The sequence below is a fragment of the Emydura macquarii genome, unplaced genomic scaffold, assembly GCF_026122565.2.
Source record: "Emydura macquarii macquarii isolate MOO-44397 ecotype Brisbane River unplaced genomic scaffold, CSIRO-AGI_Emac_v2 contig_1790, whole genome shotgun sequence".
Lineage (NCBI taxonomy): Eukaryota > Metazoa > Chordata > Testudines > Chelidae > Emydura > Emydura macquarii.
Window position 1 is genome coordinate 14,000,591 of NW_027131927.1, and position 288,358 is coordinate 14,288,948.

General features: G+C 44.0%; 1 long non-coding RNA gene across 1 annotated transcript; it reads right to left on the reverse strand.

The window, feature by feature from the left end:
* Positions 1-51,098: 51,098 nt before the first annotated feature.
* On the reverse strand, positions 51,099-206,749 carry LOC137159153 (uncharacterized). Its single transcript, XR_010921556.1, has 3 exons — positions 206,603-206,749; positions 51,553-51,645; positions 51,099-51,180 (listed from the first exon to the last, which is right to left on the reverse strand). It is a non-coding gene; the product is annotated as an uncharacterized lncRNA (long non-coding RNA).
* Positions 206,750-288,358: the final 81,609 nt, after the last annotated feature.

Below are 288,358 nucleotides of genomic sequence, written 5' to 3' on the forward strand. Positions count from 1 at the left end.
TGGCATTGCCAGATCAGTAACATAAAGGGGGCCAAAAGGGCTGGGTGAAATATTTGTGTAGCTATTTATTCATCTAAACACACACATCATTAGACAAATAATCATGGTTTGCTGACAAGTAAGAGCCACAAGTGAAACTCTGTTCAAAAAGAGTTCTTTGGTCTGTAATTAGCATTTCATTATTTTTCAAAATTTTGTTTTATTAAATTTTAAGTTGTATAGAAATCTCTCATGCTTAAAGCAAAACTTTAAAGAACTGCTGATGTCTCCTGGAAAACCCTGAAAAACCTTCTGTTGAGTCTAAGAAAATTCAATTTCTCTATCAAATAATTTTCTGGGTCTCCCCCCCCTTTTGTTTAATTATTGAGAAATGACATCTACATAGTTACAGGAATTTTGGCTGAGATATTAAAAAATAAGGCTCTAAAGTTCGGCTTATAAGCAGAGCTGCTCAGGAAATTATTTCCTTCACTTGCCCTTCCCTATCCCCAATAAAACTTTAAATGAAAACAAAAAAAAGTTATTTTCATCAGTTTTTTTCTTTGAAATTCTTCATGTTTTGGACAATTGAAAACTGATATTTTTTCCCTGAAAAATGGGGGGAAACAAAGTTTTTGGATGAAAATCCAATTTTTTTCATAAAAAAATATTTTTCCTCTGCAAAAAGTCCTGATTCATCCAAAAAAACCCATCTTTTGTTGGGAAAAAAGTGTTTGGTAGGAAGTTTTTGAGCAGCTTTACTCATAAGGCTATATGCTGGATGCTATGAAAGTCAGACAACTTCCCACACGTATTGCCATTTAGCACCTCCTATTTAATTCAGTGGGAGCTGCTGGGATATTGGAAGGTTTGAAAATCAGGCCATTTATGTAAGTGTTTAAGGAAGGCTCAGAGTCTGACTTTTTAACATCATGGCCTTCGTTTCTGAAGAATTTGTCTGCTCCCCAACCTGGAGCCACTATGTTGTGACAGCGCAATTGGTGGCAATTAGGGAAGAGCCCAGATAGCAAACTCTGGATCCATATCTGAACTAATTCAAGGCTCAGAGCTGTTCAGATCCTGGATTGTAGTTTGTACCCATCTCTAGCTGTAATGTCACGTCCAGAAATATTTCCTTTTGCCAGCTCAGTTACGGTGTGGGTGCCTGCCTAGGGGAGACAGATTGGCATATGCTGTGTTGCTTGGTTTCTGGGATGATGTGGCCGACAGACTTTTTTCACCTTGTAACATTATGTTCTTCATAAGACCGCAGTAATTTCCAAATATCTCACGCCTTCTCCTCTCTTCGTCCCCTTGTTAAGTAGATACGCTTACAACCTAAAAATCTGGCCTACAAGAATTGGCAGTATAAGCATTTAGGAGAGGGTTGCTTTGCAGCTCTCTTAAAGGGAGATTGTCATAGATTCATAGAGATTAAGGCCAAAAGGGACCATTATATCAGCTAGTCTGATCTCCTGCACAACACAAGCCATTAAATCACATCCAATTACGAAGGACAAATGGCAGTTAGATGAACTCCTCCCTTTGAAAGTCAGTGGAAATTGACCACCTAAGTGCCCTTTGTGCCTTTGAAAACCTGCCTGGCTGCCTCTTAGAGTTCTGGCCCACAAGTGCACTCATTTAATGGAATGAATCCTAGATTGCCTGGGGCCAGATTCTCATCAAGCACCTATCAATCTGAAGTGAGCTACTTTGATTTACACCCACTGAAGGTTTGATGATTTGGATTTAGGCTTCAACACCGCAACATGCAAGACTGTAAAAATCTTCTTTACACAAAATGGTCACATTTACTCAGCAGCAAAGAGGTCCAGGTCTGGGTAGCGTTGGTTTATTTCGGCATCTGTTCTAATGCATGGTTTTTGTTACTTAGCGATGACAGAGCTGGCCTGTGCATTTTGGCCAGAGCCGCACAATAGATTTTATCCTCTCGCCCCCAGCACGTATAAGCGATTCCTGCCCACCGTTATCACACAAGGCCAGCCTCAGGATTTTGGACTGGGTTAGAAAAATGGGTCTTTGGAGCATGGAGAAGGGCTGAAGCTCAAGAAGTGGGAGGGAGAAGAGTGAAGAACTTGGCTCGGGGGTGGTGGCGGGGACTGTAACAAACTCACCTTCTCTGTGGATCAGGACAGAAGGGAGCTCGTAACTCATTGACCTGTAGGCTACACAAGCAGAAAGATTGAGCAGAGGAGATTCAAACCTGATGAGAGACAGAGAAAGAAGAGGTGGGTGGTGGCAGGGCAGGGCTTCCTGTGTCCAGACCAGCACCTTAACCCTCACTTCACCCATTTGGGGTTTGTGGGTGAACTGAAAGCCCAGCTCCAGTCTTTTAATAAATAAATGAATAAATCATCCTAACAACAGTGCCCATTAAGGGAGTTAGTGGTGCCTAGTGGATAAGGCACTGAGCTTGGACTCAGAAGACCTAGGTTCAATTCCCAACTCCTGACATTGGTTTATTGGGTGACTAAGGTAAATCACTTCCCCTCCCTGTGTCTCAGTTTCCATGTGTGTAGAAGGGAGATGATGATGATACAGCCCTCTTATGTAAAATACTTTGATAACTATGGACAAAAAGCATTATATAGGAGCAATTGTGAAAAGGACACCCTCCGACAAACAGCACAGTGTCAGCTGTGTCTTCCAGTCTCAGAAATCTAATTGTAGTACAAAGGAAAATCCAGACCCTGTTTCACTTCCCCTGCTCCCTCCATCAAATCACCTGACTGAAAGCTGTTGCACAGCCAGCTAGAAGAGGAGAATTTGTGCCACCTGAGCCCATCTAATCTCTGCTCAGACAATCTGCCACACATTTGGGGAAGCTGAGGGAAATAGGACAGCAAATCATAATCAAGAGGGGGAGGGGAGGTTAAAAACCATACCTATGGCTAAAATACGAATCTTGTTAGGGGAGGAGGAAAATCAGAGCCAGTCAGGAACTTGTGTCTGTCTGTTTCTCTCTTTATAATAGCTCTGGGTGATCTCCGCAATAATGTGACTGTCTGACTGACTGTAAACACCTGTATATGTCAGAGGGAGACAGCTGTATGATGCTCTGCTGATCCATTAGCAGCATGTGCTGCATGCCAGTTGCTTGTCTTTAGGGAAGAAGGAAATGCATTAGAGAGAGATGGAGGCAGAGATATGGGGGGAGTCTGCAACCCAGACTTAAACCTGCCTTTCTGATTGCTAGCCTCCTTTAATCTTCACTCCTTACATTGCTTCTCCCCACCCATCTTCCCTTTTCTCTTTCATGCATTAGCAAAGGCATGGAAGATAGCACAAGTGTCACCATAATTTGGGGTAATGACTTTATATGCATAATTTGGGGTTACCAGGTATTGTCTGTGATATCTATGGGGTATTCAGCCAGCTCTAACAAACAAACTGAACTCCGCACATCTCCACATGAGCTAGCAGGTCACGTTAAAGACCAAGATCCCTCCATCTTTACTTTTATCTGCTAACTCATGTGAAAGTGATGAAGTGCTGTGTCTTCACTGGGATTTTACCTCAAGTTAAGACACTTCTCCCCCCTCCCTCCAACTGTAGGTGTTGGCCAACGGGAGAGGTGGTGGTTGTGCTAGGGACAGAACGCCCGCACCTTGTCTGAGCCACCAGACCACCCTTTCTTGCACTGGCTGTTTATTTGCATGGTTGAACTGTTTGATTATTTAAAGAAAGTCACTTGTGCCAGTGGAAAGTTGAGGCAAAATGCAACCCACTTAGAATTTGCTGTGTTATATGGACTTTGCACAGGTGGCCATGACTGCTTAAGGTGCAAGACATGGAAGAATCAGGCCATAGAGCTGACAAATGCTCCATGTCAGCTGCTTTGTATAACATGTACGCGTTTTTTTCCTAATTCACATTCCATGTTTATTGGGCTTCAAATATACCTGCCCATGCCGGCAGGTGCATGTACAATATTTATCAGACAAATATAAATGTATGAATGGCCCAACTAACACCCTTCCACAAACTACGACTTACTCCATCCAGTCAACAGTTCTCCCTATTCCACCAGGAAATCCTGGGAAACCAGATGACTACTGCAACATTCCCTCAAAGTTCAGTGTTATCAGTTTTATCATGAATCTCATTATAGTGTGTTTCTTAAAGCCCCAGATCCTGGAGTCATGCGCTTATATGACAACCTCAGCTTTCCTTCACCTCCCCCACCAAAAACCAGAAGGCAAATAATAACAACTCAATATTTCTTATTTTTTAAAAATGTCCTGATTTTTACACCAATCTCATCATGTTGTGGGGGTTGGCAACGTTAGAGTTAGATGGACTGTGGGGGAGGGATAATTTCAGGGCCAAGGAGAGATCACAGAAAATTTGCTGCCACTCCTGTTTGAGCCTGTTCTCAATCCTAGCACAGGAAAACCTCCTTCTTTTTTTCATGAAGTAACCTTACAGGTATTGTCATTCTGCCTTTTTCTCCTAATAACACATAGATGGTCAAACACATTTTCAAAAGTGATCAGCACCTACCATCAGGCCTGGTTTTTCAAAAAGTTCAGCTCCCAGTTAATCAATAAGCAGGTCCCCAGTTTAGGGTCTGTAGAAGCTCAGGTAGAGATAAACTATACTGCCAATTACTTGTAACATCAGGAAAGCCAGAAGGCCAAACGATTGATCAACATTTCCACTTCCATTCTCAGGTCTCCTATATCGGTATTTAACTTACATAAGTAGATATTTAATTAGAGATGGTTTTTGTTTTTTTAATAACTTAACAAATGCTAAGGAAGAATAGTCAGAGTGCTATCACTCTGACAACCTAATTAGCAATATGCTAATACGAAACGGGAGCACCAGATCCAGTTAAGTGAGAATGAAAATGGGTTTTGGATTTCGGACAAGTTTGACTCATTGTATGACTTTGGGATAGGTGCTTAGGGCCCCCTTTATGGTACTAGCCTGATTAGGGAAGAGGAAGCAGTGTGAATTAAAGCTCCTGGGGCCCGATTCCCCATTGTGTTACTACAGTTTTATACCTCTGTGACTTCACTGAAATCAGTGAGGTTCACCAGTTCATCAGTGAGTTCACCAGGAACCGTGGCATTCCTTGGGAATTCTTCCATCAAAGGGTAGAGTTTGCTCAGTTGTGGAAGAAGATGGGGGTTCTGTCTCCCTTAGTCTGTTGATCCCACAGGATCCATGTGGATCTCAGGGCATCTGCATTGGACAACACGTTGACTCTGCTCTGCTGCTAGATCCAACCAACATGATGCTTCCTGGGTCCCCCTGTATTAGTGCAGACCCCCTGCATGCCCCCAATGGAGGATTTCCAGTACACACAAAGGCAAGCCAGTGTAAGACAATACAGCCTCGGTCTGTACTAATTTCTGCTTGTTCCAGAGCAACTTTTAGGAGGAGAATCTGAAGCAGCCAAATTGACTCCTCCAACTCCTCCTTACCCCCTTCCATCTCTGCCAGGATAAAACCCTACAATGTCCCCATGGAGGAGCATCAATGGGGTTGGGAAGCAAAGGGGTGTACGCCATGGGTCCCCAGGCTCAGCTCCACCTCCATGCATTGACGGGGATATGGGACTCAGCTCCTCTGTACCTTAATTTCCCCATCTGTAAAATGGTGGTGAGCACTGACATATCTCACAGGAGGGTGTGGAGGAGTCATTGGTTTAATATTTGTAAAGTGCTGGGAAATTGTGGGGCAATATATTGTCCTTGAGAAATAGCCCTTGTATTAAATAGCACCTGCAGCCACAAATTGGTAACCTTTTCCTTTCTGATTAGTGCTTATAGATCTTTTTATTTTTTTTTTAATATAAACAAACATTACTGGAAATTTGGACTTCAATGAGTGCAAGTGAGCATAGCATATAGAATAAGCAAATCAAGTTACAGAATCTAGATCAAATTATTTGTCCTTGCTCCCATTCTAGTTGATGGAAAGAACCCCCATTGACCATAGCAGCGTGGGCTCAAGCCATAAGTCTGGGGCAGAAATCAGGAATTCCCCCAGTTGTCAGCTACCATCATCCTAGTCTCTACTTATGGAGTACATTTTCAAAAGAACCTAAGTCCCTAAAGAAGCACAAGTCCCATTGATTTTAGGGGGACGTGTGCTCCCAAATCCCATAGGCACTTCTGAAAATCTCCCCTGTAAATTCCTAAAGAAGGACTTAGGAGCCAAACTTTAAACTGATGGGTTTTTTTTAAATCTTGAACTTAATTTCCTGAAGCCAAACCAGGACAAGAGACACCGTATTCCAATTCCAAATTATATGCTTCTGTAATGGGAGCCATATTTAAATAGATTGATATCTATATAGCTGAAACAGATTAGATAGATCCATCTATCAGGAACACATCAGGAAATGAGGTAGACCACCTGTTTATTGCTTTGCATTTTCCCTTCCCGTTAACATTATTGCTAAGTTATAATCTCTTGTCATAGAATCATAGAAGATTAGGGTTGGAAGGGACCTCAGGAGGTCATCTAGTCCCTTGCTCAAAGCAGGACCAACCCCAACTAAATCAGCCCAGCCAGGGCTTTGTCAAGTCAGGCCTTAAAAACCTCTGAGGATGGAGACTCCACCACCTCCCTAGGTAACCCATTCCACTGCTTCACCACCCTCCTCGTGAAAATTTTTCTCCTAATATCCAACCTAGACCTCCCCCACTGCAACTTGAGACCATTGCTCCTAGTCCTGTCATCTGCCACCACTGAGAAGAGCCTAGCTCCATCTTCCCTGGAACCCCCTTTCAGGTAGTTAAAGGTTGCTATCAAATCCCGCATATTGTCCATATGCTATCCATAAAAAGGAGAGCAGAGTACAAATAGTTGAACTGTAGTTTCTACCCAATATTTTAAGGTGACACACTGAATCTAGGTAGTATTGGCATATGATCCTAGACAGTGAGGGGAAAAAATAGCACTGTTTATTGTACGTGAGCACTCCTTGTCACTTCAGATTTTCTATTTACATCCCTGCTCAGAGCTCGTCAATCCACATGGATTAGAAATTAAACTGTAAATGAGCCTTTTCCTAAGTAAGGATTAGCATATTTTAAAACATGCTCAGGGGCTTTGCACTTTCTGTAATGAAACCTGTTCAAACACATAATTGATATGCAGCCACTAAATAAACTTAGCAGCCTGAAGAAACATTGTTCTCTTTTCTTCTCTTTTATAATTTGTCTTTCTTCCCCCAATAAATGTCTTCCCTAAATTCACGTCATCCATTTTGGTTTGTGTAATTAACTCAGGGTGCATATGTTCTGTGCAATGAATTTGGAATGGGCAGACTAGATCTTTAAAGTGAATTTGATTTCCTAAATCAGAGTATGTGAGACTTGACTGCTACCAAAATACTCACTAGAGAAAGGAAAGAGTAAATAAATAGCACTTTAGCACATGTTATTGGCATTAAACGAATATCAGTCAGAAGGTCTGCAAACACCTTCAATAAATGTCTGAATGGGGGCTGAGTTTCTTTGAAAATCTGGCCCTAAGTGTTGTTGTTATTGTTTGTAGGTAACCAAAATGATATCCTAAAACTACCAGGCAGGCTGTAACTTGGATCAGAAAGCTTGTTTCACTAACATTTGGCACCGCTACCATAGCTTGAGAGGTGAGGAATAGAAGTATAGCTAAAAGTAAAGCAGTGAGGTAACAAATGTTTTCAGCAACACAGTTAAAAACACAATAGAATTTAAGTCATTAGCATCTGGTTGCTATTATAATGGCATACATCAGTATAGTTTGTACCTATGTGGCCCATTTGTGCTTGAGTTGGCTTGTCCTCTTTCATAGAAGCTCTATCATTGAAAGGAGAGATCGAGTACTTCACCTTATTTCCACTGTCCCCTCAGCTAAGTCAGAATCCTAGCATTAATATTTGTATTCATTCCAGTCGCACCTAGAAGGCCAAGCCACAACCAAGCCCCATTGTGCCAGGCGCTGTAAACTGATGGAGTCAGAAGCACTCCCTTCTCTGAAGAGCTTTCTATCTAAATAGACCAAAAAAACCCCACATCATCCCCATTTCAAAGATGGGAAACTGAAGTCCGGAGAAGTTAAGGCTGGGGCTTTCCAGTGAGCCCATTTGGGTATCTAACTCCTTTTAGGTTCTTTCAAAAACTCCCGCCCAAGAGACTTGTTCAAGGTCCCCAAGGAAAGCTATGGCACAGCCAGGAATGGAAGCAAGAAATCCCGAGACCCGGGCCAGTTTCTGAACCATGAGGCCATCCTTCCCCTCTAAGTCCTCTCAGTTGTGTAAGAGGCAATTTTGGCTGGAATTAGACAAGCACAAGTATTACCAAACTGCTCAGCCTATGGACATAGGGCTAGAGTCAGCATTGGCATAAACAGACAGGATTCCCATTGACTTCAATAGAAGTTGCATCCATTTATTCCAAAGCCGATACTGTGTAACACCTGTTGTAAAGTATTTCCTTCTGGTTACCGCCACAACAGCTTTTGCACTAAGCCATAAAGAGTGTTTAGTGGAAAATAAATGGGAAATAGGCTCTGGCTGTTCTAAAATAAAGTCTCTGGTTTTGTCAGGTTGCCATTTGCTGTTGTCACGGGGTGCTGGATAGCTTTCCAGTAACATTTGAGAAGGTACAAGAATGTTGCACGTCTCCTGCAGGTATTTCACTATAGAATCAGCCAAGCTTTTGGGAGCTACACCCATATTAAGGGATCGAAGTATTTTTCCCTCTTGGTCTTTGCTACACTTTCAAAACTCAGTTTTTCCCCAGACTAGTAGTCTAAGCAGACTATGGAGTTGAGAGTTCTATACAACAGAGGAGAGAGGAAAAGCTAAAGGCTGTGGTAGTCTGTAGTGTGCTGAAATGCCCAGAGAAAGCCCAGATTTTGATTATTATTTATAATACAGCAGCATCTCGAAACCCCAACTGAGATCAGAACCCCAATTGTGCTAGGCTCTATATAGCGAGAGGGAGTCCCTGCCCCAAAGAGCTTGCAGTCCAGATTGAGAAAGAAGGAGGCAAGGAGACAAGGCCAAGGACCCCCAGAAACCCAGCCAGGAATCCACTGGACTTCCCCACTCAGACAAACGCAACCGTGTTGCACCATGTAACTCCAGAGGTATTCTGAGACAGGTGGCCTTGCCAGTGAGTGAAAGATGTTTTTCTTGGCGAGAGTAGCAGTTTGGTGCCTCATTCTCTCTGAGCTCTAGCTGGGAATTGATCTGTGCTGGCCTCATACGTGGCTCAGATGACTTCATGCCAGCTCTGTTGCACGGGATTGGATAAGTCACACCTCTGCCCCTCCACTCCATGACCGTTGCTCATGATGGGGAGTAGCAACCCCAGGAAGTCTGTTCTCCGCCCTCCTTGTGCTGTGATCAGCAATATAGGTAGCCTACGCCAGGGTATAAAGCTGGCCATGATGTGGCTGTAAATGATACCGTACAAGAACAAGAGACAGAACTGTTGCACATGGTGGTGATTGTTTGGTTAGCTTTGACTGTCCCTGTCTCATAACGCAAGCAGAAGGGGACGTTTAATTAAATGGAGAGGTGGCCAATGCAAAAGTGCTATAAGGAAATACTTCTTCACTCAGCGTGTAATAAGACTCTGGAACTCATTGCCTCAGCAAGTCATTGAAGTCAAGAAGTTAGCAAGATTCAGATGCACTGGATGCGTTTGTGGAAAAATCAGAATATCCAGAGTGATCGTAATTAATGCTATTCCGGAAGGCCTCATGCATAAACCAGTCTAATATGGGGGCAGATTATCCCACATTTGCTTTCTGTGGGGTCCTAACACCTTCCTCTGAGTTACCTGATCCTGACAACTGTCAGAGAGAGGATACCAGATTAGATGGACCAGTATGGCAATTTCCGTGTCCCTATGTAATGGAAGATTGGTTTCCTTCCTTCCAGCCCTGCCCAAGCATTTTCTATGCTTGAGTTTGCCTAAATAATTCAGAGCAAATTATCCAAGTAATTCATAATATCAAATAACTCCAGTTGAGTCTAATTAGTTTGCAACCATCTGAACAAACAAACTATAGCACTTGGGGACCAGGGCACCTGCTGGGGCACAGTGTCCGTGATTGGCCCATCACCAATATTTAATTATTCTATCATCTTTTATTATATCTCTGTGAAGCAGCTAAGTATCTTCCACATCTAAGAAAAGAGCCACATTTATGAGAAATTGAATGTTGGTGCATTATATAAACTTAGCAGTTTTAGTGATTTCAGTCTTTTAAGTGCCCATGTAATTTTAAAGGTACTTTGGCGCTTGATTACGTTGTAAACTCAGTCAGGGACATTAGTATGAAAATGGCAATAAAGCACTTGTTTGGTAATTTTTTGGTTACAGCTCACAGTGACAGAGGACCTAAATTATGTCCTGAGCATGGTTTATTGTTACAGATATTCCAAAAGGAAATAGCTACTTTCTACCCCGTAGGCCTTTCTGCTCCCTGAAAAGTCTATTAACAAATCTGCGGTAATAGTTTCATGGGAAAGAACTAATTTTCAATTGCAGACCCTTTTGTGACAAGGAGAATAAGCTGGTTGCAACCTTCACAGAAGCAGAGACAATCAGCCCCAACATTTCACGAGTAAGCTTGTGCATAACTCATGAATGTGCAAATTTCCCTTTTGCAGATGTACATTTGCTTAGGAACAACGCACCACAGATGACATTTGTGCTAGGTGGAAAAAAAGCACACAGTGGCTCTCAACATGCCAAGAATGGCTTAAATTCGTGGAGATTTTATTTTCACCATAAATTGTCTGCTTTCCCTGCCTTTAAAACTACAGCACTGAGTGCTGTATAGTTAAGGCAACATTCAAATGTGTGATTCCATCTAAAAATACCCTGGCAAATGGTGAGGATGGGGAGTGAAGGTGAATGAAAAATGGGATAGGGTCTGTCCCAAGCACTGAATAAATCCTCATCCAGATCAAATCTCAGTCAATTTCTGCATAAGACAAACACTGAGTCCTGCCCTACCAGTTTTGCTGGGTGCTGTCTCCTTTACTTCCCTGAATGGAGGGACAGCAGGGCTCAGAGTGCTTCTATATTTTCCCTGCTTTTCAGGACACAGAATGGGGGGAGCTTTGATCCTGTTCCCCCCAAGTGCTGAGCGGAGGGGAACATAATCTGCTACTGGAATGTGCTGGTAGCAGATCACTTCTGTCCTGGAGCAAGGGGAGAACCAGAGACTCTCAAGGTGTGTCTACACTTGAACTGCAATTAACACCTTCCAGTCTGAAGGAGACATACCCACACTATCTCTGACTGAGCTAGCAAATGGTAAAAATAGCGTGTAGGTGCAGTGCTGTGAATGGCAGAAGGCTCTAGCTAGCCCATGTATGTCTACAAGAAAAAAAAGCTGCAGCAGCAAGTCTCAGAGCCTGAGTCTACAGAATCCGGCGTCTCGCTGAGGCGCTAAAAATAGTATAGTGGACATTCAGGCTGGATGGTCCATTGAGAGAGGTGGATCTCCAAGCCAGACGCTGCTATTTTTAGCCCCACAAGTTTCAGTCAATTGACCTGAGCTCTGACATTCAGTAGAGTGTAGACATACCCAAAGTCCCTCCCCCAGGGCTGCTCAGCTGCATCCAGTCCCATTTATATGTTCAATTTTGCCCTCCATAAACGTGTAACCTCTCTGCCAGCTGAAGGTGGCAGCAACAAGGGCCAGGTTCAATATCTAGGGGTTCCTCCTAGCAATACAAATCAGAAGCAGCTCAAGCTCCCACCCAGTAATCTGGGAAAACTTAACACCACCCAGGTGCCTCTAGGAGGCAACACTTCCCTTCTCACAAGCTCTGGGTCTGTGTGTAATAAAAGAGAACTTTTGTCAGATGGCAAACGGAATCTAGCCTTAGTTTGGGAAAACACCAAAATCTCATTCAAAAGCATGTGACCATCAGCACACTGTGGGATTGGGTTTGCTTGGCAGTCCTTTGCCTCAGTTTCCCACCTTGCAATGGGAAAGTCCAAAGGATGAATGCCCCTTTAACACATCACTCCCCTGCTGCACCCCACTCACAGTTGGCTGTCCTTGGTCAGCAAAAACCCAGAGTTCAGAGGTGTGTTCCCAGGGGTTCACATACCACCCCAGAAATGGGGAGAGGACATCAAACATTATCTCTGGGGTCACTGTGCACCTCAGCAAATGGCTGTTTGCCTCTGCCTTCCCTGCTTTCCTCTGCTGCCATTCTTGGGCCACTCCTGCAATGCCATGTTCTGAGGTTCTACCCCATAACCCACATCTTTAGTGATTTCACTACCGGTACAGTTTCTGCATGATCATTCATTTCGCCACCACGTCTAAGGCATAGCCCCTAGACCTGCTTATCAATGATTTAGCTCTGGTAATTGCTGAAGGGAAACAATGTCTCTCAGTTGACTATAATCAGCTTAATCTTTAGACAATGGAGGTGAGATGGTCAAATGGTATCTAGAACTCTTTGGGTAGACTCCACTCCACTCTTTCACCAGCATTTGACATTCCTACCCCATGCTTAGTGAATGAGATTCAGTTTAGGGTGACACCCCTCCATCAAGGCAGGTATAATTCTGCTACCCTCTACTCATCCAATAAGGGTAACATTTCATTACCCCTGCACTCAATACTAACGTGACTTGGAACCCAACACCAGCCAAAAGTAATCATTTTGGCAAAGCAGCTCTATCACACTGTGCACCTAGGCCGAGTAGGTGTATCTATGCAAACAAGGTCTGCTACTGAAGTCTTCCTGCTCCCCTCCTGATCATCACTAGATGTCAGGGGAGAGCTCGTTCAGACACTGCTTGCAAATGAGATTTTAGACTTTTTTTTTTTTTTTGGCCTTCCTGTTTCTGAGTCTTTAAGATGTACGCAGGTCACGTTTTCAAGATTTTTCTGGTAACCTGACTCTGATTCTCTCAGCTTCTGTGGGAATTCTCATGGAGTAAGGTGCTATTTCACATGACGAAAGACATGAATGCCACTTCTGTCAGCTTCAAGTATCGAGCACCTAGTCTATCCCAGCTTCTCCTGCTGCTGTTGTTGTTTCCAAGGCCAGCTTTAGGGTGAGAGTGTCCCAGCTCTCATTGAACTAGAGCACTAAAAACAGCAGTGTAAGCAGGGTAGTTAGCCAGAGTACTCTGTTCCCAGGGTTCAGGTGGGTTTGTACACAGCATGGCTAGGCCATGCAGCCACTTGCCACTGCAATTGAGGCTACACTACTAATTTTAGTGCAGTGGCTTGACAGGAACTAGCGAAAGTGTGTCTATGCGAGCTGGGAATAACACCCTCCATTCCAAGGATGATCATACCCATAGACCGATGAAGGATAGGTCACCAATCTCATGTTAAAGTCGAAACTCTTCTTTCAGCTGTTGCTTCCTGAACTCCCTGCCCACCTGTTCCAGAGGACTAGCATGTGGGCACACCGGGCCTGCTAATTCCTGCATGCTGCTGAGTCCTCACTTCTCATCACTCCCCTATCCAGGTGTGTAGTCAAAGTCTCAACCTGGCCCATAGTGACTGGTACCATCCCAAAAACCTGCACAGCTGTAGCAGAAATAGGTAAAGCACTATCTGGTTATGATGAATGTCTTTGTCTTACTGTACTTTCCAAATCTCCTGTCCAGCTCATCAGCAAGGCTCTGGCCTGGACCCATAGATGTACAGGCAGACATTCCACCTCCATGGGGAATTCAACTGATAATGCACAAACAACACGGGTTCCTGTGAGCTCCATTGACCAGCTAGCACTTGAAAAATGACAGGGCTGTTGGAGGATGAGTCCAGCAATGTGGGAGATCTACCACACTGGGCCGCTTAGCGCTCTGGCGTTGTGTGCAATGCGTTCTCAGGCTGCACTCTGCACTGTGCTCTTTATGGCAATGTATCGATGTCACGGGGGGGAGCTTTATTAAATATTAACATGAGCATTAAGTACTGGAAGGCTGGCAATCCTGGGAATACAAGATTCCTGTAACTCAGGGGAGACGGGTCTAATACAAACACAGATGGAAAGAATGGATTTTTACCTATTTTAAAAAGTAAATTCTATACATTTAGGCCCCAGCTACAAAAAATCAGCATCGTTCCACTGACGCCAGTGGAGCTCCGCCACTTTACATCAGTCCAGATGTACACTCTAGTTTCCGTGGCGAAATAAATTTAGTCTATGAGTAAGGCCGTACCAAATCCACAGCCATGAAAAATCACATCACAAGCTGCAAAATCCGGTCTCCCCCAGTGATATCTGGTGCTTTGTGTACCTTTACCCTACACTATCCAAATTTCATGGGCGAGACCAGAGTTTCTCAAACTGGGGCTCCTAACCTAAAAGAGGGTTGGCAAGGCTATTGTAGGGGGGTTGGCGGTAATGCCACCCTTACCACTGCCTTCAGAACTGGGTGGGTGGAGAGAGGCAACTGCCAGCCACACACCCAGCTGTGAAGGCAGGGCCACCATCAACAACAGCGCAGAAGTAAGGGTAGCATGGTATGGTATTGCCACCCTTCTGCACTGAGGCTGGTGGCGATGTTGCCGTCAGCGCTGAGTGGCAGGAAAGCGGTGACTGTTGGCTGGGCACCCAGCTCTGAAGCCAGTGCAGAAGAAGGGTGGCAATACCACGACCCTCCTTATAATAGCCTTGCAACCCCCATCCCCATGACCACCTTTTGGGTCCAGACCTCCCGCCTCCCCCTCCCCCGCAGTTACAACACTATGAAAATTAAGGTTTAAATATATGAAACCATGAAATTCAAGGCTTTTGAAATGCTACGACCGTGAAATTTACCAAAAGGAACCGTGAATTTGGCAGGGCGCGATCCATGAGTTTAAGACAAAAATCTTCTGTAGTAACAGTACCTAACCCCATGGCGCTTTATCAAGGAGTGAAATAGCATTGTTCCCTCTTTGCAGATGGGGAAAATACAGGCTTCAAGAAGTGACATGACTTTCCTAACACAGCAGGCCAAAAGCAAAGCCAGAAATAGAAGAACCCAGGTCTCAGGGTTGGTCTAGAACAGTGTTTCTCAATTAAATTTGGCCACGGAACCCTTTTGAACTCGATAAATAATTGCGGAATCCCCCAAACTCTTAACGGTATTTTTACATATGGGGCCAAAAAAAATGTCAAAATAAGCAAATTATATACAAACAACTAGGTCAGCATTTCTCAATTAAATTTCCCCGCAGAACCTAAATTACACTCATACTCGATACCCTCCACCAAAAAATCTGGGACATCTTCCCTTTTTCGGCGGCGCGGAGAACAGCTGCTCTCAGCAGCGCAATGTCACTTTCTCGCGGAACCCTAACAGTGTTCCCGCGGAACCCTGGGGTTCCGCGGAACACCAATTGAGAAACACTGGTCTAGAAGCCTAGTCAGGGCGTAGCAACCTGGGGAAACAAATCTGCAGCATACTAGCATGCCGTGCAGACCCCGATACATGCACTGAAAGCTGCGTAGTGGGGGTTGACTTACTCCCACAGAAAAGCAGGGTAGATCAAAACACCCTAGGGAACTTTTAATGTCCGATATCAGGATCCACAGGAACAGTTTGTGTGCCGCACCCTAGTGCATTGACAATTTATACCCCAGCTTGACACACACTAAGGCGATGTCTACTCTTATGGCAGAGTGTAGAATACATACACCACAGGCCCAGCTAGCACAGGGATGCATAGCATTTAGATCAGTGGTCCCCAAACTTTTTACCCTGTGCCTCCCACCTTACCGGGAGCTGGGCCACGGTCAGAGGGTTGCAGTCAGGGCTCTGTCTGTACAGCACCCAGCGCCATGGGATCCTGGTCCACGACTAGAGCTCCTAGGTGCTATGGTAATTTAAATAAATAAATAACTGCTTACAATGGCATCAATATTAGTCATTCCCTTTTCAACTGCCCCACTACAACAGATGGAAAAATAACACTTTGCTTTCAGCCCAAGGTCAAGTAAGCATTTGGACAAAAAAAAAAAAAAGAAAGAAAGAAAGATAATCCTTGCAAATAGGCCCCAAACTGGTTCTTTGGCAGGTTGCACATTCCGTAGATGTACATTGGAAACCAGTGCCAGGACATAGCACTGAGAGGGTTAACCCAAGGTGCAGAGGTTCTCTCTGGCTTCCTGGCACTGCACACAAAAGCCATTCTGTGTGTCACACTTTCAACAGTTAAAGGAAATGACATAATTAATTTGCCACAGCTATCTCGTTTTGTGCTAATTAAATGCCTGAACACTTGTTTTAATATAAGATTAAAAATAAGCACTAGTTCAATGGGTTTTTTTTTAGAAGAATGCAATACCATGTTTATTACTTATGTAAATTTCCTTAATTACACACCAACTAGGTTATCTTATTTATTGCATTTCCATCATTTTAATAGGCACTAGCTCTTTAATTAACTCACAGGAGCAAGTGGTGTCTTGTTAATTGTAAATTAAGTAGTTTTAAATAGACAATAGATTGCAAGTGGTAGATTTCCTTTTAAATGGACTGAAGAGTTGCTGGAAGGCCTGAATGAACTTGCTACCATCAGCTTCAGTCTGTAGGTGAAACCAAACCAAACCTGTATCTTTCAATGTACAAAAGTCCAAAATTGACAGTCTGATGTGTATGGTATGACTCATCAGGCATGATTTAAAGGCGCAAAATGTTTTTCCAAGGCAAAATTCTTTCAATCAAAAGAAAAGAAAAAAGACCTCGAAATCAATCCTGGGCATGGAACGATATTCCGAAACGAACATACCAAGGTCTAAAACCAGTGCACGCAATCCCCGATTTATTTCGTCAGTGAGCAGACAAGAGGCCCATTGACTAATCTTCTCGAAGCACTCCCTGGTGATCTAAGAGCAAAGGTAGCACCAATTCTGCTGGCAGCTTGAACATCAGTGGCCTGACATCTACACTGGGTGCTGCTTCCATAAATGGTTCAATTCTTTACTGTACTGTTTATTCAGGGCGGATTAAGTGCTGAGCTTGGAAGTGGAAGGAAACCACTTTCATTTAATATTGTGCTTTACTGCTCGTAAAGGGGACTCAAGCGCACTCCACACTGCTGCTATATGTGGTCTGTGAAGGATAGAAACTGCAGCTATGGCTGTCAATATCCACCTGTTTTATTTCATGCTTATCTAATACTTATGGGCAAGAACCACCTTTGTGTTCTGAGCTTGTATAGCAACTAGTTCAATTGTCCACAGCTGGTGCTCCTAGCACAATACCAATGAAATAAATAATGACCGATGCATGCCTTGATGCTATTTCAATGAAGTCCTGACTGGAGAGACGAGTATTGCTCTAATGTTACATTAAGTTGATTTGTAGATTCCAAGGCCATTTGCACTGTCATCATCTAGTCTGACATCCCGTATAACACAGGCTGGAGAACTTCTCCCAAAATAATCCCCAGAGCAGATCTTTCAGAAAACAGATCCAAGTCTTGGTTTAAAAATTGCCAGTGATGAAGTCTCTCGCTCTCTCATGAAGGTTATAGCAAGGATCAGATTTTCAGAAAAGCTCAGCTCCCACTTAGGACTCAAAAGGCCAGATTTTGAAAAGTCAATGGCCAGGAGCTGAGCACTTTTGAATATTCAGCCACTTAGCAGCAGCAGCGGCGTACAAGGGCATGAGACCCAGGAAGTGAAATGGTCTAATTTATTATCATTGTCCAAATGGAGCAGAAAGCCAAAAGCCAGCAAGTAATGGGATAAATGGGGAAGAGTCATTTAGATTTTCAAAATCTTGTCAGTCTGTATAGATAACAATGGATTGTACTGAATGTGTGAAATCCTGAATCCACTGAAGTCAAAGACAAAACTCCTGTCATCTTCGCTGGGGCCAGGATTTCGCCATATGCCTTTAAGTTGCTTGTGTCCCATTAAATTCACAAGAGTCCATTTCATAAGGCATTATATTACAAAGATCCTCAATAAAAAGACGTTTATTCCAATGTATACAATATTTATAAATGAGTTTGGGCAAGGACTATTTTTACTATGAGCTAGAACTTTAAAAAGGGGAGCCTAAAACCTAAATTTATATTTAGGCACCAAGTAAATAATATGATTTTCAGAAGTTCAAGTCCCTCCAACACCACAGTCTACTAAAGGACCTCTTACATTTCCATTAATGACTGGGGGGAACCCTTGGTGAACGATTGAACTTTGAAAATAATCAAATTATTCAAAGGGTCAGAGTTTCAAATCCTAAATGCTCCCATTCAACAGATGTGATCATTGCCCAGAGGCCAATGAAAAAGTTCCCACTGAGTTCCATGGGTACTGTCTCAGGTCCAGTTTATGTCTGCAAACCCAGCTTGTGCACAATATGGACGTGTGAATTGTACATGCAAATACCAGTTTTGTACATACAAATGTGAGCTTTGACAGGGTAGCAGGAGGGAGTGCTGATAAATATAGTAAGCAGATCTGAGAAGCTAACTTTTACATTTTGGTCCAAAAACTGTCTAAGATGAAGGACAATTTTTCTAACTAAAGGATCAAATGGTGATAAATCTGTGGTAGGTGGTTATGTCATGTATAGCAGAGGAAGGCAAAGCCAGTGCCATTGTTAAGTTCAAGCCTTTTGTGGTGTCTGTGGAATAGTTTTGCTCTAATTGTGATGATTTTATTATATTTTCACCTGGAGGCACCAAAGAACTAGATGCATAGTGAAAGGTGCACATTTCTGTGTGCGTGTATCAGATGGTGTATATCAGCCCTGAAACAAATGGATAACGTGCCTTTTACATATCCAGAAATTTTTTTGTTGTTGTTGTTGTTAAAAGCCACTATTGTAAATTGTTCATGTCCCAACATTACCACAAAAAGGAGCAGAATATTCTCTACCAGGGCAATGTGTGTATGGTGTGTGTACATCCATTCCAAAATTAGAAATAAAATTGATCATCTGTGCCATTAAAGCTATGTCTCAGGCAGTTTTATCATTCCTATAATGCACTGTGAAAACACAATAAGGGAATAAAACAGAATGGCAATTTACAGTAATTCTTTATAGAATGTGTGGATATTGAATACATCTGGCGTATATTGATAAACCGATCCATTGTAATACCCAGTGGATACAATGATCACACTAGTATTAACCTTTATGGGACCAATTTTCATCATGGTTCATGGGGGAGGGAGGAGAATCAAACATACAAATCCCATTAACCTTAGTGGGAATTGGGGAAGGAGGGGAAACTACTTGACTGATGTAAATTGGCATAGCTCTTCTGAAGCCAATAGAGCTAAAGTGACTGATACCAGCTGAGAATCTGTCCCTACAGGGGTCTATTCCCCCATTGTTGACCAAACTCACAGACTTTATGCCTGGCAGTAAAACTGCAAATGTGAGAACTGCTATGAATTGAGAGCCTTTTAGATTGTTAGTGCAACACAATAAAATAAATGAATGCGTTTTTTTAAAAATAACCACAATTCAAGATATTCCTCAGTAGAAAAATCTACACTGTAAAGAGTTACAGTAATAACCTGCTCAAGATAGACAGGTAAGCTTAGAAGAAGCAGTCCTGTTTGTGCATATGCACCTTCATCCTTATCTACTTATCTCCATCCTTTACAACTGGTATCCATGGAGACTATAAAGGGCGAAGGTCATGATTTTGCAAAGTATTTCCTCAGGTAATTGCTCAATTTTCATAGCTCACTAGCAGCCACTGGTGAACAGTTAGGTTATGTCCCCTTGGGCTATTCATCATTGATATTTGCCAACTCATTCATTTTTAAATGACCCGAAAGAAGCCTTTCTAAATTGGAACCTATCAAGGCTTCTGTCGCAGTGATAGAGGAGAAACAAGCCAGGGGCAACGCCTTAGAATTTGTATTCACAGCCCATGGAAAGAGGCATAAAGAGGGAAAAGAAGGGGGCTATTGGCTATTTGTCTCAGCGAACAAGTAAAAGTTGACCAAGCCTGATGGCGTTCCTTAATTCCTGCACCAAACGTACAACAAATCAGGGACTTTCCATGGACTGATACAGGAATCACGGAAGCACATTTCTGCAATAGCACTTCCATATTACTCAGGGGAAGGGATTGTATCTTTATAGGGGTTTGTAGAGCACCTCACAATGAGGTCCTGATCTGGATTGGGGTGGTAGGCATTACTGTCATCTTTATCACCACCACCACGCAAACACACAATGACAGGCTAACACACACTGCATCGACTCGGACAATAACCAACGCAAATGCACTTTTCTAGCATCGCTGGGATTTTTGTATAGAATGGCACCAGCTGCATGAATTGACCCAGTCCACACACACCTCTGGCTGTACTGCGCTTATCAAGGGGAAAGCTCAAGCCGAGTGGCCAAGTGTCAAGGTCAAATAGGTCTTTGTCTGGGCTTCGGTCAATAATCCTGTCACTAGCTGCTTCTCAGAGAGAAGCGGCTCAGCAAAGGGATCAGTGAAAGGTTCCAATCAGGAAAGCTAAACTTAACTGGGGAAGAACAACAAAGATAAAGATAGATAAGGGCTACATGGTACCTTTAAGCAGAACCCTGAGTATGGGCCCATGTGTGAGCTACATTGAAATAATCTGCATCAGGAGACCTCAAAGACACTCCTGGGAATCACAGTTCTTTCCCATGTCACCCCTCACTGTCCTAGGTCAGGGACATAATCTGCTCCAATTTAGCATACCCTTCCCTGGGCCAGCTCAGTTGCATGCACTAGGGGAAGCCAGGATCTGAACACGATTCTCCCCAGGAGAGCGCCTTAACGCCTAGGCTCCAGAGTCACTCACTCAATTTCTCTGGCCCAATGAATAGTTACAAAACGGTGCAGCTTAAAGAGTTGAGAGACACCCCACCCAGAATGTCCCAGAGCCAAGTGGCTAGGGCACTCTCTGGGGAGGTAGAGTACAAGTCCCTGATCCAAATTAGGCAGAGAGGGGATTTTAATCGAGGTCTGAAGACATGCACTGAAGCAGATGTAGGCCAAGATCAAATGTTTTTGAAAATCCCAGCCAATGTACTGTCAAACATACAAAATTGTAAGTCGCTTGAAAAGGCAGAAAAACATTGTTTTCCCTCTAATGACTTTCAGTTCCAGTATCTCAGTTGTTACCTGGAGCTATTGTTAAAAACAGTTCAGTTAGAAGTGCAATTTTTAAGTTGACAGTTTCCCTTTAATTTTAAGGAGCTGAAAAACATTTCCAATGTTGGACAGATTGAGTTTTAACAACATGACAAACACATCCATTTGTTGATCTCAACTCCTCGCTATCCAACTTCAATTAACATGATAAAAATGTGGCAGGAATCCAGTGTTATGGCATTTGTCTAAGTAGCACATGGCCTAGCAGTTGGAGAAAATGTTTGTCATTGACAAATGATAAAAGATAATTTATGGTGAGACACCTGGCCCACATAACCAAGTGGATGAGGAAAATCAGATAGGATGCTAAAAAAAAAAAAATCTTTCAACAAAACCCAAAGAAACCATTTAAGCTTAGAGAGGAGACAAATAAGAGTGGAATGATAGAAGTATATAAAATCATGAATAAAGAGAAGGTAAATCAGTTCTCCAGCCAATGTAAAATGAAACAGTGCTCTTACTGCAGTGGGTTTGAGCATATGAGACCTATTCTCTATCAACTGCCCTGATTTGATTTCCTTTCTTCTTCCATATGCAACCTAACATATAGTACCTAACATATAGTTTGGGACATGGATATTTTAAAGAGCAACTTTCGCTATGTATCAAGGAAGAAAAGAAAGAAAACTGAATATACTGCATGAGAGAAAATAAATAGCTCTCTATGGGAAGAGATCGGTCTTGATTAAATAAAAAGTCTGTAAATAAGTAATTTGGTAAGCCACATCTAGAAATCATACAAACAGTATAAATATTGATCATACAAAGAGTATAAATATTAAAAGAATGTTATCTGATGAATGATAATCCAGACATCAGAGAGCCAAAATGAAATCTCATTTTTACGATGTTTCCTGCCTGGGATTTCCAGTATTTTAGAGCTAAGCTGTGACTCCTGGAGTAAGGTGCTTCTCAATGTGGTCGCAGGCACTTTCCCATTAGTGTAGCTTGTACCTTTATGTGCAGCCCTCAGCAAGGGGTGGTGTATATGGTGCACCTCTCCAGAAGCAGCCTCGGGAGGTTCTGGGACTCAGTGATGCCCCTCGGAGACCATTCCTTTCCTGCTCCCAAGGGGGAAATAATTTACTACCAGTCTATAGCAGCAATAAATTGTAGTCCTTCCCTCATCCACCTGCTCCCACACACACCGGCTCAGCTATTCTCCCCCCATTCCATAGCCCGCCCCACACACATACTGTAGGGAAGGAGCATTCCCCATATATGGCTGTGATCCTTGGACGTTCGGTTCTAAAGGGGGTTCTTATCCCTGCAACTCCCCTCGGCACACACAACTAGCCCTTGATGCCCTGTGGCTGCTATCCTAGAATAACCCCCCTCACCTCCCATCGGGAGCCCCCAGGAAGGCATGGAACAAAATGAGCCTCTGGCGTGCGATGACTGACAGTCACCTGGAAATGAGAAGCTGCTGGCAGAAATGCATTTCTGTGAAAGCAGCGGTATCGGTGTTTATGAAACACCTCAGTTTAATGAAGGTGTCATGAGAAAATTCTATCAGATGCCTTCCCATCCATCCCCATTCCAGGAGCAGGCTGCATAAACACTTGTAGCACGGCACAAGTGAGACAAGAAAAGTCTCTCGCCAGGCCTGAACCTTGTCAGATGGAGGCGAACCTGGTACGTGTCCACAAACGTTGCTCTGAGTTTGAGGCGCATTGCAGGCAAAAGCACTTGGATTTACGCCTACTTGGAAGTCTTAAGGTGTGTAGCTCTAGAAAATGTAATATTTCAGGGGCCAGCTGTATCCTGGGGCTGAACCAATATCCCTGTTCTGGCACTTACACATGAGGACAGTGCTGGCTATCTAGACCCCCTGTGGAGTACAGAGGAGACAAGGTCTGCAAACATAAGATCTCCAGCAGCTGTGGGGAATATTAAGGGCAACCACATAGCCCCAAAGACCCAAGGCACCCTCAACAAAAGCAACATGTGGCAGTCCCCCCGTCAAGCCCCAGCCTTTTTTGTTGGGGAGAGAAGTGCAGAGCTGAATTCAATGCTGCTTCCATCCTTGTTAACTTCCATGTGGCTATCCACGGAGTCACGAGGGGAGCATGGGCACGAGAGTGGCTCCTCCTCAGCTCTGCCCCTATTTCCCATAGCGGGACCATGGAGAGTGTGGCACAAGGGAGAGGCGAACACTAAGCAGAAGCACTGCCTCCGCTTTCCCTCTGCACCACCTGCATACAGGGAGGGGGTTTCTGAGCCCACAGCAAGATAGGCGTTCTGATCATTTTGGTCCTTTCTGAATAGTGAATATATTTGATCCTGCTGCAATCAGCCCCCCTGGATGAATAACCCAGCTAAGGACGCCTTCGGGGTTCCTAAGGCAGCTCACTCCATGTAGTGGACATTTGCACCCAGGAGCATGGACACCATCTGATCAGAACAGAACCCTCCAACCAAAACCGTTCCTACATTCCCAGCCCCAGCGGCTCTGCTACCTACCTCCCACCAGACCCCGCTTGCCATGATCCAGTAGGAAGCCTTCCACCACAACTCTGGTAGCTTCCGTTTCCTGAAATCTTTGTCCTGTGCACTTCAGCCGGCAGTCAATCCAGTGTAATCCCCTGGGTCTGTATCAGCTGCCCCGGGGGCTGGGCAGGTCTGCGCCTGGCTGTCTAACCCAGGCCACTGCCTGCGTCACCTCGGTCATGCTGCTTTTTTTGGGTGTGCCAGCTGGAGCGGACCTAGCACATGGATGTCTACCTGAGCTGGGAAGGACACCTCACAGTGGCTGTGAAGCTGTATGCAAAGTCTTCCAGCACTGGGGCTTTCATTTGTTTTTCTCTTTATGTTCTTCATGGTCAGAAGAGCAGGACCTTGTGTGCATGAAGAAATTATTGTTTAAGGGCCTCAATCCTCAGAGGAGGTTGTATTGAAATGGTGGGTTTTACTCACTTGCCATCCGGTAACATTTTGATATGGGATAGGTACAAATATTAAACAGTTGTGAAACTCTATATATACAGCAAAAACAACGAGAGTCTGTAGCACCTGAAAGACTAACACATTTCTGTGGGCATAAGCTTTCGTGGGCTGCAACCCACTTCGTCAGATGCATTATACAGACTAACACGGCTACCCCTCTGGAACTTTTCACTGTATATATACACAGCACCACTGAAATGCAGCCGCTTCCAGGGTGGAAGGTGGCAACCTCACAGAACACAACACACAGACTAACAAGGTAGGCTGGGGCGAGGGGCGGAAGAAGCTTAAGCTTTTTAGAATTAGGCAGGGAGACCATTAGGTCCAGTCGTTAGAGCATTCAGAGTGCTGTCCGGAGTCCGGTGTGCCACGTCACCTCAGTTTTTCCTTCCACTCTTCGCCTGGCTTGTCCACTTAGGCTGTGCTCTCCTTGAGGCAAAAGGTTGTCTCTTACTCTGTGGCTGGCCAGTGCCTGGCATAATGGGGGCCCATGCAGGTTACAGCCTGTATGTGCCATAGTTAAAAAAAAAAAAAAAAAAAAAAAAAAAAAAAGGAGAAGAGAGGTGGGGTTTGGAGAGTGCTTTCTGTGATCGGATTGAGCTCTATTCCTGTTGGGAATTAAGGAGAGGGCTATTCAATAAGGTAGCCTGTTAGGAGTAGGAGGAGGGAATTCGGGTGTCAGAGAAATAGCTGTGATTGATAGGAAATGAAGGATGGTAGAAAGGGGTTGGCTTTGGCCACCCTGGGAGAGGGAAGATCTTCAAATGGATGTGGGTAAGCTTCAAGTTCACATCAGGGATCAAAATCCCAGGCCTTTGAACATCTGCTTACCAATAATTAGGACTTTGTAATTTTTTGAAAGAACCTGTGTCTCCAGTAAGGCCTTTGGGTCAGATTGTCAGAAGTGCTCAGTATCCAAAATTGGGGCTGGGTTTTTTAAACAACTCTCTTTCCACCTAGGTACTTACATGAAGGGGTCAGATTTTCCAAAGGGCTCAGCCCCCATTGATAACTTCAGATAGAAGAGTGGGAACTGTTGAGGGCTGAGATCTTTGGGAAAAATCTAGCCCCTTTAGCTCTATTGCATATTTAGAAAATGCCAAGAGAATAACATTGTTATTTTATTATTGCATTGGTGTATACGGATAAAGAGAAAAAATAGCTATTTTGCTACTTGGAGACACAAATTCAAAAGAAAAACTGTTGACTTTACATAAAAAGTCCAAAATCACAACAGCAACTAAAAACACCAATAAAAATTAAATTTCATATACTCTAGTTAGAATCAAGGGGAAACAATATTTTCTAATAGGATAAGCAAGTCAGCAATCTTTGAAATCTTATTCATCTTTGAAGACCCAGGGGATGTTCAGGTAATTGAAAAGAATGCAATAATACCGTAATTTCCAATAGCTCAGCAATGCTGCATATGTACACAGAAACACTGAACCCTCAGTGAAATAATTATTGTACATTGCTTAGTGAGCATAGACAACGTGGCAACACTTCGTAGCTGGTAAAGATTTTTTTTGTCCTCTCAATGTAAAATAAGGGAGAATTTTATATATGTTTTAAGAATAAGAAATCAGTGTTTAATTTATACATTTGCCAACTGTCTTATAAACCGAACCACTGCATTTGAATGTTGAAGATGCCATCTATTTCCCATATGCTGCAGGTGACAGGTTAGCCCTGAAAGCACTTCAGAGTATGGGATGTACTAATTAGAAACCACTTCGCCAATTGCAAACATCCCAGAAAGCAGCTATCTCAGGAGACTCTATAAACTGAGATCACAACCCCTGCTCTCTGGGTTTTCTCCTGCAGCTTCAGGATTGTTTCCTTTCTGCTGTTCAAATGCAGGAGTCCAAAACAAATTCCCATTCTTAAACAAAACCAAAAAAACTAAACACGGCGTCTGTCCAGCAAGACACTTTAGCACATGCCTAGCTTTAAGCGCGAGTCATCCCATTGACTTCATATGGGAAAGTTAAGCACATGCTAAAGAGCTTTGCTGAATCAAGGCCAGGCCAATGATGCCGTAAAATGTAAAAAATACTGTGCATAACTTGAGTAAAAAACTAGCTTTAGGAGCGATATAGGTTCCTTCTCTGATGCTATCCCAACTCTTCCAGCTAATCCTTTCTCTTCAGAATTCCCTGCAACCCCAGCTGCCTCATGGTTATGACACTTCCTCTCTCTCATATCACCCTTTTGCTTCACCTAGCTATCTCTGACAGTTCTCTCCCTATCTCACTTCTCCTTTCCTAGGCTCCCCCACGTTGAAATTCTAAAAGGATCTTCACTTTCTGGTGAGACTACTTAGATAGACGGAACAAAGCAACAAAAGTTGCAGGATCTCATCAAGATGCCATATTTCAAATGCCTGGAAAACTTCAGCTTTGACAAACCTTCACAATGGACAGACAGGAAGCAGTATTTTGCAAGATTTCAAATTGCTACAAAACTCCACAAGGAAAATTGAAGATACCCAAGTACGTTTTTTAATTTATGCTATGGAGAAGCAGGTAAAGCATATCTTTCTATCCTTTGACTTTACTGAAGAAAGTCACAAAGATGACTATGAAAAGGTTTCGACTATGTTTGATGCATACTTTATACTTCAGAGAAATGTAGTTTATGAAAGAGCATGGGTTCACCAGAGCATTCAAGGACCAGGGGAAAATGTTGAATGTGTTCTAACAGCTCTGCGAGCACTGGCTCAAAACTGATTTTGGAATTGCAAAACATGAAAATATCAGAGACAACCCAATAACTGACCTAACAGGTAAAAATCTTTCACAGCAGCGACAATTAAAACCAAACAGACTTAGCCCTACCCACAACTATTCAAATAGCAAAGCAGTCTGACCTGGTGAGACAGCAAAACAAAGAGCAACTTGCCAAACTTGAAAAACAAGAAATATGCTTCATTTGTTAATATTTTCAAAGCTAGAGAGCTAAAAGTCATTATCCCTGAGACAAGGAAAGAACTCCCTAACTATGACTGGAATTTGTCCCTCTGACACCAAAGCCTTTCGGCCTAAATGCACAAGATGTAGAAAAATTCATTGCCCTACAGATGTGTGATTTGCCAAAAGGTACAAGCTGTAATAAATGCACAAAATATGGACATTTTGCAGCTGTTTGCCACACTAAAGCAGTCAGGAAGTGGATGAATATTGCAGATAATCAAGAGCCATTGTTTCTGAGATCTATCATATATGAAGACACAGATCCTGCCTGAAGACTGAAACGGAATATTGATGGCAACATTATTGACTCAGGAGCAGATGTCACAGTCATCTCAGAAGGGACTCTCAGTAACTTTCAACCACTCCCAAAGCTAAAGTCACCTGACACTGCCCTGACACACCCTGGAGGTCCTCTGAACTGCATGGGCCAGTTCACCACAAATAACTTACAAAAGACAAAAGCTTTTGATTCAGAGTGAATGTGGTCAAAGGACCACAGACCAACAGCCTTCTTCACTGCAGCGGGGCAGCCTAATGAGAAAGGTGGAAGAACTCAATAAAAATTTGGTGATATTGGACTTCTGAAGGGAGATCCAGTACAAATAACCTTAAGAAACAATGCTGAACCATCAGTATACCTACACCTCACAGGATTCCTATCCCATTACTTCATAAAGTGGAGCCTAAAGTTAAAGAGAATGGACTGGATTGGCACAATCAAGAAAATATGCACAGATTGAGAAGGAGTGCCTAGTAAGCCTATGGGCATGAGAGAACTTTTACAGATATCTGTGTACTGGATTCGTTTACACTGATAACAGACCATAAACTGCTTATAGATGGAAAAGACCTGAATCAAGCACTGCTGAGATACCTATGACTATTGATAAGGTTAATGTGATTTGACCCAATTGCTAAATATGTTCCTAGGAAAAATCTTGTAGTAGCAGGCACTCTGCCATAGAGCCCAGCATTGCATTCAACTACTCTTGAACTCAAAGAGGACATAAAGGTGTACATGGATGCTGTGGGTGCATACAGAAAAGAAAAGAGTCTGAAATGAAAATGTCTGAAAAGAGACTATCCCAGCACCAAAAAACAACCTTGACATTCATGCAACTTCAAGAAGGTGTAAGTTACATTAGGGTCAACTGGCCCAAATATCTCAAGGACACTGAGGAAGTGATAAGAGACTACTTTGCAGTATGTGGACAATTATGCAAGTCAAATAGGTTCATGATTAAAGGCAATTGCATTGTAATTTCAAACTAAGTGAGAGGAGAAATCCTAACCTTCATCCATGAAGGACATCAAGGATTAACTAAATGCCATGAACAAGCCACATAAAGACTAAAGCATCTGCATGTGAACATTGCAGAACTACCACCACCACAACACAAAGAACCTTTAATAACAATACCTCCATCAGATAGATCTTGGAAGAGTCTAGCTGCAGATTTATGAGAATTCAGAGGTCATCATTACCTGGTTGTAGTGGATTATTTTTCCAGATAGGTAGAAATAATGTACTTGAAAGACATAACATGTCACCGTATTATCAAGAAATTCAAGTGCACTGTTGCTCACTTCAGTATTCCAGAACAACTAGTGATGGACCATAATTCACTGCAGTAGAATTTGTGTCATTCCAAGCTAGATATGATTGATTTTAACCACATAACATACTCATTGGCTGCAGACCAGTTGTCTAATTCCCACTATCCTTTTTTCAACTATTTCTCCATTCTCTTACAGTTTCTGTGCACTGTTTCTCCTTTTGGAATTAACCAAGCTGGAGATGAAATTGATCACAATTGTGATGCTCTCCTAAGCAACCAGATGCAAGACAAGTATTGTCCATTCTTCAGTGGGACCAGAGTACTTATTTGCTTCAAGATAAGTGCCTGCTTATGTCCAGTGTTGGATCAGGGCCTAAGCCAATAGGCCTTCTATCCTGCAGTGTCCTGTCTTTTTTATGTCATCACAAAAGTATATAAACTAGGAAAATGGAGAGTTGTATGCAGTAATGTTTGGTCTAATGAGGCACATGGATTCAAAAATATCACTCTGGTCCACAGAAAAAGAGTGAAATGTATTTTGGGAATGGGAGGAGGTGTGTATGTGCCTTCAGTCAGGGTGGAAAGAAAGCTGAGCTACTGAGTTGGCATACACCTAAATACCTTAGCAATGTTCATCTCGTCCACTTGCCCTATGCTTTTTCTTCCAGCCCTGCCTCATATTTCAGTGCAATGCTTGCCAATCAGTTACAGTCTTTGGCCCCATGTCACTTTCATCCCATTGGCTGGCTGTCATGAGAGCTGCCCAATGGTGCGCCACTAATGAGACAGCTTAAAGAGCAGCTGGGGATGTGCAATTGTTTGGAGTGGGGTCAAGGCCAACGAAGCAATGGATGAGAGAGACAGAGGTTGAATGACTGCCAACAAACAGGGGTTCTATTATCCTGCTAAAGCAGGACATTCATTACCATCTATTGTAACATAATTTGGGTTCAGTCAAGCTGTCTCTCCCTCTCCTCAGATTTACCATTCAAAACAATAAACAGGCCAGTGAGCACATTGTCCCAAGTGGCCATGTTACCCTGGGAGAGGAGAAGGCATGTCAGAAACGAATGAGGCGTGAAGTCCAAACTCAGAGCTGATCTCTCATTACGTGGTGCTGAGACATAAAAGTTAAGGAGAAAGCGCCTGTGTATTTTTGCATCTCTCTGATGCTTGTTTGCTCATTAAGCAGAGATAAGATCAAAAAAATCCTTGTTTATCCTCGGGTGGGGTGGGAGGGCGGGAGGGAGCAACCCTGAAAATCCTACCTATCCCTATAGTAATTTCACCTTGGTTTTTGGTAAGGCTCCCCCAAAGGCACAAACCAGACATTTATTTTCCATTAAGGTGTCCCTCTCTTTTTCCTAAGTACAAAATTTTCAAGCTAGTTCCTGTTATTTTAACTATGGATGGGTCTGTGATATAGAAAAAAAAAGAGTGACATGAACAAAATGGTCTTGTAAGCCCTTTTCTTCTCCTAGCACAAAGCTCCTATTTTAAGTCAGATAAATGTGACCTTTTCCCCACTGATCTTCAGTAATTACACAGTTTATTACTGCTTAGCTTCATTTTTAAAGCCTGCCTGCCATCTGGACTAATGGAAACATAGTGTGATTGTTTGTGTGCAGTGTGTGGTTAGGAAAGCAATGGGCTTGGGTGTTGAATTGAAAACAAGTACACTAATTCACACAGCAGTAACCAAAGCCATGGTGAGAAAGTTAATCATTATGCTCAGGGTTTTTTTAGTGCGGGATTTCTTTTAAACAGAAAATCCCTTGTCTCAGACAGATGGATGACGGGGCAGGCAGCTACATAGTGAAGAGTGGAAATTGCTCTCTTAGGGCCTTCAGTGGGCTTTGGATCGCGTTCTTAAGGCTAGGTTAGCAGTTCTGAGCAGGACCTTCTCACCTAGCAGAAGAATTCCATATCTGGGTCAAAAAGGACAGACAAATCTCAGAGAAGGGACTTTGAATGCAGTTTTAATCAGTCTATTTTAGAGACTGATCAGGCCCTCCATTCCCATCATATCTGAGCACGTCACACCCAGTGTTTTTATCCTAACAGCACCACTGTGAGGTAGGGCCATGCTATTATCTCCATTGCACAGATGGGGAACTGAGGCACAGAGAGGCTGAGTGACATGCCAAGATTACACATGCTGCTTGTAGCAAAGCAGGAAACTGAATTCAAGACAAGAGCTAGGCAATTTTTTCTGATGTTCATAGGTGCTCAATACCTGCAGCTCCCACTCTGTTGGAGCAGTCGGTGCTTAGCACCCCTGAGAACCGAGCCCACGGTATTGTGCACAATACAAGAGATGTGTCCCTTTATGAGATGCTCTTTTTTTGTACTATATAAACAAAAAACACGAAAGCAAACCCCAATTCTCTGCACAAATCAAGCAACAGACAAGCAAAGGTGACACCACTTGAGAACACACCGTTCATCCAAATCCAAATGCATTTCAGTTACATACGACGGTGGACATTTTTAAAAGAAAATATCAAGCAAAAAAATAATGGCTAACACTGCACAGAACACATACTTGAGAGAGTGTACAGTAAAACCTCAGAGTTACGGACACCTCAGGAATGAAGGTTGCTTGTAACTCTGAAATGTTTTTAACTCTGAACAAAACGTTATGGTTGTTTTCAAAAGTTCACAACTGAACATTGACTTAATACAGCTTTGAAAATGTACTATGCAGAAGAAAGACGCTGTTTTTAACCATCTTAATTTAAATGAAACAAGCTAAAAAACCATGTCAAATCTTTATTTTTTTTTTTTTAGTAGTTTACCTTTAACTCAGTACTGTAATATATAGTATTTGCTTTTTTTGTCTCTGCTGCCTGATTGTGTACTTCCAGTTCCAAATGAGGTGTGTTGTTGACCAGTCAGTTCATAACTCTGGTATGCGTAACTCTGACATTCTACTGTATTTTACTTATTTATTGATGTATATCGAGCTCAAATATAGACATTCAGCACAGAATGAACCAACAAATATTTGATCCAATATTTCAATAAAACTTACCAACAGTACTTAAATGATAACAGAAGGTTCAGATTTTAGGGCCAGAAAGGACCATCCAGATCAGTGGTTCTTAACCTTTCCAAACTACTGTTACCCCTGAATCCTGAGCTCAACCCCCATGGGGCTGAGGCATGTAACTCTAGTTTCATGAAAGCCCCTGTGGCTCCAGGTCTTGATTCTTGCCACCCCCAATACCAGCTCTGCACTTGCAACCCCTCTAAAACCCCAGGTTAAGAAACACTGATCCAGATCATCTAGTCTGAGTTCCCACAGATATTGGCCATATAATTTCACCCAGTTATTCCTACATCCAGCTCAATAACACATGGAACCACACAAACTCTTTTAGAAAGATATGAAGTCTTGATTAAATGATTTCAAGGGATAAAAGATCCACCGTATCCTTTGGAAAGCCATTCCAGTCACTGATGTTCCTCACTGTTAAAAATGTGCACCTTAGTTCTATTTTTAATTGTCTAGCTTCAAATTCCAGCATCTGGATCTTGTTTTCCTTTCTCTACTACATTAAATAGCTTTTGTATCAGATATCTTCTCATCATGCAAGTACTTCTAGATCACAATCAAGTTGCCTCTTAATCATCTCATCAATGAGATCAATATATTGAACACCTCTGGAATGTCACTCTAAGGTTTCCCACTGATCTCTCAACACTTTGCTCCACATCTCCCTTCAGAAAACACTTGGTAGAAGATGAGTCTTGAGGCATCTCCAGAAGCAAATCCCAGCTCTGTGAAAGTGAGGGCCTGATCCAAACTCTAGTAAGTCATTCAAAGTCTTTAATTGTCTTCCCACTAGATACAACTCCAAAGTATGAAACAGCTTCCAGAACCCAGGACTTTTCACTAAGAAGGCCCCTTCACTAAGGTGGCCTCCTTCTGTTGACATCAGGAGAAGGCTGTATCTCAAGATCCTTGGATCAACTACAACCCATCTACCTATGGGAGTTATGTGGCCTTCAGCACCATAAGCGTCTCCCATCAGATAAATGATGATATGGGGAGCAAGAATTCAGTTAGGTTTGTGGCATCCAAACTCACTCAGGATGAAAGCTGGTCATAACATTTCAAATGATTAAAAGTTTACTACACTTTTTTTCTGACTTTCACCCAGCCCTGGTGGGAATGTGCTTTTACTTAATGAATGCTGAATTTACACTTAGGATAATGCAAAAAATGTTAACATTCTTCACTTTTCACCCTCCCCCCCCTCAAATAAATAAATCAAACATCAACTGGAATGGTTAGCCTCATTTGGGCAGGGAAGAAGCTGCCATTTCCATAAGAACTGAGTGAAGAACTGATGTTTTGGTTTTGCTCCCAAACCAAAATGAGACGTTTTTGATTTTTTGCCAAAACAAAATAATCATAATTTAAAAAAAAATGTTTTTTAGTCAAATTAAACATTTTGTTTGACCCAAACATTTTATGGAGGTCTTCATTTCATTTTGGGGGGGAGATGTTCACCACTGCTTCGTTGGTTTGTTTTTCAAAAAACAAAATATAAATAAGAAACAGTTTCAAAACAAAAAGTCAAAAAACAGTTAATTCTGAAATGGTCAAAATGAACCATTTCAAACTTTGTTTTCAGCTTCAACTATTTGCTGTATTTGACCCAAATTCACAATTAGTTTCAGTGCCCTGAAAAATGCACTTTCCAGAGAATTTAGTATTCACCAGAAGAAAAAAAAAAAAAAGTCACCCAGTTCTAGTTTCAATCGTATTTTAAAGGTTGCCATCAGATGTGGCTGATCAGCTCATGAAGAAGGCGATTTAATGCAGATTCCCAAGGATCCTTCTCAGAGAGGGCAGAGCTCAGTGAGCGTCAAATAAAGCACACCGAACTGTCCCCACCCTCAGTGGCCTCCAGTTTTTGGCTGCTGATCAGAAAGTCAGGTCGATTTCTTATGCAAGAAATGTTGAGCATTCAGAAGTGCATGTTAGCGGACAGAGATATCAGTAAATGCTGACAGTGGCTGTCTTACCATCCACCGGCTGCCGACAGGATGTGGGACAAGACTTGCAAAACTAAGATTAAAGTTAGGCTTCTGAATCCATATTTATGCACCTCCATAAATGGCCTGAGGCACCGACTTCACTGGGAGGTGCTCAACACTTTTGAAAGACAGGCTATTTATCTCAAAAGCCTTAAAAAGGATGACGGGCCAGGTTTTCAAAAGTGTTCAGCACCCAGAAGTTGCCCTTGTCTACAGCAGTTTGGCCATTGATTTTAGTGGTTGAGAATAAGAAGTGCCTAACTATGGACTTAGGAGCCTAACTTTACCTGCCCATTTCTGAAAATCTTGGCCATGAAGTTTTCCAGCCATCATTCTGCCTTCTCATTGGAAAGACTTTATAATCAGGGGTGCTCTCCATCACCAAACGTGAGGCCTCCACAGCAGCATTTTTCTGTTAAATAAAATGTTAAATTCCCCCCCCCGCACGTTAGATGCTGTCAAGACATTTGTGCTGCGTCTCCACACGACTAGCAGATGGAGCATGGGAATGTTATAAAAATGCTCCAGGTTTCATGACATGCCAATTCAGCAGCAGCTTTTCATTTCTCATCAGTCATGCTACCCCACAAAGGCACAGCAGCTATGGGTTCCTTGGCCAATTTTCTATCCTTGACTTTGATGGCTGCTTCCACAACTAAGTCTGTGGGTAAGGCCTGGAAAATTAAGCCTCTCTCATCCATACTCCATATGTTCTTAGGCTGGTAGCCAGAACACATCTAAAAAAAGTTCTGTTTCCAGTTCACAGCAGACTCCTTACAAACATAACCAGCCCAACCACAATTTTTTAAAAAACTTTAGACAGTAACACTTTCTTCAGCTCTCAAGCCACCCATTGCTAGATTTAGGCTGGGATTTCCTAAAAGTTCACAGGATTTAGACGCTCAGATCCCATTGAAACTCAGTGAGAGAGTTGAGCACCTAACTCTTTGAAAATCTTAACCTTGAATTCCCATATTCACAGGAGTGGCTGGAATTTGCAGCCCACTAAACAAGATCATTTTCAATCTTGCTGCTTCACAATGCTCATATAGCGCTTTGTTGGATTTGGGCAAAATTTTCAAAAGTGCCCAAGTCACATTTTCAAACATGACCTAGTTCCATTGGACTTAAGGCCAGATTTACTAAAGTATTTAGATGCTTAGAGATGCAGACAGGTGCCTAGTAGGATTTACCAAAGGCAGCATCTACCAGCCACAGCCCTGGAGGTGGCACTTAGGGTATGCCGAGCTACATGCCACAGTGCAAAGCAGGCTGTGATCACACTGTGGTGTGTAGCTACGGTGTCAGTGAAAGGATCTGGCAGAGAGGAGGCATCAGGGAAAGGCTCAGCCTCTGCCTGCCCCTTGTTAGAGCATTTCACCACTTTCCCTGCCAAGGGGAAAGGCTCCAGCAACAGGGAGCTGGCAGAGCCTTTCCCCACAGCAGTGAAAGACTTTGGCAAAGGCAAGGAGGAGGCAAGGAGGCATCAGACTGCTAAAAATAGCAATGTAGAGGGGGAGGCACTGCTTGGGCAAGTAGAGAACCATGTTGAGTATGCACTTAAATACACACCCATACCCTTACTGCGCTTGACCACGACTCATGATTTAGATTGCATTATTATTTATACCCATACTGGGACAGAAGGGGAATATACACAACTATATATACACAACATACCTCCTGAAGAAACATGCAGTGTAAATGTACCCTAAGTGAGTTAGGTGCCTAACTCCCATTGATTTATACATTAATTTACGGACAGACAAAAAGAGGTATTTTGTAAAGCAGGAAAGAGATAGGAGACTGATGTCTAGAGACTAGGGGAGTGATTGGGAATCAGCAGACATACGTTACGTTCCTGGTTCTGCTGCAATTGGGCTGGCATGTGATTTTGGGCAAGACGCTTCACGTCTCTGTTCCCCATCTGGAAATAACAAAGTGTCCTTTCTCCCATTCTTAATTACTTGGTGTGTAAGCTCTTCAGGGCAGGGACTGTCTCTTACTACATGTCTAGACAGAGCTTAGTTCAATAGGGCCCTGATCTCAGTCGGCACTAACAGAATATAAAGAATAATGAATTATTATTAAAATAAAGTGGGCTGCACACCAGCTCCCAAGGACATCAACAATCCAAGCAAAAGACCCCATGTTTGTCCTGAAAAGGATAACTGTCAGCACAAATGTGCTTTTCAAGGTCAGGCAATGTCTGCAATTTAAAAATCTGCATACTTTCGGTCTAATTATTACCCCCTTCCTCAAGAGCTCCAAGAATGCATTATTAAGTCTGTTGATGAAAACGGGAAACATTATGCTATTTTAATACTTGTTTTCCTGTCTCATTAAAGTGTCATGTCTGCAGCTCCCACTCCCTGGTTTATACCAGCCAACTTGGAAAACATAAAATTAAAGCAATGTCAGAGGCATCAGTGATCAGTGCTGGAATGGGAAATCTAAATGAGAAGAGTGGTGTAAGTCAACTTCGCTAATGCTCTGCTGCTTTTATCTGTCCTCAGTGAGTTTATTTCATTACTGTCTGAACTCAGCCCAGAAAGAAGAAAACAGTCCAAACAAATTGGCCCCAAATAGGATCCAGAAGAAACTGTCGGGAGAGGAGGGGGACGGAAAACTCCTCAAAAATGAAAAGCTAATTGCTCAGCTCCGTTTGCTAAGGAGATCACGGGACGGTGGCACAATCATCAGTCAGTTCCATTTATCTTTGGTGAACTGGGTTTAAATCTTAACCCGGTCACAAGTCAAACCTATTTTGGTTGGGTTTGCTAGAGCCATGTGACTTGTGCATAGCAAATCACTTACGATAAAAATTTCACCTTCTTTTACTACTATCAAAATGTCCACAAGCAATTTCCTGACCAAAAATGTGTAACTAGCCATTACTTCCAAATGTTAGACAATTGATAGATGGAAAAACACTGTTGAGTGATACAGACCCTTTGTCAATAGTATCTGTGTACTGCCTTTGGTCTTCTGTGCTTTAACCCTTTGAATGGCCTTTCCTTGTTGAGATAGTTCTGTTTTGTGCTGTGTAAGTTATGCTCTCTCCTATATTTCTTATCAAATTGCAGAATCAGAATGAGAGCTATACTTCAGATTGCTCAGTTACAGCTGGATGGGAAATGAATGCTGCAGCCCTTAGATCCAGCTTTAGCATTTTATTTTACTCAGTAATAACGCAAAGGAACCTGCAGGCCCATATCCTATAAGACATTAGCTTAAGGAATAGGGATAAAGCTTTGAGGCCTGTGAACCTTGGCACAGATAAATGGGCCAACAGCCGCCCCTAGTTTTGGGAAAGGAGTATTTAAAGGAGAATTTTATACCAGGTAATCATGAGAATATTGAACTGATACTAGGCTTGGATATTTTAGGATAAAATATTGGCAAATGCTTAACCATGAACTTGCCTTGGCAACAAACTGAGGTATATGGTAATAAGCAAAGATTATTAAACTACTAACCTATAGGATAAAGGTACCCCACCATTATTAGGGTGAGGATATTAGATATGGACAAGGGAGGCTGGGCATTTGAATGAATATTCATGACAGCCCCTCAGCCCTAGAATAGGCCATTCTACCACATAAGGGTTGGTTGATCTCGAGCCGGACCATTGGACTTGCTTGGCCTGCCGGGAACCAGGCATGACCTTTTTCTCTTAGCACCAGATCCCCAAGGAAAGCTGTGATTATATATGTGAGGAGTGGTACAAGATACTGCTTTAATTCTGTATTTTTGTTATCTTTTTATGTGGATGGAAGCAGTTGTGTCTTTACTAAATATGCTAATAAAATTGCTTGGAATTTTGCTTTGCCCTCACTGGGAGTGTCTTCATTGTACACACGGGGGCTCTCACCCAGATATTGAACTTGATAACCTTGATTGTGGTGTGCCAGATTCTGGGACTAGAACCCTACAATCCACCAGCTTTTTCAATCAGAATTCATTGGAAACCAATAATGATCAATATCCACTAAAGAATTTGGCAACAGTTTTCTCCACAAATTTATGTCAAGAAAGTGTGTGTCTGTCTGTCCTGGACTTATGTTCCTAAGCGCTGGTCCACACTTGGACATTTTTGCCGGTTTAATTATAGAATCAGCCAAAAAGCCCTACTGTGGATGCAGTTATACCAGTACAAAAGAGCTGGTAGCAGTATGGCTTATGCTGATTACTGAACTGGCATAAGCTATAGTGTATAAGGCACAGTTATACTGGTATTTCTCCATCCATACTAAGCAATATACTAATATAACTTTATTAGTTTAAAAAAATCAAGTCACATCCTAACTGACAGCCATGCTGGTGTAAATTTTCTTGTGTAGCCCAGGCCTAAGTCACTTGCATGGGATTATCAAAAGCACCTATTGTGTTTACTTGTGTTCTCTTGACCTTCTGCCAGCTTCTTACTAGTGAGCACAGCAAAAGGAAAACCAGCCGATCACCATCTTTAACCTGGAGGGGGATAGGGGGGAATGAAAGAAAAGGACATAAAAGATATGAGAACTATGCTGTGGCAGAATCGAATGCTGTTGACCTCAGTAGGTCAAAAACTTGCACCTTCTCTCCACTTCGCAATTATAATGGACTCTTCTGCAGCTGCCCACACTAACAAGGCCTTAATTTCCAACTCCAGAGGGCAAGATGTTATTTAGTAACTAATTTGGTTTTTGCTCTGGGAAGAAATAGTCAGGCAACAAAGTATTCAGCATTTATGAAATATTAACACTGGGAGAGCAGTATCCATATAGCCTTTCATTGGGGAATCCAATATGCCTCTTTCCAATCATGGGAATGGGGAGGCGGGGGGGAAAAATCACCATTGGAATAAAATATTAGTTCTATAATGTGGAGCATTTCTCCTCTCTCATATTCTATTTTAGGAAGAGGGAGAGCTCAATTCAAATCCCTGTTCTGTCACATTTTCACATGAAAATTTTGTGCTTATGATTGTCAGGAAAAAAAAAATCTTCAGTCTGCTCTAGTCTAGATGTAAAGTGGGGTTTTCAAGGGAGTTAGACACCCCACTTACATAGAAAGTTAATGGAATTTAGACTTCCTTAAGTGTTTTTTAAAATCTTTCTATACACACCCTGTACATGTGTGTGTGCCTAAAAATACTGTTATATGGATAAAACATACTCTACTGCATATGTGGATATCCAATTTCTAATAGCGTATGTGCCCTGGCCTGACTCAAGCACTGTGACCTAGAATGAGATCTTAAAGGTTTACATATGCATTAGATCGTCATATGCAGCACAAAGATGCCTGGTAGCACTAAATATGCCTGATGATGACCAGAATAAATCTGCTTCTATCTGTGCTGGAGTTTAGGCCTTTGTGACATGTCATTTCTGGATGTTCTGTTTTACAAGAAATAAATTGTCCAAAGTCACCACAATTCAAAGCTGGATCAACACTAAAAGGGATTTACTATCTGGCGGAGTGCATACATTTAGGGCTGGTCCACACTTACCTGGAGATTTGGCAGCAGTCAACCAGAGTTACGCAAACTACGCAGAGTAGCTTGCGTAACTCACGTCGACTGCTCTGCTTCCCTTCTGTGTGCTATCTATACTGCGTTGTGCCGACAGGAACAGTGTTCCCATTGACACAGCGCTACGCTACTTGAGGGGGTGGTTTACCAACATCGCCTTCCTGATCGATTGAGCGGGTCTACACTGACCACTCAATCAATCTAGAAAGATCGATCTGGCAGCGGCGAATTTGCTGCCGTCAGTATAGACTCAGCCCTAAAGTGATTAAAGCGGGGATTGGAAAAATATAGTACTGACATTGGAATTTTTCTTCTTTCCACTGAGAAAGGAAATGAAATGCATTCATGTTAAGGATATAGGCTACGTCTACACTGACAGCGGCAAAGTTGCCGCCATCATTTTGACTTATCTGGATCGACTGAGTGATCAGTGAAGACCCGCTCAGTCGATCCAGAAGTTGACGTACTAAAACCACCACCTCAATTGGCGCAGCGCAGTGAAGACGATGCACAGAAGAGAAGCACAGCAGTCGATGGGAGTTACGTAAGTTCTCTGCGTATTTTGTGTAACTCCCGTCAACTGCTGCCAAATTGCCTGGGTAAGTGTAAACCAAGCCATAGTCTAGATGTGAACATGTTTGTGCCACAGTTGATATTATCGAGGGCCTCACTTAAACATGCCTCATTCACCTTGACTTTAAAATAAGTGCATATTTTTGTTACATGCAGAATGGGTTAACTACTGTATACAGTACATTAGCTAATCTCCCCTCTCTCCAAAAGTCAAGTCTCAGTTTGAGAAGACAACATCCCAGCCAATAATTTATTCAAATAATGTAGCCTCTTTTTCCTGCAGCTTATCACTTCAAAAATTATTCGACATAATAATTTTAGTCTATAGATCACTTGTAAGCAGTTGTGGTTTTAAATATAAAAAATATTAAGAATCTGAAGTGGGTTGATTAGTTTTCCTTGAACGTAGAGGTTCATGGTAAAATTTCTCCTCTCTGATTAGATGAGTAGCTCTTAGAGCCGAATGTCCAAACTAAATATTCACATTTATAAATGAAAAGCTTGCTTTCTGAAAATATTCTCTAATCACTTAAAATTTGCTCTTTCCATGAGCATGCCTGTTTGTAAAATTGTTTGCTAGAATGTTTTTGGAAAGGAAACACAAAAGACCTGCAAACATAGCTAAAGCAAATGTAGTTTTGTCCAGCTGTGGTTACCAAAACAAGGCTACACTTTCAAAAGAGCTCAGCTATTGTTCTCAATAGGAACTTCTGGGAGCAGAGCTCTTTTGAAAAACTGGCCCATAATGATTAGGCAAGAAAAAAAAATACTGAATAGCATGTGCACTCTGGGTTTCACAACAGATTTTAATGGGAGCAGAGCAGGAGCAATGCTGAACTCTTGAAAAACCTCGCTCTTTGTCTTCCCAATCCAAAGCTGTATGGCATCTCAGGCCCCAGGAGTTTCAAGTGGCTCCCCCGTTAACGTCAATGGGAGAAACTAAACAGTACTCATGCAAGAGTCAATTTTTTAATGTGTCCCACTGAACTGACATACGGTCCCGTATGCATAGAGGAAAGCGAACACAGTTCGACCCTTCCTTGGTGAGAGAACTAAATGCAAAGAGAATCCAAACCCTTTCCTTGCATATTGTCCATTATATATGTAAAACACTGAGTGCCTAGCTGGATTTTCATGAACAATGTCTGCCAAAACAGACATACAGCACTGGCACAGCAGATAGGCTGGAAAGAGCCATGTGTGACAGTTTGCCTTTAACCAACCATCTCCCTTTCAAGTGTCTCTGGATGGAGGTTTGGGCCTAGCCACTGCACAGTTCCTGTCAAGAGGCCAAACCCTGGGGGCCTTATTCAGAGTTTAGGACATCCTTTGCTTTGCCCCCATAAGGGCAAAATTAGAAATCAGAGGCCTGGAAGAGCTAGTGGGCTATTTTAATGGCCCATGCACCAGAGAACCCTCTCCAGTCCCTTTTCTTCAGGGCTTTGGTTTTATTTCTTCAAAAAACAGAACTGTTTAACACAAGTCCAACCTAGCACTCACATCCTCACCATTGACCCATCTACTCCCTGACTGACCTGGGAGCATGCTTTTATACTCCCCAGCGGGCCGGGACTCAGTCTCCTGCCCTCCCACCCCAGCCAGGTTTGATAATATTCTCTGCAACCTCCCAGTCCCTGATACCAGCTCTTCAGTGGGGACGGCTGAAGGACAGCACTCACTGGCAGCCCTTCCAGAGGCAGACTGTTATGTCGCAGGCCGGTAAGCCCTGCCTCTCATCAACAGGAGAATACAGAGGAAGAGGCCCACAAGGGGCAGGTCAAGACTCAAGGTAGGAGATGTCAGCTTCACGAAGCCAGGCTCCATGTTGTCCCCCGAGTCACAGAGGGAGTCAAGAAGGAAAACCCAGTGTAATCCAGTACTGACATTCTTGAGCCCCGCATTACATACTAGTTAGGATGCCATCTGCGGGCTTGCCAGCAGGCATTTGCATACAGGGAACACATGGCAGAACCCCAGGGGATTGGCCAGGCACTCTATGTCACGCAAGCTAAACCCTGCTCACTGGTGTGCAGGCAACACCGCCCTTCCCAGTATGCAGCCTGCCCCCAACAGCCAATGGGATGCTACTAAGTTACTTGGTACTCAGATCTCTCAGAAGTTGTAGTTTTTGTAACATGCTGGCTGTGTGTATGAGAATTATTCCCCTCTTCTCTTTGGAGTCAGATCTGCTTAGAGGTGTCACAACCCTCACAGCCACACAGTAGATCCCCGTCCATAGGAAGGGGAAGGACTTATGTTCTACTCTCATCTGTGCTAGTGAGCTATCTGGTGACTGTACAACTTCCTCCCATTCCCCACATTTTTCAGGAAAAGAAAAACACATCTGGCCCAGAGAGAGTTCTCTTTCTGGTCAGCCAAAACATACTAGAAGCACTGAATGTGCAGTTGGCAGGGTCCAAACATGGAGTTTCTCTAATAAGTCATGTACCCCAGTCCCAGTGGCATACCGAGGGGGGGGGACCATGCCCCCAGATGCCAGCCTGGGGGAAGGCGCCGCCTGGGCCCCCCCTTAGAGCCACCTCCCTGCTGTCATGACATCCCCGGTGACCCTAGCTCAGGCCTGCCGGTGGGCGAGGCCTCCCACTGCAGGTGGAGCAAGCGTCCTCCCAGCCCCTCCAGCCCCATGCTGGGTGCAACTACACCAGAGAGCCGCAGGGACCCTGGCCACGCAGGGGCTAGGCAGCCAACCCAACGGCAGGGCTCCAGGACAGAGCTCCTCACACTTCCCTCCCCTACACCTCCAGGTGGCCTGGGGGCATCTGCCCATCACTTTTGCTCCCTGTCACCCCCACAGCAGGGGGGAGAGAGAGCACGATCACAGGAAAGGGGTCTGCAGACCCCCCTCCCTCTCCATGGGGCTCTGCCACCGACAAGAGGGGTGCAGAAATACAAATACTGGCCCCATGGCGCTGGAGGCCCACGGTGCACCACTGCCCAGTCCTCTAAAGATTTTTGCTCACTGTCACTTGTGTAATAGCAATAGGGGTAGTTAGTACTGTGCCTGTGATAATCACAGGGTAATCATTTTTTATGATACTTGCCGTTCCTTCCATAATCGCTGTAATTTTAAGTGGATTGAGTGCCATTTAAGTGACAAGATTGTTCCGAGTGTCAGCAATACATGCATCCAAAATTATACCACCTTCTAAGATGTTCTTGGCATGGAGTGCTTAATGGCATTTAATGTTTGTAAATCTTGAGATAATTAACATTTAACTTACCACTGGAAAAAACTCCCAGCAAAAGAATGCAAAGAGTATAGCATACTTGTTCCTACTATATTGTCTTCTTTCTAATGAAAAAGTAAACATTGCATACCCTACCAGCGATAAATGAAGACATTTTATTTCTTGATGTTTAAAAAAAAGTTATAACAAATCAAAATAAAGTGCTTATTCAAGAATAAAGTACTTTTTATTAGAACTCATTGAGAAATGGGGAGAGGGAAAAAAGAAGGAAAAAAAAAAAAAAACCCACCACACAATTTCAACCCCCCCTCCTCCACTCCCCCAAAATCAAAATTTCAATTTTTCCATTTCACCAAGTTAAAAATGGACCATTTTTCACTTTTTTCAGAATTTTTTAATCAAAGCTTTTATCAAAACATTGGTGAAATGGTTATTGAACATTTTTGTTTACCCAAAAGAGAAATCCTAGTTTCCTGTAAATTAAACGTTTCTGTAACCATTTTGATGTTTGTTAAAAATATAAAAAAAAACCCAGAAAATAAAAGTTGATAATTTTTCATTTTAAATTTGTTTTAGAAAAGGCTATTTGTCAATGCATAAAATTTCAGGCAAATATTTCAACAAGCTCTACACATTACAGTTTGGATTTTCAAAGTGGCATAAAGAAATTAAGCACTCAGCTCTCACTGACTTCTTTCCCATCTGCCATTTCTTTCAGGGCTGTCCTCAGCCTACCAGCATCGCTTCGCTCTGACTTAGAGCGGGCTTTAGCCAGCTGGCTGTCATCCATGCGCCTTTCTCAGCCGGACATTGTCACAGGCTGGATATGATAAGATACAGCTCTAGATCTAGAGGTCACAGCCATTCTGAAGGGACTGTAGCTTCTTCACGAACCTTCCTCATGGCCCCATGCACTCAATGAACAGGAGGGGAGATAAACAGATTTCTAGGCCTCCACACATGAGAACAATCCAAAGGATAAACCATGGCACCATCCTTTGAGAACATTCAAAAGACGCAAACAGGCCCATCCGAGAATAGCTCCTTTCACTCCACCTATGGTTCACAATATATTTGCTGATCTTTATCCATTGCCAAGGAGGAGACCATTGATCAAGGCAAGCAACAAAGCCTCAGTGTTGTATCCACATCTGCGCCTGGATTAACATAGGTCAAGGAGCTCGTTAGCTTCTAGGGGCTCTGAGAGTTCTCGCTGCAACAATCCTGATAAAAAATGGAAGATGCTAAATGGCCAGGTTAAATGGTAGAGAATAGGTGGTCAGACAGTCAGTGTCAAGTGGTACGCTTGCTTTAGATAAGCCAGCAACTTGCCCCCAAGAGCGGCCTCGTTCTGCAGTGGTCCTAGTGAGTGATCTGCAGACCACTCATTATTTAGCACAAAATGGTTGCTAACAGGAAATAAAAAAAAAAACCCTAAGCTCTTCAGCTACATTATTTCTTTTGTATTACTTGCTGAGTACTAAGAATGGAAGCCATCTGAACGCCTGTCTGCAGTAAAACGTAGCCTGGATATTAAGTAATTTAAACAGGATACTCACTATCTGGTATCTAAGAAAACTCAATTATCCAGATTCCTACAAGAATTGTTTGGTAATGAGTGGTAAGGAATGGAAGGTCAGTCAATTGACTTCTCCTATATTCCTAGTGGAATTGATTTTACTGGATATTATTTGACCAGTTTAAAAACAGGCCAAAATATTAAAGTGAAAAAGAACATTTTATGTAGATTAAACACTCACAAAGCCCTAGTGATTCCCTTCCTCCCCCGTTATGGGATTCTTTTGAATGCAAAGCTACCTAAGATACTGATTATGAAGCTACCATCCCAGCTCCTTACTGTTAAATACAGGCAAGGAAAATGACACGTGTGAATATTTGACCTGCCAGTCAACCAATCTGCTACAGGGTTGAGTCTTCCTTTGCTTATCTCTCAGGCAAATCCACCTTGGCAATAAATAACAACCTCAAAGCCTGACTTCAGAATAAAATGCACTTTTTTTTTTTTTAGAAGTTATTTGTTCTCTTCCATGAGGATCTAGCAGATAGATTATCACTTTCTACTTGGGCACTATTCTGTTCTAAATCCCTGCTGCCAAAGATTGAGACATGCATCAAATGGGATCAAAAGATCAGTTTGCAGAGTGGGGCTTAGGGATTTCTCTGCACAGCACACAATTCACTCCATTGTTCATGGAAGTTCTTTTGCACATTATATACCAACTAGAATATCTGCCTTCTAAGAATGACTTAGCAAAGATGGTCATAAGAACCTCCTGATACAAGAGTGAATCACTAACACCATAACTTGCTTAAGAATTAGCCTAATTCATTTAGCATTTGCACCTTAGAGCAGGTTTTATTTTCTCCTTAGTCATAATCATAACCCTCTGTTTATCACTGATTACTGTCAAAGTTCCTGATCCTGCAATCTGCTTACAAAAGACCAGTCCACGTCAAGCTCTAGTGACTTCAGTGGGACACCAGGCGCCCACAGCATCTGTCCATATGGAGCACGGTGCAGAAATTGGAAACTAAGGCCCCAGTTCAGGAAAAGCACTTAAGGAAGTACTTAAATCCATCCCTATTAAGCAAAGAATGTAGGAAGCACATGCTTCACATTCAGCATGTGGGATTTAAGCATGTGCTTAAAATTAAGAATATGCTTCAGTGCTATTCTGAATCAGGGACTATCCTGCAAACACTTATGCATGTGAGTAACTTTATTCATAATACCAGCCCTTTAAACTCTAATGGCATTATTCCTGTGAGTACAATTGCTCACTTGTATGTCTGCAGGATTGGGCCCTAAACTATTTTAGACAGTAAAACATTCCTAGTGTCAATACAGTCATTAGACTACTTCTCCTTGTAGAAAGAACACATTTCCATCAAAGGTAGGAGAAACATTTTAGGAGGAAAGCATTGGCCACTTACATATGAAGATTCCCTCTGAGCTTTATCATTCTCTGTAAAAAAATTAAAAAGAAGCTAGATGAAAAACTAGAATATATAGTGTGACCATGATATTTACAGTTTTTAGCTAATCAAATCAGTCATCTCCTGCCATTAACTATAACCTGAAAATGTTTTATAGATAAAGGGACAGATTTCCAAAAACCATTCAGCACTCACAATGTGGGCAAGGTTTGGTTTTTTGTTTGTGGGTTGTTGCGGTTTTTTTGGTTTGTTTCTTTTTTTTAAAAAAAGAGCTCATCTCCTTTTAGGCATCTAACTTAAAGTGGCCAGATTTTCACAAAGGCAGCACCCAGCAGCTCCCATTGTTCTCAACAGGATCTGTTCAGTGCTGAGCACTTCTGTAAGCTTGACCCAAAATGTGTATGAAGTTACACAGCATGATCAGTATCCCCCACCAAAAAAAAAGTGTACTATTCCCCCTTTGCTTCAGTTGCCCTGTTCTCCTGCAGTTGCAGGCAGTCAGCCAATGAACTGAATAGGAAAGAATGTTATTCTACAACATGGTTGCCATTAATGTACTAGTGACTTTGATTTTGCCAATAACCAAAAAAAATCAATGGCCTGCTCTGTCTGCCATTGTCAGGCCATAGCAGCTGCATTCCATTTGTTCCATCAAATGAGTAATAAACATTATACCGATTAATGGACTGAATGCTTTTATTCAGGTAAAATATATATATACATGAAAACATGGGCACCACTTAAAAATCTGGGGCCAAACCCTAAACTGGTGTACACTGGTATACTCTACTGAAATGAATAGAGTTACACTGATAAGTACCTGATAAGGATCTGGCCCTTCAATTTAAAAAAAAACCAAACCAAACCATCAGATTCCAATTAATTTATAATTACGCAACGAAGGACCTATTCTTGTAGCTCTTACTCACACGACTAGGCCTTACTCAAACCATAATTCCATTGAAAACAATGGGACGACTCATTTGAATAACTGTTTAACTGGTTCCTGAAGCCCCAAGCAGGCAAACATTTAGCAGGACATTGAAGATTTGTCTCAAGATCGCCCCCTTGGCGGACTCTTCACTTGCCTCATCCATCATTCTCTGGGCGACAGCAATGCTGTGGTCCAGTTCTTGGATATGGGGCTCAGCTGTAATTCTTAGCAGGTCTGCCTGTTCCCAGGGCTATGAAGCAGTCCAAACAAAAGAAAAATGCTTCCATGGCCCTCAAGAAGCTGGGTCATCTTCCTTATGCAAGGAAGAGGGAAGCAGACCTTCAGGCCCCACAGAAAAACCTCAGCTCCCACTCTTCTGCTCAACTACTGCCTGGGTCTGGGGGTTTCAAGCAAACAGACCATCCTGTCTTCTTCCTGAGAGTGCTGCCCACCCAAGCCTTCTCAAGCCATGCATCAGTTAGCGCTACAGGTCCCCAGTTGAGCAGCCCTAGCTCTGCTTACGTCCAAGCGCCACCCTGACTACACTAGGTCCTTCCCTTTTAAGGGTCTGCCCCAGGCCTAACAAAATAAAACCCAAATGATGACAAACCCAGACATTTTCTTGAACCAAGTTTTCCATTGTCAAAAGGCCATTTTTGGTTGGGAAAAAGGTTGATTAAAAATTCTTGTTGGGCTCTAGAAAGGAATTCCTTAGAACAGCATAGAGATTATAACTAGGAATAAAGGGATGAAATCAAAAAGGGTAGATTTAGGCTGAATATTAGGTAAAAATTCTTGCCAGTGAGACATTAGTCTGTGCAACAACTTCTCAAGGGAAGCAGCAGAAGCACCAGCCCTCGGAACGTTTAAAACAAAGCGGAAGATAACGGTAACGAATGCATAATAGAGAATGATCATGCATCGACAGACAGATGCACTCGGGATCTGATTCAGAAAAGTACTTGAGCATGTGCTTACATCCCACTGACTTTTGTTTTTAATCTCAGGAGGACTTAAACACATAACTAAGCGCTTCTCTGAATCAAGGCTTCGCTTTTCAAACGTGCAGAGCACCTCACAGTCCCCATTGAAATCAACAGGCACTGCTGGGCACTCAGTTCCTTGTAAAGCTTAGGTGGCTAAATATGGATTTTGAAACCTGCATGCAGGTACCCAGGTGTGGAAATCTTGGTCCTCGTTACATTGGGCAGTCTAGCTAGATCAACAGCACAGTATTAGCCTGGCCTTTTCTCTTACTCTTCTCAAGCATTAATATGACAATGCTCCTGCACTAATAGAAGGTTTGAAAGTGGTGGCCTTTGCTGCTAGACTGGCAAGAAACTCTCTCCTTGCTATTCCTATTGGTGACTTCATGAAAAACGAGAGGTTTATCAGAGCTATTTTCTCTTTCTATGACAATCAACCCTCTCCCCCCCCCCATCCCCAATATAGAGAATTAAGAATAAAACTGAGTATGAATTAGTTGTGTCAGTCATTTGTGGGGACCTTAGAGAGAAAGCTCAACTCTCTCCATAGGCAGGCAAAGATAGGGGTAGATCATGGCTTATGTATAAGGTCTCAGACACAGGGAATGTTGCCATCACCCTCCATTGCCAGTACTATAGAAGACTGGTAAGAACCACTATGGACATGGAGAGAACCAAGAATCTCTTAATGCCAGCTGGCAAAAGGGCACAGAGTGGGTGCACAGAGGTTACAGGGATCTCCCAGGTCTGGCATGTACCTTTTAGTTCACCAAAAAAGGTCATATGAGGTATCTAAAAAGAGCATATGTAATACCAATCCTCGGAATTGTTGCGAGATTGTGTGTGGATATTTAAGGAACTGTGTATATGTATGGAAAATGTGTTTTAAAGTCTGTCACCAACCTAAGAAGAAAACAGATTTCTTCCAGCCAGGAGGCAAGATGTGCATCTCTATCGAAAGGGAAATTAAGTATGGTAAGCCAACACAATGGAGGCCCTATTTACATATGGAGTCAACAGTAAAGGAGCACACAAGGGGGGGAAAAAACAAAACAAACAAGCTATCGGGGTTAGCCTGGCCATGTACAAAGACAATGAACTTTGGGAGGGGTAGGTAGGCAAGGAAGACACACTTATCTTGTACCTAGGAAATAATCAGACAGTGTGATTACATTCATGAAAACGGGCCCTCTATCTTGAAACATTGGAAAGTACTTTTGGGTGAGAAATTTATCTGGCCTGGAAGCTAGTCTGTTAAGTTTAGTTTCTAGGAATACTTTGGAGGGAATTCTGTGCAAAAAAATTAAAATAAATAAAAATTCTTCACAATTCTGCCTGTCAAAACAACACTATAATCACACCATTTTCAATTATTTTGGTAATTTATTTCAAAAATACCGGTCAGCAAGTATGTCTGTAACAATACAGACAAAAGATATTCAGGAAGTGGTTTGGAACAAACAGATTCCTTACTAGGCATATTAGCATGTGTCTGTGGCTCCACAGTGAGCAAGAGGGACAGAGTCTCACATGCACACCCAGCCCTGCCCCCAGTCCTGGTGTGGGGCAGGTAGGCTCAGACCGGCAGGATCCAAGTGGGGAGGGGCTTAGCATGGTGAGGGGAGAGGGTTCTGTGTGGGGCAACCTGGGTGGTGTGGGGGAATTTGCATGCACAGGGACTCGTTGGGGGGTTCCTGGTACAAGGGGAAGGGAACTTTGCAGGGGGGGAGGTCCGGAAGGTGGTTGGGGCTCAGTGGGGTGGGGGTCTGTGGAGTCAGCAGGGTGGTCCAGGGACAGAGGGATGTGACTTGGCAGGATGAGGATTCAAGTACAGGGGACTCGGCCATGGGTGGTCTGGATGCAGGAGGGTGGGACTCAGTGGGGGGAGGGGCAGATATACAGGAGTTGGCTAGACAGTGGGGCAGCTCCCCGTACAGTGATTACCCCCCACCCCCACCCCCGTGACTGGAGAGCAATGGGGGCAGGAAGTGGGGGGTGGAGCTTCCTGCAGCCAGGGAGGTTCTTAGTGGTGGTCTGACCCAGCCCTCACTGCTCCATGCAGGGGAATAAGAAGTCCCATTTCCCCTCTCCCCCCAGCCCAGCTGAGACTAGGAGCTGGAACCTGGCACACCATGGGAGCCGCCAGCTGGGGCATCCCCAGCTCTGCCCCTCCCTGCTCCGGGTACACTGCAGTAGCAAGCAAGAGTGACAGAGAAAGAGAGCAGCCCTGCCCCCCAAGGTGGTGATTTGTGTCTCCCCTGTCTGCTCATGATGCCTGAACCAAATGCGCTCCCACTGCCTGCACCACTGCCTGGGAGGGGCACAATCAACCACTTTTTCTGCAAGGAAAGAGTAAAATCTGCAGGGGACATTAATTCTGCACTTGCACAGTGGCCACCAGGAGTACTAGGAAGCATGTTCTGATGTTGTTTTATATGTAACCCTTCTGTTTCCATTATCTTACCATCTCTTATCTTGATCTTTGATAAAAAAAACAACTTATGATTCTTTTCACTATAATTATATCACTGTGCTGTGGAATTGTACAAGGAGCTGATTCTGCGTTGACTCATTCTTGTTGGTGCATACACTGTTCCCTTGGGGACAGCAGACCTGCCATTACTGGGAGTGTTCAGTGGATAAGGAGCTGAACGCCATAGGGGACTGCTTCAAAGGGGCTTGAGCACTGGGGTGCACCTAAATATTAACCTGCAAGGCAAAGGACTGGCAGTGCCCAGAAAAGATTATCTGAGTGGCTAGCACACCGGAGGTGTCAGGGAACTGACACTTCATTAAACATAGGCAAGTTTCCCTCTCACTGAAGGCAGGGAGGGGCGTAACTAGGTGACTCACAATCCTGGGTACCTTGAAAACCATCATACCCAGGGGCTGGGATTTTCCATGTGGCTTAAGGGAGTTAGGCATCCAAAATGTCTTAAAAGATGTAGGTGCCTAACTCCCAACGAATTATACCCCATTAACTCTTAAGCCGCCTGGGAAAATTCCAGCCTAAAGCACAAGTATTAACAGGCTATGCAAAAAGCATTATACTCGCTGCACATGGAGCTAGATCCATCACTACCTTAAAGCACACCAGGGAACCTTTAGCTTGCACAGGCAGGGTCTTTACATGGACAGGTGTGTGCTTTGGAAATCACCCTCCTATAAAGCAGAGCACCTCACTATGTAGACAAGTCCCAACAGTAGCAGAGTTGCTAAAATATACTACCCTTGCTGAAGACAGTTGTTTCTTCCCCAAGAAATTCTCAATCTTCTCTCCATTTAGAAAAAGGGGTTATTATTTATTTCAGCCTCTGAATGCCTGCTTTTTCTCCTTAGAAAGATCAGTCAGAGTTGGGAAGTAGCTACCTCTGAGAAGGGCAAGAAGATAAGAATTGTAATGAGAACGCACGAGGTTATGTTCATATCAACTCTCATTACAGTCTTTGTCGCTGCCTGGAATGGATTTAAATTATATCATTTTCTGTCCCTATTACAATCTTTCTCTCGCGCGCGCGCACACACACACACACACAAAAGTGAGTCGTCGCACGTTAATCCCCCTCCCTGTGCTTTTTACTGTCATTCTCACAGGTTACATTAGATCAATAAATTGTGTTGCATGGTTTTATGTGAGGAACAGCCTGATAAATATCACTTTGGAGCCCTGAGATACAAATCTACAGACCAGATAATGGAACTGTAAAATGAACAGTGGGCCAGACAGTGCTATCCTTACTCACATTGAGCGTCATCCTCGACCACAAGGGGTTCACGGGGCCAACTTGCAAAGTAAAGCGATTCTTGCTGTGAGAGAAGGGATACATTCGTGCCACCTGAAAAAACAAATACCTATACCAAAGTCTCTCACACACACCTTGCCTTCTACATTCTACATAATAACCCAACAAATCGGGAAATCAACAAAACATTTAAACAGATGCATAGAGCGATCCTTCTGTGAAAGTTAAAAAGGATCAGATTTGGATATCCTTCCTCCACTTTAGTAGCACCTCATCCCACAGGTAGGCCCCATGGTTTATAGGAAAGCACATGCTTAAGTGTTTTGCTGGATCAGGCCAGAGTGCCCAGCATTAGGACTGGCTGGAAAACAAAAAATTACATTTGGTGAAACATTTCAAGGTTTCGAAATTTGTTCTTGTTCTGATGCAGGCTGAAAACAAGTCCCTTTGGCTTTTGTTTGTGTGCCTCACACCAAAATTCTCCAGAATAGCCAGCAACCTAGTGGTTAGGGTGCTTACCTGGCATCTGAGCATGCCAGGTTCAAGCCCTTGATCCATGTGATTTAGAAAAGGGACTTGAACTTGGGTCTCTCCCACTGAAGGGAGACAATTGATTATCAGGACCAGACAATTAATTAATTGGGGGGTTCTCTCTCAGGTTTTGATCAAAAATTTCATCCTGGACTTGAAAAATTGTTTCAATGAAATAAGTGTTTTTTCCTATGGGAAAAGTTTTGGGAAAAGGTTTTGACCAGCTCTGTACAGCACCTTGCAGAATCAAGCCATTGATGAGCTTAGTGAAAAAAAAGTCTGTGTATTCCCAAAGAACAGTCTAGAACATTAGGGCCTCAAGGTGAAATTCAATGTGTTTGCTGAGCAGATATCCACTGTAAATTCTGCACTCTTGCCATGCAAAGGATTCTTGTTGGCATGGATTGGATTCACTGCAGAATATGAAACAGACTAGCAAGACTGGGATGGGGGAAGCAAATTGTTTTCAGAGAAAGCTTTGCCCAAGTATAGAATCCAGCTCCATGTGTATTGTCCATCAGGCTGTGATTCTGGAAAGCACTGAAGCATGTGCATCCTTATTAAGAAAAGAACTTAAGCACATGCTTAACTTAAGCACATGTGTAACTGCTTTCCTGAATTGGGGCTTAGCTGTTCACAGTAATCTGGCTGTGTTCAAATTTGAATACTGTTCTTTTGATCTGGTAATCTATTTACAAACAATGACATTTTTAAATCTGTCTTGAAAGTTTTATTTTTAAAAAGAAAAATGCACAAGATTTATACAACCATGCATGACTGCTATTTCGATTTTTTTGGCCCCACTTCTTTTAATAACTCTTTAGATAATATAGAAAGTTTCTCATTTTGGTGGGTTCGCAGCACATTATTCCCCTTGGTCATAAGCTTGTTTTGTTTTTTAATATTCTGCTACTTTTATCAACTGCTTTTCTGAGCCTTGGGCTTTAATAAAATCCAGTTGTAATTAATAATGTGCTGTTCATTTATCCATGGCTCCTGGCTCTTTAGAGTTCAGATTCTTTGTCTCCAAATCTAAATGAGGATTTTTAAGCTTGTAGTCTAACTTTGGGAAGATCTAAATGATAGAATGCCCAGCGGAGTTAGGAGATACTCCATTGCTTTTTTACCTTGAGATGCTCTTCATATTGAGAGGTTATTAAATGTGGTGAATGTAATATATGTGTACTCAAACAACATAGGCTGCTGGAGTATTCAAAAAGCACACAGGAAAGGTTTTTTGAAAGAATTTGATATACTGGCCAAAGTTTCAAAAGCATCCAGTGTCTTTCTAATAATCATCATCATCATCCCAAGCTCTTACATAGAGTTTTCCATCAGTAGATCTCAAGGACCTTTACCAGAGGTCTGTATCATAATCCCTATTTTACAGTTGGGGAAACTAAGGCACGCAAAGGGAACATGATTTGCCCCATGGTTACCCAGGAGGCCATTGGCAAAGCAGGGCACAGAAAGTCTCCTGTGCCTCTGTTCAGTGGTCTGTCTACACAGTGCTTCCCCTGTATTAAATAATACACTTAAAAATCTGCCATGCCCATCATCATCAAAGAAGCTTCCCTAGTAGACTCAGCACCATTCCAACATCTAGCTCCACTCCAACAGCTAAGCACCACGGCATTAAATGATGTAACCTGGGTGGGCAGGGAAGCAGTGTCTCACCAAGGTGATTATTAGCGCCACAGTTCAACTGGACATACACCAGCATGGACACACCAGCTGACCACTAGGAGCAGAGTGCTGAGTGTTACTATCAAAGGCTGGCTGATTGGCCATGCATGGTTATATCATGACATCAGGAGCACAACTTCTCGCTGTCATGGTACTGCTGGTATCTGAGGTTCTCTCTCAAGAGAATCTGTCCTACAAAACATGCAGAGCATTCCAGGAGTTGCTAGCATCCTGACAGCTGAAGACAATGAGCTCACAAGGTGAGTTTGCCCAGTACTGTGAACAGAGAAAGGCAGGTTGAAATCCATATCCTTCCTTGTCTCTTTACATTTCCAAGAACAAATCCCAAGCCATAGTGCTTGGAGGAAGGAATAGAGGAAGTCATCAGGTGTTGAAGCAATGGTCAGAGTTCTACTATCAACTCCTTCTGTTCTATTAACAGTCCTAATGAGGGGTGTGCACAGGTCATCAACAACAATCTTCCCTGCATTGCCCATGATCTAGAGAAAGCACATCTTTTTAAGCTATACCAAGGCTATGGAGCATTATGACAGTTCTAGCATTGAGAACATATATCTCCACAAGGGGCTGCATCCTCATCACTTTCCTTATTTGAGTAAATACTCATGGGTAAGGCAAGCAGGATTTGATCCAACTCAATTACCTTACAACCTCAGGATTTATGAAGCACGCTGAGGTTCTCAAGCCCACCATCCGGCCTCTCTCATGACTACCTAGGCCAACATGTTGAACAAATAACCAGCAATTGCAGGCCATCCTCTAGTTTTCCATGCAGAAATTCTGCTTGTGTAAGAAGTGGCATGGAACTACCCCATTTATGCAAGCAAACGCACTAACTGAACAGCTTATCGTAGAAGACTCACAGAAGATTAGGGTTGGAAGGGATCTCAGGAGGTCATCTAGTTCAACTCCCTGCTCAAAGCAGGGCCAACCCCAACTAAACCATCCTAGTCAAGGCTTTGTCAAGCTGGGCCTTAAAAACCTTTAAGGATGGAGATTCCACCCCTCCCTAGTTAACCCATTCTAGTGCTTCATCATCCTCTTACTGAAAAAGATCCACCCTCCCGCCCCCAATATCCAACCTAGACTTCCCCCACTGCAACCTGAGACCATTACTCCTAGTTCTGTCATCTACTACCACTGAAAACAGATTAGCTCCATCCTCCCATGAACCCTTATGGTAGTTAAAGGCTGCTATCAAATCCCCCCTCATTCTTCTCTTCTGCAGACTAAATAAGCCTAATTCGCTCAGTCTGTGCTCAGAAGTCATGTGCTCCAGCCCCCTAAACATTTTTGTTGCCCTCCGCTTGACTCTTACCACATTTACTCATATAAGTGTCAGTTTGCATGTACACCTGTGGGTAACTTTGTGCAGAAAAAAATGTGTACCCTAGATTATAGGCCACTTTTGGAAAAAAAAAAAGCCTTTGTGTCCCAGATCATAATCTCATGGATTTAGATTTCTGTTCTATTACAGTAGTGTTCCGGAGTTTCATGGTGCTAGGCACGATACAAACATGTAGTAAGAGACAACCTTTGCCCTGTGCAGTCTTTAATCCCAATAGACAAGACAGACAAAGGGTGGGAGAGGAAACAGACACAAAGAGGTGAAAGGTTATGTTGGAGGCCCAGTAAAGTTTGAGTTGCTTGACTACTGTCTTACAGGCTTAGCAGAGCTTCAGTTGCTTGCTTGGCTATTCTGACCTCTGGAGCATGACATCTTCCAGTTGGTAAAAATGAATAGAACTACTGAGTAACTTTGTACATGTCTCAGTTTCTGCACACCATGGCACATAACAAAACAAAATACAAATACTGTGTGCTTGCAGCTGCACATAGATAACAGTAATAGGAACAAGAAGAAGAAGTCCTTGAACGCTTGGGGGTACACTTTCATTGCCAACGGGCATACTTTTACACCGCCCCTCTTATCACCAGATGTTGTTTTAACAACCCCAATTATTATAATAAAAATACAATGTAATTAAAAATAAAAACCCAGTGTAAATACTTAGCATATATAATAAAAAAATGTTAAAATATAAAAAGTCACTACTTAAAGAAGCACGCTCCATCAACACCCTGACTCCGCAGGAGGTGCTGCCAGTCAGACCAAAGAATCCACTGACTCCCTGGCGGGGCCCCTGAAGAAAGCCGTTCCTGTATACAGACTTCTACTTCTAGAATATTTATAAAAAACCTTGCACAAACCTTATTACCCTTGCAAATCAGGCGTACCGTGTCTCACTGGTATCCACACTAATCACTAAGTGTCCAGTATCAACAGGCTAGATCCACAAAGGGGTTTGGGCTTCATAAAGAGATGAGGGAATGCCTAGTCTGAGAATCCTGAGCGGGTGTTAAGCTTCAGCTATACCACCAAGCTACTTGGTGCCCTAAGGATTTAGGCAGTTGTGTGATGCCCACCAATGGAAACTTAGGCACACAGAGGATTTTGCCAGCAGAACCCTAGGTGACTATGGAATTTAGGTAGTGGCTGAGGAGCGGCTGAGGAGCTTAGTGGCATCTAAATGAACTTATTTAACACTTAGGTTTAGAGGAGGAGAGCAAAAGGGCAGACAGAAGAGCTCTTCTGTCTACATCTTCCCATCTTCAGTGCAGCGAACACACCAAGTATTCCTGGAAGAGGATTACTGCTACTTTATTTCTTTGCTTACCAGAAACCTGGCTCTGCTTTCATTAAACCAGTCTGATTTCATAGGACATCTAGTACTAACGTCCTCCTTCCTCCCCTCACCCCCACCCCTTTTGCCCATAAATCAAAGGAGAAAGGATCAAATGGACAAAACGACGAAGTGGTAAAGTGCTCACTTCAGGGTTGTAGCCAATCTAATTAATTTTTCATTTAGGTCTGATGTATTAGAGACCAATCAATCGGGGATCATGTTTACAGAGTTGTAGAAAGAGAGGAGACCAAGTCGTCATTTGTTGTCTAGGCTGTCCAAATTAGTTAGTTAAATGGTCCGGGGGGAGACCATAAAGGATATGAATAGGTTATTGTAAGTACCTTTCTTTTAATTACAGACCAAATAGGCAACACTTCCTGCAGCCCTTGACTCCCCTGCCTGAAGGACAGAGCTGGCTCCGTGGAAGCCAGCAGCAGGATTGTGACTTCTGCAGACCCAGCTCTTGGGATGGTGCATGGTTACCATGGAGGTCAGGGGGGAAACGTTCAGTGTCAGACATGGAGTACTTAGGCTCCTGATGAGTCCCCATGGAGTTACTAGGCCTAAATCTCACTTCTTCCAGAGCAGCATAAAGGGGACTTAAAAGGAGCCATAAGAGCAATTCACGCTCACTTCATGGCCCTTTTTCACTTACACTAAGGCCCTTTGCATCCCGCTGGAAGTGCAAATCTGCCCCAACTGGAAAAATGGTTGAGATTTTCAAAAAAACCCCATTTGTCTCATGTGCCTAACTCCCATCAAAAGTCAATGGCAAGTAGGTGCCGAATTCCCTTAGGAAAATCCCACCCCATGTGCCTATTTTTGCCCAACCATCTCCTGCCTTGTGCTGAACACTGATCCATGAGGGCCCAGGATTTTAAGAGAGTGCTCAGTGTCCATTTAGGCCCCCAAAGAAATCACCATGTTGAGCACTGGGCTTCAAAGTCTGGTCCTAAGGATAATAATGGGAGCTGCTGGGGGAGGAGGGGGGCTGAGCTACTGGAGACATCTGGCCCCTTTAAGGACTGCAGCATAAAGCTCGTGGATATTGTATCTAAGAACACTCCAGATTATTAAACCCAAAAGAATGTTGAGAATTTCACTTGTTTCGATACCGCCATGATAAGTGGTAGAAGCAAGAAAAGCCCCCACTCAGCAATGACATTTTTGGACTTTCCTTCCACTCCTACTCAAGGCACAGCAAGGGCATGGGCAAAGCTTTGGCTATTTCTCCTCTATGCACTCACCAGCAGAGTGACCCAGGACAAGGGAGAAAGTAAGCTGCACGCTCTGAGAAGGGTTCAGGGCAACGTAACCTACTGATACTCCGTAACAGGAGGGGAGGATGAAAGAAACTGACCCCCTTAGGGCTCAACCAAACCAGTACATTTAGTTCCTTTCCATATGCAATCTCCCATGGAATGCTGGTTTCCTAGCTGTGCATGGAGGCATCTTTACTGGCGGCTAATGACAATTTTCCCGGAAATATGTTGCCATAGCTAGATTTATTTTTACTGACACCTTAGTAAATTTTGATCAATATATTCTACTGGGAGGTAGTTGCCTCTGCTCAAGTTTTCTCCCCTCAGCCTCTCTCTCAAGTGCTTTATTTATTTAGTCTTTCGTGTGTGTGTGCGCACGCAAGAAAAGAATGTGAATGCTTCAGGGGTTAAAATAAATCTCACCCCAACAAGCTGGATTTACTTCAGTTCAGAGCCCTTTCCTTACACCAAGGTGAGTGCCGGATTATGGCTTTATTTCATTGCTGGGTGATGACACGTTTACAGAAAAACAAAGTAAGTTTTAAATACTAGCTCTCCTTGCTGTAATAAGTAGAATATCACACCTCACCAGCCACAGCAGATCACTCCCTGACGTCAGTGGGGGGGTTACCCCCCCAAAAAATCTCAAACGTATAATGCAGCCCTTCATATAACTACACATTGAGAGCCAGACAGTAACCTCTTACTTACAGCGGAGAGGCCTAGGCCATGTCTACATTGTGGGTACTATACTGGCATAGCCATGGTGCCATAGCTATGCAGGCCTAACCCTACAGTGTAATGCGGCCTACGCCAAAAAAAGGATTTTGCTGTCAGCATACAAACACCGCCTTCCCGAGTGAGGGTGGCTAGGTCGACAGAAGCACTGTTCCCTTTAAGAACACCATACTTTGAGCTTCGTCTTCCTCCATCCTCCCACTTTCTTTCCTTCTCCCCTGGATTTGTGCCTCTCTTCCTTTCTGCATTTGTCTCTCTGGAGCAATTCCCCAGCTTCCTCCTGCCTGCTAACCTAATCAGCAGCTAAATAGTTAACATTTAGGTTCCGTTGTTCATAGCTCCATAAACTGGGCATTCAAATTCCTTTGGTAGCATCAACACAGCATTGAGGACATGCATTGGGCAGGTGCCACTTACAGTGCTCTCGGCCATTGTTTCAGGCTCCCTCCAAATCCAGGCAGATATCTTTGTGTTGGTTTACATCTCACAGGTTTTCATCAGGAACATCAAAGTAGTTCTTTCAGCTTCTGCAAAATCTGAATCTGTCGCACGAATACCTCAAGCTGGCTGCATCTGTCACACAGGGTGAGTGATGGACACCTCTGATTTAGCGTCTTACGCAGCTGCCTGAATTCTGCATTTATGAGGTTTTTTTAATTTATGGTTTTAAGTAGAAGCCACCCAAACTTTTATCATGACAACACCATACCTAGCTCATTCTTTCCCTTATACATTTACTTATCTCGGTCATCATGGCTGTTTAATTCACAGACTCAATGTGAGAGGGAGAAAAACCAGGAAAACAAAGAAGAATGGAATGCCATTCCATAGTAGGAGTAGCTGGTAGGCCACAAGCAAGGCTGAGGCTTGCCTGCCTTTAAGGGCCAGCCAGCCTCTGATAGGCACTATGGGGGGACTGTGGATGCTCCCTGTGCTATACAGTCATGCTAACACATTCCCTTCCACATGGCTGCGGGATGGCTGGTTTCATTTCTTACTCTCACCACACTGCCAGCTTTCTCCATTGGTGGTAAGGACAATAGACCTCCCTGGACCATCAGGCCACTAGGGAGATGAGTTGAGGGGTCTTGTTGCCAGGCACCCAGAGGCCAGTTCTCAGGGCAGCTGGCATCAGGGCCAGGAATGGGGCAGAACAGGGTAGCATGGGGGAAGGGCCATGCCAGCACGCTGCAGCGAGAATCAATAGGCTACAGCAGGGAGCCGGGTCGAATCCCTGTGACACTGGAGCTGTTGATGCAGGGTGAGTGCGGTGCTGTCTTGGTCTCCAGGCGGAGGCCCAAGCCCACTACTGTGGCTGGAGGAACCCTGCCCAAGCCGCCAGCCCAACCGGCCTGGCCTAAGCATCCCAAGTCCCAGTCTGCCAGCCAGCACAAGCCGCCAGCTCCAGGCAACTCGAGTGCTGGCCAGGCATGGCCCCAGCCCAGCCCCGGAGCGACAGCCGGGTGTGTTCCAGGAGGCTGCCTGGGCTGGGGCCATGGGGGAAGAGCGGGATGCAGCAAGAGGGGGCAGGGCCTCGGATGGAGTGTGGGTGTGAGCACCCGGGTTATTTGGGAAGGCTGAGCCTTCCCAGGTCACATGATACCCACCGCCCCTGCTCATAGGCCAGGTTTTTTGAGCCTTTTATCATTTTTGTTGCTCTCCTCTTATCCACAACTTTCCTAAAGTGTAGCACCCTGAATAGGACACAGTACTCCAGCTGAGGCCTCACCAATACTAAGTAGAGCAAGACAGTTAGCTCCTTTATACAACACATCTGTCAAAACACCAAGAGTGATATTAACCTCTTTCGCAATTGCATCAAGTCACTGATACATATTTAATTTGTGATCCACTATAACTCCCAGATCCTTTTCAGTAGTACTCTCATCTAGATAGTTTTATTTCCCATTTTGTAGTTATGCATTTGATTTTTTTCCTTCCTAAGTGAAGTGCTTTGCACTTGTCTGTATTGAGTTTCATCTTGTTGAATTCAGATCAATTCTCCAATTTGTTAAAATCCTGTCCTCCAAAGCGTTTCTAACCCCACCCAATTGGGTGTCTTCCGCAAATTGTATAAGCATACTCTCCACTCTATTTTAATCATTAATGAAAATATTGAATAGTACCAGGACTGATTCCTGTGGTACCTCATTTGACAAGTCCTCCCAGTTTGACAGTGAACTATTGATAATTACTCTTTGAGCACAATCTTTCAATAGGTTTTTCACTCACACTATATCAATTTCATCTAGACCACATTACCTTAGTTTGCCAATGACAATATCATGTGGGACTGTATCAAAAGCCTTACTAAAATCAAGATATATCCTGTCTACTGCTTCTCCCCTATTCACTAGGCCAGTAACCCTGTCAAAGAAGGAAATTAGGTTGGTTTGGCATGATTTGTTCTTGACAAAACATGCTGGCTATTCCTTATAAGCCTATTAGCCTTCAGATGCTTACAAACTGATTGTTTAATAATTTGTTCCAATATCTTTCCAGGTATCGACATTAGGCTGTCTGGTCTATAATTCTTCAGGTTCTCTTTGTTCTGCTTTTAAAAAGGTACAAAGTTTGAACCCTCTCCAGCCCTCTGGGAGATTATCTACCCTCCAGGAGTTCTCAAAGATAATTGCTAATGATTCCGAGATTGCTTTAGCGTGTTCCTTAAGTATTTTAGGACGAATTTCATGAGGCTCGGATGACTTGAATATATCATTTTATCTAAATATTATTTAACCTGTTCTTTGCCTGTTTTGTCTTGCCTTCTTTCCCCCTTGTTAAAATTAATTGAGTTGAGTATCTGGTCATCATTAACCCTTTTAGTGAAAACTGAAGCAAAATAGGCTTTAAATACTTCAGACTTCTTAATGTCACCAAGTAGAGGACCTACACTTTCCTTCATCTTTTGCTTGCTCCTAATGAATTTAAAAGGCAATAAGAAGAGGTTCTTTATGTCCCTTGCTAAGTGTAACTCACTTTGTATCTTAGCCTTTTTGATTTTGTCTCTCCATGCGTATGCTATTCTTTTCTACTCATACTTGCCAATTTGTCCATGTTTCCATTTTTTGTATGATTCCTTTTTGATTTTCAGTTCATTAAAATGCTCCTGATGGAGCCAGATTGACCTCTTCCTATTCTTCCTATCTTTCTTTTGAATCAAAATAGCGTGTAGTTGTGCCTTTAAATATTGTCTCCTTGAGAAACTGCCAAATCTCTTGAACTCCTATTTCCCTTAGATTTTCTTCCTGTGGAACCTGACCTACCTCTGAGTTTGTCAAAGTCTGCTTTTTGAAGTCCACGGTCTGTATTCTCTTGCTGACTCCTTCCTTTCCTTAAAATCATGACAGCTATCATTTGATCATCGCTTTCCCCCAAATTGCCTTCCACCTTCAGATTCTCTACCAATTCCTTCATGTTGGTCAGAATCCAGTCTAAAATGGCCATCCCCCAAGTGATTTTTCCTCCTTTTTCTGAACCAAAAATGTGTCCCTAGTACATTCCAAAAACTTATTGGAAATGCATGTGTTTTGCTACATTCATTTTCCAACAGATGTCTGGGTAGCTAAAATACCCTATTACTACCAGGTCTTGTGTTTCGGATATTTCTGTTATTTGTTCTCATCCAATTCCTCTTCTTGATTTGGGAGTCTAAGTCAGACTCCTACCACAACATCATCCCCTATTTTTACCCCTTTTATTTTTGCCCAGAGACTCTTGAGTGGTCTGCCTCCCACCTCCTTCTGGACCTCAGAAAATGTACATATATTCTGAATGTATAAAGCAATACCCTCTTTTTTTCACCCTGCCTGTCTTTCCTGAACAAGCTAGAAGGGGTTCGGATTCTGGTGTGTCCCCCAGGGGTGTTTACCAAACTATTTCTTTTGCTGCTTGTTAGCTTTGTTTACCTTATATGTAAATATACTTTCATTGTCCTTTGCTTGTAAACAAGCCAGGAAGACAGGTAAAGCTACATTCCTTTGTCTAGGGCAGGCACTAGGCACACTTTATCCACTGTCCCCCAAACATATTTTAAGAACATATTAAGCACACACATAACTCTTTATATACAACGCATCCAGACATCACATCATGATATTCATGACCAGTGTGTCATCAGTTTTTAATCTGATTCCTTAAAAGACGTTGTTCGCTAAATATTCTGACAACCGTGTGTTGAGTGTGCCCTTGCCAGTTGGCATAAAGAAGGTATTGGGTTGCAACCCATCATTGCCAGTTGGAGCTACTGGGTGCTGGACCCTTTGGACTATCTGGCCTTTTCATTTAGGTGCATAAACATGAGCTGAGCAGTGAATTTCATCGCCAGTTGTGGGTGCCCACAAAGCACTTTTGAAACTCCAGCCCTAATTCTGCTCCAAAAGCTGAAACACATTAATGTACACATGGATTTCATAGACTTTGGCTTTACAAGTTTAAAACTATTGAAACTAACTTTTCCTGTTCCTAGCATGGTCCTTTGAATTCAGACTCTGAGGAACAAGGAGTCAGACAAAGCAAGCACTTGTTAAACAGTTCACCATATGCAACCTGTCAGAAGAGGAGATGGATTAACCAGAAAATGTATTTCTTTGACAGCACAGCTTGAAGAGCTTGAGGAGCCTGAATTCCTTTCTCCTCAAACGTTTGCCTAAATGAAGGCTTTCTAACTCCCTGCCCCATCCCCACATTTAAATTCATCCTAATCTCAACGTACCTTGCAAACTCCTCAATGATTCCTGTGTACCCCCCAAATTCTTGCCATTCTGCTCATCTGAAATCCATCCACTCCCAACGACCAGATCGATCTGGCTCAATGAAGCAGATAATTCATCCAACTTCGGTAGTATCAACAGGCTATTTTTCTGTCTGATGTTTTAAAGGACCTGGTGAAAGGTCAGTCATCACAACATTATATCTCTGTGTTTCGTGTACTGGAATGCTCTCTCACCACCAGGCAGTGGGAAGCTGTGGACCTAATTAACCATTCTGAAGCCTTTTCCTTATTTTAATGAGCTCTTCTGAAGAGCTCTTTCCACTGATGAAAGACACATGGAAGCCACGCTAGCTCATTATTTCCAAAACAAGAGCACAATGAAAAAAGAAAAAGAGAGGGGGGAAAAATATCCCTGCACAAAAAATGACGCAGGCTGCTGTTGATGTCACCTTTTGATTCTGTGAAGGCAGAGAACAGAATGATAATGTTGTCATTTTCCAAGCCATCCCAGATGGTGGAGACCTCTGTTGTTGTGGTCCCTAAGGTGTCTGAAGCTATAGATGACAACTTGGGCTTTGATGGCCATCAGTTAACAAAAGTAGTCCTCCGAGGACAAAGAGAAACCTAAAACAAAAAGCACATGGACTAATTCTTAGCAGGTGAATTAATGACCCTTAGTAAAACAGACGTGGTTATAGTCATTCTCATTCTGTATCAAAGATAGAGATTAAGCTTTCTCCTCGTAAAGCACCCATGCAGCTAAAGGGTCAAATTCTGCCCTCCATTATACTAGCAGGAGCTGCTGGATTTTTAGGGCTAATGGGGCTGAGTCCCTTCTATAAAGCCACTGCTGACAGCTACACTGTGGAGCAGACACTGTGTACTGTGGCTAATGTAATACAGAGTGCAGGACCACCAATTGGTGCGGCTGTAGCTGCTTCAATATACATAGAATCATAGAATTGTAGGGCTGGAAGGGACCTCAAGAGGTCATCTAGTCCATCCCCCTGCGCTGGATTAAAGAATTGCCAACAGTTCCACAATTGCTTCAGCTAGTTCCTCAAGGACCCTAGGATGAATTTCATCAGGCCCTGCCAATTTGAATACATTCGACTTACCTAAATATTCTTTACCCGTTCTTTCTCTACTTTGGCTGGCCTTCCTTCCCTGCTTGAATGGAGTATCTCGTCCCCATTAACCTTTTTAGTAAAGACTGAAGCAAAATAGGCACTGTACACCTCAGCCTCCTAGATGTCATCTCCTTCCCCACTAAGTAGAGGACCTGCGCTTTCCTTCATCTAGCTATTGCTCCGAATGTATTTAAAGAACCTTCTCTAATTGCCTTTTGAGTCCCTTGCTCGGTGTAACTCATCTTGTGCCTTAGCCTTTATCCCTACATGTTTGTGTTATTCTTTTGTACTTCTCCCTAGCCATTCGGCCTCGTTTCCACGTTTTGTAGGATTCTCTTTGTGATTGTCGGGTCATTAGGCAGTGGTGGTGTAGGCAGTGGTGTGGTGGGAGGAGGCACAGAGCAGGGAATATGCCCTGAGAGGGGGCTGACTCTCCTCAGTCTGGCACAAGCAGAGTATTGTGCTTTAAGCACATGCTCCCTGCAATATCTAATTCCTGGAGTCGCTATCACACATGGACTGCAGGCAGCAGAAGTGGGAGGCACCAAACAGGGAACACAGACCTCTGTGTTCTCCTCAGTGGTAAAAACCCCATAGACAGAAGCAGAGCTTGGCCAGCGCTGAGCACTTTTGACAACCGCAAACTATGTTTTCTATGAAAGGGAGATGAGGACACCAAAAATCCCTCAATAGCATGAGTTCTCAGCCCTTGCAGGCTGATTTCAGAAGCTCAAATGCAACATGAGGAGGCTGACTTCTCTTATTGTCCCCGAACCCAATCTTCCAGCCCAGCTGGAAAACACAATGCTGAGCACACTCAAAGCTGTCACCAGCACCTAGTAAACGCCCCTAAGGCATGGTTCTGTTCCCTATGGTGCCTCCTGGCATTCTGCGGGGCAATAACAAGTAGAAATTATTAGCCTGTCCCAGAGCTCTCATCTCCTCTGGGAGACTATTCTGCATCACAGCAGCAGCTAGAGGCCCCAGAGGTGATGGGAGCCCCATTGTGCTAGGTTCTGTACACACGCAGAGGCCTTGTCTACGCTTCCACTTACTTCGGTATAACTTACGTCGCTCAGCGGTGTGAATAATATGTACCCCTGAGCAAGGTAAGTTACACCAACCTAAGCACTGGCATGGACAGCACTATGTCAGCAGGAGAGATTCTCCTGCCAACATAGCTACCGCCTCTCGCAGAGGTGGAGTTATAATGTCAACGGGAGAGCTCTCTTCCATCGGCATAGACTATCTTCACCAGATGCGCCACAATGGCCAGCCCACAGTGAGAGAGACTCCAGGCCCCAAAGAGTTTTTAATCTAAACTGGGAAGACAGGCAAAGACTGAGAGGGGAAATTAAGGCATGGAGATCAAGTGACTCACCCAAGGCCACCCAGCAGGTCAGTGGCAGAGCCAGGAACAGCTCCACATCTGCTGAGTCTCAGGTCCCTGTCCGAACCACAAGGCCACGCTGCTTCCTTAGCTGCTCCTTGCCAAGTTGCAGAGAAGCAGTAGCTAAAGGAATGTAAGGAGACATTTAAAACTTCCTAAATAAATACATCAATAGGGTTTTGGGGTTGTTTTTTTAAAATCTTATTTGTGACTCACTCAATAACCGAGCAAGTCAAACACTAAGAAACTACAGAGCCCTGGAATTGGCCAGTATATATATTTCTGTTACAGTGTAGCTTTTCTTTTAGGAGAATTAGCAGCATATTGACTCTTATGAATAGACTGCAGGTAGCACCCTCGAACTAGCACGCCAGATGCAGACCTCGTTGATCTAACAGGCCTTTCCTCTCTATCATTGCTGAGGAGTTCCTGTCTGCCTAACCCAAGAGCTGGACACACTGAGTTTCAGGAGGCGGACAGAAAATCTCTTGGTGAAGCCGTACAGGGTTAACAGGCCCTTGGAAGATCAAGGATGGCAGTAATGTGGCTAGAGGGCGGTTTTCAAGCTATACTCACATACATGGGGAAGGATGTGTTTTTTACGTGTTTTGAATGCCTCTCTATTGCCAACAAAGATCTCTGAGAACCTGGGCTTTCAGTATGCAGCAGTGTGACATGACAGCCATCTAGACAAAGCAGGATCTGTCGGGCTGAATATGAGCCAAGAGTAGAAGTTTTCTGTTTGCAGGGGCTGAAAATGGCTCGTGTTGGTCATGGGTGCATAGAAGGGGCTTAATAAGCCAAAATGTCTATTTTGTTATTTAACCAACCTACTGTTACAGGGGCTTGAGCTCTGGGGAATAAATGCCTGTGTGACCAGGGTAATCATGCCAGGGTGATTAATGACTGGAATGGATGCTAAGCAAGAGTAGCTTTTAATGCAATCACAAAAAGAATGTGCTGCAGAGGTCATAAAAGCGCTAAACCTATTATCTCTGTGTGTAATAAACATTATCCAAAGCAAAGAGATTACAATGCTTAGGGACACTGGAAAATCCTTAAATGCCAATGCTATTTTCAGCTAATCTGCATTAACACGCTAAACTGACATATTAGTACATAGGCTTAAAGCATAACCCTAAAGCCTGTAGGCTGGGAACCCTAACATTTGCTTTAGAGCAAAGGTGGTAATTTCCTGACGCCTTCCAGTATTACAAGAGCAAACCCCAACATAGCTGATCAGAGCCAGTGAAACAGCAAACTTCCAATTTACAAATTGTCTAAAATATGTTGGCTCCTTTCCTCAGCTGAATAAAGCTGGATAGATTTAAAAAAAAAAAAGGACAAATATTTTTTGCAAATAAAACCTACACAATCATATCCCCTTTTATTCATTTGGTGGGAGGTTCCACGCTGTACCTCCTCTGTAACGCAACACAGAACTTGCAAGCTGGCGGGGACTGGTGGTCAGGAATTCTTAAATCACTGTGGGGTATGTCCATGCTGCAGATAGACACCCGCAGCTGGCCTGTGTCACCTGATTCATGCCCATGGGGCTTGGGCTGCCAGGCTGTAAAACTGCAGCATAGACATTCAGGTGTGACCTGAAAAACAAGCTCTGGGACTCCACAAAAGGGAGGGTCCCAGAGCCTGGGCTCCAGCCTGTGCCCGAAAGGCTACAGGACAATTTACAGTCCCACGGATCTGGGGCTTTGATGGTGACTTTGCACAGTTCCAGTCCTTTTACCCAATGCAACAGGGCCAGAGCAGTGGTGAGGATCTCACCTTTATTTGCAAATGAAAGAGTGATTTTTACTCTAAAGAATATTCATGGAAAGCAAAACTACAACAAATGTTCATGCAAATAAACATATTCGGGCATTACCACCGGAATTGCCCTCGGAGCCATTTTGAAAAGCTGTGGAATTATTTCAACATTCACCCAAGGAAGAGAGCCACCTACTGAATTTCCAGTACCACTTTCTGCAGGATTTTTCTTTATTTTTTCCTTGGAGGGTTCCCCATCAATGTACTGACCTAATCCAGGCCTGCTTAGTTTGTGAGATCTGACAAGGTCATAGTAAAAAGCAGGCCAGAAAATAATGACTCAAACTTTCACCGAAACTTTTGACTAAACCCGCACCATATGCTCTGAGGTTTAGAATGTCTAGATTTCTTTGTATTTCATTTTTGCAGGTCTCTCTGATTCTTGGTTTTAGCCAGGATCTGATTGACTGAAACATCTTTGTCCAAACAGAACTTCCAAACTTTTTTTTAGAGTCACTCATCATGAATGGCTACACCTGGAATAGAAGTTATACTCAAACCTATATATCTTGGTTAATTAAAAGGAACATCTGGTTAACACACCGCATGGGATAAATGAGAGTTCCTTTGAATACAATACAGATTTTTTTTTAAATACAACCATGAATGAAATAGTAAAACATGTATTGACCTAAAATCTCTTACATGCCTATCGGGTAACCTTCAAAGAGCAGATTTCTTGACACAGTCCATATGCCCTTGGGGCAACATAAGATTTAAATATTGTAAATTCAGATAGAGGCAGGCTACACCAAAAGACCGGACTAGGACTCTCTATGTTCTCAGTTCAAGTATAAATTCTAAATGGTAACAGATGACTCCAGAGTGAATACAGAGTACAAAGCTAGTTCATGCAACATTCCTAGGGTTTATGAATTAAGCAGAGGCTTTTGAATTCAAAACAGCCTACTATAGTCTTATCTTCCCATGTATACAGCCAGAATAATGTTAATTATCTAGATCTAGATCTAGTATAATAGAAGGACAAGATGGGTGAGATATTGTTATTTACTGGACCAACTTCTGCTCATAAAAAAGAGATGCTTTTGAGCTACACAGAGTTCTTTTTCATGTTTTAGATATTCTAGCTAGATAGATAATGGATGGTGGTGTCCCAAAGTGGCTTAAATGTCTAATAGGTATGAGTGGTAGGGCCAGGAATGACTATGTCATCTCAAACTCATGCCAAAAAAACCTCTAACCACACTATTCAACATTGTGTTCATACATTATATGCTACAGAAAAAACTATTTTAGTGTTTTTTACAGAGTCTAAAATATTTTTATTTGGAAATTGGTTTTTATCTCATCCCATCTGTAACATATATTGATTACCATGGGTCAGGATCTTTAAAACTACATGCCTGAAGTTAATCCTCTAGGGCCAGACTTTTAAGAAAACTCAGTTTGGTAGCTTCCATTTAAGCACTGAAGAAAGTGGTGGCTGTTGTAGTAGAAGGTGAGAGCATAAGGCCTGAAACTTAGCAGAACAGGCTAAGGCATAAAGCCTCAGTGGAAAAAGCCAAGTTAACAGGAGTCAGGGTGTAAACTTACGACCTCACAGAAACTGACACGAAGAAGAACTGATACTGCAAACACAGATATTTCCAAAATATTACGAATATCAAAACATTACTGAAAGTACATAGCAGGTGCAGAAGGTACCAGGACATCACCAAAGAGATAACAAGGGCAACCTGACCCCTTGAAATGACACTGGATAGAAATGTCTTAGAATATGATAAATAGAAATGTTTTGCCCAAACCATCCAATTTACAGTAAAGCATGGTATTAGACTATGTCAAGAGGGTGACAACTACCTACATCAAAGAGGGCAGAACAAAATTGTCTGTACAGTGTATAAAAGAGGGTGTCGGAGGGAACGAAGTCGTCCGGACTAGGGGATAACGGAAAGTCCCACCGTTAAGTTGTGGCGAGTCCATTGTAACGGAGCACTCGTATCTGAAGTGTACCCATAGATACTCTTCAGCTCGCTTCTCATTGTGCTTCAACTGCAATAAACCTGGCCCGCGTGCCTTTGTTGCTCAGCGGATCTGTGGTCATGTTGATTCATTCGATCGTGAGTGCTATCTCGGTTACCTGCGCAGAGCTGGGACAGCATCTACACAGGGACCCACGAACGCAGCCTACACTGACAAGCACTAACAACTGACAACAGTTGTATCATCAAAACAGTTTAAACCCATTATTCTCAAAAGGCACAGCTGGGTGCGGAGCACTTTTAAAACTATGAACCAAGATTTTCAAAAGTGCAGAGCATTCAGCAGCTCTCACCAAGTCAATGGGATTCATCACCTGTGACAATCAGATTACTTATGTGCCTGGGAAGCCTAACTTTAAATGCTCAGGTCTGAAAACTTTGTATGTGTACATATTACCCACACATCATTACATGAAGCAGAGAAATACAACACATGGAAACTATATCGTTTTTCTACATACTGTAGAGTGCTTTGCATCAGGAACCAGCTGAATAGCAGTAAGTTATTTTGTGAACTTTCTCGAGCTGAGGTAGTGTCTGCATAAATGTGTAGGAAGCTGCTAAGCAAGACTGCAGTATGTTGCAGGACAGCAGCATTGCATGTAGAAATTAGGTGTTGGAGGAGAGATGGGATATTTTTTAAGGCACCTTAGTGATTTAGAAACCTAAGCCCTAATTTCAAAAGGGACTTGAGGCCCAGATCTCAAAGGTATATAGGTGCCTAACTGCCACTGGTAGCTGATTTTCATAATTTTACCCATACTCTTGTTCTGGCCTGTCCTAAGAAGATGAACAGATATAAGTTAGCCCCTGCAAAGTCTCTTAGAACACAACACCTCTGTTCTCAAGCAATCACAGCGGGGCTTCGTGCACATCAGCATTTTCAAAGCTAATTTTCTCTATGTGTGCTGGAATATATGTGACTGTCTAAAGGGAAATATGAGAAGTGGGAGTGGGAAGCTCATTTAAACGTGGCCTTTGTGGCATTCTTCTTAATTATTCCACTGTCCATTAATTATATAATTTCACAGTTCATAAACTTTTAAGGTTGTGGTTAGGAACAGGTCCAGTGGTCCTTGGAAAAGAAAGTGCTCATCTTCCAGAAGGAACGAGAATATTATGGATGAGGTGGAAGTAAAGGGCTGTTCTCAGCAACGATTCATTCTGAAAGCAGAGGTGTGCGAGACAAGACCACAACCCTTTTAAACAGGTCCGTCAGCAATGACGCTCTGCAGCATTTAAAGCAAAGTTATCCACAGGCGTTAGTTTTCTGAGAGGCTGGTCTGATGTGTCCATTTTCATACACGTTTGACTGTGTTCATTCTGGCCCCACAAGAGCTCTTTATAGAATGTTCTTAGCACCAGATCGGAAGGAATGCAGGGTATTCCCCCAACTATTCTCCACTGCTCGGCACTCTCCAAATCATTTCTTTGGAGGATGACCTAAAGTTAGGCTCCTAAGTCCATAAATAAACTGCTGCACCTAGCTGCACCCGTATTTTAAATCTTGGCCAAAATCTCTATGAGCACACACCCTGAAAATGAAATCCTCCCACAATTATTGTTGTGATGGTGCCTAGGAGCTTTAGTCATAGACTAGGACCCCAATGTGCTAGGTGCTGTCCAAACACAGAACATAAAGAAGAGGCTAAAAACTTGTGTCTTCTGCTCCTATTTCTTGGAAACGTTTCTTTTTTTTTTTTTTTTTTTTTTTTTGCAATCAGCAGCACTGCACGTGTCACTACTTAAATAAGAATGGTTAAAAGAGGATTTTATTCCAGAAATATATTCTCTGAAATTTCTCACAATGTCCCCATCACATATTTCCCTGGGCACAAAAATAAAATCCTTCAAAAGTACAGAAAGTAGTTGGCACATCTCAATGACATATTAATAGATGCAACCCAGAATTCAACCTGTAGGCATAAATTCATCCCACCAGCACCGCCTCAAGCCAGAACCTGAATGAGCAGATGGGCTTTACGCGGTTTTGGACAAACGGGGGAAATGAACTGCAGAATCAAGGGACCTCCCGCTTTCCAGGGACTGAAAGTGAGACAACAGCATCTCATTTCAACTGCCTGGACTAGAACTGGTGAAGTGATATTTGCAAATAGTTTATTCGGCTTATTTTCTTCACCAATTGTTGATCTTGTCTACATGGTGCAGCGATGTGCACTACAGAGGTGTGAATTCTAATGTGTACCAATGTGGTGCATGCTAATTGGCCCGTGTGGACCCTGCCAGTATGCATAAAAGGTTCCCTCCTGCGCATTAATGTAATTCGGTTTGAAAGAGACACATTAAGGTGCACTGGGGAACATTTAGTGCATGCCAGCTCTACAGGGCCTACACAGGTCCGGTAGCGTGCAACATATTTGTGCACATTAGAATTCACGCACACATCCCCTGTAGTGAGCACTGAGAGTGGATAACCCCCCTGGACTGAGTAGGGCTGGACAGCAGAGAGCTGCTGAGCAAGACCTCGCCTCAGGAAAAAAATGAGCAGAGGGGTCAATTGTTGCTGATTCTTTAACAAGACAGAGAGGGGCTGTGAGGAGCAGAACTGCTCAGACACCGCTGTTTCTTTAAGGGATGAGTAGGGTCCAAATGAAAAGGAGGAACTTTGGGGCTAAGAGGGAGGAGTAGAAGGGGGAACAGCAGATGAAGAAAAACCTTGCAAAGGGGAGGAAGGAGAATTAACAGAGAACTGGTTGGAAGGGGACAAGCTTGATTGGGGAAGGGAATCCATAATAGACATTTATTAAAGAAAACAGAAATACAACTGCAGAGACAGACTTCCACACAGCTCAAGTTCTAGCTTTGTCTTCCTTGTTTATCAGGATTTTACCTTGTTTACCAGCATTCTGCCTGGCATTGTGCACAGAATATGGGATCATATAGTGCCCGAACAATATATTGCAAGTGAACACACCACTACAGGCAGAACTCATTTTTGTGGGGTCAAACCTGATTTATTGGGGGAGTAAAAATGTGCCAGTGGGAATTAAACAAACAAAACTGCAGGAATGTGGCTTTGGGACATGTGGTATTGTAGGTTATTTGGTCTTCGGATGAGACAATGTCTGTGAAATCTTTTAAACCCTGCTCTTCAGGAATAGACTAACTAAAAACGGGACAGTAAAGGATAAATCCAACACTGTCACATGATTATGCAAACAGTGATTCATGGATTTTCATTCTTTCTGTTTTGGTAACAATTTTCTGGGGCTGCTCAGGTGACATTTGATAGGCATGTCTCCATTTGAATTGGAAGGAGTAATGGGATTTTTTTTTTAAACATTCTGTCTCCTTTAATATTGAATAGCATGTCTGTTTTGCTGATCACTGTGCTTGGAATAAAATAGTTGTCATTCAGAGTCTCAGTCCAAATTTAGGCACCTAAATAAGTAAACAAATTTTCAGGTGTGGTGAACACCAAGTAGGACACATGGGTCATGATTTTCAAAACTGTGCTGCCTAAAGGTGGGCTCCTGAATAAGTAACCTGATTTTCAAAAGCACTGAACATCCAGCAGGTCCCTAGGAGTATAACTGAGGCCAAATTTTCAATTGCTAGGTGCAAAGCACTTATGAAATGTAGCTGGTTCATTTAGGTGCCTAAATGGGAGCTGAGCTCATTGGAAAATCCAGCCCTCAAATATTAAGAACAGGCAGTGTTTCAACAGCATTGTAAATGAAGAATGCATGCAATTGAAATGGTAGCACCTTACAAAGAGGAAAATAAACTACTAGTTAAGGCTGTAAATTGACAAATTGCATTATTCTGCTCCTGACCAATCACTGATATCCCAGAATGTCCTACTTCTTCTAAGGGATGTTGCCATAGTGATACTATAGACTATGCAAAACTGCCCTAGCTATTTATCACGGAGATTGAAATATATTATGAAATGGTCTTTAATATACTATAAATTATACATACTGTAATACCATATTCTATTATAAAATAGGCTTTAAATAACACATTGTGGAACATGAGTAGCTGCTCCAGGGTTCAGGTGGAAGATCACGTCCCGTTATAAGCTTGATTTTCAACCTTACTAATGACCCCAGGAAGAAATCAATCACCCTGAGATTTCACCAGTCACATTTGATTCTAGGGTAGGAGGTTTTCGGGGGCAGGGGTGGCGATGGGAGACAGAAACAGGGTTTTGAACTAATGCTGTTTCAGAAGGTTACCCACCATGAGTTTTTAACATTTATTTATCACTTTTATTTTGTTTCTCCCAGCAAAGAGGCCTGACCGGTGAACCCCAAAGGTCTTTTTTATCCTTGCTGAGAAGCAGCTCCTAGGGCGATCAGGCGCACCATGGCAACACCTACCTTTAGGCTCCCTGCTGCCTTGTCAAATCCACCACCCCAAGGCAAGTGCCAGGCTCCCGGGACAATACATGAGGAGAGCTAAAGCCAGCACACTGTGAAGTGAGTCACCTCAGCTAACTAAAAAGAAAAGCAGTACAAAAAGCTGAGGAAGAGTCTCCCCTTATCTACCAATAGCCCCTGGGGTTAAGGCACTGACACAGATTCCATCCCCACTTTGCCCAGGTAGGGACTAAGGCTGCTCATTTGTCAGCAAGTGCCCTAACCATTGAGTAAAGACTCACTCAGGTGCTTACCTCCTGCATCAGATCAAAAACACTCTCTCCTGTCAAAGCTGCTCTCCTTTGTATAAAATACGGAGCGAGTCATGGGAACCAGGGCTTGAGCTTTGCTGTGCCTCCCATCTCAGCCATGGGCCCTCACCACTGGGCTATGGAGTTCTTTGCCTTGGCTTACTCTGACCCAATGAATATTTATTTAAACAAAGTGGAACAGCATCACCAGGAGACCTTCCCAGCCCACACTACCCCACAGCCAGATGGTTAGGGCACTCAAGGGGTATATGGCAGACACGGGTTCAATCCCCACTCTGTTTGAATCATAGCATAGCATAGCATAGCAGAGCTGAAGCTGGGTCTCTCCCATCCTTCGTGAGTGCTCTAACACCCACCGGGGCTTAGGCAGGTGTCAGGACTTAGGTGCTACGCACCTGCCTGGAGGCAGAAATCTAAGTTATATCTGGGCTTTATTGCTGGAAACCTAAGGAATGTCAGCCCTTACAGGGTGAGGCAACAGCTGAAAGGGGATTTGGGGATCTAAATGTTGGACTTAGGCACCTAAAGCGGCAGTGAGGCATCTAACTCCTTTTGTGGATCTAGCCCTTAGTTTCTAGCCCTTAGGAGAGGTGGGGCTAGTAGGAGCATTACAAAGTTGTTTATCATAAAGAGCATGTGAAAAGTTATACTCCTTCTGTGCAGGAGAAATCAGGGTGCAGACCGGAGCAAACCAATGAGTTTATCCTTTCATTTTCCACAGGGGACACATTAGAGACCACAAAGTCAGCGTGAGCCATGGAGCATCTCTGCAGTCTCCATGGTCTGGGAAGAAGGATTTTCTCAATCGCTTTTCCCAGCCATGAATCATCGCAGGACCTGGCTTGACTAATTAGACCAACCACTGAGTAGAGTATTTTAACCTATGTGTTTATATTCTCTCCTCTATTCACTTCCTGCTGCTCTTTGTTAAGAAAGAAACCCCCTCCCTCATCTTCTACAAGTTTTAATGCTGACATCTTTTTTGCTTACCAAGATCCCAAAATGAAACAATTTGAAACAACTCCCTAATTTTGTTTCAACAAAAAACACTTAGCTTGCAAATTGTTCCCGAACAGCTCATTGGGAGTCATTGGACAAAATTTGCACTGTGCTGCTTAGGTCATAAATTACAGAGTATGGGTTCTCCGCCTCGACTGGATGGCTTATGTAATTAGATTATAAATTATATGGGGAAGGGATGGTCTTTCTGTTCTGTGTTCGTACAGCGCCTGGCACCAGGGGGCCATAGTCTGTGACTGGGGCTCCTCAGTGCTACCACAATACAATAATGAGATATATAAATAATAACGCATATAATGAATCATTAATATTCATAATAAACACAGTGTGTCTTGTGAACTGCTAACTTTACAACTCCATAACCAATTGAAAATCCACTGTCAGTGAGTATCTGAAGTTAGCATTCACTTTGTGCAAGTATTTGTGCTACTAAAGTTCAAGCAGTCCCCAGATCCTGGGAAGTAAAGGCAAAAAGGGAACACATTAAATTCCAAAGACTATAATTGGTGAAGCTCCACCTTCGAGACACTTCCCTTAACAATGAACTCTCCCAGGCATTACCCAATAGTACACCTACCACTTTATAACCTAATACCATGTAAAGTTTACCTTGCACTTTAGGATTTACACTGTCTCCTGATGTGCTGCATCAGATGAAACCTCCGGGCTTGTATTTAAAGTCCGTAGGCTTTGAGGATTAAAAGTGCTAAGAGATGTACATCATGCAGAGTGTGTATCTTAACCAAAGAGGCACAAAGTATCTGTGGAAGAATAAGTCCTGTGCATCAAAAGCAGAGCGGTATGAATTTCTTTGACTTCAATTTGTGTAAATTCACTCATACCTAAGATGCAGGATTTTTTCCCACAGCAGTTCAATCCCTTCAAGTAACCTCGGGCTATCAGGTTCACGTGCTCCTAAAGCTACACTAGGAATCCATTTGAATCTCAGGATATGTCCACACTAGAAACACTACCACTGCAGAGCTGCAACTGAGCTGCTGTAGCACTGTAGTGTAGACGTTTTCTACAGTGACAGAAGGAGTTCTTCTGTCGCTGTAGTAAATCCACCTTTCTGAGAGGCGGTTGTTGGAAGAATTCTTTTGTCGAACTAGTAGTGTCTACACCGGGGCTTAAATTGAATGAACTATGTTGCTCTTCATTGATAGCTTGGGAGGTGTTTCCTCATGTCAGGAATGGGTTAATCCCACTGATGAGCATAAAGAACTGCAGAGTTCTGAGGTGTAACCATGAGGCTCAGAGACGATCCCTTTGGCACGCTAAACGCTTCATATATTTTATGGCTGTAAAATATTAGAATTAAGCATGGAACTCCATGCTCGCCGCTAGAGATACTTGGCTTCTGGTTAAACACCATGTCTCATCTGAGTATTATAATCTCTGAGGCTATGTCTACACTGACCGTGGTAAAGTTGCGGCCGTCAGATCAACTTATCTGAATCGACTGAATGGTCAGTGAAGACCCGCTCAATCGATCCAGAAGTCGACGTTATTAATCCACCCCCGCAAGTGGCGTAGTGCTGCGTCGCGCAGTGCAGGGAAGATGGCGCGCAGAAGAGAAGCACAGCAGTCGACAGGAGTTACGCAAGTTCTTTGTCTACTTTGCGTAACTCCTGTCGACTGCCGCTGAATCGCGGAGTGTAGACCAAGCTCAGGTCTTTACTTTTAGTCATATACCTATTGCATATGTCATATGATGGACCTTATGTTACCTCAGGTCTTCTTGGTCTCTCTTCTCATACTTTCCTTAGTTTTAACGCATTTGATTCACTTGTAACATAGGGTACAGCTTGCTTACAGCTGTGTAGGTTGCTTACCCTCCCTAGGCCCCAATCCTGAAGACTTTAAAATCATACAGCTTCTGCTGAATATATGAGGCGTTTTGGGTGTGTAACAAACACTCAGAAAGCAGATAGGCTCTTCTCCTACTGCAGCCAATATTGTGAATGCATTTGCTCTGCGACCTTGTCCTGCCTCCTGCTAAGCTATTCTTTATAACCCTTTAGTGGATATGAGCAATCACTACTCAGTTGTGTAGACTAAAAGCCACCAAATATTGTGGAACTTGGCCAATAAATGATCAAGACTGAGACTGTTTAATATGAGATAATGTTTGCATCACATCTCATGAAAATGTGCATCCCCCAGCAGGACGCACATGTCCTGATCTTGTACATAGCGCTGGCTTTGTCTCCTGCTTAGCCATTTTAGCAATCATGGGTCTTTGACCCCAATTCAGCAATATGCTTAAACACATGAGTAATCCCCATTAAGTCAAAGGTGCACTTGTATAAGCAGTTCTGTGCACGGCTAGGGTTGCCACCGAAGCCCTGTCCCCCACCCCACCTCTTCCCCCAAGGCACTGCCCCTATACGCCATGCACTGCCGTGAGCTACATGAGCAGCCTGGCCCAGGAGGCGGCTACTGCTGGTGCACTTCCTCCTTCCTTCTGCTTAGGGTTGCCAGAGATCAAAACAACTGGACATTAGGGCTTGTCAAATGGCACCTGGCCACGCAAGGCAAAACCCGGACTGTCTGGGTGAAAACTGGATGGATGGCAACCCTATGTACAGCGGTCATTCCTCCCTCCCCCAAATATTGCATATAGCCTTATTAAATAAACAGCCCAGGATTCCACTCTCCTTCCCCAAACAGAAATAATCATTGCACTTCTAGCAGCTTTCCACATACGCCCCTTTCTCAAGCAGTTCCATAGCGCGTCAGCCGAAGAACAAAGTCATTCTGCTCAACAGAAGCTCATTCTAATTTCTCTCAAAACAAAGACCCTGAACTCCCAAAATCCTGGCAGAGCGAAAGGCCTAAAAAATCCTGAACAAGCAAGAACTTAAAATAAAATCTCTCTTCTTAAATCCACACACACTAAATGGAAAGCTCTCACACTTTGAACCTGAAACATTCTTCCTCTGCTTTCCCAACTGAAAAAGGGGACACATGAACAGAAGTGGAGTGATGGCAAGGTTTTGGTTAGCATTGGGGAGGTGTGCACAAGAATGTAAGAATATAAAGGTCATCCACGCCTCCCAGCTTTTCCCCTCTTTGCCATTCTGTGCACCTGATTGTACAGAGTTAAACTCGGGTGATCTGGGTTAGCCTAGCACAAGTGAGATCAGCCACACTGAGAAATAACCCTGCATCGGCACATTGGCACTGTACTCAGTGTGTGGTGATAAGACTTCTGGAGGCACATCTCATGGTTCTTAGTGCTGCAGGAAGCTGAATTCTTTCAAAGTGCGTATGTAGGACAACATGTCCGTCCTTCCCATACACATGCTGGTATTAGCCTGGCAATTCGTTAACGTAAACTTCTTCCAGTGTGGCACACTCCAGATTTTTGCACACTGACTTTGTTCCAACAGATGGCGAGACATGGACCTAACTCACAGTGATGACCTGTGCCCAAAGTTGGCACAGATGCAACTCTAATTTTGGCATGCACAATAGAAGGGCTGGTTCAAGGATTTGTGGGGAGGTCCACTGGGCCCATAAGCCATGTGTCAACATGCAAAAGGCTTGGTGAGGAAAGGTCCTTGAGATGCATGCATTAAGCCAACCAGTCATTGATTTCACTGGCTAACAGCTACTTCTGGTCCCCAGTCAGCTGGGGTTTGCAAAAACTAGGATTCCCACAGAATCCAAGTGCTGCCAACCTTTACAATTTTATCATGAATCTCTTCAGAATTGATGCTTTCTTTTTTGAAGCCCCAGCTCTTGGAGTCATGTGATTATGTGACAAGCTCAGCTTTTATTTAAAAACACAAAGTATGTTACTAAGCCTCATGGACACGGAAAAAAGCTTGAAAATGAGACCACTAAAGACTATCACACTAGAAGACCAGGCAAAAGACCCCTAATTTATTATTTGTAACATCTCATGAATTTTGAGGGCCTAGGTCATGATTTTTGAATGATTGGGGTTGTCTACACAGGAATCAAGTCTTTGACATTTAATAATCCATCAGTTTTCTTCACATCCTTTTGTCCTATTGGTATAATCTTTCCATTTAAGTCATGCTCCACAGTGCAAATTACTGGGCAACACTAACTTCACAGAAATCAGGAAATATCTCAAGTGAATCAAATCATAATTTCACCTACATTAACTATGGCGGCAAAGACAGAAACAATTCACATGGGAACATTGAAATTGTCCAGACTAGATCAGACCAATGGTCCATCTAGTCTACTGTCTTCTAGCAGTGGCCAGTAACCAGCTGTTTTGGAGGAAGATGCTCAGAATCCTGCAACAACAGTTATGATATAGCCTGCCCAGGGAAAGTTTCTTCCTGCAGTCACCAGACATTGGCTTACACCCTGGAGCATGAAAAGAGATATTAACAAACCCCGCCTTTTTCAAATGTTACCTGGTTCTTGACCACTACACATCAAAAATCCAATGATATTGACAGTGCGTCTACACAAGGTCTGTCTACACTGCAATGTAAGCCCAGGGTCAGTGGGACTCAAGCCTGCTGGCTCAGTATGTGTAAGCCTGGCCTTGAGTGTCCACACTGAATATGTACACTAGGTTTGTAATTTCTGAACCCAGGTCTCACCACACTCAGGCATCTATATTGCATTATGCTGCCCAGAGTCAAACTAACCTATCCCAGGATTCTCTCTCTCTCTGTCTCCACTCTAGCCCTTTGTACATGAGGCACTGTGGGAAAACTTGACTGTCCATCCCGCAGTAAGTTGTCGCAGCCCACCAACCCATCTTTTGAGTCTGCAGGCTCCTGTCAACTGGAGCCAGCAATATGGCGGAGTTACTATTTGAAGAACTTGTCTGGCTTGGGTTTTCACTCCCGTTTCAGCAAACAGGCAGAGCACGCACGAGATATTGGCAGACAATTCAGCGGTGTTTTCTGACCTGCCGAAGGCACCGGTTGAAAGAAGAAGGAGACAACGATACAGACCGGGCACACAAACTGTGTATAGACACCACTTCCCAGTTGTACTGTATCATGCCTAGCTTTATTCTTAGAAGTACACATTAGGTGATATTGTGCAGTGAGGGTAATACATTTTCTTAAAAGTTGGCTCAGTGCTCACCCAAGACTTGATCAAACTCCTTGTAAGATAGGCAGAATGGTAGGGAGCTCTCAGAGGTGTGGTTCTCATCCCCAGCTTTATGCCAGTTGCTCTTGAGCCATTTAATCTGCTTCCTGCACTGGTCACCTGTCCGATGAGTCCCCAAAGCTGCCAGCTAGCTTCGCTATTCCCTGCCATGCATAGCCGTTGCTGGAACTTTTACTGAAGTCAAACAGCTTGCTTGCCTCACACCAGAGAGAGTTACCAAATCTGGCTGTGATCCTGTGTCCAGACAGCTGCGCACTTGCCGAAGGACTTCTTGCCAGTGGCCATGGGAAATGCATGGGAAGCATCACTCTGCAGCTGAACAGTCAGGATAAACTGGATGGGTAAAATGCCAAGCAGCTGTACTTGAACCAGGGGGTGGCTTCTATTTCCTGAGAGTTGATTGGCTAGTCTTGGAATAGAAAGGGCAATGAACACTGGCCTATCAGAGTGTGGAATAGCATTGGCAGATGCTCAGGACACAATTCTGGGGATCCTGGGCCCGTAATGCAAAATGATGGAGTTGGACCAGAGTCTAAGTGAGACTCGGGTTCAAACCCACTCCCTTTGCCCAGTCTAGGGCCTGGAGGTCTTACTGGACAGATATGTGTATAGACAGAATGGGGGTTGGGCTCAAGCATGAGTCTGAGCCCTGGCTTACATTGCAGTGTAGACATAATTTCCCTGAGGGCAAGGCCAATCAACTAAAGGTGTGGGCATAAATTAAAGCATTTAAAATCCATGCGTGGGTGCTCTTATTCAGGAATAAGGCAGCCGTAAGGTCTGTAACTGAATCCTCCATTAATGCTTAATGTAAATCATCCACACGGATGTGCTTAATTAATGTGCTTTAATTTGTGTGCACTGACTTCACACCTTTAGTTGATTCACCTTAACTTTACCGAGTGCCCCGTGTAGACATGGCTTTAGTCAGGACCAGATCTGCTATCCTTGACAGAGGTACATGAGAAATATATACGCTCTCCATCCAGCCCCAGCAGTGCTGGACTGCTGCATTCATTCACCTAGTAGCTTTAAAGAAAAGCACATGAAGCATCAAAAACTCAGTCTTATCTCTGAAGGAATAACTGTTCCTTCCCATATCAGATTACAATTCAGGTTAAAATATGTCTAACATATTCAGTCCCTCTTCGTGAGCTATCTTTAGCAATATTGTGAGATAAGAGTTATGCAGGCTGGATCTTACGCAGTGGTTCTTAACCTTTCCAAACTACTGTACCCCTGAAGCCTGAGTCCCACCCCCATGGGGCTGAGGCATGTAACTTAGTTTCATGGCACCCCTGTGGCTCCAGGCAATTGCCTTTCTTGCCACCCCCAATACCAGCTCTGCACTTGCGACCCCTCTAAAACCCCAGGTTAAGAAATACTGTACTAGAATAATGGAAGATGTCACTTTGTTGATGCCCAACTTCATGGTCAACTTCAAGATGGATCCAGGAACATTGTTCAGGCCGATTCCCATTTTTCTCTCTTTCTCGGTTATCTTGGATGCACCAGTCTCTGTGCTCAGAGTTCAGAATGCTGCGTTCAGAAGTATTTCTTTAGTTTCTGACAGTCATAAAACAATTAGAATACACAGCTTGTATGACTGATTAAATTGCCTGTTCACATTACATTTTTACAACTTGGACTACTACATTTTCAAAAGCATTTGCCTAAATTCCATATGCAAAAAACGCAACTGCTCACACACAAAAAGGTGATTGCACTTGCTGCTTGCAATCTCTTCATGTTCTAGGTACAATTAGCTAGTTAGCAAATTCAGTTGCATGCTTTGTATGTGCAGTTTAGGTGCATCATTTAAAAATTGACTCTTTGCCTATTTTTCTTGTCACAGTCGTGAAAATGCATTTGCTATTCATTTCACATGGAGGGAGGATAGATGGGACATTGAGCAAAATCTAATTATTATTGCAAATCTCCAGCAGCAAGGTCAAGTTCCAAAACTGAGATCATGTGCTTGGTCATGTGCTCTATGTCAAGCCAATAGAGCTGATGGGTGCCTGCATAAAACAACTAATATCTTTCAGCGGGTGAATGAATGAAAAGAAACAGGCTCATCCCCAACTGCTTAAGGGAAAAGAGCAGAAAAAGGTGTTATTTCAATTAGACCGAGGGAAACAGACAGATTGATACAGTAAGCCTCCATTTTCAAATGTGACTAGTGATTTTGGATGCTTCCATTTTTGGGTGTCCAACTTAAGATACATTAAAGGGGCCTGATTTTCAGAGGGTGGGTGCTTAGCACCCTCTGAAAATCAAGCCCTTTTTAAGGTGTTTTGAGTTGGGCACCCAAAATCACTAGTCACTTTGAAAAGTGTTCCTTACTCATATGTTTTAACACCACTTAGATAAGCAGAGGAAAATAGCCACATCCTTTTTAATGGCAGCTACGGGCAAACCTGCCATCCATCCCTATGTATGGTGATGGAGCGTGACGTAAATCACAGCAGCTTTGGGGTTAGATTCCATCCTCCTGTTCCAGCCACTTTGCACCACACACGTGGCACAGAATCTGGTCCTAGTGGCTGAGAATTCCCTCACTGTAGGGACGCAGCCAGCTGGCATAAAGTGGCAAAACCAAGCTCCTGTGTCTATTGCCTTGCCGCACCCTGGCATGGGGTAGGAGAATGTATGTTGGAAGGGCTGGTGCTCTGAAAGTTCTCCACTTGCATATGGTCCCATTGGGACTGTAGCCAGGTGACGTAAGTGAGAGCAGCCCTGAAGCTGCTCTAAAACCTATGCTGATGAGCCAGGGCCAGCCCAGAACTCCCAAGAGAACTAAATCAAGGAAACTTAACTGTCTCCCTGACCACCACTGCTGCACTGCACTGATCTCAACACAGAAAAAATCTGGACCTTAGAGCTTAATTATCACTTGTGACACAGCACTTTCTTTAAAGAAGATATTCCCAAACTCTGGTTGGTGGACCACCAGTGATATGGGGGGCACTTGCTGGTGGTCTGCAGAGAATGGGGTCTCCTCCTTGCTTCTAGCTGCTAAACAGTATTCAGAAAGGATAAAAACGCATTAAATACTTTCCTATTGTGCCAACTCCATGTCACCAGCGGCTGTAGTGGCCAGAGAGATGTTACCCAATTGCCAGAGGAATAGGGGGAGGTCTGCACAATCAGAGCAGTAATGAATGAGAAGAGACGCTGACATGAGATTGTCTCTATTAAGATGCACTCCACACTGAAAAAATGTGAGACCCCCATCACTGCTGTGTGGGACAGGAAGTCAGAAATCCTGTGGTTTGTCCTCCCCCCCCCACCTTTTCCAGGGACTCCCTGTCTATTCCTGGATAACTGACTGACTCTGCCTCAGTTTCCACATCTGTAAAATGACGACAAAGACATAAGAGCACAGGAAAGGCCATCAGGTTCAGACCAATGGTTCATCTAACCCAGTATCCTGTCTTCTGACAGTGGCCAACGCCAGATGCTTCAGAGGGAGTGAACAGAAGTGACTCATCCCCTGTCACCCATTCCCAACTTCTGTCAGTCGGATATTTATGGACACCCACAGCATAGGGTTGCATCCGTGACCATCTTGGCTAATAGCCATTGAGGGACCTATTTTCCATGAACTTATCTAATTCTGGAACCTTAATATACTTTTGGCCTTCCCAACCTTGCAGCAGTACCATGAAGGTTAGTGAATGAATGTTTGAGAAGCACCTTGAAATCCTGAACTGAGAGGCACTCGACATAGGCAAAGCCTGGCTTCTGTTGCTATTACTAGATTGGGTCATTTGCTTGGTGGGGTTTGGTATCCAGAGTTTAAAATTATAATAAAAAGATCTGCGGCAGCTTGAATTAAACATCAGTCTTCGGATCCCATTGCTTTCTCCACAGGCTCTAATCCCCATGGATGACCAGCCATGTGCCTTAGTGCATAGCTAGGAAGTCTGTTCTATTCCGATTTTTACACTGCATTCATTGTGAAAGTCTTAATGATGGCCACATTTGAGCTGGGAGCTGCGATTCCTGGCTCGTATAGATGTACCTGAGATAGGTCTGCTTGAGCTAGCACCTAAAAAGAGCAGGGTGGCCATGGCGGCTTTGGCTGACCACCCAAGTATGTATCAGGCAGTCAGATGGGATTGTATTCGGGGCAGGTAACCCAAGTGGCTGCCTGGGCAGAGCTAGCAAGGGTACATCTACGCAAGCTGGGAATCACACTCCCAGATCAAATATGGACATACTCTTAGGCAACTCTAACTATAGACATTGCTATCAGCGCTGCCTATAATAATAATAATGTTGCAGAAGTTATTTCAGTGTCCTTCACAAAGCTCCAGAATTTGGAAAGTTTGCCATGTACAGTATTTCCTTAGGCTTTTTCTCCACTCCTGAATTTATGCTGGCATAACTCTATTGATAACTTCCATGCAGTTACACCCAGGTAAAATAAGTAGAGGGAAGGATCAGATCCATTGTCTTTAATGAGAGCTCCAGGAATGGAAGATCCACAGTTTTAAAAGGTCCAGGGAATATTCCTTGACACTTATGAATCCCCCTGTTATTTTTCCTTGCTAAGAATCCAGGTCACCACTGGGTAAGCAGCATACATGTCTCATCTGATTGACCACACTGGAATACTAGAACACATTTGATAGCAGCACCATAAAAGAAGTTTGTCTATTTGTTACAGGAGACGAAGCCAGTCACTGCACCATATGCTTCAACAAGCCGTGGAAGCAGAGCCAGCACTAGTGAAAACACGGCTCTGTCTTATCTTTGTCCTTTTGGAGCATCTAAATTGCATTACTATGGAAATGAAGCTGGCAGCTCTGTAAGACTGAAAACTTCCAGGAAACTGTGGTTTGTTTGTTTTGTTCAAATGTTTTACTGAAATGACAGATGCTAAAATTATAGAGAAGCATGAACAATCTGCACATGTACATTCACATCTGAAATATCTCATCTGAAGGTGAAATTTTAAACTAATTATCTTGCCTTAAAAAAAAAAAAAAAAACAACTCCCACTATCTGGACTTACTAGGCATATACTGATCTTGCCAAAATGCACAACAATATTTACTAATTGCCATATTTTATCCAATGGGTCTCTATTGTTTACATTGCTACAGAATTTCCATGGAAATAAAAGATTTTAACAGGGCACAGCATTATTGGAATAATAAATATATGGCAATCTGGGTGTGTGATTCAGGCGCTTTGCTTGTCAGAGACTTTCATCTACAGAGAAGGAGTTTTGAAAGTTATTCATAAAGTTGCCCTGTAAAGGAGTGGCCTCCTCCCAGGTGTCCCCTTGTGGCCTCAAGCAAGCCCTGAGAGTGGCCCCTTGCCTCAGTTTCCCTCGAGTTCACAGTGAGTCCAATATAAGCATGTGCTCAAGCCCGTCACAGTGTATTAACCAAACACTGTGCAAAAATCCCACGACACACTCCCCATGCTCATACTCTTTAAAACCCAGCTCCATTCTCTGCACCCCGGTGTCTTCTGCCAGACCTGGACTCTTTATCAGTCATCCTCTGTCTGTCCCGTGGGGCAGTCACCCCACCCCTTCCTTCTGGGGCACAACCCCACTCTTCCCAGCCTCTCCACCGTGAGCCTCTCCTGGTTCCTCTGGGACCCAGCTCCTCAACAAAGGGATGCCAGCAGATAAGCCCCTTGGCTGCTCCCTCCTGTCAGCCCTCTGGCCCTGTCCTGGGGCCAAGAGCCAAGGGGCATCTCCTGCTGCTGCACCTCCGGCTTTCAACCCTCTCCAGCCCTGGCTCGGGGACATCAGGCAGCAAACCCCTGGCTGCTCTCCTGCTTTCAACCCAGGAACTGCTCTTCCGGACTCAACCCGTCGCTCTGACCCACTTAACTTACTTTCAGGCCTCTTGTAGTTTCCCAGAGGCTTCCCATTGTTGTGTATTTTGTGTCTTGCCTAATTGCCTAGGTTGCCGTAGCAACAGAGCTTAGCTTGTTGTCATAGCAATATAGTTAGACTATTAGGGGATAGCTCAGCCAGTCCTGGTGGGTTTCAGTGTTAGTTCAATAAAGACGCCCCCTCTGTGATCCTGTGCTGGTTTCTCTCTCTGAATACAAGCAATTACAAGGATTCAGCATAACAGCTCTGCCCTCTTAATTGGCCAAGACAGGGAGCTCCTCAAGTGGACCAGAAGAGCAAAGCCCAATTTCTTTTAGTGGGTCAGTTAGCCTGTGACATGCCCACCTCTCAACTGGGGCAGAGTGGAAAATGACGGCGTATGGGTGGAGGAATCACAAGCCCCTGTTTGAATCTTTTTTCATTACTATTTTTTTACTTTTCCCATCCCATTTTGAAACTCAAAATTGTGTTGAAATTTTAAAATTTGGAGGGGAAAAAATCAATCAGTTTTATTCCTCCTAAAGCCATTGCCTTGTAGCTCATCTCACCTCCTCTTAGCAATCACATAACTTTCTGACACAGCTCCATCTGCTTTCATAGAAAAGCAAGATGGGAGAAAGCGGTGATGTGTGGTAAGCTACTCTTTATATAACAGGGGCACTGAGGCTGAGATCAGGGTTCCATTCTGCGGAGCTCCCTGCAAAGACACAGTCCCCGCCCTAAAGAGATTCCAAGTTAAATAGAGAGAACAAGCAAAGGGTGGGAGGGGAAACAGAGATAGAGAGAGAAGAAGTTACCTGCCCAAAGTCCTCCCACTGGATTACACAGCCTCAGCTCTCATTCAGGGGTTTTAGCAAGCAGGAAAGAGAGGGACATTAACACCATGTGACCAGCCAGTTGTCCATGGACAACAGTTTGAGAACCACTGCATTAGATCACCAGTTCAGATCTGCCCCATGCTGATCGTAAACAAAAGTTGTTACCACCTGGTTGATGGATGGCTGTAGAGAGATTTCCAGTCTCAGTCGCATTCTTAGTGGACAGGTGCCCATATCACTGAAACCACTGGTCAGCCTCAACAAAGACGTTAGAGACTGAACAGCTATGATCTCCATCCTGACCTCCTCTGGTAGGATGATCCCCTCTTCAAGTTCATTTTCATCCCTGGTGTGTTGTGTTAAAAGTGAAATCTCCACTCAAGCATTTGATCAATCCAGTTTCCTCCAACTCCTTAACCAATGCATGCTACTGCATACATCAAATTACCGACCTGAGTCTGAACCACTGCTGTATGGTCAGCTCACCAAGGCATGCAATGAGAAACCAGTGTCACACCCTGACATTAGACCTTCCTCATCACAGCATGCATGCAATATTAGGCAACTACTAGCATTCCCCAGGTAAATTCTTCTTAACTTCATGGTGACAGGTTGGAATATACTATATACTGGTAGGTCTATGCTGCTCATCCAAAGCTAAACTCAGTCACTTTTAACACATATGTATTCTGTGTTTTGAAATAGGACAAGCCAATTAATATAATCTTAGTAAGAAGAATGAAATTTATTTCCTCATATATGTTCTATGAAAGACAGCCATAATAGCATCGATTTTAACCTTTGCACTGTTCTATAATTTGACTGGCTGGACATTCGAATTTTCTTTCACAGCTGTCACAGTAGTCAGCCAACCCAAACACTGCACGTTTAAAAGGTTAAAGCAGTAAAGCATACTTTTGTCTTTTATAGACTCTGCTAGGTATTAACATTTGCGCTGTCTCGTTTTTATAGTCAGACAAGAGTGCTACGAGAAGAGAAAGTGGCACAATCATGAATGTCTTCTTGTGATCGTGATTGCCAGTGAGTTGGTGAAGGACAGAATCTAAAATGGGACTATGATGAGACCATGAAAATAATTTCTTTCGTGATATAATCCTGACTCTAAACTAGAGGAGAAATGCTAATGCATTCATCTATGTCTCTAATGTCACTGTGCTAATTTAATACATTACCGAGGAGATAAATCTCTGAATGCATCCTGCATAAATAGCGTGCATTGTTATGATTTTGTTAATAAGCCGTGGAAAATTAACATAGGCACTGCTAGCAGCTTCAATACATAATATGAATGTAATTTATTGTTTTGTGAAATGTAGTTCTACAGACAAGTTATGATATTGCACTAATTTTCCCAGACAGCCTTGAGACGTTTGACAAACTAGAAATTTAATGTACTGTCTTAACCAGTCCTTTCTCAATACAGTCCTTCAAACCAAAGCACTAACATTACTGAAAGATGATCAGCAATGAAGGATGCAAACCAAATAGTTGGCGAGAGGATGGAAATTTGCTTTTAAGGAAGAAATGCAAATGATCCAATTTGTGTTTTCATCACTGATGGAAACAATGGAGCAAGGAAAGTGGAATATTCTATCATCTGGTGGCACTGATTCCTACAGATATTGCTCTCTACCCCCTGGGAGGATGGGCAGCTAGTTAATGACAGGACAGATCGTACATCTTAGATACTTACATACCTCCCATTACTGTAGTATTTAGGAGCCACAGAATCATTAATGTATTTGTTGTTACAACACTCCTGAGAGTAGGGCAGGGCTATTATCCCCATTTTACTGATGGGGAACTGAGGCACAGAGAGATTAAGAGCCAGATTTTTAAAGGTATGTAGATGCCTAATTCACATTGAATTAAATGGAAATTAGGCATCTAAATACCCTTCAAAATCTGTCCCTAAGTGATTTGCCCCTAAGTACTTTACCCATGGCCACACAGAAATCTGCAGCAGAGCAAGGACTTGAACTCAGTTTCCCAAGTCCTAAGCTATTGCCCTAACCACTGGACCATCCTTTTCTTTGTTAGTCTCCACACAAGGCGGGAGGACTGCAGGAAAGGAAGGAGAGGGACCAGTTATTAGCACAAATCCCCCAAGATCTATGGCATTTGGGCTGAGACATCTGCACATTCAGAGGCCCAAGCCCTGCCCTTTCCATCACCATACAAACTCTGTTCCTCAGTAGGATGATGTGCTAGGAATTCTGCTAACCCCTGGAGTTGTCTACGTACCTCTGCCCATCCCATGGGTGTTTTCCACAGGAGGGAATAAAATAGCAGGAAGCGCCCTGTAGTTCAGTCTCCCAATTTGTGAGCTAGGGCTCGTGACACTTGCCGGCATCACAGCAGTGATACATTGTTAGTGAATGTTTGTGCTCTGTAGTTTGAAGAATTAAAATGCTAAATAAGTGTGACTATGAATAAGCAACAACAAACTTAATGACTATATTAATAATCGATTACTATGTGTTGATCACTAATAATTGGTTATGAATAATTAGTGATGTATATCTGATCATAATTGATTCAATGTTCATAACTCTAAATAATCACACACAAAAAGCCAGCCCCCTCTCCAAAGGCCTTACAATCTAAAGGCCTGATCTAAAAGCCACTGAGGTCATGGAAAGACTCTCACTGAATTCATGAAGTTTGGATCAGACCCCAGACAGGGCCAAATCACAGCAGGGGTGCTAGTGGCGTAGGGAGGGACTTGGCAGGCATAAAGAGGAGCTGCATTTAGGTACGCTCTCAGCAAGATGTAAGACTAGCAGGAGATGGGTTATCAACAGAGCTAGATTGGAAGGCCATTGGCATAAGGATGGCGGTAAAAGCCATGAATGGAGGTATAGTCACCTCCGGACAGCCAAGAAGAGGCTGGGAGATGAAGTCATGGTTCTGAAAGACACCCTATGATAGGGAGATGGAGGGAGGAGCTAAGTATGCTAATGATTATTATCTCGTTGTGTGATATTGTCCTTAATTATTATTAAATAAAGCTAGTCATTGGTCAACCTTTTATAAAAATTTCAACCAGCTCTATAACTGACTGATCTTTGACTAGTAAGGGTAAATATGCCCAATGGCCTGTGAAGGGATGTTAGATGGCTGGGTTCTGAGTTACTACAGAGAATTCTTTCTTGGGGTCTGGCTGGTGAATCTTGCCCACATGCTCAGGGTTTAACTGATCGCCATATTTGGGGTCAGGAAAGAATTTTCCCTCAGGGCAGATTGGCAGAGGCCCTGTGGGTTTTTGGCCTTCCTCTGCAGCATGGGGTATGGGTCACTTGCTGGTGGATTTTCAGTACCTCAAAGTCTTTAAACCATGATTTGAGGACTTCAATAACTCAGTCATAGGTTAGGGGTTGTTACAGGAGTGGGTGGGTAAAGTTCTGTGGCCTGCGTTGTGCAGGATGTCAGACTAGATGATCATAATGGTCCCTTCTGATCTCATAGCCTATGAGTCTATGAACTGGCTGGACAGAAACAAACCCACCAAATTGTGTAAAAAATTATCAGCATTTTTTGGAGGGGTGGATTGGGGTTTTTGGGTGGGTGAAGGGCAAAATTTGATTTTTAATTTTTCACTGAAAATCAAAAACTGGAACATGTCCACCCACGGTGTTGTTCCAAAAGGTTGTTTCAACCCGAAGAAGTGATGATACACAGCTTGGGAAGCCAGAAACATCCCTGGTGGTGCAGTGAGCAGAGCACTGCCTCTCTGCTCCGGGTGTTCCCTTGGGGAAGGCTGTCTTCAGGGGTTCCCTTGTGATACTCACCAGCAGGAGCTCCCTCAGTGAACACACTCAGGGATACCCTAATGATACGCCCTCCATAACCCACTTTCGGAGCAGTCCAGCCAGCTGCAGGACCCTCAGAGGAGAGGAGGTTACTGCTTCTTTTTGATGCCATAAACTCCCTTCTGATGGACTTGCCACTCCTGGAGCTCTGTGCCATCATCTGTACCAGCTAGGGTCAGTTGGACTCAACATCTGTGTGGTAACACAGCCAAGTTTTGAGTTTACATTTCGTTTCACTTTCAAAAAACCATACTAACTACCTCACCCCACAATACCACACACAGTTCACCATGGCCTGGAGCTGACACACCCTGCACAAGTGTTTGCTTGAAAACCGAACCATATTTTATTACAATCCTGGCATTTCTAATGGAAAAATCCTGTGTAGAGCAGAACTAGGGTCCTAGCCAGCCCAGAATAGCCTTCATTGCTGCCACTAGGCCTTGGAAACTCTGTAAGCACCTCCTTCTGGGCTGCCACCAGAGAAAGAGACAGGTTAATGGCCCTTCTGAAGGATGGTATCACTAACAGAGAAGCCCCACTCACACTTCCTTTCCTGCATTATGAACCCAAGTTCTGGTGTTGGATTGGTCTTTTAGCCACAGTCTTTTAGTCTAGAGCAGTGGTTTTCAACCTGTGGTCGAAGATTTCCAAAGGGGTCTGGCACCTCCATTTGAAATTTTTTAGGGGTCTGCAAATGCAAAAAGGTTGAACACCATTGGCATAGAGACAGGAATGCATTCAACTGAGTCATTGCAGGGGAAAGTAGCAAGACTCTTGCCAAGTTGTTGGTTATCCAAGGCTTTGTGTCTACCTTGGGCTTTTCTAAGGTACCTATTACCCTGGTATCTAAATGGCATGCTGGGATGATCTGGAGAATCTATGTACAACCTAAGCATACTGGTTGACATTATGAAGCTGCTATCATGAAACAGTTGTCTAATGGATTACCTCTTTGTGGATGTGGAATCCAACAGAGGTTGGAGCATGTCTCCGACAAGACAAGGCACAACAGTGACTCATTAGGCCTTAAATGCTCACCTGTTCGTGACAAAAGGCTGGCTCCAACTCAAGAGAACAGCTCACAAGGGGAGAGGTTCCCCAGCAGTGAAGTCACCTGGAATGTCACCAGTTGAGGCAAATCAGGGATCAGCTGACAAAGAGTGTGTGTCTCATCAGGGATCTCTCTTTTCGAGAGACAGGGAGAAGAGACCAGAGTTGTCATGATCTGGAGGAGAAGCCACGTGCAGGGGCAGCGGATGCATCCTTGGATCCCTTGCAGTTCTGTGACCAAGCCCAAAGAACTCTCCAGAGTGGTGAGGAAACTGAGGCAGGAAAATGCCCATAGGTGTGTTTGTTATTTTGTTTTGGAGTTTCCATTGTTCTTTGCAGATTCTTTCAGGGGACATCTAATCTCAACTAATAGATCACCTTGTGCATCTTCCGCACCCACCTCACCCCACCCACACCACCAGCGTAGAAGGATCACTCTCTGCCCTGGGAAGATTCCAAATGGAGAACATGTCCTAGCAGAAGCAGAGGTTAACCCTTGACCTTCAGCCTCTGCTCCTTAGATGTGACTTTTGCAAAGCCCTTGGCAAGCGAAGGATCTGAGGGCTTGCAGGCTGAAATCATCAGAAATGCCAAGCACAGCAGCACAGACCCAGCTCTGCATCTTATTCCCAAGGAGGTTGCCTAGACAGAACAGAGATAAGGAGCAGAGTCAGGGGATGAATACAAATGTGGCCACGAAGGGAGGATGTTTCAAACACACACACTCTTCCTTTGGACTCTCCTAGACAAGGGATATTACACCCACACTCGCACAGCAGCCACCAGTTGCGGTCAGCGCCAGTCCTGACAGACCAGAGCTTGCTGTTGCTATTAGTTAAGTCCGTCTTGCTAGCTCTTTAGCATGTTTAGCGAGTCAGGGACAGCCTTCCTAGGGCAGGCCCATTAGCTTCCACTGAGCAGCAAGACATGACACAGTAGCTTGAAGTAATAATGACCAGATGCCTGGCTTCCATCATGTACAGAATTTACAGTTGGGTTCCACGGATTTCTGCACCCCCACTACAAAAATTTTGCCAGTGCCCCTGACCTTCGCTAGAGCACAATGGAGCTACAGGGACAGCATGGAAGATTATAATTAACCTATGATGCAAGAGGAAGTATGGTCTAGTGGTCAGGGCATGAGTTTAGGACTTCAGATGCCTGGGTTAAAGTCCCTGCTCTGCTACAGATTTCCTGTGTGACTTGGGCAAGGTTCTTAGCCTCTCCGTGTCTCAGTTCCTCAATGTAAAATGGGGATAACAGCCTTGCTGTATCTCCTAAGGGGGCTCTATGGATAAATATATAATAGATTATGAGGTGCCCAGATATTACAATAATGCGGACCACATACGGTACATAAGACTAGAGTTGGTTGGAAAATATTAGATTTTCTGAGAAAAATGTAGAATGAAGTGCAAATGTTCACAAAACAAAACCAGAAACAAATGCCAGGACTGGAAAATGTTGGTTTGTTGGTTTTTTCTTCTTTCCTCTCACTTTTTCCTCTGGAGAAAAAAAAAAAAGAGAGCGAAAGGGTGAAAAAACCTTTGGATAACTGATTTTTTCACTATTTGGTTTTGATTAAAAAAGTGGAAACTTTCAACCATACAAATTTTCACTTGCATTGAAAATCCATTCTTGGTTGAAAATTTATTTTGATGAAAAAACATCGACCAGCTCTAGTTCCAGCCGTATGAAGAAGAACGGAGAAATGAAAAATCAGATCCAGTACATTGAGCAACTTGGAGCTTCTTACTTAAAGCCAGCCAGTATCTCCCCCTGTTGGAATCAGTTCACTTCCCTTTACTTTATAACAGTGCAAGGTATCTAGAAGGTAAATTTCCATTTATTAAAAAAATCCTGCTAAAATATGGCTGTTAATCCCAGCAGAGCCCACTGTTAGAGATGTGGCTTGCTCACGGCCCTATTGAAGTCAACAGGAAAATTTACACATGCCTTTTTTCCTGACATATCAGCTCCTAGCATATTACACAAATTACCGCACACCATCACTTTGCCAAAACCACCTCCTATTACATTCTGCTTGTACCTGCTCCCTACCCTGCCCTGTCCCCCCATCATTTGCCTTGTAAACCCAAACTCTCAGATGTTACTTTTCCCCCAGCATTTGTAAGTCTTTCTGGCCCCCATCGCCGTACTATCTGAGCACCTCACTGTCTTTAATGTATTGATCCTCAACACAGGTAGAGCAGGGCTGTTATCCTCATTGTACAGACAAGACACTGAGGCACAGAGAGGCTACGTGACTTGCCCACGGTCAAACAGGAAGTCTGTGACACAACAAGGAACTGAATCTGGATCTCCAAATTCCCAGGCTAATATCCCTAACCTAAGCACTGAATAATCTCTCACCACTAGAAACGTTATTGGATGATTTGAGCAGCCACAGTTCTGAAGGGCTTCACGGGGCATTTGTATGTTATCAGGAGCTATAAAAATCAGATTATATCTAAATAAATAAAACCAGTAATAATAAAAGTCCTAATGGCTGCAATAGGAACAAAATTAGGTCCTGACTCTGTGGCTTCCTGAACACAGAAAAGGGAGTGAAATACACAAGTAAATGCTGAAAGCAGAAGTAGTAAATGGGCATAGCTCCATAAGTGTCAATGGAGCTACACCCTTTTAAACCAGCAGATCTGCCCCCCCCTCCACCCTCCACATGTGTATTAAACAATTTTTTCAAACACAAGACTTCTGAGTTTTCTAACTGTGACAGTGATTTCCTGATGAAAAGATTTAAACCGTGCCACATAATGTGTGTTTGTGGTCCAAGTGTTAGGGTGAAGTGACCCCTCTGTATGAACGGCACTGCTGAATAAAGGGCGAATTAGTTCACTCTGCCACAGTGGGCTAATGCACACGAGTCTCTAGTCTAAAGCATAGCGGCATCGTTGAACCCCATGCATATTGAAATGCTGGGATTATCAATCTGCATGTATTTTATATGCACTGTAAAATAAATTAAATGGATCGCAGATATCATCATATGCAAGGCTATTAACTAATAAATTATTAAAATGCCTGAGTAAATTACATCAGAGGAGCCTTAAAAAAACATAACTCTAAGGTCTTTAGAAAAAACAGTACTCTCTATTAATTCATTAATATGGCACTTCCAGTTTTTGCAAACATTAGCATCTCACTGAGCAACATCATCTGTTTGTGATGTATAGGACACACAGCCTACTGCATTTTACAGTGTTAGAGTTTTATGACTCATTTACAAAGAGGTAGAATTGAAAGAAGATCGAGTCATTCTAGTCGGTAGGTCACTAGCAAGTTCAGTTCAGTTCCTGGCTTGGATACAGACTTTCTTAGGTGAGTCATTTAGGGCAAAACTTTCAAAAGAACTTCAGTCCCATTTTCAAAAGTTGTTTAGGAACCTAAGTCTCTTTGACTTTCACTGGGACTTAGGCTCCTAAGTCACTGAGGTGCTTTTGAAAATTTTACCCTAACTCTCTCTGTGCCTCAGTTCTCCGTCTGTAAAATGGGGTAATATCTCCCGTCTTTACACATGTGAAATGAGGATATAATCCATTAATGAATGTGAGGGCTTCAAATACTGTGGGGATGGGGGCCATACATGGACTTAGATAAAGTCACAGCTCCCGGCCTTGCATATAGGGGAAGAGGTCTTCAAAGCTCTACTCCACCCCATCACTAGCCTGTCCCTGAATTAGTGGTCCCACTCTATCGTTAAGGTTGCGTTCCCCAAATAGGCTTAAAATGGGGCATATGTTTCTGGTTTTCTCTACAAAGAAGCCTTCGCACTCTCAGGTTCTAACTGATCACCATAGATGAGGTCAGGAAGGAATTTTCCCTCAAGTCAGATAGGCAGTGACCCTGGATTTTTTTCACCTTCGTCTTCATCAGGGGGCATGAGCTGCTTGCTAGGATCATCTGGCTATATCTCATCTAATCCATTCCCTGCCATTGCAAGGACCTCAGGCACTGGTGGAGCTTTGTCCCTTCTATCCCCTGCTTGTGGCATATACAGGGGGATCCCCTTGTAATTGCATCACATTTTCACAGCTCAACTTCACTGGCATTAGATCTTTCACTATTAAGGTGAGTTGTAAGGCACTGAAAACAACATGGGACTACTCTTCTATTTCACTATAAATAGTGAGGTCGCTATTGTACGTACAGGCAGCGACACAATTCGTTTTGATTTGTGAATGAGTGTCCCTTCCCTCCACTAGCTCACAGGTGGCCCTTGGGCATGGCCTAGTACCTGTTAGCTTCCCTGCCTGGGTTACAGCGAAAATGTTGGCAGCAGGACATTGGAGGAGTTCCTCGGCAAATGATCTGATTTCAGACAATGGTGGGGATCTTGTGCTGGTGAGCAGATGAACTCTTTGAGTCAACCTGAAGTTCTCATCAGTGAGAAAACCCTTAAATGTGTCAATACCTTTATATATCTAGGAAGCACAGCTGCTAGCGATAACACCCCCCGATGCAGAAGTTGCCTATTGCATTCAGTCAGCATCTAAAGCATTTGGAAGACTATCGAAACGTCTCTGGTATCAGCACAGCATCACTGCAGTAACTAAGATGAAGATCTATCGTTCTGTGATGCTGACTGCACTTCTGTATTCTATAGAAACAATAACCCTATACAGGCGATGCACCAAAAAGCTTACAAGCCTGCAACGGAGACATCTTTGGCAGTTTCTAGGAATTAAATGGCAAGATCAAGTTCCAGACACCGAGGTATTGAGAAGAGCTGGAATGCCAGTGCTGAGGCACTTAGAGCAGCCGTGTAGCTGAGATGGACAGGACATGTCGTCCATATGCTGGATCACCTACTTCTAAAGATGCTCCTCTTTGGTGAACTCAAGGAAGAAAAATGTGATAGAGGAGGACAAAAGCTGCGCTACACGAACATTTTGAAAAGGAACTTGAACAAAGCAAATATTAACATAGAGAACTAAGGAGAAGTTGCCAGATAGATGGAAATGGAGATCTGTAGTGTATGACTCTACCCAGGCAGTTGACGCACAGAGAAAGGCAGCGTATCAACAGCACCATCGTCCACTGCATAATATCAAGCAGCTCCTGAATTTCTCCTGCCCAAACTGTCACAGAGGCTTTATTTCAAATGCTGGACTCGCTGCTCATCACCGAGCTAACAAGTGCTAAATTTCCTTCCTCCACAGTCATACTTGAGACGACAGACAGCCAAAGATGCTGTACGTAGATTCAACTGATTAACAAGACACATGGCCAGATTCCATCCTGATTTACACCTTGTAAAACCGTAATAACGTAATCCGTATTGTATGGAATCTAAGACTGTACAGAACTTTGCCAACAGCGTGGAATGTTTGATTTATTTTCAGCTCCACAGTAGTTCTGTGTATTCTGTAATGGAAATAAGAAAGATAAAAAACTGGGAGATTATTATTATTTAGGCCTGATCCTGCTTTAAGGCAGAGAGGTGTAAATCTGGAGGGGAGTGACACCAGTGTAATACTGGTGTAAGCGTGCAGAGAACTGGATCCAAATTGTGTTCGGATTATTTATAACTGGCCAGGTTTTCAAAAAAGGCTGTGCAGTTTTGTATATATGGCCCCAGCTGAGCCCTTTTGGAAATCTGGCCCATAGTGGTTTGAAAAATACAGATGATTCCTTACAAAAATAATACTAGCTCTCTCGCTCCCACCGCACTTTTGTCAGTTTTCTCTTATTGGATGGTAAACTTTTCTGGCCAGAACCTGTCTCAGAATATGTGTACAACACATAGGACAAAATGGCTTTGAGGTGTTACTGGAAGGCAATAAATAATAAATCATTAAAAAGCTAGGCAACACTAACTTCTCAAAGGATTTGATGGAAAAGCTTACAAACATATTCTGCAGCTATCTAGTTGCCTGAATAGCTATAAACAAGATGGATGCATTTCAATCTACCAGATTATCTGCTCTCTTCCTGGCCCCCAGGATCAAAGCAAGAGCTAGAGCTAAAGAACAGAGCTTTGTGGAAACTGGAATTTCTGTTTCATGGGCAGTTCCACAATTTGTAGATTTGCTTTCATTCTGAATCGGAATGAAATGGATACATTCGGAATTTCCCGTGAAACAAAATATTCTGAAATATTTTGTTGAGTGCTGATCGAAACATTTCCATTTTGACATTTATTTTATTGTATATTATAACTTGTCAGTCATAATATAATATATCGAGTCTTGGAAGAATTAGATTTTTGCCAGTAAATGTTGATAAACATCAATTTCACCATGCACACACAAAGCCATGAAAACGTATTTCCATTGGTGATAACTGAAATTTACAGATAGGCAAAGTAAGAAAAATGCTGCTTGAGAACTAGAGTTTATTTATTTTGTATATTTTTGACATGCGATGTTGTCAATTTGTGTCTTAACAGTTACAAAGCTTTAACTTTTTAAATCTTAATGTCTGTCATTAAATAATTATTGTCAGCCCTCCCACTGCCTGACCTCCCTCATAATTTCCCACAGTATAAAAATTTAAACAGGTAAAAAAATAAAAGTTGCTTAAAAACCATAATCTTGCACAGCTGTGAAAATTTAAATCAATAAAAATAAAAAAGGCTTAAAATAATCATTGTTATTATCTGGCAAAATTATTAAAAAAAAACACATTAAATTCTGCCAAACCTATATATAAAATAAAATCGAAAACGAAAAAATTTTTTAAACTAAGAAGTTTGTTTGTTTGCTTTTCAAAAAAAATCCTGTGGATTTTATCAAGTCAGCATTTTCTGGCGGAAAACAGAACATTTTCAACCAGCTTTACCAGAGAATAAGCTTCTAGTGGTGCCTTCTTCAAGGACTAGTTTTGGACAAATAGAAAAAAATGAGCTGCGTGATAAGTGGGTATGTTCTGTTTGTTCATCCAGATGCAGCTGGGGAATCAAGCAATAAATACTATTTATTTATTTTAATAGAATGCTTAGTGAAAGTATTACCAATATTTCCTAAGCTTAAAAACATTTCTGAATGTATTTTACCGTGAGGCTCAGCATTTTCATAGTAATTTACAACTTTAAAAGGGTAAACTCTATTACTCTCTGTCAAACCTACAACTGGGCAAGTGCAGAATGTTACCATATGAAGTATGATTAAATTTATTGCTGCAGTCATTAGTACATATTGATTTTGTTTATAACAACCCAAAGGGAATACTAAGTCTATTATGCTTATGCTGCGATCTCTCTCTCTCTCTCTCTCTCTGACAGGAACCAGACATGACAGTGCCAGCTTTAAAACAACAATCTCCTATTAGTTCTCCTGAAAAGGGAGAGCTTCTGAAGAAAGCGGCGCTGCTCCTTTTTATTATATTTTATTTGAAGTTATTATCATTGCTATCCATTAGTGACATGATTCGGAGAGCACTACAATTCATGTGCTAGCCACAGTTGTGCAGCTAACTTGCCTCAGTCAATGCACAAAAACAAATAAGCCAACAAATAGTGGCCAAAATCAGGTCACATTTAAGCATAATTTTTACCTTGTCTTTTTTATTAGTTTCATGTAACCTATACACTGATAATGCTTTATGCTTATGTAACACACTTTATCAGAGTTCAAAGGACCTTTATTATTATTAGAACTCGTGGCACAATGATTTTTCAACAGAAAATAAAACTTCTGCAAAATCAAATTTCAATTTTGCAGAATTTTTTTTTTTAATTTTCTGTGGGAAAAAAAAGTCAAAACTGAATATTTTGGCCTCAATTTCTGAGCCCCTACAGCATCACAGAGAGAAACGTTTTACTATTCTACTGACCAAAAATGAAATGCTATGCATCAGGAATGTTGAAATATTTCATTTCAATTCAAAATGCCCAAACAAAATATTTCAGCATTTCCAAACTGAATCTTTTCAGAACTTTTCTGTTTGTTCTGCAAAAAATCTCCTTATTTTGACTTTTTGTCCCAGTTTGGGATGAAAACAAATGTTGGAATATTGGAATTTCCCACTGGGCAGAAATTTTAACTTTCTCTCCGCTCTAATGATTAGTGCTGGTTGAGAAATCGTAAATGTTTTCAATGAAGAATGTCAAAAAGACAGGAAAAATTGTTCAGTTCAAAATTTTCCACAGCATCTTTTCATTTTTTTTTTTTTTTTTAATTCTAAAGGAATTTTAATTATATTTAAATTGTAAAGCCCAAGTGACTCGCATGGTTATAGAACCTCAGCTTTGATTTTAAAGAAAAAGGGGATTTCTATCCTTCGTGATTGAAGAGAAAAGCTTGAAAAGGTGACACCGCAAGGCCCAAAACCAGATGACAAATGAAAAGAACCCTGAATGTATTTATTTACGTATCACAAATTGTCAGCCGGTCTCATGAGTGTGGCCAGCATGACATTTGGATGTTTAGGGATGGCATTAGGATACCCCAGCATTTCAAACGCTCCTAGGTACTTATCTGACATCCACCATCATAGCATTTGAGCACTTCAGTCTTTAATGCATTTCTCCTCACAACACCCATGTGAGGTAGGTACAGACGAAGTGCAGAGAGATCATATGATTTTACCTAAGGCCACTCAAGAGGATTGTGGCAGAGCTGGGAATTGAACTGCATTTCCAGCGTCCCAGCCTGGCCCATGGGCAATCCTACCTCTCCCTGAAGTATAAGCAGCCCCCCCACAAAGATCATCATCTTTGGATGAACTGTGGCAAAATCCTTTTTTCGTTGAATCACTCTTCCCAAACTCACCTTGAACAACATTAGCAATTTCCACCAGCTGTGAGCTGAAGACACAACATACACTATGAAGCAGTACCTCCTTGATTTTTTTTTTTTTTTTTTTTTAAATCTGCAAGGCTTTCTGACCCCATGTTAAAAAAAAACAAACCTCATTTAATTGGCTCCCAAACCGCCATCCGGTACAACCAGTGTAAATTTCCCTTCATAAAAGTTTCATCAAAGCGTTGAGCTTGCTGCCCTCTCTTTAGATGGAGAAATTACAGGCTGGAAAGATTGGCTAGCAATCATGTATGATTGATAGGCTTGTGGTGGATGGCCTTCATGTAAAAAAAGCTCTGCATTCAATGACCTTTGCAGCTATTTCCTCCGCTATCCTGCAAGCATTTTTTTTTTACTTCATTTTGTGTGAAGAAAAATTATTATGGATTGTTTTGTTTTGTTTACAGTGTCCTCCAGCTATGGACCCTCGGGTGGTCGCTGTTGGATGGGAACACATCAGCTTTCAGGACAGGATACAAGAGGCTGCTTTTTTTTCCAACCACGTTTTTTTCTGAACGGATCTCAGGCGCGGACCTTTTGTTTGTAGGTTTCAGACACTTGAGTTGTATCCGATGTTTGTTGTATCTGCGATGTGTTGGGAGGCCACAAAATGGAAACACTAGGTCACTGGACGAATAAAAAGCAGCTCACCGTTGCATAAAAGAGAACAGGAATTTAAGGGCAGAAGTGGGGCTGTGTTGCTGATGCTTCTGTCTTTAAAATGAAGCTGCAGGAACAGAACTCTGGGCAGCAACAGAAGGGGAGGACAGAGAAGGATGAGATCGTGGGTATTTATTTACCATTGCCCTGCACCTGCAGTAGTCGTTTACACCAGTGCGAAGTGGGTGTGAAATGCAACCATTCTCCTTGGGTAGCATTTTACATTCACTTTGCACTGGTGAAAGTGACTATGTAGAGCAGGGCAAATGTGAATGGGGCCCTCTGTCAAGTGGCATGATGCTCTATACACAAGACACATGAGATGAAGGAACCGCACGGGCAGGATGAGGAACCAATGACTGTATTTACTAGACGTGTGAGACATGCAAGGCGTGGCTACCTACATACACTGCTGCTCAGGCAGGGTTTGGGGTGTTTCGGAGAGGCAGAACACTGTAAGCGCCACTAGACAGTTCCCAAACCATTTAAAGGGATACTATCCTGTTCCCCCACTCAGCTTCTTGGGGATGCTGATTCTGAATGTGTTTCACTTGCAGCGGGCCCTCGGGATGCTTAATTTTCTGCCTTAGGTCATGCTTGCGTGGTACTACATGGAGGTGTTTGTTACACAGCCGCTTCTGCAAAATTGCCAGGGTTTGTGGGCCTACCCTCACATGGTGGATGTGGCAGTGGCTGTAGGAAGCTGAAATTGTTGCCTTACCGCAATGCTGATTTTTTTTTCAGCCCTGATGAAGGTCTCTCTGTGTTTGCGGATACCTTTTTTTTTTTTTTTTTTTTTTTGGAGGGAGGGAGGGGGCAGGAGGAAGGGGAGGAAGTGGCGGTCTCTTCCTCTTTGCTTTTGACTAGCTGTAGCAGCTCAAGCAGGAAACAGATTTTACTGGTCAGTTGCTCTGCTTCTAAAATGCGCTGCCCCACAGCTAACCACACAGCATTCCTCCTGAGATCTAACTGCCTGCATGTTCAGTTAAACACAAGGTGTCAGCCTGTTGAAAGTGGCACCCAAAACATTACACGGACAGGAGCGATTACTTTCCATTGGAATTGTCCCCATGCCCATGAGGAGGAGGAAGCTATGGTGTTCTTGTTTATATTACAGTAATGCTTTGAGACAAATCAGGATCAGGCATGGCCGCAAACTGCTTACATTCTAAACAGAGCCAAGGCATGACAGGTGGGGAGACAATGAAGACCAGGAAGTGGGTAAGCTGATGCAGTAGCAGCTGTAACACAAGGTTACATAGATCAGCTCAGGGCCAAATTTTTCTAAGGCGCTAGTGGCAATTAGACACCAAACTCCCACTGAAAGTCAATGGGAGTTGGGCACGTAACTGCTGTCTGTGTCTTTAAAAATCTCCCTCGAAGCAGACAGTTCAGAAGCCAGAAATTCTCTCTCTCCCGTTTTTAAGGAGTGAGCTCTCTGATCTTCCCTGTCAGGTCCGCCCACTTCTCACGGCCCCAATAAAAAGCTACTGTATGCAGAAACTGTAAACATCTGGAGCAGCTGGTTCCGGCATTTAAGGAGGGATTGAAAACCTATTGTTGGGACCAACTCTCTGGATCAGCATAATCATAAAAATCATAAAATGTCAGCACTGGTGGAGAGTTATTCGGCTCAGTGAGTTTGACAGCACGTACACTGGCCTCTGCTCAGAAAACAACATCACAAACCTGGATAATCCATCTTTCAGAAGATCTTTATTTCCCATCTATCTTACCGAATTTATTTACTTTTTTCCTCCTCCCTGTCAGTCTTCCCTTAAGCACGACAGCCCACGGCCAGACTCGCTACATTCCTCAAGAAGCCATTAAGTAGTTTTGCCACTTACTGCTTTGCACCTGCCATCCCATAGCCACTAATTAAAGCCTCCATCAATTAGTGCACTAGTGACATCTAAATGAAGCTGCTTACAAATATCAACACACAGTCTCCATAATAAGGAGAATGATGATCCGTAAACACTGACGTCCTGCTACCAGCCCACGCATGGGAGAGATCATCTGGCAAAATGCACCTCGCAATTTTCAGTCTCCAAGCACTGCTGCTGTCAATCCCTGCTCAGAGAAAATCAAGCATGTGACCTAGAAAGCGCTAAAGCAAATCTGTGCCTGCTTGCAAGTCTCCGCCATACTGCTTTGACTCTAGAGCCGCCACTTTATGATCTATCTCACCATTCCCACTCACTGCTGGCTGTGGAAATGGGGAGAAGGAAGGACAGCCCAATGGTTAGGGTGCTGGCTTGCAACCAGGATTCAATTCCTGCTGCGCCTTATGCTTCTTGTGTCACCTTGGGCAAATCATGTAGGTAATTACTGGGCGTCTGTGGCCCTACGTGGATCTTGCCCTTTGTGCCTCGGTTCTCATCTGTGAAATGGGATAATAGTATTTCCCTACATCGAAAGGGAGTTGTGAGGTGCCCATATGCTACCGTCATGAAGCTGTGTGCTGGAAAAGTGATGAATGCAACAGCAAGCATTCAAGCATTACTGCTCAGCATGTAGAGGTGACTACTGCAGCTACACACGATATGTGGCGACACGGAGCTTACTATTTAGAGACAGCCAGCCACAGAGTGACTCTTACTGCAGGTTAAAGGCCAGATTCTGATCCCCCGACTTACACTGAGTAGTACCTTACTCCAGTAATCCTCCCACAGAAGGGAGTGAGATCCCTCCTGGAGTACAGTGCTACGCAGTGGTTACTCAGATGGTTGTCACCATCTGCCTCTGGAAATTGGATCGTACAGAATAGAGCTGGACTCATGGGTTTTCGATCTGCTTCTGGGTGTGATTTAAGGTGTTAATGGTTTGAGACCTGACTGTGTCAGATACCACCACCCATCCTATACCCTTTCAGGGCAGCTGAGATAAAGCAAGAAACTCATTCTATCAATTCCTAGGACAGAACCCCGAGGCATAACTCTCTCCTTGCATCACTTTCACGCCAGTGCACCGACTTCAGCGGGGATGCTCTTATTTTATACCAGTGTATCAGGCCCATTACGACTGACAGACGGGCTCTCATCTGCGCCTTTGGAAATGGAATTTGCAGTCTAATCAAAGCCCACATCTAGCAGCCTTGAGGGAACAATGCAATGCTCGTTTAGGGCTTGATGCTGCAGAACAAGCTGCCTGGGGCGACTTTTCCACATGCACTGTCATGAAGAAGAAAGAGAGGGCACTTACTGAAGTGAATCTGTTCCCTGACCAGGTGCCTGCTCAGATCTACACTCACGCTCCCTGCTCCCCTCCACTCTAGAGAGGTAAAGGACAGAGCCAGAGATGGAGAGATACTCCGGGGAGGGATTGAACCGTGCCCATTCTCCCAACAGCTACCTGATTTGAAATGGGTTCAGGTCCACATTTGCCGGGTACATAAAGGCACAACATGGAGCTGAAAATGTATTGCATTCTGAAAGCTAAAGTTGCTTTAGCTAGCACCTCTTTCTGCACCCTCCATGGTCCCAGGCTGGAAAATCAGCTATCTAGTCATCCTGGAAATAGTCACTACATAGTGAAAATGTGATCACAAAAATGCTTCATTTAAAACTCTAGTTTTTCATGGCTGCTGCTATAATAGTTTAAAGTGAAGAGCTTTCAGAAAACGGCCCTTCTGAGTGCATTGATTGTTTCTTGCTTACAGATAATCCTGAGTTAGGACTGCCATTGATTTATGTCAGGTTTAAAAGCCTGCTTCTCTTGAGTTATTCCAATACATTTCAGTCCAGGCAATTAATTCATTTAAAAAAAACAAAAAACAAACCCATGTAATGTATAACAAATTTCCAGTGCTCCACACAGGGTCTTAGAAATGAATCTCTTTGAAATATGTTGAAAAATGGTTTATATTCCAGCATATTTCACATATCAGATTGGTCTGGCATTAGCAGCTGTAGTAGCAAAGTGAAGTTAAATATATTTGCGTCTGCCTTTTATGGTGATATGTCAGAAACCTTTTGTCTCTTTGGCAGCATTTAGCTGTCTGATATGAAAGTCCTACTTCAATGTCGTCATTCAGTATGAAACACTCTTCATTTGCCTTTATGGTGGTGTTAGACATGAGTTTTACATAGTGTGGTGATCCAAGAAATAAAGGGTTAATTATTTCACATATAAGCATGGCTGAGTTGAAATATATATGAGTTATTTTTTTTTTCCTATTGGCTAAAAATGCCTGTGATAGATGAAAGGTGATAGAGTGTTGCAACTAATATTACAACCTGCATCTGAAATTAGTTAGTCTGAAGACAGAGTACTGCTTTCTTAGAAGGCTAGAATGCTTTTCTGATCTCCATCACTACTTGGAAATCTCACCTTTGTTTTTATAAAAGCTTAGGCTGACATTTCAAAGGTACGTGCCTACTATTAGGTGCCACAAAATCCATATTTAGCCACTTAAATGAGTTTGGATCGCAGGTGACAAATTTCAGACACCCAAGTTTGAAAATGCTGACTGTGCTTTTGGCTAAGGACGTCTTAACTGTGTGCTTCACGACTGGTCAACAAAAGTCCGGCCTTAGATAGCTATTCATCCTCATTGTCAGACCTGATGGTAAGAGTAGGGCTGTCTCTAGGACTACATCATAGTGACAGTCCATGAGTTCTTATCCTGGGATGCTCAACCCCTCTCCCCCCCATCCTTCCCAGATTACTACAGAAGGAAGGGTCCCAGCTAGATGGGCGAGGTATTCCCAGAGGAGATTCCTGCTATGGAAAAGGAGATTTCAATATAGAAAAGGTTGAAGGCCACCATGACAGTTCTCTTTGAAAAGACTATTACATTACCCATGATGCACTAGAACAATCAGGATTTGGAAGTTTGGTTTGTATCCTTCCACAAACATGAGATTGAGCTGATTAATGTCATAAAAATTGTAAAAGCTACAGCAGGATAGGGGAAGTGTGACACTCTACTGCTGCAGCTCATTCCCAGGTTTAAAATGTAAAGTGCTATTTCATCCTAGTTCAAACACTAATCTGGTCGCTAAGTGAAATATGGGGCTGGTTCTACAGTAAATACCTACTGCTCACCCCAAAGCAAATCCAGAACCATTCCACAAATCCATTGCTAAGCACCCAGAGAGAATCAGTGGTAAACTCAATCCCATTCAACATCCTCTAAAAACATTTGGAAAACTAGTAATTAACCATACCACATAAACAGTGACCATCCCTCAAATGTCTGCCATAGAGCTTCACTGTGGTGGGACCATTACGGCACATGCACAGACTGTATGACTTAGTTAATATTTGCACAGGAGACATGATGGGCTGTGGACTCTTCTCGCTCTCCTCCAATCACCTATTTTTTCATCTGCTGTGTCAAGTTAGCAACGATCCTACAAAAATAGCAAATGAAATGCAAGGGCAGCAGAGCTCACAGTCTGTTCTCCCTGTTTGGCCTGACATCTATGAGCATTGCACATCTCCTGCAAATCATATGTGGAGCCAAGGTGCGCCATTTGAACACTGGCCTCTGTTGGCAAGAATGCAGAGCTGCACCATCCCTTGGAGAAGCATTGTGCTATAGGGTTTGTAACCCCTCTTCCCCCCTCTCCCTTCCCCCCAAGGCTTGCTATAGTCAAGGAAGGTAAACAGTCTGCATGAGCTGGTGCCGGGAAGGAGAACAAGGTAATGATTGTGCCCTTATCAGCTTTCCCAATGGGGTCATGGAGAGGTAAATTGCTGTGCCCCTGTAATGTCCCCTTACATAATGCCCATGGACACATAAGAAGGGGAGATAAGAGACACTCCTTATGCTCTTCCTGTCTCTCTCTTCCCCTCCTCCTCCCCACACAACTGCCAGCCACACCCCAGGACCCCAATTTAATGTGCAATCATCCAAGGTTGAGCAGTGCAAAAGCAAAGGCATTTATTGTCACTATTTTGTTTGGGGCATTTTGCCATCCCACCTTGAAATTTTGCTTTAGCATGAAATTCTGGGGGGATGATTATGGTTTCCTTACAATATGCAAAGAAAACAAATTGTTTACATTGGCTTACTTGTGAAAGTTGGGGTGGAAGAATAAAGCAGCCACCTTTGCATCATGTAGGCAAAGACAGAGAGAAAGACAGAGGGGAGAAAGACATGCTTCTCCGATATCCTCATCTGAGTCCCGGAGTTCTCTACATTCCACATAAGTTTGATGTACCCTCACATCTATTGCTGAAAAGTATTTACATCAGTAAATCATGCCACTGGACACCACTGCTGATGTCGTCTTCTTCCTGCTCTGGTGTATTGCCATAGTAGAAGTATTCACATTCACTCCTTTACATGTATGCAGGCAGGTGATCTGTTGAACCCACATATCTTCCTAGGTGTCCAAATAAGAAGGGCAGCGAATTTGTCATCTTTTGCCTTAAGCTCAAGGGACATGGAGTGTGTATGTTGGAATTCAACCAGGGAAGCTGGACAGTCCTAGAGATTATGGCCTGTCACAGAGTCCACACACTGCTATGGCGCATCTTCCTGGTTGCTCTGGAGATTCTCCTCTTTCAGACACAATGCCCCCTTGTGCCGCTTGTTCACACACCCTGCCACCTCTCTCTCTGTGACTCTGGGTGCTCTCTTTTTGAGGGTTGGCCTTCTCGGGTAGCAAAGTCTTATCAGACAACTGTCCGAGGCAATCTTTTGTTCCCCTGCCTAGTCTGTCCCACCTCCCCAGCAGCTGGCAGGGGATCCTAGGCTTGCCCTCTCTTCCAGGTTCCAGTACATGGAGGTCTGCTTTCTCCCATATCCTGTTGCTCTTTCCCTGAACTCCTTCCTATATCTTTTGGCTCCTCCCTCTCTAGGATTACCAGTCCAAACTCGCTCCTCCCAAGGAGTAACTGCAGACTTCTAAACTCCATAGCCCCCAAACACACCTCCTTTCCCCCAGGGAGTGACAGCAGACTACTTCCCTTGCAGCCCCTTTCTGCTGCCAGCTTCCTGGCTTTATACTAGCCCTGCCTGTTCCTTCTCAATGGGCTCCATTATCAATCAGCCTTTCAATCCCTGACTCTTCCCCAGGTGCCACTTATCAGGTTATTTAACCTAATTTAGCCTGTTCTGTCTTGTGTGGGGTGAACACCCCATCACATGGCCCCTTGTCTGTGGTAGTCTTGAGAGGGTACGGTTCTTTTAGTCTATTTGGGGTCTCATACCATGCCCTTCACCACAAGGGCCCCTACATGATATCAGGGAGCTGCAGAAAGCCACTTCTTGTTGTTCCTGGCTGACAGGGATTGCTTTCTAGGGAAACCTACAGCTGAGGCTCATCAGGAAATTGCAAGCAGCAAAGGTCATACTTCAAAATTGTTACACATAGCTGACTGGATCATGCACAACCCTGATTTGCACATGTTTGTAGGCATTTGTGCTCACAAATCAAGATCTGCCTGTGTCCCCTGGAGTTTGCCTACACACGAACTGGGCACACACAAAATGTGTGTACAGCTCTGTGTTCCGACGTTTGAAAAGTCGGCCTCAGGCTCTTTCCGATTGGCTCAGATCAAGCATACAAAAGACGCCTCCAAATGGCTTCCATTGCTTATCCTGACCACATGGGGAAGACCCAGCCACTCAGGAAACTGAAATAAATAGCATGCAATGTCCAAGAAGTGCCCAATTAAAAGTGACCTTATCCCAAGCCTCCCCATTGTGCAAATTAAAACAAAATAAAAAGGTAGCATCCAACTTCACTAAGCAGTTAAGTGGACAAGAAATATTTTACACAAAACTTTGGGTCAGAAATGCAGCAACACAAAAGCAGATACCTGTTTTATGTTTCTAATTTCACTTTAAATATTAAGCCAAGTTTTATTTGAAAAAGGGACATGGAGAAGGGGAAGGAAGACAATGAGGAAAAGCAAGAGGGTTCCTATATTTATCCAAAAATAGAGTGCATATTAGAATGAATTTTGGGGTGTAATAAATTGTATAACCTCCTGCAAAAACTCAAAAGTAACCAGTTCAAATGTTTGGCATTGTCATAGCAAAACCTTAGTTTATCCATCATTGTATAGATGACAGCATTGCATTTTTTCTAAATTTAAGATTGCTACAGCTGCTCCAAAAATTTTGTTTTTATCTACGTTTTCCACAAAAAACAACTTCAGTTTTTCACTGGAAATTCAAATACCGAAAATTTTCAGTCAAAACCCAAAATATTTTGGCCAACAGACTAAAATATTTTGATATGGAAATGGTGCTGAGATGCCTCATGGGAGTTATAATGCAGGTGCCACATGCTCCCACTGTCCTCTATAAGCCAGACTACAGACTACATGTGCAGACTACATCTTCCATGATGTACCAAGGTTTTCCCCCTTGGAGAGGGGAGCTGGTGCATCATGGGAGTTCTTGCTCATGGTGCATGAGAGATGTAGTCTGGTGGGGGAGTCCATAGAGGAGTATGGGGACATGAGGCAATGATAGTACAGCTCCCATAATGCACCCTAACAGCCTTTCCAAATCAATATATTTCAAATTCAGCTCAAATATTTTGGCTTTCAGGCAGCACTTTTTGTAAAACAATTTGTTTAATCTAAAACCCACTCATCTGTCAAGAAACAGTTTCGATGGAAAATTTTCAACAAGCCCTAGTCCCTGCTGTGACTCAATTTTGCCCTGTTTTAAAATGGCTTCTCTTACAGCCTGGTCTATTGCCCACTCAAGTCAATGGAAAGACTCCAACAGATTTCATGAGCTCCACAGGGGACCCTGTGCCTACAAAAAGAACCAGAGATACTCAGAGACTCATAGACTTTAAGGTAAAAAAAGAACCAATATGATCATCTAGTCTGATCTCCTGCACAACGCAGACCACAGAACCTCACCCACCCACTCCTGTAATAGACCTCTAACTTATGACTGAGTTATTGAAGTCCTCAAGTCATCATTTAAAGACTTCAAGGTACAGAGAATCAACCAGCAAGTGACCTGTGCCCCAAGGAAAGCGAAAACCCCTCTGGGTCTCTGCCAATCTGCCCTGGGGGAAAATTCCTTCCCGATCCCAAATATGACAATCAGCTAAACCCTGAGCATGTGGGCATGATTCATCATCCAGACAGCCAAGAAAGATTTCTCTGTAGTAACTCAGAACCCACCCATCTAACATCCCTTCACAGGCCATTGGGCATATTTACCGCTAGTAGTCAAAACTACTACAAAAACTCAGCGAATGTAAGAAAAACCCCCTCTAGCAGGTCCTGAACCAAACATCTTTCTTGTGTTTTCTATTACAACCTGCCACACAGGAGGGAGTGCGGGTAGTGGAAGGTTAATTGCACGCTGCGAGTTTCACACAGATTGAAAAGCCCTGAGGTATTTTCTCCAGAGTTACTTCTGGTCTATTATTTACACTGAGAACTGCAGAATCAAGCCAATGGGTATGGGCTTTTATTTTATGCTCCCTGTAGTGTACCTCTGTGCTTCTCTCTTTCTGTCACACTCCCCATGCTATACTTCTCAGTGTTTCAATTTCAGGGCTTCCCGACAAAATGAAACAAAGTCAGCAGATGATCTGACTGATGTGCACACCCACATATACACACAGGGACCACGTTAGTGTGCTGAATAAACATGCCCGGGTAATAAACGCTATGTTTCCACAGCTGAATTATAAACTCATTTAAAGCAGCACATACCCCTCTGGATTTCCACAAGCTCATGGTGGCTAGCTGGAAGTGCGTTGTGTAGTTTTTGTCTTTGATTTAGGCTATGACAATCTGTAATCAATGGCTCCCTGCCCGCTGTTAACAGCAGCATGCATAGACATTATTTTTAGTTAAAGTGATGGTGGCTGCATGGCGATTGGAAAGGAGACTGGAGGCTTTTCAGCTCTTGGAGCAGAAATAGAAAGCTGCTAGTTGCAAGACAAAACATTGCTACAGGTAAGGAAGTGAAAAGGTAACATGCCTACAATATGCATTCATGTCTAGCACTACAGCTTAATTACCTTGGGTTCAACTGCTAGCCTGTGTGTTAGCAAGGGAGCAAAGGTTTGTAAGGTACCACCCTGTCTCTTACTCAGGTGCTGATCTAGCCCCTGTTGCAACTCATGATTTTACTTATGTTATTTGGTGTTCTTTGTGAAGCCCCAGCTCCTAAAATCATGTGAAAAAGGGAGAATCTCATATTTCATTTTTTTAAAAAAGTAAGTTTCTAGCCCTTGTGGTTGCAAAGACAAGCTAGGAAATGAGAAGCAAGTGCACTCTAAAAGCTCAGAAAAATAGAAGGCAAATAAAGAGAAACCCTAATTTATTATTTATAAAGTAATCTCATAACTGTGGTATGTCTGACTCATGATTTTTGAACACTTGGTGTTGGCGTTCCTGATTCAGACCTCATGCATCCCTACTGCATTTCTGAATCATGGGACTGCCAACACCAAGTATTTAAAAATTATGAGTCAGGCCCTGAAAAAAAAACATGACATTGGTTTGCAAATAATGAGATTTAAAAATAATAATAGTACATTTGTGGTTTGTCTTGTGGGTTAACGTTTTCAAGCTTTTCACAAAGGCTAGATTTTCATGCAATCACAAGACTCCAGAAGCTGGGGAATTAAGAAAAAGCACCAAATATCACAAAAGTTATGATAAAATCATGAGCGTTGACAACACTGTAAATATGACAGATCAGATATTTATCCCTGGTGTGACTACTGAAGAAAATGGACTTATACCAGGGATGAATTGTCCCACTGTTTTAATTTGCAGTTAGAAGTAGGCCAGGAAATGCAGTAGCAGGAGAATGTACATGGGGCCTTTGTCTCTGGTGCAGGTTCTGATCTCCTTACTCAGTTTGACTAGCACCTTGCTCCTCAAGCTGCCCTACTGATTTCAGCAAGGCTCGCCTGTGAGTAATCAGTTCACAAATCTGGTGCTCTGTGACTTGCCCTTACTTCTGATTTTCACACAACACCCCGCTGCTCTGTGGCATTTACAATTTAAAATGCTAACTAGCTTTATAATGGTGTTTTCTCTGTCAGTGTTCAATGAAACCATTACTCTCACTCCGGTCCAATCAACAGAGGATCCAGGAATGGCAGCAGATGTTAAATCACAATAGACCTAGGGCCAGAGCTGTTAGCAGGTGTAAATCGATGGAACTATACTGATTTACACCGGCGGAGTCTGTTACATTTTCTCTTTCTCTTGTCGACACGGCTTCCAGATTTGCCTCCATTCCACATGTCCACATTCTGTCCAGTTTGTACCTCATTTGGGGCTGCGGTAATTTTCTCAACTTCCCCCAACCCCTTTCCATCTGTCCTGAAATTGTCAGGCTAACCGGACCATACAAAAAGCAGCTCCGGCAGCGTGGGGTGAGAACAGAGTGAAAGCAAGAAGCAATTTTGCCTGCTAATGACAATACATCATGTAGCCATCCTCCCAATTTCACAAAACATATTTTTTCCCCACTCTGGGTTCAGAGTTCCATGTTCTGAAGGGTGATGAAGGGGCAGATTTCAACTGGATGACCTTGAAATAAAATGACTTTTGTAGAGTGCAGCGAGAACCGGCAGCAGAGCTTTCCTTTGAATTATACCAACGTTCTTCTCCGGTTCGGTTTCTTTTTCATTCAATTTAGGTCTTGCTAGTAATCTCTCACTCCCCCCCACACACCCTCATGTCCTGTGAAATCCTAGCAATAGTAAAGATGGAGCTGGGCAAAAGGGAGCAGGGAGGAGTTAACTTTTCCCTGTGACACAACAGGAGGAGGGCAAGTCTGGCCCTCTGCTTTGGGAAAGAGTATTTCCTTCAGAAGAACGGGGTGACACAGCCTCTGATAAGAAGGAAGGTCTAAGGCAGGGGTGTCAAACTCATTTGCTATGGCAGGCCAGATTTGAATTAAATGTACTTCAAGTGGGCCATACATACCATAAAACGAAATACTAGGCACAACCATTTTTATGTAGTATTATATTTTATTTGCTAGATATCAGCGATATAAAAACTGCAGTAAATTCACTTCTACACCTACTACTATTTTACGATAAAAAGAATTGATCAATGATTAAGAATGATAGTACTGCGTGATGCCGCAAGACCACACTATCCCTCTCCCGCCTTTTGGAGTGCTGTGTCTCGTGCACATTTAAACATTGCACAACTAACAACAGCAACCAGAGACCTCTGCTAGCTGCTGCCCGTACCTCCCTGAACGCTGGAGTCCAGAGCCCCACCTTTGGTCTCTGCAGTCACACCCACATCCTTACCTACCAATCACAGCTGCTCCGCCTCTCCCTCATTTCCCCACCCACTTGCATCACAAGTCTGAGTAGAAGCATATAGCCTTTGCTCTTCACTTGCTATGGAACACTCACCTTCCATCATTCAATGAGGCCAGGCTCTGTCGTCCACTGATTAAATTTCAAACAAAGTTTGTGCTTTCTCCCATGCTGCCCCATATGATTGGGAGATGCTCCCCAAAAACATCCGCAAAAGCTACTTCATTTATCCACCCAGAAGCAGAAAGGCCTTCCTCTCCCTTTCACCCTAGCATGGAAGAGTAGAGGCTTTGCCAATCCAGCCCTTAAAAAAAAATAGTGACAGATGATATTTTATGTTGATAGATAATATGGATATTTACAAATGAGAACATTTCTGGCAGGGAAATAGTTTTAGCACCTCCAGTGGTGTATAACAGGCTGCAGATCCACCATTGCCTTCTTGTCTCAAATGAGAAGGCTGCATTTATTTTATATATATGTGTCTGTGGGTTTGAGGACAGCACATTTTCCTGCCTTGTTATATGTTCCATGAGTGTGGAATAAAAAATAATTTGCTGTTCGTCAATCTAAGTTCTCTCCCTCTCTCCATTGATTACTCCTGAATAATCAATCGACATTTGGCACAGTCTTATTTATAATAATTCAAGTCAGCAGCAACATAATTTAGAAACTGGCTACTAGGCATGTGCTGGTAATGAATCGAATCCATGTATAATTCAAATTCTTAGACTAAAAAATTACATTTAAAAAATGTTAAGATTGTGACAACCTGACAAAAGCCAGCAAATTCAATATAAAAACGTCTGCTCCCTCTTGCGGATGAGGAGGAGACATGATGCTATGAGCTGGGATCAATATTTGCTGGCTTGTGAGCGCTTGCATTGCAGTCTTCACTTCCCACACACATAGCACCCTCAGATGTACAGGGTATGATGCTACCATTGGGTTGGTCTGTGACTTTAAGCATAACCTTGCTCTGAGAGGAGTGGTGAATTGGAGTCAGGTGTCTGATTATTTTGTTTTGTTTTTCTCCCCACATTTGGGACTTGGGAGGCTTCACCAAGTGCCTATTTTTATCTAACTCCTCAATCTAACCCCTTTCTAATGTAACTGAATTTTCTTCTGCGATCTTTCTCTTTTCTGCTCCAGTGAGTTTGTATGTTGTGTCTTCCACCTAACTAGACACAGAGACGCCTTTGCATCTCATGATTTCTCCTAGCAGTTTGATATAGATGCTGCCCAGGAAAAAGGGAAAGGAGTGTGTCATGCAGGACTTCGCACGTGAGACCTTTCAAAGAGAGAGAGTTGTCCATCACAGCGGTCATAGAGTGATCCCAACGCAATTGACCACTTCCATATCATGCGGGCAGGCCGGCAATCCCTGATGGTCTATTGTAGCTGACTTTATTCATATCAGAACATTGGCCAGTGCCAATCTTGCCAATTGTTTGAATGATTTTCAGGTAGTTAAACTCACCCGTCTTGATGGTCAGAACATGTTCCTGACCTTGGTTATTTGTTTCCTCCAACAAACTATTATTTCTCTAAATTGACCCCACAGGGGGTGCTAACAACCACACAACATTTTTTGAGTGGGATTAAATAGCTAACACTTCATTCAACCTGTCATTCAGCAGGACCAGAGAAATGGAACAGCCCATCACAGCAGAAGTGTTGCCTTTCAACAATGTAACTAAAGTGTCCTGAATCTTACAGGGAAGCTGTGGCTGTACCTATGACATCAGAACTAGTGTTCAAAAGACCAGTTGGTTATTCTGAGTTCAGATTTAGTTCAGAGAGATGCTTCTCTACAGCTTACCCAAACTTTGGCGGTCTGCAAAATTTAGCTCGCAAATGCAAGGGACAGTTTTTGGTGAGGTTTTCCGAACATCCTACGTCTAGCCAGGCCAGAAAAAAATGCACGAAAGTAATCACGGTCTCATTGCTAAAGTCAAGATACACAAATATGGGAGACCAAAGCTAGGCTGCTAGGCACAGAGCCTCAAAAGGTATTTAAGTGCCTAACTCCCATCGATTTCAGTGGGAATTAGGTGCCTAAACACCTTGGAAGATCTGGGCCCTAAATCTTATTGAGGCTCCCAAATAAGAGACCTGACTTTCAAAAGTGGTTAGCACCCAGTAGCTCCCACAAAAGTCAGCGGTGCTTAGCACTTTTGAATAAGCCACGTTACTTACATAGGTTCCAAAATATGGACTTAGGAGCTGATTTTCAGCTCCGAGAATGAGATTTTTCAAACCCACCTAGGGAATTTGAATACCACTTCCCATGGGGGCTGGGCATACAAATCCTTTAAGCAGTTGAGAAAACCCCAGCCGTATTTTTGAAAATTTTGGCCTGAAGGTTTAAGATCCTGGGGTGGGGGGCAAACCTGTGAGGAAACGATTGAGGAGGCTACCCATAGAACTGGAGTCCTCCAGAGCTAAGAGCATCCATCTCTAAATAATGAGCTAAAGAACAGAGCTCACTAGGTAGGGCTGTAACAGCCTCCAGTCCTCTGCTGATGGGGTTCAGAGGGAGACAATACACACTGACCGGTTAGTGACACTGAGCGCCCTCTATTTCACTTCAGAGCTTATTCCTGAAACCTCTTGGTGCATAGGTCGGTGGGGCTAAATCACACCTGGGCTGCAGCAGTCGGCCCATTATCCACGAGATCTGAGCCTGCTCAGTATCTCCCAGTCTATGCACAACATTTCGGAGGACGAGGCCCTGAAGGGTTAGGTAAGGCTGGAAGCCCATGCAGTCACCACGTGACGTTTTAATTTCAGATCCACTGTACTATGAGCTTCCTAATTGCTGTATTAAGATGAGCTATGTAGATGAATGCTTTACTGAATTATTTTTTATCTTAAGAATCGCCCAGCTGTTTGATTTAAGGCAGGCCTCACTGTAATATACCCTGTTCATATCGCCACAAAAATGAACCAACCTTATGGCTGGTTACTGAATCACAAGTGCTGTGGTCTTTGGAGTAGAATTTCAATTACGGGAGAATGCACTATCAAACCCTCATTCAAACCCTTAATTACCAATGCTTAACCACTATACACTACTGGAGGAAGCGATAATTCAGTAAAAAAAAAAATCCTGCTTTACTCCTATAATTAAATTAATCATAATTAATTCCAATCGCTATTGCAATCACCATTAAAAGAAGAGAAGTATTAAAATGCCCTGTCAAGAGTTACTGAGGCTCCAGAATTCTGAATTCTGAAACAACAAAGGTTTGAGGGGAGTACAAAAGCCATGAGCTAGCCAAGTGAGCAAGCATGTGCTTAATTTTAAGCACATGAATAGTTCCATTGTCATAAAGATATAAGCACGGGCTTAAGTGCTGAATCAGGGCCTAAATGTTTTCAGCTCAGCAAGGAGAAGAAAAACATTTTGGACGCAGATTATTTTTATGGCTATTGCTTGAAGATCTTTTGTATCTAAGGAAAATGTCAGAGTCTTGGGTCTTTGTGTCTGGATGCAAGGGAAGCCTAACCACATCTGAACTGTCCCAAGCCATCCCGATCTCCTTTAGACAATCGCGATGCATCCCCAAATGTTTCCACCGACCACACCCCTACGCACAGCACCCACCCCGCTCCCCTCCTGTCCCTGACACTCTGCCTTCCTCAAGCTCCTGCTGACTCTCCTCCTCCCAGTGCAAAGCACCCATAGAAATCCACTCCTACCTTGATACCTGCAGGGTAAGCTTGCCCAAGCACATTCATGTTGTGGTCAGTGGAGTTTGTAGCCCACTCAGCACAAAGAAAATTTATTGGGATTGTTGGACGTAGTCTCCTTGCAGATCAAGGACCAGCCATTGGCCACCCATGTGTATCATGAGGTAAATTTTAGTGGGTAGGAAAGGAATGTTAAACCCCCGTCTTCAACTCAGCCCACTTTTGACCCACAACATCCAGGCCTTGCCATTTCTACCGACATAACATTTCTAAGACCCAGCAATTCCTGTCTGTCCAGACTTCCAAGACACTTGTTCAGGCCTTAACTTTCTTGCACCTCAACTACTTGGACTACCTTCTCTCTGGTCTTGATGCCAGCTTTACTGCCCTCCTCAACCTCAACCAAAAACCTGCTGTCAATCACCTTCTGGCTCATCGTTCCCACTGTATCCTCCTCCTCTTTGCAGCCCTTCACTGACTCCCATTCCTACACCATAACAAACACAAGCTCCTTTGTCCCTATAAGGCTCTTCGCCTTCTGCTGAGTGGGGACTTTTTGCATGGCAGTGGGAAATATTAAAATTCCCCCTCCCCCAACATAAGCCTAGACTCCAGGCCTGTGCTGTAACATCACAGATAATGCTACCGTTTTCTCTGCACGCTGAGCAGTGCCAGAGAGGCTCCAGGCGGAGAATCTCAGCTAGGAAGAAAGCTCTCAGGGACCAATAATTAGTTCTTTGGGTGTATAAAATCAGACAAAAAAATTGCACTCTCTCCTCTCTTAGTGGGGTATGACAGACAGATTGAAGAGAAGGAAAACGTTCTCCTGTAAAGTCATTCTCCAAGACGGCAAGGCATCACAAAGCCAGATCCCAGCACTTCATGGCAAGGCATTGCTATGTGACAGGAGGCTTTTCAAGAGTCTCTGTCCAACGCAGTGTAATTTGGGAGCTAATAGACTGTTGAAGGCATACAGCGCACATCATGGTTCTTGACTCACACAGCTTGCTCTTTGATTTGTATGTACGTCTGCCTTTTATTTTGCCTTCAGATCACAAGCAGCTGTTCTTGTTCATTTCAAGTGATTTTTACAAGGCGAGGCTTGATTTTGTTTTCACAGGCAACTGAGGGTTGAGTTTTCAGATAGGTTCAAACCCATTGACAGCTTTCAAAAGGATTTGGCTCTTCAGAACTTTAGGGCACATGCCCGGCCTGCAGAGCTGCCTCTCTTCTATTTCCTCTGTTCTGCCTGCAAAGATGCCAATGTTCTGTTTGTCCTGTCATGACCTTGGTGTGCCGCTGCCCCCTACCCCGTAACCGGCTCTCTAAGAAACACAGCAGGACCTAAGGATACATCTACATGGGGATAACAGTCCCACGGCACAACTCCGACAGCGGGGACGGTGGGTGGGTGTGGAATGGATATGAGCAACACTTCTCGAAGAACAACAGTTACTGGTAAGTAACCCTGTTTTCTACTTCGAGTGATTGCTCATGTCCATTCCAATATAGGTGATTAAAAAGCAATACCTTGGAGGTGGGTAGGAGTTACCGGTGAGCTGTCCTCAGCATGGATCTGCTGAATCCCACGTCCTCTCTCGCCTGCTGAACGATGGCGTAGTGGGACATGAAGGTGTGCACTGACAACTAGGTGGCAGCTTTCAGATGTCCTGCAGGGGCACCCACTCCAGGAAGGCCGCAGAGGAGGCCTGAGCTCTGGTTGAGTGCGCTGTGATGACACCCAGAAGCGGCACCTTAGCCTGCTCATAGCAGCACTTGATGCAGGAAATGATCCATGCGGAGGTGTGCTGGGAAGAGACAGGTGATCCTTTCATCTGATCTGCCACCACAACGAAGAGCTGCGTCATTTTCCAGAAGGGCCTCGTCCTGTCGATGTAGTAGGCCAGGGCTCATCTCACATCCAGCGAGTATCCGCTCCTCCTCCGATCCGTGTGGTTTGGGAAAAACACGGGGAGGAAAATATCTTGGTTATAATGAAACTGGGAGACCACCTTGGGCAGGAAGGCTGGGTGAGGTCTCAAGTGCACCTTATCCTTATAGAATACAGTGTAGGGGGGCTCCCAGGTCAAAGCTCTAATCAAGGAAACCCCCCTAGCCGAGGTAATGGCCACCAGGAAGGCTATCTTCCGAGAAAGGATGAGCAGAGGGCATGAAGCCATGGGCTCAAAGGGGGGCCCCGTGAGTCTGGAGAGGACCAGGTTGAGATCCCAGAGGGGCACCGGGTCACGGACCTGCGGGTAAAGACTCTCCACCCACTTAAGGAACCTGACTGACAGGGGTGGGAGAAGAGGGATCTCCCCTCCAGTGGCTGATGGAAAGCCGAGATGGCCGCAGGTGGATCTTCAGGGAGGCTAGCGCCAGACCTTTGGAGTTTCAGCTGGAGCAGGTATTCCAGGATCGCTTGGATTGGAGAGAGACTTGGTGGGATGCCCCGGGACTCCGCCCAGCAGATAAACAGCCTCCACTTGGCCTGATACATGACCTGTGTTGAAGGTTCTCTGCTGCCCAGCAGAATTTGTTGGACCTGCGTCGAGCAGGCTCTCTCCTCCTCTGTCAGCCACAGAGTCTCCAGGCTGTGAGATGCAGGGAGTCCAGGTCTGGGTGGAGCAGGCGACCATGGTCCTGGGAAAGTAGGTCATGTCGTCTCGGGAACTCCAACAGCAGGGCGATCAACAGGTCTATCAGCATACTGAACCAATGCTGTCTCAGCCAAGCTGGGGCGATGAGTATCATGTCCGCCCTGTCCCTCTTGATTTTCAAGAGGACCTTGGGCAGGAGTGGAATGGGGGGGAACGCATACATGACGGTCCCCTTCCACTCGGTGAGGAACGCATCAGATATTGAGTCCGGCTCGCGACCCTGGAGCGAGCAAAACCTCGGGCACGTTTTGTTCCAGGACAACGCAAACAAGTCCAGTTCGGGAACACCCCACTTGCAGAAGATGAAAGTCACTATCTATGATGCAACGACCAGTCGTGGCGGGGAAGAAACTTCTCCCGGGAAGTGAGAGGCAGACAAGTGAAAGTTATGCCTCACTGCAAAGTCCACAGGCGAATGGCCTCCTGGCAGAGGGCCGAGGAGCGCCCCTGCCCCCCCCCTTGCCTGTTGATATAGAATATGGTTGCGGTATTGGCCGTCAGCACCTGTACCACCCTGCCCATCAGGAACCTGAGGAACACCTTGCACACCAGTCTGACAGCCCTGAGTTCTTTTACATTGATATGGAAGCGCCTCTCCTCCTCCATCCAGAGCCGCTGAATGCCCAGGTTGGCACTGATGTGGGCTCCCCAACCCACATCTGAGGCATTGGAGAGCAGGGTGACCGACGGGGCCAGATTCCTGAAAGGCATGCCCCTCAACATGGAGTCCTCCACCAGTTCAGGGAGGCTGGGACTGACGGTGGAACGGTGACCACCCTGTTTAAGGGGTGTCTGCTCGGCACAGACACCAAGGCCAACCATGCCTGGAGCGGCCTGAGTTTGAGGTGAGCCAGCCTCACCACATATGTGCAGGCTGCCATGTGCCCTAACATCTGTAGGCAGTGCCTGGCTGTCGTCGTGGGACACCGGTGCAGCTGGGTAATAATCACAGCCATTGCCTCAAATCGAGAATGCAGGAGGAAGGCTCTGGCCTGGGAAGCGTCCAGGGTGGCCCCAATGAACTCTATGCGCTGCACCGGGGTTAGAGTCGACTTCTGCTCGTTTATGAGCAGCCCCAACTTGTTGCATGTGGCACAGGTGAGGGACACACTGTCCTGTATGTGAGATCTGAACCTGCCCCTGATTAACCAGTCATCCAGGTAAGGGAAAATCTGCACCCCCCCTGTGCCTCAAGTAGGCCGCCACTACCGTCATGCACTTGATGAATACTCTGGGAGCGGACGAAAGGCCAAAGGGCAGGGCCGTAAACTGGTAGTGGGACCCAGCCACCATAAATCGAAGGAAGCGCCTGTGGCTGGGAAGGATAGATACACGGAAGTATGCATCTTTCAGATCAAGGGTGGCATACCAATCTCCTGGATCCAAAGCAGGGATAATGGAGGCTAGGGAGACCATGTGGAACCTGAGCCACTTGATGAATTTGTTTAGCCGGCGCAGGTCTAATATGGGCTTCAGGCCCCACTTTGCCTTGTGGATGAGGAAGTATCTGGAATAAAATCCTCTCCCTATTTCATGCTGGGGAACCATTTCCACCGCCTCCAGGTCGAGGAGAGTGATTAACTCCTGTAAGAGGAGTTGCTCATGAGAGGGGTCCCTGAAGAGGGATGGGGGGGAGGTATCCTTGGAGAACTATTTCGAGGACCCAACGGTCTGATATAATATTTGCCCATTCCGTGTAGAAGGGCTTTAGCCTATCTAGAAAGGGACGGAACGGATCCAGGAAAACAGTAGGGGTACTACCCTCAGGCGCACCATCAAAATTGCCCTTTTTTGTTGCTTGACGCTTTGGGGGGCCGTTGCTGGGAGGCTGAGGGCAAGCTAGGAGGCCGGTTACGCCATCCGAACCCCCTGTTCCTATCTCTGCCCCTACTAGGCTGAAAAGGCCTAGGCGGCGGCCTAGGTTATTGCTGTGGCTGTGGCCGTGACTGACACCTCGAGGCTTGAGGTGTATAAAGGCCCAAGGAATGCAGCGTGGCCCGCGAATCCTTAAGGCCATGCAGCTTCTCATCAGTCTTGTCTGAAAACAGGCCCTACCCATCAAAGGGGAGGTCCTGTATCGACTGCTGCACTTCCTGTGAGAGCTCCGAGGACTGCAGCCACAAACACCACCTCATGGCGATGGCAGAGGCCCTGGTCCTGCTCACCATGTCTCCAGAGCCGCTGGCGGTTTGGAGTGCTGCCTCCGCCACCATGATCCCCTCTTCGAGGACTGTGGTGAAGTCCACTGCCTGCTCCTGGGGCAACGCCTCAGAAAACCGTCTGAGGGAGTCCCAGAGATTGAAGTTATACTTGCCCAATAGGGCCTGGTGGTTTGCAATCTGGAATTGTAAGGCCCCAGTAGAATAAACTTTTCTCCCGAACAAGTCCATTTTCTTGTTCTCCTTGTTCTTGGGAGTGGAACCTTGGTACCCCTGCCTGTCCCTCTGATTGGCCGCCTCCACCACCAGAGTTCCCGGGGCTGGATGACTAAATAGGAACTCGAACCCTTCAGTTGGGACATAATATTTCTTTTCGGCGCCCTGGGATGTAGGGGCGACTGAGGTAGGGGTTTGCCACAGGACCTTAGCCAGCTTAAGGACTCTGTCATGAACTGGCAGGGCCACTCTTGATGGGCCCTCTGCCCCCAGAACACCACAAAGGGGATCCTCCTCCTCTGAGAGTTCCCTGACCTTCAAATTCAATTCAGCAGCTGAAGTCTCTCAGCGGCGCCCTGTGGTCCCTAGAAGCTGCTTCATCTGGGGAGGAGGACGACGACTGTGGATGCTCGACCCCTGTTATCGGGGCCCCATACAGGAATGGCCCTTGTGTTCCTTGTCTGGTGTGGGGGGCACCAACTGCGCCCCTGAGGATGGGACGGACACTGTCCCCTGTCCCATATGAGCCCCCATGGGCCCCAATAGGGCCATTGCCAGGCACTCTGGGGCCAACCCGGGGCTGGCATCAGCACCTGCTGAGGATCCTCCTGGTGATGGCTGGACCCCCGAGCATCCTTGCCTTTCCGGGACCCGGAGCCGCTGGAGCAGTGGTGCCGAACTTGTCTCCAGCCTTGGTGCCGCTCTGCGCTGGGGACCGACCACTTGATGACTCCGAGGAGGCAGATGAAGAACACCGTGCCGCCTCGAACGGTGCCGATGCGAGGAGCTCGAGGACGACGCCTGCCGTCTCGGCACCAATGACTTGCGGTGCCACATGTCCCTAGGGGACCAGGAACGGTGCCGTCGGGAGCCTCATGGCACCAAACCCGACGTCGAAGATCGGGATCTGCAACGTGCTGGGGCGGGCGAGCCCTTCGGTGCCAGACTCCGTGCTGGTGACTAGGTCCAGTGCCACCTGGATGAAAGGCTCGGTGCCGGGAACTGGGAGTGAGAGCTGTCTGTGCGCCATGAGGCGGTCCTCAAGCAGTGCTGCCTTGTATGCATTGCCTCCGGTGCCAGGGACCGACCTTGGTACTGCAAGGAGGATCCGCTCGACAAGCAAGACTCGGAGCTGAGAGGGAAGCTTCCACACTCTACCCTCGGTGACCGTCCAGTGGGAGACTTTTCTCCTGCCAGGGGTCTCAACCAGCCTCCAGGGGGACCCAGCGCGGGTTTGACCCGGGACATTGGCCCTCTCTCCCTCAGCGGAGTGAGGGGTGGAGGCATGGGGCAAGGCCATCAGGGCTCTTGCCGCCTGACAAGCCTCCGGCGTTGACAGCACCTGCAGGGGCATGCCCTCACCCCCAGGAGTCGGGGGAGGCTCCCTGCTCAGAGATGCAGGCACCGGAGCATGCTCTACGGGCCATGGCTGGTGCACCTCCGCACTCAACCCCGCCCGTATCGATGGTGCGGGGGAGTGCGTGCTCTCCGTGTGCTGCCGCCTCTTCTTCTTCGGCACTGGAGACGTTTCCTTGCGCCGAGTTGATTCCGGTGCCGGTGGTGCGCTCTGCACCGAGGAGACGCTCGGTGCTGAGGTGGAACGAGGCAGCTCGCTGGCCAGTCGGAGCACTGCTTCCATTAAAATAGCTTTCAGCCGAATGTCATGCTCTTTCTGAGTCCTAGGCTTGAAAGCTTTACAAATCCGGCACTTTTCCGTCCGGTGCTGCTCTCCCAGGCACTTGAGGCAGTGATCATGAGGGTCACTAATTGGGAAAGCCTTGCCGCAAGTGACGGTCACCCTAAGCCCCTGAGGGCTTCTACTGAATCCTAAACTACTCTACTTAACTACTTAACACTTCATGAACACTTAACTGACTATGCACAACAAAGTTCTATAAGGGGAAGGTACTTGCGAGAAGCAAGAGATATTCCAGCAACCGTCACGGGCGGAAAGAAGGAACTGAGGGGCCATAGGGTCAGCGGTGCCTCATATACCGCGGCATGCGCGCAGCACTCCAGGGGGCACCAGAGCCAACCCTACGGGGTCTGCTAAGGGGAAAAAAGTTCCAGAAACCCATGCACGGTGATGTGCACTCACCTGTATTGGAATGGACATGAACAAATCACTCGAAGTAGAACCGTATTTCCCCCATCCTTACTATCCTATCTCTTCGGCATCTGTCTGTTTTGTCAAAAGCAGGAAAGCGACTTTTGTGCCCAACACGGAATTGAAGAATCATAGAATCACAGAAGATTAGGGAAGGGACCTTAGGAGGTCATCTAGTTCAACCGCCTGCTCAAAGCAGGGCCAACCCCAACTAAATCATCCCAGCCAGGGCTTTGTCAAGCCGCACCTTAAAAACCTCTAAGGATGGAGATTCCAGCACTTCCCTAGGTAACCCATTCCAGTGCTTCACCACCCTCCTAGGGAAAAAGCTTTTCCTAATATCCAACCTACACCTCCCCCACTGCAACCTGAAATCATTGCTCCTTGTTCTGTCATCTACCACCATTGAGAACAGCCTAGCTCCATCCTCCCTGGAACCCCCTTTCAGGTAGTTAAAGGCTGCTATCAAATCCTCCCTCACTCTTCTCCTCTGCAGACTAAACAAGCCTAGTTCCCTCAGCCTCTCCTCATAAATCATGTGCTCCAGCCCCTTAATCATCTTTGTTGCCTTCCGCTGGACTCTCTCCAATTCATCCACATCCTTTCTATAGTGGGGGCCCAAAACTGGACACTATACTCCAAATGTGGCCTCACCAGTGCCGAATAGAGGGGAATAATCACTTCCCTCGATCTGCTGGCAATGCCCTTACTAATGGAGCTCAATATGCTGTTAGTCTTCTTGGCAATAAGGGCACATTGTTGACTCATATCCAGCTTCTTATCCACTGTAACCCCCAGGTCCTTTTCTGCAGAACTGCTGTCTAGCCAGTTGATCCTCAGTCTGTAGCAGTGCATGGGATTCTTCTGTCCTAAGTGCAGGACTCTGCACTTGTCCTTGCTGAACCTCATCAGATTTGGTTTTTTTGCCCAATCTTCAAATTTTTCTAAGTCTCTCTGTATCCTACCCCTACCCTTTAGCACAGGCTCTTTGCTTCTCTGAATGCGGCTGGTGAGTCACATGTGGCTCTTTGGGGCTCTTTGCTCTGAAATTGACAAGCAGCTGCTGAGGGGAAAGCAAAATTGACAAGCTGCCCCCAAAATTGAGGGATCAGCGAAATTGTTGGCGGAGGGTAAGGAAAATGTGGCTCTTAGCATTATCAACAGCTATTTTTTGGCTCTGTGTCTCTGACTGGTTGGCCACCCCTGCTTTAGCATATCTACTACTCCACCCCCAGCTTAGTGTCATCTGCAAACTTGCTGAGGGTGCAATCCAGCCCATCCTCCAGATCATTAGTGGAAGATGTTGAACAAAACCGGCCCCAGCAGCGACCCCTGGGACACTCTACTTGTTTCCAGCTGCCAACTAGAAATCGAGCCGTTGATTACTACCCGTTGAGCCTGATGATCTAGCCAGCTTTCTATCCACCTTATAGACCTTTCATCCAACCCATACTTCTTTAACTTGCTGATAAGAATACAGTGGGAGACTGAATCAAAAGCTTTGCTAATGAAAAGATCTAACCCTTTCTTCCCCACCAAGCAGAACTGTTTGACAAAATATGAGAATTTAACAGTATTCGCCATCTCCAAAACGAGACTTTGATAGGTTTTGATTACATTTGTTTTGCATAATCACTCAATTTCTCTTTCAATGCTTTTTGCCTTGTTTTGTTTCTTTTCTTTGTGTGTGTTGCAATAAACACATTTCTAACCTTTTGTATGAATTTCATAGTGTGTTTGCCATGGTACTAAGCAGGCTGAGATCTCTGTATACCAAACCTTGTTTAACGCTGTTTAAGGTTGCACAGTTTCAGGGTCATGTTTACACCTTTAACTCTTCGAGCCCATTTATTCCATTGTAAGTAATACAACAGGCCTCCATTGAGCAAAAGACTCAAGCACTTGTTCAAGAACGTGAGAAGCTCTATTGACGAAAACAAGACTATTCATGTGCTTAAAGTTCAGCCTGGGCTCAAAACCTTGGACCGAACCAGGCCTAAATAGCTAGTGTCAAAAAAACTTTCCTAAGAAACAGCAGCTCCAACTTGAAAACTCTGCCAAAGAACCCCTCTTTCCCATTGTACTGTTGGAAGGTTACAGGAGGGTCCCCTATGACACAATGTCAGATTCCTTTGGTACAGTAGAACCCCACTTTTATAAACTAATTGGGGATTGTGGAGTTTAGCAAATCAAAGTGTTCACAACACTGAATATCTCAAAATTAGAGTAGGTCTGGTGCACCAATTAGTTTAATCATTCAGTGACAATCTACATAAAGAATGATAATAAATATATACCGTATGTCTATTATAATCTTGCAGATGGACCACGCTACATCACGCACTACTGTATGAACATGCTGCAGTGCCCCTGTAGTCCCTAGTTAAATACATTGCTGATTTTTCTTTGTTTAAGAGAACTGCAGCTCTTCTTTGCCACCAGCCTGTCAGCATGATCCACAACTTTTCCCAGACATGACTCATCTGATAAAAAGATGCTTTCACCAGTAATAAAGATATATGCTCTGAGTGCATGTGATCTTTACTCAAGCACATACACAGGTACTCTGTTGATGGAGGATAAAAAATGGTTCATTTAACTGGTTGTTCGTAAGATCAGTGTTCATAAAATCAGAGCACTATTGTAATTTAAAGAAAAAGGGTGAGATTTGCAACAGCACTGAGCAGTGGTCTACATTACTGCCACTGAAATCAACGATGCAATCTCCCTGGTAAAGCTTCTACTGACTTCTGTGGGAACAGTGTTAGGCCAGCACCAAGTGCTTTTGAAAATATCATCCAAACCATATAGTTTGCTTGCTGTTGTATAGGATTTACTGGTTTTCTGGTACTTCTGTAATAGAAAAAAAAACATGATAATACACTTACTTACCTGAAGCACCTAGAACCCACAACTGAGATCAATACCCTACTGTGCTAGGTGCTGTACACTAGAGCTGGTTGGAACATGTTTTGAAAAAATGGAATATCATTGAAATATGATGTTTCGTTGAAGCTGAAATATTTCACAGGGACAGAATGGTTTTAACTGAGTTTTCATTGAGAAGGTTTTCCAGGTCCAGGGCCCTCTAGTCCCTTCTCACGAGAGAGGGAGAGAGAGAAATAGAGAAAAGCAAATAAAAAAATCTGAGCTTTTCACTCCAAAAACAGCCATCTTAACACAAGTCCATTTTATGAAAACATTCCAAAGGTTTTGGGTTTGCTCTAGTGCAGAACAAAAATAAATTTCAAAACATCGAAAGTTGTTGCTAAACAAAATTGTCTGTACAGCTCTATTGTACACATACATAGCAAGAGAGACAGGCCCTGCCCTGAAATGCTTAGTCTAAATAGGAAAGAGAGACAGAATATGGTTGAAAACAACTATTATTAGCCCCATTCTACAAAGGGACCAAGAGTTACATCCTGCAATGTCCAGAGTCCTGATCCAACAAAGCCTTAACCATGTGCTTAATTTTAAGCATGTGAATAGCCCCATTAAATCAGTGTTTTTGTGGGGTCTGGGTCAGTGTGCTCAGACCCTTGTGGGAGCAAATTTCAAGATCACAACAAAATGTCAGGGCAGAGACAAGAACTGAATCCAGATCTCCTGTGCCACAGGCTAATTCCTTAACCGCAAGACCCTCTTTCCTCTTCTCGTGAAAGCAGAGTCATACTAGTGGAAAACAGAAAATGATTCAATTAGCACTCTTGAGTGCTGATCTTAGAGCCCTCTTTTCTGCAGCACAAAAAAATGCTATCACTGCTGTTCCTTGTATAGACTCCACAGGCTGAGCCTTTTTATGCTCTATACTGATTGTGGAACATCCTCTTTGGAAATTCACATGGCTCTTTTTTATTGGTCCTCCCAGGCCTGAACCATCTGAATCAATACTGATCCCTCTGTCAACCACCAGAGGTTACAATGTCTCCAGGTGTGCAGTATCTAGTGCGACTCAAGATCACTAACTTTTCCTCAAGATCCAGGATTGTTACCGGTAACACAGGTCTTTTTCCCCACTGAGTTGCTTCTTCTCCTATTGACATTAAAGAAGCAGAGATTCAGCAGGAGCAAGGTAAGCCAGGGAGAAAGCCTGGGAGGAAGTTGTGTTAAATGAGGAGAGCCAAAAAGTCACGGGCCATTGTCACCAGTTACCTAGGTGTGGATGTCCAGGGAAGTTATGGGCTTATTGCTGGTGGCAAAATTTGGCTCCAAGTTACCTAGCCCCAGATCCACAAAGGTTATTAGACCCCAAACTTCCATTGATTAAGTTAGGATCCTTGAGGATCTGGGCTACTGTCTCCACTGTCAGAGATGGATAATTTCAAGATGGACTTTCCAGACTTATTAGCAAACCCATATCCATCCTGTTCACATGTGAACAGAACCCTCTGGAACAAACTGATGTGAGAACTGCTTCATGCCAGCAAAATATTAAATAAAGTGCTAATCATTCTTTAAGGGTAATAAATTATAAACCACGTGGAATCCTCCATTTCCCATTTGCTGCCAGGGGGAAGAAAGCAAGTTATAAATTGATCATTCAATTTGTTCATCTCTGAGGTCTGTTTGCTGTCCAGAGATAGGATCCAAATTGGCAGGGCTATGAGATGCTGTACTTTACAGACTCTCCATGCTGAAATAGTTTGGCAAGCATTTAGGCTTAGCTCTTAGCAAAACCCCAGGTCATCTGCTCGTTCATTTGATTGCATGCATTTGGCCACTTCTTGCATTTTCTTCAGTCCTGTGTTATATTCAGTGCTTTGATACAATGGGTCAGATTCTTAGCTGGTGATAATCATAAGAGCATAAGAACAGCCATACTGGCTCAGATCTATGGTCTGTCTAGCCCAGTATCCTGTCTTCTGATAGTGGCCTGTGCCTGATGCTTCAGAGGGAACGAAAGGAACAGGCAATCATTGAGTGATCCATCCCCTGTTGTCCTCTCTCAGATTCTGGAAGTCAAAGTCTAGGGACACCCAGAGCATGGCGTTGCATTCCTGATCATCTTGGCTAATAGCACCTATCAATGCACCTATCCTCCATGAACTGATCTCATTCTTTTTTTAACCCTGTTATACTTTTGGCCTTCACAGCATCCCCCGACAACAAGTTCTACAGATTGACCATACATTGTGTGAAAAAATACTTCTTGTTTGTTTGTTTTCAACCTGCTGGTTATTAATTTCATTGGCTGACCCTGGTTCTTGTGTTCCTTGAAGGGGTAAATAACACTTCCCTATTCACTTTCTCCACACCAGTCATGATTTTATATCAGCTCCCCCTTTATTTGTCTCTTTTCCAAACTGAAAAGTCCCATATCCTCCTTAACTTCAGTTGGGCTATTCCAATTTGCACCAGCTGAGGATCTGACCCATTGACTTCAGTGAAGCTACATTGATTTACACCCACAGAGGACTGGGCCCAGTGACCTCAATGAGGATAGTCCAATTTGTGCCTGCTAAGGACCAGGCCCATCTAAGGAATAGCACTCACAAAGGATGTTCCAAAATGCGTGCCAACTTCAAATGTTGTTTGGATGATTTACCATTCTGTGTCACCCTGCTCTTAAGTATGCCATTAACCTTCTACCTGGCTTTTTTATTCTGTTAACCTGGAGAATATTCATACACACTCTGAACAGCAGTAATGAGCTGATGGCAGTGATTAATTATCCACTGTGATTCTGTAATAGATCAATGCATATGATAACTCATTTATCAAGAAAATAACTGCTTCTTTAAAGTCCACCATCAATCAAGTGAAAAGGCACAGTGTTTATTAACAAAAGCAGATGCACTCAGGACTGTAAGGTCCCTGGCTAGTAAGGAGATTTTTTTTTGAGCAATAAATTACAAAAAAATATTATAAATCTCCTCTAAGTGTAGCCCACCAAATTCTGAATGGTTCAGTCAGCAAATGAATTGAAATCATTCTTCAAACTCTACATTCAATGGCTTCCGATTGGAAATGGTGGAAGATCCTGTACCTGAGATGTTTAAAACAGGACTGCACAATGTATTAGAAAATATAGCATAGGGTTTTCAAGAGCATTTTCTTCCATTAAAGAAGTTTTACCATTGGCTTAAATGGGACCAGAGTTACAGTAACACCTTTAGTGTAAGAAAATCACACCTTAAAGTAGAAAAAAAAGCCTCTTCATTGTCACAAAAATAGACTTCACAATGGTCAGCTCCATATCTGTTGCTAAAGGTACATCTGCACTGTATCCAGGAGTGGAATTACAGCAAGTGTAGATGTACCCAGGCAAGTTTACTCTAGCTAGTTTGTGTACCAGCAGCAGCGAAGCCACAGCAGCACAGACTTCAGTGCAGAACATCTGTCCAAGGAATTACCCAGAATGCTAGACGGGCTTGTACAGGCCTCATGCTGGCATGGCTTCACGGCTATTGACACATGAGATAGCTAGATTAGAGGCGGCCTGGGTATGTCTGTGTTAGGGCTCCCCTGCCGTGTCTCTCAGTTCCCAGACATGTTCGCAGACGGAAAGCAACAGTCCAGAGTCCAATCTGCAGGCAAAGTGATGGGTTTATTGGGGCTAAAAAAGTAAGCATAAAACCATAGCCCTTCACACCAGTCCTTTCCCATAATCATATCTCTATATGCCAATAGAGTTTTCTTCCCCCCAGCCATAGCTCTATATGCCCTTAGAGCTCCCTCCTCCTCTAATCTTAACTCTAGATGCTGATGGAGCTCCTTTCTTCCCCATCATTTTCTTGATTATACCTGTAGTGCTCCCACCCCAGCACCACCCCTTCCCCTTTTATGGTCATGTTCCATTTTGGAGGGTCTGAGTCTGGGGTTCGGTACCACCTCTTTTATACCCCATGGGAGGGGTAGGGAGTGTGGTTATATTTTGGCCATGTTCACTTTACAACCCTTTAATGTTTCTTTCTCAGACCTCCCTTTACCCCCCTCCCAACCAGTTGTTTGACCTTGCTCTGACGTCTGTCTTCAAGAGGATTCAGAGCTATTCTTCACTTGTACATTCATATATCAAACCCCAACTACACCTTGACACATTTTAACTACATCCCTTATCTTTTCTCTCAGTAATAAAGAAAACCCATCTGGCTGTGGGTAGGCAAGAGTAGCACACTATGTCTTTGTTCTTTGTTTACAAGTATATCTTAAAGACCTTAACTCTCAGGCAAGCAAACAGGCCCCAAAAGCAGGCCCAAAATACCAGCTCAGGCAGATACACAAACCTAAACTGTATACTACTAATCCTGACAGTCTGCACATGGTGCTGTCACACCCCTAGTTTGCAATGCTGACATGCTCTAAGATGAGACAAGGTGAGTGAGGTGATGTCCTTTATCTGACCTCACCCACCTAATCTCTCTAATATCCTGGGACCAACACAGCTACGACAACCTTGCATACCCTAAGATGGCAATTCTGAAATGTGATTTTTTTCCCCAATATGCTTAAACTCCCAAGCAGCTCTAAGATGTTTAAATAAATTATACTTAGGCTGCTTTGATAGCTACTCTAACCCATGAGCTGTGCTGCATGTTGGACTGGAGAGCAATGCCAGCCAGATTACCACATGTATGGCTTCAGAGCTGACCAAATCAGGAATCTACAAAGCAACCCAGATAGCACTCACTGGGAGAGTTCTGCAATAGGGGATTTGCAACCCAAAACCACAGAAAAGTATCTTTGACTGTTTTCTTTAGGACTTAAACTAAGCTTACAAGACTTAAACGTACATCTTCACACAAACTCTCTCGAAGGAAACTGGGCCGGAGGTATTCATAAATAAAAAAAGATTTGGAGGGGGCATTATTTGGCCAATAAAAGATGCTTTTTACCAAAGTAAAAAGCTTTCCGGGGCAGATGGTAAAAGACACAAATGGCATCACCAGGCTTTTGAAAATCTATTTCCCAAGGCCGCCTTGTTTTGTTTTTCTAAAATTGGGTTGAAAATATGATGGTGGTGATTTCAAATTTTGTTTTGCACAGTTTTCCATCTGGCACCACTGAAATAACATCTTCACATGCAGCTGCAAATTTATGTACACCCCTGCCTAAAGCCCTACTGCGGAGTTCACGCTGAGACAGTTCTCAATGGGAACGGTTAACATCCCTTTCATCACACACGGGGTTGTTGTGGCACATAAATATTCTGTGATCTCAGGTAAAAGATGTATGACTTGTCTGAATCTCCACTACAGGCTGAAAAATGAATCCAGTTGTCAGTTGGTTTTTAAGAGACAGTGCCATGCTGGCAGGCCTGATTAAGCCAAGTTCTGAGAGTAATAACGAATATCTTCAGACACACCTGCTTCCAGACCGTTTTGTACTCTTCAGGAAAAGGAAGGAGATCCATATGGTTTGGGCACTGGTGTGGAACTAGAGAGGTCTTGGCTCTACTACAAACCCCTGCTGTACCTGGGACAAGTCACTTGGGCCCAGAGTCAGCAATCAACTTAGCCTGGGATTTTGAAAGGAGCGGAATATCAGTGGAAGTTGAGCATCAAACGACCTTAGCCTCCATTGAAAATCCCAGCCTGAAGTATATGAATTGTCCCAGTCGAGTCAATAGGACTATGAACATGCTTAAAGTTAGGCACACGCTTACTTGCTTTGACAAAGCAGGGTCTTATCTCACTGGTGAACTCCCTGTAGAAATCAATGGGATATGCTATTGACATCAGTGGGGCCAGGACTTTACCCTCTCTGCCTAATTTCCCCATCTGTAAATGAGAACACCACCACATCCTTTTCTCTGGCCTGTCTAATTAGACTGTAAATGCTTTCAGGCAGTGACTGTGGTTTCTTCTGTATTTGTACTGCACCTAGCGCAATAGGGTACAATTTCAGTGCAGACCTTCAGACATTATTGTAACACTAACCAGTCACTGAGAAGAACACCACTTTGTAACTGAGCCCTATAGAACTACAAAAAGGCCCCAAAATGGTTTGTATGTTGTGAATCCCTATCAATCCATCTTATTTTATGACACCATAATTAGCACAAGATACATAACTGTGAGGAGTGGCAGAGTCCATTTATCTCCAAGTAAGGGAAGACTCTCACGAGTTATAATTTCCAAACCCTCAGTTAAAGGGGAAGGATGCCAGACTCCACTATAATAGATTATGCTTTTGCAACACTTTTAAAAATAACAAATGTCTGATTCATTATCAGCACCTTTTACAAAACCAGAAATGGCCTAGGTAGTGGAGAACTTGTCATTCCATTTGTTTTTTATCATAAAAAATGTGTTTGTTATTAGATTTATCCTTGTTGGGTACAATTTACAAATGAGCCCACCTGTGACACAGTTATGTCCCTTCACAAGGACCAGCGACCCTGTGACAGGGAGTTAGGCACTTAAATACTTTTGAGGATCTGGGCCTAAGGGCCAGACAGTTAAAGGTATTTAGGCACCTAAAGTTGCAGACAGTTGCCTAGCTGGATTTTCAAAGCACCTAGGAGCAATGGGAATTAGGCACCAAGGCCCAGATCCTTAAAGGTAATCAGGTGCCTAACTCCCTTTGAAATCAATAGGTCTTAGATGCTGCAATATCTTTGAGGGTCTGAGCCCTAAGAACTTTTGAAAATCTCACAAGATGCCTCTTTGCATCTTTAGACACCGAAGTACCTTTGTAAACCTGCCCCTCTAGGCTCCTAAGTCACTTCAGTGCTTTTGAAAATTGTAGTCTATACCACACTATTTACCCTTGTTTCGCTATAACCAGCATGAGCTAAGAGCATGGGTTTGACATAACACTAAAATTGTCCAGACGGTGAGAGGCCAGCACGAGTTTTGTGGTCTTGCTGATCTGCAGAGATATCACTTTAACTGTGCCATAATTACTGATGCATTATTTCCTCCTCCCCTTCCCCCGGCCCAAAAAATAGTCATGGCTACCAGCAGTTGATGACAGATTCGTTAATTAACAGCATGAGGCAAAGCCAAGGTTGATGTTCTAATAAACAGGTCATTAACTTTGGTAATGACCAATTTGGGAAGATGATTGCTCTGGACAAACTGTATCGCGTGGCTTATAAAAAGCAACAGTACAATTTTAAAATACAACTGACAGCCGGGGCTTTAACAGAGCTGTTGATTTGAAACACCGCTCATTCCTCTAGAAGTTACTGCTCCAATTTTTCACCAGATGTAATGAGTAATCATGAATCAAGATGAGCGTATTTCAAGTGATAGTAGTTAAAATAGATAAAGGACGTAAAAAACATTGAACTAGAGAAAGACAACTGGCCTTCACTTTGAAAGTCAATCAGCAAAGGCACTTTGTCTTCATAACCATACCTCTGCCATACCAACCTGCTGCCATTTTCATCACCTGACTTTTAACAGCATTTCTTTATAAATCCAGAGGATGTGGCTTTGTGGGACTATTCTAAATAATACACCAGAAAATACATTGAAGCATAAAAACTATTATTGAAACTATTGTTTCATCTTCCCTACTAAAATGGTTATGGCTTCCTGTGCTGTGAGAACAGTGTTATGTCCCTGTTCCAGGGAATCACTCCTCCACTTCAATTGGAGGTGTAATTTCCAGCGTGGGTAAACACACGTCCTCTAGCTTTCATCAAGTCACCATGCTAAAAATAGCAATGCAGCACCAGTGGCAAGGGCTGAGTACAGTCCCCCAAGACCCTAAGTACATACTCGGGCAACTAGCCTGCCTCGCCCATACTGCCACAGCTACACTGCTATTTATAGCATGCTAGCTTGATCAAAATGAGCACATGAACATCCACTCAGACCAGAAGCTACATCGCCAACTGCAGACACAGACTCATAGACTATAAGGTCAGAAGGGACCAATATGATCATCTAGTCTGACCTCCTGCACAACGCAGGCCACAGAACCTTACCCACCCACTCCTGTAATAGACCCCTAATCTATGACTGAGTTGTTGACGTCCTCAAATCATGGTTTAAAGACTTCAAAGTACAAAGAATTGACCAGCAAGTGACCCGTGCCTCATGCTGCAAAGAAAGGCGAAAAACACCAAGGACCGCTGCCAATCTGCCTTGGTGGAAAATTCCTTCCTGACCCCAAATATGGTGATCAACTAAATCTTGAGCATGTGAGCAAGACTCACCAGCCAGACACCCAGAAAGAATTCTCTGTAGTAACTCAGAACCCACCCATCTAACATCCCTTCACAAACCATTGGGCATATTTATCGCTAGTAGACAAAAATCATTTAATTGCCAAAGAGAAAGGCGGATTTTAGGGATAAGACACAAGATAGGCAAGACAATTATCTAAGCAAGAGAGGAATGGCATTCAGTTTGGAGCAATAGCCCAGTTTCCTGTACTTGTAATAAAACAAGGGCCAACGCCATAATGCATTGAAGACTCCCATTGACTTTGATGGGTTTTGATACAGACCACAAAAGAGAACGTCTTAAAGCTACCGTATCAGTGGGGTGCCTATAAAAGATCTTGGGCCTGTGAGCAGAAGGTGCTAGTGGGCATGTGATGAAAAGGACTTCCTCCATGTTTGCTGGAATTGCTCTGTCTTTCAAGATTACTGGAATAAGATCCAGACGCAAATGGTGTTAATAGTGGAGTGGAGGGTAGACTGCCAGAGGATCCATTAGTGATTCTTTTGGGCCTTTCAATAGTTAATTACACATTCCAAGGGAATAGTGACCTAATATCACACCACTTAGTCGTTGCCAGACTGTTAGTAGCCAGATGCCGGAAAAAGAAAATATATCCCTCCATAAGTGCATGGTTTCCTAAGGACTGGGTTGTAGTGATTATGGAAGAAATAACTCAGCAGTTTCCTACACAGCGAAGTATGAAAAGGGGAAATCAGTGTTTGGAGCCAGATTGGGCTAGGTTGTGGAACCTTTAATTGAAATCATTGGAGCATGGTGCTACCCAACATGAGTAAAGGGAGCAGATTCTGGTTCATGAAATAGAATCACCCATAACCAAATCAGAGCACATGAAAAACTTTTCTGGGAATTAATTAGGACAAAGACTGAAAGTGGTCTGGGACAGGAACTGAACTATGGGACAAAAATAGGAGACGCATGCATGTGAACACATCACATACAAAACCCAGATGGACTATTCCCTACAGCGACGCAAAGAACACAGCACAGTTCTGGAAAAGAAATTCAGGAAAAATGAATATTTGTACAATAAATAATATCATCTAGCTTTTATCTAGCAATATCCATCAGTAGATCTCAGAGAAGTTTACAAAGGAGGGAAGTATCAGTATCCCCATTTTACAGATGGGGAAACTGAGGCAGATAGTGGGGCAGTGACCTGCCCAAGGTCACCCAACAGGCCTGTGGCAGAGCTGGGAATAGAACTCAGAACCCACGAGCATGTATGTCTGTGAGCACATATAATCTGTGATGGAAGTCAAGTAGTTTGGAATTACAGGAAGGCTACATGTAGCATTTACATGAATAAATGAAAAAACAGTTTTTTAAATAAGGACTTTCTCCCTTGGAAGGAAGGAAGTTTTTGATAGACCATTATATTTTCTTGTAATTGATTGTGAGTTGTGGGGGATGTGGGGGAGCATAATGCTGACATGGTACTCAAAACAACATGAACAACAAGGGATAAGGAACTCAAGTCAAAATAAGGGGAAAAACAGGTTAAAGAATATTTAAATAAGTTAGATGTATTAAGGTGGCAAGGCCTGGTTAAAATCATCCTATGGTACTTAAGGAACTAGCTGAAGCAGTCTTGGAACCCTTATCAATTCTCTTCAAGAACTCATGGAGGACGGATGAGGTCCCAGAGGACTAGGGAAGGGCAAACAGTATCTAACTTAAAAAATGGGAACAAAGAGTTATAGACCAGTCAGCCTAACTTCAACACCTGGAAGATACTGGAACAAATTATGAAACAATCATTTTGTAAGCACCTAGGGGACCAAATCATGGCAAACTGTAAGGTTCCTGGATCTCAGGACCAGGAGCACCCCCTTCAGTGACAGTGGCAAATTGGTGCTCGCACCAGGTTGATCTCACAGGCGTCCCGGCTTGCAGCCGAGCCCCTGAGTAAGTAGTTGCTCAGGCCTTCTGGATAGGGGGCAAAGTGGACAATCAGTGGCTCAGACCTCCTACCTGATGGCTGAGCATATAGGCAGTCAATGGCTCAGGCCTTCTGGTCTAGGGGTTAGCGGTCATCCAGCCCTGCGTGTGGGTGTGCAGTAGGAGGACCCAGGCCCACCCTGCTTTACCAGATCCCAGCCCAGGGCCCTAGAAGCAACAGGTGATTCCATTTCAGGGTCAGCAGGGAAGCATCAGGTCACTGCCTTGCCTCCCAGCAATACAGCCAAGTCAACGTCTTGCTTCCCTGGGCTACTTCCTGCCAGCCTCTGGTGGGGCTGCTCCATGGCCTCTGGGGCCTGGTTCCCCGTCTCTATGCCGAGCGGCTCACTCTCCACTTCCACCCTTGGTCTTTCTATCTTCCAGGGCAGCTGTTGGACTTCTCGCCAGGCCACCTCAGGGGAGTAGTCTGCCCTAGCCAGTGGAGGGTTCTGTTGGCAGTTCGTCTCCCTGGGAAGGACGTCTGACTCTTTCCCTGACTTGCCTCCATGTAAGCTGCAGAGCCCCACTCTTATATTTCTTGCCCTGTCCCTGCACTTCCTGCGAGGAGGACAGGACGGGGTTAGCTGAGCCCAAAAATGTGAGTTAACTCCCTTGTACCAGAATGAGGCCACTCTGCCTCATTCCACAAATCAACCTAATTTCCTTCTTTAACAGGGTTACTGGCCTAGTGGATAGGAGAGAAGCAGTAGACAGGATATATCGTGATATCAGTAAGGCTTTTGACACAGTCCCACATGACATTCTTATAAGCAAACTAGGGAAATGTGGTCTAGATGAAATTACTATAGTGTGGGTAAACAACTGGTTGAAAGGCTATAATCAAAGAGTAGTTATCAGTGGTTGTCAAACTGGGAGAATGTATCTAATGAGGTCCATCAGGGATCTGTCCTGGCTCTGGTACCATTCATTAATGATTTGGATAATGGAATGAAGAATATACTTGTAAAATCTGCTGATGATACCAAGCTAGGAGGGGCTGAAAGCACTTTGAAGGACAGGATTAGAACTCAAAATGACCTTGACAAATTGGAGAATTGGTCTGAAACCAACAACATGAAATTCAATAAAGACAAGTGCAAAGCACTTCATTTAAGAAGGAAAAATCAAATGCACAACTACAAAATGGGGAATAGCTAGCGAGGTGGTAGTAGTGCTGAAAAGAATCTGGGGGTTATAGTGGATCACAAACTGAATACGAGTCAACAATGTGATGCGGTCGCAAAAAAGGTTAATATCATCCCGGGCATATCAACAGGAATGTCATGTGCAAGACACTGAAAGGAATTGTCCCACTCTACTCAACATCGGTGGAGCTTCAGCTGGAGTACTGTGTCCAAGTCTGAGCACCATACTTTAGGAAATACAGAGATAAACTGGAGAAAGTCCAGAGGAAAACAAAAAATGTTAAGTTTAAGGAAGTCTGACCTGAAAAGTTAAAAAGACTAAATTTGCACAATCTTGAGAAAGAAAACTGAGTGGGGACCTGATAAAAGTTGTTAAATATGTTAAGGGCTGTTATAAAGAGGATGGGAAACAATGGTTCCACATGTCCACTGAGGATAGGACAAGAAGTCATGGGCTTAAACAGACATTTAGGTTAGACATTAGGAAAAACTTTCTAACTATAAGGCTAGTTAAGTTCTGGAATAGGCTTCTAAGGCAGGTTGTGGAATCTCCATCACGAGTGGTTTTTAAGAACAGGTTGGACAAACACCAGTCAGGGATGGTCTAGGTTTACTTGGTCCTGCCTCACTACAAGGGGCTGGACTTGATGACTTCTTGAAGTCTCGTCCAAGCCCTACATTTCTAACATTCTATAATTCTGTAGCTGCGATATAGATCGTCCACTTCAGTACTCTGTGTTTTGATTAGCTACTGCATCTTCAGGTTAAGGTCCAATTACCCTTCCTTTCTACATTTACAGTCTCAATAGCCCTAGGGAAAAAGAATAAAAATATTCCAAGGAAATTAATTTTTTTTTAAAGCATGTTGCTTTGAATTTGGGGAGGATATTCAACCATCTACATACATATCAGTAACAAGTAACACTGTATACTTCTAGGTTGCTATAAAAGTGCTTCTAAAATGTTGACGGAACCAAGGTTTCCCAGAGTTGACAAGATGGTGCAAAGGAAATAGCTGACCCTATCATACATGGAAATCTCATTTGCCTGTGCTGTGTGTCTTAGACGAAAAGTAGAACTGCTGTTATATAGGTTACATTTTCCCTTTTACTGCCGCATGTTATTTCTTTCACTTCAGAGTGACTGTGTAATTTCCTTGAAGGTGAAAGCTATCTTGGAAGAGGTTATTAGGTGTAAAATTAGCAAACTGAGAATACCCCTACTACTGAGCAAGAACCATTCAGGAGCTTTGTGGCCAGTTATATCATGGAGCTTGAGGCTAGGGAGAAAGGACAAGGAGCTTTCCCCATCCATTATATCCCTGCATAAGTGCTGAGCACAAAGGTATTTCAGAGCATGGGGATTGCTTCCTGATAGTGCACCTGCAGACTCTTCTTACCTGCAAAGGAGTGAGCTGAGGGCAAATCCATAGTTCTGCCCCTCCACACACAGCAGGAGCTCATGCACCTTTTGAAAGGTCCAGAAGGAATTATCTTCTGGAGGTTCTTGCTGGCTTCTCTGCACCATCTCCAGTGTGGATATTGACTTAAGGGCCACTAAAGTCTGCCCTTCAATGCTTCATTAATGCATCGCCTAGTAATATTGACTTCAGGAGTTTGCTTGAATGAAAACTGAGCCAGTGCCTCTGGATTTAGCCCAATCATAATAATTAACATACTATACTTTGCATTCCTATAGCGCTATTCATCCAGAAGAACCCAACATCCGTTCTTCTACCCATGTAGCATTCTGCATATTGTCCTGAATGGTTCATTAATGACGGTGCACTGTTGTGTACTGTAGCAGAACTCTAGAGAAGTGGCTGCTAGGATTTTGTATTTGTTTAAGAAATACCTAAAAACATATAAGAGGTTTACATGGCTACATAGCTAGCTAGCTACAGTCTGTAGATGTTAGCCAAAAATTTTAAAGCTGGGCACGTACAAATAGGCACATAAATTGGTATTCATGAACCTAAATGAAAGAGGCCTGTTTTTCAGTGGTGTTGTGCACCCACAATTCTTGTTGATTTCGCTGCTGAAAACCAAGCCTTTTACATGCCTAAAGAGGTATTTAGATGACTAATTTTAAGTACCTAAGTTCGGAAATATTCGTTTTGACTTTCATGGAAATATATGAGTGACTTTACAGCAACTAAAACAGGCTGAATAAACAAACATGACGCATGCTGATCTCAAGAATCTGTGGGGACCCAGAAGTTACCCTCAAGCACCTTCCTTACTGATTATTATAAACCAGATGGTGTTGGGGCCAATAAAATATTGTTTTAGAAGCAGAAAATGTTGAGAAATGGATATTCATAAAAATGACGACAAAGGCCTTTTCGTAAACAAACCATCTCCTTTAAAGAACATGACATCTGACAGAGATGAAGATTAAATGGACAGTGACTGACTATCTTTCAGTTGACATGGCAATGAAAACTCATTTTGGGTACAGATGGGAATTTACCAATGCAAGACAAATGACGGATAAGGTAGAACAGGAGGTTGGTGAAAATAAAAGTTATAAATGACAACACCCATTATCCCCCGATGTAGCAATCGCAGCGGACACATTCCAACTGTCCATCTTGAAAAATTGGTTTTGTCCCCAAAGACAGTCTCTGTATTAGCAGACAAATCATGTCAAATATGCAGGTGACATCATCGGCCTACTACCCAAAAGTGAGGGAGAGCCAGAGACCATGGTTAAAGTCCCAGAAAGCCTAAAACATACAGAGGTCACTAGAATAGTTAGGTCAGGACAAGGTAAAGTTAGAAGCTTGCAAGAACAGAAACCATGTTAGTGACGGGGGCTTTCGTTGATTTTGATGTATGCTCTGGAATATCTAATGTGGCCAGATTGTTCAAAAGTGACTAGTGACCTTGGGTGCCTCCAGTTTTGGAGGCCCCACCTGAAACACTTTACAGGGGCTTAATTTTCTGACAGTCCTAAGAACCCACCCTCTGAGAATCAGACCCATTTAAGGTGCTTCAAGGCAAGCAGAAGCCCGACAAAGACTAATTAGAGACAAGGCACACATTTTTAACAGGGAGTGTCATTAAGCTTTGGAACAAGCTATCAAGTAAAGTAGTAGATGCTCTATTGCTTGATGTCTTCACATCAACACCGACTGCCTTTCTAGAGGAGGTGCTTTAGCCAAACACAAGTTGTTAGGCTCAGTACAGGGATAACTGGGTAAAATTTAATTGTCTGTGTAATACAGGAGGTCAGACTAGAAGATCTAATGGTCCCTTCCAGCCTCAAACTCTATCAATCAACAAGAAGGCCTGCCAATGAACTAAACCACAAACATAAGCTGGCCGAGCATCCAATAATGTTTAATGATTCTGTTCTTTCTGCACCATCTTTCCATGACAGCCTGCTTTTGCTCATTAGTGATGAAAAGCATGATTAATTGTATAAGGTTAGCATTTTCTGGGCAGGATCAGGATCAGGATTTATCTACCCCACCAGCCACCACTACAATACAATACAATATACAATCCTCAGTATATATAGCTTCCATCCATATTCACAGACACATTCTACTTTCCCAGTTTTGTCTGTGATCTTTTTTTTTTAAAAGCACTCAATATTGGCCTAATTCTGTTCCCAGTGCAGCCAATGGAAGCTTTATATAACTTCACTGGAAGAAAATTTAAGCCAATGCCATCTTGCCAACATTCATGGTTTCATCAGAAGTCTTATGATATTTGTTTTCTTTCTTAAAGCCCCACCTCCCAGAGTCATGAGAATCTCAGATTTCATTAACTCTCAAGAAGAACTTGAAAATGTGACCCAAGTACACCCTAAAAAGGCTCAAAACCGGAAGGCCAAGAAAAAGAACCTAAATTTATTATTTTTGTTAAATCTCATGATTTTTAAAACAATGTAATGATTTTGGGAGGGTCTGACCAGTGAGTTTTAACCCCTGAGTTTGGCAATAATGCAATGCTAAGTGCTTTTGAAAATCTCACCCTTCATTATGTATATTATGTTGTGATAACTGGGCCTATAAATGCACCCTAATTGTGAGCTCAATAGTGAAGAGTGAAAGTTCATAAAATGTCACAAAAACCTGTAATAACAAATGTTGATGGAAAAAGGTGTAAAAGGAAGACCGAAAGACTGAAATAGTTGAAAGAAAAAGGCCTCCTGCTATAACTCAAGAACTGTGGTAAGATCATGTCTGGTAAAAAAGTAAAGTGTGGAACCAGAAGTCAATGGACCAAAATTAGTGTAGGAAACTAGGCCTAATTCGTGGACAAAATGATAAGATGGCTATTCCATCCATCATTCCCTTTTGAGGTCCCTACCAAAAAAAGAGACTTTGGGAAAAGGCTGGCTACCATGAAGCTGGCTGACTAAAAAACAGGAGAAAGGAAAGGAGTGAGTTTAACCAATCTGGCTGACATGCTCACCATCTCCTGGGATCCTGGGATCCAGCGTGACACCTTTATGCCTTCTTCATCCTAATCCTGAAAGATGCCCTGACCAGACCAGACCAAGCCAGAAAAGGGATCCAGATGACACTGCCACCCCAACCAGCTCTGGCTAAATCTCAACCACCACTTAGAATGCAAGATTTTGTCACTCTTCCGCCCTGACACCTTATTTCTTTTCTTTCCTATCCCTCTTCTTCTGCCTTCTATCTAAGAAGGGACTGGCTTAAACAGCCAAGACTGTAGATTTTGCAAAACTGCCCTAACCAGCAAGATGCTGGAACAAGTTTGCCAGGTCTCAGAGTGGCTGATAAGATCATGTGCTGTGTCCATTCTTTTCCAGCAGAGAGGCAGCAAGTGAGACGCAACATCAGAAACAGAAGCTGCGTTTTCTATCTTTGCTTTTCTTTTCTTTTCCCTTTGTGTGTGTTTGTCTTATTTTGTCTTCTAGGAAATAGGATCGGACTTTAACAGCAGCAGCAACAATGCGGCTGCAGCCCATCTCAACTCACTGCTTCTCTTTTCCCCAAAAGGACAGTTATTACCATCTTTGTGGCCATCTAAGAGACTGTCAAACGGGGGATTTCTTTCTAAAAACTCCCTCCAGCTAAAGGTAAAGGGAATAACGGATATTGTTAAAATGGAAGCCTCACTTAATACTTTACATTTCAAGTGCTTTAACTGTTTTTCCTTCTTGTCTGTATCTTCGATAAGAGGTTAAATAGGATGTTAATGGTGTGTTTGCATGATACTAAGCAGGCTGAGATCTCTGTATTACCAAACCTTGTCTAAAACTAATTTAATGTTAGACAGTTTCAGGATCATTTTAACATTTTGACTCTTTGGACCCATTTATTCCATCTAAATTAATACAACAGTAAGTATTCATTTATAACATATCTACAGAAGAATATCTACGTTAGATAGTACAAAGCTGAAAAATACAAAATATACGTAATCAAACCATGCGTCCAATGGAAAACAATTCATCACGTCAGTCTGAAAAACTTCTCCCTTCCATCAATCTACTCTATTGACCATATGAATCCAGATCAAGCAGATGTGTGGAAAAGCTTCCAACATTTCACACTGCTTTATACTTAAGAAAACGATAGATTTCAGCTTCAAAAGGAATCAATCTAGGACTTGTAACTAGAAAGTTTGGTTGAAATGTTACATGCTTGAGCTCTGCTTCCTATTCCTCTGCTGTTTCATTAAAGATGATGAGTTTGTTGAGGAGGGCATGGCTGTGGGTGGTGGACATTTTGGGTAGGAGACATGGTGGTATTCCGGGTAATGTAAATGGTCATCTAAATCCTGATTAATAGGTTACTTCCTAGTTCCTTCAGTTTGGAGTTTTCAAGTAAATCAGAGCCAAGTTTGGAAGGCAGAGCAGACATTACTGTGTTTCACCCTCAGGAAAAGGACAACGCTAATAATTAGGCAGTATCAGAGGTTAAGATCCTATCAGAGAAATGGAGCTGAGATTTGGCCCTATTTGACCCATGACTGCCACAGAAGGCTTGTGGAAGTCTATTTATTGCCCTCTCTAACATCTTCCAACTGCATTTGATAGAGGCTGGTACACTCACAGGTCACCTTGGCATGCAGAGGCCCTAGGGTGGATGAAGGAGGTGAAAGCCAGAGAAGAGCATTTGGCATTGTTCTGACTTTAAATAAAGGCACAAATAAATCAGCAGTCTGAAACTTAGATGGGACATCAGCGGGGTTGCCAACTTGCTATGGCAGCTATGGGATTCCCAGGCTAGCCCTGAAGATCCACAATCCACATGGGCAAAGAAATCACACCGAACAATAAGCCTGGCAGACGCCAATGCCTAGCAGTCTGAAAGCCTGACAAGTTGAGAGAGGGAGTCTTGAGACGCAGCAGGGCAGGCCTCTATTATCAAATTTCTGTCCTGTGTAGGTGCTTACAAAGTGGAATCAAATCACCTGTTAACCGTCTCTTTATTCAGCTACATAGATTGAACTCCTGGAGTCTATCACTAGAAGGCATGTTTTCCAATCCTCTAATCATTCCCATGGCTCTTCTCTGAACCTTTTCCCTTCTTGAACTGTGGCTCTCGGACCTGTGCACAGTACCCAGCAGCAGTCACACCAGTGCCAAATGCAGAAGTAAAAGGACCTCCGTGCTTCTACCTGAGGCTCCCCTCTTTACAGATCCCAGGATCGCATTAGCCCTTTTTCACCTCAGCATCGCCCTGGGAGCTCATGTTCAGCTGATTATCCACCCCCAAGTCTTTGACAGCATCACTGTACATCACACAGTCACTGGTACCGTTTGAGTCACTGTAAAGGAACCCCAAAAGTCCTGAATCCTGCTCAGGGAGGATCCGCAACGCACAGGCACTGCAGGTGCCCCCCTGGCAAGCCCTGGAGTAAGGGGCATACTGAGGATCGAGATGAAGGGGTGGGAAGGATGGTAATGGTGATGGAACATCAAGTGCAAGGCGATAGCATAGTGCTGCAGAAATTCCAGGCAGCTCTCTGAGGCCACTGTAACATTTTCAGTCCCCTGAGGCCTCTGTAACATTCTTCAGGCCTGGGAGCTGCCCAGAACTGGGTGGGCACACAGGTGACATCTTAGCTCCCACTCCCTCTGAGCTGCAAGCTTTGTGTCTCTCCTCTTTTCTGGGCTTTGACTTTGCTGCCATAGCCCCATGAGTGTTGAAACAGCAACGCTAAATCTTGGGAGCAAAGCTGGGCTTTGCCAGAGCTGACCATGCTGTACATTTGGGGGCAGCTTCTTCTATACAAATGACAGCAAGGAAGGAATCAGCAGCATTAAGGGCAGTAATGAGCACCCAGAGCTAGCAGCTGTAAAGATGTGGTCGTGCATTGTAAACACAGGAACACGGCAGTGAATTGCTGTTTTGACAGATGTGTACTACGCCTTTTGGCGCAGAGTCGATATTTGTGGTCATTTGAAGAACCAATTAGATGGCATCTGGGAGAACTGGAATAATAAAAAGGGAATTAATCTTAAAGGAACTCAGTGACCTTCACTGACTTCCAAAAGGGGAAAAATGTCATGTGGATTTTCCAATCCTGCGTGCATTAGTTACTGCTTCATTCCCCAGATATTTCATCTTTTCCTTCTCTTTTCTTTTCCTCACATAAAGTGCAGATCAGATGGAGACAGGCAAACAGATGGACACTGTGTGTACACTTACATGGGATTTGGTCTTTGTTACTGGCTAGATTTTCAGTTTACAGATACTGGCAATCTAACACCATTCAGCCTAATTTTTTTTCCCAGACAGTACCTTAACACAGACCCTCTAATATTCTCCCTGCTCACTAGTTCCCCACTGCTATTACAATCAAATCCAATTTTTATTAAATTAGCAGTCTCTAAATTTAATTTCTTTTTAAACAATTAGTGTGCCAATAGCCAAATTACCAATGTGGTCTAACAGAGTTAGAGTGGGAGGACAGGGCATCTGGGTTCCAGTCTCCTCTCTGACACTGACCTACTAGGTGACCTTGTACCAGTCATTTCACCACTGTGCTTCTGTTTCCTTTTTCTCTCACCTACATTTAGCAACTCTTCAGAGCTTATCATGTGTAGCATAATGGGGCTCCGATCTTGGCTGAGATCTCAAGGTGCTACTGTAATAAAAATAATAAAAGTACCAGCTGGTAAAAACAAACAGAATTCAAAGGCTTGGAATAGTTTACATTACAACTATTGTTTGCATGCATATTTAAATGTATTTTGTCATGCAGCATGCTGCCGATGGAATTGATGACAACTGTCTAGGTCTTGTTGGCTGGGAAACCGCCCTGCACCCTCCCACACCAAAAAAGCTAGGACAAATAGTAAATGATCCATATTGAAAGGATAGGGTGTTAGCTTCCATCATCCCTTTTATGTTATTCCTTTTCTTGTATATGTGGCAGCTAATCTGGCACTGGTTGGGCTGGTGACCACTTGTAATTGCTGTGACTACTCATAATTTATGCAACTGTACATCACTCTATTGGTACCTCATCTTCCTTCTAGCTACCCCCTCACCGCCCCCCCTTTACCTGTTTATTCACCTCTTGTATATTATCTGAATCTTACATTGTGAGGTCGCTAGGGTAAGAACTGCCTTTGCACCATTTGTTTGTACAAAGAGTCCTGAACCCATTAGGCATTCCTTAGCCGCTACTTCTATAGAAATAATCAATCATAATCCATATAATATAGTGAAGGTAGGCGGGTCTCTAGAAACGATCAAGGAATATTTAGAACAATGGGATTCTCAGGAACCAATTGTGATTGTTTTCCCCATCCATTCACCTTTCAGACCAAAGGAAAAGAAAATGGGCATTTGATTTAGAGCCACTTAAGACAGTCTGTGTCAATGCACAACAAGATAAGCACTGTGGTGAGGTCATAAATGCAGCAGGTAATAATTAGTTCGTTGCACGCACATGTATGATAAATAGAAGTTTAGCACGTCAGCTTTCTCCATCAGAAAACAGAAAGAAGTCCAGTCCATTTGCTCTGTCTAGAGTGTAAATGGGTCTCCAGCCTGTTTGCAATTTACTGATTTGCAATCCGCTATGCATGAGCCCAGATAATTAACACTTAAAGGAAACATGCACACCCTGCTGTAAATCTCACCTTTCTCTGTAATCCCACTTGCCATCCAGCACTGTTTATTTATCATGTACCGTCTGATAATATTGATTAGTTATCGCAGCCTTACCCTCCTGACTTTGAGTCTGCATTGGAATTGCACCTGAATATGACAACACACATTTCACGTTCTGATGCACGTACTCACAGACGCTTGAAAATTCATTCTTCACACCAGCAGCACTCACATGAATGTGTAACAAAAAGAGCATGGAATCACATCATATTTTCCTTTGATTGCTGCTGGTTTGCAGCTCATGATAATGAAGAAGACTATATTAGAAGAACTAAATTGCAGAGAATGCTGTGGTAAAAGGGTGTTCCTATAAAGAAAAAGTCCTGGTACATCATCAAAACATTCATGTTTGATGGCATGGGTCTGTGCATTTTTTTTCTAACACCGCAGATAATCTAAAATCTGGAATTCTCTTACCAATTAGACCCTACAATCAAGATCTTTAAAAATGGGTGACTAGCATTAAGATCATGGCCTGGATTTTAAAAAGTGCTCTCAATGGGAGCTAAAGGGGTGCTGAGCTCCTTCGGCAATCTGGTCCCCTAAATCTATATTTTGAGCACCTAAAGAAATGCTAAATTTTTTAGCAAACTGGTGGCCCTGCCTGGAGGACGATTGTGAATTTCACTTCAAGGCAGAAAGTAAAATTGACAAAAGCCTTCCAACCCACTGCGGGAGAGGCAGAGAACTGGGGTGGCCAGCCCCAGAGGTGGGGGAAAAGGCAGAGAGGAGGCTCCTGAAAAGCTTTTGTTAATTGCACTGCAGGAAGGAAGCAAAATTGACAAGCGTTTTCCAAGTGGGCAGCAGGAGAACCATCATCAAGATTTTTCCAGTGGAAAATCTGTTTGGGTCTTTTTTTTTTCCTCCCTCCCCAAAAAAATGAAATTTTCCTGTGGAAAATCTTGGATTTGTGAAAAGGGCATTTGACATCTTAAAATCATTCAGACAAAAATTTAAAAAGTACGGCGCACCCAGCCATTCCCACGGGCTTCAACAGGATTTTCTAGGCACTCCGCACTTCTGAAAAACAGGTCATTAATTTAGGTGCCTGGGAAATAATTTAGGGCTGGAATTTTCAAAAGATCCTGAGTGAGTCACATCCCCAAATCCCAAGGAAATCGGCACCTATTCCTGAAAAAGTCTGTCTCTCTTTGTGAGACAGGATCAGAGAAGTATAGGGCTTGAAAGGGACCTCGGGAAGTCATCAAGTCCAGCTCCCTGCAATGAGGCAGAACCAAGTAAACCTAGACCATCCTTGACAGGTGTTTGTCCACCCAGTTCTTAACCTTCTAATGATGGGGATTACACAACCTCCTTGGGAGCCTATTCCAGAATTTAACGATCCTTATAGGTAGAAAGTTTTTTCTATTGTCTAACCCAGTGGTTCTCAACCTTTTTTCCCCCCTCCCTCCCCCCCCCGAGTACCACTCGGGCTAGCTACAGTCAGGTCAAATACCACTTGACCTGACTGTACCCGACCCGAGTACCACTCGGGGAAAAAAAGGGAGGGGACCTGCGGCGGGGTTTTGCGGCAGTGGGGAGAGACTTGCGGCGGCTTACATGGGGGAAACAATACCCGCCGCCGAAACCCTTCCGCAGTTTGCCCATTTTCGGCAGCAAAGTTTCGCAAGGGCGGGCGGGAGGGCACTTCCGGCGGCGGATTCGGTGGCGCGGTACGGTTCGCATACCACCCAGCCTTCTCGTAAGTACCACCGGCGGTACGCGTACCACCGGTTGAGAACCGCTGGTCTAACCTAAGTCTTTCTTGCTGCAGATTAAGCCCATTATGTCTTGTCCTACTCTCCGTGGATCACAGTCCTCTTTGTAACAGCCCTTAACATATTTGAAGATTTTATCATCAGGTTCTCCCCCCCCCCCAGTCTTCTTTTCTTAAGATTAAATATGCTCAGGCTTTTGGGGGTTTTTTAAGTTTTCCTCATAGGTCAGGCTTTCAAAAACATTTTTGTTGGTCTCTTCTGGACGATCTCCAATCTATACACATATTTCCTTAAGCATTGTGCCCAGAACTGGCACAGTACTCCAGTTAAAGCTTCACCAGTGCCAAGTAGAGCAAGACAGTTACCTCCCATGTCTCCTGTTAATACACCCCAGAATGAGATTAGCCTTTTTCACAATGGCATCACATTGTTGGCTCATTTTCGATTTGTGATCCACTATAACCCCCAGATCCTTTTCAGCAGTACTACCAGCTAGCCTGTTATTTCCCATTTTGTAATTGTGCATTTGATTTTTCCTTCCTAAGTGAAGTACTTTGCCCTTGTCGTTACTGAATTTCATCTTGCTGGTGTCAGACTGATTCTCTAATTTCTCAAGGTCGCTTTGAATTCTGTGATGATGACATGGTCATCTTCACAGCAACTAATTAAGAGGTCACAAACAAAATTCATCTCCATGTGCTATACAAGGCTCTCCATATAGGGCCTTAATGTGCAGTTTAAGTGGTACACAGGTCTTTGTCTGGACCCTCTGCACTGGGCTGAATTTCACCCCAAGTCTTAGTGTACATCTACACAGCAGCTGGGGAGTATGATTCCCACCTGGGGCCTGAAAACAGCAGTCTGGTTAGCCCTGCCACCGATCATGCTGCCACAGCTATGCTTCTCTTTTTATGGGTCTTATGGCAAACTTATCTTGTAATTTAAGCAATCTCCATCTAATTTCCACCCTTTCTGTTGAAGGCAGAATCCCAAACTCAGTCCCCATCTACCCTGCAGAGTCCTCTTAACTGCTTTCGATTCCTAGTTGTAGCTGTCTGTCTCTAACGCCTTTTCCCGGAAATCCTTTTTTGCTCTAAACTCCTCTGTTCCTTTCTCCCTTGCTGTCCCTTCACTCTTCAGATTACCTTTGCCTCACCTATAATCCTAGCCTGTGTCCAGGATATTTTACAGATGAGCCAGCATGTGAAATTTGAAACCCGGGGAACATTCGTTTTTGTTAGTTAAAGGAACCCAGAGAAACATCAGAAAAAGAAACGCATCCAGTTTTTTAGAAGGGAGCAATATTAAAGGTTTTCTCTACAAATGGTACAGAATCTTTTACTGTCAAAAGTGTGTACAAATTTTACTTTTCTCTTCAAGAGATTCTCAGACAAACTTGGAGGCTAAATTCAATTGGAAAAGTATAAAATAGAAGGGACATAAGTTTGAGTGGAAATCACAGTGTAACCTTAACTATGGAGTCGTTAACAGCAACTGCAGAGTATATATTTGCATGCACAGAAGGACTGAAGACAAAAAGACAAATTGACAGATAGTAGAGACAGACAGACAGACATATATACATGCATCCAGGAGAGTGTTTAATACTTTGCTCACAGCACTAATGAAGTCTCAATTTCTGGACCTCGCTGGGATGTCAGTCTCAAACTGACAAGAACACTGTCATAAAAGAAACATTCTGATTTCATGTGTGCTAGGATCCTGTCAATTTTCAAACATCTCCATCTCTCTCTCAAGATTTGTCCTCTGAGAATCCTGCTCAACAACAACGGGAGAACTGGAAACTAGAAAGAAAACTGTCATGAAAATATAAAAATCTTTAAAGGTTGTGTTGAATTATACTGCTTGAAAGGAAGCTGCACCACAGAAAAAAAAGAATCCTGCTTAGCTGCCCAGAACAAAGTCATGGTCCATATCCTGTTGCCCTTTCCTCACCTTGAACACCATCTTACTCCATGAGTAATCCTGTTGATTTCAAGGGTGCAACAAGCTGTAGGGAAGGTGGATGAGAATCTGACCTCAAATTACGAAACCAGGCAAGATTGCAGGCTTTGAATACGTATGCGCTGTGGATAGGTACATTGGTAGAATTGTTGCTTCCCCCTATCTTTTGTTCCTTAAATATTTTCCAAAATGTCAATATCTGTACACACACACGCAGACACACACACAATGCATTTTCTTGTCTGTGAGGGTAACAATGGGCAGTAAGCAGGAAGGGTTTGGGAGGGACAGGGCTAGGAGATGGAGGGGAATATAGGAGCAGGGGATGGAAGCAATAGGGGATAGAAGCAGAAAGGGACAGTGAGAAGCTGGCCACAGCTGGCTAGCAAGGTCTGTAACTACTACAGTACACCCCCTTTGAATAGAACCCAGGATCCCTGAGTCTCAGCATTCCTCTGCTCTCAGCAAATAGCTGAGAAAGCCCATTAGCAAAATGTGTATCTCATCTCCCTCTAGTGGCTGGCCCACACATATGTTAGAAATAACCAAACAGGTTGCCCCTGGGGTGGATTGGGGAGACGGAACTCTTTATTGCCTGGTTGTTCCACCTCAACACCGCGAGTTAGCAACGAGAGGGTTACTTTACAATCCTTTTATCCATAACGGTATGTAACTGTATACATTTCCAGCAACTCCCCATGGACCCTTATTTGGTTACACTGACACCTATAAAATGAATATTAACAACTACATGATAAATAAAATTATAACCACTCCCGTTCGTTGTTTACAGGATTACCATACAGAGGGCAGGCATATCACATCAAAACCTATTAATTTTAAACTAACATTCTTTGAAGTAAAGGTATGCCCGGGGGGGGGGGGGAGAAGAGATAATGCTTTCTTCCCACCAAGACCTTGTGCAGGAATGGCGATAGTGATTTTATTAGCCTCATCCCCTGCGCAGATGGCCAGGAAGGGTGGAAAAAAAGAGAAAAACTCCAACTAAAATTCACACCAATTAACAGAAACCACGTTTGCCCATGCCATGACCCCATTCCTTGCAACTTAGGTCTGACCATTTGTCCGGCTTTTAACTCTTTACTCTCCTACAACATAGAGGATGACAACCTACTAGTGCTATCAGTTACAAATAAGCAGAGGTCTGCGCCGCACATCTAAAAATTCAACCTTGCTGATGAGCAGTGTGGTGCCAGCATGGCTCCACCTGACGGAATTTCTGCTGTTTGAGTTTTGTTTGCTCTTTTAGAAACCTAGGAACTAACACACAGAAAACGATGTTAAAAGAATGCTAAGGCTGCAAAAGTCAAGGACTCAAAACAAGGAAATGCCAGAATTAAGGTTGCCTTGGCAGTTGATGGTAGTCAAAATTTGCCTTCACTCCAAAGGGAATTTGCCTGAGTAAGAACGGTAGGATCAAGCCCCATTTAATTATCTCATTATAGGTTACATTTCCAGAAGGGTAAAAATGTAGATGTACACGTGCTGAAGGGCAGGAAATGGCAGGCATTTTGGAAGCACTGACATTGTCAGAGGACAAATGTGGGAGAAACACATCTAAAAATGAACAACTGAGTAGATGGGTATGTCTATCGATGTACTTATATGGGCCCCCAGGACTGAAGTGTCTGAGCTCTCACAATTCCCTTGTGATGTAGGGCAGTGCTGTTATCCCCATTTTACAGAAGGGGAACTGAGGCACACGGTGTACTAATTGATGTATCCAGGATAACACAGGCAGTCTCTGACTGATCTTTGACTTGAACCAGGTCTTTTAATCCCAATCCAAATTCTGTGCCCTATCCATTAGACACTCCCTCCTTCCATCACTATGGGTGGAGGTGCATGAAAGGATCTGTGCCAAGCTGTATGCAACAGCACATGCTCTGCATAACTGATTGCACCAGTAGCACTCAGCAAAAGGTGAGTGCAATAGGCCGCAGTCAAATGCAGGTGAAATTAGGGAGTCGAGGCTGGAGAAGTGAGGTTAGCTCAGATGGGTTTCCCTGCACAGCTGCTGCTGATCTCCTGGGCAAAAATCTGCTGAGAAAGAAGCAAAACTCCTCAGCATTTCTGTCTGGTATGGTATACATGGTACTTAAGGCAGGTCTTTCCAGGTCAACCAGTGGAGAATGCTGAAATCCATCTTTACTTACAGTCAGTGGGCAAGGGTATGAATTGAAGACACCATACACAACTCTCAATCCATTGAGGGGAAATTTGCCCATAAATCCAGAATAGAATAAGCCCTTTACACAGTAATTAAGTTTTTAAGCTGTTATTGTTCATTAATTGTTCAGTGTCTTTTTGTAGCATGCAGTTTTACTCGTTTCACTCCCACATTTTTCCCCATTCTAACCACTGAAATGATCACCAATGAAACGTTAACAACTGCTGATATTAAAGTGTCATCGCAGGGCCTTAGAATTGACACTCCCATTAGTAGAGAGAGCCCGGCAAATCCGTGGATATCCATCCGCAGACCGTTTCTTGTGGATCGCGGTTGGATGGTCAGGCTGCTGGCAGGGCTCAACAGCTCATCAGCTGTTCTGGGTGGCAGAGGCTCAACAGTTGATGGAGGGCTGCTGGCTCCAAAACAGCTGCTGTGTGGATGTTGATGCAAGTATATCTAAAAGAGGGAGGGCGGATTGCGGTCAGATAAAAGTTTATTCCTGCAGATGCAGAACAGATGCAGATGCACATATTTGTAGCTGTGCAGGGCTCTACCGATTAGATTAATAAGACAAAGGGGGGAATTGACACTTTGAGTCACTCTTTCAGACTCTCCACAGATTCAGACAGATGTCACTGCTTTGGTTTCAGTCCATCTGCATTTGGAAAGTTTTCTCTGCAGCCAGCAGGGCTAGAAACTCACTTTTTTTTAAAGAAGTGGAAACCCAGATTCTGCACAGCCTGTGTGTCTCAGGCAAGCCATGACAATACACCAGTAGGACTAGAGCCAGCCCACAAGCTGTATATCTGATGGTCCTGATTTGAAGTCCTTGGGCCTTTCTCTTCCCATTCCTTCCAATGATTGGTTTTGTCCTGGCCATACGGGCACCCCCCGGAGCTATCCCTTCGCACTACAGCAGGCTGGCAAGACGGCAATGTGTAGGCACGGCACTTGCTTTCACGCTCTCCATATGGGGCACCGTCATCTGGAGTTCGCTGTGGTGATCGCTGCCCCCTGAGGGTGGCAGGTTTGTACTTGCCATTGATTTTCTTGCAGCGTTTTGTTGCATGTTACAAAGTTTTATTCTCTCTCTTGTTGCCAAGTTACAGTAACAGTTTTCACTAGTCTCTTTCATTTCCTCTTAGGCTACAGCCATGGGCTTCGGGCCTAACGGACAAAGGACTGAATGGGAGTCAATCTTGCTTCTATTCCTGACTCTGCCACTGCTAGTTGACCTTGGAAAGTCATTTCACCTCTCCCTGCCTCTTGGAATAATGATATTTACCATCTTTGTAAAGCCTTAGCGATCTACAGGTGAAAAGTGCTATAGAGGTATGTCTACACTGCAGTGTACAGCCAGGGTTCAAACTCAAGCTCAAGCCTAACACCCCCCCCACACACACACACACACACACACACACACCTTTCCATCCATACACAAATCGCACTAACTCAGAGTTCCAGGACCTCACAGGGAGCGGAGGGTCCAAATCTGAGTCAAGCTGGGACCCAGGGTTCAAGCCCTATTGCTTTGCAGTGTAGATACAGCCCCACTGGACTCGTGCTGTGGAAGCTTACCAGAAGTATCCCACAATCCCACGGGCTGACTTACTTTGCCCTCTGGCCAATCAAGTTTGGTGGACAGTCAAGTTTTCCCACACTGCACCATGAACAAAAGACTAGAGCGGACACTTTTTCAGAGGGTGCTATGAAGTCTGGGATATGGGTGGTGGGACTCAGGCCCACATATTGCAGTGTAGATGGGACCCGGAGCCCAACCGTTCCTAACCTGGGGTTACAAATGAGTGTAGACGCTCAAGCCCTACGTTAACAAACCCAGGGTCTGCCAAGTCGAGTTCTACCAACCCTGGTCTTCCACAGCAGTGCAGACATATCCTATGAGACCTGGGTTTTCTGCTTGGCAAAGGTCTGGATGGGAGCAGGTGCCCGTAATTCCCTTCATCTCTCCTAGCACACATGTGGCAGCGGTCCCTTCTGGGCATATCCAGATCTCTGAGTGGGGCAGAGAGAAATGAATAGAAGCTTGGGAGCCCCAGATATGCAGTGGAAGGTGTAAGTTTTATTTGCAAGATGGGGTATCTCCCTAGTGATAACAGCTGTGACTCTGCTGTTCTTTTTCTAACTTCCCTTCCACTCTATTTTCTTTCAGGTGTCTGACATCTGCTGCTCCTCCAGCATTGCCTGCACTGCTGGAGCAGCCCTGGGCCACAGCAGAAGCATTCTTGCAGTCCATGTTGGTTTAAAAGGGAAGGTCTCCTGATTGTCTTTTTCCTTGTTGCTAAAGGGCCAGGAGAACAGACTGAATCCAGATGTGGATCAATCCAGACATCATAACCTCACCTCAATCCTAAAAAGAACTTTACAACAAGAAATGAACAAAAATCACAACTCTTCTATCTACTGTAATTCCTAAAAGGTTGGGAGGGATGGATTTTTGAGGCAGGGAGGGAGATCAGTGATGGTTCAGGAAGGTAGGTCTGATTGCAGAACGGGAGAAAAAGCTGAGGTTTAATGTAATTGGGTTTACCATCAAAGCCTTATCATAACATCTTTCTTAGACTGTGAACTCTCTGGGGCAGGGACTGTGTCTTTGTTTTGTGTTTGTACAGCAACTAGCACAACAGAGTCCTGATGAGGCCCAGAGGTGCTGTTGGAATACAAATAGTAAAAGACCTGACTGTCATAAAGCACGGATGTATTTCAGGATAAACTGGATGAAACAACCAAAACAGAGCAAAAGGCATCGAACACCTGAGAAAACCCTTATTTTTCATGGAATTTGCTGCCTATAAAAAGCAGCACAATCAACAACACTTTTCTAAATTACTGAGCTGGCTTGTGATTCTCTCCTCCTTTGAACATGCTCTCAAAAGGACTTTAGTGATAACATAGCTTATTATTTTTATAACTTCCAGAAGCCTTCCTAAACCACAATCACCCTGCCACGAGGGACTCCAGTATGTGCTAAAAAAAGCCAAGGAAACCAAGTCGTTCCATCTCTCTGCAATGCCTTCCAGTACATAGATGTCAGCTCCCAAGTCACAACTAGAAAAATGCCTCTATCCATCTAGAACGGACATCAGTCTTGATCTATCTCTGTGAGCTAACTTCTGATTTGCGGTCCAGGCCTAAGCAGGGAATGACACATCATCTGCACCACCCTGAAGTAGGCAGTATGTCTCACAGGCACCATCCCTGATTGTTCTAGGTAGTAATTTACTTCAGATCTATACTACCCATCCTAGTCCCAGCACTGGCTCTGCCACACTGGCTAATGAGGTGTTTTCATCCGCTCCTTGCCCATCCCTGCACACACGCTCCAGCAGAGGGGTAAATAGCCTCCCTATTTCCTCTGAGAGAGGAAGGATGGTCTGGTAGTTAAGGTACTGGATGGGGACTGAGGAAACTATGATTCAGTGATTTTAGGCCGGTCACTACATCTACTGTGGGTCTTGTTCCCTCAGCTGTGAAATGGGGATAATAACGCATCCCTATCTCACTGGGGTGCGGTGAGGATAAAATCCATTCATGGTTGTAAGGTGCTCAACTATCTTGGTGACGAGGGTCAGATAAGTACCTAGATAGATGTTTGGACCCAATATAGATTACAGATAAACTAAACCACTGAAAATAATATTTCACTATATATTTAAGGGTCTCAGCTCACCTGCAAGCAGAGCCAAGTAGCTTTGTGAATCAATGGCCTGCCCTTGCACCTCTGGAAATGTAGTCTGAGTCCCCGCTGAGCTCTGGTGTGAAAAGTTTAGCATCTTCCACTGCTCTCCTTGTGGACTGCCCGCATAATACAGCCATCAGGACGATTAAACTCTCATCCCTCCCCTAGAACAATAATTGTATGAAGGCTGAGGGACTGTACTAAGGGGGAGTCTGTCTGGGGCCAGCTTCAAGTGATTGATAGAGGAGGTTGCGTGCCTAATGGAAATGTTAAACCAAGCATTACTGCAGTCAAGTTAAGTGATTGGCTAGTTAAATGGCAACAAAGTTTTTAAGATCCTGTGAATCGATACTTTAATTGGTAAATTAAATACTGTCTGTCATCTTTCCCCAAAGTAATCTCTTAAATTTAAATGTTATTCAAGTTATTTGGCTGCCTTGTAAGAAGCTTACTAATAATTTCAGCCCAACATTGCCCAATTTTTAACTTCACCCATGTGGATGCAGCGCTTTCTTTGTATAAAAGTATTCCTCTTGTTCCCAGGACATATTTCTCTTCTAAAGACTTAGCAACATGATGAGCTATGAGAAAAAGTGAGGGGAAAAAAAACAATAGCGTTGGATCACTCTGGGTGAAGAACAAAGTGCTATTGTGATTCTCTGAAAAACTGAAGGGACCATGATGTGCCAAGGAATTGCAAATTGTTGGCACGAGCTAATGGAATGTGTGCCTCAAGATCTACTGCCAAGCCCTTTGCCAATGCTACCATATTGGCTACAGGAAAGCATAGGCCAGCGTCTGACACTGTCTTGCTATAGCCAAGGTCAGATTATGACATGGGTTTTGATTAATGTGCAAAACACAATCAAATTAGATGACTCAGCGTTCAGCTCTGATGTTCTTTAAAGTAAGTCGTGCTCATTAAATGGAAGCAATTGACTTTGGAAGGTCAAAGCTGACTTTGAAAACAATTACACCAAGACTCAGGAGCTTGAGAAAGTGGTGCAAGTTCTGAACGTTCAAGAAAGAAAACAAGAGGAGTTTCTGGAATGAGCTAGGTTCTTATAAATCTCTCATCACTTTAGTATCTCAGGGACTCACCATTATTAATGCATTTTATCCTCACAGCAACCTATGAAATAGGGACATGTTATCGCCATGCAAGAGACAGGGCAAATTAAGTGACTTTCCAAGAACACCCAGCTGAGCCAGGAATTGTACCCATGTCTCTTGAGTCCCAGTCCAGTGCCCTAGAACAGACGTACTTGTAATGGGGCCATTTATAACTTGGGGAGTTAGAGAAGTGAATGAAATTCAGTTCATCCCTATTCCTAATTGTGCTATGCAGATGTTTGGCTTAACAATATTTAGTGACCACTTGGAGTACTTTTTGTTACTATATTTCTAGAGGAAGATATACTAAAGATAACATGTATTAAGTTATACTACTACTATGCTGTTTAAGTATAAAATAGAAAATGTATCACACCAGGGGCAGGGAATGTTCTGTTTTAACAATGTTTTCTTTTCTTTTGACAAGCACAGATCTAGAATTCAACTCACTGGGCAAAACTGCCAAATCTTCCTCTTCATTTATCCACCTGATGCTTTCTACACCAACAGGGGAGAGAGTAACCCAAGAGCCAGGAGACAACCATGCATTAAAGGGTCTATTTTCCTCTCCATACACGCTCATGTATCTACCAATACTACCAGTAGAATTCCCTATAATATTACATATGGAACCCAGTTTATTATGGGTTACGTTGGTTCCAGAGTTTCCATTTCATGGGAAAATCTATTATTTCAACTTTTTCTTGAAAGAGAATAATTTTGGACTCCGATACTTCTGCCAATATCACAGGAGAAAATAATGGACTGCTTTTTCTCAGCGAGAATCATGATTTCAAAGCCAGTTCTGCCATACCAGCTGCCATCATGATATTCTAGATGCCTCCAGTAAAAAGTTTAGTTGGGCTACAGCAGAGCATGGAATTTAACTTGCCAAATAGAGAGGGCCTGATTCTCCCCTGCTTGACTCCAGTTTTACACCAGCGTAGCCCCACTGATCTCATAAATCCAGAGTAATGGCATGGTGAATTGGATGCTAATAACAGCCCATTCCACAGAGTGCAGCCAGATTTCCTCAGCATTTCATCTCATCCCAGCCTTTAAATGGCAACGAAATGTTTCAGGGTAATGGAATCTCTGAGGGAGACTTCCTCGTTTACCTGCCTCTCTCTTAGGGGACCTGTGTGATGAGCTAAGGAGAGGCTATGCAGAACTGACTCTGGCACAAGGATTCTCTCTGACCATTCACCGACACCACCATGTCCCAGCCAGGAAGCAGCCATACATGCAGTAACTGCCCCAAGGAAGTTACTGACTTCTACTGCCTGGATGACAGAGCCGCCAGCAGCATAGGGAATCCTGGACACCAGAGAGAGACCAGAAGCAGCGGTCCACCGACTGCAGATGGTGCATGACAGCCTGCAACAAATGGGAATTGTTTCATTCTATGGCTTGTAGCAAGGTGGCCTCTGTAACATCGCAATTTTCAGCCGTGCGGCTCCTGTCTCACCCCTGAAAATACTGCAGAATAAGTCGTGAGGTGTTTGTGATGCTCACAATAATAGTGCAGAGCTGAGCGGGCTCCATTCCTCTCAGGCAATGGCGTGCATGCAGCAGAGAGTGAAGGGTTCAAAAAAATGGAGCAAAAAGGCAATCATCTGTTTTCTTGGATTGGACAAGAAGAGAAGGGGGGGAGTACATTGCATTATGAGAGGACGACAACCTTCCCAAAAACCTCTGCGGCTAGTTGCACTGTGGGATAGCTCCCCACGGTGCACTGCTTTGCTTGTCGACCCAAGCACGGCTAGTAGGGACGCAATCCCCCGACTCAATGACCGTAGTGTGATCACGCTCCTGCGACTTCTAAAATTTGGCAGGTGAAAGATGATTTAAAATAAATCTATGTCGCTCCACAGTGTAGATATACCCTGAATTAATTACAGTCCCCACCTGGCATGACTTTGCCAGGAAAAAGCAACAGACAAGGCATCCAAAATAAGAGTTATGCTCCTCTCAAATAGAGCTGAGATGTAAGAAGAAGTCACCATTAAACATGCCACATGGATCATTCACCTGCAGACTGGCCTACCAGGTGGCATACAAGGTGATCTCTTCACTAGTTCTGAAGTTGGTCAAGAAAGGTGCAGTGACAGAGTCTGCTTGCAGGCTGAGTAGATGGAGGAGAAGGCTGTGTGAAAGGTTTGAATTGAATCGTCATGCCATCAGGGACATTATCTCCCACATTAAAAAGACAGGACAGGGAGAAGGGAGAAGTTATTGAGTGCCACAAGGAGGAACCAGAGGGCTTTGAAAACTAGAGCAGCCGCGATAACCTATGTTTGGTGAGGAAAGCAGGATCAAATCAAGTCCCATGGATTGGAAATAATGCATTTTGGAAACCCTGTATCTTCTACCACCACTGAGCACTTCAAGAAGTACAGAACCTGCAGAACATCATGGCAGTGTTGTACAACTGGGGAGCAGGGTACAACTGGGTTCTGATCCAGAGACCATTGAGGTTTATGGGAGTCTTTCCATTGGGACCAAGCTCTTAGAGAGAGAAACAATCAATACTACACGTTGCCTGAAGAAAGAAGAGTTTTGTCAATGACAGAAGGGGCTTACTCTTTATTCAGCTTGGATGGCTTTCAGAAGATTGATCAATAATGTTGTATGACACACATGAGAGAGAAAATAATAAAGTTTGCCCTGTTTTTCCAATCACTGTTAAAGGATGATTATTTATATTACAGCAGCACCTTGAGGTCTCAACTGGGATTGGAGCTCCACTGTGCTAGATGTACAGACACATAGTAAAAGACGGCCTATAGCCTGAAGAGCTTACAATCTAAATAGACAACACAGACAAGGGAAGCAGTGTTATCCCATTTTACAGATGGGGAACTGAGGCCAAGAAAGAATAAATGGTTTGCTCAAGAAGTCTGTGGCAGAATATGGAACACAACCAATATCTTCTCAGTCTTAGTGTGGCCGATGGCCGGCTTCTCTCTAGTGGATCTCGTGCTTCGCTCCTGTTGGGGGGCCAGGAAAGTGCCCATCACCCCGTCTTCCCTGGGGGAGAGGGGGTAGGGACCCGGGCCCACCTGCTCCTCCGGGTCCCAGCCCAGGGGCCCTATGAACCATAGCGGTATACTGCTGGCTCTGTAACTTTGAAGCCGCAGTCTCTTCCCCTGGGCTACTTTCCCCCCTCAGTCTTTCTGGCCTCTCCGGCCCCATGTCCTTGCCGCCCCTTGCTGGGCTCAGTACCTCGCTTCAGGGTTCCTCCGCTCTCCCACACTTCGCTACTTCGGTCTGCTATTTCACTCCGCTCCACACAGCACAACACCTCTGCTTCCTCCACCTTGTGCACTGAGTGTTTGGGGTGGAGCCCTTTTATGATCACTAATTGGCCCCAGCTGGCTCCTAATTGCCCCCTCATGACTCCCGTTAGGCTGCAGGGAATAAAGCCCTGATCATCCTGGAGCTGATATACCTCCCTTCGCACACTCTCCTGCTGCCCTCTGCCCTCGATATATCACACTTCGCTAAGTGCCTTAACCACAAAACCACCCTTTCTTTCTCAGAACAAGTTCTCTCATTATCTAATAGTTATACGACTGGAAAGTATCTACTGCCATCCAACACTGTGGCAGACAATGAGTTAGATTTATTATTCTGAAGACAAAAATCTGTTATCTGAAGGAAAGTTTTCTTCATCTATGTGATCCAGGCTCACGTCTATGGGGAGTTCACCATTGTGTGTGAGTTAGTAAAAGCAAAGACTGGAAACGCTCCTTTCTCCATCTTCTTTGTCATTGTTATAAAGAACAGCAGTGACAGAAGAATCACGTTTACGAGGTTTTGCAAATTATTTTTGGTTTTGCAAATCTAGTTGGTGTTCTCAACTTTTTCCCCTGTAATCTAAACACAAAAATTTTGGGTTTTTTTTCCACAGGTTTCTTCTTTTTTTTTTTTTTTTTTGAACCCACATACAACTGTGACTAATCTTGTGATTTAACTTTGATTGATATCTCATGAAAACGTAAATGTAAGGCTGCAAAATGCTCTAACCATGGCCAGATTCTCAGCTGCTGAAAATTGGCATAGCTCCATTGAAGCTACACTGATTGGCACCAGCTGAGTGTCACAGCTGAACTCAGAACGAAAGAAACTTTGCCATGTATTGGTGGCTAGATACTGATTTGCTCAACATTTCCCCATAGTGGTCAGCATCCAAAAGCAAAGAGGTTTCAGTTTAGTCCTGTTGGCTGATAAAAGGAGCTTTGTTCAAAGGCTATCAGGAAATCAGAGGAGTTTTCCCACATTATTGAAGCCGTTGGGAACAATCATCAGCAATGATATTAAACAACATGGGAAGGGTTTCGTCTCCTGGAGGAATACTTGGTCTTTCCACCATCTTTGATTCAAGATTGCATTTAGCAAATTAATCTGCCCTAGATTTCACCTACTGTACCTTTAAAAAATGCATCACTTGCTAGGGGGAATACTGTAGAACTTTATAAACAACATCTCAGCACTGGTGTTGTGGGAATATTATACTGAGTGTTGTGCATGGCAATTCTGTACTAACTTTAAACATGTTAGTTATTTGTTCCTAAATTATCTTTCATGCTATGGCTTGTATAACAGGATGACTGAGCATTTTCTCATGCTCTCTGTAGTATACGTCTAAAGCTTCTTTATTGACATATATATGGATAGATTGAATCTCTTTCAAAACGTAAATTCATTTTCTTGTCGTCACTTTAGGAGAGTTGCTTATTTTAGTCTCATTAACTGATAGGCACAGGAATCTCCTACAGTCATTCCCTGCTTTCACTTTTTAGGAATGTGAAACTAGTATTTCTCTGTTCTCAAACTGGATGAACTGGTTCCGTTACTTAAGTTAGATATTTTAAAATCAGCAGGTCAAGAAAACCTGGATATCCAAGAGTTTTGAAAGAGCTGGCCAAGGAGCTATCTGGACCATTAATGTTGACTTTCAATAAGTCTTGGAACATTGGTGGAAGTTCCAGGGAACTGGAAGAAAGCTTATGTTGTGCCAATATTTAGATGGGTAAAAGGGATGACCCAGGTAATTATAGGCCTGCCAGTCTGACATTGATCCCAGACAAAGCAACAGAATGCTGATTCAGGACTCAGATTAATAAAGAATTGAAGAACGGTAATATAATGCATGGCAATCAATATGGGTATATGGAAAATATATCTTGCCAAACAAACATTATATTTTAAGTTTGGTTGATGAAGATGATAATGTTGATGTAATATATTTAAACTTCTATTAAGACGCATGCGTTGGCACCACATGACATTTTGATTAAAAACCAAAAATTATATAAAATCAACCTGGTACATATTAAATGGATTAAAAACCGACTAACTGATATGTCTCCAAATGTAATCGTCAATAGGGAATTATCACTAAGTGGGTGTGCTTTTTATGGGGTTCTACAGGGACTGGTTCTTATCCCAACACTTATTTTTTTAACAAAGACCTAGAAGAAAACAAAATCATCACTGATAAAGTTTTAAGATGTCTGAAAACTAGGAACATGGTAAATAATGAAGAGGACAGGTCATTGACACAAAACTATCTGGGTCACTTGATAAACTGGGCACAAGCAATCAATACATGTTTCAATATGGCAAACATAATATCATACATCTAGGAACAAAGAATGTAGACCATAATTGGAGGACTCTATCCTGGGAAGCAGTGACTCTCAAAAGGAGTTGGGGAACATGGTGTATAGTCAGCTGAACATGAGCTCCCAGAGGACAGTTGGCCAAAAGGGCTAATGCGATCCTTGGATGCATAAACCAGGGAATCTCAAATAGGAGCAGGGACGTTATATTACCTCTGTATCTGGCACTGGTGTGACCACGACTGGAATACTAGGTCCAGTTTCTGGGGTCCACATTTCAAGGAGAAGGCTGATAAATTGGAGAGGGGTTCAGACAAGAGTCACAAGAATGAGTAAAAGATTGGAAAACATCCCTTACAGTGAAAGCATCCAGGAGCTCAATCTTATCAAAGAGAAGGTTAAGGGGTGACTTGATCGCAGCCCATAAATAGCTACATAGGAACAGAAATTTGATAATAGAGGGTTCTTGAATCTAGCAGACAAAAGGTATCAAAAGATGCAATGGCTGGTAGTTTAGGGTAGACAAATGCAGACTAGAAACAAGGTGCACATGCTTAAAAGTGAGGGTAACCACTGGAACAGCTTACCAAGGGTTGTTGTGGATTTTCCATCATGGGCAATTTTTAAATCACGATTGCATGTTTTTCTAAAAGGTCTGCTCTAGTTCAGCCACAGCTCTTGTACTTGAAGCAAGAATTAATGATTAGATACATATATTTTAAGGACAGAATGGATCACTCTGACCATCCAGTTTGACCTCCTGCATAACGCAGACCACAGAACTTCGCCCAAAATAATCCCTGTTTGGCTGCTGAAGATGCTGTAACATATGCCTGGAAACCAGCTCTGCAAACAGTAGCCCCAGCAAATTCTAATAGTTTGATGATACGTTCACAACCCCTCATTTGCACATTACTCACCCATAGCTGGGATCTGGCCCCTGGCTGCTAATTTGTCAGGACATTAGGAAATGATTTTCCTCACTCAGCTCCAACAAACAGTACCACAGGCATTCAAAGCAAGCCAACCCCAATGGCATTTTAGAAACCTAGAGCTTTTGTTGGAAATAACCCAGGTTCATTTGCTGTTGTCACATGGGTGCAAAAAGCAGTATTTTTTTTTGCTATGAACAGCTGGAATGAGTTCAATTGAATTTATATCAAGACTGGGGTTGTTTGTGAGCTGATGACTCATGTTTTGTCTATTTCTGATTAAATATTATCCCAGTAAATGGCATGCAAATTTTTTCATATTTAATTGTCATGGCTGAGAGGGTTTAAGCTATGCACCAATTCAATAAAATGTTATCATCGACTGTCCATGAGAAATCTTATCTGGTAGCCCCTGCATGCCTGGATACCTCTGAAAAAAATTGCACTCCTGATTTCAGAAGGAGGAATTCGCTCCTTTCACTGTGAAGAACACATTCAGTCCGGAATTCAAACTACAGCTGCATTTGCATTTGGTCTGGGCACAAGAATCAGGTGAATTCCTGGTTCACAAAGGTGGGGGGATGAACAGCACACAAATTAACTAGGTGGGGTGTATGCCATAGCTGGGCAAACCTCACCACAGCACTCCGAGGATCAGCGCTAACATCAGTGGAACTACGCCAAGGTGTAGATGCTCACCAAGCCGAATAAGGGCTGTAAGACTGAATAGGGTGCATATGGCCTGACCTATAGCCCACTGGCAGTTATTTCTGTTTATCTCAATGGCCATTGGTTCAGGCCATAAGCACCCCATTTTTAAAAAGCTCAGAGAGAGATTTTCGGGTGCTCAGCAATCACTGTTGGGGCTGGATTTCCAAAAGCTTGCAGCACCCAACAGCTCCCATCGTGACTTTTGTGGCCAGATTTTCAAAAACGTTCAAAGCAGCAACCAAGATACTGAGCGCCCCCGAAAATCTGCCAATTTACTTTGTTGCATACATAGCCATGAGTGCACAGCCTAAGTTGTTGCTTCCTTGCAAAAGGAATCTTCCTTAATAATGCCTCTTTCATCAGGAGATCTCAAAGCATTTCACAATCTTCAGTGCATTTACCCTCACAGCGCCCGAGCGAGGGAGCAAAGCATGATGATCCCTGTTTTACAGATAGGAAACCGAAGTACAAAGAGGCTAAGTGACTTTGCCTGATGTCACACAGGACGTATGTGGCAGAGGAGGGATTTGAACATAGATCTCTCACATCCTATGCCAGGGTCCTAACCACTGGACCGCACTTCCCTTTTTCCCCCCCTTGCAGCTGTTCATGTACAATAACTTCCCTGGCTCCTGCACCCCTTCAGCACGGGGGTAAAGGCTGCTGGATCTCCGTAGCTGCAAGTCTGCTAGCCCATAAGCAAGTCCTACCTTGTCCCAAACCCAGAGCAGGTAAGAGCACAGTGATCTGAGCTGTCCATGGAATGCACACACCCTGCACAGCCCGTGCACACTGGTTCCTCTTCCCCCACATGGTAAAACCCCCATCAGTTCTGCTCTATCTGGGTCCTCTGCACCCCGGAAGTTGGGGAAGGGAGGGGGATCTGCCTTTTCCTTTATATGAAGATGAGCAGGAGTGTTTTCTTTACATAAATATCTACCCTCCAAATGAGATCAGATTTCAGTCTGCTCATATTTCTTTTGCCATGGGGACTAGTTATTGCAACTGTCAATGCATTAGGAGATAATAGTGAATTAATGTACAGTAATGGTAATGAACAATAAGAATGCTTTATATGGTTTTATAATCATTATATGGCACCATTACTTCCAAAACAGATCCATAAATCTGCCAGAGAAGGCAGCTTTATAACAGATCCATTTTGGTATGTATTTACAAAATTGGCTAAAAGTCATACAAATGCTCCATAGATCTAATTTTCCATTCCACAGCATTTATCAAAACACTGGGGGGCATTAAACTAGGTGCACTCTTCACTGCAAGCTCTCAGCAGGTGAAAAGGATTGGCATACGGTGCTAAAAGGGACTGTACTGGCAAAGTAAATGGAAAAGAAGAAGTATAATAGCGCTCCTGTCAGACCAACCAAACACATTAAAACCCTCTGAGGGAAGGAAATACAGACCCAGATCTTGCACCAATTTCACTGAAACCCCATTGATGCCCATAGGTCTTTGCACAAGTGCCAGGATCCTTCTGTGTGAATCTGATTGCAGGATCAGGGACAAAAGGAGTGTGCAGCCCTACACTGGGTTGAACACTCTGGTTCTGATCCAACAATGGTCTTAAGTGGTTGCTGCAGTTTATGCAAGCTAGCTGTTCTGTTGACTGCATGTGCTTGAAGTCAGGAACATGCTTAAGTACTTTGCTAGATCAAGGTCTTCGTAAATTTAACCCCCAAAATTCAGAAAACATCGAAGAGTTAAGGCCAAGATTTGCAAACTTTAAAAATTAGGCACCTAGATCACTATTTAATAAGAGTATATACACACTGATGGCGGCGAATTTGCGGCCGTCAGATCGATCTATCTGGATCGATTGAGCAGGAGTGAAGACCCACTCAATCAATCCAGAAGTCAATTAAATTAAACCACCTCCTCAAAAGGCATAGCGCTGCATCAACGGGAATGCATGTCCTGTCGACGCAGCGCAGCAGAGACAGAGCGCTAAAGGGAAGTTAGGAAGTCGATGGGAGTTACACAATCTACTCTTCGTAGCTTGCATAACTCCCATTGACTGCCACTGAATTTCCCAGTAAGCGTGTACTAAGCCTCAGGCTAATTTTAAATTTTCAATCAAATAGCTTTTTGGGCAGAAAATTGGGTTTACTTGTAAATTAAATTTTTCCAAAAAGTTTCCGCTTTCTGTGGAAAATTAGGATTCCCCCCCCCCCGGCCACTGGAAAACTCACAGAAAGCAGTGCATCATGGGAGCTGTAATCCAGACAGGAAGCCCAACCTATAGAGGTGATCAGGAGCACGAGACACTCAAACTACAACTCACATAAGGCACCAGGGCAACATTTCAGCATCAACATATTTCATTTGTTGGCTGAAAAATCTCCATTTATTTTTTGTGGAAAACGCCACCATTTTAATGGAAAATTTCAAGAACAAAAATTTTCTTCAGTTTCATCAACATTTTCCACAGGGAAAACCCCCTTTTTCTGAGCCGCTCTACTATTTAGAAACATTACAAAGAGTTGTCTGATTTGCAGAGGTGTTATGAAACCACAAAGTCAACTGAGGCTGCCGCTGCTCAGCACCTCTGAGAACGCAATGATTTGGCCTTACCTTCCCTGAGTATATTAAATGAAGGTTGTCAAGTGCTACGTAAGTGCCAACCACTCAAAGCTGCTGAGTGGCTGAGATGGACTAGAACTCACAAGCAACCAGCAACTCACCACTTAGGCCACGTGCTCCAACTTGGAGGAGTAGGGTTGCCTCTTCCTTCAGCTTTTCCAAAAATTCATGAGAACGGCTTTTAAGATCTTCACTTGGGCCACCAGAAATAACTTTCAGTCTTGGCAAATATCGCCCCAAACCCTCCTGAACGTTCAGACAATAGAAAGATTTCACATAGGTACCTATCTAGCCTCATCACCGTAGGATCTGAGCACCTCCCGTTTTTTAATGTATTCATCCTCAAAACACCCTTGTGGGGTAGGGCAGTGCTGTTATCCTCTTTGTACAGATGGGAAACTGAGGCACAGGGAGGCTAAATGACTTGTCCAAGATCACACAAGATTTGTTCCCTGTTCCAAACAGTTTACAATCCTGCAGGGGGAGCTTTAAACTTGCACTGAAGTCAGTGGAACTCCCCATAGGATGAAGAGCCTCCCCCCCCCCCGCCACCCCTGGCATATCCAATGGGGAGTTTGTGAAGCTCTGTGTGTACTTATAGCACAGTATAAGTGATTTATATTGATAACAAGTAACTGTTGCAAATATTACTGTTAACTTCACCCTAGTGCACTGCGATATTATTCCTAAAGGTCAGTGCAATCATTCCAATGAACCTATTTCTCTGAGTACTGATTTCCTGCAGAATGTCTCTTTACTCACTTCTTTGGAACATTGAAGGAAGCCACCCATTTGCAGTCATTAATGACTGCATTTTACATTTCTTTAAGCAAACCCCTGATCAAATATTTCCACTGCTAGGCCTCAGATGCAGTCTGGAAGCTTGGTGTTGTTTGTTAACTGCCAGAAATCTGTAGCGGATTTATTATCCTTCAGAGAAAGAGTACTGAAATCAAGGACTGGACTGGCCTGAACCCCAGTTTAAAAATAAACCAACCCAAAAGTCCCTGCTAGTATTGCTGCAGGCAAACCAGCAGGAAACAGGTCTGAACAGCTTCTAATCACACTGGTCTTATTCCCCACCAGGAGGGAAAGAGGGACCAGGGAAGCACAGCAAAGCATACTCTTTGCTTTTGGAACAGCCAGACAACTGTGCTGAGAACTGCAGTGCTTGCTGTTATCAGGAATCCTAGCAAAGCCTATCTTCAGCATCTTCTTAGCAGCTGGACAATGCAATTGACGTTTAAGAGAACAATTTAATATTTGGAAGCTAGTATGATCTATTGCCACTGACCTGCAGTGTGACCGTGGGCAAGTCACCCTCTTTGTGTGCCTCAGTTTCCCCTTTTGTACTATGGGGTCAATGATACTGACTTTCTTTATAAAGCACTTTGGGATACTAATGAAGAGCACTACGGTAAGAGCTAGGAATCAGTATTGTTGTTAATTAATTATTATGATTAATACAGCTCCACTGCTATGGTCCTGATCCCAATCCTGTTGAACTCAGTGGGAGTTTTGCCATTCACTTAAATGGGAATAGGATTGGACTCAAAGGCCCCACTCCTGCAAACATATACCTGAGAAATGTTACTCGCTCATGAAGTCCCATTGACTCCAGCAAGACAGCCCATGAGCATAAATTATTACTGCATAATAGATTGGAGGAGCAGGACCATAAATTATAACGATTAAATGCTCTATTGGTAAAGAGGGAGAGTCTCAAAAGCATCTAAGGGATTTAGGAGCACAAATCTCACGAAAGTCAGTGGGACTTGTGTTCTTGAATCCCAGGGATGCTTTCGAAAATGTCCCTCGACATTTTTAAGGTGGGATTTTCATATGCTCTCAGGATTGTCCTACCCCTGCTCCCCCTGCCTCTGGGGGCAGCAAAGTTAGGCCAAAGTGAGTGCATTTGAAGATCCCATTCTTAAAGACTTGTGTATTTTCTTCTCCTGTCATTCTCTTCCCCCGGTTTAAGTGGCAAAGAGCAGTTTCCCCAGTGCCACATTCCCTCCTAGGCGCTTGTGTTTGGTCTGTTTGAGTTACAGTGCGCCAACAGAAAGCGCTGTCATGTGATGTCTGTGCTCTGCACGAGCAGTCACGTGGTGAATGGGTGGAGTGATCACATTTTCTTACCCAAAGCAAGGCCAATAAATGAAACGACAGACTCCTCTGACAGGAGCATCAGAGGAACACTCTGCCGCATCCTCCCACATACAGGATGCATGTCAGGCAAGGGTTTTTTAATGGATCCCACGCCAGTGGAGGGCTGGTGTTATGGAATTCTACTCTGCTGCTGGCCAATGGTACATCCCATGCAAGTGGGACCAGACAGACAACTCCTAAATGGTGACAGTGCTGGCAGTGAGTGACTGCTATAAAACATATTGATATCATTGTTTATGCTCTGGATAATCTTACTGCTGCAGATATCTTGGCTCTCAATAGACTTAGGGTCACAGGAGAGACCGTGTTGGATGTCAGTATATTTCTAGCATCATATATAGACTCCCCAATACAGAAAAAAAATACAATCAGGAAATGAGAACATTAAAAGTTGAAAATGAAGGGCCTGATGCTCTCTTGTCCTGCACCTTGCACGGTGATTTGCACCAGTGCAAAAGGAGTCGGCAAATACTCTGATATGGTAGCGTTTTACAGCCACGTAGCATTCTCTTCCCCCAGGTGGAAATGACTGGACCAGGTAGAGAGTAAGAGAAAATTATTAAAAGGACTAATTATTTGGAAAAATTAGGCTCATGGCAGTGAAGTTTGGCCAGAAAAATCCAGACTTGAAAGACCAGCCTGTAAACATCAGAGCCAGAGTAAGTGCAGGGGAAAGTGATATAACCTTTGAGCAGGGGGTTGGACTAGATGACCTCCTGAGGTCCCTTCTAACCATACAATTCTATACCTCCAACCCGCTCACAACAGAGTGGGTAAAGTAAGGGGAAGTCTTGGGTCTTGTAGGATGTGGGTTTTAAAAACAGCCCATGTAGTCTGCATCACATCCTTGGAATTTCAAGATTTGTACAAACCATTTATCGCTAAGCAAATCCGAAAAGCTGAGAAACCAGATGAACCAAACCCTCCAGTTCCAGTTTAAGAAAATTATACAATCTGACACCTGTAGCTCCAGACATCCCTAGCTACAACAATGCCTGGAGGATGGAAAGGATGCTTTTCAGTACATGTCATTCCTCCTGCTGTTTTTAATTACTGTGTGTTAACAATCTCACCTTTACAGCCAAAAGGGCACTTTATCAAGCTGGACTAGGTTAGCAGTTTGATCATTTAATTTTACTTGCTTAATTAGCATCACTCAGATTCCTGGAAAGATTGATTATTTGGAAAGATTTTCCAGACTTTTTAGTGGGCTTTGTCTCAAAGCAAACCAAGAAATGGTGTGGAATAAAATCTGTAGCATAAATAATGCAAGGCCAATATATCATTTATGGTATATATTAACAGTGAGTAAGTGAAGCAAGAATGCCAGCCATGGAGAGCTCAGATTTAAACTCGCAGCAGGAAAAGTGAAGTGGCGGCATTACAAGGTTGGCAATATTTGGTGTTTCCTTAATGCCTCAACTCCTGCAATCATGTGAAACACCACAAAACTTCAGCTAACAGGGGGCTTTTTAAGTAGGTTTCTGACCCTAATGCTTATAGAAGAAAACGTAAAGGCCCAAAACCCAGAAGACAAAAAAAAAAAAGTCCTAAAAATTATTAATTTGGGGGAAAAAAAATCTCATTATTTTTAAACCAAGTTCGTGATTTTTTGGGGGCCGGACTTTCAGTGTTTGAACAGTTGGGGTCAGCAATGCTGGCACCCCATGATGAAAGGAGCCCAATGTCTTGCAAAAGTCACCTGCTCCAATAAGAAATCACTCAGACGCAGCAGCAAAGAAGAAAAGCTGCAAGAATCTGGGAACCTGCTCACGATCATGAAACTTTCATAAATTACACTTTTATATTCTTTGTAAAGAATTTTTTTGTACTTTTAAAAATAACTGTGTCATCTGGGGACTCAGTGACAAAATTATTGCATGTCAACCTAAATTACAGCCTGTCGGTGCAAGCAGAAGACAAAACATACACTGCCATACGCTCGTGCTGCTGGATGTAGCTGCAGAGCTTTAATAGGGGCATGTAGGTAGTGCTTGGTATTGTTCTAATCCACTTCAGTGGGTTCAAGCGTGGTGAGTTGTTGAGAGAGAAGTGCAGACAGTAACAAGGATTACTGCTGTGAGTGCTAACAGTACTAACATAATGACACATCGGATGCATACTCACTCTGGTAGATTCATTGTAGCACTCCAGTGATCACTGTGGCCAACTCTTGTGATTTTATTGCGAATCACACGATATATTCAAGGGAAGTGATTATTTCCCTCTATTCGGCACTGGTTACAGCACTGACATCTGGAGTATTGTGTCCAGTTTTGGGCCCCCCACTATAGGAAGGATGTGGATAAATTGGAAAGAGTCCAGGGGAGGACAACAAAAATGATTAAGGGGCTGGAGCACAAGACTTATGAAGACAGGCTGAGGGAACTGGACTTATTTAGTCTGCAGAAGAGAAGAGTGAGGGGGGGATTTGATAGCAGCCTTTAACTACCTCATAGAGAGTTCCTGGGAGGATGGAGCTAGGCTGTTCTCCCTGGTGGCAAATGACAGAACAAGGAGCAATGGTCTCAAGTTGCAGTGGGGGAGGTCTAGGTGGGATATTAGGAAAAAACTTTTTCACTAGGAGGGTGATGAAGCACTGGAATGGGTTACCTAGGGAGGTGGTGGAATTTCCATCCTTAGAAGTTTTTAAGGTGCGGCTTGACAAAGCCCTGGTTGGATGATTTAGTTGGGATTGGTCCTGCTATGAGCAGAGGGTTGAACTAGATGACCTCCTGAGGTCCCTTCCAACCTTAATCTTCTATGATTCTATGAATATCGGGTGTCTTCCTTAAAACCCAAGCTCCTGGATTCAGGTGATTATGGGAGACTTTCAGGCATTTTTTTTTTTTTTAAACAAAAAGAAAATTTCTAGTTCTCCTGTTTACAAAGAAAAGCTTGAAAATAAGAAAGTGAACCTGAACATCTCAGAAACCAGAAGGCAAATAAAAGACCTCCCCCTCCCCCCATTTATTATTTTTTAAATCTCACAATTTTAGAGGGCCTGTCTCGTGATTTTTGAACACCTGGGGTTGGGAATACACATGCTGTAATAGCTTTTCCGTATACATTGTGGCCTGTTTCCTTGAATAAAAGTGGTTGCACTACACAAAGTTAAGAAACGTACTAGAGCTTTACATCTGCAGGTCTCTGCCTCCTTAAATCTAGGTTAACAGTCCAACTCTGGAGACCAGGAAGTGATTTGCTGCAGTGGCTGAGATTCCTGTGCTATCATAGTCAGATACTATAGGAACTTGTGAGACCTGGTTCCCCTGTTCCACCACAGATGTCCTGTGCAACTTTGGGCAAGTCACTTAGGCCCAGATCCTCAAAGATATTTAGGCACCTAACTCCAATGGGAGTTAGGCACCTGAATATCTTTGCGGATTTGGGCCTTAATCTCTCTGTGCTTCAGTTCCTCCTGTGTAAAACAGGGATAATATCTACCTTCATGGGGTTTTGTGACGATAAACACATTAACAGCTTGTGAGGCACTTAGGTATTATGGTAGTGGAGACCACAGAAATGCCCTAGATAAGATAGGGAAGTGGGAGCACCCTGCCTGCCCTGTCTCTTGTCTTGGAGCATGGGTGTATACCTGGACAAGACCCAACAAACATAGGTGCAACTGATACTGGACTACCATGTCTAGTTCTGCTGTCCACAATTCAAGAAGGACGTTGGTGGAGTGGAAAGGGTTCAGAGAAAAGCCAGCAGAATGATGAAAAAGTTGGAAAATCTGCCTTACAGTGACAGATACGAGGAATGAGGTTAATTAATCACTGGAACAATTTACCAAGGGCCCTGGGGGATTCACCATCACTAGAAACTTTCAATCAAGGCTGGATTTTTTTTTCTGAAGGAGATGGTCTAGTTCAAACAGGAGTTATTTCAGGGAAAGTTCTACAACCTGTTACATAGGAGGTCAAACTAGAGGATCACAGTGGCCCCTTCTTGTCCTTAGCATTGATGAACTTACGATAAAATAAGCAGCTCTTGTTTGCTGGACCTAGGCACAACCCCATCAACACCCAGCATCAGTGCTCAACTTAGATGAACCCTGGCAGGTCACGTGCACACTGCAGTTGACAGCCATTTACCAACTGGGTTCTTTCCTTACACATCTGCGCCAGCTGCAACCCCTGAGCCTGTGTCCCCATGTCAGTTAAGACTGCTAGTGGCTGTGTGTGCACTGCAGGATGCTGAATATAATCAAGTCATCTAGGACTCAGTCCTACCCCTAAGGAAAGCAGTGGAAATTTTGGTCATTGACTTCAAGGAGAGCAGGATTGCAGATTACATAAGGGTGTGGGTGACCATGCATTCAGCCTACTCTCAGATAAAACATGAGGTACAGCTTTGATACACAGCCATTCTAAATTACCACAACGTAATGTGGTTGGGCGAATCAATTCTTTTTTCATTTCTGCCCTAGGCACTGAAAAAGAAAGAAGAGATGATGTAGCATTCTTGGTTAGAAACAAGAATTCCTCTGCAGTAAAGATCACTGCATTAAAAAGAAAAATTTAGTTAGGTTACTATGGAGACGTCTTCGGGGAAAGTGTAAAATTTTCACTTTTTTTTTTGTAAAGTTTTAACTTTTGTGGAAATGATCAATTCTGAACACCACTTGGAGTCACTGCGCTAACATCTGAAGTAGAGACTGCGATGTTTAAAAAAAATTTAAAAATTGGAGGCTTTTTATTATGGAAATCAGTCATATAGAAAATTTTCAAACATCTAGAACAGCCATTTTTATCCTATGCTCCATGGAAATTAAAAATACTCATCTGCACTTTTTCTTCAGGAATTTGTAGAGCATACATGCCAGTCTATTTGTCACTTAAGGCTCTGCAGGAATTATTAAAAATCGCAACGTTTTGGTCACAGCAGGGTGGTAAAAACCTGGAAGCAGTAAAAAAATCTGAAAAAGTCTGAAGCAGTAAGTAATGCTGTGTGCTGGGGATCAGAGGCAGCATGGGGGGGGACTTGCGGGGCCTACAGCCACCCCAAAATTTGCCTTACCCCCCCCCCCCCATAGCCACCCCTCCCATTGCAAAGGTCAAACATTACGCAAAAGTAAGGGTGGCCATCCTTACTCCTGCACTGCCTACAGAGCTGGGCAACTGGAGAGCGGCAGCTGCTTGCTGGGTGCCCAGCTCTGAAGGCAGCGCTGTCGCCAGCAGCAGCACAGAACTTCCGAAGTAAGGGTGGCATGTGCCCACAAGATGTATAGCACAGCTCTCCTCCACCCCCCAGTTTCCTGACTAGCCCAACTCAGCCCCACCCTGGGAAGAGGCTGGGGCCGCCCCTCCTGGGGAGAAGGGGTGGAATAGGGTTTTTTCTTATTATAGAAAGTAGTCTCATGAAAAAATGTAAAATGTCATTATTTTTGTCTCCGTGGGATTAATAATAGTAAAAACAATGCATGAAAAGAGTTGTGTTCCACTGTGAGAAGAGTAAAATAGGAGAACAACAAAGGGGAGTGATATTGTTAATAAAAACAAAACATGTTTTATTCATCCCATGCCCGCTGAAGTCAATGGAAAGACTCCCATTGACTTCAAGTGGCTTTAGATCAAGCCCCAAGACAAGTGTGGCAGCTCTGATGGGACAGGGGCAGGGATGGGGAATACAAAGGTGAGTCGGATTGCCAGCATGACTCAGCAGTGAAGGGGGGCAGGGTGTTATCAGAGTGGATGCACACAGTTGGGCTACTACGTGGATTATGCTCGGTTACAGCACGTCTTGGAAGCGCTGGCATCACATGCCCTGGGTCTTGCAAGAAAGGAATATCTTACAACGTCTCAAGGCAATCGAAGAGTACAAGGGGTGAACTAAGCAGGCTGCTTGATGGCAGATGGAATGCAGGACTCACGAATGCAAGATAACAAACATTGAAAGGAATAATGTGAACTATTTATGTACATTGCTGGGTCCTAAAATACCGGTAACCCCTCAGGAGAAAGACCTGGACTACAGCTTGATGTGCCTCTATTCAAAGTGTGCAGTGGCAGTTGAAATAGCAGCAAAGAACTTGCCCCATTCCTAACATCACCCTCCATCAAGACCATTTATTGTCCTATAATCGAGAGAGTCTGCATTTCAAATGCTGCTAAAAATTACCTCCTCTATCAACAGCGTAGCAGACCTACTGTAGCAGGCTGATTTTTTGACCACAGTGATCTATGGATTCCTGACCTCTAGCTTGATTACTGCAATTCACTATGACTCAAAGCAGCAACAAACACTGAAAGAGGTGCACCTGGTACAGAAGGCAGCAGCTCTGCAATACACACAACTAAGAGCTCGTTACCCCCCCATGCTCCGCTGACTCTATTGCCCCCCCCCCCCCTTTCCCATGGGCTATAGAATCAAATTCCAATATTCTGAGCTCTCCACAAGATTTGCCGAGATCACCCCAGGAACTGCTTCCTTCTGCATGACCATGACCTCCCACGATAGCTGCCAGTGGGACAGCAGTTAACTGCAAGGCTGTGATTCGCGAACCCGTAGGCGCAGAGTTTGAGCCGGAGCTGGCTCAGGATTGCAGAACACAAGCCCAGAAAGCATCATAATGTTACGATCACATCGATGTCCAGGGGATTCTGACCCAGAGCTTGAGAGCCTATCATGCAATATAAGGACTACTCGATGTAGCAACAGGGACAGCTCTTCAGCGGGGGTAAATCAGCATAAACTTATTTAAGTAAATGAACCTACATTGCTTTACATTAACAAAGGATCTGGCCCATGGTGAGGACAATTTTGCTTTATGGCCAGATTCAGGTACCCTCACTTTGGTTTACTCCATGAGTGGTCCCACTGATTTCAATAAGGAATTATTCAACATGAGTAATCTGTATTGGAATCCAGTCGTTAATGTTTACCTCCTTCTCCACTCTCAGGATGATACATAAAAAGCATTTTATGCAGGAGTTTAAGCATCTCTGTAGATCCAGTACCTTTGAAGTGATCCACAGTTAGCTGATATAAGAGATGCAGAACAAAATAAGCACAGGTTTGCTTTTTGCCTTACTTTGCAATATAAGAAGGAAGTTTTGAAAACAAAAACTCAAGATATGGGAGAAAATGAAAAAACAAATGACAACAAAGGAGATTGAAAGTCAGTTGCCTGACAGATTTATTTGTAGCTTGAAGGATGAGATAAAAAAGCCTGACAAGGAAAATGTTGAGGGATATGTGCACACACAAAGATGTATTGCATTTATTCATTGGCAATTAATCTAAGCTGCTTCAAAAATTAAACCAAAAGATAATGTGCCCTCAATATAAACAAGATAATGCAGCCCTGTACATGAAACTGCAATTGATTTTGTAGGAATTAAATGAAGGACTACTAACACAAGGACAGGAAAACTAGAATAGCCAGCCGAGTTGGCCTACAAAATAACCACCAGGTAAAGAAGATCCAAGATGCTATTCAGATGTAAACAGCAAACAAGAAAAATAACCTGCCTATTTAAAACTATTGGCCAAATCTGGGCTAACTCACATCCCATGTTGCTCTACGGAAGCCAGTGGAGCTGCCTGGGGGCCTAAAACAGTGCAGAATTTGACCTCATTGTTTTCTATATGGTATAGGTCAGCACGGACTAAATCCTAAAAGATCCCAAACCAACTTTTTTCTAGATGAAGGCAAAATAAGGAACAAAAGGTCTGATCATGGTGTTCTCAGGCAGGCAAAACTGCTATTGACTCCCTGTTCCATAGTTCCTGAAAGTCTCTCTCTGAAATGGCCCTCATTTGGGGAGACAGAGACATCAGAAGAGTTGTTTACACTAAAGGAATGAATCCCACCACATCTTAAATCCCCTGCATGAATAATCTTTTGCCTCTCTCATTAAGACTTTGTCACATATTGAATCCTGTATTTGGGCCTTAATAGGTTGAGCTCATCTACAGTGACAAATATTTCATAAAGACAGGAAAACCAGTGGAAAAAGGTCAGTGAAGAATTAGCAGTGCAGGTGGCCTCTGCAGGTAGAGATGACTGCATCATGAATGTTAATTTCAGTTTTACATCTTGTAAACAAATGCCACAATGGACCTGTTTTCATCCCTCTCTTTAGGAAGAGGAAAAAATCCACACATGCCAGTACTGGAGTATCTGGCAGCAACACAACAGAAGGTATCAAATGCAGGACAACTTTTGTTCTGTTATGGAGTATGTGCAGACTATGCCAAGCAAAAATGTTCTGTACAACAGTATTAAGACCATTGCTCATATTTTACAGCTCAGAAAAAAAAGTTACGTCAAATATTCCCCAATGAGATGTTGAGCAGTGTTAGATGTACAATATTCGGTTTGGTGGTCAAATCCATAAAAGCTATCACGTTAGCTCTTTACAGATTCCAAGAATTCTTTCGGAGGGAAAACAGCTTTTGTAAGTAAGTAGATTTTACCTTTAAAAAAAAAAAAAAAAAAAAAAGTGTTGACAACGTTAAACGATTTGACGCAAGGGAAAGATGGAATTGTGCTAGCAACTAGGAAGAAGATCCCAAGAGCAGAGGATCATTTCATGCCATGCTAGAAGGTGGGTAGTAGCAATCTGGAGAGGTCCCAGTAATTCTGTGACTCCTGTTCCTTTCTAGATAGTGGGTAAAAGTCTCAAAAGTGCCCAAGTGACTTAGGAGCCTGATTCCCATTTCAAAAGTGATTTAGGGAACAGATAGAGGCTTTGGAGGGGAAGGGTGGACTGCCCAGAAGCCAGTAGGAAAGTTCAGGTAGGAGATGTATAAGAAGGGAGAGAGTCCAGTGCAGCCAATAGCATTTTCCCAGGGAGAAGGGAGGAGTAAGCAGAGCCCTCCCTGAGTTGGGGCAGGGGGAGGCAGGGAAGAGGAAGACGTGAGTGTGGGAGAGTTTGTGGATCAGGGATCAGCAGTGACTGTACGGTAGATACAGAGCTCTCGATGAGTGTGGCCTGGGGCAAAGTGTGAGCGAGTAAGCATTATTTGCTTGGGAACAGCAGAAAGTCTGGAATGACGGAGGAATGAAGACTAGCAAAGAGCCTGGGTTGAAAGCAACAGAGAGAGACGGGGCATGGAAAGGGGGACAGGACAGAGGAGAGGCAGGAGACAGGGAGCAAGAGGAGGGCTTGCGGAAGACGGAATACATGCCACAGGGAGCCAGGAAGCCTGCAGAATGAAAAGAAAGGGTCAGGAGGCTGGCTGGAGGCTCCAGGAATGAAGGGAAATGCCCTGGAATGACACAACCTTTTCATCGCAAACATACCCCAGAAATTCTTGAAACCGAACGACCGAAACAAAACAATATTTTACGTCTAAACAAAACACAGATTTGTTCTTAATTGGTTCTAAACTTCCCACAGGAAAACCAGCATTTTTTTCAACCTACAGGTTTCGTTCTAAATTTCTCACAGGATAATTTCAGTTTTGCAGCCGCCTCAAATCCCGGATTATAATCTTGGCTCTGGCCTCGGGCATGTCATTTTGACAGCGTCCCCATCCGTAAAATGGGAATAACAATACACTCTGACCTCCTCAGGGAGTCTAAAGATACGTTCAGCCACGTCTGGGAAGCACCCAAATGCTCCAGTGATAAGCACCATTGAAGGGTCTGAGAGGCAATTGATAATTCCCCACTCATGCAGGGTCTGGCCACGGGGCAGTCAATAAGGCACGGGCAACATATCGAACACTGAAGCTAAAACGAAATACTGAAAACTGTCTCATTCCCTTCGCACCGTCCATCCTGTGCACGGAAGAAGGCGGGGATCTTGTGGAAAAAATAGGATGTAATCAAAGACTGTACCACAATGTATATGCATCCAAATCAACTATAAATCTGACATTCCTTAACTTTCAACTGCTTGACTTTAAAACCTAACTTACTCACTTTTAGCAAAGATTTAGGTATGTAATTTTATTTTATTGTATTAAATAAACAAACAAAACAGACACGCTAATTATACCCAGTGCAAGAATATGCAGGTTTAGTGGTTTTATAATAGACTGTTATAGAATCATTCACCTCTTTTTGTATAGATTTCAAAGTATTTGCAGCTGCCATATATTTGAACACTTAGGGTGGGTATTTTCAAAAGCACTCGGCCTGCCTCGGCTCCCAAGTCATAAAACTTGTATTGAGCACAGTCAGGTCAGCGCTGGGCACTTTTGAACACCCCATCCCACCTGTGGCCCATTCCTGTGACAGATCCCACTACCTTTCACTTGTGCTGCCTACCACCTTCCCTCCCCATGTGGCCTCAGCAGTGTCAATGGGGCTATTTGGGGATGGTGGTATTACTCAACACAAGTAAGAGCATTCAAATTCAGCCTATTTTTCTAACTGTACCCACCGGCTCTTCAGCCCTAAAGGCAACACATTAATGTGACTGGAAACCAGGACTGTGGGTGCTTCTTTCCAAAGATCCCTTACAGCACCTGAAGTTCCAGAAGATGGGTGTAAATATAAATATGTTGTAAATATGCCTCACAATAGCAGACAATGCTGTGACAAGTTAGTTGATGTCCAGGACAACACCAGGAATCTATAATAGCCAGAGATTTTTTTTTTTTAACCAAAGAATCTTTTAAGAAGGATAACAAAGCAGGTGACAGCTGAAGATCAGATGGAGCAAGAGATTTAATGGTGAATGGAGCAACAACAGCAACATACAACATTGTAAGCACTGAGAGCAGCTTGAGCTTCCTGTAACTCACAAGAGTCAGCAGCTGCTCAGCTGCAGAGCTCCGTCAAAGTCATTGATCACAGGGGACCACGTGTATGGCAGAAAGCAGTCTGCAGTCTGGCCCTTTGGGTACAGGGATAGAAATAAAGTAGCTTAGCCCAGTTTTAGAGAATTTCTTTCACAAGGCAGATGCAGAACCCCATTTAAAATGGCAATTTCACAAGCACGTCTCCTGGATTTCGTTTTTCCTTTCCATGAAGTAAAATTGCCCACAAGTTATGTGGCAGCCCAAGAGATCATTTCAACTCCAGACACCAGCTAGCCACATCCCACGTCAGGACCACACATCTGTGGACCAAGTAGTAATTATCCTAGCATAACCCAATATTAGACCAGCATGGAAGTGAAACAGCCAGATCATCTCTGTAGACAGAGATTTCCTCATGTAGGGGGTGGGGAGATTAGCCTGCGGCCTCGTCCACTCTCTCTTCCTACAGAATAACCAGCCCACGGTCAACATGTCTCCATCTAGACAACCACACCCCCCCCCCCAACTCCATGCCACAGAATGCCCAGCGTCTCTAACTCTAACACTAAGCAGCATATCAATTTGTTTCACATTGATAAGAGACTCATATAGATTAAGGACAGCTCTAAAATGCTACGGATACAGCATTTTGTCTGAGAAACAAGTATGACCCAAAATGTGATTTCCGAGTTCTCTGTAATAAGACAACGAGAGTAATAAGACATCGTGGGGGTGTGCTTGATTGTTTCCATAGCTGGGGCACCATTCTGAGTGACAGATCATTCATCTTTTAACAGCTTTGTTGCCTAGAGATTGGTCTCATGGTTATCCGCTAAACCTCCATAAACTGAAGCATTTTCCAACAGGAAACCAGATGCGCTGGGGTCAGCCCCAGCGTGGGATGGGGACACCTGGGTTAATTATGACTGATGCTGTATCACTTTTCATAAAGTGCACGTTTGCCACATCAGGTATTTTTACTGTCATTTATGGAGTGCAGCGAAAGACACCGGCAATGGAGTTCTAAGGTCAAGGAGAAAAGGGATGGAGTGTAAAACATGCAATTAAGCTTTCCAGGGTTGGGGTGAGGAGTAAATATAATTTCACATTAAGCATATTCTGGATCTTAAATCCTTTGCTTTTAATACTTCCTGTGAGCCAGATCTTGCCAGCCTTACCCACACGGAGTAGCACCTTACATCCTTGAGTTCAATGAGCCTACTCCCCAAAGTAAGGTGCTGCTCAACATGAGTAAGGCTGGCAGCCCGAAATATCTAGGAGCCGCTTTGCAGCCCCCCACACTGGGGTAAATTGCACCATTGATGTCACTGATGTAAAGCAGGGATCTGAACAGAATCAAGCCCTTGGGATTTTGCTGTCTCCCAGTGGCCCCTACCTGGCTAGTTATGAATTACCAGGAGCCAGACTTCCTGGGCCACGGCAGAGTACATGACCGATGTGGCGAGGCAGGGAACCTTGCACGGCCTGTGTACTGCATGGGCAGAATTTTGGTGCCTGCACTCCAAGGAGCGCTTCCTCACACCCTGCCCCGGGCTGCTCTACTCGCTGCTGGGGCGCTGCCTGGCGGCTCATCTGGGGATTAGCTCTGCCCACCTCTGACACCCCTTCTGGCCTCTCCCTCACTCCAGGAGTTGCAGCGCTCCATCTTTGTAAGTCAGGATGCTCCCTCTTCATGGCTTGGCCCTTCGGCCAGGTCACTATCCGTTTTCCACTTCCGGGGTGTCAAAGTCTCATCAGCATGCCTGTCCGGGTATCGTTTCCTGCAGTCCTCTATGGCAAAGCTACGCCACTTCCCTCAGGGGCTGGTAGGGGAACCTTCTACTCTGGGTGCCAGCACAGCGAGCATCAGCAGCCCAGGCCTGCTCCATCCCAAACCTGCTGCTGTTCCCCTGAGCCTTTTTCTACTCCGCCTCTTCAGGCTGCTGCTCCACCACCTTTCTGGGTAACCCCTTCCTTCCGGGCCTGGGTCCCAGGGCTTCTTCTCTCCTCCTTTCTCTAATGCCTAGAAGATGACTGCGGGCCTCCTCGCTACAGCCCCTTCCTGTCTTCATACTCGCCCCGCCTCTTCCTTCTCAGCTCAACTCTAGCTTCGACCAGGGGATGCTTCGGCCACCTAACTCCCCTCAGGTACAGCCTGGCAGGTAACTTCATCGACCCCTTTTCAGCCTTTCCAGGCTAGTGTGGGCACCCCAGCACCGGCAGGCAGGAGTGGAGAATCAGCTCTGCCCCCTAACGGGACTGGCCGGAAGAGCTGGTTGGACACAGGTGGAGCGTTTGTGGACCGCGCCCAGGAAGGGGGGCAGAAGGTGCAGTGGGGAACTTCAGGAGCCATTTTGCTGCTGTGAAGCGTGTCTGCACACTCGGAGCAGGGCACAGCCGCTCTGCAATGCTCTGGCACAGGACCTGCGCTGGCCAGGCAGTTACTAAAGAGCTCACACAACTTCACAGGGGAATGGCAGAGCATCGGTAAAACAACGGCCACATTATTACGGGCTGGATTCTGACCGGCCCTGCTGTGACCATGCAGAGAATGGGAGTAAAGTATGAAGAGCGCCACCCCCCAGGCGTTGATAGCACCCCAAAGAGAGCAGGCAAGAAGGGTGGGGAACAGATGGACCATAAGCTCAGCTCCTGCAATGATCAGCCACCAGAGGTGGCCACCTTTCACAACAGAGGAGTGAGCTGTCTCCCTCCCTTTAAAGGCTAGAGCAGTGTGAACTCTTCCAGTGCAGCCTGGGCGGAACGGGAGGCATTCCAGCTCTCTGTGGCACAAAAGTCTGCAGTACCCAAGACTGTGCCTAAGTGACAGAATCCAGGACTATTTCCCATGGTGTAGAGGCACAGTCTATGAAAGAACAAACCATAGCAAAATTGTAAGGGGCAAGACAGCATGCGGCGATCACCTTCAGATGCCACAAGGCCTGTTTGACAGTCATTATTACATAGCAGTGGAATGCTCCCGAGACATGCAGCCCCATCAAGTGGGACCTGGTGCGTCCTAATGGACACCCCATACACTGTCTCCCTTTGCCCTGTGGGGAAGGTGGCCGGGGGGCTGGTGATGATCAAAACAATGACTGTAAAACTAGGAGGATTTCAGACATTAGTTTGCAACTGAAGTAAATTTTCAGTCCTCTGGGGAAATATTTGACAGATGTTTGCTGGGAAAACATCCTTTCTGTGATACATTTCTGGCTTATATACAAGTGCTAAACTCATTGTGTGAGTGCCTCTGTGTGGATGGGAACATGCAGCATTTGCTCAGACCACCAGACATTTACTCCAGGACCTTGTCTGAAGGAAGGGGAACTTCCTGAAGGAAGGTGAATTTACCCCACCTTCATGCAGCCCTTCCAATATCACAGTGCTTTCAGTGAATTCTTTCCAGATCCCTAAGGCAGGCAGCTCACACCTCAACACAAAAGATTTCATAGCTCTCCTCAGTCTTTTTAAAAATCCAGCCATTGTGTTTGATCCAATAACCTGGGGGTGCAGTGAATTCTATTGCTGTTTCCACCCAACCCCTTTTCAGACTAGAGCTGCTCAGGGAAAGACCCAAAAGTTTTTGTGGACCATGTAGCAACTTCTCTCCTGCACTTACACATTTGTAGGGACTCTGCTTGTTCACAGGCCAGATGCCATGTTGTGAAGCAGCATTGATGAAGAATGTTACAGAGCTCTCCTAGAGACTTTGCTTTTGTGCTTTCTGTTATTATTCATGTAAAAGGCATCCATCTGAAAGCATATAGTACTTCATGATGCTGAGGTTGTGATGCCCAGTGGTAAGGACCTGGCTCTGCCTGTGAGCTGGGACAAGTCACTTCCCTCTGATGTGGTTTGTTTTTCACGCTACTCCTTGTCTATAACTATATGTACATGTACAGTGCCTAGCACAGTGAAGTCCTGATTTCAGCTGGGGCATCTAGGTGGCATTATGATGGAAATAAATAATAGGTGTGTGTATGAATTGGATGTAGTGTTACACAGCTTAATTGTTTACTGTTAAGTGGAATTCTTTGTGGTGTTGCAACAGGTATGTTTTGTTATGTATGGCGACTTCAATTGTTTTACAGCAAAGCTTTTCATGTATGACTTCTATATGGATAACGTTCAATGATCTGCAAGGGCTTAGTTTACCTACTTTATGATCCAGATCATCCTACTGTAATTTTACTGGGAAAAAAATCAAGACTCATAAATTAATAGGACAGACACTAGCAGCTGATAGCCATATTGAATTAACTGGATATTTTAATATGTAAGGTTATTTATCTTCTAGTTCCAATATCTCCATATTTTTCTATTTAAACTAATAGAAGTCAGTTCAGGACTGAATCCTGCAAACATTAGATCTTAGCTTTTAAATCCAACTAGCTTTACTGGGATTACCCACAGTAGAAAACTCGGCATTCAGCAATAAGTGTGGCAGGATTGGGTCCTAAATTTGTTCTCTTATGGAAACCAAGCTCTCTTTTTTGTCAAATCTATAACTAGAGCTGTGAGAATCACTGCTTTTTCAGGTCACTGGCAGTTCTGGGAGGGGGAGGAGGGGAAATCAAAGGTATTGTTTCAGGTCAACTCACAAACAGAATTTTCTCATAATTTTTGATGAATGAAAGTGGGGGGGGGGGATATTGTTTTTGTTTTGGGGCATTTAACAATTAAAAAATAATGAAAAATGTCTCTTAAATGTTTCAGCCCCCACACACACAAAAATCAAAAATGTTCATTTTGAAAATATTAAATGAAAGGTTTTTACTTTTTTCTTTTTAAAAAAAAAAAAAACCAAACAAACAAAAAAACCCACCACCAAAAATCTACAAAATCCATGAAATGTTCCAATCAACCCAAATCTGCATTTTTCACTGAAAACATTTTGGACAAAACATTTTGCCCCATTCTATTTGTAATTAGGATTGTGTGTGCGCGCGCGCGCGCAGTGATAGCCCTTCTTTAAGCGTTAGTCAGAGAGGGAATTTATTCAATGTGTCTTCAATATAAAAATCTTTAATTAAAAGAAATATAAATGCAAAGGGCAAGGTCCTCAGTTGATACCAATCGCTATGATGCCATCAAAGTCAATGGAGCTACATCAGATAACAGCACTTGAGGATCTGGTCCAAGAACTCTAGTGAGACTGGCTAGGAGGCAAAAGGTGTGTTTATTCCTCTGTATTGCTGTTCCCATCTTCCCTGTAATTGTTCTGGTAGCCAGCATATTTTTGGGGTGACATTTTTTGTTGATTTGTGTCCATTAGCAGCTGAAGTTCATCTTCTCTGACCCTCTCTGAAAGGCTGTCTCAGCCCCTTTTTGCACAAAGTGCCCAGACCCAGGCTCCCCCACTGAGGAAAGGTCAGCAAAGTGATGTGGATCCTTTCGCAAGTCTCAGACCATGGTTAGAACATCATCATGCAGGAGGAGTCTTTCTGCCTGGCAGAAAGTTTAGCATTTGATACACATCTCTAAGTACCTCCTGTAATTCACTTCTATCTGTCATACCTATCTGGCCCCCATTATCACAGTATTTGAGCTCCTCACATTCTTTAATGCATTTATCCTCACAACACCTCAGTGGAGGGAAGGAAGTACAATATGGAACTGATGCACAGAGACTAGGGGCCATATTTTCCAAAGGTATTTAGGTGTCTAAAGATGCAGACAGGCACCTGGTGGAATTTTCAAAAGTACCTAGGCACCCACCTCTTAAAAATCTGATCCTAGATATCTTGACCAAGATCACACAGGACTGCTGGAGCAGTACAGAAAACTGAACCCACATATTGCATGCCCCAGTCTAGCACACTGACCACTATCATCCTTCCTCTCCTGTCCATGGCTACCCCTTTTCCATGTTTAGTTTTGATCGTGTGAGATGAGCTGTGTCATACTTTGTGTGGGACACTTAATTCTTTATTGTAGAGCCCGGCTGAGATTTTAAGGGCTATGTCAAGATGGTTCACATTCATTTTAATGGGAATTTGAATGCCTTAAGTAGCTTTGACATTTTGTTTTAAAAAATCAAGATGGGGGTGTTGTTCTAAAAAGATATTTTCTACTTCAAATAGGAATTATTTTGGGAAAATTCTATGGTTTGCATTATGCAGAAGGTCAAATTAGATGTTCAGTGGTCCCTTCTGGCCTGGAGTCTATGAAAAATGTTTCTCGGGGTCATTAGGAAGCGTTATCATTGATTTGTAATTGTTGTATCTTGTGTTCGGTGTTTGGTTCTTATTGGCTCAGACAATCCTCTCTTAGATTAGTATGTGGATGGGGACACAATTTCTGGTAGATTCTGGTAGAGACTTTGAAGAATGCCCACCCTTCTGCCCACTACAGGAGATTCCCAGAGAAGGAAACAAGTCCAGGCTCTGTGTGAACATGGACATGCATGTGTGCATATGCATTGCCACAACTTTGCCCCTCCACTGAAACTCGTCCACTTCTCAGGTGGAACATGGCAGCTAAAGGACCATAGGAACACTACAGAGCAGAAAGTGACATAGCACCATTTCCTGTTGATACCTTCAACATTAAGGGTGTGTGACCTTCAGAACTATTAATCGCTACCTGGACAGCAAACAATTCTCTTGTCTTTTACTGACAGTCTAAGATCTTTGGAGCAGGACTGTCTTTGTTATACATACAGCACCTAGCGCCCCAAGGCCCTGATTTGTTACTGGCAACTCAAGGTGCTGTCAAAATAGAAATAACTGAATAATAGAATAGTTTGGATAAGCACTCAGACATTCCAATGTTTATCTGAACTATCCAAACTTAATGAATAAGTAATAAAATCCTTGTTTAAGTTTTTCCAATTTTTTAATACTTTTTCTTTCCAATCTTGTGATCTCAAAAACATTCAAACTAAAATTAGGGATAATTTTTAGCACATCCTCTGGATGGGGGAAGGGAGGGAATAAACAACTTTCAAATTAGTTGCAGAGAAGTGCACAAATGAATTACCCACTGTTTTCAGCCCATCATGAATAATTCAAATTCCCCTGTGTCAGTGGATCTAATTAGTAATCATCCAAACGATTCTTAAATTATCTAGTTTTCAGTTACTTGCATAGCAGCTACATTTATTTCCTATCTAATTATTAACCCATTTGCCAGTCCAGTATTGCTAGCACAGTCTGTTGTTGGCAGGGGAATGCTCCTCAGCAAGCACACCATCAGTTTATGTCATTACTGTTCCTTTAACAATTAACCCCCCTAGCGTTCAGGGACACACAGCATATGTCACATGGACAGATATTTTTAAAGTTCTGTGGCTATGCGCCATATGTCCTGCTGGCTCAACCACCTTGAAATGCAAAGAGATGTCATTAACGAAGGCCTGACCCTGGATATGTGGGGAGGCATAGCACCCGAGGGGATAATATTGATGTGCAATAATGCAGTTACCTAGCATCAGCACAGAAGTTAAGGTGTGATTCTACTCTGAAAAGTGACTTTGTAAGACCAGCCTAGTAGGCCTATTATTGTTTCTCCCCGACTTTCAGATTAAGTACAAAAGATTGTTTTCCAAGCACAACCTGGAGTCTGCAAGTCAAACGGGGTCTTTTCTAGCTCACCAGGGTCAACCATAAAGATTCTTTAGCCAGAATCAAGTTGAAGATGCAAAGCCAGACAGAATCAGTCTCCCAGAACCTCATTGACTCAGAGTAATAGGCAGTAAAAACCTTAGACAGTGAAAAGTAAAAACTTGACACAATCAGACTGAGTCTGAATAGGGACCTGGAATGGTTCTCTTATTACAAGAAGTAATCGTCACTGTTCACACATTCTCACCTTCTAATCAACGGTTGTGAATAGGCCTCATCTACTCTAACTGAATTGACTGTTAGCACTTACACATCCAAGGGTAAGAAACAAAACAATGGGGAGGGCGTGTGTATATATATATATATATATATATATATATATATATATATATATATATATATACACACACACACACACACACATACATACACACACACACACACACACACACACACACACACACACACACACACACACACACACACCTCCTATCTGTGGTTTCCACTTCATGCATCTGATGAAGTGGGTTGCAGCCCATGAAAGCTTATGCCGAATTTGTTAGTCTTTAAGGTGCTACAGGAGTCTCATTGTTTTTACTTTAGATAGTGAAGTAGGAAGAGGACTCTGGAGTACAAATAGGAAGAAGGTCTCTTGTGAATAAATACTTTTCAAAGCAGAAAAGCATTTTTGTGTTTTACCAATAAACATTGAATTTGTATTTAACATTTATTTATATGGATATCAAGAATATCCAGAGCTATCATAATTACAATTTTTTTAAAGAGATATAACACCTGTTATTTCATGGCTTAAGCTAATCTTTAAGTATTAGAGACCAGCATGTGATTAGCCCACATCTGCCCATTGCAGGGTTTAGTCTTCCTTTGAAGTGGCTGGTGCTGGCCATTGTCAGAGACAGAATACTGATCTAGGCAGACATCAGGTCTCATCCAGTCTGGCAATTCCTATCTTCCTAAACTTAGTTTATTTTAAAATGGTCTTTGGAAATTTCTGATTAATTAATTCCCCTGCAATACATCTCACCTCCCTATATATTCATCTGAAAACTGATTTAGCAACAAATTAGATTTATATTGCAAATCGAGTAGCAACAACACGTCCACAAAGGAAGCCAACACAGCTCAACAAAACCCATCGTGACTGAGAGCAAAGACTTCTTTATGAAATTATACGGTAGCCATCTTTTTTGTAACCCTTCCTTGAACCAGCAACTCAATTACGCTGTGATTCCAGCATTTCAGCCCAGGGATCAACATAAACCGGGAATTGAGCAAACTTGTGTTTCTTGCATAGTATTCTAGGGTGAGATCCTCAAAATGCTCAACATTTGCCTAAGTGATCTCATTAAAAAGTCACTGGTAAACTGGATCCTACAGTGACCAGGACCACCTCACATGTTTTTAAACACCAAACTCTTTCAGAGCTGGTCAAAATATTTGTCAAAACATGTTTTGGGGGAAAAATGGCTTTTGGACCAAAACAAAAGTTTTCATTTTGATCAGGTTTTCCAAGTTTTTCAGTGAAGAACCAGAAGCAAAACAGATAAAGAAATTTAGATTTTCTATAAAATGTTTCTGTTTTAGGTTAAAGTTTCCAGTTATTGGCTTTCAAAAATTAAAGGTGTTTGGGTTTTTTTTTTTAAATAAAAATAGTTTTCAGTTTGGGTTTTTCACTGAAAACCCAATTTTTTATTTTTTATTTTTTTTTGGGGGGGGGGGGGGGGGGAATTAAAAAATAAATAACTGTCCACAAAACAAAAAATTGATTTGTTTTAAACCAACTCTACAGTCTTGGTCTATATATACCAGGAGCTAAGTGTTGTAAATGAAGTGGCTATTAACATGTGTTAACTACTAGATTCACCTCATATTCCTAGGCTGAAGAGGGATTTGGGGAATATAAATGGGGAAGCTGATGGCAGAGCAAGCTCAGTGAAGGCTCCTTGATTTTGGTATTCATTCCCTAGGGCACATTCATTTAGATAGGCGTTCTGAGGAGGGCTGATTTGAGCAGATACAAGGATTATTATTTAGTGAGGTTTTGGGTTTTCTGGGATCTGAGCTGGGGAAGTTGCAGTCTTGCGGACTAGCTGCTTTTGTGCTGAGAGGCTGTGAGCTGACTCATGGTCTTTGTGTCTTGGGCTGGATTGCATTTTTACAATCACTCGGGTGCGTGGAGCCTGAGATATGCTGTTCCTTACCATTTGTACATGTTAAAATCCAAATAAATAAGTCAAGAGAGCTGGTCAAACATTTCCTCATGAATAATGTATTCAATAACGACGGAGGGGGAAATGATTGAATAAACTGTTCATAAATATCATGTAACCAGCTCATGACACAGTCAAGCACCAGCTCCTCCCAGCGCATGATTAGGCACACATCACTGCAAAAACATGCAAACAAACCACTCATCAGATTCCCTGCAAAGGTGTTACCCCCACATTGTCACCCTCAAATGAGGGGTTCTGATAATCAGAGTTTTCCTCATGACCATTTAGCTGACTTCTCCAAGGCTTGCTGGATTAGCAGGGCAAAGGGAGGGTCAGTGGAGTGAGCGACCTGCCGTGTGACTTCCCCTTGTGCCTCTATTTCCTTTCCCACTCTATCTGTCTTGTCTGTTGATGATCCCTGCTCCAAAGAGCTTACAATATCTCCAACCATATTTTTGTACAGCACCTGGCACAATGGAGTCTCAGCTGACACCTCTAGATGTTACTATGATACAAACATCAACAGCGCATTCTGATCCATATTAAACACAGGTACACATTCTGGTTTTAATTTTAAAAAAAGAATAAGTTATTTAAAGCAAGTATTCCTTTCTCAGATGTAAGGCTTCACTGGAATTTGATATTTGCAAGCAAGACATCTAAACACCTTCAAATAAAGTGAATAGTCTAGAAAGAATACAGACTTCTCCAGTTCAGAAAAATCAAGAGAGAAACCTGTAATTAATTAGAATTGCGAATGCTTCCTCATTAGTACAACATGTTCTGCCGGAGCTGGCCATGTGGAAAAGTTCTGCGTGACAAAAGAGCAGGGAAGAAAGCACAGCGTAATTTATATTAAATAAAAAAAACCTGATGCCACCAATGGAAGGGAATAAAGTTATAAACATATTTCCTTGGCATCAGCCAACAGCCGGAGTTTACAGTCTTGCTACTGTGGCCAAGTATAATAAAATTGATCTGTTAACTATACAGAACCATATAATAGTTTACACAGAGTCAGAGTTCTTGACAGTGGGATCAGAAATGGAATTCTTCCCCAAGAAACTGATCTTGTAAGTATTCCTTTTCCATTACACATTACACAACCAAGGAGCAAATAAGGGGTAGGTCTCCGAAGACTTCAATACCCAGGGACCAAAGCTTCCCCCCCCCCCAAAAAAAATCTGGACCCTTTGATTATGAATTTTCTAAGGTGGGTGAGAGGAAAAGAGCAGAAAGAGTTAAAATGCAGATGTATCTGATCGGATCAAGGGATAACATGACTTGGGTAGCAATATGGCCAACCCAAGCATTCAAAAACAAATCATGAGTCTGGCCCCAAGAACTCATGATTGGCTTACCGAAAAGCAAATCATAAGATCTTTAAAAACAATCAATTTTAGGTCTTTTACTTTGCCCTCTTTTTTTTTTTTTTTGAGCCTTTAGATTACACTTGGGTCACATTTTCCAGCTTTTCTCCACAATCATGAGGACTAGAATCTTTTTTAAAAAATGAAAGATGAGATTCTCATGAAATCAGTAGGTAGATCTTTAAGACCAGGGCCAGATTAACACAGGGGCTTCAGGGGCTGCAGCCCAGGTCCTTGGGCTAAGGGGGGGCCCCACAAAATAGGGATCAGCAACCTTTCGAACGTGGCGTGCCAAGTCTCTCCCCCCCACAGCCCCTCTCCCATATGCCGTGGGCCCAGCACCCTGGCCAGGAGCCGTTCCCGGCCCCGAGCAGCGCCGCACAGTGGCCGCTTCCCCTCGTAGTCCCACCTCCCCCCCCCAGCCCCTCTCCCACATGATGTGATCCCAAAGGGAGAGAGAGCCGCTCAAACTCATCTCCCGTGCCATATTTGGCATGTGCGCCATAGGTTGCCAACTCCTTCCATGTTTTAAGACTAAAATGTAACCACAGAACGGCTTTATGTTAATTCAAAGGCAAGTTTAGTATAGCGTTAATAGTCCCAATGCCATCATTGTGATAATTTTATTTTAAAATTAGGAAAAAGACTTGTATACAGGGGCCCCACAAAATCTAATAGCTTTGGGCCCGCAGGAGCGTTAATCCGGCCCTGTTTAAGACAGACAACACATATATGATTCTTGAAATAAAATCATGAGAGTTGGCAACACTGGTAGTCTACACTGGGCCTAGTCTACACTGGGAGTTTAGCCAACACTGCTACAAACTCCTAGTGTAGACATGATTTACATTTATGACACTGCAAGGTTATGAGTCGCTGGTGTGGAACCATGAAACAGACGCAAATGAGCAAGATGTTTTGGGGACACCAAATCTGCATTTTTCCCTGAAAAAAGTTTCAGCCAAAAAAGCTTTGCCCAACTCTAGTCATGAGCTGGACATCAGGGACCAAGTTCACCATCAGCTTACACCTTGTACCGTCAATTCAGATCAATGCAAAGTGAGTGCCAGCTGGGTGCAAAACACCACTAGAACAGACTGGTAGTACCCCCCCCTTTTTTTTTTTTTCCCAATCTATCTGATCCAAAGTCCACTGAAGCTAATTAGAGTCAGGTCTTAATGAAATCCAGGTTCTTCAGTCTGATTTTCCTCTCAATTTCAATAGCCAAAACTCTGTTATGCTCCTATTTATTTTTATAAAAATAAGTGAGTTAGTCTTCGTAGCATATTTAGTGTGTGTCCCCCAACTACAGGTGGCTCCCTGGAGCATTCAACATTGCTTGCATTTTTCTTTTTTATTGTGTAAGGGTACCGTTTTCAAAAGGCCATGTGTCATGTTTTCCAAAGTGACAGATACTAAGAAGTGGAGGTGGGCAAAATTTTGTGGCCAAAACACTATTTTCAGCAAAAAAAAAAAAAGTTTGGTGACACCAAAGTGTTTCACAAATTCATCTTGAGTTTGCTAAATTGTTCTGATCAAAGAGAAAAAGCCCACAACATTTCCAAAAAGGCAAAATTTTTAAAAGATACTTTATTTTGTTCAAAATGACTTTGTTTCAAAAGTTGTTTTCGTTTTGCAATTTAAACCAAAAATGTTTTTAAAATAGTCAAAAATCAATATGTTTTGTTTGAAAAGTTGAGAGAAAAAAATTGTCTTGGGTCAGATTGCCAGAATATTCCAAAAGTTTTGTTTTCAGTTTCACCCAAAATTAAATTTGTTGCAATAGCCGGGGAACTGAAAAAACCCCTATCTCAACTAAGAAACCCTATTGGATTTAGGCTTCTCAGTGTCTGACTCCCTTTTGAAAAATGGAACTTTGGCTCCTAAGTCACTTGGTCCTTTTGAAAACTATCTTAGGGTACTTCTTCACTGACAGTGGCAAATTTGCCACCATCAGATTATCTACCCAGATCAATTGAGCAGTCAGTGACGACCCTCTCAATCGATCCGGAAGTCGACACAATAAAACCACCCCCTCAAGTAGCACAGCGCAGTGAAGACGCCGTGTAGAAGAGGAGTTACGAAGTTGACGGGAGTTACGCAAGCTATTCTGCGTAGCTTGCTTAACATCCGTCGACTGCTGCCGAATTTCCAGGTAAAGTGTAGACCTGGCCTTAAAGCCTTAGAGCTGTAATTTTGGGAGGAGGTTAGGGTTTTGAACAGACCCCAATCCTATAACAAGCACCATGCAGATAGACCTTAATGGAGCCAATGAGACTCTGCACTCATGCGAAACTCATTGCAGTTCTAGGGTCACAGTTTGCAGCAACAAGAATGTGTGAGAAAAAGTGGCTGTTAGCCTGATGACAAAAAAGTACCACAGAAAGCAGTTGCCACCCCCTGAATGATGACAAGATCCAGGGACTACAAGCTGAAGCTTGACATATTGTAACTGAAAATAAAATAGCAAAATTTTAAGAAGGAGGGTAACCATTGGAACCATTAGAATGCATTGAGAGCTGGTCTACACACCATTTCTATACCACTAAAATGTACAGGAATAAGATCTGCTGTAATAAGCACCTTTGCACTGGTATAACTGTTTCTGTCATGGTGCTTTGACTATAACGATTTCTAAATCAATATAGTTATAGCAATACCAAAACTGTGTGTAGACCAGCTGTAGATGAAATTGACACTCCCTCACTTGGCAGCTTTACATTAAGATTAGAGGTGTCTTTCTGAAAGATATGCTCTAGCACAGCCACAAGTTATATGGGACTTGAAGCAGGAATCCCTGGGTGAATCTCCACAATCTGGGTTTTACGGACGGATCATAATGGTCCCCTCTGGCCTTATGGATTTATGAAATACATCATCCAATTTAATTTGTTACCTGTAGTTTTCATCTGGCCCTCAGCAGTGGTTTTCTTTCTAGCCTTCATCAGTGGAGAAGGAAAAGCCAGGAAGCTGCATTTGAATATCCACCCATGATGCTGATTAGTTTGTGGAGGGTACTTTGGTAAATTCTCTCTTATTGCATGCATCCTTGGCCATGACCCAACATGTCCTCCATGACAGCAAGCTACACTGACAAAACCCAGCCAAACTAGGTTTGTAATCAGATTCCAGGATATAATTAGTTACATCTTCACTTACTATAACCTTGCCAAGTCCCATGGGAGTATTTAAATTCTTAACAGATTTTAAAAGGAGCAGGATTTTCAGAATAGCTCTGCACCCATTGTTCTCAATGAGGTCGGACCATTCCCCGTCTTCCTCTTGTGAGCCACCTGCAGCTCTTTTATAGGTAAAGTGCAGTTTGCAGAGCCCCCCTCCCATCCCCATTCTCCACCTACCAGACTGGAGTGGGGAGTTCGGAGCTTCTGCCCTGTGGCAGAATGGTGGGGTTAGTAGTAGATTCTGCCCCACAGGGAGGGAGGTTTGGGGGGGGCAGGGGGTCAGTAAGTTTGGGCGCCCCTGATCTAAGCACTGAGCTCCCATTGAAAATCAATGGGCATTAGGTGTCTAAATACCTTCAGAGATCTGGGTTCGACTCCTTTGGCATCTAAATTAAGTGGCCAGATTTTTGAAAGTCAGATGAACTCTTGAAAATCTGTTTTAAGATTTTAAGGGGGAGGTTCTCAGATGAGCTATAGAAGTTAGGCACCCAAGGCCCATTGCATGCCTAACTTCCCTAGGCTTCTTTGAAAATTCCAACCTAAAAGCACAGTATCAACCAAAACTTGGATGAAATTACAGTTTATGAACTTCATCTTGCAATCAGCTCTTCGCAGATAGACCCTTCAGCCAGCTGGATAGAAAGGTCATGTGACTCCAACTGCAGGATCTGGGTCTATGTTTTGTTAAGAAAAAACAATGTTGGCACAAACCAGTGACAAGCAATTTTCTTGTGGCTGTAAGCAAAGAGTTGCTTTTGTGCTATGCCAGGAATACACAATTCTATAGATACATACATGGCCCCCATCACTGGACTACCTGTCTCACAATCTTAAATCCTCACAACACCCCTGTGAGAGAGGACAGTGCTATTCTCCCCATTTTACAGATGAGGAACTGAGGCGTGGAGAAGCTAAGTGACTTGCCCAAAGTCACAGAGGAAATTCATAGCAGAGCAGGGATTTGAACTTGGGTCTTTCAAGGCCCAGATTGCGCCCTAACCACTGGGCCATCCTTCCTCTTGGACCCCATTTGTTCCTAGCACTGGATCTTATGATTTATAAGCAAGATAAGGAGACAACTTTTTTTGTGTGCCTAACACAACGTGTATAAAATAATCCCCAGCATAACCGGATTTAGTTTCAAATGTACCGAGGTTAATAACTACAATGTAAAATCATTATCAGCAGTGGAGCATTAATTAGGGACCTCACACATCATGCATTAACAATTTGTACGCAAAGAGAGATGCAATCCTTCTCTCCTGTGAGCAAGATTCAGGAAGTATTATAGCGACAACAGAAAGCTGGAAAACTTAAGGAAAAGGCAGGCACAGGGGGCCAGGTGGTGACTTGAGGCTTAACTCTGAGCAAGGGCTGGTGTGTAAATTGCACCACTCCAGGAGTACCAGCAAGACATGCTATGACACAGACATCCCTGAGTCCTACCCTCACCTGCTTTCCCCTTGCTCGCTGACAGAGGATAATAGAAGGTTGCAAGCCCCCTGCATTACCCTCCCCCCACCAATCTCCCTTCCATCCACCTCTATTTCTGGACTCCCTACAGCATCCGACCCCCTCCCTCATGCCAAGGGCTCTGTGTCCCCCCATAACTGGGGCCCCCCCAATCTTCTCCCACCACATCTGAGGCTTTACATGCTCCCCTAGTCTCCACCCACCAACCCAGGAGCTCTGTGTGCCCCTACAGGAACAAACATCTAACCCCATTGACTTCCACCAGGAGCGGGTTGCCAAACTGCCCTTGGAAAATCTTTGAAAATCCCCCCTAAGTGACTAAGGCCTGGTCTACACTAGAAAATTAGGTTAGTTTAAGTACGGAAGGCAGGGGGTGAAAAATCCACACCCCAGAGTGGCTTGGTTAAGCTAACCTAAATCCCAACGCAGACAGCAATAAGTCAACGGAAGAATTCTTCCATCGACCTAGCTACTGTTTCCCGGTGGATTACGTGTGCCGATAGTAGTCTAGCTATGAGCTCTTTTGAAAAAAAACAAAAACAAAAAAAACAACCTTGGCCTGTACATGCCATATATTTTCGTTGGTTTTTAACTTTGTTTTTATATACAAAGTAAACATAACAAAAACCTATAGAAATACATGCACAAGATGAAAATAGCATACACACAACAAGATTCAAAGCTCATTATTTACCAAATCTGGAAACAAACAGAGTCTGAACCCATAGGGTCACGAAGGGCAACAATTATTGAAGTGGCTAAATAGGTAAGTGATACCATAACCTAGGAGCATAGAGGACTAATATATACTAAACCGCAAAAGTATGCAGTCGTTTCATGTGTGACCAGACAGCCTCATATTTATTCCAAGCATTTCTATTAGAGTCATTTTTTCCATGAATGCAGGGAGCTCACTAAACGAGTCTGTGTATGAGGGAGAAATCGCAGATTCCCATTTTCTCAAAATAGCTCCTTTGGCCACTAACATGCTTGCTGCAATCCTTTTCTTAATGTAAACTGGCAATACCAACTCATCCAACACCCCTAAAATAGACGAGCTTGAAGAAGAAAAGATACCGACATTTAAAATTTTTGAGAGAGCATTGAATAGGGTGTTGCAAAACAAATGCATTTTTGACTGCTACAGAGCATGTGGCTCTGCATCTCCAGCCTTTGCTGTGTGTTGCCAATCTAGCCCTGAACAAATGTTCCAGTGTCCAGTTTAATACCTTGTTCTGGAAGAATCGCAAGGGTGCCACATATTTTACAGAAAAGCTATTTAGGAAGGGACATTTTGCAATTGTTATCGTTACTATTTTCATACCCATCAATCCATGCTGCCATAGCAATCCTACTGAGAGTCCATCTGCACAAGTCTCAGAGGAAGAGGAAAATCATAACCAGTGTATTTTACAACCTTATATAAATATAACAACATAGCTTTCCAATGCATAGTCACGTTGCAGTTTTAAGGTCCTATATCTCAGGGCCTACCAGGGCTAGAGGAAAGCATTATGGATCCTGTTGAAAAGCTGGGGATCTCTCCCTTTTCCAATAGTATAAACCTCCCAGGTGGGATTTTCGAAATCACTCAATGTTGGCCAAGCGCTACTCCTTCTGAAGTCAAAGAGAGTTAGTTACCCACTGACTTCAATGACAGCAGAGTTAAGCCAATGCTGAGCATTTTTGGAAACCCAGCTCCAATGGGATGTCACATATCAGACTTCCAACCTCCCACAGCTACCGGACGGACTGCTGCATAGTCTGCACTTCAATCTGGTGTAATCGGAAGGAGAAAATATAGGTCAGAGTTTCAAAAATGCCCAGCACCAAGGCTGCTTGAAGCTAATCCTGGGTTTTCCATGGAACAGAAATTTTCATGGAAGTATCTGCTTTCCGTGGGGCAGGGTGTTTGTTTTTTCCCTGTTTCATTGGACAATGGAAAATGTTTACAGCCAAAATGTTTTCAGCTCGGTTGTTATTGTGTTTTGTGGGGAAAGGTCAAAATTTTCCACATGGGAAAAACTTCAACTCCAGCCAGCTATACTCAGCACCCACAACAGAAGCCACATTTTAAGAAGAGCTCAGCTCCTAGTTAAGTATCTAAATGAAGTGGCCATATTTCCGTAAAGGCTCAGTAGATACACATCTAGATAGAATCAGATGTTAAAGGCAGAAGGGACCATCATGATCATCACAAGCCACTGAACCTCACCCTCCCACTCCTGTAGCTGGCCCATAGCCTCTGGCTGAGTTACTGAAGTCCTCAAAACTTGATTTAAAGAACAGAAGTTATAGAGAATCCACCATTCACTCAAATTCCAACCAGCGAGTGACCCGTGCCCCATGCTGCAGAGGAAGGCAAAAAACCCATGTACACAACCATAGGTGCTATAATAGTTCTCACACATACACATGTGGAAATTAAAAAAAAAAAAAAAAATACAGCCTTGCTCCAACTACTAAACAGAGAAAGTCTCTTGATTAGTCTTGGACAAGAAATCAAGATTCTTATCCTTTTCATCGGAAGGATTTAATCTGAAGCAAAGAAGTTGCTGATCTCACAATTTGCAGGTATCCCCTTTTTCATTTTCTAGCTAAAAATCTAAAGCTGGAACTGATGCTTGTGATTTAGATATGGTGAAAGCAAGGCTCTGATTAATGTTATCTGCCAACAAGTCAATTGTTAATGCGCCAATCTTTTGTAGAAGGACTCTTATCTCTCTGCCTAACTCCAGAAATAAATGATGGCTGTATGATTTGTGAATTGCTTGTTACAGTCAGGGAGAAGAAATCAATAGCCTCTCTAGAAAATTCCTGCTGCTAATAACGATTGGATAGGATAGGACTGCTCTCATCTCCTGCATTTATGATACATGAAAGAAGCTTGCTCACACTACAGTGTAACATAGCAGCTGATAAGGTCGTCTTCCTAGTCTATCGCTATGACCATCTCACCCCTCTTTGCATCCTTCCACTGGCTCCCCCTTCCCTATCACATCAAATATAAGCTGCTTTTCTGCACTTGCAAGGCCCTTCACGGTGAATCCCCACCCTACCTATCATCTTTCATTTGCTATCAAGCCACAGACATTGGCCTCCGATCGACCACCAATGCCAGCCTCCCTTGCCTGCTTGTTACGTTTACAAACACGCACCTTCGTGCTGTCTCCCAGGCTGCCATTCACATTTGGGATACACTCCCCATAAACACCACAAAGCTACAGCCTCATGCAATCTTCCAATCCCTCCTCAAAACTCTCCCTAGCCATAATGCCTACAAAAAACACTGGACCATAGTTAAGCTGCTGGTGTGCTGAGATCCGCCTATCAGACTGACCAGTATTGGCTCATTGTTTATTTGTACTCCACCATCTGTCTGTATCCATCTGTTGTCTCTGGTCTTATACTTATATTGTAAGATCTTTGGGGCAGGAGCCTGTCTTTGTTCTGTATTTGAACAGCACTTAGCACAGTGGAGTCCTGGTCTGTGATCAGGGCTCCCAGGCATTACAGAAATACAAATAATCATCACATATTAACATCTGCAGCAAAGATTGGAATACAGCCCAGAAACTGAATCTGCCCAGAATGTGTGCGCCCGATGTCTTTTTGGGAGCGTGCATGTTAGCCTACAGTTTAATCGGCCAGCCCTTTACGGCTAGCTAAGCTGGGCTCAGCACCCAGTTTGAGGGGTCAAGGAACCCTGACTCTGTCATCCCTCTGCATGCCTGATCCTGGGGCCAACCAACAGCCAGTCCAGCCACAGGCTGGCCATTAAGGGATCCTCTAACACCATTCTGCTGGGCTGGGGACACCCAGAATGCAGTGCACTGTGGGAACACCCCGCTTCCCACTGCCTTGGCCTGTCTCAGGTGCAGTGTTTATGCTCAGGGGAGCAAGGGGCAGTTCACTGCATCAGCCTTCAATTGTGGTGATTTGATCCACTCTGCACCTAACAGCGACACGGTCTCATGCGTCAGACCGAATCCAGTTACAGCAATGGAGATCTGGGCTCAAAAGCTGTGCTGGCCAGTCAATCACCCCTGAATCTTAAACACTGCACTGGACAGCTCTAAAGCTGGGGACTGACTTGAAATGAAGCAGGTTCCGCTTCCCCTGTGCTAGAACAGCTGCTCCTAGTTGGGACTGTAATGAGGGCAGGCCAGCGCTTGGGGCTGTGAAGAGGCAGGATGGCAGTAAGGGGAGGAGGATGCTCCAGGAGCAGGAGGCAGTCCCCTGTGTGGGGAGACAGTGGCAAGCAGGTGGAGGAAAGGGCGTCCAAGGCAAAGCCTTGGGAGGTGGCATTCAGTTAAAAGGGCACAGAAGAATTCTTCCATAGGCTTTGAGGTAGGAGGGGCTGAGAGAGGCAAAGGGGAAAATCCCCTGGGAGCTGTAGCCCAGGGTTGGCTGAAGAACTGTTTTGTTGTTGGGAAATTTAAAACAAAACAAAACAGAACACGGTGCCTAAAGAGAGACTCTGGGCATAGCTAATAATTCCACAGGCTGGCAAGGGAAACCAGCATCTCCCACCCTGCATTTCCATTTCCAGACAGGCTTCCATTTCTGCAGGCGTAATTTGCACCAGCACTCACAGATGAACTAAGGGCATATTAGTGCCATGTTGTTCAAAAGGAGGAAGCCCAGGCCAGATTTTCCATGGAGTCAGCATCCCACTGCGCCCTGTCAGGCATCTCGATAAAATGGCCAGATTTTCAAAAGAGCTTGAGCAAAAGCTGGTGGGGGCTGTGCCCCTTGGGAAATCTGACCACTTCATTCCACTGCAGGGGAACTGAGCTCTTGGGAAAATCTGTCCCTCGCTAAGCCCAGGGGTGTTTGTTTTTCCCTTTATTATGCTGCTGTTGGGTTTTGGTCCCCCTTCCTCCCACTCCTCTGCTCCTGCCCATTGTGCTGCTTGTCCTTGGTATCTCCATCTCCCTCCCATGCAGTTCCCCCATCAGTTTACCCAATCCCCTCTCTTAACCTACAGGCCCTTCTCACCAGTAACCTCTTGCACTTAATCCCAAAGTGCCTCCTACAGACAGGCAAAAATGTCCTAAAACCAATAAAGCAGAACTAACCAAATGTGGCCAAACACCCTGCTCACACCGGTTGCACAGCACCTAGCACAACAGGGGCCTGGGGCTTGAATAGGGCTCTTTCGCTACAGTAATACATTATTTGTATGTGATGTCCTTTTCCACACCTTCTGATTTTGTCTTTATTAGACTGTAAGCTTGTGAGGGCAGAGACTCTGTCTCTATGTATATACAGCACCAGGCACATTTTGATGGTAACTGCAGAGCCACTGGAGTTTACACACTTGTCATACCAAATGATCTCTGAGTAGGGAGGGCCTCAAGCATGTACTAAGTGCTTTGCAGAATTGGGACCTAGGGCAGAGAGTGCAGGAAACCCATTCTGCTTTAGCTTCTTTTGAATTGTTAACGTTTTCAGGAAAAGCCTGGAATCATGAGCTCAGGTCTGGGTAAGTCAGTAAGAGGAGTCGATTTTTAAACGGTTATTTATATACTGACTGGGGTGGCTTTGTGTGCTGGTGTGAAGCAATATAGCTCCATGGATGTCTATGGAGCTGTGCTGATTTGTATCAACCGAGTATTTATACATACGGCTGCACTCCTCCTGGCTGCACTGTAAACTCCCTAACTTCTATTTTGAAAACAAAAGAGCTTTTTTGTTGATCTTTGCAAGGAACCACAATCTTCCAGCTCTAACCTTTAGAAAAAACTCTCATGGTATAAGTACATTTAAAACCCACCCAGCTCAAGCAGTGCAAAATATTATTCAAATGTATCCTTCCTTCTCGAATCACCATCGGAACATCCCAATCTGCTTACAGTTGCTTTCCCCCAACTATTAATTATTGGAGAACAATTATCAATGAGGCATCAGTGAATGCTCAGACTGTCGTGGTCTGAAATTATAGCCCTGCCCCTGTTGATGAGAGGGCTAGGTAAGGAAATCCGCACACGGAAAAGCCCACGCAACTTGTCAGCTGCACTGATGGCTCCCCTGCCACTGCTGTAACTTTTTGTAAAGATTTATTTCTTTTTATAATAAATGTGCAGTTGTTCAATGGCTCAAACAGCTCCCTTGCTTTCCTTGTCTGGTGCATGGGTTAAGTGTATTATTGCTCTGTGCTGCTCAAGTGCCCTTGCAGGCAGTGAAGAGGGTGATTTAATCCACAGCTAGCTGCACGTGGTAGAGTCCCACATTTAAGTGTGAGATGCTAGGTTCTCGAGGCCTTTCAGGTGGAAGGAGGGGCAGAAGGGCAGTTCACAGGCAGATTGCACCATCTGGTCCGACCCGCCCGGGGTGCAGAGGGAGTACAGGTTAGAGCAACCCATTCTAAACGCCTTTAGACACCCCCACCCCTCAACTGAGTTGAATGGTAGAATCAGAAGGGGGCAAATCCCACTGTGCTAGCCTGCAGCATTCCTTGTACTTCCCTAGAGCAAGGACTCAGAGGCGGGTGTGCAACTGGAGAGGAAGAAAGGGCAGAGAAATGTACACTGCACAAGGCCAGTCACAATCAGCCCCCCCCAGTTGTGTTTCCCTCCTGTAGGACGGCTTCTCTCATGGTGGCGCTGCCCGTTTGATCAGACAGACGCAGCGATGTCTTGGTGGTAATTTCGGAAGCACACATATGTTACGCACTACTACCTACAGGTCAAAGCTTCTGGAGGAATCTAGCTTTACAGGCTCTGATCAATCACTATTCGCTTAGCTCACTCTCATGAGCCAAAGCTTTGGCAAAGAATAGATAGGGATTTACATTGTTCTGACTCTTCCCTTCAGCATTGAAAATGGCCAGCTCTGCTCCTAGTAACTGCTGCCTGACGCGTAGCACCAGCAACTCATTACCTCTCATTTCAAAGTCAGCCGCTCCATCTCCTCTGCAGATCTGAGCCTCGTGTTCCATGTGCCCCCGCGCTTTGGACATGCTCATACAAAGTGGGTCCCTCCTGCCGCGTGGATCACACCAGGGGCTTTTTGGAGAGAAAATGCATGCCATATCTACTGGGATGGCCACATATACCTGGGTAGGTCACACCAACAGGATAAGATTTATTCTCTCTGTAGTGTGCAGGAGACTCTTATTGCCCAGGAGTAGGGTTTTCAATGGCACTGAAGGTAGGTAAGTACCCAACTCCTATGGCCTTTCAGTGGGAGCTGGGTAACTCAGGCACAGATCCTCCAAGGTAATTAGGTGCCTAACTCCCAACGATGAAACCAACGCCCTTCGTCACCTTTGGAGATACCGCCCCAGATTCACCCGTCTAAGCATGTGATGCATCCCCCCCACCAGAATTGGCACATTCTGAAATAAAATCCACCTACCTACCATGATCCTTCAGGAACCCTAGCAACTGAGTCGTCCCCCCCGAGAAGCACTCCAGCACAACCCCTCTCAGCTTATATCCTTTACTCCTCAGTCACCAACCCTTCCACAAGCACCTCATCTTCTTAATAAAACCCTCCTACCCAGCCCCATGGCACCACAACCTCCCCTCCCCTCCCCTCCCCCCACACACACACTCTGATTGTGACTCTCAACAATACTCCACAGCAGCCATCTGGGCCCTGGTACTAGTCAGCATTCCCTGGCTTCAAAGTATCTTTGATCCAAGCTCCCTCCTACTTCCACTGACTTTCTTTGCCATCTCTGAGTGAGGGGCCAGGTGAAAGGGGTGGAGAGGAAAGAGCGTAAGAAAGAGCTAGACGGCCAAGTAGAAGGTGGGAGATAAACACACTGCCACTGGCACTAGAGCAAACAGACCTAACTTATTCCTAGCAGGGAGGCCATTCGCTGCAAGCATTGCTGAAATGCAGGAAAGCGTACAGCCTTGGAAAGACAAGGAACCGAACCCTCAGCTGGTATTAACCAGCATCGCTCAGCTGAGGTCTATAGGCCAGACCCTCAGCTGGTGTCGCGCCAATGAAGTAAACAGGCCAGATCCTCAACTGGTTTGAATCACCAAAGAGCCACTGAAGTCAACTGAGCTATGCCGGGTGGCACTAGCAAAGGATCCAGTGGTGCCTTAGCTGAATAAACTGGGATGCAACATCTGCCTTCAGTCACAGGAGCGTTTCTCCTCTATTGAAACCTCTTGCCTGTCTCACGGGCTGGGGTGGGGACGTTGCCACTGGCAATCTCACTGAGGAAAGTACTTGCTGCTTTCCAGTAGAATGGGGGGAATTGGGGGGGGGGGGGCAGCACAATTACCATTTCCTTACATTTCTGTAAGCTTTCAAAAGCTTCAGGAGGATAAATGAAAAAAAGTTGCAAAGGGCAAGTGACACCACGTTGACTGACACCATACAGAAGATCTGAAGAATTCAGTCAAAGGTCCCCAAAGCAGCCACCGTTAATTAACCCTTTCGAAGGCCACATTTTGCAAGAACAGGCCCTGAGAGCCAGGCTTCTGAATCCATATTTAAGCACCTGAATCAGAAGCCTGATTTTCAAAAATGCTGAGCTCCGAGAAGAGCCTGTTGCCCCTGAATAGTAGGTGGCAGATGCTCAGCACTTTCAAAAATCAGCTTACTTACTTAGGTGCCTAAATATGGCCAGAGGGGCCTAACTTGAGGAGCCTATTTTCAAATAACTGAGCCTAAATTCCTAAAGCTAGGAAATGCCAATTGAGCCTGGAGAAAACCTTTAACGGCTCAGTCCAGCTCAGAGGAGGGGGGAACTGCTTCCAGCTATTTCCCTTTATAAACTCTCTCTCTCTGTGACATTGCTCCTGTCCCTCTAGGGAGGCCATATGTTTCAAACCTAGAGGGCATTAACAAGCACCGTCCCATCCCAGTCCACCCGTTCCTCGGTGTTGCAATGGAGGCAGGAAGATTGGAGTGCATGTAGAGGGGAAGACTTACCACCATGGCTGGATGTGGCACAGAAGCTCCGGTGTGTCTAGCACTCCCTGCCAATGGTCGCTCCGGCCCTCTGGAGGTCACCTCTTCTCATAACTTGACTTACATTTTAGTCCCACCCCTTCCAGGGTAACAAGAGTCCAGCACAAAATCCAGTGTCCTTACATCTGGTCCTCAGCCCCAGTTCTCAGGCCTGTGGTCCTTACAGCCTTCCCCTCAGGGTTTTCAGTCCTCCTTATCCTCTTATATCAGTCAGGGGTTTCCACACCACCTTCCCAGTGGCTGGTAGGGGAGCCCAGGCCCTTCCTCTATGCTGGGTTTCAGTTCAGGGACCACAGGACAAGTAGCCAGAGTCTGCTCAATCAGACACCTTGCCACTGCCTCCCTGCACTCCTCTCTGCCATTAACCCTTCCCCTGGCCTTTTCCCCAGCCCCATCCTGGGCTCTGTGCAATAATCAGCTTCTCCCCAGAGATCTGGCATCTGCCCTTGTGCTGGGTCAGCCCCAGGAACTTTGCTCCAGTCCTGTGCCCTGCCAGACTTCCTCCTCACCCTGTAGGAGCCTTCCTGTTCCCCACAGCACTTTATCAACAAGGGAGGGACTGCAGAGTTCTCCCCTCTCTCCCCATACCCCCTCCAACTTCAGCCCAAAGGTCCCCAGGGCCTCTGGCTCCCTCCTGACTCAAGACAAGACAAGACAACCCACCTCTGGCCCAATGCTTTACCGCCTTGACCTCCCAGGCACTCTTCTGTCTCTGGAGCCTCGGTTCTAATTCCAGACTTTACTCTGTCTTTAACCTAAGAGAGGAAAACCCAGCTACCCTTCTCCTGGGTCTCCTCCCTAGCCAGTCAGCCTGCCTTCCACTGCCCTTCCCAGCTGGTGTGATCAGTAATTATATCTAACACTGCTCCAGGTGCCCTGCCTAATTGAGCTCAGGCTCCTGTTAACCCATAGTTAATCAGTGTGTGGATTACACACCCCATCACAAGTATTTTGGGATTAGATCTATTGTAGAAGGGCACATCTTGGGCCCACAGTCCAGTCACCTGAATCCCACAAAGACGTGTGTGCTTGTGGAACCGGACCTACATCTCCCGCTCTCCCTGCCTCTGAGAATATTGACCCAACTGGTGTGCCAAACAGGGCTGGGAATTCCAATGGCTAGCACACTTCACTAGCCCAGAGTCTGCACTCGTTCACACTGGGACACATCTGAAGTCAGGGGAATTACTCCAGGTAACTGAGAGCAGAATCTGGCTGATTGACTGGTCCTCCTATGTGAGAAAAGATTTCCAAGGTAAAGATTTTTTGATGGAAAAATGGATTTTTTTCCCAGATGAAAAGCAAGAAGTTGTCTTTTTTTTTTCCAAATTTTCTCACACTTTTTATTGATCTGTTTATCAACATCGTTATGGTTATCGAAACCATTACCTTAATTTTATTTACTGAAAACAGTATTCAGCAAACACAAGAATTCTGATAAAACACTATTGATCATCATTTTCATAAAAATGTTGATAAAACATTTATTTTGAAAGGTCATGAAAAATGCTGCGGGGGGTGGAAGGAATACATGTCTGCTGAGAGTCTTGTGAAACAGAAACAACTTCAACAATTTGATTTTTTTGCAATGCTTTAAAAATCAGTTTTGTCCAGCTGCACTTCAAAGTAGTGTTAAATGACTGCAGCTGAAACAGGCATTGTCTCAGCCTCTATTAAAGCAGCCAAATTAATGGCAGATTTAACTAAAATTAATAGCAAAATGACTCCTTTTGCGGTGCCTTCTGCCATTTCTGAGTCCTTCTAGTATCCAAGTCACTCCTCCATCGAGCCAATCCTGAGCTCCTCAAGTGTGACCAATCACATGACCCAACACAAAGCCATGCCCTAGTTGGCTGGCAAGGTTGTGGGTCCCTGCAATCTTCTCTCAGCAGCCTGGGCAAAAGCATCCCAGCCCCCACTGCCTGGGAATGAGAGTGGGGCTGAGCCTGGTGGATGTAACACTAATTTAAATCCCACCCAGAGGCCTTCAGCCTGGCAACACTAAAGAAAATAATCCTGGCTGCTCAGTACCTGATCCAAAGCCTAGTGAAGTTGTCAAACTCTGGGTCAGACCCTCAGCAAGCGGATATCCCCATTGCCTATGGCTGCATAGAATAAAACTGGATTGTCTCTGAGCACTGAAGCAGCAATGCTTTTCAAATCAATTTCAGGCTCTTGGATGCAGAGTATGAAGTGATATTTCAAAGCATCCTCCAGAGATGTGCGCCGGCGGCAGGGGGGTGCTGGGATGCTGCTACCTGAGCTTAGATGATCCACATTTCTCAACCTCGGAGCAAAGACACAACTGCAGCCTCTAACACAAATATCACCATTCCTATACTAGAGCCATCCCTCTTCTCTTCTCCTCACAGCACTACTTTTAGAAAGTAATCTGATCTCAAAAACACCCCACTGCTTAACTGGCAGTGCTTGTAAATAATGGGATGATATTAATTGACAAGGGTAAACTCAATTAGCATACATTAATATACAATACCTGGGTTACTAGTACGTGTTCCTTTGACAAGGAGGCTCATTCGTTAGACTGCAATATCTTCTGTTTCCCAAGCCCCATGGTCTATACTGATTAGACCAAATCCAGCAATCCACTCAGCTGGAAATTATGTATTATTAATTATTATTATTACTACATGTATTACAATAGGGTCTAAAACCCTTAACCTAGATCAGTGCCCCATTGTGCTGGACACTGTGCATACATAGAGTCAGGGACAGTTCCTGCCAGAAGAGCTTACAAACTAAACAGTAAAAGGGCAGGAGTTGAAACAGAGGCACCAAGAGGTGAAGCATCACCCAAAAAAATCATATAGCAAGTTTGCAGCAGAGCCAGGAACAGCACTCAGGTCTCCTGTGTGACACACTGCAACATCCTGACTGCCACTAGACTATACCACCTCAAAACAGACCAAGAGCCAGGTAAAATGTTCATAAGCACCTAAGTGACTTAGGATTCTACTTTCAAAAGTGAAGCATGGCCAGATTTTCAAAAGCTCTTCTGACAATTTTCCCCTGGATTTTGATGTGCTATCCTGACATGGAACCTGGCTGACTCCTGGGATTTAGGAAAATACTTTGGCATGTCTACAATACATTCGTGAAGTTCTGCGGCTTCAGTAGATTCATCCTGCAATGAGCTTATCCACCAAAGTAGCTAACTGCAGTTTGTACAGCTGCACTAGTCAGCTGTTATTATTATTAAAGTAAATTATATTCCATGTCGTGTAGTATTCACAGTTAACCAAGCTGGCATAATTATCCCCTATAACACCGTATTTCTGAGCAGGCATTCCTGTTATTTTCCATAGGAAGATAAGATGTGTGTTCATAGAGCTATCAGAATGCCCTGTTCGGGGGACATCTGTAATTCATTTTAAAGCAATGAACTGCTCATAACAATGAGTTATTGTTTCCCAAAACCTTCCCCACCATCATCATAACTGCACCTCTGTGGACATAGAAAACTGCTTTCCCTTAACAATGGCCCATTCTTCAACAGCTATCATCCAAACCTTCTTGAATAAGGAGATATGTTCACCATCCCCACACAGAATCTAATATATTATGAATGTGTGCCCACACCTTGTGCATGTGGCTGCAGGGATCATTCTGTTAATTTCCAATGAAGCTTTATTTTTATAATGACATAATATCAGACCCTCTGATCATTTACCTGCCTTGCAATGGCCAATTGCAACTGCAGTTCGTTATGATGCACATCAGCTCGTGGTGTTATTCTGTGAGAAAAGAGATTTTAGTACTCGGTTCTTTTTCTGTGTGTAAGCGTAAGTGTAAGCGTAAATGTAGATGCCTAAATGGGGGCAATTTGGTGCTGAGATATTTTTAAAACCTGGCTACACATGTATTCATATTTAATTGCTGTGCCCAGTATGCAAGGAAAAAGTTGATTAATTAACCCATGACCTGATTGGACAAAATTCTGCATAGGCTGTGCTATGCAAGAGGTCAGACTAGATGATCATAGAGGTGCCTTCTTGCCATAACATCTATGTAGGGAAAAAAATAAATTAGGCTCTATGGCCCCACTTGTCTTTAACCACATTGGATCTCCTTCTGTCCCTTTCCTCTGCTTTATTATAGTCTGCCTTTTGGAACTAAAAGCCTTAGAAGTTAAAATATTTCTATATTTGCTTGACTACCCATTCTGCAGTACACATTCATTCTAATGAGCAATCAGGCTGCACAAAGTCAGATTTCCACTTCTCGTAAATAGTCTAAATGAGAGCTAAAATAAAAGCTACCAAACGGTAAACTTTTGTAAATACTTTTGATCATTATTTACTGACCCTGTAAATCTTTCAAACATTGGACAGCTGGACTAACAGGACACAAAAATTATGCTCTTAGCACTATGAATCTCTCTCACAGTCTTTCAATGGCTATAATATAAATTTATTGTTGCTTTGGTTTCCTCACGTATATTGTGTAACACATTTCAATGGGCTGCTGTGCACTTCTGGAGACAGCACATTCTGTGCGTGCCTATTTTTTGTAACAGCAAGTCCCATCTGTGTTAATATATTGTGTTATATTATATGTAACCACTGACCATAACTCAGATAGAACATAACACATTTTCATTTTGTTGCTCCATTATTTTTGCAGTAAGTCAATACAATATGAGGTGAAGCGTGCCTTGCTCAGCACTTATTGATCTGTTTATTTGCTCATTGTTTACATCAAAACATCACTTGTCAGTTCTGGTTTTATTATGATTATCTTATCATACAGGAAATGACAGATTCACAGACTAAACGCTAGTCAATTTCCAAGGTCGGCTGATACTGAGAACCAGGTAGACACACTTTCGTCAATATAGATAGACATGTCTCGCAAACATCTTGGCCCTGATTCTCATGTACACCAAGGCGCTTTTATTTCCTTCTGGCATGTCAATGTAACGTCACCCATTTTAAGGACCTATTGCCAGGGCGCTGTCAAGGTGCTTTAATATAAATGAGAATCTGCCCCCTTATGTTTCTTGCTAAAAGTTCCAGTTAAAATGCCCTACTGCTGTGCATATTGCAAAAAAGAAATAATACAGCAGCTCTAGATTCAATCCCCATTAGCAATGAATGCTCAACAGTCAAGCAAAACATGTGAGCTTGTCTATCTGACTCCGAACTAAACTTCATTTCCTCATTCAAAATCCTACTCTGGTGGGCAAAAACATCCCCCTGTTGCTATCCTTCATAATGTTCATCTTCCCCTTAGTTTACAATGTTACTGTATTTTTTCATACATAGCCACAGAAACAAAAGCAATATGCAATTGGAAGAGGATCCATTTATTTCTAATGAGATAACACTCCCATTTGCAGCCCTAGTGTCTCATGAGATCTTGGATTTTAACTTGTGGCTGGTCCAGGATTGAGTTTTGTAAATCTTGGGCCACTACAACTTTGGAGTTAGCTGAAGAGTTCCAAATTTGGAAGGAAAAAAGGAAACGTGCTTCTGGCTGGTTCTCTTGTTTGGAAATGTTGGCTATTTGAGGCTGATCAGATGTTTGGAGTAGAAGTAGCCTCTGCAGAAATTAGTGGACAGAGTACAGCTGAAGATGGTCAAAGTCGCAATGATTGCAGCCATGGTGCTGGCTTAACCAGCTAACAGAGAAGTCCTTCACACAGGCAATGCCAAAGGGTTCAAAGCCGCTTACTCCGTCCACCAGCTGGTGAATAGTGCATGGTTGGGGAAAACTTGGGATGAAAAAGTCCATGTGCCAAATTCTGGCTTCACTCATGTCAATGAGAGCCAGAATTTCACCCTGTATGTCTGATTATGAAACAGAACTGGGTTGCATAATGGCACCTCAGGCATTTCTTTCAGGATGCTTGAGATGTAATTTTTCATTCCATCAATCAAAATGGTGGTGTTTTTTATAGCTCAAAATGTTTAGAATCATAGAATATTAGAGTTGGAAGGGACCTCAGGAGGTCATCTAGTCCAGGGGTGGCCAACCAGTCAGAGAAAAAGAGCCAAAAATAGCTGTTGATAATGCTAAGAGCCACATTTTCCTTACCCTCCAGACAATTGCAATTGATCGGTCAATTTCGGGGGCAGCTTGTCAATTTCACTTTCCCCTCCACTCTTACCCTCTGCAACAATTGCCATTGATCTGTCAATTTTGGGGGCAGCTTGTCAATTTCACTTTCCCCTCTGCAGCTGCTTGTCAATTTCAGAGCAAAGAACCACAAAGAGCCCATGCGGCTGGGTTGGCCACCCCTGATCTAGTCCAACCCCCTGCTCAAAGCAGGACTAACCTCAGCTAAATCATTCCAGCCAGGGCTTTGTCAGGCCACAGCTTAAAAACCTCTAAAGATGGAGATTCCACCACCTCCCTAGATAACCCATTCCAGTGCTTCACCATCCTCCTAGTGAAAAACTTTTCCTAATATCCAACCCAGACCTCCCCCACTGCAACTTGAGACCATTGCTCCTTGTTCTGTCATCTACTACCATTGAGAACAGCCTAGCTCCATCCTCCCTGGAACCCCCTTTCAGGTAGTTAAAGGCTACTATCAAATCCCCCTCATTCTTCTCTTTTGCAGACTAAACAAGCCTTGTTCCCTCAGTCTCTCCTCATAAGTCTTGTGCTCCAGCCCCCTAATCATTTTTGTTGCCCTCCACTGGACTCTCTCAAACTTGTCCACATCTTTTTTGTAGTGGGGGGCCCAAAACTGGACACAATACTCCAAATGCGGGCTCACCAATGCCGAATAGTGGGGAATAATTACTTCCCTCGATCTGCTGGCAATGCTCCTACTACTGCAGCCCAATAGGCTATTAGCCTTCTTGGCAACCAGGGTGCACTGTTGACTCATATCCAGCTTCTTATCCGCTGTAACCCCCAGGTTCTTTTCTGCAGAACTGCTGTCTAGCCAGTCAATCCCCAATCTGTAGCTCGGCATGGGATTCTTCTGTCCTAAGTGTAGGACTCTACACTTGTCCTTTGTTCAAGATGTGCCACTCTACCCAGTAGAATTTGCTCTGTGTTTAAAACAGTCGATTAGAAAAAGCGTTCAGCGTGATGAACAGTATTCAAAGCGAAGAGAAACACTGAAGGAATTTAGACACCATCTTTGGCTCACAGAGAATGTGAACACTTGTTCAGGATTCCATGCCAGACTCATGCTCACAGGAAGAAACTGCAAATGATCTCTCTCTCTGAGAAAAAAGCACTTGTTGCTTTTGAACCAGGGACGTTTCCTTTTGTTGGAGTATTTTGTGACCCTAGAGAGTGTTGCCACAAAACTGTCCCGGCTTCTGATTTTTGAAAATATGCTTACCTTACGTGGGACTTCCATAGCACATAGACCTGGTGTTGGGCATCTGCACTGGAGTGAATTTCATCTATTGTGAAATTCACTCCAAGGAATTTCCACTACACACCAGAATATTTTAACCTAGTTTGATGCTGAAGACATTTTGCCAGCAGCTCGTTAATGTAGCACGTCAATATCATTTAGCGTATGACCAAATGTCAGTGATAATGTCACGTCTTGTGAAGTGTCTCCATATTCTATTAGCACAGATATCGTTTCATGTTTATCTATTTCCCCCTGACCTATACATTTATCCCCTAACAAGTGACCTATAACAGCACTCCCTCTTCAATGCTTCCAAATGAAACCCTCTCCCAGACATCCAAAGCACTGCTCTTCAGTTGCTAAAGAGCTTTGAAAAATGCATTTGGAAAGGCAGATATGCTCCTTCAGAGCATGCAGCAGGGCAGCACATGAATAAATGAATGTGATCAGTAAGCCCCTGCTGAAAGGATCAATCACTTTGACTTCGGAATGATGAGTCAATGAGAGAAAGAATCAGACAGCTGATGCATCCATGCTCTTTGGAGTTTGACTGAGAGGATGTGGGTGAGAGAAACAATCGTGGGGTCAGGTCAATTTGCCCTATAAATATGGCTGAGAAAGATCAAGCCTAATGGGATTTCTGATCAAATGAAATCATCCCACCAGCCCACCCTATGGAATGGAAAGCTGTGAATGGTACACCCATCCCTTTCCTATTGCAGCCTTATTGATATCATTGCATTAAAACAGCATAGGGTTAGAGTTTATGTCCCTAAATCATGTCATGCCGCAATAGGCCACAAATGCTTTTAATTGGAGATGTCATCTAACAAGACCCTAAGCAAAGAAAAGGCTACAGGACAGATTTTCAAAAGTGCTCGGCTCCTGTTTACGACCCTAGATGAAGTGGCCAGATTTTTAAAAGGACTCAGGACCCAATAGCTACCACTGAGACCAATGGCATTTCAGAAAAGCATTTCTGAAATTCCCAACCAGTGAGAGCGGCTGAGTGCGAAGACCTTTAGAATAACTGGCCCCGTGTTATCTAGATGTAGGAAATCAGACTCAATTCATTTTCAATTCAAGACATTTTTAACTGTAAAACAAATGACTTCTCTTTAGTCTTCAGAGCAGGTTGCTGCTGGCACAAATCTTGAATTGTTCAAGAGCAGAGCTAAGGGGAGTGGGTATCACATGTTACTAGAACCACTGGAAAAATCATTCCAGGATTTTTAAGATTTTTAATTACATTTTGCTTTAAGGATCTATTACAATAAATAAATAAAAAGCTATTTCATTTCCAGTGTGAAGGCACAGCCATCACCGTGCAAAATGATGCATGTATCTCTGTTCTGTTGACCTTGCAGAAAATTGTCTCAAGCCATCTAATCTCAGGAACAAAGGTGTTAATTCTACCACTCAGCATTCCATCCATTTCAGTTAACCTCAATGAGCTGTTAATTCAAAACCTAGCCGAAACTGTTTAAATAACAATATCAACCTCAGGCAAATCTAAGAAACAAGTCAATGAACCTGTCTAGATTAAAAATAGGGGTCGAGGTTAGGTCAGGGTTAGCTCACAGATGTTGGTATAAACCTGACATAATAGTTACCTTTTCTCAAGTCTAGACAGAGATTAGCACTTTTTACCTCACTGTAGTTGGTCATGAGGTGTTAGCAGCTAACCCCGATTTAATCTCTCTCACTTTAGATGATGTTTTCAATGGTTCATTTTAGTTTGGAATCTAAATTTACTGCAGTTTCCCACCCTCTCCAAAATACTCTAAAGAAAAAATAAAATAATTGCGAGAGAGAACAGCGATGTGCGTAAGCGCTGAAGCTGTGAGTTATGCAATTTATCCAAATGAGTGCCAATAAAGCTCTAATACTATAGCATTGTATATATGCAAATGTCAGAGTAAACATATTTTAGGCATTTTTTTTAAAAAAGTGTATTGGGACTACGTTTGGGACTTAACCTATGAAGCCAGGTGTCTTAGTGACCATGAATCCAACTACAGGGGGCACAAAGGGAGCCATGAAAAACACTTTTTAAAAAAAAACTTGTAAAAACTATTTTACTTCCCCCCCTCCACACACACACACACAAAGAAGCAGCCTTTTGAACTGTTGTGCCAAGGGAAGCTTTCCCCATCCCAGTAATATAATGCTCTCATGTGGACTGAAATAGAAGGAAACATTTCACATGCCGGTTGGTGCTTTATTATTATTAATTTTTATTATTTTACTGGCAGCTGTTGGAAGCCACTCAGGAATTTGGAATAAGAAAGTAAGACCCAGAAGAGATGGATTAGTGAGCAGATGTCATGTGAAGTGATCAAAGGTACATGATAAATTGATCACATGGCACTGCAATATATCACCTGGTTATGACACCCACATAGGTGGTGTATATTTCCCCCAAAGTGTCAAACACCTAGCAGCTCCCACTGAAGTCAATGGACACTCAATATGCTCAAAAATCAGGCTTATTGCAGGCTCAGGAATTTTTCAACTAATTGTTTTTTCTTTAAAAATGTTGCTGCGTTGAAATCAAAACTGTTTGCCAGATCTGATGACTTACTCAACTCAAAAAAAGTTGGAAAAAACTTCTGGAATTGTGGAAATTAAACATTTTGACATTTTCAAAATGAAAAACATTGAATTTCCAATTTGAAGTGACTTTTCATTTTGAAATTTAAAATAATTAGCCTAAAATGTTTTTTTTAAAAAGGGGGTCAAAATGAAGGTCCCTAAATTTAGGGTCTCTAAATTAAATATTTAGATTGACACAAACCAGAATTCATTTGGATTTTTTTTTCTTTTGGTTCATGCATGTTTTCAAGATTTTGACTTTTCACCCCAATCCAAGATGCAGAAAAAAATTAGAACTCCCAAAAATATTCAAGGGATGGGAAATCATTCCCTGCCCAGCTTTAATCAGACATTTTAAGAAGGTGCCTAGATAGGATTTAGAAGCCTAAATTGAGCAACCTACTTTTGAAAATCTTGGCCAAAAATTACTGTCAAATGAACCAAGTGAAAAAACTGAGAAAATAAAGAAAAGTGTTTTCTCTAATTTCTTTCAATTTTAGTATTTCGGGTGTTACCTGTCACCATAGTAGGTCTGAGATTTTCAGAGAGAAATGTGATTTTAAAGTTAATGTCTCTTTTAATGAAGATGTTTGTCTGTTCAATATCTATTTGAATTGAGTGCCTAACTCCTTTAGGCTCCTTTGAGAAGCCCAACAACATTACGAATCCAGAACTGCCAACACTTCTTTTTCTCCCATCCCTGAAATCACAGTAGCTTTTGCTCATATGTTCTGTGTCCCGAGCACATTGGCAATGCACATAATTGAAGAAAGGGGGACTGCAAAGCTCATTTTGCTTCTTTTTTCATCATGCAAGGGCTTTTGTGAAGAAAAATTTATTCCCATCATTATCCTCCTTTTCATTTCTAAGATTTACTGACATTTACTTTGGAATCGAGCAATCATTTTCTCTCAGCGAGCAATTTAATTACAGCCAGGGCATGTTCCAAATTGGAGTCCTGCAAGATTTGAGATTCTGACGCCTGGAGTCATTTCTCAGTTATCGGCTCCAGTTCAGAGGGCTCAGTGTGCGCTTGATAAAAATGCTCCTAGGTTCAAATCTTCCGTCTTCTCATAACGAACTCAAAAAGCTTCCAGGAAAGAATGGCTGGAATCTACCTCAGCATTTGTATAGCAACAGCCAGCAGACCCTTAGCTAGAACTAGAGCCCCGGGAAATTATTTTAATTTTTTATATATTTTCATTATATTTTTTTGGAAATATCTTATTTCATTTTATCCATCAAAAAATGTTGGTTTATTTCTTTTTTTTTTTTAAATTACAGGGACATTAATAAAACACCTCAAACAACCATAGATACATAAAAATAATGTATAAATCCTAATTTATCTATACTACCTCGCTTTATGAAGCATTAGTCCATGGGATTGAAAGACTTTAGGAATTAAAAGCAAGCATAGAACAGCACCCCTTAAATATTCCTTCGCCCCTACCAAGCCCTAGACTCCCTTAGTCCCAGGGAATGGTCCCCATCCTTCTTTATATATTCCCCCTGCCCCACTGACTAACACCCCCCACTAGCCTCCCTCTGGCTGCAGGGGTCCAGTCCTGCCCCTGGGGTGGGAGATCCTGGGGGCAAGGTCTGGTCCTGCCTCCAGGTGTGTGAGGGCCTTCCCCACACTCACCCCACACCGTAGGGCTGAGCTCGGCTCCCCACACCAGGCATTCCACCCAGCACATAGGCTGCTCAGGTTTGACCCAGCTGCCCCTCCATCATGACAGAGTCAAATATGAGCAGCAACCCTCTGCCTCAAGCCACCACTCACATTTGGCCTGGCTGCCTCCCTCCCCCCCCCCATCATCATGACAGACGGGCCAAACCTGAGCGGCTCTGCAATCCCGTGTGCCAGCTCAAATCATCTGGAGCAGGCATCCCCTCTCCGCAACTGCTCCTTTCAATCCGACATAACCCCTGTTCTTCCATCCGATGCCTCGCCTTCCCGTGCTCCTGCCCCTCAGCTTCCCTCCAGCTTCCTGGAAAAGCAGCCCCATTTTCTAGTGTGCACACGGTCACGCCGCTCCCTGTGGTATTCTCCTCTCTCAGACCCTCCGCAAACTGGCACCCTCAGACGCAATTCTGCCCCAAAGACCACCCACCTCTGTCCAGTGCTCTCAACAAACACATCCGCAGCGCTCAGCCCTTCACTGCCTGCCTTTAAGAGAAGGCTAGAGATGTGGCCACCTTTAGAGTTGTTGGCTCCCCCAGGACAGTTAGACCTGACCGCCAAAGGACCGCTATTAAAATCCCATTTAAAAATGAGGAACTGAAGAATAGTGGGATCGTGCAATTTGCCACGGGTCACTCAGGGAGGCTATGCCAGCAGCAAGAACTGAGCCAACATCTCCTGGGTCCCCGAACAGCACCATAGAACCACAAGACCAGCCATTCGCTCTTCAGTAGCCCTACCCAACCTCACATCCCACGGGTCCTTTCCCAGCCCACCCTTGTCATCACCACCTGCACTGCTCCATGCAGCGTGAAAACACTGGGCCAGGCAGTTGAAAGCTGCGGTAACTACTGGACCCTATAACTTTGTCGACAATGGCCATGGGTTATCATCAGCAGCATTATTTATTTGCATTGCAGTAGTGCCCAGAAGCATGGACCGGACCCCATGGTGTTTGGTGCTGTACAAAATCAGAACGTAAAGATGCCCCAAAGAGCTTACAATCCATTCCAGGAGTGAGGGTCCTTCACCTATTGGGCCTTTAGAAGCATTTGGGGTTAGTTCAGCGCAAGACCTAGGAGGAAGCTGCACTTTCCCCCAGCCAAACCACTTTGTCCATCCTTATTCCACGTAGGAAAGGGGGAGGAGAGGCATAGCCACCCCTGTAAAACCTGCCCTGGGACCTCAGCCAGGACCATTAATGTGGAAAAGTCTATGGAACTGCAGAGGATCATTAACCTGTGGGAAGAATGTCTATGCCAATGAGATTATTCCTTAACTACGCGACTGTTACCTACAATGGGTGATGCAGGCCAGATGTAACGTGTCGTTTCCCATCAGAGTCAATGAGGACAGTGTAAAGCACAGTGATTTGCTAACTCCTTGGTGCACAGGTGGTCTTATGAAGAAAGATAAGGAAATTTCATAGACTGCCTTCTGAAAATTATGCAGTACATACATTTTTTCCCACTGAACATAAAAGATGACAAATCTTGGGGTAATGAAGTGGAACTCCATGTTATTTCAGCATGGATCATCATTATCACACTGGCACCAGGAAGCAAACTACACTGTGCATGGAATTTCTTATCAGCCTAAAGCAGGAGATCATAACGATGAGGAATTAGTCAGAGGTTTAGAGTTGGGTGATTAGGGTTGTCTTGTTCTTGTAAGAGGCCATGACACACTTCTCCCACTCCCATGCAAATTAAATGCTTCCTCTGTCACACAGCTCAGAGGGGATGGCACTCTGACCTCTTAGAGCTGGGGATGCCCAAGTAATTAATGCTATGTCACTGCAATGCAGGTGGACTAAAGAGGTGAAAACTATCTTGTCTCAACAAGGGCCAGGGAATTGCACAGCATCCACAGCCCCCTATACACTTAAGCCCTACAGGGAGATTTTTTTTTCCAGTGCCTAAGGGATTTAGGAGCATCAACGCCTTTTGGAAGGAGTGGAGTGCCTACCTTTTGAAAATCACACCCTGTGTTGAGGTCATCATCATCTTCTGTATCACAATAATGCCTTAGAGAACTGGAGCCCATTGTGGCAGGGGTTGTACGTACACGTATTAAGAAGGAATCCCTGTTGCAAAAAAGGTCTCCATCTAACTAGCCCAAAGAAGTATTATTGTCCACACTTTAAAATTGGGAACTGAAGTGCAGAAGAATTAATTTATTTATCCAAGGTCGCACCAGAAGTCTGTGGCAGAGCTGGGACTTGAAGGCAGATCTTTTGAATGACGTCCTAGCATCTTAACCACAAGACCAGCCACACTCACATTCCATGAGCCCTTCCCAGACAACCCCAGGCCCACCCTAGTTCACCCTCCACTTTGGTCTCTGTGTGCAAAAGCAATGCTGCCTGCAAACCCAGGGGTCAAACAGGCACTATTGGGTGGGTCTTCCACATGCAGTCCCTGTATGCAGCACCCCTGCAAAGCCTTGCCTTGCGTTGGCTCATTAACCATTAGTCAAAGCATGGGTTCATTGTCTGATACCCATTTACATTAAATGCAGTCTCTTCCTGTTACACAGATAGATCCCAGTCATTCTGCTGCCAGCTCCAGGCAGGGAAAGGGATACACCCCTGCAAAGCCAGGTGCAGGATGAGGGGCCATCACAGTCCTTTCTATAGATGACGTCGTAATGAGTCATTTGCCGCCAACTCTTGCGCACAGCTGCTCCATTTTCGAGCGGCCAGCTCTGCAACACCTCAGCAGCACTTCATTTCCAACAAGCAGAGGTAGGCCCTTTCCGTGCAGTGTAGCTGAAGGCAGAGAAATCTCTCTTTAAGGAGCATGCAGACAGAACACAAACGATCACATCCCTTGACTGTAATGGGTGTTTGTGATGCACTGTTCCTCAAAGTAGCACCCTGTAACCCCCATATTCATCATTTGTATATGGTTGTGATATGCCATACAAATCACGCTTCGTAAAGTACTATCTGAAAGGGCATGATCGGCTGAAACTCATTGTTCTTTCAAAATATGTTTATCATTATTGTGTATAAAGTTATGAGATTTTGCTATGTGGTTGTTATTGAAATATGTTGAGAGTCTGGGATGTGCTCACAGCTAGCTTTCCTGGTGACCCACACCCAAATGGGCATTAAGCGACCACTACCAGCCATTGAGCAGGAGGCGAATTGTAAACAAGAGATTTACAATTCAATAAGAGACAGCACCACACACTGAGCATTGCTCAACTCTGAGACTCAGCAAGGCCCACCAGGACATGCCTGAGCCAGTATCTTTCCTGGGACATGAATTGAGAGTGTAAAATAAGGAACAATTGCATAGTGAGTCCATCTCTCTCCTCCCCTACTTATGCTGAAGGCAACAAGAATGCTGGGAAGACAAAGACTTTGAACTGAGGAGACTGGTCTCAGTCTGAGAAGGAAATTCAGCCTGTGTATTAAGAACTGTAACCTAACTGCAATATCCGGGGATAGGGGAGGGGAGAAAAGTGATTTGATTCAAATCTTACTTAGTCTGAAAGTTTAGGATTCAGAATGTGTGTTTACTTTTTATTTTCTTAGGTAATTATCTTAGATTTTAAGTGGTAGGTATAAAGGTCAATCTTTCTGTAGTTAACTTATTTTAATGTTTTATCCTTACCAGATATCTTGTCTGAAGTGCTTGGGGAATCTGCTCAGATTACAAAGGTTGGTGCATGTCCACTATCCTTTGATGAAGTGGCAAACTAATTAATGAGCTTGCATTGTTCAAGAGAAGATCTTGGGTAGTGTTAAACCGTACATTTCTGGAGTGCAAAGCTGGGGGGATTTGTTGGTGTTTCCCTGTGTATGGTTCATGAGTGGCTTAGAGAGCATTCACGCAACTTAACTGGATGTGTACCTGCCTGTTGTTGGCTGAGTGATAACAGCACCCGCAGGGGTTTGCTGCTTATCACTAGCACAGCATTGTGAGGGACAGTCCAGGCTGGAGAGGTAAGGGGCCACAGCAGTTCCAGTTCCAGGTTGTTCCCCAGGGATCCTGTCACAGTGTTTGATCAGCCCCTTTCTGAGGTGGAAAGAAAAGGGCATGAAGCATTAGAAAGTGAGATGATAACTAGGCACCCCTTTCTGTTGCACAGGGGGCCTTTGTAAGACTTAGTCATGTTAAACAAAACACTCCTTGTTAGCTTACCTTGAGTCCCTGACCCTTGCCTTGGTTAAGCCCCACAGTACAACTCTGAAGAGTTCATCCCAGTTATTGGTTGCTCTGAGTGTACAACGTCCATCTGAGTGTACGACGCCAACCTAATCTGTTCACTGGGAAAACCCACACCCAGCCAAACCTATTTGTCTGATCATCAGTCCAGCCTGCCTAGACATAGGAACTAGGGTCTTTTCTTCTCTCTCTTTCCAGCTCCTTTCTGCAGTACAATGACCACAGCAGACCTACACGCATTCCTGAAGGATCCATCAGAAGGTGGGCCACGACATATAGATAAGATGTTGGGGAGACTCCATGCATGTGAAAGTATAGAGATACTTTATGTGGAATTTCACAATTTGTTTTGCTACTTCAAATGTGGGGCAAAGAATCAGGCTTAGACTAAGTCACTTATGAGTTAAAGATTCTACAGCACCAGCACCCAGGAACTCAACCTTCTTAGATGAATACAGATCTAAATTATTACTAGTAACATGCTTATAAAGAGGAACTGAATAGCATTTCCATGCTCTGTGTGGTTTGCATTACCGGTGATTTTTATATAATCCAATACATTACAGCCAAATCTGATGAGGAAACAGCTCACTAAAATCCCCAAAGGGTCATTTGCATGTGTTTCTCTGATTTATCTGCATCTGATTTCCACATGCTGGCTTTCATATGCCACAATCCAACCAACATTCAGGTCCCAGTCATGATACCACTTTGTCAGCAGTGCTGCTAATTAAGACAAAGAGAACATTGCTCTTGACATCAGGGTTGTTCCTATTCCCTATTTTTTCGGCTCTTAACGCCTGATCCTGCATTTGCAATAAAACTCCCATTGACTTCAATGGCTGCAGAACCGGCATGAAACTGCTCTGAAGTTTCCAATTTGTAGCTTGAAATGTAAAGCATTTGCTCACATGAAATATACCCAAGAATACTACACCTGAGATATTTAGATTTTTTTTTTAGTTACGACAATCTATTGACTAACTGTAGTTACTACATTTTGGGGAGGACGTTTTTATTCGAGAGAAACAGAACTGTTGAAAGAACAAATTATTTTCATATGTAAGTATTAAAAGAGAGGGTGACATACAACAGGTAAGGGAAATACAGCAGAGTTGTGACACTGTGGGTTATCAGCTACATCAGTTATTATTTGAACTAAGGTAGGGTCTAAGAGTCAGAATTTTAAAGGGATTTAGGCACCTAAACCTACCAGGTAGATGCCACTGATATTTTCAAACCCGTAGCTCAGGCAGCACCTAACCTCCGCAGGCGCCTATGTTTCTGAGGTGCCTCTCTCCCCCCATGCCCTGTCTAGTGGTCTAGGCACCGAACTCAGGCTCTGCACATCTCAGTGTGTTTCTGTGATCGTCTAGACACCTAAAAGTGAGGCTCCATGATGCTGAGAGTCACATTCCTAATTCTCTTTTTGAATCTAGCCCTAGATGCCAAACTCCCATTGAATTCAAAGGGAATTAGGCACCTAAATCTCTCTAAGGATCTGGGCAACAGTCACTCTCTCTCTGCCTCTCTTTACCATCTGTACAATGGGGATAAAAGCACTTCCCTACCTCACAGGCTAAACACATTAGAGATTATCAGATGCTCGTATACACTGATAACGGGAGCCATATAAGTACAAAGGGACTTGTCTACACAACCAGTTAGTTCGTGGCAAACTGGGGTGTGAATCGACCCCAGACTAGCCTGCTGTGAACTAATTGTCCCCGTGGACTCTACTGATGAGCATTAACAGTTCGTTAGAGCTCTTTGAAACAGGACTAGATCATGGCACACTAACAAACACGGACAGTTGGTCTATGGCAGGCCAATGCAGGGTAGATTCACATCCCACCTTGCCACGAACTAGTTGGTTGCACAGATGAGCCCTCAAATAGATTGAACAAACTCTATCTGTGTCATGTAGCCACAAGCAGGAAACCGAGTGGAATGCAGCAGCTGTGGAACAGGGCACAGCAATACTACACGGCAGTTTAGTAGAGGAGGCAAAGAAGGCCGCCTTGTCTAATTGAGACAACGCAGTGAATTGAAGTAGGCAGATGAGGTAGCCATTAGAACTGGAATTTGGCCAGGACACTGGGAGCCAATACCTTTATAGCAAATGCCATGGGAGGCCTCATCATCACAATTGCTTCCAAAGGCAGCCTATTAGAGGGGAAAGAAAACCTCGCTGGCAGAATTTCCACAGGCTAGGGATGAAATAAAGCATAGCTTTCAAAATGGCACAAGGTCTTCGCTGCCGAGTACGCAGAGTCAAAAAACCAAGATAGTGCACTTCCTCCAAAGGCAGCCAGCTCCGGTCATCATCCTGGCAGCGGCTGAGCCTGAATGTGCTGACAATCAGGTAGCTGGCCTACTGCTTGCTGTGTGAGCTAGGTGCATGACTGCCACATGGTCCCAAAACCCTGATTAAATGAAACTATCTGATGAATACTATCAGCTAATCGCCCAGCAAGTTTCTCCACCGTGCAACATGGAAGGCCAAAAGGGAGCAAAGTTTGAAGTGCAACCACTGTACATCCGAAGTTGTTGTCCCATTCCAGAGCTACTAGTGAGCGTTTGTTAGCCTGGTCTAGTGGGAGCCAGGAGATGTGGCTTCCACCACTAGTTCTGCTACAGACTTCCTTGGAGACCTTAGCCAAAACACTTAATTTCATCCGTACAGCGAAGATACTTCTCACCCTCACAAGTGTGCTGTGAAGACAAATCCATGAGTGACTGCAAGGCCCTCAGATACCACAATAATGGCAACCATCTAGTTGATAGGTAAAATATGGCTGAGTTTTCATTTAGTCACCCAAGAAAAAACACTCATTCAGTTTGTTCCCCCACTGTCCCCCTCCACATATGCTGGGCTTGTTTTTGTCATTAAGTTTTCAGTATCCCTAATAAGATATTAATGAGATGCTAATTCCACATGCAAATTACAGGAAACTGGCACAGAAGGGTTGTTATATTTAGAGTCAGCCATAATTTTAATAGCTGTCTTTACCCATCATGTGCCTTGTGTCAACTGCTTCTTTCCTTGTGCTAGCTGCCTGGCTTTTCAAAAGTGCTGTAAGTGACTTTGAAGCTAATGGAAAATGGCAAAAATCTTGACTGAGATCAACATTTTCAAAAACTGGCTCCTAAAGGTAACGTTTTCAGAAGCATCTGATTAACTCCCATTTTCATAAGCGAAATCAATAATCAATGGGAACCAGTAATCACTGGGAATTAGGCACCTAAATACCTTTAAAAATCTGGCTCTTGGGTAGCTAGGTCTCACTGGAAGTCAATGGGATTTAGGCTCCACATAGGGCTAAATTTTCAAAAGCACTTAAGTCTGTAATTAAGCACCTGGAAAAAAACTCTGATTTTCACAAGTGCTGGACACGCAGCAGCTGCCTCTGACTTCATGGAGAACTCAGCACTTCTGAAAATCAGGCTACTTATTTAGGAGCCTAAATAAGGATTTAAGAGCCAAGTTTTCAAAAGCGCGCTGCTCCCAGTTGGGTCACCAAATGAAGTGGCCAGATTTTGAGAGCAATGATTGTTGCTGGGGGCAGAGCCCTTTTGAAAAATCCAGTCAACTTATTTAGGTGCCTATATGGAAACTGGGTTCTTTTGAAAATCTGGCCCCGATTGTGAGTTCTGAGCCCTTCAGAAAAATCAGGCATTGGAAGATTAACTCTAGGCTCCTACTTTTGAAAAATCTTGGCCCAAAAACCTGTGCCTATGAACTGTAACCTGGTGCGAGGAAAAAAACTTGCAGAGCAATCAGCTATCAGTAAGCTATTTTGTGGTCTAGCAGCTCGCACACTGGAGTGGGATTCAGGAGTCCTGGGTTCTGGTTTTGGCTCTGCTGCTGGGTGATGTTAGACAAGTCACATTCTCGCTCTGTGCCTCAGTTTCCCCTTCTGTAAAATGGGCATAATGATGCTGACCTCTTTTGTAAAATGCTTTGAGATGTACTGATGAAAAGCGCCATAGAAAAAAGCTAGGAATTATTACTGCAGACAGTTTTATAGAAATTAAGATTGAGTGGAGTGCAGCCTGTAGAAAATGAAATGTGCTATCCAGTGTGAAGGGGCTGGTTATGGTAGCACATCAGTGGAAGTAGTGATGTAGTGTCCTTTCATATTTGTTCGTTTGGTGGGGAAGGCTCAGGCACTGCCAAGGAGGCTTTGCAGAGCATTGTGTCCCACTGTTATTTTAAAGGGTACATTTTCCAAAGCACTTGCAAGAGAATTTACACAGACAAATCCCATTCAGAAGGTAACAGGATTATGCCCATGTCACTTCATGCACCGAGCCTCTGAAAATGTACTGCTTTGGACACTGTCAAGAGGAAATGGAACGTTTAGTCGGAGGAGGGGGGGAGAAGCACAAGCAGCGGATGCAGAATCTAATTTGCTGACACTTCCTGGTTTTTCTGTGTAACGAGGTGGACCCTGCTTTGTTACAGCTCTTATGCACGATTGCAACTACCTCCATTCACCATCACCACAGGAACTCACAGGGGGCCACACTTTGGCAAGGTATCCTGGCCAGGATCTGCAAATGTGGAAACCTGTCTCCCAGGTGCCTAAATATAAGTGAGACGACTGACTTTCAAAGGCGCTGAGCACCCTACTGTTCCCATTGACTTCAGTGAAAGAGGAGAGAAGACACTACAGCCGAGGAAGTTTGCATGGACACCAGACTTTCTCCAGAGACATCCAGCAACATGGGAGCAGGGCTGAAGAAAGTAGGTGTTGAAAGTAGATGTTGTAAACCTGGACTGGGAGAGGGGTTTTGCAGTGGAAAAGAATCAAGGGTGGAGGAGACAGGATAGAGGAAGGATTCAGCAAAGCAAATATGCTGGAATGCATGCACTTGGGCCAGATCCCCAGATGGTGTCAATCAAATTAGCCTTGTTGATTTAAGCTCTTTGGGGCAAGGACTATCTTTTTGTTCTATGTTTGTACAGCACCTAGTGCAATAGGGTCCTGCTCTGTGACTGGGGCTCTTAGGTGCTACTGCAACACAAACAACAATAATAATAGTCTTTATCCCTTGCCCCCTCAACTTTCATGGACCACAGCGAGTCAAATTAACACCAGATGAGGATCTGGCCCATATATATCGACCGATGGCTAACGTTAAAAAAATAACGAGACGAACAGATTCTGTAGATGCCCACACAGGATGTGCAATGTTATAAGCCATGATACTAGCAGTGGTGTAGGTGAGAAATATAACTGAGCACATTTTTCCTAGAAAGAAGTGATGAAATCCACCTGGGTCTGGGTTTTGAAAAAGGATCAGCATCCAGAAGCTCCCATTGAGAACATCACTGAGAACATGGGGAGCTGCTGGGTGGAGGCACCTAACTGGGAGAAGAGCTCTTTGGAAAATATGGCCCCAGATATTTCAAAGGTTTTCAATGTTGGGAACATTCCAAAAGAAGGAAAAGACCCAAGTCGAGCGGGACACAGACAAGGAGCTGGAAGAAATGTATCCATAAAAAATGACTATTTCCTCACCAAAGGAGCTTAGAGTAGAGCCTTTGGGTCAGATCCTTAGCTGGTGTCAATCAGTATGGCTCTGTCAATTTCAATGCTGCTACAATGATTTGCACTAGCTGATGAACTAGCTCCTTCTCATATTTTTACTTTAAATTGCGGTCTCTATGCTAAAACACCATTGAAATCCCTGCAGACTCTCCCCTCCCTCCCAATAGTTTCAGCTGGTTTTATTGCTCTCAGGCACCAGACAGTTTTGTTAATAATGGTAAATCCTTTTAGCCCCTGGTTAGCGCAGGTTGTGCTGTGATTGACAAGGTAATAAAAGTGTTAATGAGGGAGACTGGCACCACCAAAGATCAATAGTTGCCAATAAGAAAAACAATTCTGATACTTAATTTTGTAGAATTCCCCCAAAGCAGCTGAAAATACATCAGAATAGGTCTATTTTATTGTTTAATAGATATTCTCTCTTCGGTGTTCCCAGATAGATATCACATTAAATAGGGAGCTAAGCAGCAAAACTTGGACTAGGACCGTAACTTAGCCAAAGTTTGCAGGGAGGAGTGGGGGCTCTTAGGATGTGGAATTTGATCTGAGTCCACCTCTAAAATTCACACACACACACACACACACACTTACAGCTAGCTTTTCAGACAAGCTGATTGTCCAGAAGCAGACTCTATGTTTATGCCGCTACCCAGCCAGCAATCACATGGTTCCCAAAAGCTACGGTGATGCAATAAGATCACTAAAGAGTGGTACAGACTGAACATCCAACCAGACCCTCTAAAGGACCTAGCTAGAGATTGGTCTGGGTGGTGCTCAGTCTGCAAGGAGACGACATCCCTTTGGCATGTGCCTTGATGATGATGAGTCTCTGTTAGTGCATGCTGCACTTTTGTGCACTGTGACAGGGGTGCTGTGCTCACCACAGATATGGCGCCTCCTCCTGGCCATTCTGGGGATTAACTCACCAGGTCAATGCCCCTTCCTGCAGTTGCACGTGTCATTCTTTCTAGCCTGCAACCCCACTCTTGCTCCAGGAACTGCCACATCCTCTTCATGACTCAGCCCTCCAGCCAGGTCTCTCAGCGTTCCCCTCCTTCCGGGATATATCGAAGTCTTTCCTTCAGCAGACCTGGGCTGACTTCCCATTCACTGCCTCAGGTGCCACTCCTTCAGTGGCAGATAGGGGGATTCAGGCCCAGCCATTACTCCAGGTTCCAGTCCAGGGAATCCACCCAGCAGTTCTGGGCTCTACTCTCCCAGCCTTCCCTGGACTGCTTCCTACAACTCCTGGTTCCCCTCTTTGATCTGGGTGTACCAGCTCCAAACCCTCCTCGCTCTTCCCAGGGAGTAACTGCTGCCCCCATTCTGCTGCCAGTTTCCTGGCTTTATAGGCCCTGTCTCTTCCTTCCCAACTGAGCCTGCTTTCAAGCAATTGCTGCTCCCTGGCTCTTCCTGCAGGTGCAGCCTGTGGAGTTAATAGGCCTGCCTGGCCACCTTAACCCCTTCCCGCCCTGTGCGGGGTGAACACCTCATCCCATGCACAGACACGCATGCTTCTACACAGATTTTTTAAGGACCGATATAATAGAAATTACACACATGGCCCGTTGAGGCAAACAGGTTTAGGGCTAGATGGTGCTAAATGACACACCATGAGCAAAGGGTGTTGTGTAAGCTTCATTATCCCGGGAAGCCAAGTTCTGTGCACACAAAAGGAGCTTGGGCTGGGCCCCTGTTTAAAAGCAAGCCCTCAGTGAACTGAAGCTGTGTATTGAGTCTTCATGTAACATCCACTCAGAAATCTAACGCAGGCCAGATGTAAACAAAGACCCAATCAGGATAAAGCTATGCTGTCTGTGCAGTAGAACTTGAGTGAGCAGACCCTGGGTTTGTTAACATGAAGCTGGAGCATCTACACTCATTTGTAAACCCAGGTTAGGAATTGTTGAATCCTGGGTCCCAACCCTGGGGATCCAACGTCTACACTGCATTATGGGGGCCTGAGTACAGCCACCCAAATCCCAGACTTCCTAGAGCCCGCCCCAAATTCAGCCACTCTAGCCCTTTGTTCATGGTACAGGGCAGGAAAACTTGAATGTCCACCAAACTTGACTGACCAGAGGACAAAAAGTCAGCCTGTGGGATTGTGGGATACTTCTAGCAGGCTACCAGAGCACAAGTCCAGTGGGACTGTGTCTACACAGCAAAGCAACAAGGCTTGAACCCTGGGTTCTGGCTTGACTCAGGCTTGGAGCCTCCATGCCTGTGGGGTCATGGGACCTTGGGTCCAAACCCTGAGTTAGCACGATGTGTATGTTGATGGAAGGGGGGTGAGGCTTGAGCCTGACTTTGACCCTTAGGCTGACATTACAGTGTAGATACACCCTTAGATTACAATGCTAACCATGAGAGACAATAGGCAGCGAAAGGGAAGAACTTTCTGGGAGGGGACAGGAAAGGGATTGATCAAATGCATGATTCTAAATCACTGAGAGGTTAGGTAAAGTCCAGGAGAGTCACACCCACAATGGCCATTCCTTAGCTATGTCTGTAAATTTAGCACTGGTCTAGGATATTTGGCTACATGGTCCTATATTTGGTCCTATATGGTCCTACATGGTCCTATATTTGGCTACATGGTCCTTTCAAAGAACAACATGGGTGTAGGCTAGTATGCCAGGTCCACCTAGACTTGCGGCTGTTCTCAAGACAGGTAGATTAATAATACATGGGTTTCTTCCAGGAAAGACAGCAACAGCAACAAACTGGACCACTAGGCCATATCCCAGATGCCCTCACTAGTCTGCACACACCTCCCATTGATCCATCCAGCCGTGTCTATCAGCAGACTTGTCACATGTTTCTCTCTGAGGCTGCTGTCAGAGACCAAAGCTGCCTACAGAAGTAAGGTGAGTTTCCTTTCACGGACGTGCAGGTAAGTCTTTGCAGATTGAGCATTGCCTGGGGTGTACCTGCACAGTGCCCAAGACTCACAAATTCCCTGGAGATCACCCTGGCCTGTAGACTTCCCACCAGGCAACCTGAGTGGACTGACTGCTGGGTAAGTATAGAAGAGACTCAGAGAAGATGAGGGTTGGAAGGGACCTCAGGAGATCATCTAGTCCAACCCCCTGCTCAAAGCAGGACCAACCCCAAGCAGCATGTATAGACTGCAATTTTCAAAGCTGCCTAGGGGGCGGTAGATGCACAATTCCCGTTCAAATTAACGAGAACTGAGTGTCCAAATCTCCTACCCGGCTTTGTAAATCTCAGCCAGAGAGAATAATGTGCGAGATGCTGGTACTAATAAAGCAGGACTCACAACTCTTATATGTTCTACTGCCTTTCCCTGTGGGTGAAACTGCTGATCTTCTCGATACTTTGTAAATTACTCCAGTTCTTTCTCTCCAGACTCCCTGAAAGGAAATGCTGCTCACGTAGGGCCCGATTCCAGAGGACCTCTCTGTCCATCAAACATCCAGGCATTTCAAGACCAGACCCATAGCCTTTCGAGATGACACATGGCATTCTGAGAATGAGTTCCAGATGATTTTGACAGATGGCAACAGTGCTGCACCACTCCACAAAGGTCTGGACTGCTGTGTTCCTGACCTGGTGCATAGCTGTACGTCTTAGCCCAGGGAGGGGGAATGCCTTTCATGGAGAAGGGGGAGAGTGATGTGTTCAGACCAAGGTGACCAGATGTTGCCATGGTCAGGAGAGGCACTCTCAGGGGAGGCTGTCCCCAATCCCCAGAGCCAGAGAGCCACATGAGAGTGAATGAACCGGACTGATAGAGCAGAACGAGAACCACTAGATTTAGTGCCAACACCAACAACAAAACAAGGCCAAGAGATCTGCAGATGTATAAGCCACGGCCGCATCGTGATACGAGCAAAGGGACGGGAAAGAAAACAACTGTTCTCAGGAGGCCTGGGGACAGCAGCCCAGACATCGGAGTACAGAGTACAGAAAACAGAAACTTAGCCAAAGAAACTTGCCCATGGTCCTTATACACATCAGCTAACACCAAAACGTCATGACAACACAAATATTTTCACCTCCTTCTCTCTCTCCATTCAGTCCTAGGCTCAGAGGCCTGATGATCTGTGACCCTGGGCAGCTGATGTATTTCAGGGGCTGTGGGGCTGTTAAGAGACAATGGCTACTGAAACCTGACGCTTGTAAGCTCCTTGGGGCAGGGTTCAACGAGGCTCATTGTCTTGCAGACTCCAGGTCCAAAGGAAGGGTAAAAATGCCTCGCTGCTCTCCTCCTCCCAGGTCTTCCCCTCTCCTGGGGGCTGGGAGTTTTACTCTTGCAGACCTGAGGAGCTCTGCAAGGTCCGTAGTCCATGCTCAGCCTGTTTGCCTGCTGCTGTTTTCGATACGGTTCTCCTTTACTTGCCATCTCCCCTTGTATGAAGTTGGTGTAAAACGGTACCATGCTGAGTGGGTGGTATTTTACCCTAATTTTGTGTATCTGTATGTGCTTACTCAAGGTCTCAAGTCGGCGGAGAATCAGACCCCCCTCGGGGATGTCTGCACGGCAAAGAAAACCCTGCAGCCCAAGCCCAGACATCTATACTGCAATGAAACAGCCCCACAGCCTGAGCCCTGCGAGCCCAACTCAGCTGGCACAGGCCAGACATAGATTTTCCCTTCTTTCTTTGTAAACATACCCTGAGTCAGAGTTTTTCCATTAAGATTTTTACCATATGTGAGACTGGCAGACCAGGTGCCAGCTCATGCCAAGGCCCTAGGCCTCACTGAATACTGACAAATAGCTGGAAATCTGTCTGGCTCACCTGTGTATTAGCATTATTAAAACAGATATGAGATTTATAGAGATGTGGTTAGACTTTCTGAAATGCTTATGAGCTGCCGCCTGCATTATCTCACATCTAATCTCTCTATCCCATGGTATAAGGTAATAGTTAAGTGTTTGCTGTGTAACTATAAAAGTGGTGGCTCTGAAACCATAAACTCCCCAGTCAGGAGAGAAGCATCACCAAGGGTGAAATATTAGTTTACCAACAAAAGAAGGCCTATAGACAACGGACATACCATTGTGGAACATCGGTTGATTGTTTTCCCCACACCAATAAAGAGAAAACACTCATCCCATCACAGCTTGAACTCTGGGGAAAGGGAATAATAACCCCTGTCAAGAAGAAAATGTCATCACTATGCTGCTTGGAATTTGGAGAAGGCAACATTTCTAAGCATAAGCAAGGGATCCCCAAGCTGCTTATCTTGGATTAGCCCAATAGGCTGTATAGAGCTTGCACATTACAACAGCTTTTATTACTTTTGGAACCTAAGACTATAACTCATTTGTGTGTGTATGTTTACCTGCTTTAACCTTGTAAATAACTCTCATTTCTTTTACTTAATTAATAAATCTTTCATTAATTTATTAAAGGATTGGCTACAAGCATTGTCTTTGGTGTGTGATCTGAAGTGCAGTTGACCTGGGGTATGTGACTGGTCCTTTGGGACTGGAAGTAACTAATAACGTGAATCATGTCGTGATTTTTGGAGTAAGGGACCATCTATCAGAAATAAAGGCTTCCATGGGCGGTGTGCCCACGGGGACTATCTGTGACTCCATGTTAAGGTTGCTATAGTACTTGAGATAACATTTAATGCTTGTTTGGTGAAATCTAATTTAGAACTCACAGCCAGTTTGGGGTTTGTGCCCTGATTTGAAACAGTCTGCCCTGAGGTTGGCACCCACATTAGGGTGAGCAGATGGGAAGTGTGAAAAATCGCGATGGGGGCCAATAGGGTGCAATAGGCACCTGTATAAGACAAAGCCCCCAATATCGGGACGGCCCCAATAATGTCGGGACATCTGTCACCCCAACCCACATTTATGAGCCGCTCCACACAGCCTGACACCATACACTATAGGATAGTTGGGCAGGATAAAGAGTAGAGCCCAGCTTCTCTAGCCCATCAAGATCAGCTTGCCCTAGGACTTGCCGTGGATGACAGGGCAAAAGTGGCTTTTGTTTCCCTCACCCTGGGACTAGCTGGGGTTTTGGGAGTCTGAGCCAGCTTCTGGCTGCTCTAACTTTTGCCCCGCTGCCCCTGACCCCCAAGGAGCTATTCTTGCAACAGGGATTGCCAAAGCAGAGGGACATTCCTGCCACACCTCTATTCCCAGGCAGTGAGATGATGGCAGCACAGACACCATGAGATTTCCCCGGTGCAGAGGGAATTCTCCAAAGGCTAATTTCATCAGGCCAGTTTGTGCCACTGCAGTGGACCAGAGAATCAGCCCCTAAATCCATTAAAGCAGCCAGCACATGACGTTAAGAAACAACATGCAGAAATTGCCACTTCCACTAAACATTGCATCAGGGAGAGGAGAACTGGATGGGAGATAATTAATTTAGAGTATGCGATCTCTCAGTGTTTGGGGAGCCAGTGGGCAAGGACTTGCATGGTCTGGTCAATTGGGCAGAACATTTCCTAGCAAAATCATTTCATGTAAACAGCAAAGAGGAGAGTGTGTGTGTGTAGGAACAGAATGCTACAGAATTTCATCCAGGACTGGACAGGGAAAGGATCCCAAGCTTTCATCCTGACAGCAATAGTCTGATTGCATGGACAGAGACAGGCATCAAAGAGGCTGGAGCTGGGGAACACACATTCAGTGGCATGGGGGAAGAGGAAACTGCTCTTGGGGGGTGAGCCAGGGCTGGGGGGAATGTGAACTTTGCAGTGAGAGAGGGGGGCAAAGGAATCAAGGCTGGGGGAGAGAGTAGAGTCGAAGGATTTGACGACTAAGCCAAGAGAAGAACATTTGGGGCTTAGCACGGCAGAGGAGTAAAGGATGCTGATTGGCTGGAGGTCACTCAGGCACTGGGAACAGGTGACAAGTGTGCAGTGCCTAGACAGATGAGGTGTGATCAATGAGCAGGAACGTGGTGGTGGACAGTTCAGAGGGCGAGCAGCTCTCAGGAAAGACAGAGCGGAATGGAGGGCGTATTGCTGCATGAAACCATGGTTAGACATTCTGAGCGGGATTTTCAAAAGCCTTGAACACTGACATACCTCTGATACCATTGCACTCGGTGGCAAAACTCTCATTGACTTCAGTAGGAGCAGGGTTTTTTGAGAGCTTTTGAAAATCCCAGCACTTAGTCATCAGATGCTGATGCATACACAGCTCTCCCCCAGTTGGATGAGCCGTCCAAAGAGTGCTTTAGATCCTGTGTTGCCTTCTCAAGGACATCTGGTCCTTCTGGGGGCCAGACAAACACCTCTGCAAGACCCAGATTCACCAACCCTACAATTATGTTCTCAACCTGGGGTGTTTCTCCTGACATCTTTCCCTGAATGATGAGTTACCCTATTTGCTTTAATCTTAAACCCATGTACATTTTTACACAGAGGCGCATTCTCTGTCTAGGTTCTTACATCACAGTAGTAGTTGAGCATCTCACAGCAGTTTTGTGATGCAGGGAAATACTATTATCCCCATTGTACAGATGAGGAAGAAAGGCATATAGTGCTCAGCTCACTTAAAAAGAATCAAGCCAATTATTTATGTGCCTAAACACAGAGTTCAGTGTAGAGCGGAGCCAATAACAGAGATTTCAATTCAATGGATGGACCAAAATTATTTTTAAAAATCATTTAATTTCAAACTGAAATTTAAATGTTTTTCCATTTTGTTATGTTGCATATCGGGGTGGGTTTGACCCCTTTTTTAAAAAAATTAAACAAATCTGGCTAACTTTCCAAACGAAATGTCATTTGGAAATTCAAGTTGGACCATTTCATTTCCAAAATGTCAAAACAAACGATTTTGACTTTTCCAAGAATGTGTTTTTATTTTTTATTAAGCCAAAACTATTGGCTGAAATTGACGAGAATTCGTGAATAGTTTCAGTCAATCCAAAACTGCATTTGTCAGCAAATAAATTATTCAATCAAAACATTTCACCCCATTCTAGTTAGGCGTCAAACTTCACGGTTCTGTGTTTTGAAAACCTTGGCCTAAGCTCAGGGCTGCTATGAGTTGTGATAGAAAGGTGATGTTTTCCTCCATGGGTCCTACTGTTGGAGAGTAATATTATATAGGGACAGCCTGTGAGTTAGTTGCAGGGTCCATGTGACATGCTAGTCTGGTACCAATAGTACTGTATTCATACAACTCTAGCTGCAACTGCAAAATCAGTTAAACCAAAATCTATCCTCCCTCCCTTTCACATGCCACTGCCTCTACACAGGACACAATTAAACAAATATTGCTGCCTGTGAAAAGAAGGGGATAATTAGAATCAGAGAGCATGAAGAGTTAGATCAGCAAGAAAGAATACCCAGGCGACTCTAAGGGGTTTGGTTTATCCCTTTAATTTTATCCCCCTTTTCTCTCTGCATCTGTATTAATGTGATGCTGAAACCCTGCATTGTCTGGTGCATTATTATTAATGAAGGCCGATGCTTCAGAGGTCAGAGGACCATAGCATCTTGCTATTCAGTTTAATTATCTGTAAGCATCACCAGCTTGAAAAACAAAGAGCGATAAGGCCCTGATTATTGAATTCAAGTTACTGCCAGGTGCTATCACTCACTCTATGCTCATCTAAGGTCGTATCAGACTTTCTCAGCTCCCTACAGAGAACAGAAGAACATCTCCTGTTCTACTTTTTTCCATCATGCTGAAGAGTTAGCTGGAACCTCTTCTGGCCAAACGCAGGTTAATGAGCCAGCCACATTCAGCACCTAACCTCTCAGGACAGATCCCCTACATCCTATTAAGCAAAACTGAGGCAAAACATGGTCAAAGCTGTCACGACTGGGTCAGAACTAAGCCCAGCTCACAAGCCTGCCTGGAAGAGATTTTCCGGACATCAGAAATTATTATTAAGATTACAAGTGTGCTATGGTAAACCTAATAATAATAATAATAATAATAATAATAAATGTGCCAGGCGCTTCCCACACGTGGTAGAAAACAATCATTGTTCACAGTGCAGTTTTCAGATGTCTAGATTGCCTGCACCTACCATAGTGTGGGAGCTTCCGTAATAAACAACAACAACAGATTATTGATTTAGATTGAGGCAAATGCTAAAAACGGCACCTGTCCATTTGCAGCTTGGCAATTTAAAAAGACATCACCAAAATCCCCTCAGTGCAGCAATAGCATTTAACATAACTCGCCACCTCTAAGCCATGTCATTGACAAACTCAAATAATAAAAGCAGATTAATTGTTTCAGGATTTAACAAATCATCTTTGCTGTTCATAAAGCAACATTAGAAGGAAAGGAAGAGCTCAGACAAAGGAAACGCAGCTGTCAAACAAGCTCTGTGTGGAGCACATAAGTAGAGCCTTGTCAGGCATTTCATGTGTATCACATGTGTCACGTTAGAATGTCTTTTAACACCTCTGATTGTGAGCAGGCAACAGGTAGGCCAGGCCTCACAAGTTAAAAATGCCTTTGACAAATTTTGTTCCTGGCTAAAGCAATGAGACAGAAACGTCTCCAAGCACTGTGCTCATTTTCAAAGTATCACGCTCACCTTGGCTAGAAAAAATGACAATAGGGCCCTTTGGCTAGCCCACTTTTCCTTTCTCCTTCTGAGAATTGGCAGAACAGAGGGAAAGAAAAGCCCAGAAGCCCTTTTTTAGCCTCCTTATTTTTCTCTGTCACATCATTAAAGGTTCAATGAATCGCCAATTAAATCTCCCCAGCTGCTGTCACCATTTTGATTGATAGGTGTCCTTGACTCAACCTAAGTAGGACATGCTGTTGCACCCCCCACACACCCATGGTCACCATCAATTATCAGCCCCTTGTCATCGTTAGCCTCCCATGTCAGTTCATTTACCACGGAAACAGTGTCACTGTCTAATAGGGGCAATAGAAAACATTCATTACAAACAAGGGGAAACTAATAAATCAGGCAGTGCTTCGACGCACATCCCCAGGAGAAACAAGATTTCCAGAGTGTTTACAGTCTGCCCTCTGAAATACATGTCTAAATCCCCCTCTGTCAAGGAGTACAGTCATACTGGAGGAGGGAATAGGTTGAGAGGAATTATCAGAGGTGCACAATAAAAAAAAATCTCGGTAATGTTTACACCTCTTAAGCACATGCATAACTTTAAGCACCTGTTTTAGTGCCATTAATGGTACTTAATTGTTTTGCTGGATCAGGTCCTAAAAGAACTTGAAGGTTTATGTGCTGTCAAGGTTCTTCACACAGTACTGGGACTACACCTGGTCATGAAATTCCCTCCCCACTTCCACCCATTGGAACATGCTGACTCATGAAAACCGAAAGTATTTGCAGGAAAAGACTGGGTCCAACAGATCTCCCAATTTGGAAAAAAACTTTTTCAAAAAGTTGGAAATTGATTTAATGTCCCAGTCTCACATTTTCAAAACAAATTTTTTTCTTTTTCAGTTCAAAATATCTTTCCGTTTATAAAGCTTTGTTAATTTATACTATTAAAAAGATAATTAAAAAGTAAAAGGTCAAAATTAAAAGGAAATGTTTTAAAGTTATCTAAACTAAATGTTTTAATTGACCTAATGCCATTTTTTTCCTGAATTATGAGTTCATGAACATTTTCCAGATTCTGACTTTTCATCCCCGTTGGGATGGGAGCATTTTTAAAAATCTTGAAAATTCTCACAGGATGGGAAAATCTTGTCCCACCTGGTTCTAGCTGGGTCTAGTCACAGGCTTAGTGTCATATGCATACATATTGTAAGTCTTTGGGACAGAGTCCATGTTTTGTTCTGTGTTTGTACAGCGCCTAGCACACTGGGGTCCTGGTTAGTGGCTGGGACCCCATGAGCTACCATCATACAATCAATAACAATGATAATCAGTTCTTTGTTGGATCAGAGCCAGAGCACGCAGCACTTTGCAGGACTGAGTTAATTGCACATTGTAGCAAGATGAATATTGTACAAAAAGATGAAGAAAAAAGGCAGAGAGGTGAATAAATCTCCAGCCCTTATTCTTTGTTTAATTACCTCCAGTCAGAGTAATAATCTTGAAGTTTCATAAACATATAACAACAAAATTGTTCTTCTGGGGACAGATTTGCCTAAATGCTCGGCCCACCGAAAGTTGAATGTTCCATGGGGAGAGGGAGGTGGACTGTCAGTGTTCTCCATGGGAGAAAATCTTCTACAAATCTGGCCATTACAGTGTTAAGTGCCCATATGAGTAAATGGGTTTTGAACCAGCACCTTTGGGGCTGTAATATGCCACAGTGGGATGACTACAAGACCTTGCTGCCCATTCAGATTAACTGGGCAAAGAAACAACATTTGAAACTAGAACAGCAACACTGGGACGTTCCTATGATTTTCTCTTCTCTTCTTTTGTTTTTTAATTTAATTTTTTGTTCCAGACATCAGTGACTAGTCCAGGGAATCACTCTCCAGGGTCCTGGGACATCTCTCATTTTAACAGGCCATGGCAGAAATGACTTTCCCTTAAAAATAAACAAACAACAACTAGGAGCTAAACAAAAGCGAGCTGTAAAAACACCGATAGTTATTGCTCAGCTGTGCACTGCCGCGACTATTCCAAGAGCTAGTTATTGCATGGAATTGGGCTGAGAGCAGATTACCATGAAGCAGCCAAGGTTCAGTGAGTTCCGTTCTCATTTAGTTCAGATGTGTTTTATTCCTCGCCAAGGTTTCCCTCCATGATAAAGGGCAAAGGCATCAGTGTTAAGCACAGGATCTAATCTCAGCTATTTGACTTCAGCTGGGTTCCAGTCACCACCAGCTCTACCTAGTGCAGGGAGAATCGCAGACTGGTGGGGTTGGGAAAGCCCCATTTGTTCATTCAGGTGAAGTTTTTTCAAAAGCCTGTAAGGGATTTAGGAGCACAAGTCCTAGTGAAGTTAACGGGACTTGTGCTTCTGACTCCAGTGTGTGTGGGGGAATGAAAATCAGGCTCCTTAGTCCTTCCCGCATTGTTCCCTACAGTATATTTTCTAGCGATTTTTATCCTGTCTAGTTATAAATGTCCCATGTGCTAGAGCTTTCTACTATTTTCCTTCGGAAACTATTCCACTCAGCATTAGGAGTTTCATTGCTTTGTCTGCTTGCTATGATATTGGCGATTGTGAATCTGGTGTCTTTAGATTGTAAACTCTTCAGGGCAGGGATTGTGTCTCACTAGTTGTTTGTACAATGCACAGTGCAACATGGCTCTGATTTCATCTAGGACCACCTCTAGGTGCCACTGGAGTTACAAACCATAGGCTGAGATAAGTGCACAAATCCACTTTTTTGGATATCCTGCAAATTACTTTGTGTGTAAAAGTTATTTGTGGCATGATGATATTGTGATACAGAATCAGCGCCTAGTATTTTTCCTACACCTGGTGCCCACAGCTAGAATCCTCTCTAAAACGTCAGGATTAAAAACTCCACTATCCACCACATTGTGTTAATCACAGATGACTAAGTCATGAATGACTTATGTTTGATAATAGACAATCAGTTGCTGGCAGACTCCAATTCTATCACCGCTGAGAATTCAGTTGGTTCCCCAGAGATAAAGACAACCCTGTGTCCCCCAATCCCCGGCCGCCTCTACACTAAATGTCAAAAGACATTAGGCTGCAAAGAATATATTCAGCAAGCTGAATGAGTAGCATCGGACTACCTTTCTTTGTCACATATTGAGGCTTCTCTTCTCAAGTAAATTTGGGCAGCTGTATCACTGTTAACTACATAATTATGAGCTGCACTTACCAGTGTCTCAACCCTGATCCTCCTTCCAGCTGAGAGAAAGCAGGTCGAAAAACTAAAACCAGACCTCGTTCTGCAGTGGGTGCACAGGAATGGCACCAAGGCAAATACATTTGTTTTTGGATTGTGTCTGATATGCTGGGTCACAGCAGGACATTCAGTTAGCACGGAAACTGCCACGGCTCTACAAGCCAACAAAGAATGCTTTCAGAGACTGCTCCTGAAAACTACAACGCTCTGCAGTTTGTACCAGATTACTAAGAAATTGGTGGTGTGTAAAGTTTGGTGTTCTGCTTACAAGAGACAACACCTTTGTACTTCCATGCTTAACGCTAAACTCCTAAGTCTATGTCTTGGCATCTGATTCGGAGAAGTGCTGAGCTCAATGGGGGTGTAGGGTACTCAGCACTTTGGAAGAATTGGCCACTGATGTAAAAGAAGGACTTGAGGAGTGGTCTCCTGGAAAGTGGCCCTCTGTAGAGCTCGGTTCTATCCCTGGCTTAATCATAGACTTCCTGTGGGCAAGTCATTGAAACTCCCTTGTGCCTCAGCTGTGAAATGGGGATAATATTTCCCTCCCTCGCATGGGCATTGTGAGGAGGAAATCCACCAATGATTGTGAGGTGCTCAGACACTGTGCCGATGTGGGCCATCGATGCAGGGAAGCGACTGTGGGCATATGTTTACACTGTAATCAGAGGTGTGATTGGAGCCCATGTAGACAGACCTAAGGTAGCTTTGATCTAGATTGGATAACAGCAGCGGTGAAGCCGCAACAGCACAGGCTGTGTGAACACACTTGGACCCCTGGTTATGTACGCCAGCGGCTATCCTGTGCCGTCGCAGCTTCACTGCATTTGTTAGGAGCTAGCTGACAACTTGGGAACATCTACACGCGCAGCAGTCATGTCTCTGACTGCAATGTAGATACACCCTATATGTGGGTTTAAACAGCCTGACTTGAGCTCTTCGGCAAAGACCTTCAAAGGTAGGTATTTAGGCACCTAACTCCCATTGAAATAAAAGAGAACAAGGCACCTAAATAGCTTTGAGGATCGCGGCCTTATTCTTTAAAATCTTGGCCCAGTTGCCTACTCTGATGCCATAGAGCACACTGGAAATATAGAGAGTGATTGTAGAGAGAGAGACAAAGATTCCTGAGGGAAACTGAAAACCATCGTACAGGATCTATAAGGTAGCTATACAATTCTTTATAAGACAGACATGAATCCAGTGGGATCCACGTGCACACAAGCAGAGGGCAGGATTTGGCCCAAGAAAATGTTTTGATGCTTAGCGTGCAGTGCCTCCTCGGAGTACCCAAGGCTCCCCACTCATATACATTGGCAAAGGCAGTATTCTCCTAACTGCAGCACGAACAAGGCCCTGGTTTAAGACAATAGGGACAATAGCATGAGCCAGCCTGTTTTCTCCAAAACTTGCTCATGGGTTGGGGTGGATTTTTGTTCATTTTAAATCCTCTGCTTCCAACAAAATTTCCAACTCTCAGGCCCAAGAACATAGATTGGAAAAACGACAAAGTCACCCAGCGTGCTTCTATTGAATATGTCTTCCAGCAGCTGCTGCTCATTTGACTGATAAAAGGAAACAGAGATAGACAATTACTGGGACTTTTTCAGATGGATATTCTGAAATCTTTGAGCAGAGCCCAGAACTGATAATGTATTGAATGTGCCTAAAGGCAGTTTCTCTTAACTCAGTCATTTAAAATAGGGGGGATTTTAACATTCTTTTTTACAGTACTGGAGGCATTTAACTGAGCGAATGATGTTGTGGTTTAGATTTATTTCAATCACTCTAAAAAGTTCTCCTCATATTTACATAAGAGCCTATTGAAACATAGGTGCAAAGAAAATAAAAAACTGGAATTATCATCCTTGGAGAAGATCTTTCAGAAGCACATAAGTTTGGCACCCAACTCCCATTGACTTTCAGTAGGAAGTAGGCACCTGACTGCCCTTTGTGTCTTTGAAAATCTCCACCCCATCTCTAAAATGGCATTTCTTTGCCCTGATCCACCTATCCAGCTGGTTTCTGGCAAGTGGGCTCCAAGAATGGCAGATACAGAAATGTCAAGCCACCAAGAGGGCATGGACAGCGGTCAAAGGAATGAAAAATGAGCAATTGACTGCATGTTGCTTCCAATTAAAGTTTTGTTTCTAAATGCTGGTTGAGTGACAGCTAAAAGGAGTTCAGGGAAAAGCTCTGGGCCAAATCCCCAGCTGGGATAAGTCAGCCCAGCTAAATCCCAGTGACATGACATCTATGCATGCAAGACATGAATTACGTGCCCCAGAACTTGAAAAACAGGACTCAACTAGCCAACAGGATCCGGCCCCTGAACACACACTGTAGAATAAAATGGTGACCTCTGCCCAGTGTGACCTCATACGCACTGGAGTTGCAAGGTCACGGCATAGAGGATGCCATTTTGCATCCCCTAACCCATGCAAGTGTAGAACTGCATGCAAATGTCACCGCACGCCCCTGCTCCATTCACTGGAAATGAACTGTGCAAGTTTACAGCAGTAAGGTTCTGACTTCATGTGTTTTATCCACAAAAGGAACCAGGTGTTACAAATACATTACCAAATACAGCTGGCTTTCTGCTGTGTGACATCAGAGGGAGCCGTGAATGCTCCCCACTTCTGAAAAGCAAGCCAACGATTGACATGCTAGAATACAGATGAAGATGCCAGCATTAGGCACCACCAGTTCGGAAATGCTGTTTTTTGCCTGGCCTAAAGGACGGCAACTGGGGGTAACAGAATGGAACAGAGAGAAGAAAACGTAGGGTCAAATGTCAGCCAGGGAGTTCAGGAACTAGTTTCTATTGAGCTACGGAGCAGTCTCCCAACGTCATTGATAGATGCCTCTTTGCTTGAGTCATTTGGCCCTGGACAGGATGAAGCTCTGTAGAACATACCATACCAACAGGGTGAAATTTGTGCTGGGGAAAGGGCAAAGCACAAGATACTCCACACCGCCTAACCTATTGGGGCTGCAACGAGCTAGGGGGTTGCAGAGAAGGGGATGCCTTGTATACCATAGAGCAGTTCTCTCCTCCAGATGCACACAGAGTGATGATGGGGATGGGCAGGAGGGAGAAACACACAGTCTATGCTCCCTCACATCTAGCAGCCCTACAAGCCCATGCAAATGGAGTGGGGGGTCTGGCCCAGAGGTAGCAGCGGTGAGGGATTTCTGCTGAAGGTTTCTACCCCATCTCTGTACTTCACCTGCTTCACGCCAGATCATCTAGGCACTATCCAAGCGCAGCAAACTTCACCCTTATGGAACGACCCTGCACTGAAAGGGGACGTACCAGATGGTGTAGCAGTGCAGAGGCCAAATACTCAGCGGGTGTAACTCCACTGCAGTCAGTGGTTCCAGTGAAGTCAATGGACCTATGCCGATTTACGCCAGCTGAGGACTTTTACATCTCTAGTTTCTAAGCCTCCACTTAGCAGTTCGGGAAGTCTGTTCACCTCTCCAGCCTGGAATCAACAGTGTCCTGGCAAGGCAAGACAGCACTAAATCCTTTTCTCTTGATTCACCGTAATTGGGGTCAGGGCCGCGCGTGCTGGGTGATCGGGGAGACAGAGAATTGCTCTATCAATCATTACGTTGCACAGCTAAGTGATCTCAAAAGGCAATGAATGGTTCAGATGACAGAAAATATTTTTTGCTATTGGAAGGGAATTTTGGGCCAGTGGATTTATTGCTGGGCATGATACATAGAAGAGGATGGTTTTCCGGACCTGCACATGAGCTTGTGACTTCCCAGGGATTGCTGTGAACATTTTCATCTCCCTTTCTATCAAACAGTAGCATTAAATCATTTGCCTAGTGCCAGGTTTTCTACAGCTACACCTTGGATTTTAAAGGCCATCGCTAAGTGGAAAGAGATACCCTTATGAGCCCCATGGCAAACAGCAACATCAATCACAGACTCTTCAATGCCTGGGACCCAACCCACCAGTGCCCGGCAACTTGCGCAGTCATTAATGTGATTCTAAGCGGGTAGCATCTTACATCCACTTCCCACAGGTGCAAATGAAGACATAAGGTGCAAGTAACAGTCCACGATATTCATGTGCAGTGGATCAAACCCAGGACTTCTGGATCCAAAAAACCTCTTCTAACAGAGCTGAAGGACCAGCATAGTTAGCTTGGAGGCAGCAATCATATATTTGTCGTCCAGCCACTAGTCAGAGAAAAAGACAGACAATGGGGGAGCGTGGCTCACACCAGGCGCTGGCTGCCTTCCCCTGGGCGAGTGGGTAAGTCTGGAAAGCAGGGCATAGCTAAATACCTAGAGTGGTATCCTACACCGCAGAGCAAAATAAGCACATTTGTTCCAGAAAGCCAAATTCTGATCTCCTCCTCCATGCGGCCCAGCATCTCACTCCAGTGCATGGCGTGAGCCGACAAACTCCATAGTGCTGACACAGAGGACTAGAGAATGACCTCCTACCTGGCAGCCCCTCGCTGTATTAAGTTCTTCCTACAACATATCCTGGCCCTCTCTGGAGCTGGAGGACCTAGGACTCGATGAGTTGAATTCACCTCCACGTAGTGGGACTGTTTGTGGAGTAAAGGCATCAGGATCTGGCCCCTGCACATTTTCAATCTCCATCTTCGTACAGGCAGCCTGGGAGAAGTCGCATAGCTCGCCAAGTCAATCGCTACAGCATCAGGACTGCTCTCGGAAAGGCAGCTCAGCGGCCGGAGCTTGGACCTTGCAGGGATACAGGGATACAGCAGGCTCTATTCACCAGGCACTTCAGGCCAGATTTTCAACCATATTTTGGCACAATCCTGGCTAGGCACCAGTCTGGACATTAGGTGCCCAAAAACCGCTGAAAATCCAGCCCTTTGATGCTCGGGGAATGTCTACCCAGCAAGTACACACCCGTGGCTGGCCTGTGCCAGCCGACATGGGCTGTGGGGCTGGTTTCACTGCAGTGTCGACGTCTGGGCTGCGGCTGGAGCCCGAATTCTGGGACCCTCCCACCTCGCAGGGTCCTAGAGCCTGGGCCCCAGCCCCAGTGCAGACGTCAACACAGCAACGAAACAGCCCCGCGAGCCTGAGTCAGCAGGCCCGGGCCAGCGGCGGGTTTCTCTTTGTGGCGTAGACACACCCTGATCCTTCCACTGCATACCCGTTGCCTGCTGAATCTGTTCAAGCGTGGTTCCACTCTACAAAGTGAGTCTGCGAAAACAGCTTCTTGGGGCTCCATGTTTTGCATATCAGTGGATTCCCATAGCCAATGCTCTCATTTTTACAAGGGGTTTCATAGCTCCAGTAACCACCCCAAACACACCAAGAAATCCGTTATCACAGCCAGGCACTCAGATAGCACAGAATACGCTCCGAGGCCAAAGTCCAGGATATACAACGTAACTCACTCTAATCTGCCCTCACCAAACAAGGACACTCCACCAGAGAAATAGATTGCATCAGGGAACAGGCCACCCAAACGCCCCAAGAGAATTTTTCCTGCTTCAATATGATAATAAAACGCCCTCCCTGACCACACATCCTTAGCTGTCCCCTACCCCGTATGGATTTCAAAGTGGGGTTGTATCCTCAAACAACCACGACCATACTCGATGGAGAGCCCATCCTGAAAGAAATCTTTCCTGAACCCCTTCTTCTGGCCTTCAGACAAACTTCCAAGCTCATCATCAGAAGCAAGCTTCCCATACCCCAGGACACATCAACTCAAAGCGGCACCAGACCCTGACAGAACTACAGATGCTAAACCTGCAGATAGATTTCCAGATCCAGGGACCTACATATGCCTATCACAACATGTGGGCTACCTCACCCAGCGCACTAAATGCCCCAATGACTACTATGTGGTTGAAACCAGACAACACAAACACTCTCGTATGAACTCAAACAGGAAAAGGCTAGAAGACAAAAACACCCCATTGCCTGCGAGTGAACGCTTTTCACAAAATGATCACTCTACATCTGCCCTCTCAGTGCTCATCCACAAAGAAAACCTGCACATCACTTTCAAAAGACGAGCCTGGGAGCTTCAATTCATAATTTTGCTAGGCATTAAAAATCATGGACTGAAGACAGACACTGGATTTATGGCTTATTATAACAACCCCCTCCCCAGCTACCTTTCCCCTTATGACTGGAGTGGTGTTAATGGGCCACTTCACCTTGATTGGTCCCTTGAAATACATGTTAACTACTTATGCTAAAAAATCTGTTCCACCTTGCATTTAGCTGTGACCCTGAGTACGTTTTCGAGAGCTGAAGAAGAGCTCTGCATAGCTCAAAAACTTGCCTCTCTCACCAAGAGAATCTGGTCCAATAAAAGATATTGCCTATTAGACCCACCTTGTCTGTCTAATATCCTGTGACTGACACAGCTATACCACCACCACCTGAAACTCAGGAAGCAGTTCTGTTCATGATGCTCACACAGGAACAGCCACAGCTCCTACTTTTAGCTGACTGGCTTGGCGGGACTAACAGGAATAAAAAGCAAGTGCATATGTTCCCCTAGGGCTCTGATCCAGCAATGTACTTTAGCACATGCTTAACTGTAAGCCTTGGAGTCGTCCAGCTGGGGTGGGGTTTCCAAAGCATCCACCTCTGTCTCTCAGTGGTGTTTAAGGCTGTAAAGGGATGAGAACCGGGCCCTTTGAGGAGATTTGCCCCTATGTGTCCTATGCTTTGTGTCCCCACTAGCTGACAGCGCTGGGTTGTCAAAATCATTCCAGACATTCGTAAAAATGCATGAGGTGCTTCCTTCCAAGAGATTGGAAAGGCTTTCCAATTTCAGGAGCCAGCTAGTCTGCTCATTCAGGCATCTTTCTGACTTTTCTTCCTTATCACAAGGTCACTTTAACCTGAAATCTCTTGCTCCTGCTCAGTTTTTGAGCGATCTGGATGCTGTATGTTAAAACACAAGTTGTATAGCTGAAGGCAGATTCAATTTCTTTTTCACAGGGTTTGGTGTTTAATAATAACTTCGTGCGAGATAACCCAATATCCTTTTTAATTAGAATATGCTATGCATTCCCTTCCTGCTGCTTCTGACAAACTCCTCCCTCAAATCAATCACGAAATATCTCCAAGAGATGGGAAACAATTAAAATAGTCAAGAGGAGTAAATCTAAGTGACTCTGAAATGCGTTGTTCAGTATTATCGCTTTCAAAGCTGAACTTCATCTTAAATGGAAAACAAGTCTGATAAACTCTATTACATAAATTAAACCATAGATTTTACCAAAAAACTGTGCACAAAATAAGAATGCTGTGGGAGTCCTGTAGCTGTTTAACAGGGCATCTGTTATCAGCCAGTGACTATGATAAGTAAAAGAGAGCAAATCCCGGAAGGTAATTGGATTTGTTAAATCCAGCTTGGCTTTGGTTCTGGAACCTAAAACAAAAGAGGGCAGCTGTTCTGAACTCCCACCGACTGAATACAGTTAAGATCATTCACACAAACCATCAGGAATTGCATACGGATAATCAGATTTAGGTGATTGTGGGGCAGTGTTTGTTTTTATGTTTATTTAAAAAAAACAAAAACCAACAACTTAGATCTTTCCTCAGAACTAGGCCCTGAATGGAAGCTATGCTGGAGAACTGCTCAGATGCTACATGAGCTTTTAGGAGAACAGAAGAGGCAACTGCGATCATCTAGTCTGGCCTGCAGCATAACACAGGAACCAGTGACTCCAGCCTAAAGCCCAGAAACCTGAAGTTGGGCTAAAGCAGAGTTTCTAGAAAGACATTCAATCTCGATGTAAAGACTTCAGGTGACAGAGAGTCCACCACAACCCCCTGTGAGCTGCTCCAATAGTTAACTCCCTCCCTGGTAAAATTTTGTGTTTTATTTGCAGCCTTAATTTATCCAGCTTCAGCTTCCACCCATTGGATATTAGCAGCCAAAGGCATAACAAACCAAAGAGCCCTTTAATATAGAAATATTCTCCCATGCAGGCCATGATCAAGTCACCTTTCTGACCAGGTCTACACCAACAGTGCTTTACCAGTACACCAGACCAGCAAAGTGCTCCTAGCACAGACACAGCTCCCCCAGCAAAGCTGTGCTTTATACCTGTAGAATGAAACCAGCCATCATGAGCAAAACAAGCCATACCTGTAAAAACACAGCTTTACCCATGTAGTTGCAGCTCACTAAGGATGTCTGCTGGCATCGCTGTTTCCATCAGAGATCACACCCCTGATCAACACAGCTATGCTCTCAGAAGTTTTCAGTGTAGGCGTGGCCTCAGTCGTCTCTTTATTCAGTTTACGAGATTGAGCTCCTTAAGTCTTTCACTGACCTTGGATCACTCTTTGTGAAGTCTGGACCCCAGGACTGGGCCATAATATTCCACTCATGCTGCATAGAGTTTATACTGCTGCTGATCTCTATTTATACTACAGAATCCTTTATGATTTTTTCAGTACTTTATAGAGGCCCTCTCCCACCCTCGCACGAGAGCCTGGACTATGCTTCAAAGTTTTGCTGGCATAGTTATGTTGGCCAGAAGTGTGGGAAGGAGGAAAAAAATATCACCCCTCCCCAGCCACTGTAGCTATGCCAGCAAACCTGCCCCTGTAGATGCAACGATGCCATACTTCTGGTCAGCATAACTAGTGTTCTTTGGGAAGATGCTGGGGCTAGGTCAACAAAACTCCTTCTGCCAGTTTACGCTAGTCTGTAGGGAGCTCTGCTGGCTACATGGAAAAGGCTCTGTCATGTAGAGGTAGCCTAATTCTCCACTGCTTTGCTCCTTGTGTTGTACAAACAGCATGTGCATGCTACCACATCCTAAGATACAAGGGAGGGGAGAATCAAGTCGGTAGGACCAGATTCAGCTTTTGGTCTCTGTGCTAGCCTCTCAGCAGTATAAGGGCTGTCCCGGCAGTGGGTGCGGGTAGGATCAAAGCAAGACATGCTGCAACAATCCTGGTTGGTGGCGAAGGAGCTGAAATCCCCTGGCACAAGTCAGAGCTGTACAGAGGCTGCTCTAATTTGCACTCGTGGCTTGCTGAGGGCCTGGCAGCCCCCAGGGTCAGAACAGTGGAGCAGGGGGTGCATCTGGGGAGCAAATCTGAAATCTGTGCAAGCGCAACCAAGAAGTCTATGGGAGGTATCGCAGACAGGAACAGACCCTGCCATTAGCCTACTGTTTAACCTGGGCAAGTCTCTCCACCTTCCCATTACCTCTCCCATCCTTTGTCTGTTTAGACTGCAAGTTCTATGGGGCGGGGACTGTCTCTCTGTGTGTTTGTACAGCACCCCGTGTTAAGGGGTCCTGATCTCATCTGCAGCCTCTAGACATTACTGTGGAACTAGTACTAACAACAGATAAGTGAAGTCAGCTCGTCCATTGCACAGGCAATCCCCAGACCAGAATTTTCAGGCAGTCTCGTGAAAGGAGCAGGAAACCCCAAAGGCTCTGAAGTGGTTTACAGTGAGTCAAGAAGCAACATCCTCTGACTCCATGTGCTCAGCACATCCTCTCTGCTTTGTGTCAGCTACTCAGATAGGCAACAGACAGCAGCGCTAGGGAGACGAGAAGGAAGAAAAGAGAAAAGCAACATTCAAGTAGAAAATAAAAGGGCTGCATTCACCTCAAAGCAGACAACCATTTGGGGTAGTTTTTTTGCTGTCGTTGTCGTTGCTTTTTCTCGTCAGACAAAGCTTATATACATTTTACTTCCATGCACAGCTAAAACCACAGGGTTCTTTCCTAGCTCCAGGTAAGAGAGCAAGAGGAACCACAAAAAAAAAAAATACAATTTCTTTCTAAATGGACTGCAACAACTTGATGAAGTGCAAATGTGGTAGGATACACGATTCCTACACCATCATCTAGAGGCTCCAAATGAAATAGAATCATAGAAGACTAGAGTTGGAAGGAACGTCAGGAGGTCATCTAATTCAACCCCCTGCTCAGAGCAGGACTAACCTCAGCTAAATCACCCCAGCCAGGGCTTTGTCAAGCCGCAGCTTAAAAACCTCTAAAGATGGAGATTCCACCACCTCCCTAGGTAACCCATTCCAGTGCTTCACCACCCTCCAAGTGAAAAACTTTTTTCTAATATCCAACCCAGACCTCCCCCACTGCAACCTGAGACCATTGCTCCTTGTTCTGTCATCTGCCACCACTGAGAACAGTCTAGCTCCATCCTCCCTGGAACCCCCTTTCAGGTAGTTAAAGGCTGCTATCAAATCCCACCTCGTTCTTCTCTTTTGCAGACTAAACAAGTCTAGTTGCCTCAGTATCTCCTCATAAGTCATGTGCTACAGCCCCCTAATCATTTTTGTTGCTCTCCGCAGGACTCTCTCCAACTTGTCCACATCCCTTTTGTAGTGGGGGCCCCAAATCTGGACACTATACTCCAAATGCAGCCTCACTAATGCCGAGTAGAGGGGAATAATTACTTCCCTCGATCTGCTGGCAATGCTCCTACTAATGCAGCCCAATATGCTATTAGCCTTCTTGGCAACCAGGGCACACTGCTGACTCATATCCAGCTTCTTATCCACTGTAACCCCCAGGTCCTTTTCTGCAGAACTGCTGTCTAGCCCATCGGACCCCAATCTGTAGCTGTGCATGGGATTCTTCCATCCTAAGTGCAGGACTCTGCACTTGTCCTTCTTGAACCTCATCAGATTTCTTTTGGCCCAATCCTCCAAATCAGGTCCCCGTTCTGCTAGGAGCTGTACAAACACATTTGAGACACAGTCCCTGCCCTGAACAGCTTACAGTTTAAGTGGACAAGGCAAATAGAATCACAGAGAGGTGAAGTGACTTGCTCAAGGCCACACAGCAGGTCAATGGCAGAGCCAGGAATAAAGCCTGGCTCCCTGGCCACTAGATCACAGCATCCCTAAAGAATGGGATCGAGAATACATCATCTCATTTAGAACACTGCATTCAGTTCTTGGCTATTCCATCTCAACAAGGACAGCGGGGGGTCAGAAAAGGCACCAAGACTGATTAGAGGATGCTGGCAAACTGCTAATTAATGGGGGTTGGGAAGAAACGTCCCCTTGGGCAGCTTATCCCATAACTCCCTACTGTGAGGTTTCTTGCACCTTTCTGCAATGTAGACAGTGCTGGCCACTGCCAGATACAGGATATTGGGCTAAATGGACTCAGCTCTGATCCACATCCTCTGTGTCCTGGAGGCAGAGGTGGGAAAGCCAGTCTCAGAACACACCTACCTCGAGCCTCTTTTCAGAGTCAATTCTATGTCGGCGAGTGAGGGTGAGCTGGGAACGAGAAGGAAAGAGGGTCCAGCAATAGCAGGCCATGGGATTAGTTATCCCAGGATACCCCCCCTGCCGCGGGATTAACCAGGTCTCCTCACAAGCCAGGCTGTGGCCTTCATATGCCATTTGACTTGCTCAGCTCTGTCCCTGGGCTATCAGTGGTCACCCCAGGGGGCATGGATCAGCGTTCATGTTGTGCTCCCTGTCAGTACCCAGGCCCAAGCCGGAGAAGCTAATGATCCACCCAGCAGTCCAAATTTGGTGATGAATCCTAGTCACGAGGCATGTTGTGCATAAGTGAAGAAGAAGAAGTGGTCACCGCCAAACTGGCAGTGTCTGTCACAAGGCCTGGCCATGGTCATCCACTCGCAGGTGAGGAGATGGGTCAGGACTGACTTTGAGATTTCTTTGAGGCTCAGCTCCTCTGTCATTGTGTCCCGTGAGAGCTCCTCATCCTCAGGGCAGCCCTTTTGCCATATCAAAAGAGGAGGTGCCATGAAACAAGCCCTTAATACAAGACAGTTTTGTTCTGGATAGCGCTTTTTTTCATACAAATGCTGTCCTGGAAAGCTGCACCACGTTAAATAACACAGCTGCCGAATTCCCTAGTGAAGAATAGCAGAAGGGGGAAGTAAGAGGAGCATGAAGAGGAAAAGATGTTTATAGATAGAAGGAAAAAAGAATGGCATGCAATGAGGTAGCATTGCCCAATGGGTAGGGCAGCTGTTTGTGATTTAGGGGGCCCTGTGGGCCATTCCCTGCTCCGCCACTGACCATCTGTGTGACCTTGGACAAATCGTTTCACCTCTCTGTGCCCTCTATTGCCTTTGCAGGAGACATTGGGACAAGTAGCCCTTGGACCAGACACATGATGGCATGAAGCTGCTTGAGAGTCACACTGCCAAAGGCAATCACAGTTAAAGAGCAATGCTGACCTTGCAGTTAAGACACAGCGTGAGGAGATGTGGGTTTGAGTCCTGGTCCTGCCACAGATTTCCTGGGCGATCTGGAACAGGTGGCTTGGGTCAAGATTTTCAAAGGTAGAATCCTCCAGTTAACCTCTTCAGTCAACATTCAGAGGGGCTGGCACTCAGCGGCTGACGTCAGTGGAAGCTGCTGGCTGCTCGGCACATTTGAAATATCAGGTCATTTGTTTATATCAGGAGCCGAAATGGAGGCTTCTCTTCTGAGACTCTTGACCTTAATCTGTTTCTCAGAGGCTAGGTCTCAAGGTCACGCCTAGGAATAAAGGCAGGCACCTGTCTTACCTCCTTCCCTGGGCAACAACGGGCCTGCAGCATTCAGGGTAGCCCTCCAGCTGCACCTCTTCGCGAATCCATCCCCTTCCACGGGCAGGAGGGGTCTACGGCACACCAGACAAACAGGAAGATCATTCCAAGGCCCACCCGAGCCTTTATTATTAATGACAGATGATGGAAAGCCAACCTAGCAGGTCCTATCTCACCCCCAACCCCTGTGTCTCAATGTGGCACACATGGCCAGCAGCGGGTCTGGCCCGCAACATCCTTTGTAAAAGTATTATTACTGTTATTTAAACATCTGAAAATTCAGCTCGTCATATTAAAAACCTTTTGTTTTATTCTGCTGCTGCAGAATCACATATTGTTTTCTGTTTTTAATAGTGCTGACATTTGCTGTGTTTGCCATTTTGAAGTTTTACTTAAAAATAAAAAAGCAGTTGACTGTAAATCTGAATTGGGAACATGAACCATCTGAACATGTTTATAAAGCACCCTAAACGGGGGCAGACTGATGATGTAATATTGTACAAATGCTTTTTTGTTCTTGCAGTATATATTTAAAGGGCCAGATGTTTTTAAAGGGACTAGCAGCCAGCCATTCCTATGGAGAACAAAAACTGACCATTTCGTTAGGCACTGACATGGGTGCTTCTCCTTTTAAAATTCTGGACCTGCTTGTGGTTGCTAAGCATTTTTTTTGGAGATTTGGCCTTAAGTGTATTTTGACACCTTTAAACTTGGGGTGCAGCTAGCTGTGCACAACCCTGCTGGATTCAAAGTGGCCTAGACATGTGTCGGTGTTTCTTAACACTGAGATGAAAAGGCCAGATTTTCCGTATGCTGATTGCAGACCAGAAACTCAAAGGCACCGGCACAAGTGGGAACTCAGCTGGACGGGAAGCACATCCCCGTGTTTCCAGAAGGCAACACACCCAAGTACGTGCCAACTGATCTCTGCAAGCAATCAGGGGGCTGTACAATTGCAGACAAATTTGCAACACAGCTCAGCAGCCAAGAAAGACTTATGCTGCTAGTCATGATACTGGCACAAAGACAGCAAGGAGTCCCGGTGAAATGCTTACAGGTAGGTAAATATTCAAGTATTAGTTATTTTCTATTAAAATGGGTGATTGACAAATTCTAGATACAGTCCCCTGTCATTTTACCTTGTAGTCATTGTTTCTTGTGTTATGGATAGCTCAATGACTAAAGCCTGTCAGTTCTCAAACCAGCCTGGGAAAAGCACCAAAACCGAGCTGGGAGCTCTTCGATACCACAGCCTCTGTTTAGCCACAGGACTTTCTCCTGTGAGCTAGTGTGCAGGGGTGAATTACCATGTCCCTGCTGCTGCTCATATTCTGTATGAATAGTTCTCGTCTTTGGTCATTGCATCACAGGCCGGGCTTTCATCTCTCCAAGGGTATAATCCAAGATTTTCTGGAACTGCAGACAAAACATTCAGCTCTCAGAGCAGCCCCGGGAAACGTGTGTGGTGACCAGCTTTTCTGCAACAGAGGCTGGGGCTGCTTGAGTTTCATTTCTGGGCTGGACTCCATGTGATTACTAGCACTGGAATTCACTCCATGACTACAGAATGTGGTATAGGGAGGCTCCCCCCATCCAGCAGACAGGTGGGAGAGGGAGCTGCCACCCACCGCTCTTAATTCTTTTGCATGGCAGTGCGTCTGTCAGGTAGCCCCCTGTCTGGGTTGATGTTCCCGGTAGCTGCACTCAAAGAACAAAGAGCCCCTCGAGTAGCTTTTTTCCCAGGAGGTGGGTGACGTTTTCAGACCAGCAGTTGCTGGAGCGATTTTCGTATGTGGCTATTTTGTTCAGCTGGAAACAAGAAGTCCTGGGTGTCCCCCTTCTATCCCATAAATAATCATATGCATTTAGAAATAACGCATGATTGCACTGACCTCTTCCAGCCCATTGGCTGCAAAAGTATTTAAAAACGACTTTGAGACATATTTCCCCAATGGGCCAGAAAGATGCAGTTTGGCCCATGAATATGCATTTTTAAAAGTTGCTGACACTCAGGGTACCCAGGCTGAGCCATTTCCCCTCCCCCTCAGCCCCCCACAAAGCACATATCAAAAATCAGCCTCATGCTATACGTACCCAAGCAGCCTACGTTAACACTGTTATCATCTGTTAGAGAGAGGAAGGTGCCTTTTCTGTAAGAGAAAAGAATGGAGGATAAAAGTAGAAATAAATAATATTGCAGGGATATTACAAATTTGCAAAAGCAAGAACATTCGCCAGTTGTAGCTGAGCTGATGCTCCATGCCTTAGAGGTAGATCCTGACTTAGACTCCATGCCCTGGTCTGGGAGTGGGAAACCTTCGTACAACCCTGCCCGAGGGACACTTGCACCTTGAGTCCCAGCACTTCGAAGCAAGCATGGCTCTTTGCCCAGTTATATCCTCCTTGGTGTAGATAAATGGGGAGGGTTGGATGGAGCTTCAGCTCTTCGCCCCAGCCCATCATGCACACAGTTCCTGGCCGGAGTAGCCATGCTGGAATAGGCCAGCCATCAGTTACAATCCCAGAAGTAAGGAAACAGCTGAGGAGGAATGATGCCTTCTTGACTTGTGTCAATGTCAACTTATATGTCACCCATGACCAAAGCTGTGCCTAAATTCACAGTCCAGCCCCTTCGCTGGGTCTCTTTGTTTTACTTTCACCATAATTGAGTTAAGGGCGGAGCAGCAATAGGGATAACACACTTTTTCCTTGCTCTAATAAAGCCCCTTGTTCAGTGTTGGAAGAAAGCAACTTTTTCTGTCATTGTTTGGCATTGTCACAGAGTGCCCCCTGGCCCCTCCTTTGTTATGCTGCAGTGTATGGGAGACTGGATGGTTTCATCTGCAGCTTGCAAATATTAAGCAAAGGTAATGCTTTAGCAGCATCTGTAGAGGAAGCAATTCCTAACTGCTGGTAATGCAGTATCTTCCACTGAGCTCCATAAAACAATCCAGAAATGAAATCCACATTTTTCAGCCATGTAGGTAGGGGGCAGCAGGAAGTGCTGGTATGTCAATCCATTACTTAACTGCTGGGTCATATATCCATGGCTACAGATGGCTTTTACAACCACACCTCTTAAGTGTTATCTGATACCATCCCCCAGCCAGGGCCCCTATGGGAGAAAGGGTTCCAATTCAGACCAGAGAGGATTTTCCCTTAAATTAAACACCATCTTGAATGAGGCCTCAAAAGGCCCTTCTGCAATCCCATTTGGCTCTCAAGAAATGCCTGCTTCGATCTGCAGAGGTGTCTATCGCACTCTAGCTGACTGCATTAATCTAGAGCTCTGTCATATGAAGGATGGATGTGCCATGTGTCTGCTCTTAAATGAATTTGTCCCAATGAGGCTCTCATTTATCTTTTTCTCTTTCCATTTTTGTCTCCTAGATCATTTGTTCACACCTGTAGCATGTCCAAGGGAGAATCAAACTGTATGTTTCTAGGGAACATTCCTTTCTGTGATCTGTTACTTTATGCCCTCGGCATGGATCCCCCTGCCTTCAGATGGCCCTCTTCACTCATCCCTGCTGGAACCAAGCTGGTTGAGCTGCTGGTGGATCTGCAGGCTTGGAGGAAATTGCTGCATTGATTCATGATGTTAGGAAATTCTCAGGAAAGGCTGCTTATATTTCAAGCATTGTTGTCCCCTTAGCCCTTGTGATTAGCCAATATTCTGGACCTGGCAGGTTGTCGCTGTTAGGATGAGAAATTAGTCATAGGAATCAGGGAGTTTCTTGGTGTAATCTTGTTTATTTAAAAAAAGACAACAAAACATCAACTCTTGTATACAAAGTCCTGTTTCCCTGAATGCAGTGGAAACAAACAGCAGCAGCCAATTTCCTTGGTCAGAAATCCCCAAGTCTGCCAGTCCAGTGAGCTCAATGCCTCAAAAGCCCTGTCCCTTTGCTTCCTCTCAGGGTCACTGCTGACAACTCCTGCTGACTTTCCTGCTACCAACACACACAGGCAAGTCAGGAAACTCCTCACTCCACACAGCTTAGCTCTGACCTACCACGTGGCCTAGTCCTTGGGCAGCAGCCGCCAGTGTTTGCAGTTGTCTCTAGCACAAAAAGGGCCTTGATTGTGCCTTCTGTTGAGCTTGAAAGACAGTGCTTGGCACCCATTGACTTTAACAGGGTCTGTAATTGTCTTTGGCTCCAAAAGTGCTGAGGGACATTTCAGCATAACCATATCTGCAGACAGTTTATAAATGTAAGACTAGAGACATAACTGGGGCAATCAGCCCTCATTCTGCAAGACATTAGTAATACCTATTATTTCACCACACCCAGTTGCACGCTGGGTACATCACAGTATAGATAAGAAGTCTGGTCCGTCCCTCCCTCAACAAATGTGTGATCAAATTCAACCCATGATAATATGGGCATTTATTGGCAATAGAGGCCCTGGCCCAGCAAAGCCTTGAAGCAAGTGCTTAACTTTAAGCACTGGAGTAATTTCATTGGAGTGAAAAGAATGACTCGTGCTTAAACATTTTGTTAGATCAGGCCTAAAGTCTTATATATAAGGGTCGAGTTTGTCCTATTAAATGTGTAAATTAGCCACACATTAAAATATAGAAAATAGGTGTCAGCTAATGAGAAATAATCTCCTTATGATTCCAATCTATATACAGCTTCTCATGGAGGGGCACTGTGGTTCATTGGCTAGGACACTGGTCTGGGGCTCAGGGAAACCTCGTGTCTAGTCTTGGCTCTACCACTTACCTGTTGGGTGACTTGGGCAAATTCTTTCCCCTCCCACCATTTGTCTCTGTAGACTGTAAGGCTCTCAGAGTAGGAACTCTCTGTACAGCACCTCACACAATAGTGCCTCTAGACGCCAATGCAAAATAACTGTGATAAAACCCTCCTACCCATTCCATTTCATCAAAGACCCTATGGTACCCCAAACCAGGTGTCAACATTCAAGTATTTACTGATTAGGGGGTCTAATTTTATAGATGGGAAAAGAGGTGAGGAGAAAAGAAATAGCTTCCATTTCCCCTGAGACGGGAAATACAACTTTAACTTGCTCTTCCCTTACAATACAAAATAATTTATGGCCCATGAAAGAGTAAAGTGGATACCAGGAAGATAAAGCCCGACTGTTTCAGAATCCTATCAAAGGGTAGGCAAAGAAAGAAAACCTCCTATAATCTTCTTGAGGTGACCTAGAGAAGGCAGGAGGGATAGATGAAGGTAGTGGAGAGGATAGCGAATGGGGATTTCATTTTTAAATGAGGCTACGATTACACATTTTTTAGGAGCTTACCTGTCACCTCAGCTACTAGAATGAATTAATAAACAGCAAGGCTCAGGTTTGCAATTAAGCTCAGCACCCAGCCACTCCTGTTCAGGACAAGGACGACGGCTGGGAGCTAAGCCCTTCTGAAAATCCAAACATGAGACTTAAGCAAAGCCTCACTCTTTTGAGAAGCTGGCCCTGATCAAAATCCAGGTGATGCTAATTAAATGAGTTTTTAAAATACTTCATTTCAAGCTAGTGTTGCGGTTTGATCTGTATATTTAGTAATAATAATAATATCTAGCTTTTGTACAGTGATTTTCATCAGTAGATAGAATCATAGAAGATGAGGGTTGGGAGGGACCTCAGGAGGTCATTTAGTCCAGTCCCCTGCTCAAAACAGGACCAACCCCAACTAAATCATCCCAGCCAGGGCCTTGTCACGCCGCACCTTAAAAACCTTTAAGGATGGAGATTCCACAACCTCCCTAGGTAACCCATTCCAGTGCTTCACCCCCTCCTAGTGAAAAACTTTTTCCTAATATCCAACCCAGACCTCCCCCACTGCAACTTGAGACCATTGCTCATTGTTCTGTCATCTACCACCATTGAGAACAGCCTAGCTCTATCCTCCCTGGAATCCCCTTTCAGATAGTTAAAGGCTGCTATCAAATCCCCCCTCATTCTTCTCTTTTGCAGACTAAACAAGCCTAGTTCCCTCGGCCTCTCCTCATAAGTCTTGTGCTCCAGTCCCCTAATCATTTTTGTTGCCCTCCGATGGACTCTCCAATTTGTCCATATCCTTCCTACAGTGGGGGGCCCAAAACTGGACACAATACTCCAGATGTGGCCTCACCAGTGCCGAATAGAGGGGAATAATCACTTCCCTTTGTCTGCTGCTAATACTCCTACTAATACAGCCCAATGTGCTGTTAGCCTTCTTGGCAATAAGGGCACACTGTTGACTCATATCCAGCTTCTTGTCCACTGTAACCCACAGGTTTTTTTCTGCAGAACTGCTGCCTCAAAGCAATTCACCACCATTGGAGTTATGGCAGCAATTTAGTGGGGAAATGGGCCTACAATTGATAAAACAGTTCTTTGTATATTGTACAGTTTAGTACAACAAGGGATATACTTAGTCCCCTGTTTGAAACTGACCATGTAGCTTCCAGGCTGGAAATTTTGGTTGTCATAAAACCAGGTTAACCAGCTGAGTCATTTCCAAACTACAGTTCCTTGTTTGATGCTAAGCTGGGCCCGTTGTTAGCCGCTGGCTGCCATCTTCCCTGCACATCATGGAAATCCTGCTTCCGGCACAGAAAGCGGTTTTTCTTCCACAGATAAATGGTTAATATTTACAGTCACTATCTCCCAAGCAGCAACCATATTTTGACTTCTCCACAGCAATGTGTGAAGACCCCCTTTAAGCCTGGAGACAGACTCTCCTTGCATTGTCCTTTGTGCAGGCATTTCCACCTGCTCCCAGCCTCACTTGCACTGGAGTAAATGATGGCACAAGAGCTCAGGGCAGGGGAGAAGCCGGCCCATTCTGGGGGTCATTCAAGCAACAGCTTTCAGAAATGGCTGCTGGTTTTTGGGCATCCAAGTTGAGACACCTTGAAGGAGCTAGTGCTGAGGGGGATTTGAACTGCCTAGTACTAGGTGCACTCAGTGCTTCTGCACCTCAGGCCCTTAACCATTCTGCAGCCCAGCCTCTAGTCTGCAACCAGGAGATGATAGCTATTCTGACTGTTCATGGGCTTTAACAGCTAGGGTGGGCAAGTTAACAGCTGCCATTGAGCAGCGTGCTGGGGACAGGATCTCCTAGGCTCCCTGAAGCTGGCGGGGCTACACGGCGAAGAATAAACCCATGTAAATGAGGGAAGGAAGGACAAGACCTAGCGATCCCCACCTGCTCTGCACGCACTGGGAGAGGAAATAACTACCCCCTGCTCAAAGAGCCAAGCACCTGGGAGAGGGGATGTTACTAACCCTGGGGCTTCAGTGAGACCTTTTGTTGAACTACAAAAGCTGTTGGCACGGGGATGGACGGAAAGGGAGATGGGGATAGACAGAGATGTGCTTGGCGGAAAGGGAGTGGGAACCTGCCAGCCAGCAGTCGAGTGTGGAGGAAAAGGAGACGGGAAGGGAAGGTTACCAACAATGAGAACAAGTTCCCCTATTGCTAAGTGGCATAATTCTGGGCTCTATCCATCTACACGCTTAACCAGAGTTCCTCGCCGTGAGATCTGAGAGCCCGCACGTGAGAGAGCAAACAGGTGTCCCTCCAGTCGTGTTGCCTAGCGCATAGTCTGGGCAGATGCATCCTCCCCTCGACAGCCTCTGACATGGAAAACTATGCAACCCCACTATCCGCTGCTCCCTCCTTGGCTAAAATCTGATCAGGTGACCTCAGGGACCTTTGTTTTTCTGAACTGGATGACTCCTATCCACACAGCTGCCTCACTGGAAATCATTAATAGACTCAGAGACTTTAAAGTCAGAAAGGACCAGCATGATCATCTAATCTGACCTCCTGCACACTGCAGGCCACAGAACCTCACCCACCTACTCCTGTAATAGACCTTTCACCTCTGGCTGAGTTACTGAAGTCCTCAAATCATGGTTTAAAACTTCAAGTTACAGAGAATTCTCCATTTATTCTAATTTAAACATGCAAGTGACCTGTGCCCCACATTGCAAAGGAAGGCAAAAAAACCTCAGGGTCTCTGCCAATCTGACCTGGGGGGAAATTCCTTCCTAACCCCAAATATGGTGATCAGTTGAACCCTAAGCATGTCAGCAAGATCCAGCAGCCAGACACCTGAGAAATAATTCTCTGTTGTACCTCAGAGCCCTCCCCATCTAGTGTCCCATCACCAGCCATTGGAATTATTTGCTGCTAGCAGTCGCAGATAGGCTACAGGCCATTGGAGTCAGTCCCATCATACCTTCCCCTCCATAAACTTACCAAGCTCAGTCTTGAAGCCAGTTAGACTTTTTGCCTCCACTGCTCTCCTTGGAAGGCTGTTCCAGAACTTCACTCCTCTGATGGTTAGAAACCTTCATCTAATTTCAAGGCTAAACTTCCTGATGGTCAGTTTATATCCAACTGTTCTTGTATCCGTATTGGTGTTGAACTTAAATAATTCCTCTCCCTCCCTGGTATTTATCCCTCTGATATATTTATAGAAAGCAATCATATCACCCCTCAGCCTTCTTTTGGTTAGGCTAAACAAGCCAAGCTCTTTGAGTCTCCTCTCATAAGACAGGCTTTCCATTCCTCTGATCTCCCTAGTAGCCCTTCTCTGCATCTGTTCCAGTTTGATTTCATCTTTCTTAAACATGGAAGACCAGAATTGCTTACAGTATTCCAGATGAGGTCTCAGCAGTGCCTTGTGTAATAGTACTAACACTTTCCTGTCTCTTCTGGAAATCTCACCGGATACATCCTAGGATTGCATTAGCTGTTTCCACAGCCACTTCACATTGGTGGCTCATAGTCATCCTGTGATCAACCAATACACCCACGTCCTTCTCCTCCTCTGTCACTTCCAACTGATAAGTCCTCAGTTTACAGCAAAAATTCTTATTAATCCTTAAATGCATGACTTTGCACTATTAAATTTCATCTCATTTCTATTATTTCAGTTTTCAAGGTCATCTAGATCTTCTTTTATGATATTCTGGCCCTCCTCTGTATTGGCCATACCTCCCAACTTTGTGTCTTCTGCAAATTTTATTAGCACACTCCCACTTTTTGTGCCAAGGTCATTAATGAAAATGTTAAATAAGATTGGTCCCAAGACTGATCCCTGAGGAACTCCACCAGTAAACTCCTTCCAGCCTGACAGTTCACCTTTCAGTAGAACCCTTTGTAGTCTCTCCTTAAACTAGTTCCTTATTCACTTTTCAATTGTCACATTAATCCCCATCTTCTCCAATGTAACTAATAATTTCCCTTGTGGAATTGTACCGATGACTTACTGAAATCCAGGTATATTAGTTCTACTGCATTTCCTTTGTCTAAAAAAATCAGTTATCATCTCAAAGTAAGAGATCAGGTTGGTTAGGCAAGATCTACCTTTTGTAAAACCATGTTATATTTTATCCCAATTACTGTTTACCTTGAAGTCCTTAACCGCTTTCTCTTTCAAAATTTGTTTAAAACCTTGCATACAACTGAAGTCAAACTAACAGGCCTGTAGTTACCTGGATCACTTTTTTTTCCCCTTTCTTAAAAATAGGACCTATATTAGCAATTCTTCAGTCATAGGGTACAACCCCTCAAGTTTATAGATTCATTAAAAATCCTGGCTATTGGGCTTGCAATTTCATGTGCCGGTTTCTTTAATATTCTTGGATGGAGATTATCCAGGCCCCCCAGTTTGGTCCCATTAAGCTGTTTGAGTTTGACGTCCACCTCGGATGTAAAAACAACGAGAGTTCTGTAGCACTTTAAAGACTAACAAATTTAATTTCAGCAGGCATACATTTTCGTGGGCTTATGCCTGCTGAAATTAAATTTGTTAGTCTTTAAAGTGCTACAGAATTCTCGTTGTTTTTGCTGTATACAGACTAACACGACTACCCCTCTGGAACACCTCAGATGTGGTAATTCCTATTTCCATATCTGCATTTACATTAGCCCACCTCCACCTCTCCCAAATTCCTCATTACCCTTCTTAAAAACTGAGTCAAAGTATCCGTTTAGGTATTGGGCCATGCCTAGATTATCTTTCATCTCCACCTCATCCTCACTTTAGCAAATTGTTCCACCTTCACAGTCAAGTAAATACATCCATAGGGGAAGCCAAAAGGTTGAAATCGGGTTTTTAAACTGATCTTTTGCTGTTTTCTGATGGAAAGATCAAATCTTGGAATTCTTCTGTCCACAGCATGTCACCACATCTCATGGTTCTAGTGTGATGGCCGCCATCTTGTGTAGCACACTGGGGACTGAACCACAGCTAAAGCTCTCTAGCTGGTGCTGTGACAGACTCTTATTGTCTGTGGATCAAGCACCAAGAAGTCCATAACACACACACACTATTTCAATAAGAACATTGCTATATCTTTCCACCTGACAGAGAGCATAAGGCAGTGGAGAACCAGGTGCTAAGGGCCAGATTTTCAGACATTCACTACCCCCAGAAGCTCCCATTGTTTTCTGTGGGACTTTCTGGGTGTGGACTCCTTCAAAAAAGTCTGACCACTTTATTTAGGTGCCTAACCCAGAGCTGAGCTTTTCTGAAAATCCAGCCACAACACAAGGGTAAGGCCTGAGCCCCTTTAAAAATAAGTTGCAGACGTTAGCAACTATCCCTTGACTTTATTCAAGATGATTTGATTGGATTTGGATGTGATGACTGAGAGGATGAGAATGCGGGAAGGAGCGGCTTCTGGATGAAAGCCAGTCTCTCCCTGTGCTGTGCTCTGTGGATGAAGGATGGAATTTTCTACGGGAGTTAGGAGCCCAAATCCCATAGGAACAGCCACAAGTACACAAATAGGATATTTAATCACTTTGTAAAATGTATCTGGGCCTGAAGGAAACATTAAAACGTATTTTTATACCTGGCTCCTAGCAGCCTCACACAAATTGTACCACCCACTGATTTCTCCCCAAGCTGGGAGAAGATCTATCTTTCTGTCTCTGTGTCCATCAAACCCGCAAGTGGGATCTATACATTTTTAAAAAAACATTCAATCATTTTCTTTTTCTCATCCCTCTCTCCCTAATGCATTGTCCTTTGAAGGGAAGAAGTGGCAAACTTTGAGTGCGAAGGTCTGATTTCTGAACAGGCTGGGCCAAATCCAGCCATGGTGTAACACCGTTGACTTCAGTGGCGTCACAAGCCAGCCAATCAGTGTGTAATCTAATCATTTGCAATGACATTCAGCATGACAGAAAGTTAATTTTATCGCCATATTGCACATTGGTCAGCACTGAACAAGTGCACAATTGAAACAAGCAGCTTGAAGTTTCAAAAGCCAGTTTAATACAGGGTGTGTTTACAAACATGAATGGATACAGGGCCAGATTCCCTTCACACCGTTCAGACCACACACGCAGGCTGCAATCTTGCTGCAGATTTTCTGCAGAGAAGTCCCTGAGAGTTGGGGAACGCTGCAGGGGGCAGCTGTTTCAGATCTTGTCTCTACACTCACACCCTGCCAGGGGTGTGTTGAAGGACAGCGGGCGGGGGGCAGAAAGACTGCGTGTCAGATCTTTGCGATGCTGACCTATTCCTCCACTGTTGTGAAGACCTTAATTTAGTGGTTTAATTTAGAGCTGCCTAGCATCAGGGCTGGAGCTGGCCCAGAGGATCTGGGAGTCATAACTGGTTCCTTAACACACCCCTCTCCTGTGCTAACCAGAGCGCTGGCTAAGGGGGAATTCCATCCAACAGCCCGTCCCTACTGAAGAGAATATGAAGAAATTGTTTTTGTCACTGACTCATTAATAAGGATATGATTTAGTCATGGATTCCTTGACTTTCTGGGACCTCCGTGACTTCTGGGCAGGGCTGGAGCAGCTGTCAGTCCCAGGCCACCACCGAACAGCTGACCGGCGGCCAGCCTGCTGGAGCAGCTGCAAGTCCCGGCAGCTCTGTTTCCCCCACTCCCCCAGGGTATTTTTAGTAACAGTCAGGGACAAGTCACGGCTTGTCCCTGACTGTTACTAAAAATACCCATGACAGAACCTTAACTTTACTCATTAGCCATCCCGTGAGATGCTTGGGGGCTGAGCGGGGCATGATTTTAACATTCATTCCTTACTGAAACAGCAGTTTGGGAGCCCAAGAAACCCCAAACTCAAGAGTAGCATGAAAGAGAAACAAAGCTGTTGCAGAGCCTGATTCTCTCAGCTGCATGTCACCACTGCTTGCTGTGCCGAGCAGAATAATCAGTTGTCCACCCTCAGCCATGACTTAAGGGATAAAGCCCCTCTGCTGATAACTCTACCTCGGCTACAGAAAACAACATTTCTGCACGTCTGATTTAACGTGTTTGTTGACATTACAATCCTGACGTCTCTATCAGCCAACCTGACAGCGGATCGCTGCAGTAAAATGGAAGAGGCTGAAGGCAAGGACAGCTGGCCGGCCCACCAGTCAGACATGATTACAGCCCTGCTTGCAAATGTTTAGTCTACAAGGGAGCGTGCATCATCTTTATTACAGTGTAGAGCAGGATCCAATATGCTGCACATTACACCTCGTAACCCTGGGAAACAGGATAAGATCGAAGATCTGCTGTGCCCTGCCATGTGTGCCAAGAGGAGCTTAATGGAAATTTGCTCACCCAGGGAAGAACCAGGGAGGATTGGGAACCAGTGAATGCAACTGACAAATGGATACTTCAGGGATCTGGTCACCATGCTGGACAGCAAGGGAAACTGGACCGTGTCCAGGGAAAGGAACTGAAGCAGGGATATACTCCAGGCCATCTATACCACTCCACACCAAGCGAACAGCCAGAATTAGATCACAGTACTACAGCCTTTATAAAGTTAAACTATTGCATGTATTGCAGAGAACAGGGAGGAACCAAGGTGCTCCAATGCCTGAGGTCCCTGAAATGGCAGTGAACTGATTAAATGACATATAACCAACTGATCCTAGCAAGTTACTCATGCCCCATGCTTCAAAGGAAGTTGCAAACCACCCAAGGTCCCTGCCAATCTGACCTGGGGGAAGATTCCTTCCCAACCCCACACAGGCTGACCAGTTAGACCCTGAGCATGTGGGCAAGAACCAGCCAGTCAAGCACATGAGAGAGGAAGAATGCTCTGTACCACCCAGAGCACCCTCCCATCCTGTCCTGTGTCCCATCTCCAGCTGTGTGCAGAGGAAGGAGACAAAACACCCCAGGATATATGGGGAGAAAAAAATTCCCTGACTGACCCCTACAGGTGACTAGCTCCAGAGGGGTAGCAGTGTTAGTTTGTATACAGCAAAACCAACGAGAGTCCTGTAGCACCTTAAAGACTAACAAATTTCTGTGGGCATAAGCTTTCGTGGGCTGCAACCCACTTTGTCAGATGCATGAAGTGGAAATCACAGCTAGGAGGTATATATATACATCCAAGGGTAAGAAACAAAACAATGGGGAGGGCAAATGTTAACAAAGTCAGTTCAGTTAGGGTAGATGAGGCCTAATCACAACCGTTGATTAGAAGGTGAGAATGTGTGAACAGTGACAATTACTTCTTGTAATGAGAGAACCATTCCAAGTCCCTACTCAGACCCAGTCTGAATGTGTCAAGTTTGCATATGAGTTCCAATGTGTTTTGACAAGCTGAAACCCTGAAAACTGTCAAGTTGTTTGGTTTTTTTTGAGTCTCTCTGCTCATCTTTGCAAGGCCTAAGTGACTTGGATGGGAAAATCCGGTTTTCAAACGTGGCTTAGGCACCTAGGAGCCTGAATCTGAGTGACAGCCACAGTAATTCTAATACAGCCTCCTAAGTCATGTTGGAAAATAGGACTTAGCCATCTAAATCACTTAGGCCCTGCAATGCTAAGTGGAACAACACCTGAATACCAAATCTGGGCGGGGCACAGAACTGATATGGCCCCATCGGTGTGGCAGAGTCCATATAGAAATTGCCTTCCCAACACTCCTGTGCAGTATTATCTCCATTTTACAGATAGGGTTGTGTTTCTAAAAATAGGGGCCTGAAGTTCAATTCCTAAATTCAGGTTTAAGTTACCTGAACAAGTAGCCTGGGATGGGATTTTTAGAAGGATCTACGGTAGTGAGGTGCTCTGGGAGTTGGATGCCTAATTCCCTTAAAGTCTGCTTGAAAAATCCCACAAATGATCTTCACAAGTGCTGAGCACACAGAAGGTCATTTGATCCGTTTGTCACAAGTATGCATTTAGGAACCTGTAGGGGTATCTCCACTGCAGACATAGCCAAGGTGATTGGCACTCAGGTCTGAACACCTGGCTCATCCGAGCACCGAGCTCAGCCTAGCCTAGGTATGAGCAGCCGCACAGCAAAGTCTGACATAGGTTACTGTGTCCTCACGGGTGCTGCGCTCCCCTGTGTGTGTCACTAGGACCACTGGGGGCACCTCTCCTGGTTCTTTGTGCCTCAGGGAGCGGAACTGCTCTATGATTCTTTCCCAGTGAATGGTGGGAGAACTTGTCTGTCCTTCTAGGCAAAGGGGGTGGGAGGGGGGAACTGTGGGAAGGCTTTGGAGGACTAGCAGCACTCAAAGGATTTAGCCTGTGTCCCCACTGCAAAGTGGACAGGTTACCAGCCCAAGTGAAAGTGGAACTTGGGCCCTAGCCTATTACCCCAGCCCTTGCCTGCTCACCCGAGAGGAAAGTCCCCCAAACTCAGGGTCTGAGTGACACCCGAGTAAGGGTGGGATTACCTCTGCAGTGAATACATGCCTTCATTTTAGACTCCTATTTCAAACCCTACTCATCCCTTCCCTGCGAGTCCATCCGAGAAGCCCAGGGTCTAAGATATAGGGGAAGCTGTGTGAGATGTTTGCCAGGAAACCCAATTTCACAGAAAACTCCCCTGCTTTCGGCTTTCGCTACTAGCTCTGTTCACAGGCCGAGGACTCTCCGAAAGTCACAAATGATCACGGCCCTTTGAGGCAAACCTGGGCCAATTTCTGGTTTCCGTGGAAACAACATCGGCCTGGCCATTTCTTATTGTTTCAGGGTGAAGGCAGGGGAAACACAGCACTTCCAACATAGAAATTTGCTTTCAGACTTTAGGTTAGATTTAAAGCTGACGCTCAGAGGAACTAACTCAGCCCTGGCATAAATGGGCTTAGCAGGTGTAACAGGTGCAGAGGGCAAGCCAAAGGGGCAAGCCACAAATCAGGTTTACACAGAGCTGTACAAACAACGTGCCACACTTCACGGAAAGCTGCAGGAAAGGCTTTTAGGTCTAAGATTCGCATCGCTCAGAACTAGCCAGGGGGATGCTCACCTATTTTCTCAATAGCCCTAGAGCAGCTGCCATTAGGCTCCAAGTTCTATTTAAATGGAAAGCTCTTATATCCAACTCTGCTCCCAGCAGAGCCACTCGTATGCGGAAAGCTGGCAGAGCTGAGGAGATCCAGCCAGCACATTTGTTCATTCATCCATCCTGTTGAAGGACATGTGGGAGAATGCGCTTGTCCGCCAGTGCTCTGAGCCAGGCATGGTTACTGCTGTAGGCTCAAATCCCAGAGAGGACAAATTTTGTAAGTGTCTCTTGTCTGAGTTGAAGTGCTCCCCTTCCCTCTCTCCCAAGGGAGCGCAAATGAGATTGGGAGGAGATGTCTGTGGAAAGTTGGAGCAAGGGGATACGTGGTCTCAGGTCCTGGGGGAGCAGGAAAATACAGAGCCAACCTGAGAGTAACAGGAACGCTGCTCTCCCAGCCCATGCACTGACCTGCCACAAGAGAGCCATGAAAACAGAAGCAGGGTGGGATTTTCAAGAGAGAGTTCATTCAACGTTGGCGTAGCTCTGCTCCTCTGGAAGCGTAGGGCGATGTCTACACTGCAGCTGGAGTGAGCCTCCCGGCCTGGGCAGACATTCATGTTCACAGGGCTTGCACTACCATGCTAAAAACAGCAGTGTGAACATGGCAGAACTGGTGGAAACTTGGTCTAGGTGCCGGAGCTTGGACCCAGGGGATCGGGTGGGTCTGAGATCGGGCAGCTAACCTGAGCCTCTCCTGGCCCTGCAATGTCTATATCACGACAGTAGTTTTAGTGTGCTAGCGCTAGTCTGTCTGCCCAACTGGAGAGCTCACTTCCAGGTGCAGTGTAGCTGTAACAATGAGAGCAGAATTAAGCTAATGCTGAAGGCTTTTGGAAATCCCACCTGTCGCCTTTTAAGTTAGTCACGGTTGTTGTTTATATTGAACATCTTAAATTTCAGTGAGCTGTAAATTCATCATGTGGGGTCACACAAAGGTCAGTGATATCTTACTGTCCTTTATTCCTTTTCTTTAAGAGATGAGGGCAGTCCTATAAAGACATTCTCAACTGTAGCAGGCTGTGACATCGTTAATAACCAGTCTGACCAACCTAGATTGCCTGGAGGGCCACAGTCTAGGCAGCTCTCTGCCATTCTCCAGCAGGTGTTTGTGTTATAGACATTAAAAAGCTAGAGATACTCAGTTTTAGTAATTGCTCATTAGCAAACATTAATTTTAGACAAATCTGGCATATTTACACAAATAAAGGGTGCACAAATAAAGGATAGCAAAATAGTACTACTGTAGATCAGTGGCATAGCTATGGATGGGCCTCATGGCCCACCCACTTTGGAAGCAGACCCACCTAATCAGATTTTAAGCAATTCATCCCACGTTTTTCTCAGCCTCTGTTTCGCTTGTGACACACAAGACTTGTGTCCACATGTGTCAACCACAGACTCTGCCAAAAAATCAACTCTGGCTACGCCTCTGCTGTAGATGATGGTTAAAAATGCCACTGGCAGGGTTGAGAACGTTCTCAGACCGCCTCAAGAAGTGGAGTTTTCACCAGAACACTCACAGGCAGTTTCCTGCCAAATTTCAGCTTTCTAGCCCCCGTCGCAAAAGGGATTTTATATGGATAAAATTGTTATTTTCCATTTTCCTCAGTCTTAAAAACGGCTGACCTGTGATTGTGAAAACTTCCCAAACAAAAACTCAGAGGCCAGACTCATTTCTGCATGTGGAGCGGGAGTTCCAGAAAACTCCAACACAGCAGCTCAGGCTGAAATACTTCGACAGCCTGGCATACAGTTATGACCAACTCTTCTGCTATCATAATACTTCCCACTCAGTAGAACTTCTTGGGTCAAATACAGCCCTCAGGAAAGGGGATTTAATCTCACTGCCCTGTTCAGAGAGATGAAACAAAACAGAGAAGTTTAAGTCGAAATTTCCTAAAAGCATTCACCAATTTTGAGTGCCCATCTTGCCATGTAGGGCCTGATCTGAGCATCTGTTAGGCCAGTGGGAGCTAAGAGAGAAATTGGTTTTTTTGTTAGTGGTGCTAGTTATTGTTATTTATCTGTATTACAGCAGCAGCTAACAATGAGAAGACAGTCCCTGCTCTAAAGAGCTTACAGCCTAAGTGTAAGATAAGTGGTGATAGGTCAATACAACAGAGAAATGGGGGAGTATGAGGTAACACTGTGAGGATTATGATTAGCAAAATAAGCAGCAGTCACCACTCACCAGCTGCCTAGCCACTATCAAGTGTTTTGCAGTTACTTTGTCTCCAAGCAGGAATAAGTATCAATTATTATTATTTACTTGTATTACCATAGTACCTAGGAATGGAGCCACGTACCAGCACCCAGTAGTGCTAGGCACTGTACAAACAGAACAAAAAGATGGCCCTTGCCCCAAAGAGCTTACCATCAAAGTAATCAACATCACCCAACATCAGATCTCTCAATGTGTTGCCAGTATGGATGCACTCCACTGTCATGGTAACACAACATGTGCAATTAGTCTTTCGACTGCTCTCCCAGCATACACTAGTCACCATAGACAGATCGCCAGAATACAACACCCCAAGAATTCTGGGATGCCTACCCAGAAAGCAGTGCACTACAGCTACGGCAGCACAATGCCAGTCTGGACACACGAGCTAAAACCTGTTGATACTGAACGCTTAGTGATCAGTATGGATACCAGTGAGACACGGTACGCCCGATTTGCTGATCAATAAGGTTTAATGTTCCAGGTTTTCTATAGATATACTAGTTGAGTACAAAGCCTAAAACTAACTATAATATATCATACTCCCTAAACCTAGAGAGCTAAGCAGTCACTCAGAAGGCTGTATACAGGAACGGCTTTTTTCAGGGGCCCCGCCAGGGAGTCAGTGGATCCTCTGGTCCAACCAGCAGCACCTCCGCGGAGTCAGACATTGATGGAGCGCCCCCTTTGTCTAAGTGGTGACTTCTTATACCCTTCCATAAACAACCTTCACCTAAGTACCTCTCTACTAATTATCATATATACTAATTACCTACATTGAATTTTCACCCTTAACTACATTCCATTCTCACCATGATAATTGGGGTCATCAAAACAACATCTGGTGATAGGCGGGGCGGTGTAAAAACATGCCCCTTGGCAATAAAACAGTGTACCCCAGACGTTCAAGGATAACTTCTTGTTCTCATCACCATTATCTATGTGCAGCTGCAAGCATACATGTTGTGTATTTCGTCTTGTTATGTGCCGTGGTGTGCAGAAACTGAGACATCTGCAAGATTACTCAGTAGTCCTATTCATCTCTGCCAATCGGAAGATGTCATACTACAGGGGTCAGAATAGCCAAGCAAGCAACTAAAGCTATGCTACGCCGGTAGGACAGTGGTCAGGCAACTCAAATTGCACTGGACCTCCAACAAAACCCTCCCACCAGTGCAGCACTAACACTGTAAAGTCATTCAATCAGAGTTAGATCAACTGGGTTAGCAGCATCGATTGATACTCATAACACGAGAACAAGGCGGACACAGAGTGAAATCGAAAATGGAAAATTCAAAACAGAGAAAAGGAAAAGTTCTGACAAGGGGCACAATTAGTCGGTCAGACTGATTGCCACAGGATATAACTGAGGCCAAGAGCACAGCAAGATTCATAAAAAAGGGATTAGACATTTATATGGCTAGCAAGAAAATCCAGAGTTATAATAGTAACTACTACAAAAATCAAACACTAGTTTCAGAAGGGATCTAAATCTTCATGCTTCAGGGCATGAGCCAACTTCTAACTAATGGGGGTCAGGAAGAAACTTGCTTGGACAGGGTTATCCCATAAATCCCTATGGCAGGGTTTCTTTGACCTTCCTCTAAGCAGCGGGTACTGGCCACTATCAGAGACAGAATACCGGAATAGATGGACTTTGGGTCTGATCCAGTCAGGCAAGTTCTGTGTTGACCAATAGATCCCTTTAATGCACACAGAGTCTAAGTTTGCAAAGCACTTGAGGATCCTTTAGAATGAAAGATGTTATATAGGCCTGATATTGGACAGCATGTGCTGGGGTAAGTTCTGAAATTTTAAAAAAATAAATAAAAATTCAATCCAACACAGTGAAACCTGAAATTTTGGAATTTCCTGCACACTGAGAATTTCAAAATTTCATTGCAACCTTTTTGAAAGGTTTCTGAGGCTCCCCCACAGGGGATCCTAGAGGCCCTCGCTCTTAGGCAGTCCACTTGGCAGGCAGCCCTGGCGTCAGGAGTGTAGCCCAGTTGCTGAGGAACTGGGAGCCCAGGCTCTTGTGGCTTTGAGGCTCTTGGCTCCCTGTCAGCCTGCCAGGTGGGCTGTCGAGTTGCTGGGAGCCTGTTAGCTTGGGATCCCCAGTCCCAAGAGGCCTTCCAAGGAGTTGGGAGGTCACCAGGCAGAATTCCATTGAAAACCTGCCTGGTTTCCATCAAAATTTCCTTGAAATCAAGATTTTCCCACTGAATATTTCACAAAAATGGACGTTTTCATTGGAAAAATGTTGGAAAACTTCCAACCAGCTCGACTGCTGTATAAATGTTGGCCACTCTCATTTTTAAACCATTTGTTTGTTTGCTTTATCACGTAGAATTATTTTCTCACCTCTTTCCCCTTACATTCTCGCATTTCCACATTTATTTCTTATGCACAAGAATAACTTTTGCCAGGTTAATGCCTCATATTAGCGTGCTTTCAACATGGTGGACTTTAAAATGTTCTATTCCAAGGCTTTAAGGTATTTTTAGATTAAAAGAACAGTTTCCTTGTAGCTCAAACACCATAAAAAATCCAGGGAGAGGGCTGAGATAGAAGAAAGACATTTCAAAAGCTGAAAGGAATTCAGGAGATTTAACCACTCTCCATCTAGCTTAAAATAAAGTTGCAGTCCTGTCCTTTTCTATGGCAGCAGACATAATTAAAGCTATAGAGAGAGAAATCACTGGTTGTTCTGAGTCAGTGAAACCTGACAACCAAGGAAATGATGCCAAGGCATTTCTCTCAGCCCCGATTCCTTTCTCAATTTCCTCTCCATTTTCTGTCGCTCTCTGCAGAGAATGTAAACATGCAGCTAATGGGAATCAATGCAAAAGGGGGAGGGAAAAATAAGGAGTCTTAGTTGGTGCATCTTGTTTGTGGTCGCATTCACACAACCCTCGAATGGGTGCTTTCTCTCTCTTGTCGTAAGTGAACCGAGCCCAGCTGTCTGGCCATGGACCATACAGAGGTAGGAATGTTAAAACAAGAACTTGCCCACGCTCAGAAAAATTAAATGAATCTTCTGAATGAGCTTCATTGTTTTGACTTTTTGAGCACTACAGACAGATTGTTTTCAGACCCCTCGACCAGCAAGGGCCTTGATGACGACCTTCTCTTCCTTCATGCCCCTCTTCCCAAACATGAGTCTCTTTCCGCTTCCCTAAATGTCCTAGCACTAGCACCCAGCTAATGAATCATCCGCTATTCCCGGACTACCTCCTTCCTCAGTCCCCGAACCTGGGGTTCCCTTACCCCTGCAGATTTCTGGCCTAAGGGTTGGATGGAGAACCAGAAGGAGAGGACACACACCACCCCATCAGCAGCCCAGGCTTGGGGTGAGGTTGGGCAGGGGCTGCTGAAAAGTGGAAAGAGCCGGTGCTTGCTACAGACAAGAGTCCTCACTTGCTTCACTTCCCAGCTGCCAGACACTCTGCCTCTCCCAGGTATGCCATTCCCAGCAGACTCGCAAAGCCTCCTGCTGAAAGCCCCGCGGACTCCCATTGACTCCACGGTAGGCATCAAGCACAGGCATGTGAGGCCATCATTGGGCCCATAGGAAAGAGCCCGCTTGGAACAGGAAAGATCACTGCTTCTGCGAGCGGTGCTGCACTCATTTGGATCGGACTGCAGAGTCCTGCACGAGCTCCCCAGCACCGCGCCACCTTGTGAGAATGTCAAACGTCGGCTTCTCCTTCCCTGGACACCTGTGTGAGAGCGCGACCAGGAAGGGTAATCATTTACAGTCAAATGCTCCCCTTCCCACTGCTCTTCCCATCTCCTTCCGCACCCTGCATGCAGCAGGCGGGCAGAAAAATGAAGAAGATGTCAGCTGCAACCAGCCTTTGTAGATTACCAACATATATTTTCTTCCCGTAACAGCTCTCTTAAGGATGCACTTACGTGCCACATATTTACGTTGTTTCCCCGCACCCTGGCTGCCTGTGTGAAAGAACCTAGAAACTATTACTGTGAAATTGCCTCTAGCTCTCGAGCTCAGAAGGCAGCAACTGGCTAATAGTTTCTTTAGACAGCCCTGGCAGATGTGTCAGGTTTCTTTGCAACTGTGCACCTCATGTGAGAGTGCTCCCTTTTTATTCATGTGCCCAGCTGTACTTAATCCATAATGTCATGCTAGCATGTCAGCAGCGCCATATGGACCAAGTAACTTTTTGAAGGACTTACCATAGAGCAATTAAGACTCCAGGAAGATTGCAGCTATGGGCCTGATTATTCGATAGGGTCCCAAGTTATTTGATCCAAGTGCAAAAGATTCTGGGAGGAGGGAGGGCTTGTCAGGTGACATGGGTCTAGCTATCTTAAGCTCCCTAACAAAGGTGAATGTTTAGTTTTTTTGGTGGCAGAACAGAATAGCTGCACCCCAACTACAGCACAGCTCGGTCTTTACAAATGTGCTTGTTGTAGGAAGTCCTCACTTGTAAGACTATTGCATCGCTGCAGTCCGAAGGCCTTTAATAGCAGAAGAATGGTCTCAGAGTTAAAGCCCTGGAAGGAGATTCAGGAGACCTGAGTTTACTTCCTGACCTTGCTACAGACTTCCTGTGTGACCTTGGGCAAGTCCCTTAAATCAGTGGAGCTATGCGGGGAGCTAGCCCTTAACTGCTTACGTCTCCATCCCCCTTCTGTCACATGGGGTAACAATACTTCCTTTCACTGTCCTTTTGCCTGTCTTGTCTAGTTAGGTTTTAAACTCTGCAAGGCAGGGACTGTCTTTTATTCCTATGGGCATGCTCAGCACCTAGCACAATGGAGCTGTGAACTTGGGCTCAGGACCTTATGTACTACTCTCAGAAAAATTCTCATAATTATAAAACACTATAGACTCCCACTGTTTTAAACATACATGTCAAAACAAGTCCACACAGTGCTGTTTAATCCCAGCTTTATGAGCAGAGAGAAATGTATTTAGCGCATGCTCCAGAAGATATCATAGAAGGGTCCATTTGAACATCTAGCCTGCCTTCCTGCAGTTCACTGGCCATAGAATTTCACCTAGCTATGCCAGTCCCATATCACGTGGCTGAGCTAGTGTCCTGGCGAATGGCGCTAGAACAGGGAAAGGGGAGGGGGGACCATGACAGAAACATAGGCTTCAACAAATTATCCAAGAGCCTGTTTCCATTGTTGCTATGTTTTATGAGGTGATCACTCACTTACGGTGCTTCCCAAGGTGGGGTTCAGCTCAGCTAAATCAGTTGGTGATAATATGTCACTGGACTTGCAGTCAGCTAAAAAGGAAGGAGAAAAACAAAGTTTGCATTGCCAGCAGAACACACGCCAGGTGAAAACTATTCTGTTATCAGATCATCCAAAGCTCCCATAGTTTTAGGAAGCAGCAGTGATCTGTTTTCCCCTATAATGTCTTATTTTCAAGAAAAAGAATAAATGAAGTGCAAAAACCGTGTGCAATCATAGCAAACATTCCAAATATCCCTGGAGAACAGGTGGTGACAATTTTTCCACTCCCCACAAGAAGGCAAAACAGCATGAAATATCTCCCCTCTTGCTTTTATTACATCCTGTAATCTGACTTGATGCTTTTGTGTTTTATACAAAAGCATCAGCTGCTTACGCATCAATTTACGGCTGCTGTTTGCTCATTTTTAATAACAATGTCGGCCCGTGGCTTTATTCTATTTGTCAGGACAGCTGGAAATTGAAAATATGTTCATATTGCACCAGCCCTTCGTCTTATGGATTGTTTGTATGAAGTCTCTCTTGATTTAGATGGATTACAGCAGGTCAGTTACTGACTATATCTATGCTTAAAACAATAACATGACTTAAAAGGATCCATATATTCAAGGGAGTTACTTGCCAAAAACTTAGAGAGACAAATTACTGCTAATCAGAGTACTGCATTGTTCATGAAGGTCCATACAGTTTACTGTGTATATAGCAGGTTGAAAGTTTTGGGCTGAAAAAATTTCCCATCCAAAAATGTAGTTACATCTAAATTAGAATTTCCCATGAGAAAATATTGATTTTGATTACATTTTTCAGTTTTCTGATCAGAATGGTTTCTAATGCACATTTCTAAACCAAAGTTCATTTAGTTTGGTTTTATTAATATTATTATTATTGTTTACTGTTTTCCCAGTTGTAGGAAAGTGATTCCCCTCATCCCCCCACATTTTCACACAGTCTAACCTTTTCGCTCTTTTTTTCAGTGGAAAAAATGGGGGTGGAGTAAAAATGGGAGAGGAACGGGGACAGAAGCCCCAAAAATTGAAAAATGGAATTTTTCTGTTTCCAAAAACTAGAACAAAACGACATTTAAATCAAAACAAAACAAAAAATATTCACTTAGTTTCAAAATGTCAATTAGAAATTAATATTTTTGTTTCCAAATAAAAATTCCTGTGGAAAACCTGCATGGGGGGAGGATATGAAAGTTTTCAAAAAGGGAATTTTCCTGAAAATTTTCTGTGGAGAAAAATGTAAGTTTTCTGACCAGCTTTATTTTTGTATAAATGCTGTAGGTAGGGCCAATGTACATGACTGGAGGTTAAATAAAATCTGCTTGCCCAGCTTCCAATGGCAAAATTTGGGCCACAGAAATGTTTATACTTTTTCAATGTATCATCTCTCACTCAGTCATTTTATCGACTACACCTTAATGTCTGCAAATGATAAGCTAACATTTTATCTGGTATAACACTACTGTGTTCTACTGAACAGGTTTCAAACATCCCTTGGTAATCTTGGGCCCAGAATCAAACCAACTATAAAATGTCCTCAACAGGTTTTGCATCATGAGGTCCATACTGAGCATGTCTCCAACATTTTGTAGGTTGCATTTGCAGATGTGAAATAGTTTTCCTCTAAAGATTCAGGCTAAGGTTTTTTTGAAAGGCACCTAAGAGAGGTAGGCACCCAAGTCCAATTGAAATTCAGACTCCCTTGGCTTCTTAGAAGAATCTCATCTTAAAAAATGTTTGTATCTTTCACTTTCTATACAAACAAAGACAGATAAACCCTGATAATCACATTTTTACCTAAATAACATTAATTAATAGTACTTATTTGTATTGGTGTAGTACCTCGGGGGCACTACCCACAAAGATAAGGACCCCAGTGTGCTAGGTGCTGCACACACATGTAATTACAGAGATAATCTCTGCCTTTAAGAGTTTACAATCTAAAGATACATGCTTTGAATATCTGTATTATCTTAATTTCAGTCTTTCAGCCTCACTTATTATTAGTCCACAAAGAACAATGTGATCTTTAGTTGATGTCAAGCTGATTTATGATAGCATATCACTGAACATGATTTAATGATAGTGGTTTGCCTATGATCTCAGTGTTCCATTAACATATATACAACATTAAATAGAAACATTTTGGAACTGTAAAGAAGATAAAAAAACTGGCACACATTTATAATCACATAAGGTGATAGAGTAATAGTCAGCATGGATTTGTCATGAACAAATTGTGTTGAATCAACCTAATAGCTTTCTTTGACAAGGTAACAAGCCTTGTGGATGGGGGGGAAGTGGTAGATGTGGTAGATCTTGACTTCAGTAAGGCTTTTGATACTGTCAGGCATGACCTTTCCATAAACAAACTAGGGAAATACAACCTACATGGAGCTACTATAAGGTGAGTGCATAACTGGTTGGAAATCTGTTCCCAGAGAGTAGTTATCAGTGGCTCACAGTCAAGTTGGAAGGGCATAGCCAGTGGGGTCCCACAGGGATCAGCTCTGGGTCCGTCTGTTCAGTATCTTCATCAATGATCTAGATAATGGCATAGAGAGTGCACTTACAAAGTTTGCAGATGATACGAAGATGGGAGGGGTTGCAAATGCTTTGGAAGACAGGATTAAAATTCAGAATGATCTAGATAAACTGGAGAAATGGTCTGAAGTAAATAGGATAAAATTCAATAAGGATAAATGCAAAGTATTTCACTTAGGAAGGAATAATCAGTTGCACACGTACAAAATGGAAAATGACTCCCTAAGAAACAGTACTGCAGAAAAGGATCCGGGGGTCATAGTGGATCACAAGCTAAATAGGAGTCAACAGTACAACACTGTTGCAAAAAAAGCAAACATCATTCTGGGATGTATTAGGAGGAGTGTTGTATCTTCCGCTCTACTTCGCACTGATTAGGCCACAGCTGGAGTAGTGTGTCCAGTTCCAGGCACCACATTTCAGGAAAGATGTGGACAAATTGGAGAAAGTCTAGAGAAGAGCAACAAAAGGTCTAGAAAACATGGCCTATGAGGAAAAATTGAAAAGATTGGGTTTGTTTAGTCTGAAGAAGAGAAGACTGAGGGGGGACATGATAACAGTTTTCAAGTACATAAAAGGTTGTTACAAGGAGGAGGGAGAAAATTGTTCTCCTTAGCCTCTGAGGATGGGAGAAGAAGCAACGGGCTTACACTGCAGCAAGGGTGGTTTAGGTTGGACATTAAGAAAAGCTTACTAACTGTCAGGGTAGTTAAGCACCAGAATAACTTGCCTAGGGAGGTTATGGAATCTCGGTCACTGGAGTTGTTTAAGAGCAGGTTAGCATATCATCCTGTCAAGGATGGTCTAGATAATGCTCGGTCCTGCCATAAGTGCAGGGGACTAGACTACATGACTTCACGAGGTCCATTCCAGTCCTACAGCTCTAGTCTCATGTCCCCTCTGCCCCAAAGTGGGTTGCCAAACCATCACATTTTTAAAGAGGAGTCAGTACTCTGTGCATTACAGCAGCTCCCTATTGCTGGAATCTTGGGTAATGTGGTAACGTCAGGTTCAATGGCACAGGAATCCTATGGATGTGCTGCTCAATAGGCGCTCTCTCCATTTCCTGCACACTACTATTAATTATTTGTATTGTAGCAGCATCTAGGTGCCCTAGTCACAGACCAGGACCTCTTGGTGCTAGGCACTGTACAAACAAAAAGACAGCCCCTGATCCAAAGATACTTAGATTGTTAGTTAAGACAAGAGACAACACAACACAAGAAAACGAGACAATATTGGTCAGCATGGTAGGCAGAGGTCTCAGCACATTGGCAGCCTAACCATTGTCAAGTTTTTCATAGGCATCATGGCAAAGGAGAGTTTTAAGGAGGGATTTGCAGGAGGATATGTTAACTTAGTTTATTCCTTGAATATATGCCAAACATTGTGGACACGAACATATATATTTCCCCTCATCCTTGCCTTGTTCAACACAAACAAGAGACTAACTGCCAAAGGAGACTAAGAAAGGAATCAGGTTCCCAGACACTGAGCATTAGCGCAGCAGGAAGGCTGGCTTGACTAGATTTGGGGATCGCAAAGCACTATTTCACTCCCACAACAGCTGATCAATAAAGCAGGGTTAGCAGCAGTTTCACTGGCCTAGGATTGTGAGCAGGTGTGAAGAATATAAATGAGTGTTTAAAAGGGGAAAAAAAGCTACAAAAACAAATAAACGATACATTTTATTTTTCCCAATTTCAAACCCTACCGGGAATTGTGTCATCAATTCAGTACAGAAAAGGGGCGGGGGGGTTATAATATTTTTGTAAAGGTTTGTATTACAGTATGTCTTTTAGACTCAGTTGAAATAAAGCAGCTCTAATCTCTCTGACAGTTGCTACCATTAATGCCTATCATAAAAGCCGGTAAAGAGGCAGATATGTTGATTTATCATGCACTGCTGCTCCCATATATCCACTTTCTAATAAAAATCAGTGAAATTATTACTTACTGTGGGCTTAGCACTCCCACATTTGTATTGGAACTTCAGCTACAGTATGTTCCCCACTTCAGCACCAGGCTGTGTTAAGACAAAGCTTCAGACTAATTGGTTGTTTGTGGCAGAACCAAGTACTTTAATTGGGCTTTTATCGGAGGCCTAATTCAGGTTTACACCCAAGTGCTACTGGGCCTCGTGCATGAGAGGCACCATGATTCAATGGGTGGGGTACAGGTGTCTGGAGACCTGGGTTCTGTTCCCAGCTCTTCCACACATCAGTGTGACCTTGAGTGAATCATTCACCTCTTCGTGCATCTGTTTCCCCTCCCTCCCTGGCTATTCAGGGTCTCTTTGGGGCAGCAACTATCTTTATTAAGTCTACTGTGACAGGGTCAGACCGGATGGCTACCAGAGAGTGCTAGAAGGCCGACATATCAGCCCCAGGATCAGTAAATCCATTTTCCCGGTAGCTGAGCAGGGGTTACTCCTGGTTAATAATACACCTGGAGCCAATCAAGGCCCCACCCAGGACTTGTTAAAAAGCCTCCTTTCCAGAGAAAGGGTGTGTCTGGAGTTGCGGGAGTGAGGCGAGCTACCAGTGTGTGTGAGCAGGCAAGACGCTGTCAGAAACCAGGAGGGTTGAGGAGAAGGAGCAGAACGCTGGCAGGAAACAACTTGGTAGGTACAGAGACTGGGAGAGGGAAAACCCTTCCCGAAGAGGGCAAAGGACCTTTCCCAGGCCTGGAGGCCTAAGGGAAGAGACCCTGCCAGAAGAGAAAGATTGAACTGGACATCTGGTTTGGACACTAGTACCACGCCCATGGGGCTGTCAGAGGTCAAGAACCTTCCCTGGCAAGACCTTTGAACTTGGAATCCAGGCTGGAATTAAGTAGAGCTTGTCAAAAAAATTGGAAGTTTTCCCTGCGACAAACTTCACATGAAAAATGTCTAAGTGAAATTAAATGAAAATTTCTTCTGTGTCGGTTTTCAAAACTCAAATCAAAGTGAAAAATGCAAGTCAATTAAAAAATTCTCCTTTTTAAAAAAAAATTTCCTACAGAAAAATTTAATCAAAAATGACATTTTCCTGAGAGAAATTTTAGCTTTTGATGAAACCCCATTTTTTCAAACAGCTCTAGGGTTAAGAGTGTCGTGTCTATAAAAAAGATATGAAACCAACTTCCCAAAGTAAGCCAGGTTCACAATGACTTTCCTTTATCCCAGGCCAGTGAAGGCAAACGGTATTCTATAACTTGGAATGTGTTATTGCACAACAAGGAATATGCCATCCACAGCAAAGGGAGAAACTGAAATGTCCTGGTTTTACAGAGGGATACAAGCCCTTCATTTCCCTGTAGTGTATTAAAAATGCATAATTTAATCAAGAGAAAGCCACTAATCAGATGGAAATATGCAGACCTGATATTGGTTCTTTAATATTATAGTGTTCTTAGATTCTTCAATTTCGCACAGAACCACGCCAATATAGAGTAATATAAAAAGAAAGAGTTAACAAAATGAAGGGATCAGATCAAACATTGCTGATAGTTTGCAGTGTCCTGCTGACTCATGATTTTAGGCACAGCATGAAAGGCTCAGAATAAAGCACCACACACTGAAACTAATATTTTTCCCCAGGTCAGGGTAGCCTGAAATGGACACTCATGCAGTCGTTGACCTGGTTAGTAAAACAGGAGTTAGGGAGCCTGTTGCAATTGCCACAATGATGCAACACTCTCAGTCTCCCAGCAAAGATGAAGTGTGCACATGTGGTATGCAATGCACATTCTAACGTTCCCCCTCTCTTTTCCAAATGAAGCTGACTACCTCAGGTAATGCCAGCTCTAATTGGCCATCATCTCCAGGGTACCAGTAGTTTCCTGCTTGAGGTTTGTGGTGGAAGGAGTTCCTTAGCAGGCAGACAAGCATACTGACATGAAAACATCCATTATGCTGTGTGTTTTACTCTCCTGTAGACCAGAGATGGACACATGGATTCTTGTTCCTCACCAGTGGACGGCTTTCTAGGTGCTTTTAGACTTACTGACAGCAATTTATTTGCACTTCTGCAGCAAATGTCCTCCAAGCATCTTGAAGCAGTTTATCTATGTTAATGATGCCTCATAATTAGATATTATCTGCATTTTACAAATGGGTCAAGAGAGGTTAAGCAACTTGTCCAAGGTCATCCAGCAGGTCAGACAGGAGTCCCGCCTCCTAGCCCTCTGCTCTAGCCATTGTATTATACCCCTTATGCATACAATTAAAGTAAACCCTAATAGATCAATATGTTCCCAAGCTGAATATTTTCTAAATCCAAGATGTTAAAAATGTTCAAACTGACTGGCACTTAAACACAGATGAGCCATACCACAATAAGAATGTAACAGTGTCAGGGGTAGTCTAGATAATACTTAGGCCTGCCTCAGTGCAGGGGACTGGATTCGATGATCTATCTAGGTCCCTTCCAGTCCTACGTTTCTATGATTCTATATAGCTCTCACGTCAGCTGTATGTGAAAGAATGCGTGTAGACACGTCTATTCACTTCTCCATGGGTGTCCATAATTCACAGCAATGACAAGACCTGGCTCTTACACAGAGCTGCTTATCCATAGATATTAAAGTGCTAAGTATCACTTCACAGGTGGAGAAATCAACAGCACAGAGAGGTGAAGTGGCTTTCTCTCGATGACACAACAGGTCACTGGCTGAGCTGGGACCAGAACCCAGGTCTGGTTTCCATTTCCATTCTAGTGAAATAGTGCATGCAGTTAGTCTGCATTAGGAACAACTGGAACATACTTTATATACTTTTAAAAAACTGTTTTGGGGAAAACATCTGTACTCAGCCAGTCTCAAACACTGAAGATGGGCCACACACCTTCTCTCTGTCTAACTCACCATCCCAATTTAATATTTCTGAGAGTGGAATCAGTATCAGAGAAAGGACGTGCTTGTTGTTAAGGCCCTAGACTGGGACTCAGGAGATCTGACCCGTCAGACCCCACACCTCTGCATCAGGTTGTCTGTGTGACCTTGGGCAAGCCACTTCTCCTCTCTGTTCCTCACATCCCCATCTGCACAATGAGGATTATATAGTTATTTTACAATAGTGCACTTTTGTGCCACGAACCGTATAAACACATAAAAAGACAATAACACTTCCCCTACCCATTTAGGCTGAAAGCACTTCAGGGAGGGAATATTTCCCACTATGTTTGTACAGTACCTTGCACCATGAACTCCTGGTCTCACTTGGGGCCTCTACTTGCAGCTGGAGTATAAATAACTAATAATAAAAATAGGAAAGAGTAAAGAAAGTTTCAGAACTAGTGGAATTTGCACTTTATATATATATATATAGAGAGAGAGAGAGAGAGAGAGATTAATTAAACAGACCAAGCTGTTAAAAGAAATGGAAAATAATTCTCTCCCTCTGCAAAGGGGTACTCAGCTATCTCATCAAACAAAAACAAATATTTACTTTTTGCGTTATCTTTGTGTTCCTTTTATTTCATTTTCTACATTAAGATTAAACATTTATTATTTCTTAAAAAATCTCAGTTAAGATTCCCTCTTCTTCCCCTCTATTTTCTTCAGTGTCAATCATCAGATACCTGCACCTGCACTGAAAGGTCTCGATAAATGTAACATGATTGTATTATATGCATATAAGCCACTGATAGTGTTATATCAGTGTCTGAAAGCAGTTATGATTTCACATACACAGAGCCAGATTCTGCTCTCAGTTACACCAGTGTAAATTTGGAGTATAACATGATCTTTATTTTCTTCTATTTACAACAAAACATTCAACTTTCATTGCAGTTAAAGACAGCTAAAGAAGTATTTCCAGAGACCCATTTTCCCCGCCTCCCAGTTGCTGAATGTTCAGTATGGAAATTTACATATTCTTGCCTTAAAGATTCTGAACATCGCATTATGCTGGTTACTGAGGTTATGACATCATTTCCAGGTGGCACTCCTGAGAATTATTTAAATAGGCAGGCCAGTACATTTCCGTGAGTCATTTCTAACATAACACAGTTGCAATGTAATCTCCTAGAGGGAGAGAGAAGACTTTCCAAACTCTTGTTAAGGCAACTGAATTTCACTTCATTGGAGTGTGAGCCATTTCCAAAGGAATAAAGAAACTCTTTCAATACACCAAGATGGAAATTGAACATGTAAGCAACAGGTCTAAGAGGAAAGAAAGGACTTTTTGGCAGAAAAGCCTCATTAGTTCTCTTACATTTTACTGACATCTAGTGGTGATTTAGGGCTATATCTTGCAACTCTAAATCATTTTATTTAGATTCTTACAAGGGACCATTGTGAGCATCTGGCCTGACTTCTTGTATATCACAGGCCACAGAACTTCTCCAAAATAATTTCTAGAGCAGATCTTTTTGAAAAGCATCCAATCTTGATTTTAAAAAATTGCCAGTGATGGGGCATTCCTCATGGCTTCTGGTAACTTGTTCCTTCTGTTAAAAATGAATGATTTATTTCCAGCATAGTGGAAAACGTCCTTGTATATACACAGTGTATGTATACATGCATGAGTGTGCACACACAAGCAATATGGGTCCGATATGCTGTATCAGACACATGGGGAGTTTATCCACTGCTGTCAAAGGACAAGCCACACTTGTAGGCAGATTGGAGACTTATAGCTAAGAAGAGATTTTTGCACTTCATGGTAATAGAAGACACAGCACCATTTCTTTGTCTGCACCCTTGACATTCACACGCACTCCTGAGGGGCCGGAACAGTATAAAAAGCCAATATGTCCTCCCAAAAAACATAACTGCAATCTGGTCTGGGAAGGAGTTTGCAGCAGACATTCAGTGTCACCTTTCAGTAAAATGCTCTTCTCTAGCCCCATGTCCATTTTCTTGCTAACTGCTCTCCGTAGAGGAGAGAGAAAACTTTCTCTATTAGGAGACTCACTAGGTTTGATTATATTTGTATTGCTGACTGCATAGCCACTGCAGCTGTGTGCTCCAAATGTTAATGCATTCACTGCTTGGCTACTCACATGGTGAGCTAGCATGTGGCAATGGCAAGCCAATGCAAATCTACAGTACATTAGTGTGCTGTGCATCAACTTGGCATGTGGACCCAGCTACCCTGTGACTTGCTTAAATCACTTACCTTCCCCATCTGCGCCATGGGGATATTAGTACTTGTGAACCTATTTCACAGGGATGCTGTTTGGATTCACCAGAAAATCTGGCTACAAATATTCCTAAAGCACTCAGCAGCTCCCATTGTTTTCAAACCTATTCTCTGCCAGCTGGTTATGTTCATGAGCGTGTGGGTGCTGAGCACTTTCAAAAAACTGGCTACCTCATTAGACACCCAAATGGGAGCAGAGATCTTTTGAAAACCTGGCTCCAAAACTCTATTTTTTATTAGTTTCTGCCCTTTCCTCTGTCCCAAGCCTGGAAATTCTCAGGCTATAGAAGATCAGGAACTGAATATTTGCCACAAACCTTCCTCTCTGATGAGAGAAGCTGATTTAAAAGGAAAACAAGAAAGTTTCTAGAGCAGTTATATAGCATTTTGAACTGTATCGAGGGAAGGGAACAACAGCAAAAGGAATAAACAATAAGGTTGATCAATGTGCACCCCACATTGCCCAGCAAATAAGACCATCCGTTTCCTGGTACATACCTCTCAAAATTCTGGCCAGCCTTCCCCGTGACCCCAAGGCCTGAAATCAGGACACCAGAGTTTGTGCTAAATGCAGGCCCAGCTAGCAATTTTAGACATTCCTTGTGAAGGTCTTTGGCCCTGGATGCTGTCATAAGCAGAAAGGCAGCTGCTGTGACAGAGACTGTAATGGAAATATTTACCACACAAGACTGGGCACAAAGGTGGAGCCTGCCTGAGACAGGCCAGACAAGTACCAAGTGCTCTCAGCCGCAGTGGAGAAGGTATTGAGTAGGGGTGTAAAAGGTTAACCGTTTAAACGGTAAACAGCTGATTACTGTTTAAACTGGGGGGGAGGGGAACGGCAGCTGGGCTGGATCCCCGCCAGTGAAAGCAATGGGGCAGCTCTTCTGGTGGGGAAGGCACGGAGCCCAGCGCTGGGGGGTGTGAGAGAAGGGGGGCGGGATAGCCACAGCTGGACTCTGAGGGGGAGGCGTGGAGCCCAGTGCCAGAGGGTAGTTGCAGCTGGACTGGCTCCCTGCAAGTGGCGGGGAGACGTGGAGCCCAGCAAGGAGGAGGGAGAGCCCAGCGCGGGTGAGGGAGGGGGCCTAGCTGCAGCTGGGCTGGCTCCCTGCTTGGCAGGGAAGCATGGAGCCCAGCGGGGGGGGGGGGGGGGGGTGTGTGTGTGGAGGGGGGCTAGCCTCACTTGGCAGTGAGAAGCAGAGCCCAGCATGCACACACACCCCCCGCCCCCCATAGCATTTAAATGTTTAAACCTTCTAAAAATAGAACGCTTAAACAGATTTTAATTACAACTAATTTTTACATCCCTGGTACTGAAGCACTTGGGGGGGAAATTGCACTTCCTGCCATACCCTTCAGCACCAAACACTCAACAGGACAAAGGGGAAGTCTGTTCACCCCAACGGACACGGCTTTAAAAAGGGTTTCATGAACTTAACACCAGGGGGCCATCAAAAGCGGGAATCCCTCGAGGACCTTGTAAAGACTCAGACTGGTCATCAAATGTAGTCAGTGGCCGCAGGCCCGAGACTATTCATCTGAGCAAGCAGAGTCCAACCTCGTGGGGCTCATTTCCATGGGGTAACAAACTAGCTACTAAGCCAAACTACACTTGTGGTGAGCTCCTGAGCGCAGCAATCCAGCAGCAGGTGTCCCCCTCCTCCTATCTTCCACACTGCTGGCGGGTCTGACCGAGGTTCCAAGCAGCTAGAACACAAGTCAGCTTGCAGAGCGCTTGAGGCTGCAGGGTAAGCGCCTTCACACCAGAGCTCTGCTGAGTTCCTCATGGAAATCAGCTCCAGTTTTAAGCCATGCGGGGGGCAGACAGCTGGGAGCAGCAGCCCTACTTGCTTCCTTTTTCCTGGAGAGAGACTGCTGGACAGTGGACACTGCTGCTCTTTTTTGCCCTCCAACAGAAGGAAAGTGTTGGAGCAGTGAGCTGCTCAAAGGCCAGCTGAGGGATCTGGGAGCCCTGTGTGAGCTCATGCTCTCTGGGTCTTACCTGTCTTTGTTCCTGCTTCTCTTTCAAGGGGAAGAGTCTCTGAAACCTGCAATTAAGGCCCTGGGTCTCTGCATTATAAATACCAGGCTCTGTCTGTCTCTCACAATTTGATTTCCTTCAGCTCAGTATTGGTCCAAGACCTGCTTCTACTAGAATGTTAAAAGTGCTGAGAAGAGGCCAAAAGAGCCTTATTTTCATGTCATGAGTTTGGTAATTGTCAACAGTGGGAGCTCCAGATCCTTTGTTACTAAGAGCTCTCCATACTGCCATCTGCAGATCTTATGCGCTAAGTTCTAGTATGTTTGCTTCTTTCATATAGGGTAAGTGAAAAAGATAGAAAGAAGGAACAGGAATCTGAGACCACCACACTGAGCAGGGCAACTCTCCTCTAAGACCAGTATAAATTGAATGCTCCTTACACAATATTATAAGCTGTCTACCTAGTTCCGTTCTCAAACCAGAGTTGGGTTCTCCTTGTGCCCCTGTAAGGATGTTAGTGGTCACATAGTGATGCTCCCAGTTCTTGGGTTTAAGGTGAAGTCTGGACAATACTCCCTGCCTGCCGGTTTTGGCACGGCTTTACCATCCCAAAGGAACCACTGTCAGCTGCAGATTAAATTGTTAGATCATTGAAGAGGAAGACTAGAGGGGAGAGAGTGCCCCCTCGAATACAGAGGTGAGAGTGTTCCAGCACATCAGCTAGCCTCATTACCAACACCACAGGCAGATGGGAGCCCTGCTAGCAGGGTGGATAAAAATCAATGGGTTTTGTTTGTTTTTTTAAAATAAAAAAAATCGGATTTTTTTTATTTAAATCGGATTTCTTTGATTTTTTTTAAATCATCAATAAAATACTAAATTTCTCTCTCTAATTTTAAAAAAGAACAGTTACAATTAAATCTCATCACAAACATGCTAAACCTACACTTACTGTCTCATAAAAATGAATGAATGGCTCCAGTCTGTCCAGCCTAACTACCAGCTCTTGCTTCTTGAAAGTTTGGGCTTTCAGTTTCTGTTTTTCAGCAGATTAAAGTCACGTGTGCAAAGAAAGACACAGGCTAGATAGGACTGATGTTGATCTGTGCTTATGTGGTGGTGGAGCTGGGCCAAGCAAGGCAAAGGAGTTAGTTAAGACACTGTCTTAAAGACAGAGAGACAAAGGACGGAGGCAGAGTAGAAAGGAGCAGTGGAGTGGACTGGAAAGAAAAAAGGAAGACATTATTCAGTACACACAGCTTCCTGTATTCCCCCCACTTTTGCCACAGAAAAACTGTCATGGCTTCTGGGCATAAGAGAAACCCTGTCTGAGCATATTTTGAAGAAATTCCTTCCTTGGATAAAAAAGGAAAATGTGTCAAGTGTAAGCAGTGCAAGAAGG